The sequence below is a fragment of the Lissotriton vulgaris genome, chromosome 1_2, assembly GCF_964263255.1.
Source record: "Lissotriton vulgaris chromosome 1_2, aLisVul1.2, whole genome shotgun sequence".
In the NCBI taxonomy this organism is placed as follows: Eukaryota; Metazoa; Chordata; class Amphibia; order Caudata; family Salamandridae; genus Lissotriton; species Lissotriton vulgaris.
The window spans coordinates 162474459-162762816 of record NC_141686.1 but is presented as its reverse complement, the minus strand read 5'-3'; the positions used below and the strand labels follow the sequence as shown (position 1 = coordinate 162762816).

Here is a 288358-nt window from a genome sequence, read left to right as displayed (position 1 = left end):
GCTGAGCTGCATTACTGAGATGAGAATCCACTGTAGTCTGCTTCGGCACACTACAGTTCCCAGCAAGCACTTCCCTGGCCTGCTCGGCGAGTTTCCCATCGCAGCTCCATCCCGTAGTGAGCGCTGGAAGGTGACAGGTATGCAGAGCATGAAAAGCATGCTTTTAAGTGCAAAAACAAAGTTGCTGCTAAAACAAAGTCTCATCCTTGGTCCCCAACGCCCAGTCGCATAAGCCAATGTCCAAGGTGCCCTGGGACTTCGAAACAGTGTTCTTGGTCTCTCTGTGAAGTCACAGACTGTGTCTACAACGGGGCAAAGTGTCCTTGGATGCGGCGGTCTGGAGACATCCAGTACCCTGGAAGAAACGCCACAGAAGTTGCCCTTGTTGCTCCAGACGCTGGTTGGGCGGGTCCCCCTAGCGCGCCAGGGGCAGGCGCGCAAAATATCACCATAAACGATTTCCTTCTGCTAAGGTAACCAGGAGGGACACAGCGGGGATACCAAGAGACAGAACTTTATTAAAAGCAATGGCATGACGCGTTTCGGCGTAATGCCTTTATCAAATGCCATCAAACAACAAGTTACCTCACCAGCTGCTTTTAAAAGTTCACGGCTATATATATATCAAAACAACAAGTTTTGCATGCTGTAGAGGATGCACACAACAGGTAAGAATTCGCCACATCAGCTTTATTGGTAGAATAGTGATGGGCAGCAACACCATCCACACAATATCAGGTCTATTCCCAACGCGTTTCATATAACAACTTCCTCAGGGGTTTAGGACTAGGAGGCGGCAGCAGGGAAATTTGGCGGCAACCTAAATATTCAAAAAGGACCCTGCCTCTTGGGGCGTGGCCACCACTGTGGCCTGCTGGCACTCGTGGTTCCGTCCGTTTTACTCCAGTGAGTTTCCCATTGCTCATATCCCTCTTTCAAAGTTTTTCTCCCAGTGGATCGTGGCATTAGTGTAAATTGACCAAAACCACTCGACATTGCTCCAAAAAGCGGCACCTGTCCCATACGCAATTCCGCCGTGTGACAGAATCGTTGGTACGCTGAACCAGCGCCAGCGTTCTCCTACGCGGCTCAGGCAACAAGCCGCTACACATCAAAACACCAAGTTTTGCCTGCTGTAGAGATCTGGGCCTATCCATCGAAAGACATGGCTTGGCAGTCGGGCTGGACTGTTCCCATGAGGCACTGGGTCAAGGCTGATTTGCATATGGCCATGTCTGAACTGGGGTGGTGAGGAGTGCAAATAAACGATGGATTTAGGCCCAGATCTCTGAACTGGGGTGAATGTATTTCATTGTTCTGCATTCTGTCCATCAACTGTTGTTTTTGCATAACTGTATGTAGACATATATCTTATATGATTTTAGGAAAACTGATGTGTTTTTTTAACTTTTATACTGTACATACTGTGTGATGAATTCTTCTTCTATGGCCCGGGTGGCCGAAATAAAAAGTTTTTGACTCACTGATTGGCTTAGAGGATGGAGCCTGTGTGCTTTCTGGTTCCATCCAGAGAGACGACGAGGGACGACTGAGGAGAGAAACGTGGCGAGGAGGTAAGTATTCTTTTGTTGTTGTATTTGTAAACCCCGCAAAGCAGCGCCACCCCTCTACTCTTGTTCCCTGCCAGGCACTACTGGAAGAATGTAGAGACTACTTATCTGGTGAGCAGCAGCAGCAATAAAAGAAGAAAGATGGATGCCTGTTGCTGGCAGTGGAGGCTGGTATTAAGGGGCATAGGGGGCATTGCCTCACCTACCAGCATCGGGGAAAACTAAAGGGAGAGAATGAACACCAATGGAGCAGTTTAAAGAAGTGTTCAGTGCTTGGCGTTCGGCTACCCCATGAAACTTGAAAGTTATACTATGTAAAATATATATTTTTTTACTTACTTATACTTTGTCTCGAAGAGTGTTCCTGCTCAATGTGCGCCTGTGCAAAGCTGGGCGAGAACTATTCCTAGCCCTCGAGGCACAAGCGAGAAGCGAGGAGGTGGGTGAAATCAGCCTTGTGGGAGTGGCTGCATAAAGCGGCAGTGGATGGGTTTCAAATGGGGCGCTTATGAATTGGCCCAGGGCACGGTCAGTTGAGCGCCATTCAGGGTAATGAGAAGGGGCAGGGCTGGCTCACAGTACACTGAGTGGAGGGGGTGGTAACAATTGTTGCAGCACTTCTTTCGCCTCCGTAAATTAGGCTTCCGAATTGGATAAGGCAGAGGCGACCTTAAGGGAGTGGCTATGCATTTAGTTTCAGTTTGGAGGCAGCTCCTATTTCCGGGAGGGGACACAGTTGCTAGAAAAAGAAAGGCGCCTGCAGCTGTGGTTTCAAACAACGCGTGCAGGAGAGCGTTTTCCCTTTTTTTGGACCCCAGGACTCGGCATATCTGCTGTAAAAGGTCGGATTCTGAGTCCAGAGCCCTCACTGCACACACGATATACTCAGGAGCCCATCACTGTGTCGTGACCAGATAGGATGGCCACTAGGACCCACAGCGGCACCGGACGCCACATCTAGTCAAGGGGGCAAGGGGCAGAACATTGGGAGCAAGGGGCCAGGAAGGACGCATCCACATGAGCTTGTACACGAGCAATAATAAAGGTACCTGTATCTGATCCCAGCGTGTCCTGTCATCTGTGGGCGGACCCTGCAGGATATTACAACTGGCGACGAAGGAGCGAGAAACCACGCATGTCGGATCGACCACGTCGTGATCAAGCCAAGAGCCCACCCTGGATTTGTGCCAAATACAAAGATAAAAAACAAAGTGTCTTGCTGAGTAAAGGACAGCAGCGACGCGGGAGCCCACCCCGACCCCTGCGACGACGACATCGCCTGCACCGGGTAAGCGCCAGAGAAAGAAGCGTAAAGCAATACAAATTGGCGCGAGCTCTCGCAAGAGTCTCGGCGGCCATTTGCAAGTCAGGCAGAAGCGACGAATCAGAGTGCAGGGAAAAGGAGCGGCCATTTTGGAGTCAGGTGAAAAAGAAAAAGAACAAAAAAGAGCCAGAAAGTGCCCCAAAAACACAGAAAAGGTGGCAAACACAGCCAAACAACAACATAAAGAGCAGAGAGAAGCTCCTATAAGAAAAGAAACAAAAGAAAAGGCCAGAAAGAGCCACAAAAAAGAAATAAGTGCCGCAAAGAGTATTACAAGGAAATAACAAAAGAACTGTAAACAAAAGAAATGGCAGAACCACGGCCAAGCGCCCAATATCGCAGACCAATACCATTCAATCTATCAGAACCACAAGTAGGAATAAGATGGGAGCGGTGGATCGCTAGGTTCGAGAGATACATGGAGGCTACTGAAGTAGTAGAAGAAAAGAAGCTAGGACTGCTTCTAAACCTCGTGGGTGACGACGTGGATGAACTGCTAGTGACATTACCGGCAAGCAAGATTTCAACCTACAAAAAGCTCATCAAGTGCATGACAAGCAAACTTGACCCTCAAAGGAACATAGACTTTGAAAGATACACTTTCACCATAGCTTTCCAACACGATGATGAATCGTTGGATGATTTTGCAACACGACTCAGAAAATTGGTGCACTGCGAGTTTGACAAGTATGACAATGAGCAAGCAATTCGCCTGCGGATAATTGAAGGATGTCGTGACACCGAATTCCGCACACGAATATTGAAAGAACCAACATCGCTGGAAAACATCCTGTCGCTAGCAAGAGCAAAGATACAATCAAAGCAGATGGAAAGGAGGATCGAACAAGTGCACCGCATGACAGATAACAGTCTCGCCAGCCACTGGAAAAAAGGGCAGCACGAAACACAATGAAGAAACAACAAGAGCCACTGTGCTACCGATGTGGGTTGGAATTTTCTCACAAGGGCCCCTGCCCAGCATTTGGCCAAATGTGCAGAAAATGCAACAGGAGCAATCACTTTGCCAGTGTGTGTCAAGGAATACAGTTCAGAAATGACAGAGGAAGACCAGGCAGACAGCGGATGACGACAAGCCGGCACGTCAGACACATCGAAACAGCAAACAAGAGCTCGTCAGTAGAATCGGGAGAAGAGTAAGAAGAAGAAAAAGTGGAGCGACTGTACCTCATGTCCACCGAGGAAGACACAGCAGAAGAAAGCATTCGTCTGGTGGACAAGAAGGCAATCAAAAAGACGGAGTCAGTGACAATAGATGTCGGACCCCATAAGGCACGGTTCGTGCTTCACAGTGGCGCCACATGCAACATCATGTGTGCGTCAGAATATGAAAGAATGGAAATAAAACCGGCACTGAGACCATCAAGGGTTGAAGTGTTCACTTTGGGCTCAAGGAAACCAGTAACAAATGTTGGGAAATTCACAGAAGACATAACATATAAGAACCAAATACTAAGAGAAGAGATTCACGTGCTGAAAGGAGACATTCCAGCGCCATGCCTACTGAGCAGTGTAACAGCACAAATAATGGGCCTGATAGCAATGACATATAACATGTCGGAAAAAGGAAGCATCCTGAAAGAATATGCAAAGCTACTGAAAGGACTAGGGAAGCTAAAAGGGTGACAAATCACGCTGCATATCGACGAAACAAAGACGCCAGTAGCTCAGCATCACCAGCGGGTACCAATACACCTGCAACCTCAAGTAGAGGAAGAAATATAAGCACTACTGAAACAAGACATCATAGAGCCGGCAGAAGGGCCAACGCCTTGGGTATCACGGATAGTGGCCGTGCCAAAGAAAAACACATCAAAAATCAGGATCTGTGTTGACATGAGGATACCGAACATGGCAATCGAAAGAGAAAGACATCCTGGACCACACCTCGACGACATGATCAGCTGCCTGACAGGAACAAGATGATTCTCGAAGTTGGATTTATGCAAAGGATACCACCAGCTGGAGCTGGATCCGCAGTCGAGATACATTACAACCTTCTTGACACATCTAGGTCTATTCCGATACAAGCGCCTGAGCTTTGGGATATCGTCAGCAGCAGAAATATTTCAGGAAACAATCAGACAAGTCATAAGGCCAGTGAAAAATAGTCTCAACTACACCGATGATATCCTAGTGTTTGGCAAGACAGACGAAGAGCACAACAAGGCGCTGCGAGAGGTGTGTGCCCAACTAAGACAGGCTGGCCTCACACTAAATGAAGACAAGTGTGAACTAGGGCGAGATGAACTTGTATTTTTTTGACACATCTTTTCAAAGAAAGGAATGAGGCCAGATAGCAGTAAGGTAGACACTCTGAAAAAAGCGAAACCACCAAGTGATGTAGCAGAAGTAAGGTCATTTCTTGGACTTGCCAGCTACTGTGCAAGATATATCAAAGACTTCGCAACAGTGAGCGCACCACTGCGGGAGCTAACAAAACAGGGACAAGTATTTGCATGGACAAAGGAGTGCAGCATGGCGTTCGAAGAAATAAGAGAGGCAGTAACAGCGGTAGATCATCTAGCATACTTTGACCCACTGCTGTGTACAGAACTAACAGTAGACGCAAGCCCAGTAGGATTGGGGGCAATACTGGCGCAACACAAACCAGGAAAAGACTCGCCGAGATGCATAGTCGCCTATGGAAGCAAGAGTTTGTCCGACATCGGGAGAGCTTACTCTCAACCAGAGAAAGAAAGTCTGGCCATTGTGTGGGCATATGAACACTACCACATGTTCATTTACGGGAAGCCTTTCACGATTGTTACAGATCACCAAGCATTAGTAACCATTTACGGCAACCCAAACGCCAAGATACCACCAAGAATAGAGAGGTGGGGAATACGGCTAATGGATTACAACTTCAAAATAATACATAAGCCTGGAAAAGAACACAACACAGCTGACTATATGTCCAGACATCCATTGCCACACAAGGCGGAAACAATAACAATGGCAGAAGAATACTTAAACTTCATCATAAAGCACAACACACCAGCCTCCATAACAATGTCAGAATTGGAACAGGAAACAAGGAGAGACCACACCATGGAAGCCATCAAGAAGGTGACCAGACAACAAAGGTGGAGACACATAAACAACAACAGCATTCTAGACCGGAGACCGGAAATTATCTATTAGTGATTATTGATGAATTCTCCCGGTTCCCAATAGTAAGACAAGTAGCATCAACGTCAGCAACCGCAACTCTCCCGGTGATGGGTGATGTGTTCGCTGCATGGAGCTCTCCACAAACATTGAAGACTGACAATGGCCCACCATTCTCAGGGGAAGAATTCCGAAAAATTCATGGAATACCATGGAATAAGATACAGGAAGATAACGCCTCTGTGGCCACAAGCAAATGGAATGGCAGAGCAATTCATGGGGACGATCAAGAAGGCAGTTCAAAGAGCAACATTGACACAAATATCAATAGGACAGGCACTATGTCAAATACTGAGAGACTACAGGAACAGTCCTCACAGTTCCACAGGACGGTGCCCAACCGAACTGGTCCTCGGGCGCTCAAGCAAGACCAGGCTGCCACAAATGGAAGCAGTGCCAGATGCAGACAGAAGGGACATAGCAATCAAAGACGGAGAAGCAAAGGCAAAAATGAAGGCTATCTCTCTCTCTCTCTCTCTCTCTCTCTCTCTCGCTCTCTCTCATCTACCTATCAGCACAGACACCGGACACCACATCCGGTCAAGGGGGCAAGGGGCAGAACATTGTGAGCAAGGGGCCAGGAAGGACGCATCCACATGAGCTTGTACACGAGCAATAATAAAGGTACCTGAATCTGATCCCAGCGTGTCCTGTCATCTGTGGGGGGACCCTGCAGGATATTACACACTGCATACATGATCTGCTCCAGAATCGGAGGCCCTCCCTGTGCTATAACGCACTCTCTCACATGCACTGTCTACTCCTCAACTTCTACCAATGCACTGCCTACTTCTAAGCCGCACACAGTTTACTCCTGCGGCTCTCACTGCATACATCATTTATTCCAGAGAACCTCACTGCAGACACAGTCTACTGCGTATCCTCTCACTGGACACATACTCCGGAGCCTCTCCCAGAACACGTCTTCTACCCCAGCGCACTGGCTGATCTGAAGCCTTTCACTGCACACACCGTCTACCGAGTCCCAAGCCTCCCACTGTATCTACCTGCTGCTACTCCTCCAGGTCACACTGCGCACGTTTTACTCCCCAAGTCCCTTACTGCACAGGGCGCATACTCCCGGACCGCTCACTGCACATACCTACCATCTACTTCTGGACTTCTACCTGCACAGTTAACTGCCAAAGCACACCTCTGCCCCTCTCCCTGTCCATACAAACTGTAGCACCACCCTGCCAGTGCCACAGCCACCTCAGCATGAACTAGCATCCCTCCCTGCACACCCCGTCATAACTCCCTGCGCACATCACTGGCTGATGCTGGCGTGTAAAGGAAGGGAGAGGCACCGCCCTGTACGGAGGGTTAAGCCCCACAGGGCCCGCACTGGTGATGGGGTCACTGGGGGTGCCCCTGTTGGCAAAGCTCCAGGACCCTTCCTGCCGCTCCTTAGACTGGTTGGGCCGTGCACTTCCTGCAGCTCGAACTGCAGTCCCTGGTGTCTCAGCAGGCCCTGCTGGGAAGGCTCACTATCTCAAATTAATACGTTTTTCGCCGTTGGCAGCTTTCGGCGAGAACAGTCTTTGTAATTAAATAATCTCTCTCAGCAAATACAGCCAATTCTCTTCTGTTTGCTGCTTATTAGTAAACAGAAACTAAGTAAAAGGAAAACAAACACACAGTTCTGAATTCATTCCCCAGATGGGAGCCTTTGACCCACACTGACAACTCTGTTATAGTTTCGAGACTCTTCCTCCCATCGTTAAACGGTCTTAAAGTCTACTCAGTGTGGTATTCTCATTCATATTCTGTTAGAAAATAATGGGAATTTTTCTGTCTTGCTCTGTATCACCGAGCCCGGAGCATTGTATGTTTAGTACAGCTGATTAGAGGCTCAGAACTGCACCAGCCTCCATTAGAATCTAAAACTATAACCCTATTAAACAGTCGTAATCAGTCACAGAAGGTTAGAAAATGCCACTAGCAAATAGCCCTGTTAAGTGCAAAAGGGAATAATTAGGTTTGATGGGCACTCAGCCAGCTCACACAGGTAATGAAGGCTTAGAAAAGAGAAAGTCCTAAGCAAACCATTCCTCCTGACACCTACGCCACCCCCTCTCCCCCCCAAAATTAAGATGCACAGTGTAAAAAGTCAAAGTCAGTGCAAGGCATGGCACTGTAAAAAATAGCCAGACATCTTGGTTCCGTGAATGGTTCTATAAATGTAATTGCAGGGTACAAGAGTGACTGTTGCTGTGGTGTTATAGTGCTCTGATAGGTATTCAGATGGATAGTTGTCTGGTGATGTTGGGGGTTGAACTGTTCTGGGGCTATAGGTTGGTGGTGTGGCATTGGTAGTTAGGCAGTATGAGTGTTAGCACACTGATGATGTAGGTAGGGTGAAGAAAACCCTTTTGAATAGTTCTACAGCTGCCCTTAGGACCCGACTGATAATGAAAGTAAACAAAGACAGAAGAGCTTTGTTAAAAATAGATTCAGATCATACATACATTTCATGTTAAGTTTTACTTAAGCAGCTGTCTCAGCATTTTTTGCAGAACCTTAAAAAGTGAACAGAAAGAGGGCCAGTATTTTATCTAGAGCACTGGCAACCCTAAGTATAGGTCTATGCAGTTTATGTTTGTAAGATAACTATTTTCGCTGTACTCTTGGCTCAGCTGGGCCAGCTGCTGTGCAAGCGGTTCCCATTGTGACGAAATTCAATGCTGATTATGTGGTGACGTAGTTGCGCTGGGTTAGACGGGTTTATGACAGCTACCCTGAAGGGTTTGTGGCGCTCGTGCCGGGGGCGTGGTGACGTAGTACCGAAGGACATTGAGAGATAAGACCGGCTAATAAAGAGGTACGTTAGAGTTATAAACGTGTTGGTATTTACTATTTATGGCCTCGCTCGCACCTAACTTCGCGCTAGCATTTACGCGACAGTATTATAAGAGTGACCACATTAAGTTGTTTTCCCAGCCACAGCCTAAGTTCATTACAACTTAAACCAGCATTGTTAGTTATAATTCAGAAGTTTAGGGCAGCATATTCACCTCGACATCTTAATGACCGCCACAAGCCGAGTTCGAGGAGCAGCCCGACCTCCCTGGATGCCACAGGGAGTGAATATGATTGCCTCGGATACATTACCCCCGATGCCAGTTCGCAATAACTTGCAAATAAATATCAGACTTCGGTATTACGAAACAGTTAAGGGTTCCTTGTCTAAGTACCAATAAGCATAAGCGCTCTTCCTTACAAGCACCAAGACTGGAATATTCTATTTATTGTTTAGGCGTTGTTTGAACAGTGCATACCCAAACCACCAAACTCCCTAGGAGACCCACAGGTGTAAGGACACTGTGTAAAAGAATCTTTTTGCTTTCAAAGCCTGGGGCATGCCAGGCGAAAATAAAACAAACAAGGGTACCAATGTGCACCCCTGTTTAAATCTATTTGGGATATTAACCCTGCTAGAAGGCAGACCAAAAATAAAACATGCATCATTTAAACATCGTCCATTCACACTGGACCCCTGGCTTCTCTTCCCTTCACTCCTCTTAACTGTCCCAATCCTCGTGTCCTAGATTAAAAAGTAGCCAAGGGTTTCTTACTCTGTTGCCTTCTCTTTCTGTGTTAAGACCAGCTAGGGTCTTGGACCCGAAGTGTTGCTCTAATACCCCCACTTCTGATAGATACTTTTAACCGCAGATTCCTCAGCATTCGAAAATCCCAAGTGTCAGACTGGAAATTTTCAAAGCAGTTCTTACTCATGCCGCTAGCTAGACGCTGTGTGGCACTGGCCATGCAATGACGTTCAACCATGAAAGGCACAGCCGCATAATAGCGCCACCACTGAGTGACGTAACAGATGTCGGTGATAAACCCGCACAGGGCATGCCACTGGTGTTTGGGCTCGGGCATGGACTTCCCTGGACCGGAAACAAGCATCCTGGGACCACTTTTGGGGTGACACCCCTCATCAGCCAGTCTAGCTTGAATCCAGTGGCAAAGTGAGGAAGGGACCCAAGTCTGGGCAAACCCTGCCAACTTAGGGCGAACAAAGCAAACATCAGGAAATGATGGACAGAGCGCTGAAACTTTTCAGACACTTGACAAACCACCTGTCACAGATCTGGGTTGAATCCATCATCGTTCTTTAGCTCACTTTATCACCAGAGTTCAGACCCAGCCATATGCAAAACACTCTTGACCATGTTCCTTATGGGAACCGTTCAGCTCCAATTGCCATGCCAGGTCTTCCCTGGAAACAAGCATCCTGTGACTGGTTTCAGGGTAACACCCCTCATCCGCCAGGCTCGCTTGAATCCAGTGGCAAAGTGAGCAAGAGACTCATGTCTGGGCATACCCTGCCAACCTACGACGAACAAAAGAGATGATGGATGGAGTGCTGAAACTTTTCAGAAACTCACCCCAGTCACAGATCTGAGTTGAAACCATCATCGTTCTTTAGCTCACTTCGCCACCCCAGTTCAGACCCAGCCATATGCAAATCAGTCTTGATCGTGTTCTTTATGGGAACAGTCCTGCCTGAACTGCCAAGCCAGATCTTCCCTGGATCGGAAAGAAGTATCCTGGGACCGATTTTGGGGTGACACCCCTCATCAGCTAGGCTAGCTTGAATCCAGTGGCAAAGTCAGCAAGGGACCCATGTCTGGGCATACTCTGCCAACTTAGGGTGAACAAAGGAAACACAAGGGGATGATGGACAGAGCACTTAAACTTTTCAGACACTCACCCCCAGTCACAGAACTGGGTTGAATCGGTCATGCCCGACATTTCCGGTCCAGTATATATATATGTGAACAAGGGCTTTGTAAGCCCGAAACGCGTCTTGCCCTCGCTACTTTTCAACCCATGGATAAATAAATTCATCTGTGTATCCAGTTCGTGGTCCGTCTCCTCATTGCCTGAAGGGTTCTGATGTTTGCTAGAACCAGCAGTGGCTGTCTTTGGAGTTTGCGCAGATATATATATATATATATATATATATATATATATATATATATATATATCACCTCCACAGTGGTTCCTATGCGGGAGTTGCGCAGCGCTCCTGTATGTGCGGTGTCCTGCGGCAGAACCAAGCCGCTATTATAATTTGCAAACTATTCCAATCAAGGAAAATAACGGGTCGCACAGCCAACCTGGATTCCAACAGTGATCCTCTTTATTCTCAATATTTTCAAATAAGGGCAACAGGCGCAGAGATCTACGCGTTTCGGTGTCACTTCACCTTGCTCACGATCACTGGGTATACCACACCCACAAACATTTAAACAATATTTTTTCAAACACAAAAGCGTTTCCTGTCACATGGTGTGCTAAGGCTTATGGTCCTTGTAGTTTTAAACCAAGGTTTGAAAAAAAGTCAAATTTAAGACAAAATGCACCCTTTTCTCAAATTAGAAACATTAAGCATTTTTTACATTTTAGCATTGATTCATGATTTGGTAACCGCACTGGAATATATATACATATATACATATATATATATATATATATATATATATATATATATATATATATATATATATATATATATATATATATATATATATATATATATATATATATATATATATTAGAACCTGCTTACCATCCACCTTCAATAGCTGGACACAGAAAACGGCTAACCAGGAAAATCCAGCACAAATCCTTTATTGTTCACTTATAGAACAAGGACGACGCGTTTCGGCGTTAGCCTTCTATCTACCTAGATGCGTCACTTTGTAAATATGACTGAATAAGGTGCATTTTTTACAGCACTGGTGCGTCACAAAAAGTGACGCACCGGTGGCGAAAAAGTGACGCATGGCCTCATAAATGAGGCCTTCAGTCTTCTACTCATGCGTCATATTTAATTTATGACACATTATGTTGCAAGTACTTACAGATACGTCAGTATTTCAGACGTATCTGTAAGCGCAAAAGTGATGCATTGCTAGAGTGTGTCAAAAAAATGATGCAACTCCAGCAATGCATCTTTTCTTACCCTTCCACACCCTCCTGAAAAAGCCTGGTCTTGATGCCGAGGTCTTGGCCAATTACAGGCCAATTTCACTTCTCCCGGCCTTGGCCAAGATTACGGAGAAACATGTTCATGGCGTCTTGTCGAACTTCCTGGAGTCTAACAATCTGCTCCATCCATCCCAATCCGGTTTCCGTCCGAATTTCAGTACGGAAACAGCGTTGGTGGAGGTCTCTGAGATCATCAGGGAGACCTTGGATGGGGGTGGCAAGGCCATGCTAGTCATGTTGGACCTGTCGGCGGCTTTCGACACCGTCCCCCATAAGGCGCTGCTCACCAGGCTTTACGACATCGACCTAAGGGGGACGGTGCTCAGATGGTTTACATCTTTCCTGGAGGGCCGCCGCCAGACGGTCTGGGTTTCCCAGAGCTCCGCCGAGATGCCGCCATTGGGGGTAGGGGTTCCACAGGGCTCTGTGTTGAGCCCGACATTATTTAACATCTTTATGTCCCCCCTGGCGGCTGTGGTTGAGGCTTACGGAGCCCAGATCGTGTCCTACGCCGATGACACACAACTCCTCTTCACATGTGAAAAAGACCAGACATTTGATGGGGAGAGAATCCGGGACTGCTTGGACAGGGTTTTCAGCTGGTTCCAGCTAAATTGTCTGAAGGCCAACTCCAGCAAGTCGGAGGTTTTATTCTTCGGCTGTGCCTCCGATCCCGAGTGGCGGCAGTGGTGGCCGGCTGCCATGTGTCCTCCGGCACAATCATCCTTGGTTGCCAAGAACCTGGGTGTTAAGCTAGATAACAAACTTTCTCTGAGAGCGCACATTCTTGGCCTGTCCGGCACCTGCTTCGGCATCCTCAGAATGCTCCGCAAGTTTCTTCCCTTACTGTCTGCGGAGCACAGACGGATTACGGTGCAGGCGCTCATCGGATCTAGGCTTGACTATGCTAATGCCCTTTTCTTAGGCCTTCCGGATTATCTGGTTCAGCGTCTGCAGGTGGCACAGAACTCGGCAGCCCGGGCAATCTTTGGTCTGCACAGACGAGCACGGGCTTCTGTGTTGCTGCAGACGCTCCATTGGCTTCCAATCCGGAAGCGGATTGTATTTAAATCTATGACGCTGATGCACAAGGCTTTGTTTGGCTCAGGCGCTGGATATCTGAAGAAGAGATTAGCTTTCTATCGCCCGGCTCGCTCACTGCGTTCAGAATCCTTATTCACTGCTGTGGTTCCACGCGTGAGGAAGGCCCGCATTGGGGGGCGCTCTTTCAGCCTTAAGGCCTCCCAGCTGTGGAACTCGCTTCCATTGGCACTTCGTAGCACTCCCAACTTGCTTCAATTTAGGAAGAATTTGAAGACCTGGCTTTTTAATCACTCTGTTTAGGTGGGTTTCTTTCTCCTTCTCTTTGGGTTCTGTTTTACTTGTTATGTTGATTATACACTTTAAGTTGCCTGTGGAAAGCGCCGGGACACTCTTTTAGAGTAGCCGAGCGCTATAAAAATGCACTTTAACATAACATAACACCCCCGTTCCTTTTCTACATTTTCTTTGAATATCCTCATTCCCCATGTTCACTCTCCTTCTCCTCACTCTCCTTCCCCCCACTCACCTTCTTTCAGTCCCCCTACTTCACTTCCTTTCTCCTCTCATCCCTTTCTGTGCTTTCTTACTCATTTTCCTCTCCTTTATCAATGCACTCCACTTCACCGAGGGCCAGATGTAGGTAATTCAATTTTACCGATTCATAAATACCGAATTTTACTGATTCGGTATTTATGAATCGGTAAAATAGAAGTAGTGAGATGTAGGTAAATTTCTTTTTCAATTTACCGAATCGGTAAGAATCGGTATTTACCGATTCGGTAAATACCGAATTGGTATTGCCCATTGATTCCTATGGGCCTTGAAGCCCATAGGAATTAATGGGCAATACCGATTTTGTATTTACCGAATCAGTAAATACCGAATCCTGCAAGGGTGCAGGGGGTGACACTTTGACACGCTCTAGCACCCCAAATTCAGGCATGTGTGACATGTGGCACACATACATGCCCTAAGGGCATGTCTCTGTGTCACATGACACAGGTGTGCATGCACAGATGTGCATGTAAATGTAAATGTAAATGTATAGGCATTTATATAGCGCACTACTTACCCGGAGGGTCCCAAGGCGCTTCGACCGCTGCGAAACCCTTCCTGGCTTCCCTGAGATATGGTCCCTTAATGGGTATCTCCAGGGTGAGACCAGGCATCCCCGGCGGTCTGGTGGGGCCGTTAGGGAAGATGAGGCAAGCTAATGCCCAGAGTTGCCGAGTGTGAACACTGATCAGAGTGGGCACCGAGGCGAGAGAATTATCGAGTCCGCTGACCCTGGTCCAGAAACCTGCCGTGCCGGGAATCGAACCCTGGTCCCGGGCCGTCCTCTGCTCTTGGGTGGTAAAATACCGACTCTTAAGGGCCTGTGGCACTCTTAGGAGTGCCACCTACATATGGATTTCCCGAATCGGTAAATATACCGATTCTGTATTGTACCGATTCTGTAAAGTTACCTATTCGGTAAATTTACAGAATCGGTAAAATATAGGCCCCCTACATATGGAAACCCTAATACTGGTCAGTAACGGCCGAATTCGGCCGTTACCGACCGGTATTCGTGCTCCTACATCTGGCCCCAACTCTTTTTCATTTTTTTAAGAACATAGCTCTTTGATGAGAATTGGAGGTAGTTCTCAAAAGAACTTTTTTTCTCCTTCTTTTTTATTTTTTTAGAACAAAAACAAAAACAGGGAATGGAAACTGCTCAACAGGAGTAAAAAAAAACAAATTTAGGGCTGGGAACGGCAGCGATGGTTCTCCAGTGCTCGACCATGAGCAGAACACTTTGTTCCCCATAGCAAAGTAGCTGATCACAGTCTCTGCATTTAAGGACGCCTTTGTTAAAAGCAGGCTGAATATTCGGAACTAGCTCTTGCGATCGCCCCCTCACCGATGTTGTTGGTCCTCCGGTTGATGTAGAGGCCCCATCACTGGGAACCTCTTGTGCCAGAGCCCCGACACTTTCCCGGGCAGAATTCTGGGGGAGCCTCCTCTCCACATGGCGAATCACTGTGGAGTTCCAAAAGAATATTTCTTAGTGGGGTCACCCCGTGACAGGACAGTGTGACAAATCCTGCACTCCACTTTTGGAGCATTTACTTTCTTCTGGTCATCGGGAATTGAAAAAAACTACCAAATAAAGTGTTCTTTTACTTTCGGCTGAGGAACCTCTTCATCAAGGAATTCTTTGGAGTCATCTTCACTGCTGGATGGCCTGGCAGCCATGATAATCCAAGATAACAAAGAACCAACAGCAAAAAGGCAGGTCTTGCAGTCACAAAAGTGAAAGAAGAAGTGAAGGAAATGGGTGGGGATTTCATTCTTTGTAAAAAAAAAACTGTTAGCAACCAATGAAAAGAGTTATTTTAAGGTCATATGACTTGACGCGGCTACGCTGCGTGCACCGGAGCGCTTCCAGGGACGCTTAGGCAGCGCGAACGTAGGCGCTTCCGGGGGCGCATACGCGGAGCTTCCTAGGGCGCTTACGCAGCGCGCCTAAGTGACGTTTCGATAGTTTCACGGAAATGCAAAATCATTTTCATTTTGTAAATCAAAAATACTGCTTTTATAAGTATGGTACTAAATGTCTTGCGTTATTATTTACTTTTCATACATATTTTTTTACATGAACGCAGAAATAGCACTCTGGGTGCGCTCTCCGGAGAGCTTACTGGTACGTGCACCGAGAGCGCCCCAGGAAAAAATGATTAAAAAAAAACATTTAAAAAATATTATTATAAAAAAAAATTATTAATAATTAACACTTACACAAAACAGCAACTAAAAAAAATAGAAAAATTGTAGGTTACAAACTCGATATAGAAAGGAATTAGCTTTTAAAAAACCTTTGAAACTCAGTGAAAAAACCAGAGGTTTCACAATCGTTATAGTTAGGAATTAGCATTTAAAAAACCTTTGAAATTCACTGAAAAAAACATAGGTTTAACACCAGTTATAGTTAGCTGGACATTTTACTCATACAAAACCATTGAAATTCCCACGTTAAAGTTAGTTGGACTCACTATAACTCGCGCGCAATCCACTGCTGATGATGTCACATATTACATCATTCTTGACATGGTCAGTGACATCACTGATGACATCACTGATGACATCTCAAATGACATCACTGGTCTGTTGTTGTGTAAGCTGCTGCATGTGTTGATCAGTAGCTATATGAGTGGCTATATGAGTTATTGATTGGTTGCCCAAGTATTTGTATGTGAGGCTGAGTGTGTGTGTGGGTGGCTGGGAGGTGTGTGAGTCTGTGCATAGATGTGTGAGCAATTGATTCACTCGGTGTATGGGTTCAAGAGTGCATGTGGAAACAGCTGTATGGGCGGTTGACTATGTGCATGGGTGTATTGGTGAATGAAAGGATATCTTAGTGCTACATGTCCAAGTAAGTACATATGTAAAACACAGTGCATGTGAGAGTTGACATATATAAATGACTATACATGAGAGCCTGTGATTGCGTAAGTGACTGTATGGTTCAATGTGTACTTGTTTCAGTGATTGTAAAAGAGAGTAAGTATGTGTTACTATATATTTGAATAAGTAAGGTTTGGTGTGCATAACTTTGTAGTTGAGGAAATGGGAGTGTGATTGATTATCTGCATAACTGACTAGGTGTTTGAGTAAGTCTGTGAATGAGTGTCAGTGTGTAAGTGTCTGTATAGGTACATGACTGGATATGATAGTGTTCTATTGATGAGTGACCGTATGTATGAGTGATTGTATGGGTGAATGACTGGATGTGTGTGTAGACCTAGCAATCAGTGAGTGCGTATGTAGTTACTGGTATTGGTGAGTCTATAATTTCAGGAATGGTAGTTTATATTTAACACTGGGTGTATCAAAGGTTAGATTAGAGTGTGAGGAGGTGCATCGTATTATCACATGGATGATGTAATCAGTGATGTCATTTGAGATGTCATCAGTGATGTCATCAGTGATGTCATTTGAGATGTCATCAGTGATGTCACTGACCATGTCATGAATGATGTAATATGTGACATCATCAGCAGTGGATTGCGGGCGCGCGAGTTACAGTGAGTCCAACTAACTATAACGTGGGAACTTCAATGGTTTTGTATGAGTAAAATGTCCAGCTAACTATAACTGGTGTTAAACCTATGGTTTTTTCAATGAATATATATATATATATCCGTTCGAACTCCCACCTGCCGGCACTGGCCGCCGGACACACAACATAGGAACAGACCACAGCAACGCTCCCAGATTTCTTCAAGGTAAGTTTATTGCTCCACAGTCACCAGCATGACGCGTTTTGGCTACAACAAGGTAGCCTTGATCACATGACATTAGGAACCAATGCTTGTGTTTAAATAAGGTGCAAATGCAGATTGGTGCAACGTCAGCCACACTAAACATAGAAGACATACTAATATTGCATCTCCGAATTGAAATTAAATAGAACATTTATACGCACTTGTTTAAAATTACAAAATTCACCTATATACACAGTGTAAAGTTCTTATATCTCAAGGGTATATCGGAGGCAATATTTACAAAATACATGCGTTACAGTTGTAGAACACGTCTTCCCATAAAGTGCTGAATGCAATAGTAGATCTATAACCTCAATCTGCTAAAAGTGCAAGTGCTAAAATCGATTATTGAAAAAGTGCAAATGTGCAAAACAACTAGTGCAATTCCTAAGAAAACATTCAGGAAATATCAAAGTACAGAAAGCACTGGGGATGGCACGTGAACCCCTATTAGGAGGGTTACATGACAAAACACCAGATACAAATGCACCCAAAAAGTGGCAGCGGAGAGTACGTGCACATAGAAAACATTATGGCATAGTGCCTAAGTTCTTTCATTATATACTGTTGTAAGAGAAATCTGTCCCCCGAGGTGTGGCCGAATCCATATCTCAACTATACTAACGACCCAAGGTCATAGATCGTAGCCACCTAAACCAATAAACAGATGCTGATGGATGGGTAACAGACCCTACAACAGTAAAGACTATTGGAGTACAACCGGCAAGTTAATTACTCTCGTGTCGGTGTATCTGTTAGAACAAAATAGAAACACATACTGTTCCTCAAAATATACAACCAGGAGAATCAGGATGCTATGCTGTATACTAGCTATTCATAAAAAGCAATGAAGATCCTCTCCTGTATTCATCCCATTAGGGATCCTAGTATCTAACAGTAAGATATACTTGCTCTCTAAATGTCTGAGGGTTTTCTCCCTATTTCCTCCCCTGATGTTTTTAGGTACCGCATCGATGATATAATATTTCAGGTTGTTTGAGTTCTTGTTATGGATTAATTCAAAATGGCGAGCCACCGGATAATTTGCATCAGAATTTACAATGGCTCTGAGGTGCTGTAGGATACGGTTAAAGGCCTGAAGTTTAGTGCTTCCAACGTACTTGAGTCCACAAGTACATTGGAGCACATACACCACATAATCTGTACGGCAGGTGTAATGGTTTCTTATTTTAATGGGTTTGGGATCAAAAGCAGAATGGAATTCGCTGGTGTTTATCCCAAACTTGCATGCTCTGCACGAGATGCATTTGAAGAAGCCGCATTTGTCTGATAACCAATTGGTTTTCTGAATCACCTCTGGGCTAGATCTAACTAAGGCATCCCTCATTGAGGGAGCCCGTTTAAATACAATAGAGGGTTCATCTGGAATCAGAGAAGCTAAACTGATGTCAGTTTTAAGTAATGGCCAATGTTTCTTTAGTATCCCTCTCACTTTCTTCTCTATATATATATAAACAGTAAGCTATTTAAGTGATGGTATGTATAAAAAGCTGGTATACTATATATATATATATACATTGTTATTGCCATTAAATCTATCATTTATTGCACAGAAGAGGTGTCCGGGCTATCATTTCCTACTGAGGTGATTCGTGAAAAGAATTTATCGGGACCGCTGGTGCCCTGCTCGGACCGCCCGCTGACAGTGCTTCTCCACTACCAGCACTCGTGGAAAGGATATATATACATATATATATATATATATATATATATATATATATATACTGAAAAAAACATAGGTTTCACACCAGTTATAGTTAGGAATTAGCATTTAAAAACCTATTAAATTCACTGAAAAAAACCATAGGTTTTACACCAGGCATAGTTAGCTGGAAATTTTACTGACATAAAACCATTGAAGTTACACGTTATAGTTAGTTGGACTCACTATAACTTGTGCGTGTAATGCACTGCTGATGACGTCACATATTACATCACTCATGACATGGTCAGTGACATCACTCATGACACCATCCAGTGAATGTGTGTCTTTCTGAAAAATAAATATGTTTTATATATGTATATGTAAAGGTCGATGGAAGAATAAATGTTTAAATAAGTGTATTAATGGATGTTTTTTAATAAAAAAAATGGTTAACTGGCTTATTAAGTGTATTTTAGTGAATACATATATTAGCGAGTATTGTTTAAATATTTAAATGTTTGTATCAGTGTTTCACTATGTGTATAAGTGGCTGCATGGGTTGGTGACTAGCTACATGTGTGTGTATATGGGTTATTGGATGTTTTTTTAGTATCAGTATGAGTGTCTGTATGGTTTGGTGGGGGTATTACTTAGTACATATATGCATCAATGACTGACTCACTGTTTATGTGTTTGGAAGACTGCATATGTGCAGGACTGTATGGATGGATGAGTGTGTATATGTGTGTGTTAGTAAGTGAATGACTGTCTCACTAGTGTCTTTATCAGTAACTACATATGTTTTAATCTAGTATATGTGAGTATTGATGTATATAAGTGAGTATATGTGAGAGTGAGAGATTGAAAGTGTTCTTGTTTAAATAAGTATGTGTTTCTATAAGTGATTGTTTAAGAGAGTAAGTATGTGTAAGTTTCCTTAGAAGTAAGGTGGTAGTGTGTGTATAGCTGTATATGCAAATAAATGGATGTTCAATAGTTTATTTGCATGTGTGAGTATGTGTGTGAGCAACTTTTGGAAGACTGTCGGTGTGTTACAGGATGTATAGGTGTATCACTACATATGATGAGTGAGTATATGTATGAGTGACTATATAGAACTGTTGGTGAATGAGTGGATGTGTATATAAATGGTGGAATTACTGAATTGGTTGTTGTAACTGGTATGGGTATCTCCACTTTTTTTAAATGTTAGTTTCTATTTTTGAATATGTGTTTCAAGGGTTACTTTACAGTGAAAGGAGGTCTGTCACTCTGTCACAAGGATGGAGTCATCAGTGATGTCATGAGTGATGTCACTGACCATGTCATGAGTGATGTAATATGTGATGTCATCAGCAGTGCATTACACGCGCAAGTTATAGTGAGTCCAACTAACTATAACGTGGAATTTCAATGGTTTTATGTCAGTAAAATTTCCAGCTAACTATAACTGGTGTGAAACCTATGGTTTTTTCAGTGAATTTAATAGGTTTTTTAAATGCTAATTCCTAACTATAATTGGTGTGAAACCTATGTTTTTTTCAGTGTATTTCATAGGTTTTTTAAATGCTAATTCGTAACTATAAGTCTCACTTTATAAGTAAGACTGTTAACGCTCTAGTTGTTCTTTAGAACACTCTGCTACATTCTATCATTGGGCTATAGTTGGACTACATATGGCTGATATTTGGGCTACATTTGTATTTTTTTGTCTCTGGTGGCCATCTTTGGGCTACATTGGGCTACATTTGGGCTACATTTGGGCTCTAACATATATATAGCCCAATGTACCACTATATATATTTTTTTCAAAGTTAATTTTCGTAAAAACCACTTGAGTATAGCAAAGGCACATCGGGCTACCAGTCCCTACAATTTTTCCCATTTTTTAAAAAAAATTATTATTATTATTTTTTTTTTTTTTGCCTTTGAGCACTCCCGGTGCGCGCCCTGGTGAGCGCCCCGGAGAGCGTACTCGTTTGAAGCGCCCCGGTGCGCGAACCGGGAAGAGTCCCCTTAGCGCAAAAGTCGCGATTGAAAACATGATCGTGACGTATTGCGCAGCCGCGTCCGCGTGATACGCACAGCGTAAACGCACCCGGAAGCATTTGATGCGCTTACGCGACGCGCCCCTGGGCGAGCCCCGGGACGCGCCCCGGGGCGCGTAGTGTAAGCGCGTCGGGTCATGTGAACTGAAAATAACACTTCTGATTGGTTCACAACAGTTTTGTTTTCCAAATGATGAAAGACCCCACCTTTTTTCCTCATTTTCACTTTGTTCTTTGAGTGAAGAAGACCTGCATTAGAAATGGCTTCACTGGTAGCAGCTGCAGGTGCATCTGCACCACCATCACCTCCATCACCACCACAAGGACCACCACAAGACCACATTGGTGGTCATGAAGAAGAGGAGGATGAAGAGGAGCAGGAGGAGAGGCAATTTCTGCCTGAGGACAATCCCCCATACAAACCCAAAGAACATTTTATTTGGGAGTTTTTCAAAAAGCCAAGGGGTGCCAAAAAAGTAAATGCCGCAAAGGTGACTTGCCTCATCTGTGACCAAGAACTGTCAAGAGGGAACCCAAACAGGAAATATTCTTTTGGGAACCAAACGATGATAAGGCATATGCAGAGGAAGCACCCAAACAATTATTCAAGAGCAGAAGTCAGGCAACTGACCAAGAACCCTCCCCATCCTTCAACTTCAGGCACCTCCAACCAACCCACTCCATCGGGTGCAGAGGCTAGGGAGATTGTCCCTAATATTCAAACCAAGTTTTCAAAATTTAAATTTGTTTGCATATATTGCAACAAAACTATATCTTATGGTGAGCAGAGCATCACTTTACTTAATCGAGCTGCAGACAACCATCACTGCAGCAAGCAACCTTAATTTTTTTCTATTTTTTGCTCTAGTTGAGCTGTTTGCAATTCCCTGTCTTTTGTTTCACCCCAGAAAAACTACAAAAAAATATAAAATTGTTCTGAAAATCCCAATAAAAAAAGTTCCAAAAACCAAAAAAAAATATAAAACAACAAAAAGAAAAAAAACAGTTCTTTTCAGAACTACCTCCCATTTATATAAAATGACTTACATTTTTTAACTCTGCCATTCTCTTTTCTCCCCGGTGCACTCCCCGGTGCGCTCCCCAGTGCGCTCCCCGGTGCACGTACCGGGCGCTCCCCCGCGCACCTCTTGTGTCTCGATCCTACCGAGACACAAGATGGCTGCCGCTCCAGACTATTTAGAATGTTTACAGACACCCAAGAACCAATCAGCTTTCTGCGCGCAAGTCGCGTGGCGCGCCCGGAGCGCTCCCCGGAGCGCGTACCGGGGCGCGCTTATAGATATATATATTTTTTTAACCTAAATTACTCAAAATCCACTGTAGCACATATCTTGAGACATAGCAAAGGCACATCGGGCTACCAGTCCCTACAATTTTGACAAATTTGGTGTAAATCCATTCAGCCGTTCGGGCTAAAAGTGAGGTCGACCGCCCTATGGAAATTAACATGGGGAAAACGCGTTTTGGGACCCCTTTTATCTCGGCCCCCGCTTGACCCACCCCCCCCCCCCAAACTTTCAGGGAAGGACCGGAGCTCAACGAGGCCATTTTGAGGAAATTTTCAGCCAGATTCGTCAACCGGCGCCAAAGTTATTCCAAATAGAATTTGGAGATTTAACATTGAAAAAAATCCTAACTATAACTACCTACTGGCGACCGCCAGTAGGTAATATATATATATATATATATATATATATATATATATATATATATATATCACAGCTCCAGTTGCAAAAGAAACGCCTCACTCGCGGAACACCATCGGAAATGCATTTATTTACAAGAAACGTTTTCGGCATGATGCCTTCTTCAGCTTGTTTTAAATGTTCGCCATTGATATGCATCAGGTTTAAACAGGTGAGTCTCTCTTGATTGGGTGAAATGAGGGCTTTTTACCTCGTGACCAATGTTCAATCCCCCTGGTGCATCCTGGGATTTGTGGTCTCATGCAGCGCTCATGGGAAGCATTTCCGATGGTGTTCCGCGAGTGAGGCGTTTCTTTTGAAACTGGAGCTGTGATGTTTTGTATGGGTCACCGCCATACTAGCCGAACCCTTCAACAAGAGTGCGCAGGTTGCCCCTGGTGAACTTTGGGAGCGTGATTTGAATTGGCAACAGCACCACCACGTAGGATTGAAAGTACTGCCGCCGACTGAAGTTGACAGTGATACACACTGTTGGAGATGTGGACATTCGACCAGCTCCAGAGACATGTGCTGCTAGATCCGGTGGTTTGACGAGGAACACCACACGGAAAAGAAATACCTGGGAAATTTCAGGTTAAATCGCCCAGGTTACAGTGAGCGGAAGGGGACATTGTATATTTATACATTGCAGCGTGAATAGCTGGGAAGCATGCTGAAACAGAGGATTTGCTTCCCACGAGCGCTGCATGAGACCACAAATCCCAGGATGCACCAGGGGGATTGAACATTGGTCACGAGGTAAAAAGCCCTCATTTCACCCAATCAAGAGAGACTCACCTGTTTAAACCTGATGCATATCAATGGCGAACATTTAAAACAAGCTGAAGAAGGCATCATGCCGAAAACGTTTCTTGTAAATAAATGCATTTCCGATGGTGTTCCGCGAGTGAGGCGTTTCTTTTGAAACTGGAGCTGTGATGTTTTGTATGGGTCACCGCCATACTAGCCGAACCCGTCAACAAGAGTGCGCAGGTTGCCCCTGGTGAACTTTGGGAGCGTGATATATATATATATATATATATATATATATATATATATATATATATATATATATATATATATATATATATATATATATTGGCTCAGTTTCCTCTTACAGCAGTAAAAGAATGGCCGCACTCCGTAACTTTCAAAATTTCACACTTTTATTGTGAATTCAAACAGAAAACAGGACGGGTTTCGGCATCGCGCCTTTTTCCACTGTCCAGAAAAGGGGGTGGTGATGAACAGAGTGTCTGAATTAAGCAGACCACTCTTACCCAGTCCAAAGATCAGGGCTTGATCCATCACCGTTATTTATCTCACTGCACCATCCCAGCTCAGAACCTGGCTATATGCAAATCAGTCTGTCCCTGGCCCAGTGCATCATGGGAACAGGGCAGACTAAACTACCAAGCCAATTCTTCACCAGAAAGGAGACAAGCTACCGGGGACCGGTTTCTGGCATTTCAGCCGTCTTCGGCCCGGCTTGTTGAATCCTGATGGTGCAGTGAGAAAGGGACTCATGTCTGAGTATACCCTGCCACACCTATAGTGGCCAAAAACGATTCAGAAAAGGGGGTGGTGATGAACAGAGTGTCTGAATTAAGCAGACCACTCTTACCCAGTCCAAAGATCAGGGCTTGATCCATCACCGTTATTTATCTCACTGCACCATCCCAGCTCAGAACCTGGTTATATGCAAATCAGTCTGTCCCTGGCCCAGTGCATCATGGGAACAGGGCAGACTAAACTACCAAGCCAATTCTTCACCAGAAAGGAGACAAGCTACCGGGGACCGGTTTCTGGCATTTCAGCCGTCTTCGGCCCAGCTTGCTTGAATCCTGATGGTGCAGTGAGAAAGGGACTCATCAGTATCAGAATGTTTATTGCATAATTAATTAAAATCATTACAATTTCCACAAGTCAATATTATAATAAAAAGGAAGCAATTACTACTAAAAAGAAGATTGAACTCTTCAGTTGTTAAATGATATAACACAATTTTAAAACACGCTTCCTCGGGTAAACTCCCACCGGCATTAAGAGGTCGAAATGTTTGGTTCATGTTAGTGCAGGGATTACCGGTTTTAGGGATCAGGATATAGTTATTACACCGCTTATATCATCATGTCCTTGTTCCACAAAACTCAAGCATTTATTCACTTCTGCCAGGAATTTTGTTCCCCGGGATGCTAAAATGATTGAACTCCCTCCTAGCCAGCAAGTTACAGCTTGCCTACAGGTACGAATTTTTAACTCGTTACAGATCTGTTTCAATAATCTTCGACGTTGTACCAGGAGGGCCGGGCAAACGCACAAAAAATGGACTAATGTTTCCGTTTTATAGCCACAAAGTCTACAGCTCTCAGTCTGGTGTTTCCCTTTCCAAGAAGGTGCTAAGTCTTTTGAAATGTGTATACCCTTCCTGTAGGCCGTAAAGGCTCTTTTTTATGCACATTAAAATGAGAGGTTAAATATGCAAGCGGTCGTCCGGCTTTGTAGGAGTTAATTATGGTCCAACCATGTCGCCGCTTGAGCAGTAATGCTTTGTCCTCTTGAAAAGATTTCGACCTTGCTGCCTTATTGGCTAGTCTACTTATTGTTGCTTTGTCCGTCACAGATTCCCAAATTCCTTCCAGCCCCTTTTCATTCACGCAGGTTTTCAGATATTCTCCCCAAGGACAAGGGGTTCCAGTTGCTCCTTGATTTTTTATAGCTTCCCAGTTTAACCAATCCATCGAATCCGGATCTGCAGATCTTAATTTGTGACACAGTTTTATGAAGCCGCTCATGCTCCTATATCTCTGGTTTTACAGACCGAATTCCAGCCTTACTTGCGATGCTGAAGCACTGTTGGGGAGGTTAAAAACTGCTTTGTAAATTTTTGTTTGGAGCTCGTTTAGCAGGTCTGCTTCCTTGCCACACCAGGTGACGAGACCGTAAGATAGTGATGGTAATATTTGCGCTGACATAACCTTCAGGAGGTGACTGTAATTTGGGCAATTCATTTTTACTTTTAGCAGTCGGTAAGCAAAGATTAGTTTTTGTGCTTTTGCTCGAATTGCGGTTTTGTGCTCTGTTAGTTTTGCTCCCTGGGATATTATTACTCCAAGGTATTTATACGAGCCTTGTTCGTTCACCTTTGTCCCGTTAAATGACCATGTGTAACTAAGTTTTTTTTTGGTCCACTAAACGTACTACTTTTGTTTTTTCTTTGTTTAAGTCCAATCCTTCTTGTCTTAGGTACTCTGCTAAGATGTTTAAAGCTCTTTGGAGACCCTCTGGGGTTTTGCTCAGCAGGACAATGTCGTCTGCATATTGCAGACAGGGAATTCGCCGGTTTGCCAATGAGGGTGGATGCACCTCATCTGTGTCCATCACTGTTGCAAGATCAGAAAGGAATAGATTAAAAAGGGTGGGCGCTAGAACACAACCTTGTTTAAGGCCCTGGAATGTTGGTATATTCCTCGTTGTATACGCTCCATCTCCCAGTTTAACCTTTGCCCATGTATCTTCGTGCAAAGCTTTTATTGCCTGTATTAATTTTAAAGGCAACCCCCAAAGCTGCAATTTTTACCATAGGCGCTCTCGATTTACTCTGTCGAATGCAGATTTGATGTCGACGAAACAGGCGTATAATCGTGCGCCCTTTACTGCTATTCTGTCCATTAAAACTGACAGGCAAGTTAAGTTGGTGATTGTCCCCATGTCCCTCCTAAATCCCGTCTGGAACCAGGGGATTCTCTGAGATTCTTCTATCCAATCTTGCAGTTTGAGGAGGATGCAAGAGGCATAGAGCTTGGCTTCCACATCTATCAATGATATTAGTCGGTAATTTGTTGGATTACCATGGTCGCCTTGTTTAAAGATTGGGTGAATCACGTTCCCCTTCCATGATGCAGGTGCCTGTGTGTCACGATAGATTTGGTTAAACAATGGTGTCAGCATCTCTGCCCAAAATTCCAGATCATGTTTAAAAATGGCATTGGGCAGCCCATTCGGACCTGGTGCTCCTTCAACCTTTAGCCTAGTAATAATTTTACTCAGTTCCACTCTAGTTGTCAATTCTGGGACTGTCAGTTCCTCTTTCGCGCAATCCTTTATCACTGGTCCTTCCGTGCCTGAGCTGTGGATTTCCAACTGGCCATTCTCTGCAACGTTTGTTACCTGCGTATTATTTAGAAGACCAACTGTTCTTGTGCAGTAAAGAGATTGCACGTGTTGAGACCAGGTGTCGGCTCCTACTCCCGCTTCTTGAGAGAGTTTTTGTCCTTTATTTAGGTCATTGATGATGCCCCAAAATTCACGACTGTTGGGATGTTTTCCGGCAGTTAACAGTCTATTCCATAACTTCTCCTTATGGGCAGATTTTGCAATGTATAGAGCCTTCCTGTAGGAACTTCTGGCTTCTGTCAGAACCCCTTTGTTTGATGGTAAGCCCAGCTTTTTGTTCCGCGCGAGGTGACGGACAACATTTGCTACCCTCCTTTTCTTTGTTCTCAGTTCGTTGGTAAACCAGGGCTCCTTTTTAGCGGCGGAATTACTCCGAACACCTGAAGTTGCGGGAAATTTGTGAAGAAGGTCTAGGACCAGTAGCTCCCAATTTTTTACAAGGTCCTCCTTTTTTTGCATCCCTAACTCGGATTTTCGAGCCATTGCGGCACAATGAATTCTTTCCAACATTTCTCCTCTCCATTTTAGTGTCTTTAAGTTGAATTTAGTGGCTTGGTGAAGCAAACTTGCTAATTTCGGTGCCAAGTTTGGCGCAGTGTTTAAAGAGGTTATTTGGGGGAAATGGTCGCTTTCTGATCGTTGGACGATTTTGAAGGTCTCGATGACAGGGATTAATTTGTCACTTACTATTGTATAGTCTATTATTGAGTGGACCCTACCACTCAGGAACGTGACTCCGGCCGGCCTGTCCCCCGTCATGTTGCCGTTCAGTACTGTCGGACCCAGCGCTTTTGGGTCAAAGGCTAACCCAATGCCTCCTTTGGGCGGTCGCTTGACTTCTTTTGCCCTCAGTTTTCCATTGAGATCACAGTTAAAGTCCCCTGAGATTAATAGAGGACATCCTTTATAGGTTTTTTGCATCGTTTTAATCAGCGCCGTCAGACACATTTGTTTACCTTGTTGTAGCTTACGGTCAGGATGGATATAAACATTAAAGATTATAATTTGCCATTTTTTGTGCCTGGTTGACGTAGATTCCGTGATTCTGATCACTTGTACCCAGTTGAGGCCTACATCCAGTGCTTCTGAAGACCAATCAAATTTTTGAGTGATGTAAGTTGATAAACCACCCCGAGGGTGTCCAAACTTTGAGTGTCTTTCTGCAGGGATGTAGTGGGTCTTAAAGCCTGGTATTACGCTTGGAGCTAGTTTCCATGTCTCCTGAATCAGGATTATGTCTTGGTTGGAAAAAAAGATTTGGGTGTCATGGTCCAGCTCCATTTCATGGAAACCATGTACGTTCCATGTGCAAACCGAGACTTTTGAAGAAGTGGTTTTGGCACTCTGCGCTCCCACCCTCCTACGTGGAAACCGGGAAGAATTTTTCTCCGTGTTAGGAACTCTTTTTACACAGGAACCTTGGGACCCAGGACCAATCTGTTGTGTCCCAACCGGGCTGCCTATTTGGGTGTTGGTGGTCGGTCAGATTTACCTCTTCAGCTACGCTTGCGTCGGCTGGAGAGGTAGCACGGGCTCCTTATAGGCAGGAAAACGGAAGGTGTTTGTCCCCGATATCCTTTGTATCTTTATTGGTGATTTTTTGTAACGGAAAAGGATATTTTGGGATTTTGTTTCTTAAAAGCGAGATTCCCCAAGATTCGAAGTGATCTCTTGTGGAGAGTATTTTATCAACAATGGCTTTTGAAGCCCACGTTGTGACGGTGACTTCCGATTCTATGTGCTGGGGAATTCTTTTGAATTCAACGGACAGGAGGTCCTGGGAAGTTATCTCTTTTAACTCCTCTATTTCCTGGAATAGTCTTAGCAGATTGCCCCGGTTTAGGAAATCCTGAAGCCCCTTTGATGAGTATTCCGGAATAAATATAAATTTGTGAGATGTTGTTTCAGAATGAACAAGAATTTTTTTATCGACTTTAGACTGTTGGGGCTTTATAAATCCGTTGGATTTTGGAGATAATGCAGTGGACTCTTGCCCCTGATCCGTAATTGCTGACGACGACAGGTTGGATATGCTTGGATTTGTACCTGGGGTTTGACAAACCTTTGAAGGAAAATTATGCCGAGTTTGAGTTAGGGCACAGGTGCGGTGTTTTTCCGTAATGGTAACACACATGCGGGTAGGTACAGTTTTTGGCTGTGATCCATTTAATTCTCCTGAGTTATTTTTTAAAATGGGTCCAGGTTTCTGACAACTGGGCTGTTTTCCAGTGGGCTGCGGACTCTTATTGTTGGCCGGGTTAGACTGACCAGGTCCCCCTGTATGATTGCCCGTAATATTTCTGGGCCTTGTTTGGCCACTATAGGTGTGGCAGGGTATACTCAGACATGAGTCCCTTTCTCACTGCACCATCAGGATTCAAGCAAGTCGGCCGAAGACGGCTGAAATGCTAGAAACCGGTCCCCGGTAGCTTGTCTCCTTTCTGGTGAAGAATTGGCTTGGTAGTTTAGTCTGCCCTGTTCCCATGATGCACTGGGCCAGGGACAGACTAATTTGCATATAGCCAGGTTCTGAGCTGGGATGGTGCAGTGAGCTAAAAAACGGTGATGGATCAAGCCCTGATCTTTGGACTGGGTAAGAGTGGTCTGCTTAATTCAGACACTCTGTTCATCACCACCCCCTTTTCTGAATTGTTTTTGTCCACCATAAGCGTGGAAGGGTATACTCAGATGTGAGTCCCTTGCTCATTGCACCATCAGGATTCAAGCAAGCCGGGCCGAAGACGGCTGAAATGCCAGAAACTGGTCCCCGGAAGCTTGTTTCCTTCCCAGTATAAGAATTGGCTTGGTAGTTTGGTCTGCCCTGTTCCCATGATGCACTGGGCCAGGGACAGAATAATTTACATATATCCAGTTTCTGAGCTGGGATGGTGCAGCGAGCTAAAAAACGGTGATGGATCATGCCCTTATCTTTGGACTGGGTAAGAGTGGTCTGCTTAATTCAGACACTCTGTTCATCACCACCCCCTTTTCTGAATCGTTTTTGTCCACCATAAGCATGGAAGGGTATACTCAGATGTGAGTCCCTTGCTCATTGCACCATCAGGATTCAAGCAAGCCGGGCCGAAGACGGCTGAAATGCCAGAAACCGGTCCCCGGAAGCTTGTTTCCTTCCCAGTATAAGAATTGGCTTGGTAGTTTGGTCTGCCCTGTTCCCATGATGCACTGGGTAAGGGACAGACTAATTTGCATATAGCCAGGTTCTGAGCTGGGATGTGCAGTGAGCTAAAAAATGGTGATGGATCAAGCCCTGATCTTTGGACTGGGTAAGAGTGGTCTGCTTAATTCAGACACTCTGTTCATCACCACCCCCTTTTCTGAATCGTTTTTGTCCACCATAAGCGTGGAAGGGTATACTCAGATGTGAGTCCCTTGCTCATTGCACCATCAGGATTCAAGCAAGCCGGGCCGAAGACGGCTGAAATGCCAGAAACCGGTCCCCGGAAGCTTGTTTCCTTCCCAGTATAAGAATTGGCTTGGTAGTTTGGTCTGCCCTGCTCCCATGATGCACTGGGCCAGGGACAGACTAATTTGCATATAGCCAGGTTCTGAGCTGGGATGGTGCAGTGAGCTAAAAAACGGTGATGGATTAAGCCCTGATCTTTGGACTGGGTAAGATTGGTCTGCTTAATTCAGACACTCTGTTCATCACCACCCCCTTTTCTGAATCGTTTTTGTCCACCATAAGCGTGGAAGGGTATACTCAGATGTGAGTCCCTTGCTTATTGCACCATCAGGATTCAAGCAAGCCGGGCCGAAGACGGCTGAAATGCCAGAAACCGGTCCCCGGAAGCTTGTTTCCTTCCCAGTATAAGAATTGGCTTGGTAGTTTGGTCTGCCCTGTTCCCATGATGCACTGGGCCAGGGACAGACTAATTTGCATATAGCCAGGTTCTGAGCTGGGATGGTGCAGTGAGCTAAAAAACGGTGATGGATCAAGCCCTGATCTTTGGACTGGGTAAGAGTGGTCTGCTTAATTCAGACACTCTGTTCATCACCACCCCCTTTTCTGAATCATTTTTCCACTGTCGTTAGCACCAAATGTAACTTTAAATAAAGTTACACATACTTCGAAGTGATGTCACATCCTCTAATAAATCAACATAAGAGAAGGACTACGATTTACACTTGATTTTACAGCGGCCATCTTAGAGTGCATAATTCATACTCTTTATAAAGAACAGCAAACGAAAAACAAATTATTAAGCCCTGGATGGGCAATGTATCAATTTCAATCCAAGCATAATTTCATTAAACACCAAATTGTCAATACATATTATTCCATTCATTGAATAATACATAGTTATACTGAATTCGAGTAACGAATAACAACCACATTGCTCTATTTACAAGTATTATCTTGCAATGTTTTTTCGCACCCCAAATTTTGGAGCAACAAAAACTAATTCTTGCATCAACAGATTAATTAAATGATCCATAATCGGCTGGTCTACAGTCGAGAAATTCATATTGAACTGTATATTTTTTAGAAAGTAAAAATTAACTTAATTTCAAGGTGTCATGATAACGATTATGCAGAGATGCGGTCAGATGAGACAGGATTGAGGCCTAGTAGAAGAAACAATTGTATTTTTAGCCTATTGATATCGATGTATGGCCAATTCTTCTTCAGTATTTAGCCAATTCGGAGTCTTGGTGTGAAGATCAACAATAAATCTCGACTCCAATCTCCGCAATTGTACCTCTCTGTTACCCCCTCGATCTTTCAATGGGATTTGGTCAAGGCAAAAGAACTTTAAGAGATTGCGGTCACTTTTATGCTTTTGGGTAAAGTGTCTCGTAACTGGGTAGTTGTAGTCATTGTGTTGGATAGCTCTAGCATGTTCTAACACGCTCTTTTTCACTGGATGGATAGAGCTCCCAATGTAATATAGTTTACATGGGCATACTAGACAGTAAACACAGAATGGACTTGTGCATGTTAGGAATTTATTAATTTGTATAACTTTGATGTACCTGGTATCTCATAGTTAGTAACTTTAGAGCTCCCTTTACAGGCTTTACAATGCAGTCATGGGAATAACCTGTGAGATTCCCCAGTTGTGGTGTTCTAGGTACCGCATCAAAATGACTATGTACAAGCATATCTTTTAGTGACCTGTTTCTTCTATATGTGATTTTTGGTTGGGTAGAAAATTCCTTTCCGATCACACCATCTGTTTTTGAAATATGCCAATTACGAACAAAAGTTTGATGAATCAATTGGGAATCTTCTGAGAAGGTTGTAATAAAGCGGGGAGTATTATCTTCCTCATTACTGATTCTACTCTTTTCTTTAAATAAACTACGTCTCGGAATTTGTTGGACCTTGTTATATGCAGGTTGCAAAATTGCATCCGAATATTCTCTTGCTCTGAATCTTGTCATAGATTCTTGTGCTGCATGTTGAAAATCTGCTTCTAACGTGCAATTCCTCTTCAAGCGCAATAACTCCCCATATGGGATACTGCTTTTCAAGGGTTTCGGATGACAACTGCTTGCTTCTAAGGTGGAATTACCAGCAGTCCCCTTACGGAAAAGAGATGTACAGATATTACCAACCTGAATAAAATCTTTAAGATCCAAGAAGTCAACCTCTTTGTCACTAATGGTACCACTCAAGTGTAAATTAACCTCATTTTTGTTTAGGTTTTGAATATACAATTCTGCCTCAATTTTTGGACCCTTCCAAAGAATAAAGAGGTCGTCAATGTACCTATACCACCCAATAATGGACGACAACCATTGCTGATTCTCATCTGCCCAGGCCACCTGCTTCTCCCACCAGCCTACAAACAAGTTTGCGTAGCTGGGGGCGAAGCAGGTGCCCATCGCCGTCCCCCTCTTTTGCCTTTAGTATTGCTTTTGGAACAGAAAGATGTTATTATATAAGCAAAATTGCAAAAATTCAATCAACATCATGTTATGTTGCAACAGTCTTAGGATGCTTGATTCCGTTCTGGGAAGGACATGGCTTTTGTAGTTCGGACAGGACTGTTCCCATGGGGCACAGGGTCAGAGCTGATTTGCATATCGCCATTGTCTAACCCAGGGTGGTGTGGAGTGCAAAAAAACGATGGATTTGTGCCCAGATGTTTTGACTGGGTTGAATGTGTGACATTGATCCACATTCTGTCCATCACCTGTTTGTGTTTGCAATTGCCACCACAAGTGCGCTGGGGATGCTCAGACGTGGGTCCCAGGCACTCCACACCACTGGAGTCAAGCTAGCCGGGCTGATGAGAGGTGTTACCTCGAAACCGGTCCGGTCCTCGGATGCTTGATTCCGTTCTGGGAAGGACATGGCTTTTGTAGTTTGGACTGGACTGTTCCCATGGGGCACAGGGTCAGAGCTGATTTGCATATCGCCATTGTCTAACCCAGGGTGGTGTGGAGTGCAAAAAAACGATGGATTTGTGCCCAGATCTTTTGACTGGGTTGAATGTGTGACATTGATCCACATTCTGTCCATCACCTGTTTTGTTTGCAATTGCCGGCACAAGTACGCTGGGGATGCTCAGACGTGGGTCCCAGGCACTCCACACCACTGGAGTCAAGCTAGCCGGGCTGAGGAGAAGTGTTACCTCGAAACCAGTCCGGTCCTCGAATGCTTGATTCCGTTCTGGGAAGGACATGGCTTTTGTAGTTCGGACTGGACTGTTCCCATGGGGCACAGGGTCAGAGCTGATTTGCATATCACCATTGTCTAACCCAGGGTGGTGTGGAGTGCAAAAAAACGATGGATTTGTGCCCAGATCTTTTGACTGGGTTGAATGTGTGACATTGATCCACATTCTGTCCATCACCTGTTTTGTTTGCAATTGCCGCCACAAGTGCGCTGGGGATGCTCAGACGTGGGTCCCAGGCACTCCACACCACTGGAGTCAAGCTAGCCGGGCTGATGAGAGGTGTTACCTCGAAACCGGTCCGGTCCTCAGATGTTTAATTCCGTTCTGGGAAGGACATGGCTTTTGTAGTTCGGACTGGACTGTTCCCATGGGGCACACGGTCAGAGCTGATTTGCATATCGCCATTGTCTAACCCAGAGTGGTGTGGAGTGCAAAAAAACGATGGATTTGTGCCCAGATCTTTTGACTGGGTTGAATGTGTGACATTGATCCACATTCTGTCCATCACCTGTTTTGTTTGCAATTGCCGCCACAAGTGCGCTGGGGATGCTCAGACGTGGGTCCCAGGCACTCCACACCACTGGAGTCAAGCTAGCCGGGCTGATGAGAGGTGTTACCTCGAAACCGGTCCGGTCCTCGGATGCTTGATTCCGTTCTGGGAAGGACATGGCTTTTGTAGTTCGGACTGGACTGTTCCCATGGGGCACAGGGTCAGAGCTGATTTGCATATTGCCATGGTCTAACCCAGGGTGGTGTGGAGTGCAAAAAAACGATGGATTTGTGCCCAGATATTTTGACTGGGTTGAATGTGTGACATTGATCCACATTCTGTCCATCACCTGTTTTGTTTGCAATTGCCGCCACAAGTGCGCTGGGGATGCTCAGACGTGGGTCCCAGGCACTCCACACCACTGGAGTCAAGCTAGCCGGGCTGATGAGAGGTGTTACCTCGAAACCGGTCCGGTCCTCGGATGCTTGATTCCGTTCTGGGATGGACATGGCTTTTGTAGTTCGGACAGGACTGTTCCCATGGGGCATAGGGTCAGAGCTGATTTGCATATCGCCATTGTCTAACCCAGGGTGGTGTGGAGTGCAAAAAAACAATGGATTTGTGCCCAGATCTTTGACTGGGTTGAATGTGTGACATTGATCCACATTCTGTCGATCACCTGTTTTGTGTGCAATTGCCACCACAAGTGCGCTGGGGATGCTCAGACGTGGGTCCCAGGCACTCCACACCACTGGAGTCAAGCTAGCCGGGCTGATGAGAGGTGTTACCTCGAAACCGGTCCGGTCCTCGGATGCTTGATTCCGTTCTGGGAAGGACATGGCTTTTGTAGTTCGGACTGGACTGTTCCCATGGGGCACAGGGTCAGAGCTGATTTGCATATCGCCATTGTCTAACCCAGGGTGGTGTGGAGTGCAAAAAAACGATGGATTTGTGCCCAGATCTTTTGACTGGGTTGAATGTGTGACATTGATCCACATTCTGTCCATCACCTGTTTTGTTTGCAACAGTCTTAGAGAGCATGGTTATGTGCTATACAGGGGTATAATCCTGTGACATCCAATACAATCATTAACATATCGGATTCCCAGACTATATCTGAAATAATACGAATAAAGTCTGATGTGTCTCTTATGTATGATGCCAGGGTTTTAACATGTTCCACCAAAAAGAAGTCCAAATATTGTGACATATGTTCTGTTAGACTGCCTTTAGATGAAATGATGGGTCTCCCCGGAGGCAGAGTAGCTGCTTATGTATTTTTGGTAAATGATAGAATGTTGGAGTAGTTGGTTGCTGGCATGTCAGAAATTTGAGTTCATTCGTATTGAGCATTCCTTCAGCTGCCCACTTGTCAAGGAGTTCATGATACTTAATGATGCTATGATGGTATTCATATTTAGTTATTTTAGTATAGCAATCAATGTCTTTCAATTGTCTTAATGCTTCTGTACAGTAATATTCTCTGGTCATTAGAACGATATTTCCTCCCTTATTGGATGGCTTACATACAATATTGGGATTAGATTTCAATCTGTTCAATGCTGTTCTTTGAGTCAACGACAGATTCCATTGTTTGTTATTGGAATTAATGGATCCTTTAATTCTCATTTTGTCCAAATCTGCTTTAACTGTTTCTTCGAACACATCTATGGCATCATGTGACATCATCGTTATAAACTTTGATGGAGGTTTGAACTTCGTCATAGCTTTAGTTTGTGTTATTCCAAACTGTGCAGCAGTTTCAATTCTGACCATTGATTGTTGATCAGAATCTCTCCTTTGGCTTGCCATTACTTCTAGTAAATTCAAATCATCCGTATCAAGATTTGTGGTTACAGAGTCACTTGCCATTCCAGTGTCAATGCTTGTGATGCTCTTCAATTTATGAATTTTTTTTTAACTTTAATTTACATGTAAAAAGAAACAGATCAATCCTAGTCTGAGTATATTCAAAATTATTTGTTTGGCAAAATGTCAATCTTTTCTTGAGAACCTGCTCTTCTATTTTCGAAAGATTATATGTTGTTAAATTAATAATCATTAAATCATCTTCGGCACTCATCTCCTGTTGCCTCTTTGGCTTCTGGTTCGGGTAGCCATGCCTTGATTGCCTGATGTTGAAGGCACCTGGCCGCGTTTGTCTTGTCTTAGTGTTTGTCTTGTTTCCGGGGGTTTCCTTTTGGCCCCTCTTTGATCGGATTGGCGCATTAGATGGAACTCCTCGTGAAAATGGGACTGAGTGGTAGCTGTTCCTTGTGCTACTGTTCTTTCATCGCCGGATTGTTCACTGTCTCTTACTTCGGATTCTGATGTAATGACCTCCGGGGCAGTTGTTTTGGTGGCTCCACTTCTTAGAGCTTTTCTCGGTGCATCAAATTTGCACGCGAAGGTCAAGATACGTCCTTGTGCATAGTCGCGTGCATCTCTTTGGAATTTGGTTTGCTTACGTTTTTTAATTTTATCCTCATATGCCACAAGTCTTTTTTTCATGGCTTCACGTAAATCAGCACATTGGGTGGAATCTGGGTCCTGTTCGATTAGGGCTTCCAATGCTTCTATATCATTTTGCCCTGTCACTCCATGCAAATTTGATCACAATCTTGAGCATACCGCCGGACATCTCTGCTGTATAGTTTGCAGATTCATCCAATAGTTGAGGGTCAGGACTTTCATATGCGGGTACCGTGTAAACACGGAACCCGCGTGGGTTACGATGCACTTCCAAGTATTTCTGAAGCAAAGTTGCTTCCCACCATTTACGAATCTCGCGCTCAAATAATCTCTCTAGCTGCGTAAATAAAGTTTTGAGGGGACTTTGAACATGAGGCTCTGTACTGCCGGCTATTACGCCTTGCGCTGTATCTGTATCTGTATCTGTACAAAAATGTCATCCGCTGCATCGCGGCGTGCTTGGTCTGAGTACATGCTGTTCAATTATTCCTTGGATGCGCTTTTGATTTTCTCTCGTGTGACTTGACATTCACTCATTGTCTTTAATGGTGCTATTCTTGCGTTTCTGAGTTACTCGTTCCAGCCGATAATTCGCTTAGATATGCCAATGATATGCGCTGAGTGAGATACAGAAAGAATGAAACCGGGGACCCACCAGCCCTCCGACTCACTGATCCTCAGTTTTCAGTCTGCTTCTTCTCCAGATATCTGGCAATATATTCCCAATCGGCAGTGCAATGGCGATATCAGCTTCGCTCCAGGTTCCACCCAAAAAACTCCGTGCTGCAATCCGGAACTGGTGTGTGTCCGTAAATGCGGTGATGGAACCCGCGTAATATATTTTGGCTCAGTTTCCTCTTACAGCAGTAAAAGAATGGCCGCACTCCGTAACTTTCAGAATTTCACACGTTTATTGTGAATTCAAACAGAAAACAGGACGCGTTTCGGCATCGTGCCTTTTTCCACTGTCGTTGGCACCAAATGTTCACCATTTGGTTAAATAAAGTTACACATAATTCGAAGTGATGGCACATCCTCTAATATATCAACATAAGAGAAGGACTACGATTTACACTTGATTTTACAGCGGCCATCTTAGAGTGTATAATTGATACTCTTTATAAAGAACAGCAAACGAAAAACAAATTATATATATATGTAGATAGATAGATAGATAGATAGATAGATAGATAGATAGATAGATAGATAGATAGATAGATAGATAGATACATACATACATACATACTTATATATGTATGTAAATATCTCCATATTACCTACTGGCGGTCGCCAGTAGGTAGTTATAGTTATAGTTAGGACCTAGTTTCCATAGGAAATCCGCAACATTCTATTTGAAGTAACTTTGGCGCCGGTGGACAAATCTTTGCGAAATTCTCAAAGAAGATGGGGCGCTCCGCTCCTATCCTGAAAGTTTTGGGGTGATTCGTCAAGCGGGGGCCGAGAAAAAAGGGGGTTCCCAAAACGTGTTTTCCCCATGCAATTCTCCATAATCACACCAAATTTGGCAAAAAGGTAGAGTTTGGTTCACAGATCACGCTTGTTGTTAAATTGTATAAATCCGTGCAGTAGTTCCTGAGAAAATCAAAAGTAAAATCATAGATACATCTATGGACGAAGTAGGGTATGCGTATCCTCCGAGGATCATGCGCGTACCCTTACGAGCGCGAGCTGCATGCTAATTGGCTGTCAACTGTCTGTCAACACTCCAAACCAGGAAGTGTTGGCAGCCATCTTGTGTCTCGATAGAACCGAGGTACAAGAAAACTGAAAAATAAGTGCGCAAAAGACGCAAAGGGGGCAGGGTAAAAACAGCCTGACCCCTAGGCCTGCTCAGGGGGTCCCACAAGGACCCCCAAAGCAAATTTAAAAAAAAGAATTTCTTAAATGGCGGGATGCATGGTCTGGGTGTGCAGATCCAAAAAATAAACAAAGAGCAGGCTCCAGTGCTTTAATGCTAATCAGCCCCCGGGGGGCCAAATCCTGTGGGCTTTGTAAAAATAAAGTGTGGGGGGGGCAATCCCCCCCACACTGCCCCGGGGACCGCCACCCCCTGGGTAAAGTATGTGTAATAGTGGGGGGGCACACGGACCCCCCGCAGCCCCGGGGACCGCCACCCTGTGGCTTAAAAGTATAATGATGGCGGGCCTCTAAGGCCCACTGAGCCCTGGGGACCGCCACCTCCAGGGCTCTACTAAATCGAAATTGCGGGAGGCACACTGCCACCCTGCAGCCCCGGGGACCGCCACCCCCGGGGGCTTGTTTTAAAAAAAAAACAATCCTGTGTGGGGGGGGGCTTGAAGCCCCCCCACACAACCCGGGGACCACTACCTCCCCGGGGCTCTAAAAATGCCAACTGGGGGGTCCAGCCCCGGGGACCACCACCTCTCAGGGCTTTTAAAAAGGTGAGAGGGGGACCACGTGGCCCCCCTCTGGGAGCCCTCGAGGGGCCTTGGGACCACCACTCCCAGGGCCGGCTCCTGCAATGTCCCGGGGTGCCCAGCCCTGGGACACTGTAGTTTGCTATGGCAGGGCGGGAGCCTCACGGCTCCCACCCTGCCATAGCAAACTGGTTTGCTTCTTTGAAGGTTTCCCTGCTTTCGCTTCAATGAAGCAAAGCTGATAGCTTTTCCACATGGGGAGCAGCATGTTAGCTGCTCCCCATGTGGAAAAGCAATGCCGGCTCCTGCAGGATGCAGGGAGCCGGCTGGGACTTTAGGGGGATTTGGGACCCCCCCACGGTCCCCAACGGAGAAGGCCAGCCCCAGGGGAGGGGGTCCTAGGGGCTACAAGTTGCCCGGGAGGGGGGGCCACGTGGCCCCCTCCGCCCCAAAATAAATAAATAAATTAAAAAGGCCAGCCCCGGGGGACGGGGTCCCCGGGGCCATAAATGGCCTATGGAGGCGGTCAAGACAGTCCCCCTCCTATAAAAATAGAATAAACAAAAAAGGCCATGCCCCGGAGAATGGGGTCCCTGGGGCCGATAATGGCCTCTGGAGGGGGCCACGCGGCCCTCTTCTTTAATTTTTTATTTAAAAAAAATTAATTAGGGGGAAGGCCCTGGGGGATGGGGTCCCCAGGGCCCAAAAATTTGAAAAAGTAGGGGAGCTACACAGCGCCCCTTCTTAAAACAAAAAAAAGACCGCCATTGCGCCGGAGGCCACGCCCCCTCATTGCACCACTCTGCAAATGCGCCCACTGGCACGTTTGCAGAGGGGGAAAGAATTCCCCTTGAATACTGGGGGTCCCTGGGGGCCAACTAGCCCACCAGGAACCTCCAGTATGCGCCAGATCTCTGCAATGCAGCCTTGTGGCGCTTAGTGGAGGTACCTGGTGGGATAGTTGCAAACCAGGCCAAGGTCCCACCACTAACCCCGATTTCCCTGAGACGATGGAGCAAAATCTCATGGGAGACCGTGTCGAAGGCTGCACTAAGATCGAGCAGGATCAATGCTGAGGTGTTGCCCAGGTCCTGCGATGCCCTCAGTTGTTCTGTGACTGCCAGCAGGGTGGATTCTGTGCTATGCTTAGGCCGGAATCCGTTTTGTGACCTGTCCAAGATCTCATTGTCTTCCAGATACCTGGTCAAGGTGATATTAACATGTGATTCCATCATCTTGGCCAAGTACGGGAGTAGAGATATAGGGCCCGATTCACAGAACTAACTTAAGACAAAATCCTAAACTTACTACTTTTGGTATTCACAAAAGTTAGGATTTTGTCTTAAGTTTGTCTTAAGACAGACTTAAGACAAACTTAAGTTAGGATTTTGTCATAAGTCTTTCTTAAGTCAGTCTTCAGACAAATGCACTCAACTTTGTTGATAAAATATTATGCCAGGGATTCACATTGCAAATTGGAGGATATTATATTGTTGGTTCCTGTTGGAGATTTTGTCAGGTCACTTATAAGAGCAAAAATGGTTTTGGAAGGATTGGGGCTAGAAGTAATCATATTGGTGTAGAATGTGGCTTTTGTTTTTTGTACGAGTTTGTAGTTTGCTTTAGTGGCCTTCCTGTAGGATGGGGGAAGATTCTGCCGGGGGCACCGGAAAAACGAAGACACATATGAATAAGGAAGCGATATGCCCAGGTTGGTGGAAGGGGGGCATGGACTTTCAGCGTCCGAATGTCGCTTGGTTACTCCCTGTGGTTCATGGGAGTAATAGTACTGTGTAGTGATGTTTTTTACTTTTAAACTTTGAACCTGCTGTTTAATAAAAGTGAAGAAAGTAATGCATAATCCTCGCCTCTAGTCCTGACATAGAATAGTTTTATAGCTCTAACTTACTTCTTTAGGTGTCTGTCTTTGCTTTCAATGCCCGTCAGCATTAAGCCATTCATGCCTCCAGCCCTCAGCAAGAATCCCACAAACCCTTCACGGGAGCTGTCACAAACCCGTCTGACCCAGCACAACCTGTCACCACTTCATCAGCAGTGAATTTCATCACAATGGGAACCGCTTTCGACTGCAGCTGGTCCTAGCTGAGCCAAAAGGACTGTTAAAGTCACACTTAGCTGCCAGGTTTCCCGGGCGCATGTGTGATGTGCTGTTCCAGTTAAGGGTTTTTTTTTATTTGAATTCTGGTACCTGTAGTCCTTTCCTAGTATGTAATAACCAAAACTACTAGTCCCAGAAATTTTTAAAAAACGGGACTTGAGCTAATCATTTACAAAATATACTGCATAAATAACCCTATACAGTTCTCAGCCAGACACCGCCTGATTCCATGAAATCATATTACGCTCAAATCAGACACACACCTAATGAATATCTTTACACCCTTAATTTAGTGTGGATTATGAGATGACAATTTAAACACTAGTAGCATCCTATTCATTTTAAGGAGATCAATGATCTGTAAGGTAAGTAAGTACATATGGCCACACAATTGAAGACGCTGAAAGCAATATTAATATATATTGAATATATTAAAAACAAAGAAGGCTACATTTAAACGGGAATTCTTTTTCTTGTGTACTTTAATGCACTTTTAATTCAGAGCTCTAAAGTTGTAAATGAGCTTAGTAAAGACCCCTGTGTATGACTTCCCAGAAAGTTGATGTCATAAGTTTTCACACTACTTACTTTATAGGAAATGTCATTGGAGAAATAATAAAAATTGTTAAAAAATAAAAGAAACATTAATACATGTACTAGCGGGGGGCTCAGAGCGGAACCCTGGGGGACACCACAGTTGAGGGGGTGCGTACCAGACAGGTATGGAGGGGTGTGGATCTGAAAGGAGCAATCAGATAGAAAAGACGTATCATAGGGGTCTTCCCGTCCCTCTATGGGGCGGGCGTGCTTCGACCTACGACTATGTGGGAGCACTTAATATTGTGTGGATAGACTATAAGTGTAATAAGTGAGGGTGATTGTCCATGGTCAGCCGAAGTTTAGCCACACCAAACCCCTACTCAAGAGCTTACACTGGCTCCCAGTGACCCAGCGCAGCCTTTTCAAACTTGACTGCCTGGTCCACAGAGCCCTGTCCTCCCACAGACCCACCTTTATTGCTTCCAGAATTCATTATTATGTCCCTTCCCGTGACCTATGCTCCTACAGTTTAAACCTCTTGTCCCCTTGCATATTCAAACGAAAAAAACACGGTGGCCTGAGATTCTCGACACAGGCACCACTTCTTTGGAATTCTCTCCTCCCGGAACTGCGCCAAATCCCCTCCTATCCACAATTCAGAAAATCGCTTAAAACTTGGCTTTTCTCCCAGGCCTACAACTAACTTCCACCCACTGCCTCGGTCTTAAGCCCCTCCACCTAAGCACCAAGAAACCGCTGGTGAACGTGCGCTCCATAAATAAGTTTATCATATCATATCATCAATAAAGTTGATTGTCAACAATAAATGCTTATCTGACAGTTTCGGTATGGAAGGAACATCAGAGGCTTATGAGATTCCTGTGTGTGTCTTCCTTTCAGACTTTAGTCAACACTTTGGTGCTTCACGAAGGTCCTGCGGCCAGTGGCAGCTTTTCTAAGAGAAAGGGGAATATGTATGATCATTTATTTGGACAATATTTTGATTATGGATTAAGACAGCTGTTATCTCATATAAAGCAGCTGGAGAACTTAGGTTTTGTGATAAACAGAAAGAATTCAGAATTGGTCCCTTGGCAACAAACCCAGTTTCTACAATTTATTGTAGACACAGTGGATGGAGTGTGGAGGTTACCAAAAGAGAATTGAAGAGAATAAGGAGGAGATAAGGAATACTCGGAAGATGGAGAGAATCTCTCTGATGATGTTTTCCCGCATTGTGGGTCTTTTGTCATCTACTATTCAGACTATTTTATCTGGGCCTTTGCACTATCGAGACTGAAAGCAAAACACTTAAGGGATGGTTTGAGATGGTTTGAGGTGATGGAATTGTATGCTGGATGGGGTGGATGGATGGGGTGAAAGTTATGGTTTTGTCAAGGACTAGGGGTGATTGTACCAAGCAAGAAAGAAGTTTGCATGTCATTGTTTAGTTTTGTTAGCAGGATCTTTTGCAATCAAGTGTTTTCCAGATCAGATTGTAAAGTGATTAGTAGTGTTTAGGATGGACAATGTATTAGCGGTGAGACTAGCCAATTGGCTTGGAGGCCGAAGGGGCTGTTTGATCTGGCAAACATTTTTTGTAAAGGGGCCTGAGTGTTCGAGCAGAACATATCCCAGGTTTAACGGATTTGGAGACAGATTTATTGTCCAAAAAGTTCCATGACTCGAGCGATAGGATGTTGGAAAGGAATTTGTTCAGGGGCTTGAACCGTCTGTGGGGTCCTTTCCAGGTGGATCTTTTTGTGCAAAGGCTGAATGCCAAGGTCGAGAGGTTTTTTAGCTGGCATCCTGATATTGAGGTAAGAGAGGTGGGAAAACCCAATAAACCGTTGCGAGCTTGGGCAATTATAGACAGTATATGGTGAAAGATGCCAGCAAGGGACTTTGTTTCAGCTAACTAACTTTCAGTGTACGATTCTGTATTGAAATAATTACAAAATCCTATTGATCAAATCAATAACTGCAGTAGTTCATCATCAGTTTGAATAGAATGACCAAAGTATTAACATCAAATGATCAAGCAAATGCTCAGAGAAATGGAGATGAGAAAAACACAGAATAATTATTCTTTGATAACATTTTCTTTATTAATTCATAGGGTACATAGCAACATTAGTCATTGATCACACTGCTTAACAAATGAACAACGAAATTGTAAAAATCCACCTATACTTCACTAGAGAAAAAGTCCAATCCCAAATAAAATTGTTAGATGACATCTATTCCACCACAATAAGATAGTCACCAATGTAAATTAATCATAAATATAGAAAAGGACTGTGTAGTCGATGTTTCGGTCTTTAGTTGAATTAATTCTTTAGACCTTCTTCAGGACAGTAAAGTATTCAAACAGTTGCGACCCCTAAAAACATATTATAACAAATTACATATATGTCATTGTAGTTAATCTCACAATCAATAGAAGTTTTAGCTACATTTCAAATTATCCGTGTATCAGCAAATGCCTCCCATCTCTGAGGCCTGTAGTTCTCTTAGGGCCCGATCCTTTATAGTAGCTTGTATGGACAGGGTGCAGTTTAGGGGCATTTCTTCCATCACAATGAATACAGGACATTCAGGATATGCCTGAATCTTATCACCACTATTGAGAAGGGGCAGTGTCAAAGCTTCTGTGTGTTGTTCACAAAAAATGCTCTCTTTGGGAGACACATTGGGCCCGATTCACAGAATGAACTTAAGACTCAATCCTAAACATACTACTATTTTGGTATTCACAGAATGCACTTACTACTTTTGGCATTCACAGACTTAAGACAGATTAAAGACAAAATCCTAACTTCTGTGAATACCAAAAGTAGTAAAATAATTCTGTGAATGCCAAAAGTAGTAAATTCATTCTGTGAATACCAAAATAGTAGTAAGTTTAGGATTGAGTCTTAAGTTCATTGTGTGAATCGGGCCCAAAGTAACCAAATTCAGTTATTGTAAAAGTGAGATGTAGGGCTGTCCCTCTTCCCATTCCACTTTATATACAACAGTATTCTTTTATTCGAGAAAATCACATTAATGAGTTTTAAACAACTTACTTCACAATGCGGTCCAAGTATGACCTTGTGTATATCCACCAACAGTAAGGCGACTTCCTTTGGTGATCCTGTTATTTATCTGAAGTTAAAGATCAATATATCCGATGAATGGAATATCTTATTTACTTGGTTGTTTATGTGCAGGAAGGGTCACCTTCCTGCACATAAACAATCAGTGGCCATTTGCTGTTTCTATGTGTGCTGCACAACACAGCACACATAGAAACAGCAAAAACTAGGAAAAATTAAACATTTCTCCTCGTTGTGCCTGTTTAAGACCAGGATTTTCTCTGGTCTTAATATTGGCACTGCCCCATATTTACGCTGCCCTTGTAAATATGGGCTAGCGTAAAAATCAATTAGTGTTGTGGGGGTATGCCCACCACAGCACCATTGCCCACTCCTTTCACACTAAGTATAGCGTGAAAGGGAGCCTTATTTACAAGGCAACGTGAAGCCATGTTAAGTGGCTTAACGCTGCCTTGTAAATAAGTTGAAGCCCATGTTGCTACTGGAGCATCACTAAAAGTAACTTTCCTATGGCAACAGGGGCCTGTAACTAGACCCCTAGATTCCCGATATACTACCCTGCGGGATGTTTCAAAAGATTTGCATTTGCATTCCAGAAGCATGGCATGACAATGGAGCTCTGATTTTGAGGGATTGGTCTTTTCAGTTGGAAATATTAAGTTTAGTGTTGTTTCGTAGGTTTCGGATGCTCGTTCTTTGCAGGGGTCCCCTGAAGGTTTATGTTTCTATTTGAGGCAGAGAACTAGGACAAAATCAAGTTACATTTTTATCTTTATTTTGAAGAAAATCAAAAGCTTTGTGTTATGTGGTGTGTTAAGGATATGACCGCAGATCAGTGCTGTTGAGGCAAGCTGGAGGTGGTCATTTGCTTATTTCAGTCAGGCATCATCATAGGGAAGCTTCTTCTTCTACTTTAGCAAGATGGGTGAAAGAGATAATACAGAGATCTGGTGTGGATGTTAGTCTGTTTGGTACACATTCTGTGTAGGTTGCAGCTGCTTCGAAGGCCTGTTTTGTGGGTGGAAGTATTCAGGATATTTTTGTGTTGTGCGGAATGGTCTTCTGATTCCATGTTTGGATGTTTTTATTTTAAACCCGTGGATGAGTGCAGCAAAATGTTTTGTTGCAAAGCTTTAAAATTGGATAATGTTGGCCACCCGGTCTTGAAATAAAATATAGATTTTCCACAGCCGTGGTGGGCTGAAAAACTGGATTTTTATTAAAGACACGGAGGCTAATATTATCCCTCCCAATATGTACCCTACCTGATGATTCTTATATTTTCATTTTTTACAGCAGGACAAGTTTAAGATCTGTGTGATGCATCAATGGATTATTTTGGAGGAAGAACTTTTATCCTGGAGAAGAAGTTTTATTTTCACGTCATGGATTTTATTGAGAGATGTTTGTTTTCTTTAGTTGGAGTTTTCAGTTCATAAAAGAAGAAAGAGAGCTGGTTGCTGGGAGTTTTATTAGGTTAGAAAGTTCTATGATTGTAAGTTCTAATTGCTTTGAAGCTGTTGCTGAGTGGTGGCAATAAAGGGATTTACTGCATAATATTAGCCTCCATGTAAAAAATAAAACCCAGATTTTAGTCCATCATGGCTCTGCAAAATCTACATGTTCGATCACGCTATAATGATGATGATGATGATGATGATGACAGTCTATATATGGATTTACAGGTGGCCTGTGGCATGACACATTCCCTTATACAGGGTTAATTTCCCCCTTTTGACCGCCAATCGAAGAGTGTTTCATTTGCCAAACTTGGTATTACAACTTTCGTCTATTGAGGTTAAAACAAATGTGCTCATAAAGTTCTTCAGCATGGGCCATCTTATTCTGAGACCTTAGTATCATTCAATGAAACCCTAACAGGCACCCTTTTGGGCCCATGCTCTAGAGCTCGCTCATGCCCACCAGGAAATAGGCAAGTGTCCATACACCATAGACCCTTGCCTGGTGAGCCTGATTTTCTTACACAACATCCTATGTCTGGGAGTTTGGTGGTCCACCAGGAAAGTTAGTCCTAATTCATTTCCCATTTTTTTGTAAACAGATTTTTATTGATTTTTCAATGTGACATCATGGGAAAAACAGCCCGGAGTGTACAACAAATGATTAATCAATTCAATTAAAGCCCAGTACAGGTGTCCCCCGAACTCTTTTGGTAATGTCCTCCTTCCCTTCTTAGTGTCGAACATCCCATTGGCTAGGCAACAGTTATGTCTGCTCACTGGACCGCCCCCACCCCCATATCTGGTTGTGTATGATTGCCCGAGAGCGCCTCCCATAATGAACATCCCAATGGCATGCCTCGTGCGAATGCCACCTGTAAAGAGGATTCTGTACAAATGAAATTGAATTCTACAGACGTATTATTACACCACCCACTGCCCCTCTTCCCAAACTCCCAGGAAACGCTCACCACCCCCCGTGCCCCTCGGGCATGCCGCTCCCTCAAAAAGAATCAGGTTGTGGCCACCTAGTGTATCCACCATGTCCCATGTCCCTCCAGGGGTCACTATCATGGAGAGAATGAAAAGGAGCCCGCAGCTGTACCCTCCCAGGCCCCACACTATGTCCAAGTATACATGGAATCACTGGACTTAGTCAACTAGTGCTTTGCCCCTCTCCCCACTGCATATTCTGCATCCTCAGGCGGGTGCTTGACTAGATCCACCAATGCCATCCAGGCAGGCACCATTTCCATCGACCTTTCATTCCCTGTGTGCATAGCCATTCGTTGCCTGCCGGTTTCCCTCACTCTCCACCCATTTCACTATTTGCCTATTCCATCTCAGAAGGTTGGGGTTATTCTTTGACTTCCAATGGGTGGTCAGCTCTCTCTTTGCCAGTACTAACCCCAAGTCGATAAATTTACTAATAACTTTTGTCTTAGGAGTATGTGGGAACCAATGCAACAGACAACAACCAGGCGTCAATGCTACCTCTCTCTCCGTCACTGTGGTCAGTCCAGTCGTCACGCCTCTCCAGTATTCTCCCAGGCATGGGCACTCCCAAAACATATGTAAGAACCCTGCACCCTACAGGTTACATCTTGGACAGGTGGACAATGCCCCAAAGTACTAGTTGATTTTTCTCAGGTGTAAGGTAGGCCCTGTGCAGTACATAGAAGTGAATTAACTGAAAGCGTGCGTTCTTTGGCCGTTCCAGGCCCGTTCTAGTATCTCTCCCCATTGCTTCTTCCCAATGGCTTCCCCCAAGTCTGCTTCCTAATTTATTTCCCATGACCTTTTTTCCCCCCGCATAGGGAGTCAAAAAGTTTGAGGTACTCAGGAAATGGATGTTCTCCTCCGTCAGTCTGGCCATTAGGTTGTTAATGCCAGTTGAGGTTGTTAATGCCAGTTGTCTACTAGGTTGATACACATGCCCTCTGGGACATGGCCAGAAAGATCTTGGCAGAGCTCCCAGAAGAGTTCAGGACCTCTTTGGATAAACCATTCCTGATGGTCCAGATGCGGCCAGCTATATAATCTGAGCCGGTCTGGGTACTAGCGACTGTTTAGAATGAGCAGTCAACACTAGTATAGTCCTACATCAACATATGTGGTTGAGATCTATAAGCTCTTTTGGAGATGTGCAGGCATCCGTCATGGATATACCTTTTGATTGATCCGGCTTTTTGTCAAATAAGCTGATTCCACGATAGATTCGCCATTTTCTTCCATGGCGCGAGTCATTCACATCTGATGATGGTTCCTCCAGATCATACAACAGGGCTATGCTCTCTTGTTTCTTTTCAATCCATCACATCTTCTGAAAACATCAGAGGAGCACCTATCCTTTTTGCTGCAATCTCTATTGTCAAAAGGGACCATCGATAGGGTGCCGATCTTGGAGAGGGTGACAGGTTGTTAATCTCACTATTTACTCGTTCTGCAGAAGACTGGGGGCATTCGTCTTATTGTAGACCTTCGATCTGAATACCATCCTATTGAAGGACAAATTCTGAATAGTCACACTGGTCTAAATTCTGTCTTTCCTGGATCCGGGCAACTGGACCTGCAGCACAGGCATTTTCATGTGTCAATCCTATTGGGAAGCTCTCCTTCGGCCTTATCACCGTCCCTCAGGTGCTCACAAAAGTGATGTCAACAATTGTCATCCATGGAAGGTTGGAGATAACTGTTTTTCCCTAACTCAATGACTGGCTGTTGAAGGTGAACACGCCACAGTCAGTCACTGAACACCTCCAGGCAACAGTGAATCTATTGACATTGTTGGGGTTCTCAGTCAAAGTCAAAGTCACACCTGACTCCTACAAAGATGCTTCCTTTTATAGTAGCTTTTATGGACAGGGTGCAGTTTAGGGGAATTTCTTTCATCACAATGAGTCCAGGACATTCAGGCAATGACTGGATCTTATCACCACTATTGAGAAGGGGCAGTGTGTGTTCACAAAAAATGCTCTCTTTGGGAGACACATTAAGGCTAGACTGAAGCAGAAATCCAGTATGCCTTTCTGCCACTGTCTCTCCTGCTCCAAGATCAGATTGGTCCATCTGAGTGCTTGTTTATATCTCAGTTAGAGTTTCTAAACAGATATGTACTCTTTAGAGCCAGTCAATGTATTTCAACAAACACCTTGCTCCAGAAAATTACAAACTGTCTGCTCACCATAAAAATATACACACAAATCATAATGAGAAATCGTAAACAGACTCGGTTCTCAATAAATTAGGTAAGACTAGCAGTTATAAAAACATACTTTAACTTCATGAAATAACCGGCAATCACAAATATCCATAAAAATGAAAGCAGGACTTCACAGGAAATGCGTTGTTCATAACATGTTGACTGTCATTATAGTAGTTCATATTCACCTCTGTAGTGTCAGCACTTTCATTGTAGAAGAAGTCTTAGCATGTTTGGCCTGGGGCCTGCCCCTGTCGCATTGCACCTGCATCGACTGGTGGAAGTGGCCATCTGTCAAACATGACTGAAGAAACAAAGGGAGACACTCACAAATGCACTAAATGTTTCAAGGACTTGTTATTTATTCATATTTTAGAATGATTTCACTTTACTTTGTTTTTACTTTACTCTCATAATTATGTTTAAATACATGTTGGTATTTATTAAATAATTTCAAAAACGTTTGATTTTTTAATAATGTATTATTTAAATTATTTAAAATGGTTAAATGAACATTGAGGGACCGATTCCAATTCGGTAAAATCCTGTATGAAAAGCCGTAGGGAGCATTTTTCCCGTATGAATAGTATCCTCGGACGTCCCCGTACTTACGATGTAGTACGATGCGTACCCAATGCAGTTCTCCATCTGAATCATACCAAAGCCCGTATGACTCAATATTCCGTACGAATCGCATTCGGAACGCGCAGTACGCAATGTCCATGCGGATCGAAGCATCATTTTCCGACCCAGCAATTCGTCCAGTCAACACTCCGTGCAACTCTTTTTTTTTTGAGAGCTCAAAATGTCCGGAAAGCAGAATTCGACTCGAAGTGCGTGCAAAACGGACCCCCGGTCCGGGTTCATACACCCCATGTTCCATGGGGTACGGCTCGTACACCCCATTATCTTAGGGGTACGGTTCGTACACCAAATAATCGTAGGTGTACGAATCGCACCTCTACGATCATATGGTGTACAAACCATACCCCATGATCGTAGGTGTACGAACCGTACACCTCCGATCATGGGGTGTACGAACCGTACCCTATGTGATTGTGTGGCTCTCCGTACGAATTGCTCATACGCGACGTTTACCGTACAAATCGCGTACTCATTCCCCGGTCCGGATCGTACTTGTCGGCTCGGACGACATGTTTACGATTCATACGGTTCACTTTCAGGGTCTGTATCGTACGGATTTACCCTTGCTTTTCGTACAGTTCACAACGATTCGGACGTATTTTTTATTACGGATTGTACTACACAATTCGAACGGATTTCTACGATTAGTACGGAAACGGCTACAAATTCGAATCGTCATACGGATTTGTTTCCCGAATCGGAATCAACCCCTGAATATGTGTTTTGAGAGTTGTGTTAAAATATTCTTAAAAATTACATATTTATATATTGCTGGTGATTTTTAAAAGAATTATGTCAGTGGTTGTAATAATTTGTTTTATGGTATTCATGTTGCTAGATGAAATAAACGTCTTAAAATTAATTGCACCTTTTATTATAAATATTTTCTACATTCATTTAACCCGTGCACCAATGAGTCTTCAGGATCTTTTTCGTAATTTGTCCTTTAATGTCACACAAGCCAGAGCCAGATATCACAATTTATCTTTTCATTCTGGTGCAGAAATTGTCCAATTTTGCAGGATGCACATCAGAATATTGAGGTCAGAACTATAGTCCTACAAAAATATGGTGGCCATGCTGCTAGGGAATGCAAATGCAAGCCAAATATCAATTACCAAGATTTGTTGTTTCTTTGATTATTTTATTTTTTATGCTTCTCATTTATTTAGCCCTTGCATAATTTCATTTCTTTGGATTGGTAGGATACACTCACTTAATTTTCCTTTTCAAGAACCTATTAGATCCGACATTCTTCTGCCTTGGCTTTTCCACTGCAGGAAATAACCAGTTTTCCTTTTTTTTTTTACCAAGCACAGAGAGGACATGTCGCTCACCAAAGACTCCTACATCAAGCTGAGTGATGGGAACCATATTCCAGTCCTAGGCTTAGGCACCATGTGCTCTCAAAAAGTAGGTAACCCTCTTCATTATATTCTTTTTCATCAATTTGATGTTCCTTTTACTAAAAAGGTAATGCATTATTGCTAAATAACGATATTGAAATTGTTAGGTACCTGTCCAGACACATTCCTATGTTCCTCAGTCTATCCTGCTCAGATGCATTTGATTAAAGAGAAGAGGGTGCATCTAAGTATGTGTTGCAAGTTTGCCTTTCTCTGTCAAGTTTGGATTGCTGTTGTAGCAGTCAGACTGTCTACATGTGAGGTAATGAATTTTTTTGAAAGTTGGTATGTAGAACTGTAGTGTAGTTCCTATATTCCCAATAGGCTCTGCGCGGGTAATTAGATCTCTATCAAATATACTAAACTTAATTGTGAATGCCAGCTAACTCGGGGGTCACTAGAAACTTTCTCTAATTCACAAGAAGGGATTAGTTTCTGATAACTGCATAAACATGACAACTTTGTTTCCCTAGGACTGGAATAACTATCTTCAGAGTCTTGGAAACAATAGATAAGTATTTCACTCAATCAATTGTGCATGATTCGTTTGTACAGAGTTTGCAGAGAAATAGTGAGACAGGCGTTTTCAATAAAAGGTTTATTGAACAGTCTTCTTTCTCATGCAAAAGAGTTGTACTGCTACATTAGTCATTAGTCAAAATGCAAAGTATAATACGTACAGCGAGAATAGTTTTATAAAACAATACTGTAATAGCATTGTATGGTTTCTAAGCCATATGAAAATACATACATAAATAACACAGGATAAAATACTCAACTGGTGCTTCTAAAATACGCCTACCCCAATGTACCTAACCTAGGTCTAGTACGAGGGAAGAAGTAAGTATGGTCATTTGCATAGGTTTAATTTTTGCCAATAATCTACCAAAGGTTTCTCTAGGTTCTAATCAGCTTTATACCTTAGAGTGAAGGAGGTCTGGTATCTCCGTCTCTGGACTCGATTTCCCAACACCCCGCAAGGGGAGTCAGAAACACTGGAGCTGGATTTCTCAGCAGAGGAGGGCAACTTCCTGATCAGTGCATCAGCTGGAGAGTCGGCTTCCTTCGGCACTTGCTGTAGGGAGCTGCGTCGGGCAAGTAGGTGGTCGAACTGGTCTGAACCACTGTGTTTTGCCACAGCAAGTGAAAGTATATTTATACCTTGACGGTGTTTAGGAATGCCATGTTTGACGTAAAGACAGGCATATGAATGTCATGAATGAACCCCTAAGGAATAGATGTTCATTGTAAAACTAACTGAGTTCTTGGAGAAATCAATATTCAAGCAAGGGGAAGTCCCTAACGGCTTAAGCTGGTTTTCTAAGAAATCGTTGTGACGTTTGGTGAACGGATGGAAGTAGCCATGCTTGTTTTTGGGTTGCATGGGCTATGCCTAAATAAGGGCTTGATTTTTATGCCTATATAAGGGCAACGTTAATTGTACCTATATATAAGGGCATGAATCGGGAAAATTCATTCGAAATATAAAATGCCATACAACACCCACTCCACTTTCTTATGTACAACTTTACTAAGTTCTACACATGGTAAACATTTCTAAACATGATGTGTTAAAAACCCATCCAAAATACATAAAAATGCAATGGTACTGGTTGTACACAAAAGCGCATAGGTGCTGTACGCATTTAAAGCAATGTTTCATTCTAAGCATAAAGTTGACTTTGTAAATGCTGTCTGAATGAATCACAAAAATACTTTATGAATAAAAAGGTGCCAAAACCATTTCATGTCATATTATATATTGGCATGAGGACAAGATCATATATTGTCTCTGGAAGTTTTCAAAGAATTCTAGTTCTCTATCAACAGTTCTACTTTAAGCAGATTAGTTTGTGCAATAAAATTCGGAAAAATTAATAATCATGGAAAAAAAAAGTTCCAAAGTTAGAACTTTGTTTTGAAAAAATGAAGGTCGAATTCAGACTCTCTCAGCACACTGTGTGCCAAATCCTGAGTCAGTGTTATTGTTTGGAGAAAAAAATCAAATCTTCTAAGTCTGTAAAGAATTTGTCTACCATTGTAGGTGAAAGTTGGATTACCTCATTAGGAAGATCAACCGCACATAGATGTGAAGCACCGCCGTCAGCATTGGTCGCATTAACAATGTTTGAAGTGGATGATACCTGTGTGCCTGTTTCCTTCGTACCTCACCGTCAGCATTTTGCGTCTGTGAGATCTCAATGAATGCCGTCATCAGAAATGGTTTTAGGCCCGGATCTCTGTACTGGGGTGAATGTATGACATTGTTCTGCATTCTGTCCATCACCTGTTATTTTTGCATTTGTCACCCCGAGTGGGACGGGTATGCTCTGACGTGAGTCCTGTGCTCTCCATGCCACTGGAGTCAAGCTATCCAGGCTGATGAGGGCTGAAAGCCCGAAACCGGTCCTTGGATGCTTGTTTCCAGTCCAGGGAGGACCTGGCTTGGCAGTTTGGGCTGGACTGTTCCCATGGGGCACAGGGTCAAGACTGATTTGCATATGGCTGGGTTCAAACTAGAAAGGCATGGTGAGCAGAAAAGCAATGGATTTAGGCCCGGATCTCTGTACTGGGTAGAATGTATGACATTGTTCTACAATCTGTCCATCACCTGTTATTTTTGCATTTGTCACCCCGAGTGGGACGGGTATGCTCAGACGTGAGTCCCGTGCTCTCCATGCCACTGGAGTTAAGCTATCCAGGCTGATGAGGGCTGAAAGCCCAAAACCAGTCCTTGGATGCTTGTTTCCAGTCCAGGGAGGACCTGGCTTGGCAGTTCGGGCTGGACTGTTCCCATGGGGCACAGGGTCAAGACTGATTTGCATATGGCTGGGTTCAAACTGGAAAGGCATGGTGAGCAAAAAAACAATTGATTTAGGCCCAGATCTCTGTACTGGGGTGAATGTATGACATTGTTCTGCATTCTGTCCATCACCTGTTATTTTTGCATTTGTCACCCCGAGTGGGACAGGTATGCTCAGACGTGAGTCCCGTGCTCTCCATGCCACTGGAGTCAAGCTATCCAGGCTGATGAGGGCTGAAAGCCCGAAACCGGTCCTTGGATGCTTGTTTCCAGTCCAGGGAGGACCTGGCTTGGCAGTTCGGGCTGGACTGTTCCCATGGGGCACAGGGTCAAGACTGATTTGCATATGGCTGGGTTCAAAGTGGAAAGGCATGGTGAGCAAAAAAACGATGGATTTAGGCCCAGATCTCTGTACTGTGGTGAATGTATGACATTGTTCTGCATTCTGTCCATCACCTGTTATTTTTGCAATCATCAGAATTGGTAGCCGCTGGGGACAACACAGTGCATGGGCCTTTACTGCTTCAAGCAATTTATCAACATCCGTTGGCATGACTGATGGGAGTGTGAGTCATGTGTCTAACACGCATTCTTCTCTGCATAGCAGGCAGCGTAGAACAGGTAATCTTGCCAAATTGGTCTGAATGACAGAAACCTTGTGGTATTCAATTCGCTTAGACGAGGTAGTGCCAAAATTTGGGCGATGCACTCATGATACTTCATCGCCAGTACAGTTGTCTCCATGGTGAACTGGGCGTCGCTTTTGGATAGACTTGCCATATTGCAGCAGTAGGAGCAAAAATAGTATCCCTTCAGCGAGTCCCAAAATGAGAGGCAAAACACCAAACACAGAGTGCGCCAAGTTTGGAAATATTCCTAGGACTGCTTCAAATGGTGCTCACAGTCCCAAAAATACTGTTTAAAATACATGTACAATACCACTCGTATCAGACGTGTTTAAGATACGACTTACCATTTCCGAAAAATGTATAGTGCAATTTGTAGTTAGGAGGGCTTGTATCTCTGCAGAAGTCCTTGCGCCTTGCAGATCATAGGTCTCTTTAACCGAGGTCAGTGGCACAGTTTTCTGTAAAAGAATGGCATTCATTCTGCTTAAAGTATCAATTCGTATAGAAGAGATCTACAGTGAAGGCCTTAACAGCGACTCCCGGTCTGTCTTGGTTTTGGAAACAATATCTGCATACAGCAAGTGACCCTGGCTGACACAGTTACTAGATAGGGTAAACCTGGCAACATGCCACAGCAGCTGTGATCGTTCAACATGAGGTAACTTCCATTAGAAAGCTGTCCAAAAATTGGATCAATCACCACAGCTGGTGAACCTTGCAGGTGACAGGATAAGTTGTTAGAGGAACCATTGCAGGCCCCGTGTAAATTAATTCCCTGACAAAGGAGAAAACCGCATAGTGCGTTTTCACAATTTTTACCACTAAGAAACACTTCTTTTACCCTACTCCAACATCTGTTGGTGTATGGTAATTCCAAGGACGTCTTGATATATTCTTTACCCAACCTTTCATATGTGCCTGCTGGTATATGTTTTAGGCAATATTGAAAATGGAAAATTGTAACAGGCAGAGTGATTGTTCCATGTATAATCTATTCTGTGGCTGGCTTTTCAGCGAGAGTTAATGGCAATCTTTCCAGTTTTTCAATGCTCAGCACCGTATAGTCTGCTCCCCTCTGTGCCAGTTTGATCTGTTTATCAGTGAGATTGAATTCTGAAAACAGTGACCTAGTATTGATTAAACACCACAGCAAATAGCCTGAACTAAGGTTTTGTAACATCCACCCTAATAGCATGTTAGAACGTAACTGCGACTGACCATGTTGCAACATGACCAAGTCTTGTTCCATGATGTCTATGGCAGAGGATACTATGCTGTCCAAAGAATATATCCTGGACAACAGAGTCGTTAACCCATTGTCAACTACAGAGAGAGTTTTCGCTAAATTAACAAAATCAATTTCTTGTATTCTTTCTGCAGTCTCTGCGTGCGTAATCTTCCATGCTTCATTATAAGCAGCATAGATACCGGCATATATAAAATGTTTATGATGTGGTTTTCTTGGTCCTTGCAGGAATTCCCTAAGATCAGCGCCATTGTTAAGTAAAGATAAGTGTTGTATTACATCCTTGAGTGTAGATCTATGTAACCATTCAAGGCACAGTTTCCCTACACTGTATGTTGTTACTATTCCTGCATGTTGTCTCTGAACATATCTTGGATCTGGCCTAGTGAATGTGAACCCCGTGTTTTATTCAGGAATCTATCCGGACAGTTGTTTGTGTCTGTGGGCCAGATTAACCATTTTTTCCAATCTGGATCTGTTCTGTTGTGATGCAAAATAGGATGCACGTCGACCTCCCCCTCTGAAGTGTTATTGCTGTCAGGTTTAGGTGTAGGTATGGACGGATTGTTTACGTCTTTTATCTTGGCTAACCCAAGACAAGATGTCTGTTGGACAGTGTCATTTAAAAACATAATTTGCTTTGGAATGATACAGGCTCTAAATGAAGCTTCTATCCCCTGCACTTGCCAATCTTTTGTGCCCCAGACAGTTTTTGTCTCAATGTTGTCTTTACAAAAGTCAAAACCTAGTGAAGCCAGCTGAGCATAAAAGGCTGTAGAATACATTTGCTTGGGGTTTGTCAACATACTTTTCATTCCTGTCTTATTAACATTTTAAAGTAAAATGATTCTGGATTGGAAATATTAAAACCTGGAAAGTATTGAAATGTTCCCAAAAATGTTTTTGAGCTACCCTTTGGTGGCGTAGGACAATGTTCCCATTGGTTATACATAAGTACATTTCTAGGGTTTGCAGATTTGTGCGATAAATGATTACCATAGTGATTATAACAATACATTTGTTCATAATCTGATGAACCTTCTAAGTATTCATTATTTGTAAATACAGCAGACATTTCTAAGTCTGACATCAATTATTAACAGTCTTGAAGTCCCAATCATCAGAAAAGGTACTAGAGGAAACAAAGTCATTCAAGGAAATCTTGAACTGGTGTAGAATCTTCAACAGCTCCGATGGGCCAAAAATGTCATAGTCAGTTCTGTCCCAAGCTATACCACCAGGTATAGGAACGGCTGTGATGTTCACTGTTGACAAGTCTCTTTGTTCACAATGGGATGATTTGTATGGCTTGAGTAGTAAGTTGATGTTCTTACTTGCTGTGTCCTTTTTAACATATCTTCCATTTATCAGCATTCCCGAAGTAATTTCCAGAGTCAACCAAAGTAGAAGAAAAAACACACCCAATCCAATCCATGGTGAAACCAGATAAGTCTTTTCCAAGAGAGGAACAAGGTCTGTTGCTTGTTCTTTCAAAGTTCTTTTTACTGGTGTCGTTTCAGGCTCGTGTGGATCCTCGGAAAACGTATCAAAGTTAATGAAATAGCCAGAGGCAGTTCTGTCAATTGTTGGGATTGCATCAGGATTCGTTGAAATCATTCGTTGAAATCATCAGGATTCGTTGAAATCACTTGATACATTTGTGTAGTCTGATGCTACTTCCTTGTAGACTGGTGTTTCTTGACAAACTGTTATTTGGGTCTCAAGAGGTTCCATAGCTTTGTTGCTTTGTCCTTCATTTCGCACTGCAGATTCTTCAAAGGTGAGCAGTCTCTAAGTTTCATCCTCTTGGATAGTAGCCAGATTAGGGCTTCTGCTACATTGGAGGAGTCCACTTGGCCTACTGCTTATGATCGGCCGCATGATGTGGTTTGACCAGGTCGATGGACAGGAACCTGTTCTCCTTTTTACCAGCAAGGGGCGGCAGTAATACTGTTCTTGATCCGTGGATTGCTAGGACAGGTACTGTTTGTCTGGGGCGATCGGTTTCTCTTCAGTGGTGGTTGGCTTCAAGAACACGTTTCTTTGTTTCGTTCTTCTTTCATATAAGTCTTGTAAAACAGCCAAACGGTCTTTGATATCACTGTGTTTCTGGTCTACCACTGAAGTCTGACAATCGAGATCCGATACTAACATTCTGGTCCCAAAAAGGACTTCATATGGAGTGAAACCCCCTAGAGAACTTCTTGGCAGATTGTTAAGACTACGTTGGACACTTATTATTGGTTTGGCCCACCGAGCCTAATACCCTAGCTGTTATAGATTGCTTTATGTCCCGTTTTTTTCTCTCCACTACCGAATTTCCCTCAGGATGAAATGGACTAGAGTACCGCAATGCAACACCCAATTTGACTATGGCCTCCTTGTAAGCTCGAGACATAAACGCAAGACCCTTGTCAGAATGTAGTGTGCCGACTGCGTATGTGACGATAAAGACTCGCAAATCTTTTAAAACAGTTTGAGCGTCAGCCAAGCACTGAGGCCACATTCAAATGAATCTTGAACATGAATCCACTGCGACCATGATATATTTATAGTTACCATCCCTCTGTAACGAACCGCAGTGGTCCAGGTAAATGCACGCAAATGCTTTATCTGAAATTAACAGGGGCATCTGCACAGGACGTTTCACAGTAGAGACTTTCATCTTTTGACATATTTCACATTCCAAAACATAGTTTCTGGTTTGTTTCCTCATGTGCGGCTACCAGTATCTCTGTTTTAATAATGACACTGTGGCGGAAACAACTGCATGAGCAGAGGTGAGCCCTTCATGTGCTGCTAAGATTATTCCTATTCTATGTTCCATGTTTGGAATTACTCTATTCCCCACTCCAAGGAATCGAGCAAAAGGAACATTATTTGCATCAGTTATGTATGAGTATTTGAGTGGAAACCCGTTTGGTAATGTTTTACCACTGTCTTGGCTTGAAGCATTGACAGCTTGCATTATTACGCTGTCTATTTTCGTTTTTGAATGAGTGATTGCAGCTACGGAAGCCGTTTGCACAGCTGCCTTCGCGGATTCATCAGTCAATGAATTCACTGCAACGTGAACACCATCATGTTGATTACTCAGCGTATGTATCACAAGAGTGTTTTGTAGTCCTTGTCGTAACTGAAATACTTGTTCCCAAAGCAACTTATGTTTATGTTTTTGAGATTTTTATTGCGCACAAATACCCGAGGGTGTGCCACCTTTTGCATCTTTGTAACCGTTTTGAATCCAGTTTTGCAAGTATTCATTGTAAGATTGAACACAATAATACGAATTGCGCACTGTAAGTGTGGGGAATTCGCGGTCCGTATTCTCAAGCGCCATCTTGAATACGTGTAGTTCAGTTCACTGAGCTGTACAATCTCCAAGAGACTGAGTTTTAGTGCCCATTGGTCGGAATTTGCCATCGCGCCAACGACCTTTAACGATCGCACATGCCGCACTATAAGCTTGTTTACCCTCCGTAGTGGGTTGAGCTGATCCGTCAGTATAAATTATACATTCATACTGTTCTAGAGGCAGAATTTCAGTAGGCAGAGGACATTCTTGTTCGTATTGTAGAAATGCTTGTGTTTTCAAATGTGGATCAAAAACGTATTCAACGTCTGTTGCAGCATGAGAAATAATCCGTTGTATCCATCTTGGATGTAAAGCTTTAGCATTTGGAATGCTCGCACTTGTCACTACCTTTAAGGCAGGTATAGGTGTAACAACCATAATTTGTCTACCCTGTGCGAGGGCTCTCTCTTTTGCTACTGAAGTTTGAACCGCTGTCAGAATTTTTTCTGTTGAAGTAAATTTCATTTCTGCGTGTGTGTACATATGATTTGTAAGATATTGGTACTTTATCACCTTCGTTAAAAGTTAAGTAGGTAAATCCGCATTGTCCTGGAATGATTCGGATCACTAAGTTGCGTATGTTTGTGCAAATGTTTTGTTGCTAACATGTCTGTTTGGAGTGAACACAACATTTCTGTGTGTTTTTGTGTCTAATTAACTGTTTTGAAATCAGGTTTGATTAATTGGTAGGGAGGTGTAACCCTTTCTGCGTAATTTAGAATGTAAGTGCTTCCGAAATTCAAGAATTCTAAAATCGACTGTAAGTTTTTCAGCGTTTTTTAGAGGTTGGAGCAGCGCACATTTCTCCAGAAAGTTAGCTGCTAGGTTTTTGCCTTCACTTGAAAGATCATATCCTAGAAAGAGGACGTTTAAATGGGCAATTCTAGATTTTTTTAATTGAATTTTTACCCTTCAGAAGCGAATCCCAATATAATGGTGTTCACTCTGTTCAAGTGCCTATCCAAGTCATCATCTGTCAGATAGATGTCATCGACATATGATAATGCTTCATCATCATAGGTTTGTAGTAAGTCTGTTACCCTTGCTGAGAATAACCCAGGATTATTCTTGAATCTCTGTGGGTGATGACAGAAGTGACGCTGTGTCCTCATAAATGAGAAAGCGGTCAAATACCTACTTTCTGGTGCAATGTTTTGACAGAAGAAACCATTAGAAATATCTAATGTGGTGTTGTATTTTCTACGCACAATGTTATTAATTAATGTTGAACTATGTGCATTTTGTGCTGCACAAGTTTTGCAACAAGAGTTTAGATGTCTGTAATCCAACACTAGACAATATTTAGAGTCTGGTTTGAAGACAGGAAACAAAGCATTGTTCATTGATGAGGTGCAGGTTGCAATCACCCCTTGGTATTCAAGTTGATCTAATATCTCCCTGACTTGTTTTTTAGCTTCTTGCTTAACTGGGTACTGCCTTTGTGCAGTTGGTTGATTTTCCAACTGGATTTTATGGTGAGGAGAATTCTCATCCCATCCTACGTGATTTTTATATAATGCAGGAGCCTGGGCTACTGCCGATTTCCTGGCATAGGTATATTTGAAATGAATTGGAATGTGGTTAGAGAAGGCTGGCATAAAGATGTCTTCGCCATGTGGGCACTCCCTTACAAATTCTGGTGGCCAGTCTTGTTCAGCTAGAATAATGTCATAACCCTTAGAATGTCGAGCCCAAAAGAGTGCTCTCACTTTTCTTGATATGTCCCCCTCCCTCCGGAGTGTTATTTCATATAACATATGTGGACAACTAACCCTGGTATCTGCAGTTTCAACCTGAATTAATTAATTCAAGTCCACTGTCTCCAGATGATCCTTCAAGTTCTTGCGAGCTATGGTGACTTCTGCTGCGCTGTCCAACATTGTCTGAGCCATTCCCCGTTCTGGAGTTGTGTCCTCAATATCCTCAGCATGTCTGATTTTTAGACCTGCTACCTTCTTTTTGGTGAATTGAGGTTTCTTGTTTTTCTGAACGTGTTGATCGTCTTTGGACTTCACACGTTCTTCCTTGTTTTCTGACCGTCCTCTTCTTTTGGATTTCTATGATGAAGTCTGAAAGGTACGAGAGGAGCGTGTATCAGTGTCTTGATATCTTTCAGGTTTTCTCAAATTATCCCTATTCCTCAGGTTATACCTCCTTTCAAAGGGCTCCTTTTGAGGAGACCTACCTCTGGATTGACAACGCTTCTCTTTAGAAGTTTGTTTGGTGTTCTCCCACCTCTTTTTAATAGGAGTAGGAGTGTTTTTAGTAAAGACCTTTAACTTTGAGTGTTTTTAGTAAAGACCTTTAACTGTGTCATTCTATTAAATTGTGTATATTACTAAGTAATTGTTCATCCGACATTGATTCAATGTCTGGGTCAGGTCTGTAGTTGGCTAAAGCTAGCCATGTTGCTCCTGGTCTACCTAGTGGACCGAGCCTGGTAATGTGATTTATATGTTTTAGGGCGCCTTTAAACCAGAGCGCATGCTCTTGGTAAGTTAGTGGAATTTCTATATCCTCGAAAGGAATGTATTCCGTTGGTGGTTCATCTTCTTTGTAGAAGTGAAACACATGTGTTCTTGGGTCTGCTTCAGGGAAGATTATCCATGAATAGAATGCCTTTGTCTGATGATATTCATGGGCCTCTATCACAAAAACTGCCCTACCACCTTCTTGCTGATAGGCCATTTTTTATAAGTTTTATAGTGATGGTTTTCCTTAAATTTAGAGGTATGCTTATGGCATCCTCTTCAGTTTCTTGGAAACCTGAAATGTTAAGAGCTGCATTGGCTGGATCAGCCACAGCTTCACCGCTCTCTGTGTTGTTGCAGTTATTCAACATTTTGCTGACTGGACGTTTGTAGAGAAAGTTTCAAGGAAACAAAGATAAGGTGCACAATATTTTGGAACTCTGTATCCTTCAACGTTGAACAAACCAAAAAGTTAATACATAGGATTTTGGTCCTACCCAACTATGGCGGATATTATCCCTTTACCCACTCCTGACGTCTATTGGAGTATTTACGGAAAAAGGGTCCTTGAGAAAAGCACGACTGAGTTACTTTAGTATTTAGCGTTAAATCAGTGCCTTACCAAATGTTGGACGCCATTTAGTGTAGTTCCTATATTTCCAATAGGTTCTGCGCATTGGAATAATATATCGTATAGATATGACATAGGACTTAGGTAGAAATAGTCAATTTTGTTTTATAGTTTAGAACACTTTTCCTTCTGATGCATTTTTTATTGAGTTGAAATAGTATCTGTTTCTACAATACCATCCTACACTTTCAAAACTGCTGTACCAAATTGGAGTTAGAATATTATTTGATACCCCTACACCATCCAAGACTTTACCCACTGCTGCACCTACCTGGAGTTAGAAAAGTAATTGATAACCCTACACCATCCTAAACTTTCCCTACTGCTGCACCTACCTGGAGTTAGAATAGTAATTGATACCCCTACACCATCCCACACTTTCCCTACTGCTGCACCTACCTGGAGTTTGAATAGAAATTGATACCCCTACACCATCCCAGACTTTCATTACTGCTGCACCTACCTGGAGTTAGAATAGAAAATGATACTACTACACCATCCTAAAATTTTCATACTGTTGCAACTACCTGGAGTTAGATTAGTATTTGATACCCCTACACCATCCAAGACGTTCCCTACTGTTGCACCTACCTGGAGTTAGAATAGAAAATAATACCCCTTTACCATCCTACACTTTTCCTACTGCTGCACCTACCTGGAGTTAGAATAGAAAATAATACCCCTTTACCATCCCACACTTTCCCTACTGCTGCACCTTCCAGGAGTTAGAATAGTAATTCTTACCCCTACAACATCCCACAGTTTCTTGAATGCTGCACCTTCATGGAGTAAGAATAGTATTTGTTACCATGACACTATTCCACACTTTTCCTACTGCTGCCCCTTGCTGGAGTTAGAATATTTATTCTTACCCCTACACCATTTCACACTTGACTTACTGCTGCACCTTCATGGACTTCTCTAAATTATTTTTATCTCTACACTTTTTATTCTTTATGAATCTTTTCTTCATTGATGACTAAATTTTAAAGATGCAGTTATGTTAATAATAAAATATTTACCTTCTTTAAAAGTCGACGTTTCAATTTTCAAAGTAGAAAGTATTTTTTCATTTTCTCAAAATAGAATTTCTCTGTGAAAATCCGATTAAATATATGTGGATTAAAAAATTTATTTTCGTTTTATTTGTTTAGAATTGTAATTTTTTTTAAAATCGAAAAGTACCTTCAAATTATTCTTGGTATATTTGAAATGAATTGGAATGTGGTTAGAGAAGGCTGGCATAAAGATGTCTTCGCCATGTGGGCACTCCCTTACAAATTCTGGTGGCCAGTCTTGTTCAGCTAGAATAATGTCATAACCCTTAGAATGTCGAGCCCAAAAGAGTGCTCTCACTTTTCTTGATATGTCCCCCTCCCTCCGGAGTGTTATTTCATATAACATATGTGGACAACTAACCCTGGTATCTGCAGTTTCAACCTGAATTAATTAATTCAAGTCCACTGTCTCCAGATGATCCTTCAAGTTCTTGCGAGCTATGGTGACTTCTGCTGCGCTGTCCAACATTGTCTGAGCCATTCCCCGTTCTGGAGTTGTGTCCTCAATATCCTCAGCATGTCTGATTTTTAGACCTGCTACCTTCTTTTTGGTGAATTGAGGTTTCTTGTTTTTCTGAAAGTGTTGATCGTCTTTGGACTTCACACGTTCTTCCTTGTTTTCTGACCGTCCTCTTCTTTTGGATTTCTGTGATGAAGTCTGAAAGGTACGAGAGGAGCGTGTATCAGTGTCTTGATATCTTTCAGGTTTTCTCAAATTATCCCTATTCCTCAGGTTATACCTCCTTTCAAAGGGCTCCTTTTGAAGAGGAGTGTTGCTTCTGTAGCAAAATCCAATTTATTTAAACTGGGCTTTTTCGTCGCTGTTTATAGTAGTTCGACTAATAAAAAAAATGTAACATTTTGTGATGTGTGTTTATTTCATTGAAAATAATTTCAAATAATAGGCAATTTTAATTAGATTTTAGTCTGCTTTAAATATGTAGGGCTTTTAATTTATGGATATATGTATCCATAATTATAGTAATATCTTGGTGCTATATTATTTTATTTAAATAGGAAAAACAAATTTATTAGGGGCAGCGTTTTAATTGTTTCAGAAAACATTTCTGACATTAGTTTTACTAACTCACTTGTATTTCGAAAAATAATGCTCCTGAAATCTAATTGGGTCTTATCTTGATGAAGAGGTCAGAGGGTCAGCTTTTGGCGTCTGGTCACTCTGGGAGTTTTATTATTATTATTATTATTATTATTATTGGGCATTTGTAGAGCGCCTGGTTATGCCACTGGCGTGTTCCCGCGCTATGGTAAGTGATGTGGCTGCCCCTACCTCCTCCCACTGAAGGCTACCTGTTGAAAAGGTGGGTTTTAAGCTTTTTCCTGAACAGGGCTTCAGATAGTTCTAGCCGCAGTTCTAAAGGTAGGGCGTTCCAACATCTGGGAGCGAGGTATCTAAAAGATCTTCCTCCCATTCGCGCCTTCCTTACTCTGGGGACCTTAAGCAGCCCAATCTGCGAGGATCGTAGATTACGTGTGGGCTCACAGTAGGTCACCAGACTCTGGAGAGGAGCCGGGGCTGTACCGCTCAAAATGCGGTGGCATGTGGAGAGGGCTTTGAACTCTACCCTCTTCTCCACAGGGAGCCAGTGAAGGGCTTGTAGGGCTGGTTTGGAGGGTGACCTCCTAGGGAGCCTGAGGACAAGCCGCGCCGCAGCATTTTGGAGCACCTGCAGGCGGCCCATGACCTTGCCCGTGGCGCCTAGATATAGAAGGTTCCCATAATCAAGACGCGATGTAAACAGGGCGTGCACCAGCGTCCTTCGAGCAGAAATAGGAAGAAGATCTAGGACTTTCCTTAAGGCTCTCAGAACACCGAAACACACCCCCGTCACCCGGCTGATCTGGGGACCAAAGGCAAGGTCCTTATCCAGCCACACACCAAGGTTCCTGGCCTCACGGCACGGAACGGGGACCTCACCCAAGCAAGGCGGCCACCACGCCGACGTCCACGCAGATGGCCCTCCCCCCACCACTGAGGTTCCGTGACGATTTGAACCCGTGTTTTCAAGTTTGTCGGAAATACATAATATTAGTATCAGCGAACCGCAAATGATCCATTTAGCATATCCTGGTGTTTTCGCTACGATACGAGCAAGAGCACTCCTGTTATGAACACATTTCTGATCTACCCATGGCATCCATCTTAGATCATGGTCGCCATTTTGCGTTTCCTTGCCCTCACATATGCAATAGCCTCTGATCACTCCATTTTGATTAAGGACACGTAGCCTTAGCCGGAGATTCACCTCTTACATAACACGTACACCTTAAACCAGATCACGCTGAAGCTGCATGACTCGACAAAGGCTGCCTCCTCTGCCCGAGGCCAGCCCACCTGAACTGGTTCTCGTGTCCATTGTCCCGATCATGATTAGGCGGCCGAAGCCGGTAGCCTTGCCCATTTACAACCCACAAACATCTCTTATCCCGCTTTCCTATCTTCTGCACCTGGCTCTGCTCCTTTCCTTCTGGGCCTTTATTAGGGGGAGGTAACGAACTTTACGATGAGGCGGTCCGGCTCTTGAATGCAATATTGACAAGGGATTGTGATGGACTAGTGGGAACCCCTCTTCGTGATGTTTGGCATCAGATATTATCGACAGTTCCTGTGTAACGCCAAATATTTATTGTTTAAGACACAAAGGTTTGGGAATGTACTGACATGTGAAATATTTGCCTGAAGCACAATTTTTGGTATATAAGGAGCAACCCTCAATGTACAAATCGAACAGTCTCCTAGATTCTGCCCGTGTGTAGATTCTGTGATTTCTGTGTCCCTGCAGTAATAAACCTTTGGTCTTTGACGCCACCATCGAGAAGCCCGTGTTTCTGTTCATTTGCGCACCAAGGCAGGTGGAACTCCGGGGTCTTTGGGTGTTGTTCCCTGACACCTCTGGACGGAACCAAAAAGTCCAGAACTCCAATTGGCGCCCAACGTGGGGCGACGTCATTCGGTACCGGTCCAAAAGCCTGAAGAGTTCGAGAAGCTTCGTGTGAAGATTCCTGAGGGAGGCGCCCCACTTCATCGATCCCGGCATATCGCAAAAGTGGCCCTGAAGTTCTCTTCCACGAGGGTTCCCGTTCAGGACGGCTGCAGTGGGCCGTTGCCTTGACCGTCGCCCTGTCTTGGACCCGAGGTGCAGCCTTAGTACAGCGAAACGTGACGGGTTTCTCCTTGGTGACGTCTTCAGTGCCTCAGTTAAGTATTTAGTGATAAGCTAGCTGGTTACTTTGTGAGGATTGTTAAAATCCTTGATCGGTTCTTGGTTTGGTTTGGTTTCGTAAGATTATCACTAGTTGTTCTGGTTACGATAATCTATTTGGTTCAGTTTGGGTATCGATACATTAGTTTGGTTTTGGTAGGCCTAAGTTCTTGGTTCAAGTGCACATATCTGTTTCGTGTTTTGTTTGTTTTGTGTTCCAGACTGAAAATGGTAAGTCGGAAAATGTTGTCTTGTTTTAGTTGCAACAGTGACTCACGATTGGAGGATTCTTGTCTGGTTCCTCTGATTGGGACTCCCCTTTATGACCTATATTGCAAATTTGGAGTGGGTCCTATATCCTATAACGAGGTGTGGGTCCGTTATTGTAAGAAAGATGGTGTCCTTAGTTGGCCACTACATGGTAGTTTTGAACCCGAGATCCTTGATAATTTAGAAGCGAAACTGTTTAGTAAGAAAGCCCGGCCGGCAATGTTTGATTCTTTCCGTTACTGGCGAAAGGAATCTAAACAGAGAGAAATGAAAAGGTTGAAGAAAGAACAAAAAGAGCAAGAAGAGTTAACTCTAGAGCAAGCAACTAAACAACTGCAAGATAATGAGTGCGAAAAGGCTATAGACGTAGCAATTAGAGAGCATAATTTAGCGATTGACAAGTGCTACCCTGCCTTGCCATCGAAAACAGCTAAAATACTGGAGGATCCCGAAAACGATCCTCTGTTATCTTATCTGTTACGTTCACCTCCACCGTATGCACAAGGTGCTGCGGCCCAACTTGTACCGAATGTTCAATTGCCGGTTGCTGGACAACCTGGTGTTCTTGTTCCTCAGAATCTAGTTCCTATACCTCCTGTGGTTAATGCGAATGTTCCTACGGCTCCTCCTCTTCCTGGGTTGCCGACTTCTATACCTGTATCTGTCTCGCTTACACCTACTACTTCACAAACTATTTTCATCGATACTCCTACTGCTTCGCAATCTGTCCCTACCTCTACTGTGTTCTCTACGTCTGCGAGTATGTTAACTCCACTTTCTGTACGTCGAAAAATAACTGATTCTGTTGCTAATATTCTGTCTCCTTTATATAAATCCTTAATTAAGACTCCTACTTCTGATTCAGTTCAGAGACGTAGTCAGCTACCAAGTACTGAAGAACGGGGAGTTTTAGATTCCACGGCTCTCAGATGGATTACGAAAGTTAGAAGATATAATACGAGAGATGTATTAGATACATTTATGCAGTGGAAGGAACCAACGCAACGATACGTCTTTGATGAGATGTGCTCGTTGTTACGTGAGGAAATAGAGGAAGATGATGTCGAATCAGACTTAGAGGATTTAATTAAGGTGCAAAAAGAGTTTGCTGCAGGAATGATAGTGGGTGATAATATACAAGAAGCGATGGAACTTATTTTGAGTTTTAGGAATGATCCATCTCTTCGTTCGCCGAGAGATTTAGAGAAAGGTAAAATGAAGCTAAGTCGCCAATATCCTATGAGGGAGGTTCCTCCAATTTGGCGTGAAGCAGTGGCGGCTGATAATAATGCAGGTATTGCAGCTGTTCCAGCACAGTTCCAACGAGTGTGGATACACATTCCATGGAAGCGAGCTGAAGTACTAGCAGTGAAACAGGCCTTACCAGATCCGCGTAAGAATCCGGCCGGATATTACAAGGAATTGACACAGACAGTTGAAGCCTGTATAATGAATTTGGCAGACATTGACATGCTATTTGGCAATGTAGTTCCACAACCAGTGTGGGCTAAAATTCGTAGAGAGGATCATCAAGCAGCTTTAGGTGGTGATTGGGCAGCTATCACTGCAGCAGATGGTCAGCAAACGGGTGGTGCAAAACCCGAACCCCTAATTGCTAATCTTCCAGGTAGAATAATTGACTTAATGAAGACTCTGATGCCTGCGTTGCGTGTTAATTGGGATAAATTATCCGCATGCAAGCAAAAGAAAGATGAAAGTGTCTCCGACTTCTTCACGAGGTTCGAAGAGACTTTTGTAGATCATAGTGGTCAGGATATGAGCACTGAAGGAGGACAGAGATTGTTTGTCGATAAATTTGTGCATAATTTGTTACCTGAATTATGCAATAAATTAAAGGATTCAGAGAGTGCGTGGGCTGTATCTACAACAGCGCAAATACTTGCGACTGCGCAGTACTATGAAAATAGGGATAAAGAGGAAAAGGAGAAATCAGAGAAGAAAACGAAAGATTTAAAGACTAAAGTTCTTTTACAGCAGGCGTATCCGCCTCGCACGAACCAGACTAATATGCAACAGAATTCGTATCAAAGGACAGATTATAGTTCAACCAGGCCTCAATATCAGTGGAATCAGTGCGCGTACTGTAAGAAAGAGGGTCACTACAAGAATGAATGTCCGATTTTAGCGCAAAATAATGCAGCAGCAGCTCAGAGAGGTCGTGGTGGTTTTGCGCAGAATACTAGAGGTCGAGGGCGAGGTGCTATGCCTCCGCAAACGAATGATCGTCCCTCCAATCACTTTGATCAACGAAACGTACAGTCAGCTCAACAGAATAGATCTCAGCAATATCTTGTTGAGGATTATTGTGAAGTTGATGAGGGATTCCAGCAAAATGGGTACTAGGACAGCCATGGACAGAGAGAGGGAGTAGTATCAGTTCCAGTGGATCAGAGTGGGCCTTATGTCGCAGTAGCAACATCAGGTGTAGTCGAACCGTTTCTGTTGGATACTGGTGCCGCAAAAAGTTCTATAATTCATGCGAAACTCCCTGGCGCACCTTTGTCTGGCTCAACGAATGTTTCCGTAGGTTTTTCAGGCGCCCCTGTTTACAACCCGATATCTAATCCTTTGTCTCTTTCTGTTGGACCATGCCAATTGAAAGCACCCTTGATTTTGACGACAGGTTGTAATGAAAATCTGCTTGGTTTAGATTTGTTAAAACGACTATATGCGACATTGTACTGTTCTCCGGATGGAGTACAGCTTACTTTGGGTAAAAGACTCACTTCTCCGATGTACTTGTCAATGGACGCACTCCCGCCAGAGCTGCGCTCACTCCCTGATTCTCTTTGGGCGACTGGTCCTAATGATGTAGGCCTCTTAGAAATACCACCGTATGTAGTAACTTTGAAAGCAAATGTAAAATTTCCCAGAATTCCCCAATATAAAATATCAAGTGAAGGAGAACGTGCACTTTTATTGATTGTGCAAGATTTGATTAAGAAAGGTGTGATTGAAGAAACTCGAGGAAATGTTTGTAATAGTCCTGTATTGCCAATTCTGAAACGAACTGATCCTACTAAGCCTCCAGTATATAGGTTTGTCATAGACCTTAGAGAAGTCAATAAGATTGTGGTTCCACAGTTTCCTGTGGTTCCAGACATTACTGCCTTGTTAACATTGATTCCTGCTACAGCCAATTGGTTCTCAGTCATCGACTTGAAGAATGCCTTTTTCAGCATTCCGATAGCCGAGGAAAGCAGGGATATTTTTGGCTTCTGTCTAGGAGGTCGAAGCTTCAGATTTAAACGCGCTCCACAAGGCTACTGTGAGAGTCCATCTATTTACAGTCAAGCATTAAAAAGTCAGCTAGATTCTTTTGTCCTTCCTCCAGGTTCTGCGCTAGTACAGTATGTAGATGATCTTTTAGTGGCTGCCGATGACAAGGAAACTTGCAAAGCAGCTACAGTATCGTTGTTACATCATTTGTCTGATTTGAATCACAAAGTATCACCTTCCAAGATGCAATACTGCTGCCAAGAAGTGACCTACCTAGGTCATCTCTTGTCAAAGGAGGGAAGGAAGTTGACCCCAGAAAGAATAAAAGCAATTACGCAAATGAGTGTTCCACGCACACAGAGAGAAGTACGTGCCTTTTTAGGTATTACCTCCTACTGTAGGCAGTGGATTCCAAATTTTTCTCTTTTAGCGAAACCATTGGTAGCTTTGACTGGGAAAAATGTTCCGAGTCCGGTGCCATGGTCTGATGAATGTCAAGAGAGTTTTACTGAATTACGAAAAGCCTGGTGTTCAGCTCCTGTATTGGGTACACCTGATTACAGTAAACCATTCACGCTCTACGTTCACGAGAGAGAAGGTTGCGCGTTGAGTGTCCTGACACAGAAGTTTGGTGATAAACAACGCCCTTGTGCGTATTTCTCATCAACATTAGATCCGGTAGCCAAAGCGTTGCCTAGTTGTTTGAGGGCTACAGCGGCAGCTGCGGCTTCCATTCGGCAATCTGCTGGTTTGGTGATGAACAATATGCTAGTGGTCATGGTTCCTCATGCAGTGGATACACTCATGAACCGAACGAAGACACAACACCTTACCAGTGCGAGATTATCTGGTTACGAACTGACACTACTAGCGAGTCATATTCAGATCAAAAGATGTAATGTATTGAATCCAGCAACACTGTTGCCGACTGATCAGGAGTCGAGTGATTCTGAGCCACATGACTGCTATTTTAAAACGGAGGAAGAGACAAAAGGACGCATTGACCTTAAAGATACTCCGTTACCCGATCCGGATGGTACGCTATATGTGGACGGGTCATGTTTTAAATTGGAGAATGGTGATGTGACTGCTGCTTATGCGGTGACGACTTTGAAGACGATTGTGGAGACTGCAAGAGTAAGTCAGAATTCTGCCCAAGCTGCAGAATTAATAGCTCTAACGAGAGCATGTGTTTTAGCTGAGGGAAAGAGAGTGAATGTGTTCACAGATAGTCAGTACGCATTTGGCGTGGCCCATAGTTTTGGCCGGTTGTGGAGAGAAAGAGGTTTCATTACGTCCCATGGGACTAAGATTCAACATGGTCAGCTAGTTAACGACTTGTTGGAATCTCTAACCTTGCCGACTGAAGTTGCAATTGTAAAGTGCAGTGCTCATAAAGCAATCACGGATGATATTGGACGTGGGAATGCGTTTGCTGATGAAATTGCTAAACAGACAGCTAGAGATGTGATGAGTAGAATGTATGTTGCAACGTCTGCAAGATGGATCGCTGAGTCTGGGATGTGTGAAGACACAATGGAAAGTGTGAAGGAGATTCAGAGAGAAGCGACTGAGGAAGAGAAACGTGTATGGAGAGAAAGTACGGGCAAGTTGGACTCGAATGGATGTTGGATTGATTTGACAGAGCAACAACGTTGGATGTTGCCGGATGCGTATGTGCTTGCAGTAGTGACAATGGCGCACGGAGTAGCGCATATAAGTTCTAAAGGTATCTGTAAAATGTTGGCTCCGGTCTGGAAGAATGATGGGATCAGTAAGTGTGCAGAGAGAGTGGTGAAAAATTGTATGGTGTGCTTGATGCATAACCCTGGCAAGGGAACTCCAACTCCAGCTGGTCATTTCGCTCCTCCTTCCTGTCCCTTTGAAGTGATTCAGTTAGATTTCATTCACATGGAACGCTGTAATAACTTGAAATACGTCCTGGTGGTGGTTTGTGCTTTTTCCAGATGGATAGAAGCATACCCACTGAAGGACAATACCGCCTTATCAACTGCCAAAATTCTTCTCAAAGAATATTTCCCTAGATTCGGTATGCCACGGATTGTATGGTCAGATAACGGAAGTGAGTTTATAGGGAAAGTTATGCAGAGTGTATGTGCAGGCCTAGGTTTGAAACAGAAATTTCATAGTGCGAACCATCCCCAGTCAGCTGGTCTAGTGGAGGGTTATAATGGCACCCTCAAGCTGAAGATAGCCAAAATACAAGCATCCACAGGTTTGGCGTGGCCAGACGCACTTCCTTTGGCCTTGTTATCAACGAGAGCAACAGTGCATTCTAGAATAGGGCTTTCTCCATACGAGATTGTGTTTGGCCGCCCGGCAAATATCTGGGGTGTGCCAAGGCCTAAACAATTTTGCTCTATTGAATATCCTATGTTGATAGACTACCTTTACGACTTGACTGCTAAATTGAGTCTTATTCATCAACAGGTTTTCGATGCACTACCAAAACCTCCGGAGAGTCCAGGGCATCAACTGAAACCCGGCGACCAAGTGATGGTCAAAAACTTCGCGAGGACAAAGAATCTTCAGCCTCGCTACATCGGTCCCTTCCAGGTCCTGCTGGCAACGAGGACAGCCGTACGTGTTGCTGGCCGCAAGAACTGGATTCACGCTTCTCACGTAAAGCGTGTTCCGTTGCCGCTGCCTTACGACGACTGGGTGAAGAAAGGAATTGGTGCCTCCGAATCTGAAATCACCCCGAAATTTATCCCTTTCAGTGATGCCGATTTGATTACTGACACTTTGAAACCTGACTCTCCTCCTGAGAAAACTCCTTCGAACATTGAACATTTGTCTTCAGCATCGGAAGAAACTTTGTTATCTGCGAACTTAAACTCTGCAACAGTTGCTAGTGATACACTATTTTCCGATCAGACAGTACCAGCGAAGAAGAGATACAACCTTAGAAGCCATAAAAAGGACTAATAAAGCAGGCAACTGCATATTGTAACTTTATATATATATATATATTGAACTTTTGCTTTTCAGCCAGGAAGTTTGCTATTGTTTATTGTTTTTAAAATTGCCTTGCCGTCTGGGTAGCCGTAGGGTCGTGGCTGTGTGCCTAGTTTGAATTTGCAGGGGTCTGACACAAGGTCGATCTTTCTGTTGGTTTTGGGAACTCCCAGGGCTGACAGAGGCATTTTCATCTACGTACACATCATCAGTGGTCGCGAGCGGATTGTAGAAGATGGAGCTTCCTGCGCTGCAACGAGAAAATGTGATTTATGTTCGCAGAAACAGACTGTACAAAATTCTTCGTAGCAAATGCTTTTTGATGCAATGTGCCGTTACATTTTTGATTATTTTAGCAACATTGATGGGTGGAATAGTCTTTAGTATAAATCTGATTTTTGTGCCAGTTGCTACAGTACCTCCCCTTGATCCTGTTACTTCTACTGTTTCTTCTGTACACTCTTTTCACTCGTTTCCTAAACATGAGCAAGCCCGACGTACAGAGTTCATTAACAACACTTTTGTACAGCTCTTACACCAACACCAACTGGTAGTTAACACTACAGACTGCTGGGTGTGTGGCTTGATACCCCACACTATGGATAAAGGTATTCCCTATTTGGTTTTGCCTTTCAGCTACAATGGATCATTTCAGGCCCTTCAAACCATCTTTGCTTATGCCCTTGAGACCTATCCTCCACGCCCACCACGTTCCACTAAATATAACTCTGCCAACAAAGCTTTAGTCCAGGGAATTATTGACATGATCAAGGATGTCAATAATACTCCATCATACCCTAGAGACGAACTACGAGTGTATTTGAGTTGGAATACTTCAGAGTATCGCCTTAGTTTAGGAGAAAGCAAGCGTAAAAGCTCAACTCCAATCTGGGTCGTACCTCACCGAGGTCAGGTCTGTTTGCAAGGTAATGGGAGAAATCCGAGAGCTCAGCTAGGGAGGAGTGAGTGCGTTGAGACTTATGTGTTTCCGGCTAACTTTTCCCCTGCCTTCCTTACTGCTAGGGGTACCTATTTCATTTGTCGAGACCGAGCTTATACATGGTTGCCTGCTGACTTTTCAGGTTCATGCTATATTGCTCGATTGTTGCCTCCAACATACACTGCTTCATCTGATTACCACAGAACAAGAGTAGCGAGAGGTGTCTTCAGCAAAGAAGATACTGCTGGTCAGGAAGCTGGAGACTTTTTCAAAGGCTTCCTTCCGTTTTGGGGGCCTATGGCCAATAGTAGAAACATACGTCAGCTAACACGGGTAGTTGAATCTACTATTACCGAAACTGCTGGTGCCCTTAGCAACCTGACAGCTGAGCTTCAGGCGGATAGACTCATGACGTTGCAAAACCGAATGGTTTTAGACGTTATCCTTGCAGACCGAGGTGGGGTATGCAGAATAATCCAATCGAGCTGCTGTGTCTTTATTCCTAATAATGCTCCAACAGTCTATGAGGCGATCTCTAAGCTACACAAGATTTCCGACTCTATACATGTAGACAAGGGAAACTGGTCCTTTATGGAGTGGGTTTGGACTCTGATCTCAGCGTGGGGATGGAAGGTTCTAATGGTCATTGGTGTCATCTTAGTATTCCTCTTCTCATGCTGCCTAATTATCCAGTGTGGTCCAGCCCTGTGTAGCCTTTGTGCTGCAACCTGTTTTAGGAAACCACCTGCGTTTGGAGAAAAGGCACGAGAAAGGATGATGATACAACAACATGTCACTGACCTGATGAGTATAGAACTAGACTCTGATATAGACTGAGTAATTGCCTATGTAAGGGCAAAAGGAGGGTCTGAGGTTCCGTGACGATTTGAACCCGTGTTTTCAAGTTTGTCGGAAATACATAATATTAGTATCAGCGAACCGCAAATGATCCATTTAGCATATCCTGGTGTTTTCGCTACGATACGAGCAAGAGCACTCCTGTTATGAACACATTTCTGATCTACCCATGGCATCCATCTTAGATCATGGTCGCCATTTTGCGTTTCCTTGCCCTCACATATGCAATAGCCTCTGATCACTCCATTTTGATTAAGGACACGTAGCCTTAGCCGGAGATTCACCTCTTACATAACACGTACACCTTAAACCAGATCACGCTGAAGCTGCATGACTCGACAAAGGCTGCCTCCTCTGCCCGAGGCCAGCCCACCTGAACTGGTTCTCGTGTCCATTGTCCCGATCATGATTAGGCGGCCGAAGCCGGTAGCCTTGCCCATTTACAACCCACAAACATCTCTTATCCCGCTTTCCTATCTTCTGCACCTGGCTCTGCTCCTTTCCTTCTGGGCCTTTATTAGGGGGAGGTAACGAACTTTACGATGAGGCGGTCCGGCTCTTGAATGCAATATTGACAAGGGATTGTGATGGACTAGTGGGAACCCCTCTTCGTGATGTTTGGCATCAGATATTATCGACAGTTCCTGTGTAACGCCAAATATTTATTGTTTAAGACACAAAGGTTTGGGAATGTACTGACATGTGAAATATTTGCCTGAAGCACAATTTTTGGTATATAAGGAGCAACCCTCAATGTACAAATCGAACAGTCTCCTAGATTCTGCCCGTGTGTAGATTCTGTGATTTCTGTGTCCCTGCAGTAATAAACCTTTGGTCTTTGACGCCACCATCGAGAAGCCCGTGTTTCTGTTCATTTGCGCACCAAGGCAGGTGGAACTCCGGGGTCTTTGGGTGTTGTTCCCTGACACCTCTGGACGGAACCAAAAAGTCCAGAACTCCAATACGAGCACCTCAGTCTTGCTACCGTTCAGCTTTAGACAGTTTGCGGACATCCAGGCAGCAAGGTCTTTCATGCAGTTCCTGAAGATGTCCGCTGCAAGGTCGGGTGCCCGCGATAAGGAGATGACCAGCTGCGTGTCGTCGGCGTAGGACACCAGGCGAAGTCCGTGGCCCTCCACGATGGCTGCCAAGGGGGAGACATAGATATTGAATAAGGTTGGGCTCAGGGACGAGCCCTGAGGCACGCCCTGGCCCAACTCAATCTCCCTCGAATAGCAGTCACCCAGTCTGACCTGAAAACATCGGTCAGACAGGAAGGACCCGATCCAGCCAAGCGCTGCACCTGTGATCCCACCTTCATTCAGACACTGTAGCAAGGTGGAATGCGCTACAGTGTCGAATGCCGCGCTTAGATCAAGTAAGATCAAAGCCATGGTTTGGCCCTCGTCCACACCCTGTCGTAGCGCTTCAACCACCACGAGAAGTGCCGATTCCGTCGAGTGACGGGGGCGGAAGCCAAATTGCGAGTCATGGAGTAGCGAAACCTCCTCCACGAACTGCATAAGTTGTACGTTGGCTATCTTTTCTGCCACTTTAGCCATGTAGGGCAGGAGGGAGATTGGGCGAAGATTATCAAGTTTTTCAAAACTTACATTGGCTTTCTTCTGCAGGGGAAGTACAACTGCTTGCTTCCAAGCCTTGGGGACACTCTGGGACTTGAAGGAGGTGTCTAATAGGTGGCGAACATAAGGTTCAAGTACAGGCAGACTGCCCTTCAATCGACTAGGAGTAGTTGGGTCTCTTGGGGAGCCGGATTTTATCGACCCGCAAATGCGGAGAAGTTCCTCAGTAGGAGGGGTGATGAAGGTGGTTAATCGTTGTTCCCCTGGAGTTTTAGTGGCCGCCGGGTTTGAAGGGCTATTGTCTGCCTTCTGGGGGAAGGAATTATAAATGTTAATCACCTTATTTGCAAAGAACTCTGCAATACGGTCACAACCCTCCGCGGTGCAGAGTTTCTTGGGCACCACCGCGGGCTTCCCTATCGCAATGTATTTGTAGATTGAGAAGAGTTCCTTAGTGGACTGTTTAGCTTCTTCAATCTTATTGCAGTAATACAGAGATTTCCCTTTCCTTATTAGTTTATGATAGTTGCGCCTACAGTCTGTGTACTCTGCTTTGGCATGGATTGAGTAAACAATCCTCCATTGTCTTTCGGCACGTTTACATGCTGCTTTGGCTACCCGCATGTCCTCGTTATACCAAGGAGCCGATCTCTGAACTCGGCCCCCCATTTTTTCCATGCCAAGTGGAGCCACCATGTTCAGCGCCTCCGTAATTCGTTGGTCTAGGTTTAAGTTAATTTCTTCTACCCCTTCACCCCCAGGATGACCCTTCACAGTTAGCGCCTGGTTGAATTTAGCTTGGGAGAACGCCACCCATCTCCGCCTAGGGTGTTTGTCAGCGGGAGGGTCAGACAGGCGTGCTCCCTGCATCTCTATGGTGAATGGGATAAGGTGGTGATCAGACCATGGGATCGGGACCGGAGTCTGTGTGTCTACTTGGTTCCAGTTAGCGAAAACCGGGTTCGAGAAGGTGGCCCAATTTGTGGGTGGGGTGCTTAACCTTCAGCTCAAACTGCAGATCTGCCATTATTTGGCAGAAGTCACTTGCCACCTTATCCGTGGGGGAGTCAAGATGTAAGTTTAAGTCTCCCAGGACTAGATATTTGTCCGTACTTAATGCCGCCTCTGTGACGCCTTCCACTAGCTTCTCAATGAAGGCAGTAGCAGAGCCAGGCGGGCGATAAATCAAAAGGCCTTTCAGGGAGACGTTGCAGTTTATCGAGACAGAGAAGGCGCCGGCCTCGCTGTCCTCAATAACCGTCCGTTCTAACTGACATTGGTAATCCTGTTTGGCAACTATAGCTATGCCACCCCCTCTCCCTAATGGTCTGTCTAGTCTCTGCAGGCAGTAGCCCTCTGGGATGGCCTCAATGATCTCTGGCATGGAGTCTTGGTCTAGCCACGTTTCCGTGAGAAAAAGCAGATCCCATTGCTTCCCGCTGAGGAGGTCATGGATGTCAAGACAATGTTTACGTAGGGAGCGTACGTTCAGCAGCCCACAAACCAGAGTGTGTTGATTCCTGGTTTTAGCCTCCCCTGTGTAAAAGGCGAAGTTGCAGTGGTTGCAGGCCACGTTGTGTTCAGCCTCCATACTGTGTGAGCAGGGTCCAGAGAGCTCACTGCGGAGGAGAAGAAGATTATCCTCTTGACTCCAGCTGACATGGTATGGTGGAGGGGCAGGGGGACTGGCCCTAGCCCGCAGTCGGCCGCGGACGGGCGCAGACGGGCTTAACTCAGGCGCAACTCCGGCGCGCCTTCGTCGCGCCCGCTGCGCTCGTCCGCTGCGCTGCCTGCAACACATCCGCCTTATATCCCCCCCAGCGTCCCAACAACTAGAGCGCTGCAGGTGTGTAGCGGAAGTGTCTGGCTCGGACCCTCCACGCCCTCTGCTCTTGCTAATCAACTGTGTTAAAAATGGTGTCTGGCTCGAATTTATGAGTTTTTGTCAGTGTCATTGTTTTTTTTAAGAAACACAGCGTTGGTAATATTATTTTAAATACGAATTATTACTGTGGAAAGTTATAATTGAAAACTTCGTGTAAAGAGATGTTGTTTTCACTTTTTCGTTCCGTTTTGGCATCCATTTTGAAAGTAGTGTTGTGGTATTATATTCATGGAAAGTTGTAGGACATATTTAGGAACTACACAGTTTAAAATGGCGACTATGTGTATGTATAATGTTTCTGTTTACGAATAATTATTTTCTTTCATACTAATATATGTTAAGTTTATTGTTTTTTTATTTTCGTTGCCTGAGTGAAATTTTCAACAGTTAGGATTACATGAGTATGCATTTTAAATACTCGGGTATTAATTTTAATATGCAAGTATTAATTTTAATAAAATCATTGCATTTCTTTTAATTAACGTTCAGTTTTTCTCAACATTTTAAGACACTTCGCCACCCAAAACTCCTAGTTTCCCTGCATCCCGTTCCAGGTTTTATTTTACAAAAAAAAAAAAAAATTTTGCGTTGTAAAGGTATGCGTAGTAAATGATTCTGTTGTAATAGCACTTTACTATTATTAACACTATCTCGCGTTGTAATAGTATTTGTTGTAAAAACATGCGTTGTAAAAGTATTTGCGCTGTAAAAAATGCGTTGTAAAGTAATGCGTTGTAATAGTATGTGTTGTAACGTCATACATCCCTGCAGTGAAACCTTTTAGCTTTGTCAATGCTTTTTTATGTAAGATAGCCACAATGGTCATCTTTGAATGTATTTATAATATTTAAACAAATCTATTCAAAGGTGGTCGTTGTGCATCTGTGCACATCCACGGGTGGCTTCTTTGAATGGGTTTGTACACATAATATAGCCCCATTTCTTGGTGCCTGTCGCACATGGCTGCTCGTTGGCTGTCATGGGCAATCATCTTAAAATGGGTAAAACAAATTTTAAGATTGATATCTTCCAACGGTGTGGCAGGCCCAAACAAGTTTAATAAAAAAATGGTGGTTTGCAGCAAATAGGTTCCTAATTATATTCTATATTGAAAAGTTACCCCCTCTGATGTCTGCTGTCCTCCCCAGAAAAACTTTTATTCCCAAAACAAGTTAAATAAACTATCTTATTATGGTTATCTTTTCACTTTTTCTTCCTTAGATGTAGGGACAAAAGACCAAACTGCCACCACTTCTCCCCTTGTTTAATATTCATTGCCCCCAAAGCTGTGATAGTGCTTCGTTGTTTGGGGAGTATGTGTCCATGCTGGTAATAGGTGAGAAATTTGAGCAGATGGCAGTTATGTTTTTTTTCATACACAATACCAACAAATATCAAGACAAGAAACCTAGACCAAGCGGGGCAAACAAGAGCTACCCTGGGTAGGAAAACAGGCATAACTAATGAGGTCCATCTTTAATTTGGGTGGTCAATCATGACTGGGGTCCTCGCGTTGCTTGTATGTGGCTGTCATGTACACAAGGCTGTGAAGTACTCCAAGCCCTGAAAAATGCAGGTTGCAGTGTTAGAGTCTGGTAGGTCTATGCAAGGCCATGCATTGCTCTTTCTTCTCCCCATTACTACAAAGGCTCTCTTTGCTCTGTGTGTTATGTATCTGGTTTGGATCAATAAAGTCTTCAAGTGAGTAAAGAGGAGCTCTTTGTTTTTGAATAGGTTTGAGCATGTATGTCTGTAGCCCCCACAAAGTTTGAACAAAGAGAGAGGACCAGGGCACTATGGTCATATGTTCTCTGCTGGGACAAAGGGATGGTTTCCAGCTCTAGCAAGAGAGCTTAAGCCCCAGATACAGTTCCTCACTGACTGTTGACTGTGTGAAGTGAATTGGCACTCCCTGCAAGTATCGTAGGATATCTAATATCCCCTATGAGCTCTTTTCCAAGACGTTGTAATAATCATGGAATGTCTATTTATCTTGGAACTGGAGTACAGAAACTGAGGAAGCACTTGAAATAAATTGGTCCCTCCAAAATGTTAAGTGTAGCACACAAAGCCTGGCTGTTTCTTTGGCCTGGCATCAACTGGAAATAGGCCGGCTATGTCAATCATAATAATCTCATTTGAACTAAACTCAGTCCACCAGTATTAAATGAAGGAATTGGTCCCTGTTGCTCATCTCACTGAAGGATCAGGAATAGAATAGAAAGTGGGCTGCTCCATGGTCCAGAACCTGCCATAACTGATCTCTATGCAATTGAAAATCTCAGCTCATATGTGAAGGCCTGCTGCCTGTTTCTGAAAGCCTGGCCGTGATTGGAATGATGTGCCTTTGCTGCTGGCACCCCGTCCCTGAGCCCATCAGAGATTCTTTACATCATGATTGCTATTTTCTCTCTGATCACCTGGGATGCTACTAAGAATGGCTGCTGTTGTGGGAAAATGAAATGACAATTGAAGAGCCTCTCTGACAAGCATCTGATTTTCAGTGAACTACTCTACTCCCCCCTCTGATCTTTGACTTCCCTTAGGTATTGTGTCTGTAGGCTTCGCTGCTCCTTTGTGCTAACAAGCGTACCAAACCCTGACCTCCAAGGATGTACCACCTCTGGCAAAGTATGTGAACACTGTCCATTCTGTTGTTCACAAACCCAGCCTAAGTGTTGAAAACTAACACCAAGGATGTGGAAGGCATGCATATAACAACATTAACAATAGACAAAATATATAGTAAAGTAATCCTACACAGTAAGACTGAAGACTGAAGTAAGACTGAAGCTCAGCAAGTTCCTCACCCACAATTGCTGTTGCAAATAATTACTGCAAATATCCACATATGCATGCAAAGGAAGTTCCTATGGAACTGATACCTTTGATCATGTTATAAAAGTAACATAAAGACAATACTTGAAGTGGACAAGAAACCACCCAGGTTGCCAGCTGCGCCCACGAATCCTGATGATCAAACAAGAATATGCAAGGCACTAATAGAAAGGGTGGAAACCAAAAATGCACAGCCTTAAGAGACAAGGAGGGAAGTAATGCTTAACATGAAAGAAGGGAAACAAGGAAACACTAGGCAGAAAGGGTGCATAGACAGAATATCGAGTACAAAATATCGAGTTGCACAAATATCGAGTGATTAATATTGTGGGTCAGAATATCAAGAATATCATGGTCAAGAATATTGACTTAAGGTAAGTGCTATCGATTTGAAAAATATCGAAGTGTTTAACATCAATTGCAAAAATATAGTTGTTAAAAGATAATTTTTTGTTATTATGTATTTTAGTATATATTTTAAATGTATATGATGTATGTTTTTTGCATGAGAATTGTTTGTACTTTTAATATATGTGTTACATTTTTAGTAGGTTTTTTTTAATATTTGAATGTTGCAATTTTTGTTCCATAGCAGGGTGTGGGCTTATAGGTGAATAGGGTTGAAAGTAATTCAATTATATTAAATGTATTATTTCTAATTATTTGAATGTTGTGTTTTTAGTTCTTTAGCGGGTTGTGGGTTTCTTATTGATGAATTTATATTTATTAATGTATGTAAAATTCAGATGTTACAGGGATCAATGTGTAAAGTAATGTATTAATAATTGATGATTGGTTGTTAAATAATTGGTAATGAATTAGTATAATTGCGTAATTAATTTTAGGTGTGTTGTGGTGTTTATAAGTGTAAAGGGTTGGAAGTAATCTATTTTTAATTTATGAATTAATAATTGGCTGTTAATTAATTTTAATGAATTCGTTTGGAAATAATTTTGGTAACTGTAATTAATTTTAGGTGTGTGTTTTGGTTTTCATAGGTGTAAAGGGTGAAAGTCATTTATTTTTAATTTATGAATTAATAATTGGTTGTTAAATAATTTTAAGGAATTAATTGGTAATTATTTATGGTAATTGTGTAAATAATTTTTGGTGTGTGTTGTGGTTTTTACATGAATAAAGGGTGGGACATCATTTAGTTGTTAATTAATGTTAATTATTTGATATGTATTTTGGGTAATTCTTTATTTTTGTGTGTGTTGTGTTTACTTTTAAATGGGTAAATGGTGGGTATTAACCCCGTCGCGGCTAGGCCTTTTACTCCCCTGTGCTAAGCCTTTTTTGGCTTTGTGGGGTAGTTTGCGCTTAGGCCCCTGTAACTTCTTGACCACATAAAGTATCTATGCCACATTTGCGTCCTTTTCTTCCAACATCATTGGGATTTCAAGGTTACCCAGAATTTGTTGATTCCCTTGGAGGGGACCAAGAAATTAGCCACAATCCAGCCAAAGTTCGGGTTCTTGGGGAAACATTTGAAAAAAGTGCTGAAGGTGAAAGCATCTGTTTTTTTTTCCTGCAAATGGTTTCAACACAGTTTTTGTGGTGCTGAAATCACAATCTTCCCAGCTTTCAGGGACTGATTGACTATTGTCAGAAAACCACATTTTTTTACACAATTTTGGCATTTTAGTGGGACTTAGCCTATTTTTGCTATTCTATGTGCTTTCAAACTCTTTCCAGTTAAAGGTAGAAATGGGTATTAAAGCAATAATGAATCCTGGAAGGCTATACATTTCAAAAAAGTAGACACAATTCTGAATTCAGCAAGGGGTCATTTGTGTAGATCCTTCAAAGTTTTTTTTCATAGAAACTAACAATTGAAAATTGGAAAAATTGAAAAGAGCCATTTATGCCAACGTTGTCACCTGTAACTTATTCTAAGTATGAGAGATTTTTTAAATCAATATACTGTTACATCCACTGGACCCTTTAGGTTGTGGGGATATATAGGACTTGTAGGTTCACCAAGAACCCAACGAACCCGGAGCCAATATCTGAGCAGCATCATGCAATGTGTTTTATTTTGTACCAGGTATATAGCAATTCGTTTGGGAAAATATAAACAGAGAACATTTGGTATGAAAGACAACTATGTATTTCTGAAATGGGAACAAAATATGGAGTTTATAAACAGCAGTTATTTGCACATCAATGAAATTGTGGGTAACCATACTAGCATGTAAATCATGAAACATTTTTCAAAGTGATTTCTTTTTTACACATTGTCTTACATTTGGAAGGTAAAAATGCATCAAAAGTCTATAGGTAATAACAGTTGCTCTACAGGTTCTGTTACCCAGGTTCCCTTGCAGACCTCAAACTTTGTAAAAAAACATTTTCCTCATATTTGTGTGATAAAATGTTCTAGAATCTGTGTGGATCCACAAAATTCCACCCACCCTGCATTTCTCTACCCAGAATGCCCTGCATTTCCCTACCCAAAACCCCCTGCAAACCATCGTCAGACAGCATGGGCTCAGCATCGTATCCTACGCCGACGACACACAACTCATCCTTTCACTCACGCAGAATCCCGAAGACACCAGACTCCACTTTCAGGAAGGAATGAAGAATGTGGCAGCCTGGATGAAGGACAGCTGTCTGAAGCTCAACTCAGAGAAGTCTTAGGTCCTCATCCTCTGACCCCGCTCCACCGCCTGGGACAACACCTGGTGGGCGTCCGCCCTCGGGAGCCCACGTCTCTTACCACTTCTCTTACCTCTTTCTAGACTTCTTTTGCCTATTTCTGCATCTCTCTTGCATGTTTCTGCACCTCTGTGGTCTTTTTCTGCTCCCATCTTGCTTCTTTCTGCACCCGTCGTCCCTCTTTCTGCACCTCTCTTGCCTCTTTCTGCACCCCATTCCCTCTTTCTGTACCTATACTGCTTGTTTCTGCACCTCTCTTGCCTCTTTGTGTACTTCTCTTCGCTCTTTCTGCACATCTGTTCCTTCTTTCTGCACTTCTCTTGCCTCTTTCCGCACCCCTCTTGCTCCTTTCTGCACCTCTTTTGCTTCTTTCTGTACCCTTCTCCCCTCTGCGTGCAGCTCTCTTGCCTCTTTCTGCACCTCTCTTGCCTCTTTCTGCATCTCTTTTGCTTCTTTCTACACCTCTGTTGCCTCTTTCTGCACCTCTGTTTGTTCTTTCTGCACTGCTCTTGCTTCTTTGTGCACCGTTCTTGCATATTTCTACTACCCTGTTGCCTCATTTTGTACCCCTCTTTCCTCTTTCTGCACCTCTCTTGCCTCTGTATGCACCCCTGTTCCCTCTTGTTATGCCTCTTTTGCATGTTTCTTCAACTCTGTTGCCTCTTTCTGCACTTCTTTTGCCTCTTTCTGCAATTCTCTTGCCTCTTTCTTCACTTCTCTTGCCTCTTTCCGCACCCCTTTAGTCTCTTTATGCATCCCTATTGCTTCTTTCTGCACCGCTCTTGCTTCTTTCTGCACCTCTTGTGCCTCTTTCTGCACCTCTTGTGCCTCTTTCTGCGCCTCGTTTGCCCTTTTCTGCACCTGTTTTGTTTTTTTCTGCATGTCTCTTGGTTCTTTCAGCAACTCTGTTGTCTCTTTCATCACTTCTCTATCTTCTTTCTACACACACACCTCTTTTGCTTTTTTCAGCACTTCTCTTGCCTCTTTCTGCACTTCCCTTGCCTCTTTCTGTGCCCCTGTTCCCTCTTTCTACACCTCTACTGCCTGTTTCTACACCTCTCTTGCCTTTTTCTGCACTTCTCTTGCTTCTTTCTGCATCTCTCTTGCTTCTTTCTGTACCCCTCTTGCCCCTTTCTGTACCCCTCTTGCCTCTTTCTGTACCTCTCTTGCCTCTTTCTGTACCCCTCCTGCCTCTTTCTGCACCTTTTTTGCCTCTCTCTGCTCCTCTTATGCTTCTTTCTGCACTTCTATTGCCTCTTTCTGCACCCCTCTTGCCTCTTTCTGTATCTGTTTGTTCATTCTGCAGTGCTCTTTCTTCTTTGTGTACCTCCCTTACATATTTCTGTACCACTATTGCCTCTTTCTGTACCCTCTTCCCTCTTTCTGCACCTTTCTTGACTCTGTCTGTACCCTTGTTCCTTCTTTCTGCACCTCTGTTGCATGTTTCTGCAATTCTGTTGTCTCTTTCTGCATTTCTCTTGCCTCTTTCTGCACCCCTCTAGCCTCTTCCTGCACCCCTATTGTTTCTTTCTGCACTTCTCCTACCTCTTACTTGACCACACATGCCTCTTTATGCACCTCTTTAGCTTTTTTCTACAACTCTCTTGTCTCTTTCATCATTCCTCTTTCTTCTTTCTACACCTCTTCGTTTCTTTCACCACTTCTCTTGCCTCTATCTGCACCTCTTTTGCCTGCTTCAGCACCTCTCTTGCATGTTTCTGTACCTCTGATGCATCTTTCTACACTTCACTTGCTTCTTTCTGCACCCCTTTGCCTCTTTCTGCACCCTTCTCCATGCACCTCTCTTGCCTCATTCTGCACCCCTGTTCCCTCTTTCAGCACCTCTTTTGCATGGTGCTGCTCCTTTGTGCACTTCTTTTGCCTCTTTCTGCACCCCTCTAGCCTCTTTCTGCACCCCTATTGCTTCTTTGTGCTTGTCTCTTTCAGTACCTCTCCTGCCTCTTTCTGCACCTCATGTGCCTCTTTCTATGCCTCTTGTTCTGCATGTCTCTTGTTTCTTTCCGAACTTTCTTGTCTCTTTTATCACTTCTCTTTCTTCTTCCTACGCCTCTGTTGCTTCTTTCAGCACTTCTCTTGCCTGTTTCTGTACTTCTCTTGCCTGTTTTGGCTCCTCTCTTGCCTGTTTCTGCACCTCTGTTGCCTCTTTCTACACTGAGAAGAAAGAAAAATTTCTTTCTAGAGTCCCCTCACTCACCGGGGTTTCCCCACGGTGACATGCTTCATCATTGGGGCCATCCCAGTTCTGTACGAAAAGGGGCCTGCTGCGACTAGCGGACTACGCAGGAGCACTGTATTTGTGAAAGGCTATGTGTGGTGTAAAGTGTTGTGGTGGTGGAGTGGATGTGTGATTAAAAATACCGTGCTAGTGGGCCTCAACAATTTATTCTGCTCCTAGTTTGGTATATTAAAAATGGGGTAACACTGTTATCTAACCTTGAATTGGGCTAGATCAGTGTCTCGTGGTCGACATGTTTCAAGCTCCCCAAGCTTTTCATCAGGACCATACAGGGTCCAGCCCTGTATATTCCACTCCTATATTTTAATAAATAGGATTGATTTTATATTTTTCTATTGCGCTGTTATATGGTCATATGGTTATGGATTACGCCTCCCACATTCCACGGTTGACTTTCATAATGTCAAGAATTATGTCCAATGTGTCAGTGCTAGCATTTTTCCCCTGTGCCTAGAAGTTCCTCCAGTATGCCATTGGCAGCATATTACCATGGATGTTACATATGATAAGTTTTACCTGTTGTCAGGGTGACTAAAATTAGGCAATTTTGCGATTGCACTGTTTTATACATAACTATGGATTTGCTGCATTTGACACATACGCCATCATCTGCTGCATAATTTTCTATTTGTTGCTGAATATTTTAATTAACCTGCTGCATTATTTGATTCTCCTCTGATGCTTAATTCCAATGGCCATGTCTTTAGTATGATTGTGCCACTCTTTTGCCACAGGTACTGGCAGCAACATCATTTTGCCATGGGTACCTCTCTAGGTGAAGTGAAGAATTCTCTTCAGTATACCATGGCCAACGGCAGACTCACAAGCATAACAACACATTCTCACTCACAGTCACATCCACTTATTGCCACTCACACTGACTGATACATTAATTGTCACTTGCATTTCCTTATCATTCTCACTCATTCTCGTGCATTCACGCACTCTTTCTCCTACTTTCTCTCTCATTCACCCTCATTTGCACTTACTCTTGCTGTTACACACTCTCATACAGTCTTATATATTCTCACTCTAACTTACTTATTTGAATCCACTCACTGGCACTCGCATTTGCTCATACTCTCATTCACTCACACTTACACTCACCTGCAGTCACTCTTACTCTATCATTCTCACATTCTTACTCGCGGTTTCACTCAATGTGACTCACTCCGATTTTCACTCTCACACTCCTTCTTATTTTTCCTTCGCATTCACTCACCTGCAGACACTCTTTCATTCATTCTTACTCACTCTGACATTCAATCTCAGTCATTCTCCCTCACTTTCACCTCTACACACCCACACAATTATCATTATGTTTCTTATATAGCGCCTGAATCAACCCCCGAAGGGGTATCTCCGCGCTTGCCTTGGGAACCCGTCCTGGCTTTTCCCTGTGAGATAGCCCCTACAGGGCATCCCCAAGGTGAAAGCCAGGCATCCCGCCGCGGGGGGGCCGTTGTGGAGATTAAGCAAGCTTAATGCCCAGAGTTGCAGAGTGTGAACCCATGATTAGGTCAGGCACTGAAGCAAGAATTATCGAGTCCATGGACATTTGAGCTCAAGACCCTGCCGCGTCGGGAATTGAACCCTGGTCCCGGGTCTGACCTCTGCTTCAGAGTCTGCCTGCTCTAACCAGTGAGCCACACTTCTCCACAATCACAAATACACACTTTAAAAGCATTTCATTTTTCATTCCTGGTGCTTTTAATACACTAATAGTGAATAATTATTTATTATTCACTGTTAGTATAATAAAACAAGATTTGGCTATCAGCACTCAGGTCATCTTTGTTTTGTCATTGTTTTTGCAAAGCTTTATATGAATATGCTAGGCCTTCATCAATCTAAAAAACATTTGCATGTCATTAGCGATGTTCATCGCCGACAAGCAAAGTGGGCTTGCGCCAGGCTTTAAAATGCCCTTGTTAATAGGGCTCTAGCAGTATCGCCTACTTTCTCGGCACAGTTCTCCGAAAAAGCGGCTATACTTGCCCTTGGTAATATGCCCCAAATTTCTGCCTTTCCGTGCCACCTAGTGGTCACTAGAAAAATATTTTTGGGCAAATATAGCCTCATTTTTTACACTAAGTTAAGCAAGACCGATTGGCATTGCCAATGGTTGTTATAAAATATAGTAGTTCTTTATGCAGATTGTGTTTGCTTACTTCAGTTCCAAACTGTGCAGCATGGTTCCACTTTTTTCCCTGCCTCTTCATGGACATGAGCACAGCCTTTACCTTGAAGCAGTGGGGTGAGACTAATATCAGAACACTTCATGCTGTTCTCCTCTTTCATCCACTAAAGGGCTAGAAGCGTCTGTATCTAGCTCTGCTCCCTCTGGTTCGGTGGTCAGCAAGTTGGCCTCCAAATGACAGCCTTTTTCTATAAAGCCTGAGTTTATCATGGCATTCCTATAGCAACCATCACCAGGGGTGTAGTTTACTCAACAATGATAAGGGTTTATGAATCTGAGATTTCCCAACAAGCAACAAGTTGTACCCACCTAAAAAGGATAAGACGGGCTGGGCTTGGTTACCTGGATGATGAAAGAGAAAGGGCGGGGCTTTCAGTTCAAGTTACTTGGAACAGTATGGGCAGTCAGTGTGAGGTAATATAAATTTTGTGATCAATTGTGTCCCCTATCTTAGACCCCAACGATTCCGTGTACACGCTACAAGTACATGTATGTTCCCTCCCCTTCAAGCTATGAAGACGCAAATACATTTGCGTCCAACGTTAACATGTCCTCTTTCAGATCCACCATGAATGGGTCAAATAGTCCGTTCCTAAATATGCCATGCCAATGTCTTTATGTAGTGTACTTTACACGTTTTTCAGCTCTGGCGAAGTAGGTCCTGATATTCTGCCATCGAGCCTTTTCCTACCTTCTGACTCTGAATCTCAAACCTGGGCTTTGCATCTGTACCCGTGACCTCTGCCTCACTCCCTGTGCGGCTAACGGTGCTTGGCTCAGCCTGTTGCCTGCCAAGACTGTATTCAACCTTCGAATTATCTGCTCCACTCCTCGAAAATACATTCCTGTCTAGTAGTTTCATGTCAACATCCTTCCAGCTGCAGAGCAAAGGGCTTGGCCTCACTGTCTCTATGCAAGTAATTCATGCCTCTGTTTCCATGGTAGGCCCATGCCCTCCCTCGCACCCCTCGCATCTCATGCAGACACGTAGACGCTCATACACGCACTCACAGTCAGTATAGAATAGCCTCTTGTCCGAGAGACCTTTTCCTTCCAGATAATACAGTTCCTTAAACATGAGATATTAGATACGATTTGGGATTAGGTTGATCTGACATCCAGACATCTGTCTCCACATGTAGGGCTAAATGTCAAGTCCCCCTTCACCCCTCAAGTTACACGTACATTACACGTCATACTGCTGCGCGCGCATCCCTGCCATGTATTTCTGCTGACACTGCCGGATTCACTCCTGGATCCGCCTACTTGTGACATCATGATAAATGACGTTCTTGTTCACGCCTTCATGCACGCCTATTGTAACGCCTTTTGTATTACGTACATGCTTTCTTATCTCTCCTCTCAGCTGTTACGCCTCCTGCATATGCCTTTACTGTAATGCATTGACTATATATATGAATGCCTGTCAATAATGTATTGTCGCATACTTGCATACTCGCATATTACCATTGACTCTGTCAGTCTGTCCCTTCCCGAACTTGCGTGGTGACGGAACGGTATGCCACCTTGGCTCGAGCCAATATGCTAATCACCCAATTCCTTTTATAGGAATAAAACCCTTTTTGAGAAACCTCAAATATCACGGATTTTGCCTCTTATTTATTATGAGTTATTCTTATTGACTTTACCGCATAGAAATTCAGTACCAGGTAATTAAATTTACCACATAATTGGCGCCCAAATAGGAACGCCTCCCCCCTCTCACCCGCCGGAGGTGCTTTGCAGGCTTAGTCCCCTGCCACAGCCGGACGGAAACTACGCGTACCCGCAGGATTTCCTGTATCTCCCTCAGGCCAACGGAGGTGACTGAGGCCGCGATCGACACCCAGACGAGGCGGTGAGAAGTGCGGAGGATCCCGACCAGAGCCTAGCTGAAAGAGCAAGATCCGAGGTATACGGAGGCCCACCAGGTTCCGAAGTTCCGAAGTATCTGCGTCACGAGTCGAGTCCGAATCCAGTCCGAATCCAGTCGAGTCCAGTCCAGGGTTTCCGAGGCCTTCTGTTTCCGTGCTTCCCGGTGAGTACCGTTGCTGGGGACGCATCTAGACGTGCGCATTAGTTTGTGCCGGTCAAGACAGGTTTGGGTACACAGACCTGGTCTGCACTGTTTTAGACAGTGTATCTGTACTGTTTAGCAGTATATCCAGTCTGCACTGTTGAGCAGTGTATCTAGTATTATGCAGTTAGCAAGTTACATTCTAATTGTGATTGTTCATCTCAAAATGTTTTAATGTGAATCAAAATGTCGTGGTATGAGTGATTGTTCGATCGTCATTATTGTGATTATTGTGTTCATTGTGTTCATATCTGAGTAAGAACTAAGTAGCCAGATTTCCAAGATGCCGTTGTTCTCCAAATTAAGACAGATAAAGACTAGAAAAGGGGTACTCGAGGAAGCTGTTCCCATCCCACCTAGGGACACTCCAGGGTACTTTATGTACCACAAGCACGGCCTAGATGCCGTTCTATTTCTCGATTTATGGGTGGACTACACTAAAGACCTAGCAGAGAATCAGAGGTGGCCCGCTGCAGGGACATGGGATTCAGAGTGTATCATAAGAGTAGAAGAAGCATTACGAAAAAAGAAAGCCAGACAGTCACAGAAAGATGCCATCGAATTATGGCGTAAAGAATCGCATAGGCGTACAGAAAAAGCACTTAGAAAAGAAGAGAAAAGGAAAGAGGATTCAGACAAGGCCCAAGAAAACGTATTAGTTGAGGAAGGTATCCGAGTAAAAATAGAACAAGTAGACAGACAACTAAACACCCTTAGGAACGGTATGTATCCTCTCCTGGCCGAAGGTTTACCTAAGGCCACTCCGGAAGTACCAAAAGATCTACCACCTCCCATGCTCCCGACTAAAATGCATCCCAAAACCGCGAAGGACATTTTCCTTTCTTCCTATCTAGATGATGTAGCGCCCGCATATGCTAATGCCGCACCGCCGCGCACACCTCCTTCTGGCGGCGCTCGACCCCGAGACAATCAGCCCCTACCCCCGCGACAAGCTACTCCTCCACCTCTTCCTCCCGTTCCGAATGTCCCTCCTGGTCTTCCTCCCGTTCTTCCAGCTCTTCCCGCACCCATTCCTCCCACCTTACATCCGAACAACCCCTTCGGAGGCAGTGCCTCAGGAGGCGCGTCCGGAGGAGCGATAGGTTTCCAGACACCTCCACAAGTACATAGATTGACTTACAGGGATCTAGCACAACAACGTACACCTCGATCAGCCGATTTTGATATAATAAAAGACCGTCTCGGGGATTGTAGATATGATCCAGTACCCGGTAGAAATGATGAAAGATTAATACTAGCATCAGTACGACTAAGACGGGTCACCAACTTTTTGTTGACCCTACCCGGAATGGTTGAACATCTAGACAGAATATACCATTTTGTTCAAACAGGGCAGGGACCTGAAAGTATTAAGGAAGCCATGGCTCACCAGAAAGTCGACATTCAAGCCAAGATATTACGGTTTTTTATAAACTGCTTAATAAGAGAACAAGATAGGCCGGGGATGGACCCGGAGGAAATGAAAGCACTTCATAGATGGGGTCAGAATATAGCAGACGGGAGCCATGATAAACAGAATTGTATAAAAAACATGTATCAAAGAATCAGAAGCGTAGTAATAAAAATACATGAAACAAGACCGATAGAACCAGAAAATGAATCAGACAAGTTTGAGTCCTCAGAAGAGGAGCCATCAGAAGAAGCTACAGGACAAACACAATTACCAGTTAGAGAAACAATAGCATATGTAGGTAAAGGAAGACCCTTTAATAATTCAATGCGCCCAGTGCGTCCAGAAAGTAAAAGAATTTTTCAAGAAGCCATGTGTAATCCAAGAACTCCTGAACACTTATTTCAAGCTACTGATAACAGACTTCGAGAACGAATGGGGTACCATGTACTAGATTCTATAGATGAACAAGAATTAGCGAGGTCAGCAGTACAATGGGCTGACAGTCCCGAGAAATATAGTGATGATGCGTTAGCACACACATTTTTGAACATGACACCAAGTGAACAGCGTTTAGCTGGTACATACATGATACAACACCTACTTCTATTGTATAGGAGCCAACATTCCGATCCAGGCCCCCTGCCTGATATATTAGCAGAACTACTCATGAATAAATGGAGAGGTCTAGGTACCGATCTAATTAAAGTAATTCTAGAACAGCGGCACAGATATAGTGCCTTCCTATGTCCACAATCTGATTCAGCACACTCCATGGAAAGAAAAATGTATTACCTGGATAGACAAAATCCGTTGCGAGAAGTGCACCCAGTTCAGAATGCCGATAATACACTTAGACGTGTGTTTGTGTTCACACCCATAACCAAAATAGAATTATTGGAAATGAAAAAACTAGTACCTAGCCATGATAAAGATCCCGCAGGTTTTCACCGTGAAATAAAAGACATGTTACTCATGGGTGACTATACTTACCCCGACATTATGAAGATATTGAAAGTACTACTGCCTCCTGGTATTTATGAGAAACTTAAAGAAAAAGAATGGGAAGTGGGAAATGCAAAGATTGATTGGACTGCATTAGAAAACGAAGAAAATACTAGAATTCCAGGCCAAGGGCTTGGGGAGAAGGTTAAAGCACTACCAGGATTGTTAGTACAAGTGTTGCCACGTTTATTAAGTACGAAAAAGGAAGATTGGGGTGCAATCTCAGCCTGTAAACAGAAACCCGATGAAGACACTAGTGATTTTTATACTCGATTTGAGAAATGTTTTGGTATTAATAGCGGCCTGAAACCAAGTAGCGAGTCCTATCCACACCTTTTTGTAACAAAATTAGTTGAGAATTCACTGCCCCAGGTTAAGAACAGAGTACTGAAAGTCGAAAGCACTTGGCAAGCTAACACCCCTTCACAAATGTTACAAATGTTACAGTACCACCAGAATAGAATTAGAGAAGAACAAGAACATGAACAAAGACATATGAAAGACACGAAAATGAAAATGTTAGTTGCCCAGTCAGTTCCTGCTGATGGTCACAAAAAGGGTGCGACCCAGCCTAGTAATTCGACGGCTCCTGTTAAAGGGACATGTAACTATTGTAAACAGCCAGGTCATTATGTAAATGACTGTGCAGTTCTGAAACAGAATATCTCCACGGGTAAGACCAAGGAGAGACCGCGCGTACCTAGACAAGATCAGGCCCAGCAACAAGCACCACAGAATATACAACATATTCCGCCTATGCCAGCTTCATCACAAACTGTAGCAGTGCCACAGCAACAGCCTATTACTGCAACACAGAACACAACACAACAGATGTACCAGTATGCACAGAATGACTACCCTGATTATCAGCGGTACACATGAAACAGCCTAGAGAGGGAATTTGGCTTGCCCCTTATTGAAGTTCCAGTAGATCAAGAGGGTCCTTATGTACACAGTCAAGTGTTAGGAAAAGACAGAAAGTGTTTAATTGACACAGGGGCAAGCAGGACCACAATCAGTCACAATGAGGTTCCAGGGGCACCCCTCTCAGGCTCACAGAATGTTTCCCTTGGATTTTCAGGAAAGCCTATTATTAATGAAGTATCACAGCCACTTCCACTTGCAGTTGGTCCTTTGACACGGACTACAGATTTATTGCTTACAAAATCATGTCCAGAAAACCTATTAGGTATAAAGACACTGAAAGCCCTAGGAGCTATAATATGCTGTTCTCCGGAAGGAGTACGATTATTCTTGCGAGATTTTAAAGGCCATTATGTATTAAGAGACATGGATCCCCGGTTACAGAGTGTACCTGCACACTTGTGGGCGAAAGGCCCCACTGATGTAGGTTGTATGCACATTACACCATATCGAGTCACACTTAAAGCAGGAGTGGTATTACCACGTATTCGACAATACAAGTTACCTCCAGATGCTGTAGTGGCTTTACTGAGAATCATTGACGAGCTCATTGCACAAGGAGTGGTCGTGGAAACCGACTCCAATGTATGTAATTCTCCTATCATTCCAGTTCTTAAACGTACTGATCCAAATGCACCACCTGTTTATCGATTAGTTATTGATCTGGGCGAATTGAATAAATGCATTGTACCACAGTATCCTGTGGTTCCAGATATCTCTTCATTACTGACAGCTATTGATTCAGAAGCGACGTTCTTTACTGTAATTGACCTCAAGAACGCCTTCTTTAGCGTCCCAATTGATCCAGAAAGCCAATACTTGTTCGGATTCAGTTTAAATGGACGAAGTTTCAAATTTTCACGCGCACCTCAAGGATTCACAGAAAGCCCCAGCATCTATAGCCAAGCACTGAAAAGACAACTTGACAGTATCCACATGCCTGTTAACACCGCCCTACTCCAGTATGTCGATGATCTGCTGATCACCGCCCGAAGCGAACCCGAATGTGAAAAAGCATCACTGACGGTTTTAAATTGTCTGGCTGACAAGGGGCACAAGGTTTCCCCTTCAAAGCTGCAATTCTGTGTTCAGCAAGTTGTGTACCTGGGTCACTTGCTGTCCAAAGTGGGGAGACAGCTCACTCCAGATCGCATCCAGTTAATTGTAAACATGTCACCACCGAAAACACAAAAGGAGGTGCGGGCCTTCATAGGCCTCACCTCGTACTGCAGACAATGGATTCCCCAATATGCATTTCTAGCAAAGCCACTCATTCAGTTGACAACGCAGGAGGCAGCGACATCGACTGTCCTCCCTTGGACTCAGGAACATACACAAGCTTTTGAAGACTTAAAGAAAGCCTTATGCCAAGCACCAGTTCTAGCAACACCATGTTACAGTAAGCCCTTTACACTTTTTGTTACAGAACGTGAAGGTACTGCTTTGTCAGTCCTCACTCAGGAACAAGCAGGTTCACACAAACCGTGTGCTTACTTTTCTAGCACATTAGATCCAGTGGCACAAGCTTTACCTGCATGTTTGAAATCAGTCGCAGCGACAGCTTTAGCAATCAGACAGAGCGATTCCATAGTATTAGGACATCAATTGACAGTACAAGTTCCACATTCTGTGGAAGTTCTTTTAAATCGTACACAGACCCAACACTTGACCATAGCAAGACTGACAGGTTATGAATTGACATTGTTTCAACCACACATAGAAATCAGACGCTGCAGCACATTGAATCCTGCCACACTTTTGCCATTAAGCGGTGTAGACCCACTGAAGCATGATTGTATCGAAGTTATCACTATTACGACGAAACCCAGACAAGACTTGACAGATGTCCCATTACCAGACCCAGATCTGACACTTTATGTGGATGGTTCATGTATGAGAACAGGTACAGGAGAATTAGTGGCAGCCTACGCAGTCACGACAGACACCGAAGTTATAGAAACAAATTGTATCGACACCCTGTCAGCTCAAGCAGCAGAGCTCATCGCTCTGACACAAGCCTGTATTCAAGCCAAAAATAAGAGAGTTAACATATACACTGATTCACGTTATGCATTCGGAGTCGTTCACGATTTCGGAGTCCTTTGGCGAGAGAGAGGTTACTTAACTTCTCACGGTGCCAACATTCAACACGGTCCCCTCATTCAAGCCTTGTTAGATGCAATACATCTACCTACTGCGATATCTATTATGAAGTGTAAGGCACATACAAAGGTTACCGATACGATCTCCCAGGGTAACGACCTGGCAGACCGAACAGCTAAGCAAACTGCCCAGAATCGAATGCATGCAACTGACTTGACAAAGACAATAGTTCCGACACCATCACACTGCATGACAGTCAAGGATCCCGCACATGATGTAATTGACATACAGACACATGCCACACCAGATGAAATAAAGAAGTGGACTGAACTAGGAGGGATCCAAACAGATCAGGGATGGATGACGAAGGGAAAATCTACATGGTTTCTCCCCGATTCTATGGTTCAAGTCATCATTAACACTATACATAGCCCAGCACACCTAGGAGAAAAGGCAATGCTAGATAGCATTCAACACATATGGTACAATAAGAACTTACGAGCAGCAGCGAAACAAAAAGTGCGTACTTGCATGATTTGTTGTCAGTTCAATCCAGGTAAAAGCATCCCTGTAGAGAAAGGTGGATTTCAGCCTCCCGATCACCCTTTTGAAGTCCTCCAGATGGATTATATCCAGATGGAACGTTGTCGAGGATTCAAGTATGTCCTCGTAGTCGTATGTGCACTTTCCCGATGGACAGAAGCATATCCAGTCCCAGATTACACTGCTCCGACCACAGCCAAGCAGCTGGTTCGCGAGTTCTTCCCACGGTATGGTTTGCCCCGTATCGTGTACTCAGATAACGGTCAGCCATTTTCATCCGAGCTTGTGAAACACATAACACTCCTGTTAGGGTATCAGTGGAAGTTCCACTGTGTCCGGCATCCCGAGGCAGCAGGTCTCGTGGAGCGCCATAATCAGACTCTAAAGATCCGACTTTCAAAAATATGTAGAGAGAAAGGCGTTGACTGGATAGTAGCCTTGCCAGTTGCCCTTTTCTATATGAGGATGGTTGCGCACTCTCGAACTGGGCTATCCCCGTATGAAGTGGTCTTCGGTAGGCCACCAAATATGTGGGGGACGCCTATTCCTCGTAAAATCACAGATGTTGACTGTGTTATGCTGACAGATTACCTTGCCTCCTTGATGTCTGCACTACAATCTTGTCGTTCACAGGTCGCTGCAGCCTTTCCCGACAACACCGAGGTGAAGCCCCATGAAGTTGTCCCTGGCGATTTTGTGTTCGTGCGGAATTTTGACCGGAGAAGTCCACTGGAGCCCCCCTGGCTGACCCCGAAGTTGGTTCTTCTGACGACAAGGACAGCTGTTAAATTGGAGGGCAGAAAAGGATGGCTGCACTCGAGCCATATCAAGAAATTTCACGGACTTCCTTCGGACTTGGACTCTAAGCCCTGCCCTCCTCCACAAACTGACTCAAAACTCCCCCTGGTTGAGAAAACCGCCTCCGAAGAATATAGACTTAAGTTACGGTCTAGCAAGTCAGACAGTTTAATTGTTTAAGTCCTCCCCTAGGTGAATCGGTTAAATTAGTTTCTGACATATATCCCCTAGACCGAGATAGAGAGAGAGATAGACAGAGACAACTCAAGAAACGTGCATATTGTAAATCACTTCGTAGTCACTGTATAGTGACATTACTGATTATGTTTTTCCTAAGCCTTCTTATTATTGCTGCTAGTATATTATTACACATGTACTACCCTATTTTCAAGCGTGCACAATCTGCTTACAATGTCACTGCCGAACATTCTTTTAGCGAATTACCTCCCCATGAATTGTCTTACAGACTTGCGCTGCGCAACAACACATTCATTAGTATGTTACATCACTCCCATCAGACTAACAATGCTACAAACTGCTGGATATGTGGCCGACTCCCTCCTTACCAGAAATACAAGGGAGTTCTGCCCCTCTTTCCGTACCCGTTCACTCACAATGGCTCCTGTGGGGCATGGTTTAGATTGATTAATTCCTTAGATTCTGACATTGCTGTTTACGATGGGAATTGGGTTTGGGGAAACCTGAACTTAGTTCTACTTAAAGTCTGTTATCCTGACAAGAAGGGACTTCCCACTAGAACAGGAACTGATCTAGAAAATGAAGTATATGGATTAGGTAATTACACAATTAACCTCATGATTCTTACTGTTGAATTCGAAGCCGCACCCGTATTACCCGCTATGTCAGTATTACCAGTCAAAGGTGAATTATGTATCAGAAAGAATGGTTCCATACACTTAGGTCATAGTAAATGTACTACTGTGATCGAATTCAGTGATCAAGGTAAATCCACGTTTAGAGCTACACGTCATTCCTACTTTGTCTGTGGCCATATCGCATACATACGTTTGCCTCCAGATTGGGATGGTACCTGTTACATTGCATTCCTTCTGCCCCCTGTTTTCTTAGCTCCTCCTGATTATCACAGAAATACCAATCTAGTAAACCATAGACTCCGAAGAGATCTCCCGATTGTCGACTACACTGAAACGGCATGGGAGCAATACACAGACTTCAATAAAGGATTCTTCCCCTACTTAGGTGCTGTTTTTAATAGTAAACTGATACGTAAATTAACTAGAACTCTCGAAGCAGTAGTAAATGAAACTACCTCCGCTCTAGGTAACTTAACAGAAGAGCAGTCCGCCATGCGGGTTGTTGTTCTTCAAAATCGTCTCGTCATTGACGTCATCCTAGCTGATAGGGGTGGAGCTTGTAAGGTCATCGGGTCAAGTTGCTGTGTTTTCATTCCAGAAAACGCGCCAACGGTATATAAAGCTATAACACGTCTCCATAAAATTGCAAGTCTGATACATCAAAATCCAGGCACCTGGACTTGGTCCGGTTGGTTCTGGACAACGTTGACCGCTTGGGGATGGAAGATCCTATCCTTCCTAGGCATTGGCCTTCTCATAGTATTCAGTTGCTGCCTATGTTTACAATGTGGACCGGCGATTTGCGGCCTGTGCGCCACATCATGTATTCCGCATTCAAATTCTCATTCAAAACGTCAAAAGAAGAAAGAAGAGCAAATGATGTTACATGAACAGATTGATCGATTCATGCAGATCGATATATCATGAAGGGTCCGTAGGGGACAAGGAGGGAATGAGGTAATATAAATTTTGTGATCAATTGTGTCCCCTATCTTAGACCCCAACGATTCCGTGTACACGCTACAAGTACATGTATGTTCCCTCCCCTTCAAGCTATGAAGACGCAAATACATTTGCGTCCAACGTTAACATGTCCTCTTTCAGATCCACCATGAATGGGTCAAATAGTCCGTTCCTAAATATGCCATGCCAATGTCTTTATGTAGTGTACTTTACACGTTTTTCAGCTCTGGCGAAGTAGGCCCTGAAATTCTGCCATCGAGCCTTTTCCTGCCTTCTGACTCTGAATCTCAAACCTGGGCTTTGCATCTGTACCCGTGACCTCTGCCTCACTCCCTGTGCGGCTAACGGTGCTTGGCTCAGCCTGGTGCCTGCCAAGACTGTATTCAACCTTCGAATTATCTGCTCCACTCCTCGAAAATACATTCCTGTCTAGTAGTTTCATGTCAACATCCTTCCAGCTGCAGAGCAAAGGGCTTGGCCTCACTGTCTCTATGCAAGTAATTCATGCCTCTGTTTCCATGGTAGGCCCATGCCCTCCCTCGCACCCCTCGCATCTCATGCAGACACGTAGACGCTCATACACGCACTCACAGTCAGTATAGAATAGCCTCTTGTCCGAGAGACCTTTTCCTTCCAGATAATACAGTTCCTTAAACATGAGATATTAGATACGATTTGGGATTAGGTTGATCTGACATCCAGACATCTGTCTCCACATGTAGGGCTAAATGTCAAGTCCCCCTTCACCCCTCAAGTTACACGTACATTACACGTCATACTGCTGCGCGCGCATCCCTGCCATGTATTTCTGCTGACACTGCCGGATTCACTCCTGGATCCGCCTACTTGTGACATCATGATAAATGACGTTCTTGTTCACGCCTTCATGCACGCCTATTGTAACGCCTTTTGTATTACGTACATGCTTTCTTATCTCTCCTCTCAGCTGTTACGCCTCCTGCATATGCCTTTACTGTAATGCATTGACTATATATATGAATGCCTGTCAATAATGTATTGTCGCATACTTGCATACTCGCATATTACCATTGACTCTGTCAGTCTGTCCCTTCCCGAACCTGCGTGGTGACGGAACGGTATGCCACCTTGGCTCGAGCCAATATGCTAATCACCCAATTCCTTTTATAGGAATAAAACCCTTTTTGAGAAACCTCAAATATCACGGATTTTGCCTCTTATTTATTATGAGTTATTCTTATTGACTTTACCGCATAGAAATTCAGTACCAGGTAATTAAATTTACCACAAGTGTTGGACTCAGTGAGATAGACTTGTCTATATTGTCCACTCTAGCCGGCTTCATGCTGGCGGCAGTGTAGAGCAGAGAGACCAAGGATAGCAGGCTAGCATAAGTCAATATATAACATCAGCAGGCCAAGCTTCGGGAGTGCAGCAAGAGCAGGCCTTTTAGTAGCCTAGGCCTAGCAGCAGACCACACTTGTAAGTAAAGGGGCATTTGGGAGAGCAGGTTAGGTACAGCTGCAAAATAGTAGAAAATGTGCTGAAAGTCATTGCAATTTGTTTTGTTGTACTGGGATGTGCAATTACCCATTGGTCATCTTCAAACAGTTGTTAAGTGTTGATCTACCTTTCCTAATTGTGTGGCTCTGATGCCACTCTAAGTGTTTTTGGATTTAGTAGATTTAATCTAACTTTTCTACAATGGGTATGTCGATTAATTCTAGATTATTATTTGTTATTATAACTTGAGAGGATGAGGGAGCAAACACTTACAGCTAGATTACGAGGACCACCAAACCTGCAGTCAGGGGAGCGCATGGTGTGCCCCTGACTGCATGCACACACAGTTCCTGCACGGCATGGACTTAATAGTTCATGCCTTGCATGAACTTTCTTTTCCTTTTCCGTTCCTATTGTGGTGCCTTTTCAAAGGCACTGCTGTGGGAACTTCAAAAGTCCAACCTACCAGACAAACTTGAAAACCTGTAATCTGGTGGGCGGGCGGCCAGAAGTTGAGTTTGGCGGTGTGGGGCGGTGGTGTGGTCTCCTCCACCGTCAAGCTGATAATCAGGCCCTTAGACTAGTGTATGGCTGTGATCTGCATTGTGCATATGATGGTGAAAGAAATTGTGTGTAATGTGTACTGTTGTTGTAGGGTGATGAGTAAGTGTGGATTGTGATGGATGCTCTAATGCTGTAGCAAACATTGGACCATTTGGATGGTTGCCTCCTCATCCACTGGCATGACTGGGTACAATGACACCACGTCTTGAAGGGAGATAATGATAGAAAGGGTAGATGGAAACAGGCTTAGGCAGGAGGAGGATGGAAGACTTCAAGTCAACTCTCCCATCACCTCCTTAATCACTTTAGCAGAAATAGGAGTGGAGCAAGTGGGGGGCAAAAAGTGACCATCCAAACTATTTTAAGAGGCTGTAAACTATGGCCATTGGTCTGGCCGGTATGTCCATGCCAAGGCAGATGAAAAAAACATGAAAATCATCACAATCTAGTATTCTTCCCCTAAAAATCTAAACATAAAGTAGCAACAATAAGATAAAAAGACAGCAAAAGTATTTAGAGCTGTCTAGACTATTCCTAAATATTTTAATGGATATAGAAGCAGAATTTCATTGTTAAAGAAAAAGAATGCAGTGAGTCTTACTTACAGGGGTGCCTGTGTTGAGTGGAAGAATGTGTATGTGCAGTTAAGGTCCACCTTCATGCACATGTACAATTCCCAACTCAACTCAGACACCCCTGTACAATGGTTCATGTGTGCCGCCATTGGTGGTGGCCTGCTAACTTTAGTCCTCTCTCCAGTCAATATGCTCCTTTACTTCTTCATGAGATGCATCCCTGTGTTCTCAGAGTGACAAAGCATGTAGTGAGTCTTAATACCACAAATCCATCGCCACAACATAGTGAATATGCACCCTTGTATCTAAAAGGTGAATATTCCAAAATGCCCAAATTTAGCATACTGGAGGGCTAATGTGATATTCAACTATGAGCAGAAGGGATATGCTACAAAAAGTACAGTGTAAGGACTCTGCATATCAGGAATGTGTCCCATGAAAACTATCTAAATATCTTGACTGTGTGCCTTGCTCACAGAACCAAAAGTCCCTGTCAAGGTGCATGCCAATTGAAGTATGACATCGAGCAAGAATAACAATGTAGCACTAATTCATATCAAATTGCTACGTGTCACCTTCACCCTATAAATCAAAATGCACTCACCCACTTCACAGTCTCCACATGTGCCATACAGATAAGTCTACAGTAATCACAGTTTTGGTGCTGAGATGGCCATTACACATTGACGTTCATGGAAACCAATCCTTGGGGAAAGTCAACAGTGGCAGTGAACAAATACGCAGGCATGTCTGTAAACATCCTTACACAAACAAAGGCATCCAATCACCATGAGCAGAACAGCATGCATCATCCATGTGTCCATCAGAGGGACACATTTCCATGCCGTTCTCTCTTGATGTGACCACATCACGTTGTGTGAAAGGTGAGGGTAATTGGTGCTGTTTTGGCTGTCCACCCTGCAACACCCACAGAAAGATACACTGCCCTATACTTGCAACGGTGATGCCAATACAAGGTCACTAAGCAATTTATGCAAGGAAAATCATGACCCCTAAAATGCAAAAATGAAGCAAATCCTCAATTGCCAACGCTTTTGCTGTTGATGTATGTACTGCATTGTGCATCACACATAGAAACTACAATTTGTCAATAATTGCTAATATGCCTGAAGGGGAACCTCCTTCAAAATAAACATTCTTGCCCTGAACCCGGACACACTTGCACTACCCGGGTAAGGTGCCTGTCTGTGTGCCACACTGAGAAGTCAAGTGCCAGTGCATGATGAAACACATGCCTGTAACATTAACTTGTAAACATGGCGCAGGCCTCTGTTACTGAAGTGGATGAGTGCGGAGTCAACCTTGTGAGGAGAAGACCTCACTCTGTCACTTCAACGTATCCATTCACCCCCTGATGTAAGAAAGATGTCTTCAGTCCAAAAGTGCACAAGTGTCCCAACCTTGACCAAGAGCCATTTTTCCTCCAGCTTGCAACATCTGTCACTTCATCGTATTCATACACTCTTTGATGTCATTGATCTATACTGTTTGGATCATCGCAAATCAAGCATATCTACCTGCCCATATCATGTGCACATCACATCAACCCTGATCTCAACACCATGATAGCCCTACTCATGCCACAATAACAATCATGTGGCATTGCCAACAGCAAGGTGTGGTAGCATGCAATCTACACCTCCAAAACTAGACAATCTTTAAACAAGTTTCTAGTGTAATGAGTAGGGGTTACTCTACCACAGTGTAGTGTACAGACACATACATTAAAAAAATCTGTATTGACAACAATGTGATATAACCTGCACCACTGTCACTACTAAACAGAGGACACAACTGGTGCAGCATGTGTGTAGAAATTGGCCACTCACATTTGGCATACTTGTAAACTGTAAGAAAAGAATTGACAACTCTAATGTCATATCAGTGATATGGTACAATTATTCACTAACCTGCATGTTATAGGTATCTCCTCTAAAATATTTTGAATGGAAATTGTCATACAGTCTGCTTGTAATCTGATCAAATGCATGGTCATTCTTGAGACACACACATACAACAGAATCTCACCTTTACATTGCTGAGGGAGAAACATCATCTCCTGTACAGCAGCCTGTCCCACTCTTCAATGATGATGATGAAGACATATCAACCATTGCCCAGGACACCCCCCCAAGAGCTGCTCAACTCCATTGGCAGCCCATCTCCAGAAGCAGGGACATCCAGCAGTGTCGTGGTACTGCACAAAAACACCCAGCAAACACCTACCACCACATCTGTCTCCCCGGACCTTGAAGATTTTAACGCCGTGCGGTAGAGGTCCAACAGAAGATGGCTGGTCAGGTGCGGGTGGGGTTTGACAGTCTGGCGGCAAATTAGATGGGGTCTGTGGGTGTCTCAGTCCCATTCGGGCCCACCTAGAGTCCATCACAGACAACCACAGTCCACTCCATGCTCCTTCATTCCATAGCAGACATCCCTAGAGTACTGACTCAGAGACAAGAACATCTGCCCAGTCAAAGTGGCTCCAGAGATGTCACCAGAGTTGCATCAAATGAGAATGATCATGGAGAACATGGAGCGGATGCATACCACAGAGACGTTGTTGGAGTCTTTCAAGCCCTACAGCTACTCATCATTACAATACTGCCTCAGCCTTTGGCACAGATGAATGCTGCTGCACCTTCAACATCCACATCTCACCCCACTGAAGTATCACAGCCTCACAGTTCTCCAGCCAACACACACAGGTTGCACATGACACATCAGAGGAGGAAGATGTGGATGAATCAACAATCTTGCGAAGTAGTCAGCGGTAGCATTTATCTCTGTGAAATGGACTATTTCTGCTTGGAACTGTGCCTATCATCATGCCCATTAACATTAGCCTTAACTGACGGATGAATAACTGCTACACTCACCATGGACTTTGATATGGATTGCCATTTATTGTGCTGTTCTTAATGACTCTGCAGTCAGCCTGCTGGCTGAACTCTGCCTCTTCCTCAACATGTCTCTGTACATGCCTTAGAAAAATGGTTGTACATCAGCACTCTAATATTTAACAAACACAATTTATGGTATGGTCATTGAGTTTGGGCAAATGGCCACTTCGTGAGGTCCTACAACAATGATTTCTTATTTGATGTATTATCTCACAGAGAAGAGAACATTCAAATTGCATCAACCATATAAAGAGAAGAGAACATCAAAATGGATATATTTCCTGTGCAATTTAATATCATTCAGTCCAACAGTTTATCATGGAGCTTGTGGGTAATTCCAAACACAATACAACAACTGTATGTAATTCAAAAGGCAGTACATATAATTTCCTAATCAATACATGGTTTGAATATTGATTGAGCACTATTAGCAAAAGTAGCGGCCAGAGCGGAGGTCGTAGTCCTAGGGCCTTCCAAGTAGTGACAGTTGAAAAGCAGCCGATGACAGCCGACCCGTGTTTCGTTACTTATACATAACTTTTTAAAGGCTTATTCATTGTGTTGAAAAATCTGTCACAGTGAAGAAAAGTTTTGATGTTGTCAGAACGGTACTTGAAAGTGTTTGGTCGATTCTCATTCTTGTATGTTGGATTTCCCACCCATTGGGGAAGAAGTAGTATGGGAAGCATGATCTATCCAAAGATCTGTGGTGGATGGACCTGACAAAATGAGGTGATTCACAATCGCCCCTCCAAAGTTCCCAGCCTGTGTGTGGGTAGTTCCTAAATAACATATATGATAAATCCTGTAAAAAAGAAAGTTCCTACCACATAACACAAAGGCTAAAAGTGTGCCTACAAAGCGCGTATTTTGAAGACCTTCGTACACCCGACAGGATCGCCCGACCTTCGGACCACACCGGCTCATTGTAAGGACCTATCAGAGCCCTTGTTTGCCTCTCAAAATACGCGCTTTGCAAGGCACACTTTCAGCCATGACATGTGTGACACATTCAGCTGACCAACTAGTAACATGCACATTGGCAGAACTGTTGAGCATGTCACCGTAAAGAGCATATTATAGACATAAATTACACACTGTCTGAACATCAAAAACTCAACGATTTTGAAGGTGCCCCTGTGTGAATGGTTCTGTGTGATGATGAGTGGGCTTAGCAGTAGTGTAACAATGTCAACACTCATCAACTAAATGCAGTGTGAAAGGATGTCTGATGCATGATTTGAGATTGACCTACGCTAGTTTTCTCATGCATGCTTCGGCACTGAGTCTGCAATAGTCTGTCCAAGAACATTTCCTAGGGCAACAGAGGTTTGATTATTTGCATCAGCATGGAAATGATTCACAGGATTCCTCATCAAATACACTAGTATTTGATGTGACAGATATATGTACAAACAATCTATGTCACACTGTAAGAGTGTTCCTGAGAAACGTGTTGATGTTTCATCCAGTCAGTCAGCCCTCTGTAACACATAATCATGGTGTCTTTGTGGTAATTTGACATGCTCTCTGAACAACTAACTGTCAATGTCAACTGCAGCTGCTATTAGACAGGACAATTATCAACATGCACATCGGAGCTGTGTGTCAATGTGTACCAGGTCTGTTCATACACATCTACATCATTACTCGAATGTATCTTCTTACTCGTGTACACTCTGGGATGTACCTACAATTGCTGGAGTGATGTACAAAGGTTGTATTGATGGGCTCTTAACTCAGTTGCTCACTATCTACCATATTCATCAGTAAAATAATTGTGCGCAGAGGGAAATTATTAAACATGTTATAGCAGTGGACATGCTACATGCTCACAAGCTGACCTGTACACATAACACCATGTGAAGGAGCCAGGATCATTGGGATTTTTTGATCAGATCATGCCCAATATAGCACATATGTGGCTTACCATTGTTACTAAATGACATATTAAATTGAATGTGTGTAAAATCACGGGGGGATTTGTACAAGGAAGTGGCGGAGAGAGGCGTTAGCCGTCATGGCTTTCCGGCTCTCTCCCCCACATATGAAATTCACCCTTGCACCACATTGCCAGGGTGTCTTTGTGCAGAGGAGGATCGTTCCTGTAGAGGAAGGGGGATCTTCCTGTACAGGAACAATCCATGGTCTTTTGCTTTTTCCACGTGTGTGGCACAAAGCAGCACACATGGAAAAAGTAAAAAAAGAGGAAAAATAATGCATTCCTCGCCATTTAGCCAACTTAAGACCAGGTTTCACCAGATCTTAATTTCGGCGCAGACTCCTATGTTCGCCTACCTTGTACATAAGGGTCAAAAACAATGGGGGTTGCGGAGGAACACACACCGCAACACCAACTGCCCACCCCTTTCACGCTAACCACAGCGTGAAAGGGGCCTTACTCACAAGACTGTGTTTATCCACGTTAAAAAATAAGGCGCAGCCCCCGTTGCCACCACAAAGTCGATAAAAGTGACATTGTGTTGGCCATAGGGGCTTGTACATATGCTCCTCTGTTTTGTGGTGACACAGTTGATGCCATGTGGGCAAAAATCATATGGTGATGGTAGTACATTCTAGTTAATTTACAATAAGATTGAATTTGTTTTTTTGTCAATAGTTCATGTCAGAATGCCATATCACTTTGCATAATGATAATCGACAACAGATGTGACATGTTCAGTGGAACAAACTTATCATCATATACAACATTCTCCAATTAAAATTGGTTGCAGCAGATCTGGAACACTTGCGCAATCATGTCAAGGCACATAGATGTTTGTGATGCTGTGTGATTGGCTCTATGACATGGCTATGACATTACCCACATCATGGACTTTGTGCTTGCATATAGATAGGGTGTTCTGAAAAATATGAGGCATTACAACATCAAGTCACAAATGGCAATTTTGTCCTCCAGCATCACATGATGCTGATGTTCATTACCCTTGACTTCATGCAGCATCAGCACACCAGAGGTGAGTTTCATGTGATGCACATCCACACTGTGTGTGCAACATACAGGGCCTGTGGCATTGCTTGCATATGTCAACACATATAATCCAAAATTTGGGGCGATACACTCACCTGTGGCGTGTGGGACCATGAATGCATCCACATATCCTTGTATGATCAATGGTCTTCCTGCTCTTCAAAAATTGTGGAAAGTACAATTAATGTAATTGACATCACATTTTGCAAAACTCACATACATCATTGATGGTTTCATGATACAATTTCAGTCATTGGAATAGTCAGGTGTGTTGCCACATTACATGTAATTTACAATCGGCAGAGCCTGTCTTATCCATAACGCATGTCATTTTAACACTGGTGGCCTAATGGACATCCATGACTGAAAATGTTTGGTTGGAGGGCGCACAGCAATTTGTGTGGGGCTTCTTTTATAATTCTTTAAGGGTTGGGTGCTACATACAGGTGGCGCGTCCGTCCGGCGTGCGTCTATAATACAAATAGTCACTGTGTCACCACATAGCATGTTACGATAATTACACACCAAAACACGAACCCCTGTTTAGCTATATCTTGTATTGTTGTTTTCAGAAGCTCCCAGATGAAGGGTACATCACCCGAAATGCATTGGAGCCAATTCGAGAATGCATAATATGTAAATAAGGAAAAGAAACCTAACTTCATGAAATCAATGATGAAACACGATTAAAGTGCATAAACAACCTATTTTTTGGAAGCTTGTTTGTTCGAGCACCTAAGGTGTGCACAAAAAACAGGGATGTCACCAAGCTATGTGGTGACACAGTGACTATTTCTAATGGACATCCATGCCACGGTCTGAGTGACATAACATACAACGACCTGTCCCACTGCTTCATGAATGTAAAATCTGCTGTCACACTTCAATAGACGTGACGTTTTGAGGGTCAAATCAGTTTTCCACTACTCACAGGTATGTCACAGGCTTTGACATGTTGGTGGCTGACATTGTGTATCTCACAAAGATTATCAGCTGATCATGTGAAGTGTACCAAACAAAAATGAGGTAGGGGTGGCACAATATGTCATGACAGGCAAGCTACGTTTCCAAACGGCAATTTCCATGATGTGCGCATATATCTTGTGCTCAACATAATTGGTGTCCTGTGCATTCATTCTCTGATGTGATATAATGTTGGTCATGTACTTACTACCTTCCATCCCAACAATGATTCCAAGGTGATCCATTAGGTCCACTTCACAGCCAACACAGTCCTGCCACCGGTGCTTCCACTGCTGGATATTCTTGTTCACACCAAACATGTTGAGCATCTTCTGCCGTATGTGTTCCCATCTCACTTTCCAGACTTTTACATTGTACACCTGTAGTGTGCGTCCCCCTGCCTCTACGATCCGGGGCAGGTAAAATGTAATAAGCCAGAGGAAGGCCCCCAATGCTTCCTCCGATATTCTGCCTTCCCTACCCTGACCCAACAACACCAAATATAATATTTCCGTCGGGCAAACAAAAAATAAAACCCACAGTCAAACCCTATTAACTACTTAACTGTACAGAGATATCCCACAGACGTACCCCCGACAAAACAATCAGAAAATCACAATTAACACGTAGAGACAGAAACACAGGACTTAACAAGGACAGTATGGACAATACACTACACTCAGAACTCGCTCAAACACACCAAGACCAGCAGACATGTTCTAAAATCTCCACAAATCACAAAAGACAGTAAAAGTGTGGCTGAAAGAGAACGTGAAAGTGTACTGTACCGGATGCAGACTGACATCATTTCCTGTCAATTTGCGGCCTTTTTCTTGTTTTGCGACAAAATTTCACACGCCTAGGGCAGAGCGGGAAGAGTCCGGGCCAGATGTACGACCAACAATTTTGCAGCTTGCAAATTGCGTCACACTAGTGACTCGCAATTTGCGAGTCGCACAATGGGATGTGCAACAGTGTGTTTAACACTGTTTGCTATTCCAAATGGGATCGCAAATTGCGAGGCTCTTGAATATTAATGAGCCTCTCGCAATTTGTGAGCCCATTGGGAGTGACAGGCCCTCCCAGGGATGGTGGCCTGCAGAGGTTAGCAGAACACCATGTCTGGGACTACTTTTAAATAAAGCAGTTTTTTAAATGCATCCCGTTTTCCCTTAGGGAAAACAAGCTGCATTTAAGAAAAAAAGAAAGAAAGTTTTTGTTTTATTTTTCAAGGGCAGGTAGTGGCCCTTAAAAAATGTTTTCTGGGCCACTCACAAAGGGGAAAGGGTCCACTGGGTAACCCTCCCCATTTGCGACTCCATTACCACTCTCTTGGTGGTAATTTGAGTGTTTTGCAACCACAATTGCGGTCGCAAAACTTTGAAACATGGCCCTTCCTAATAGCGAGTTGCAAATAAATTGTGACTCACTAAATAGGCTTTGTAGATGGCCCATGACGTTTTTGTATGGGCAAACGGGTCGCAAACCCATTTGCACAGATAAAAACCAGGTAGTACATCTTGCCCTTCATGCCTATGTGTCTATTTAGCAATTATTTTTTGGCCCGGAAATGGAAAATATTGCTGCTAGTGTTGATTTGTGTATTTTGTTTATTGTTTATTGATACATGATCAATATATGTACCATTTCAAGAGATTTATCCGGACTAACAGCACAATTTGTATTTGTGATGTGATCTGTGTGTTGTACTTTTATGTGATGTATCTGTACTGTACATGTATGAGTAGTCCTGAGCCATTAGGAGGTACTATTTACTCACATTGGTGTCTGTTAATGACTGGACATGTGTGTATGTAGACCCATGCTAGAGTGTCACACTTTAGGGTTGGCATTGGTGGTATGTGTCACTATATGTGAGCCTCTTCATCACACATTGCTGTGTTGTTTGTGCAAGTATGATGGTCTTGCTACATAAATGTACTTGACCAAAAGGCAGTCACTACTTGACTATGATATTTGCAAAGCAGCATGCAAACCCCAGCAGTGCCTGCACATTCACATTTGAGTTTATGAATAGCTGGAGACACAGAGGGGGACATTGATAACACTCTGTGCTACGGCACTCATGGCTTCATTTTTACAAGATAGGTCTATGCATTTCATGCAGTGCTTTGCATTACATAGTCTTTGGTCAGGTTGCAAGGACCATCTCCATTTTCAACCTTACCTAAAATGCTAGGCAAGACGTTACATGGTGTGTGTATGTTCTTGTGCACTCAACATCACAAGAAAAGTCCTGCATGCCAGCAATGAGCAAATATTATCTGGTATGTTAAAATATGTCTTTTATAGACAGATACCATTGTAAGTTAGTTTTGGTGTTGTCTACACATATTATTAGTACCCTATGGACTACAATATCCTACAGACGCAGTTTAGATAATGCATACTTAAATGTGTGTAACAGATAGCATAATGGAACTGAATCCTCAGATTTATGCATAGTGCTACATGACACACTGAACCATGTACAAGCATGATGGAGATCCAGCTTCACATGTGGACATGGCATTGTTACTTTGAAATGGCAAGGCAGCACTTTGCATGTCACAGTCCTTGCAAAAGCAAAAGTAACAATGCCTGTTAGCACCAGCAGTCCACATGGTCTGAGGATCCTGCTGTGCCTTTGTATGAGACCCTGATCTCTACACACAGATACTGCTGAGTTACAGCAGAGTGACAGGAATGACAATGCCTGCGTTGAGCGTGATATTGTGATCTCATTTTCTTGAACTTCTTGCATGAACAATGAACATTACCTGATGGCAAGTCCTGTCATGTTATTGTTTTAACATCAGTGACACTCGAAGTATGCATGTTGCAACTCAGAATTGAAGGCTACTACAGGTAATATACGAATGTTAGAGTGCATTGCAGTACACACACTATGAGTACACTGATGTTACAGGGTAGACATCCTATCTCTTCGATATTTTCGAGAGGTCAGTGGTGTGCTCCCACATCCTGTTGTCTATTTAAAGTACTCCTGTGAGTCATTGAGCTGACGAGCTCGTGGATGGAGCACCTGCGTGCCAGTGAGAGGTACCGGACCTGATATAATGTTTGGTAGCCTATTCAGCTAACCCCAAAATACACAACTGTATTCTCTACTGATGATGGTTAATAAACCAGAAACACGTGTCTAGAGATCAGCACTATCTGCACCAACCTTGGCGAAACACTCGAAAATATCAGAGCGAGCTACAAGAGACTGCATTTCCCAGAATGCCAGGGGCGAACCTTGTCTGAGAGGTCAGCAGTGTGCTCCCACATCTGTTGTCTACATATGCATTGATGTCCATGTGCTTGAGTTGACTTAGACTCTGCATGTATGCATGTTGTGGTACGACAAATCAATTTACCCTTGTGTGTGCCTGTTCAAAATCACCACACATTATGATTTCTTATTTTGTTCATCAGATTCCTACATCTCACCTGGGGAGACATGTGGATGCACGACATGTGTCGAGAATGTAATTTGGATAGTTTGTATGCTTTCCTATGCATGTTCCATTCTGCAACTACACCGACTGATGTTCTAAGCAACCTTTGATTTTATTTGTGGCCAGTTAATGTTCCCTTCATTCAGCACTACTTGCAGAGCCATGATGCAGGTACACCCACTGCATGATGCATGGCTGACTGTGTTTTTGAATGTCAACTAATTGTGAACTTTCACAAGTGAGAGCAGGGTGATCTGTCATCTTGTTGTACATATGCTACATATGTTGATTTCAGTATGTATGAGGCACAACAGAAGCATATGTTGTGTGTCATGTACTGCATTGATTAATTAAAATTTTGTCTGATGAGTTCTGCTAAATCTATGTTACAAGAATGCAATTGTTGTTTGTGTGAGATTTTCATAGCTCTTCCCTTGTTGGGCTGTCTTCCAAATGTCTTGATTAATTTACATTGTGTGGTTGTGTATATTGTTTGGGCCTGTTCCAAGGCATGTTTTATTACATTGGCTACATGGTTATTGTCTCATATTTGAGGTACATGCTTGTGTACTTGAGGTATGTGCTTTGCTCAGTTTGTACTTACCAAGGAGCAGTCCATTTCCATATGTGCCATTCTAAAACCGGTGGTTGATGACTGATTGGAGAAATATGTATGAGTCATGCACACTCCCAGGGAACTTAGCAACAACATAAATGAACCGGCCCAGGTGGTCTACAATTGTCTGAACGTTCAATTAATGTGTGTGCGTCCTGTTCCTGCATATATGTTCAGTGTCCACAGGAGGCACAAGTAGAACATGGGTGCAGTCAATTGCCCCCAACAGAGGGGTCAATTGACTGCACCCATGTTCTCACTGAAACCTTGTCACAGAAGCCTTGTTTGTTGTCAAGTTGTTCCTGTGCAGTGTTGGGGAAGTGTAGGCGCTGTGGTGTCAGGCTGATATTGGCATCCAAGACTTTGGGGAGTAACCTGGAGAAGAATGACTGTGAGTCTCTACCCACTCAGCCAGGGGTTGGTTGAAAGGTACCAGAGGTCAACATGTGCAGCACTGCAAGTAGCTTTGTCTGTGGAGGGATGTTTGTGCTTTGCTGTGATGGTGCCTGCAGCCTTGGTACTATCTGTGTGAGAATGCGTAAGATGGAGGTCTTTTCGGCCTGTAGTGTGCTATCACATCCTCTAGACGGAAATCTATCAGGGTGATGCCTCAACGGTACACCCGCTCTCTTGTTTGGCGTTGCCTCTGTGGTGTTCCTCCATGGCATCATTAGGTGAGCAAATGAGGGTCTGGGATTGTCTCCCTTATGTACAGATGTGTTTGCATTTTTTAGACCAGCTTTATTCTGGTCCTAAAATCTAGCCGCTAACTGGCTTTAGCTTGAGTTTTTATATAAGTATCGCTGGAACAATAAATCATTGTAAATATCTCAAAGTAGTCTTTGCGGGTATTTTTAGACCAGAACTCCCACATTGCATCTCATTTTTGTTAAGTCCGGTAATAGAAGTGGCGATCCAGGAAACAAATATTTATGAAAGAAAACTGCCGCTAACCAACTTGTAAATACGGCGATAAAAAGAAAGCCGCCGTAGCATCAAAAAATTGGCGCTGCAGCGACGTTAACACCTTGTACATATGCCCCATGATTTCTACTATCACAGAACAGGTAACACTTAGGACCGATCAGTGAATAACTCTCAAATTACAGAGTCAGCAACATCTACCACAGCAGCACGATCGCCCTTGCCTATTTGATGAGCATGTCTCAATATTGTTGTGTGGTTTAGTAAGAGCATAAATGTTTACGCATGTAAATGGTCAGCTATGGATTGTTGACTACAAACACCTACTATTTCAGTGACAACATGCCCTAAAATGGGAAATTGTGCTTACAAATACATATGCCATGTTGTGTTATGTGCGGGGGTGAATAACTATTGAAACATGAATAGATGGATGGGTAGTGTATGGTGGTGAGTTGGTGGACACTTCGGTGATTGGTAGGCTGCATTGCTCATTAATTTATGAATGTTGAATTTGACTGGGCAGATGACTGAGCAAATAAACGGAGAATACACGTGGAAGGGAAATGTTTGTCGATCTATGAGTGTCTGTGCAAGCATGCAAATATGTGACTCGCCCTCTCTACCAATTCTGCAGCATCAGTGAATTGACGTCTTTGTTGCCCGCAGTCGACTGATCCCACTGTCACTGGCAGACTAAGAAATTACTAGGGGGTGTCCAAGCCCCGCCCTGCTACACCTACACCCCACTCGAACTCCCTGCTCATCACGCCTCAATGGAATTGCCATTTAGCTTTGTATTTCTTTCTGTAGCCGCAGCTCCACCTAGTGGCTGTCACGTTTATAGCCGCTTTGCGATACTTTTCCGCACAGCTTCCATATATGCCCGACTGATAGTAGTCAGCGTTTCACAGGCCAAAAGAAGGAATATAAATGTAGAAAAGAAGGAATGAATTATGTAGGGAAATTACATAAGACTTAATGGACTATTGAACTGCACAGTCCATAAAAAGCATGGGGCCTCATTTATGAGGCTGTGCGTCACTTTTATGCCGCTGGTGCGTCACTTTATGTGACGCACCAGTGGCGTTAACAATGCGCCTTGTTGCGCCATATTTACAAAGTGACGCATCTAGGTAGATGCGTCACTTTGTAATCTAGGTAGATGCGTCACTTTGTAAACCCCTGCGCCACATTATACCTGCGCCAGGTATAATGTATGCAAGGGGGGCGTAGAAGTGACGCAGTGAAATCTATGATATTTCACTGCGTCACTTTTAGGACGCCGTTGCGTCAAAATCTTGCGCCTGCCTCACAGCAGGCGTAAGACTGACGCAGGCCCTTTCACATGGGGCTTGCTCATTTCTGGAGTTGCGTCACTGTTGTGACACACTCCAGCAATGCGTCACTTTTGCGCTTACAGATATGTCAGAAATACCGAAGTATCTGTAACTCCTTGCGACATGATGCGTCATACATTAAATATGACGCATCAGGAATGTCGCAAGGAGTGCGCACTGAGAAGTGACACATCGCTGCTTTCACGCAGCAATGCGTCATTTCTCATAAATGAGGCCCCATATGTCGCCGTCCATTGCAACCTCATTCTCTTCAGAGATCAGTAGTGTGAGAGCCCTTGCATGTAATAGGAAGTCTTCCACTGCTATTTGCAGCAGCGCGGGTTTACTTCCCTGTCAGAAATCTGAGTTTAACTAGCTGTGCAATCAAAGTAGATGTTGCTGAAGCGCTGTCTCCAATCTCGATACAAGGGTCCATTCCTACCATTTCGTACCTCTGCTCAACCATTCCCCATCGGTATACTGGGCAGAAGTTAGGATTTTGTCTTAAATTTGTCTGAAGACAAACTTAAGACAAAATCCTAACTTCTGTAAATACCAAAAGTAGTAAATTCATTCTGTGAATACCAAAAATAGTAAGTTCATTCTGTGAATGCCAAAAGTAGTAAGTGCATTCTGTGAATACCAAAATAGTAGCTAGTGTACGATTGAGTCTTAAGTTCATTCTGTGAATCGGGCCCGATATGTTTAGACAGCAATCTACCATTTATAGAGAATTAATACTGCACAACTGGCTCCTCTTACCGGTTGTCACCAGGTTTGCAAAGCCGTTCTATCTTAAAGAAGTGAGTGAATTTATGGAGGACTTTTATTTTAATAATACAATTTAAAAAGTCGGCCTCTAGCAATTGGTTATTGCCATTTGCTGCCATTTGCTACCTTGCAGCATTAGCCTATAGGCTTCAAAGGTGCGGATATGTGCTTCCGGGTGACGTCTACTCACTGTCAGAGAGAGAGAGATTGCCTTAACACAGTTCTGATCAGTGAGGTCCATGGTTCACAAGTAGGGGCACTGGGTTACTCATACAGGTGATGCTTCAAGTAGTGCCCGTGTTGCTTCTCAATTCCATCTCTTCGTTGCCAGAGTTTTTGTTACCTACTGAAATGATATACTTTTTTTTACGTTTGCTGCTTTGTTTAAAAATGAGAGCAAAAAGGCAGCCAGGCTCCCTTTCACAGCCGCAAAGATGCAACTCACTGCACCCACTTCTGGTGAGTGAGTGGGATCACTTAGGCGTGGATTAACACATTACAGTGTTGGTTGACATTTAACAAATTGCAATGGCTTCCCACGGCTTCGGGAGCACATCTTCTGTAGTACTTTAGTGAATGCATTATCAAGGGGACCCCAAAATTTGATGTGCAGAGCACTGGTGAAATGCTTAAATTGGTGTAGTTTTGGTACTTTTCCCAAAAATAATAACATTATTGAAGGTTCAGCCTATTGGGTTGCAATAACTTGTATACATCCATCTATGCATTCACTCATTCTTTCAAGTTGCCTTGCGCGCAGCGTTCCTATTCAGCTTTGCCCTGGTTATTCAAAGATTTGTTAGCACTTATACATAGCCATGCACTCACTCACTCACTCTCTCACTCACTCACTCACTCACTCACTCACTCACTCACTCACTCACTCACTCACTCACTCACTCACCCACTGTTGCACTCACTCGTCCATCCAACCATTGACTGATTTGCACAGTCTCCTCATCCCACAGCAGCACACCCGAACACACAATGTTGCCAATCAGTGAAGAAGCACTTTGACATTTAGAATACCCAGACCTGTTTATTGGCGTTGCCAACGCTTGTTTCTTTGTGTTCCTTGCTAATACTTTAGGGCACGAAAGCACAAGCCAAAGCAGCTGCAAAGGTGGCTATAGAGGCCGGCTACCGCCACATTGACTCAGCCTTCGTTTATGAAAATGAGGTGGAACTTGGCGAAGTTATTCGAGCGAAGATTGCTGACAACACTGTGAAGAGAAAGGACATATTCTACACTTCAAAGGTAACGTTTCATAAGATGAGAGTTCAAGGGCTTTTCTCTGCTCATTTTATTGTCTTCGGGGCAAGTGGAAAATGTTCAATCCAAACAAGCTAGCAATTGCCACCCTAAAATTCAACATAACATTAACAACCACGAGGCATCCTCATATCTGAAGACTTCAGCTGTCTGCAGGCCGGGGTTGAATTCACTTCCTCACAATTTACTTTTTCATTCTAATATTTTATAGTTAAATCCTCCTAGTCCCCAAATTTGGTGTCCCACTCAAATTAGCACTTTCAGAGGCTGCTTAGTTCACATGTATTGGCTGGCCACCTCTGTCTCAGGACAAACGAGAACATTGAGTTAAGTGGAGTGCATGAGGAACCACTCAAGATTATATATGAGCGCTAGTAAGAATGTCTTAGGGCCCGATTCACAGAACTAACTTAAGACAAAATCCTAAACTTGCTACTTTTGGTATTCACAGAAGTTAGGATTTTGTCTTGTTTGTTTTAAGACAGACTTAAGACAGACTTAAGATAAAAATCCTAACTTAAGTCTGTGGGTTTGTCTTAAGACAAACTTAAGACAAAATCCTAACTTAAGCCTGTCTTAAGTTTGTCTTAAGACAAACTTAAGACAAAATCCTAACTTCTGTGAATACTAAAAGTAGTAAGTTTAGGATTCTGTCTTAAGTTAGTTCTGTGAATCGGGCCCATTGTTAGGGGATGAACCCCAGTAGGAAAGAAAATAGCATATCCACAGTAGAAGGTGCATTGAAAAGTGTTTGTTTTGAGACCAAGTAAAAGGTTCAGAATGCATCCAGGCTCGGCCTAGGTTGGCCTGTAGCAAGACCTACCTGTAGCAAGACTAAGTCAAAGAGGTGCGGAATGCGTCTAGGCTCGGCCTAGGTAGACCTGTAGCAAGACCTAGATAGACTTGTAGCAAGGCAAGTCATAGAGGTGTGGAATGTGTCCAGGCTCGATCTAGTAAGCCTTGTAGCAACACCAATTTAAGAGGTTCAGAATGCATCCAGGCTCGGCCTAGGTTGACCTGCAGTAAGACCAAGTTAAAGAGGTGTGGAATGCCTCCAGGCTCGGTATAGAAAGACCTGTAGCAATACCTAGGTAGACCTGTAGAAATACCTACCTGTAGCAAGACTACGGCAAAGAGGTGCAGAATGTGTCTAGGCTTGGCCTAGGTAGATCTGTAGCAAGACCAAGTCAAAGAGGTGTGGAAGGTGTCCAGCTCGGCCTACGTAGACCTGTAGCAAGAGCTGTGGAATGCATCCAGGCTTGGCCTAGATAGTCCTGTATCAAGACCTACCTATAGCAAGACTAAGTCAAAGAGGTGCGGAAAGCGTCTAGGCTCGGCCTAGGTAGACCTGTAGCAAGACCTAGATAGACTTGCAGCAAGGCAAGTCATGGAGGTGTGGAATGTGTCTAGCGATCTAGTAAGCCTTGTAGCAAGACTAAATCAAAGAGGAGCGGAATGCGTCCTGGCTCTGTCTAAGTAACCTGTAGCAAGACTTAGAATTGTATGATGACAACAGTTGCAAGGCACATTCCAGGGTTTCCGTGTCGACATTACAGGTAGTACCAATGAGTGCAAGCCATCATGACCAAGATTGCTCCTCAAGTGTGGTCAGTAAGGTCTTTGGTGACTTGATACTATAGTAAGTTCTTCTGTTGTGCTTTTAGTAACGGACTTGGGTACTTGTTATTAGGGTCTACTCAGTTCAGTCCTTGAGAGGAGGTTGCTGTCTTGTGTTTGGAGTCCACCTCCACCTTCTGAATTGGGAGAGACAGTGAGTTACATTTAGTGCAAGGATGCACATTGGAAAAGAGTTGGCAGTCATTGAGAGTGTGATTGACGTTTTGGTTTGTGAATGAGTCTGTATTTAGTGATATCCAAACCTAGGATTGCTTGACTTTCATGTCGCGTCTAATGTCATCAGGTGGTTGCGTAGCACTGTACGGCTTTCATTCATCAGCTGCCTGTAACTAACAGGAGTAGAACAAAGACCAGAAGTAAGTGCAGGAGTATGGAGACACAGGAGGTTTAAGATCTAGATCCAGACAACTACATGATCCTGAGAAATTAGTTTTCAGTTACATTTGTATCGGATCTTACATTTCATGATAATTATATTTTATTTACTGTTGTTTGTCTTGCCACAGCTATGGTCAACATATCACTCCCCTGAACTCGTAAAACAATGCCTGGATAAATCTCTAAAGGCCCTTAAGCTGGACTACGTCGATTTGTATCTCATCCACATGCCCATCGGTCTGAAGGTAGGTGGAGTAAGCAGTAACTGCTGTCAGATTCAGGTAAAGAGGAAAGTGCACCGTCTAGAAACCTGCATCATGAGACTGGCAGAGCAATATAAACAAAGAAACACAAAAAAGGCTGATAAGCACATGGATTAGATGATAGAAAAGCAGATTTAGGAAGACAGCTTTAGGTAGGAGTCTCTAAACAAATTTACCTCCGATTTCCCCCACACTTTGTTTTAAATAAAAAACTAAAATTATACAACCAACCAAATACTAGGTTCACTTAATAGCTAAATCTTTATTATGGCGGTCTGATAAATGTAATCAATACACAGTGATACATTTACAGCTTTCTTTCAGTTGGATTCAACCCATCCATTTCACCTGCAAAATGTCTGAATCACAGTAGCAATCTACAGTCCCCTACATGCACCCACGAAAGTGATGATCAAGTATATATTGTAACCCATTCTGCCCATTCTTGCCTCTCCCTATAGTACTACAAACAGGGAACCACAGCTCACATTACTTCAGGGAAGATGGAGAGCACAATTGAGGATTAGCTATGGATCCTGACACACACTCACAAAACAGATCCACCTTAGGAATAGAAATAATTTATGTTTGGGAAGACATCCACATCCCTCCAGCCCATCCTGGTGGGGGATCATCCGCAATATTAAGGCGAATTTAGATTTTTCACGGGTTGATGAGCAGAAAATGTGTATTTTATTAAAGACACTCTTTCCTCCACAATTCCTCTTATTGATCATAAGTGTGCTGAATATGCATGACCACTCTCCTAACTACATGTCTACTTTGTACATCATTCATTATTGTATCTAAAATGTGATCATTTTCCTATGCCCTGCCCCCTGTGTAACCCCAGTCCCTACACAGCTTTCCCAGAAATCTGGCAAGCTGTGCTCATACCAAACTGCCTGCCACCCCACCCCCCTTGGAGACAATGCTGTGGATTGGCACCCAGGTCTTCCAAGTAGTGAGCCATAAGACCTAAGCAAAGCCCAACGATATTCCTGTACAGAAATTCCACTTTATATATTCCTGCATGCTGCTACCCCTGTTCCTGTGAATATATCATCAACATACCACCACAAAAGTTGGACGGAGATCTCCACTTATAAAAAGATAGACAGGCCTACATTTTTATGTACGGAGTCTCTGTCATGGGTGCGAACTCTATGCAGTCATAAAACTACTATTACTAAAATTAAACTCATAGGGCCCGAGTCACAGAATGAACTTAAGACTCAATCCTAAACTATCCTAAATCTGTCTTAAGTCTGTCTTAAGTCTGTCCTAAGTTTGACTTAAGACAAACTTAAGACAAAATCCTAACTTCTGTGAATACCAAAAGTAGTAAGTGCATTCTGTGAATGCGAAAAGTAGTAAGTGCATTCTGTGAATACCAAAATAGTAGTAAGTTTAAGATTGAGTCCTAAGTTCATTCTGTGAATGGGGCCCATTCTTTATAGATGATTATATTGAAGGCTCCAATCTGTAAAAAAAGAGATAAAATATGGAGAGTTAGAGACAGAGTTAACAGCAGAGAGGGGTAGAGCGAGTGAAAAAGAGGCACAGATGAGGCGAGAGTGTCAGAGAGGTGGAAACAAACACAGGATGAATAGTGCTGCTAAGACTTCTAAGTGGCCTACATCATTGTTCAACCTGGCCATTTTTGCAGGGTTATCCCCAAACGTTTTGCTTTCCTCCTCTGTTTCTCTGACATCGTTTTGCTGGTTTGCGCCCTCTGGGCACGTTATCACTGCTAATCAGTGCTAAAGTGCAAGTGCTACCTGTGTAGATTAAGATAGGTTCTCCATGGTTGGCATATTTGATTTACTGGTAAGTCTCTCATAAAGGGCACTGTGCTTGCCCAGGGCCTGTAAATGTAGATTTTCCACAGCCTTGGTGTGCTGAAATTCTGGATTTTATTAAGGACATGGAGGCAAATATTATGCAATAATTCCTTTCTTCAACAAAAGTCCATAACATCATATGCTCCTCCGTCTGACATTGCCTGCTAAAAGAGAACATTTCATAACTTTTTTCATATCCTGAGTCTTTAAACTGAAACTAATCCAACAAAAAGTAATCTTCTTTCTTCCTCAAACGTAGAGATGAGACATATCCAAAATTCGACCTATTCAGCTTGAATTTTGACCTGCATAAATACAACACATAATCATCAGGGTTTGGGTTAATAAATGGGAGGGATAATATTTGCCTCTGTGTCCTTAATAAAATCCAGATTTTCAGCCCAACAAGGCTGTGGAAAATCTACATTTTACGGCACGACACAGAGGCCAACATTATGCAAATTCAAAGCATATCAACGATACATTGAGCGGCACTCTCAATTGGTTTAAAATAGAATTTCCTAAAAACAGAATCTGTTGAGCAATCTGCACTTTTTAAAATATCCTGTAGACTGCCTCCCAAAATTCGTGCTTTGGATGTAGCTGCCCCTCTCACTGAATGTGCACCAAATTTACTTATATCTATACCTTCTTTACTCATTAAAGATTTCACCCATCTTGCCAAAGTGGCAGATGAAACCGCTTTATATGAAATGAATAATTGATCCACCCCAACAGGTCTAAAAGGCTTTATTATACATTCATATTCCTTCACACAACGTACCACACAAAGTTTTTCTTTTTCTAACAGATATGGATAAAAAACAGAATAGAATTAGTTTTCGTTCTTTGTTTAATATAAAAACAAATTCCTTCAAGAGTAAAACATCTACTTGTTATATCCAGTGCCAGAACATCTGAAACTCTCCTAAAAGAAAGAAGGCACAATAACATAGTAAGTTTGATAGATAAATCTTTTAAATCCAAAAATCTATTATCATCCCAATGACTCAATTAAACACAAAATAACAGACACATCCCAAAGAGAAGTATACCTTGGACCAGGAGGATTAGCCAATCTGATACTTCTCAAAAGTCTTTTAACCATAATGTCCTGTCCAACCGTCATTCCATTCACCAAAACATGACCTGCTGAAATTGTAGACATATGTAAATTCACAGATCTATATGCCAAACCTCTCTTATACAAATCTGTCAAATAATTCAAAACTTGAACTACATCTGCTGATATGGGATCCAAATTTCTTTCCACACACCAACCATTCCACTTATTCCACGCTGATTTATATACCCTCCTTGTTCCATGAGCCCATGATTCCTCAATGAGTTTTGAAGCTTCAGATGAAAGTCCTGGCCTACTCCAGACTCTCCTGAAAATTTCCAAGCTAGCAGATGTAACTGACCTGACTCCACCAAACTGTGAACCACTCCGATTGGACCCCGCAAAATCCCTTGAAACATGGGAAGAAGAATTGGAAAATCCACACTCATCTCCAACAACATAGGGTACCAAGCTTGAGAACTCCAAAATGGAGTTATCAACACCACTGTTACCTTCCACTTCCGGATCATCCCCGTCACTCTGCTTATCACTGAAAAAGGTGGAAAAGCATAAAGACGTAGGCCCCTCCAATCCTGCAGGAATGCATCTATTCCCATCTCCTCCGGATCTGGATGCCAACTGTAAAACCTCTTTAATTGAGTGTTTATCCTGTTTGCAAAAAGATCTATCTGAAATTGACCCCAAACTTGGTTCAACTTCATAAAGACCATCCTGTCCAATATCCAATCGCTTGAATCGTAAACGTTCCTCAAAAACCAATCCGCTACAGAATTGGAATTCCTTGGTATATGTTCTGCTTGAACATAAATCAATTAATCAATCACTGCATTTCTAAAGCACGCTACATACCTGTGAGGCTCTCAAGGCGCTGGGGGGAGTGCCGTTGCTGCTGATCGAAGAGCCAGGTCTTGAGAAGTCTTCTGAAGGCCAGCAGGTCCTGGGTCTGTTGTAGGCCGGTAGGGAGAGCGTTCCAGGTCTTGGCGGCGAGGTAGGAGATGGATCTGCTGCCCGCAGTGGTCTTCCGGATACGAGGAACTGAGGCGAGGACGAGGCTTGCCGAGCGGAGGCTGCGGGTGGGGGTGTGGAAGCTGATTCGGTCGCTGAGGTATGTGGGATGTATGACGTTACAACGCATGCTTTTACCACGCATGCTTTTACAACGCGTTTTTTACAACGCATGCCTTTACAATACATAGTGCTTTGGGGCGCTGGATAGTGAATAGTTTAATTTACTATTCCAACTCCAGTCCCCGTGGATAGTAGGGAAGGTGTTGGATAGTAAATTAAACCTATTCCCTATCCTAGAGTGCTCCCCAGCGCAATGCGTTGTAATGGTTTGCATTGTAAAAGTTGCATTGTAAAGGCACTGCGTGGTAAAAGTTGCGTTGTAATGGATGTTTCCCGGTATGTGGGTCCGGTGTTCTGTAGCGCTTTGTGTGCGTGGATGAGGAGTTTGAAGGTGATCCTCTTGTTGACGGGGAGCCAGTGTAGGCCTCTCAGGTGGGGTGTGAAGAGGCTGCGTCGGGGGATGTCGAGGATCAGTCGTGCGGAGGCGTTCTTAATTTGTTGTAGTCGTCTCAGGAGCTTGGTTGTTGTTCCTGAGTAGTTCCCGTAGTAATATTCCTCTCCAAACAATACCCCCAGAATACTTTTGCTATATCTTCTAGACCTTTTGACCGTGGACCGTGGACCTCCCATCCTTTTGACATAACGCACTGCAGATACATTGTCCATCCTTAAAATGACTGTACATTTTACAGTCTTATCTGCAAAACATTTTATAACAAAAGATCCTGTTAATAATTCTAAACAATATATATGTAAATTCCTTTCCATGTTCGTCCAGCGATCTCCAATACTTAGCAAGCCACTTCTTGCACCCCATCCTTCCAGACTTGCATCTGATTCTTCAATTAGTTCCGTATTCTCTACAAAAATTGCACGCCCATTCCATGCTTCCATATTCTTCAACCACCAAACTAATTCTTGTCTCACTTCCTGAGAGAGACAAACACTCTCTGTATATTTCAAACCATTCCTTAAATGGAAAGCCTTCAACCTCTGCAGAGCCCTGTAATGCAAAGGGCCTGAAAAAATTGCCTAGATTGTAGATGAAAGTAGTCCTACTCCTCGAGCCAACATTCTTAACAATATCCTGTTCATCTTCAAAACATTTTATTAACTCTTTCCGAATTCTCTTTAGTTTTTCCTTTGGAAGTTTCAAAACTGCTTCCATTGTATCTATCACAAAACCTAAGAATTGCATTTGTTGATTGGGTACACATTAAGATTTCTTCCTGTTGACTACAAAACCTAGAGACTCTAGCAGCTCTATCGCTAACAATATATGAGAAAGAAAAGTATCCCTGTCCTGGTCCATTATCAATATATCGTCTAAGTATATTATCATTCAAACACCCCTCTCTCTCAGAAAAGAAGCTACCGGGCGAAGTACCTTCGTGAAGCACCACAGTGCGGATGACAGGCCGAAAGGTAGACATACAAACTTCCACACCTGGTCTTTCCACATAAACCTCAAGAATCTTTGATGTTCTCTCCAAATTGGTGAAAAAATCCACCTCGAAAGTATTGTTGACCCTGGTGGCCTCTTCCTCCAAATCCACGTGTAAAAGAGCCTCTAGTGATTCCTTGTGATTGGCCGGGGAATCGGCTCCTTGTTCTCCCGGCCGAGTCAAAAAACTGTTCACTAAAAACTTTCTTTATCTTTCTTTGAGACTTCTGTAAGCTGCTAAAAGTCATTACATACCTTGATAAATCTTTACTAAATTCATCTCCAAAAAGAAAACCTTTAGCCAAAGGTCCTTCTTCTTTTACCGCAAGATCTACCAACTTAGGGTCAATTTTAAGTAATAAACTCGTTCTCCTCGCAGTAGATAAAGCTGTATTAGCGTTGTCCAATAAACATACCACCCTTTGAATCCACTCACGAGTTTCAATTACATCGATTCCACTTTTACCAACATAGGCCTCCTCCGCCGTGTCAAAAATGTATGCAACTGGGCCAACTATATCAAACAACCTGTCTTGACAAGATTTGAATCCCCCATCAATCCTTTTTCTTGGATCACGGCCCTCTTTTGCTTTAAAAGCAATCATTTTGGATTCAAGTTCTGGTGTCATTAACACCTTATTATCCACAATGAGTCGTGGGCACTCACACCTAAGTCTTACTTGAACTTCTTTTGGAATTTCCCTTCTGATCCAATATTCTAAATATTTTACAACATGATCAGAAGGTGACCATTCAGGTGAAAAAGGATGTTTTATTAATAATGGGTCAAACATATTGTCACCCAATGGATCTTTAATACTCTCAGATCCTGCATTATCATCCTTTTTAATTCTTTTAACTTGAATTTCCTCATCGGTTTCAAAATCTGAACTACAACTTATCTCTACCTCTGCACTCCAGCGGAATCTTCGCATATTACATACTTATGCATGCACATACTCTTACTGGCTTCATCACTTGGGCCTCTCACTTGCCCCTCTTTAAAGCCCGAGGCTTCCACTACTTGCCTGTCTGAACAGCATACGTGTTCTACCAATGTAGATCTTGGTTTCTTTCAATGTTCATCTTTTGATGAAACATGTTTTCTTTTCCTTGGAGCCTTTCTACTGACTCTTTGCGCAGATTCATTCTCCTGTGCTGAGTAAACATTTTCTTCCTTATGACTTCCTGATTTAGAAGCTGCCAATAATTCTAGCTTCTTTTCCATCCTTAAAGAAACTTAAGTAGTAATTTTCTCAATTGCTTTATTTAATTTCTCCTCTAGAGAACCCTCTCGCTCCATTATAACAATGAAATCCTTAAACCAACCTTAATACTATAATTAATAATAATGAACCTTAAAATCTATCCACAATCTCTAAATGAATTCCTAAATCCTTAAATAAATATCCTCAAAACTATTAAAACAAAGAATAATTCAAAATTCCACACCTAATTCCTAACTTTCCTTCCAAATTCCCTTCAAAAACCTCCTTTACAAACTTCCTTTGCACCGTAAATACTCTCAAAATGCTTTCTTTGTCAAGCTGACTGAAAAGCTAAGCTCCGATTGTCTTCTTACGTCGTTGCCAAACAACCGACGTCCCTACGGGAGCTCGCACAAGCCACAAAGAATCATTCGTAAAACGCGTTATTCCAACGCGTGACACGTCTCTGAAGCCGAATGAAGACAATGGCTTCTCTGTCACGGTAAGCACGTGAGCAAGCCTCGCACTTACATTTTCAAACCTGCTCACGCCCAACGTGCAAATCAACCGCTAACTCTCTTTTCTCTGTGTTTTAAAGCAAATTAAAACTCCAAATTTGCATGGAAAAACGTAATCAATTTCCCAAAGCACATCTTATCATAGAACACCTTGTTTAAATACTAAGACTTAATTTTTAATATCGTGAATAAAACGAATAAGCTACTTATTTTATACTTTATACTTACCTGAAAAACTTCCCAAAAGGGCACATTTTACTGCTTAATATTCATATTAAATTCTTTCTTGTACATTTAAACACCATAAATGTCAAATTTCAAACCAAAGCAATTCTTTTCTAATTTAAATTAATTTATACTCCTTAATATTTCATAATACATAAACCTAACCTTTTACAACCATTATACTTTATTTACTAAGCAAATTTTATCATATTCAATTATTAAATCAATCCTCTGAAAAATAGTACTTATCACTTTGAGCAGCAGCAATAAAAGAAGGAGGAGAATATGATGTTATGGACTTTTGTTGAAGTTGGAATGTTCTTAGAGATTCTATATCTTTTATTCTAAGAACATGATGTTTTTTTCTGGCTGCTGAGTGGTAGCAATAAAGGAATTATTGCATAATGTTAGCCTCCGTGTCGTTCCATAAAATCAAATGATTCTAGTGGGACTGCAGCTCTGGTTGTGCCACCCAAATGAGTAACCCTGTAAGCCTGTCTCAGACCTGCATGTCGACCTGGCAAGTACCAAACCATCTCTTTTATTACACATAATTCACTCCTAAGGTAGTCCCAAGGAAGCCCCTTGGGCATGGTGCAGTTTATGTGAAAGGTAGGACATGTGCTGGTGTGTTTTACATGTCCTGATAGTGAAATAATGCATTTCCGTTTTTCACTATTGTAAGGACTGGCTCTCCCATAGGTTATCATTGTAGCTGCCTTGTAACAATTTAGAAGTGTAACTTTCAATTGGGAAGCGTTAGAAATAGGGAGTTTGGGCTCTCTGAGCTCAGAATTTAAAAACATATTCTTTAGTGAAGGTGGATTTTAAATTGTGCGTCTGAAAATGCCACTAAGTGGGCATGTGCTTGCTTTACCATCCTATGCCTCTGCTTGCCTGTGGAATCAACTTCTGGTGTAGACTCTCAGCTGGGTTGTTTGTGCATTCACTCTAGAATGTCACACAAAGGTAGCTGAGATATTCTCTGCATATCCGATTGCCTATCACCAGGCTGATGGGCCTTCCTCAGTTAGAGTGGTGGGAGTAGTTTTCAATGACACCTGAATAGGGCTGTGCCGGCCTCTCACAATGCTGTCTCCACCCCCCTGTAGAGTATCTGGAGCCAAGTCAGGACAAGGAAGTAGTAGGACCCGCACACTACAAGGACTATCCTTTGAAATATGCCTACTTCAAATGCCAAAAGGGGTATAAGTATTGGACCTATAACCCCAGACTTTCAGAACACTTCTAGACTGAGGACTCGGCCAAGAAGAAGTGCTGAAAAGCTGTCAGAAGGAGCACTGCCCCTTTCCTGTGTGTTGCTTTGCTTGGTTGGCCTGCAGTTGCTGCTTCTGTTTGTGTGCAGTGAAAGTAATGGACATTGTTTTCGAATCCTGCTTTTCTAAGGTGCTCCAAGGGCTTATGTGTGCTTGTCTCCTGTTGAAAGTCTGCGGGCCATCAAAGACATCACCTGCAGCATGCCTGAACTCCACTGCTGGAAGTTATGACATGTCAAGTGGTGCCACTTCCAGTTCTGGGCCCTTGGAGGTGGTTCCTGCTGCAAAAAACTTCAAAATTGATGCATCACCTGTTTTTCCGATGCAGCACAACCATGCAGGAGAGGTTTCTACGCACCTCTGCCATGCGGCCTAGGAAATCTTTGCAGCACCTGTTTTCGGCCTGAAGAACCCCTGCAGCTTGAGTTCAGCACACTGGGTCTCTGACATCCAAGACCACAGTGCTGACTCTGATGCAGGTCCTGCTGTGTGGCTGAAGAAAATCGATGCATCACCAGTCTTCGGCTGAAAGAATCAATGCAGCGAATGTTTGCCGCCACCGCCGCATCGACCTCTATCACATCCAGATTTCTATGCATTGCACAAGAGTTTCCAATGCATTTCCTGAGAAAGGAGTCGCCTTCGGAAATTAACGCATCCCGTCTCCCCGCAGTCCGGAATCGACGCAACACTTCTCCTGTGGGTAGCAGAACGGACGTTACCATTCCCCAGGGACTCCCGAACCGATGTATCACTGTGTTTTCCAACGCTTTCCTCCCTTGCGGCTGTTTTTCACCTTGAATTTCGGCATATCGAAGGCACTTTCTGCAAAATCACCGCATCCATAGAGTTCTATAGACAGAATTGCTGAAACCTTTAAAAAGTGATATTTTGAGTCATGTATACTGGATTTTTATCGATTTGGTCTTCTTTGGTTTACATAAAGACTTTTTCTTTTTATAAGCTGGTATGGTGTCCATTTGTAGACTAGAGACCTCAATTTTTAACAGTTATTCAGAGTCTTACATATGTCAGTAGTACAGGGAGAGTTGAGAACAAGCATGGGCAGCTGGGATGCTATCTAGACCTTTCACAAATAATTTCTATTGTACACTATCCTTGATATTAAACTCACATTTGAACAAATTAACTTTTGAAAACCTGTGTGAATACGTGGTTAAATTCAATGTACATGTTTCTTCTCTTGCAGGTTGGAGAGGAACCATTTCCAAAGGATGACAAGGGAAAATGGATTTACCAACAATTTGACCTGCGTGAAATATGGGCGGTATGGAATAATTACGTTAGATGTGGGCAGAAGGGCATGTCTGAAGGACTGCATGTTGCTGCACAGATTTTCATAACAAAATCGATGACTGTCCTGACTCATAAGGCAAGATAGTTCTATGGAAAATATATAAATCATATCATCATCCAACCACCACAGACCCGCTTGACCCCCTCCATCGCCCCGTTCTTATCAAAGGGTTGTTCAGAAAAATACAGATCCAAGCAGATAAAACCCCCATTCTATTTGAACACCCATTGTTAAAATATATGACCACTGGGGAATTGCCTGGAAGGAGATATGACATCAAGAAAAGTCTCCTCTAAATTACCTGTCCTAGAAATCTGGGTTCTTCTCCTGTGCAGCACAACAACGCCTGCTCCCTCACCTTCTTTTGCATGACTCACTCTCATCCTATGACTGCTACTGTGGTTTGCCGCCCTAAAAACATTTGGGACTATCAGAGAACTTGATATATAATCTGTGTACTTGGCAGTCAAATAACTACAGGGTGGATTGTCATTAGAGCCATGGCCTTCTAAAATCCAATGCAAAAACAACAATTGATGGACAGAATGTTGCACAATAGCAAACCATTCACCTCCCAGTCACAGATCTGGGTTTAATCCATTGTTATTTTGCAAACCACACCACCCTAGTTCAGACATGGTAATATGCAAATCAGTCTTGACCCTGTGCCTCATGGGTACAGTCCAGCCCGAACTGCCACGCCATGTCTTCCCTGGACCGGAATCAAGCATCCTTGGACCGGTTTCTGGCTATCAGACAGGATAGCTTGATTCCAGTGGCATGGAGAGCATGGGACTCACGTCTGAGCATACCCATCCCACTCAAGCTGACAAATGCAAAAACAACAATTGATGGACGGAATGTTGCACAAAGGCAAATAATTCACCCCCAGTCACCAATCTGGGTTTAATCCATCGTTATTTTGCTCACCACCCCAGTTCAGACATGGCCATATGCAAATCAGTCTTGACCCTGTGCCTCATGGGAAGAGTCCAGTCCGAACTGCCAAGCCATGTCTTCCCTGGACCGTAATAAAGCATCTTTGGACCGGTTTCTGGCTATCAGTCATCATCAGCCAGGATGGCTTGATTCCAGTGACATGGAGAGCACGGGACTCACATCTGAGCATACCCATCCCACTCGGGGTGACAAATGCAAAAACAATTGATGGACGGAATGTTGCACGATGGCAAAATATTCACACCAAGTCACAGATCAGGGTTTAATCCATCGTTATTTTGCTCACCAAGCCACCCTAGTTCAGACATGGCCATATGCAAATCAGTCTTGACCTTGTGCCCTATGGGAACAGTCCAGACCGAACTGCCAAGCCATGTCTTCCCTGAATCGGAATCAAGCATCCTAGGACCGGTTTCTGGCTATCAGCCTTCATCAGCCAGGATAGCTTGACTCCAGGGTGTAGTGAGCAAGGGACTAACGTCTGGGCATACACTTCCCACATAGGGTGATTAGCAAAGCACACAAGAGGATGGATGGAATGTTGCACAATGGCAAAACATTCACCCCCAGTCACAGATCTGGGTTTAATCCATCGTCATTTTGCTCACCAAGCCACCCCAGTTCAGAATCAAGCTGTCCTGGCTGATGATGGCTGATAGCCAGAAACCGGTCCTAGGATGCTTGATTCCGGTTCAGGGAAGACATGGCTTGGCAGTTCGGTCTGGACTGTTCCCATGAGGCTCAGAGTCAAGACTGATTTGCATATGGCTATGTCTGAACTGGGGTGGCTTGGTGAGCGAAATAACGATGGATTAAACCCATATTTGTGACTGGGGGTGAATGTTTTGCCATTGTGCAATATTCCGTCCATCATCTTGTGTGTTTTGCTGATCATCCTATGTGGGAAGAGTATGCCCAGACATGGGCCCCTTGCTCACTACGCCACTGGAGTCAAGCTATCCTGTCTGATGAAGACTGATAGCCAGAAACCGGTCCTAGGATGCTTGATTCCGGTCCAGGGAAGACATGGCTTGGATGTTCGGTCTGGACTGTTCCCATGAGGCACAGGGTCAAGCCGGTTTGCATAAGGCCATGTCTGAACTGGGGTGGCTTGGTGAGCAAAATAACGATGGATTAAACCCAGATCTGTGACTGGGGGTGAATGTTTTGCCATTTTGCAACATTCTGTCCATCATCTTGTGTGTTTTGCTGATCACCCTATGTGGGAAGGGTATGCCCAGACATGGGTCCCTTGCTCACTACGCCACTGGAGTCAAGCTATCCTGGCTGATGAAGGGTGATAGCCAGAAACCAGTCCTAGGATGCTTGATTCCGGTCCAGGGAAGACATGGCTTGGCAGTTCAGTCTGGACTGTTTCCATGAGGCACAGGGTCAAGACTGATTTGCCTATGGCTATGTCTGAACTGGGGTGTCTTGGTGAGCAAAATAACGATGGATTAAACCCAGATCAGTGACTGGGCCTGAATGTTTTGCCATTGTGCAACTTTCCGTACATTGTCTTATGTGTTTAGCTTCTAAAATCCAAGGCCTATAGATCCTCCTACACTAAAGACATCATGTGCAGAAAACTGTGAAGAAGAAAAGAGCAGAAGGTTCACAAGAGCACACAGAGGGGCATATTTAACAGGGCTTATCGCCACAGGAATGTCACTTTTTGTGATGTTGCTGTGGCGATAATCCATTCGTCTTGTTTACAAGGCGGCGTTAGGCAGCTCAACGTGGATTAATGCCGCCTTGAAAATAAGGCCTCCTTTCACGCAACACTTAGCGTGAAAGGGGCGGGCAATGGGTGTGTGGAGGGTGTTCTGCTGCAAGAGCCATCGATTTTGACATTGCCCCCTTTTTATAAGGGTGGCCTGAATATCAGTCAGCGCTAAATTTTAGACCTGATCTTATCATGGCGAAACAAGGAGAAATTTTTAATTTCTCCTTGTTTTTGCTGTTTCTATGTGTGCAGCACCTATAGAAACAGCAAATCGCCATGAATTATTGTTTATGTGATTGAAGGTGTCCCTTCCTGCACATATGCAATTATTTTTAAAAATGACAATTTGCAACTTTTATATGTGCTGCACACTGCATCACACAAAAGAGTTACAAATCCCCAATAGTGTTTGTTTATGTGCCGGAAGAGACACCTTCCTGCCCATAAATGATCATTTTCTCAACGCAGGTACCCTTGCACTATGGTGAAATAGTGCTTGCGTTGGCGCTGTCCAGCTGAGTTTAGCGGCAGCGGAAATGCAGGAATGTGCTGTACCATTGTAAATATGGTGCATGCCTGCGTTTTACAGAATGGCTGAGCATGAAGTTGGCATTTTTAACTTAATGCCACGCTTCACCATTCAATTGTAAATATGCCCCTAAGTTCACTTTGTGACCAATGCAAACTGGTACTGCATGATTTAAAAACTAGCTGTCTTGCTATGAACAAAACCTTTACAAATCCATCTCTGACCTGAGTTATTCTTTACAGAAGGTCAACAAATGACTGAAATATTCCAAATGTTCTACCATTCCTGGGCAATGGCTAAACAACATAAGTCAGTGATTGACAAGCGACTAAAATTAAAAAGCGATCACAGGTAAGCAGTCAGTGCATGAGAGGCATCAATGCCAACTTTGAAGAACATACATATACCCTAAGATTACCCTTACCACCAAAAAAAACATACCAACCCTAAACTATTAAAATACTTTTGCCACCCAAAAACCCATACCAACCCTAAACTCTTAAAATTCCCTTGCCACCCTAAAACCCATATCCACCCGAAGCCCTAAAATTACCTTTGCCACCCAAATACCTATACCCCACCATAAACTCTAAAATACCTCTTGCCAACCAAAAACTCATACCAACGTTAATCCCTAAAAATACCCTTTCCATCCCAAAACCCATACCTACCCTAAACCCTAAAATTATTCTTTCCACTCAAAAACCCATACCTACCCGAATCCCTAAAATCCAGTTTTTAACTTCCGGGTGATTTCTCAGCTATTACAGTAGAACATCCATTCTGTTCCAAAATGGTAGTGCTCAGAATTCCCGGCGAGGCTCACAGATGAATGGTATTTCCATCCAGAATGGCTTTCTTAATGAAAAACCCACTACTAGTAGCATGAGGAGAAGGCATTTCATTTTGATTTACCATCTGGGCTATGTTCACTGGATGCAGAAAAGTGCCTTTGGCTGCATTTCCTGGGGGGTGTCTTCAGTACAACGTGTGAACATGCCTTTGACTATGTTACCAATTGCATAAATAGTATATTTTATGCCTTCAAGTGATTAATAATACTTAAAGCAGGCAAACCTTTGGAACTTAGCCTTGAGGCTCCATCCCTCAAACCTTGCTATTTGGCACGATTTGATCATCACTTCCGGCATGTCCTTCAGAGCCCTGTGCCACAGCCACAAATGAATTCCAGAAATACCTCAAACACAGCTAAACAACACAGCAACTTCTGTCTACAAACTCTAACTTGTGCAGTCCAGACAAAAGGTACTGATCCCCAGAAAACAATGCAGCTCAAAGAGCACAAGGCAAATCACAGTCAATTTGACTCAACTGTGAAACCTACAAATCCAGGTCATTCAGTTATTATGAGGCCCAGTTCAAACTGTGTGTACTCACTTCATCTGTGGCGATGAACACTGTTAGGATAATTCAATTCTCAGAGCTGCACTATACAAATGGCCTGTTTATCAATGTGTACAGTGTTTCATTCAAGAAGATTTGGGGTGGGGGTTGGAAGGAAATCAGATTACCATCACAACCACTACAACAAGCAGTTGTACCCTGTGACCTTTCTTCTGTCCAGTTTAAGCCGATCATTGTTAATCTGATATTGTGCTTTATATTTAAAGTTTTCATTCATTCATTGAAAGCACACAGACACTGCCTCGTTGGCCATGTGGCACTATAAAAGAGCATCCAACTACTTTATCCACCATATATTTGTATCTTACCAGGGTTTATTACATGTATGAGCATTGGTCCCACAACAGTGCACAGGATACAGCTGATGGGGTACATAAATTCTTATACAGATGACAGAACATGAACAATCCAAAAAAGACTCCAGATGCTGCAAAAAGCCGCAGCCAGAAACATCTATAAAATACCAAAATTTCATCTGCTAAGAAAGCCATGAGTGCCCTACACAGGCTTCCTGTGGAGCAGAGAATCCAAGTCAAGGCTTTGTGTCTTACACACAGGGCTGTAAATGGCAAAGGACCTCATATGGTCAGAGTCCTAATGACCTGCTATGTTCCGAAAAGGATGTTAAGATCCACATAGACTAGGATCAGCGGATTTATAAGGCCTAATGGAATTGAAGGTCGTTTGCTTTCCTTTCCCCCAAACTCTGGAACTCAATGCCAAATTGCCAATCAGTCTGAGGATCGAGTTGGATGAGGTCATATTCAGAAACGTGGCTATTTCCCCAGTAATGTTAGGCTTTTTTTGTTCCATAGGTGCTCTCTTTGACTCTCCCAACACTGGGAAGCTTTAGGGTAGCTATGAGCTTTATAAGTCAAGATAAAATCAATCAATCAATTAGGGGTTTATATATAGCGCACTATCCACCGTGAGGGTCTCTAGGCGTGGGGGGGGGTTGAGTGGGGGGGGAAGAGTGGCTCCAGGTCAGTCGAAGAGCCAGGTCTTGAGATCCTTCCTGAACGTGTGCAGGGTCGGGAGCATCTGATGTTCACAGGGAGCTTGTTCCATGCTTTGGCTGCAATGTTGCAGAAAGCTCTCCCGCCGGTTCTGTTTTTGCGGATCCGGGGGATCTCTGCCAGGGTGAGGTTGGCAGTGATTGTTTAACAATGCATGGGGAAGGAAGAACACTAATTGCATATTTCTGGTATTTGCAGTGTGTGATCATTTCAATCACTGCACTGAAGTGGATGCACCTGAGCATTTTGGTGTGGTACTGACCGGATGAAATGCTAGAAGCATCTCAAGCACTCCTTAAAAGACATACTACATACTGAATAAGAGCAATCACCCCACAAGGAAGTCTTCACCACAAGTGGATGCAGCCAGAGCTGATTTTCAGTGTGTTATTGAAGTGATAATTTGCCTGGCAGCAATCAGGGACCTTTGCGGAAATGATAGTTGTGTGCTCTACAGTGATATTGGTAATGCAGGGATCAAGCAGGTGCAACTGATCTATACACAACATGGCAGTCTAAGCACGTCAGTGCTGGTGGACCCTTGCATCATTGGTGACAGTGTGGCTGACAATGCTTGACTGCATCACCATTGAGACTCTTCACTGGGGAAGGTGGTTTTTAAGGCAGCTTCGAAGAAGAGGTGGTATGTCCTTGCCTTCAAGACAAGGAGTAAAACAGTCTAGCAGGGGTAAAAAATAAAACCTGCTGTTTACATAGGGAAGCCTTGGAGAGCTGTGGGCAGTGAAGCAGTGTGAAATATGAAGATCAGTTGGGGTGTAGAAGCAGAGGGCTTGGACTAAGTGTGAGTGACAAAAAGAACTGAGGTGTTAAAGATATTTTTATACTATGGTGAGCCAATCATTGAGGTCTGTTTTTGAGTACCAAGAGCCACCTTAGTGTATGAAGGTGGTGTTGGAGGATGTATGGAGGTAAATGGGCTGGTGGTAATGCTGTTGACTTAATCCATGGTTAGGAAGGAAAAGTGTGAGAGACCAATGTGCTAAACACTGGGATGTACTCCAGCATGGTAAAGACGAATGTGGTCATGATATAAACAGAGTGAAATGTGGCATGTGGATGAACCTTGGGGAGACAGATAAGGTGGTATCTAGCAGAGGTGGTAGTGTAGGTGACGAAGGTAGTAAACACATGTGGGTGGGACCCATGAGGTTGAGAAAGTATTGGACTGAGATTACATGCTGTCAGAAAAACATGATAGAAGTAAGAATGTTGCTGGGTATTGTGGATGGTAAACAATGTTTACCACGAAACTTTTTCCCCGCAGAGAATTATAGCGCAGTTGTTACAACGACCGCGCTATAATTCCGCATACCAATACTCCGCAAGTCAGAGCAATGACTTGCGGAGGAGGGAGAAGGTGATTTAAAATCCAACACCTTCCCTAGTGTCCGTAAAGACTGGAGTTGGAATAGTAAATTAGACTATTCCAACATCCAGTGCCCCCTCCCCCCCCCCTGCAAGTCGTTGTTACAACTTTTGGGGTAATTGTATGCGGAATTACAATGCAGTCGTTGTAACGACCGGGTTGTAATTACCTGCGGGGAAAAAGACTGCAAGATAACGAGACATATTCATTATGGATAAAGGTTGTATATACATTTGCAAGTCTAGCTGTGTAACTGCACAGTGCCATTCATTGAAAATATGCATAGTCATTTTTTCCGCATGTCTCATACATTGCAGTATAGCTTATTTTCCCAGTATGGTTTCTGTTTTAGTATCTATACATTCCTGCCACAATTCTAATGTAAACATTATTTCACAATAAAGAGATATGAGGATGATTCTACTCAGTCAGTAGAGTATACAGAGAAGATATGGGGTGACCCAGTTCTTGCTAATACAGGTCATGCCTTTTACCTCTACAGGCCATGGAAGCTTGCAAAGATGCCGGCCTCGTGAAGTCCATTGGAGTGTCCAATTTCAACCGCAGACAACTGGAATTTATCCTTCACAAACCTGGAATCAAGCACCAACCAGTCTGCAACCAGGTAGCCCACTTACCTCTCACCAACAGGTGCTTAAAAAGAGATTCAATTGTACACTCATGTATGTCTTATGTAATGTGGCTTTCTTCAGATCTTTAAATGCTTGTCACATGCATTATGGTTCTTCATTCCATCCACAGGATTTACTGTGCGTTACTTTTCTTTTTATCTGTTGATTGAACACATTATCTCTGACCTGTGTTTCTGTCTAATCTATGAGCGAGGTTCCATGGTTCCTTCTTTGAGATCACCTTCATTGATTTAGTCTCTTGAAAGTGCCACCATCCTCCCCTCACAGCAGCTGTCTTGCTATATTCTTTTTATCATGCCACTCAGGACCACTCAGGACCACAGGCCTCATCAAAGCCCTCTTCTCACCTAATAAGACTACAGTCACACACTCATACATGTCCTATTGTAATTTCCCAGTGCCCAGCTACGCACATTGATGTAACAGTCTTCCATTGTATAACTTCATTTTCCATAATGACTGAAATTCCACGAGAGCCCATTACAAATCGACCAATCCAATACTTTCCCAATTCATTCCTGCTTATGGAAAACTCAGTACATTTGTAACATAAATATTTTTGAACACCACTTTCCACCTTCTACTTCTGGCCTTCGGTTTCCTTTAACCAGTTACCCCACTCCTAGTTATGGTTTAAATCTTTTATTGGTTTTCAAACAGATAGAGAAACAAGACCCTCTGCTCCTTAATCACCGTGCAATGGAGACTACAAGGTCGCAGCACTTGTCGTTACCTCAGGTAATAAGCTTGGAGCGAGTCTACAAACATAACACTGACACAATAGAAAAAGGAGGGAACATTCCCAAACCACCCTCCAACCTCCAAAAGTCACCCGCCCCACCCATCCCTCGTCCACCACAAATAAGAAAAAAGAGGGGGTAAGAAAAAGGGGGAGAAAATAAGGAGATAGAGGGAGAGGCAAAACGCTGTTCAGCTATGTCGTTTACGACGTTTCGTGACCTCTTTGCTTGGGATTTGCGTGTCAGCAATCCGCAGTAAGCGGAGGTATCTGGGGCACGTCAGCTCTCAGAACACAGACACCGGGAGAGTCAGGAAGGGCCGTGACAATTCAGGAAACTCTGAACCCCTGCCAGTTAGTGTAAGCGTGAGTTTCTCCATTCCCAACACGTGCTAAAGTCTCTGAAACCAGCCAGTGTGCGTGGGCAATTGGGTAGAACGCCAATGTATCAGGATGTTCTGCATTGCTGCGCCTAGGGCAATCACTATTAGTCGGCCCTTCCGGGACTTTAGTGGATACATCAATGGGTTATGCAAACCTAGAAGAACATAGGAGGGGAAGCGAGGGAGCTGGATCTCAAGGTGTAGGTCTATTTCATCAAGGACTTGTGACCAGTATGGTTGTATGCGGGTACAGCTCCAAAGAACATGTTCCAATGTCCCCACCTCCCCCATTCCCTCCAGCACAGAGCACTCCGTCGGGGATCAAAGCGGTGTAAACGCTCCGGTGTGTAATACCTATAGGTGAGAATCTTGGTCAGGGTCTCTGTGAGGCCCATATGATAGGCCGAGTATCATGCACTGTGGTAAATACCCTCCCATTCTTTGTGGCTCATGGATCTCCCCAGGTCTCTCTCCCAACGGGCTCGACCCGCGTTATATGTATGGGTGGTGTTAGCCAGGAGCATCTTATGTAGGTCGGAGATGATGTTCTTGTCAGAGGTGCGTGTTACTATCCCCTTTTCATAGGGAATTAGGAGCCGCTGGGCCTGCGGTTTAATTTGTGGGTGTAAAGCCCAGTGCCTGATTTGGAGGTATCTTGTAATAGGGGTGGGTGACCCAATAAACCAGTGCCTGATTTGGAGGTATGGCAGGTGCTCCGTCTCTGTGAGACCATAATATTCCCTGAGTTGTGGGAATGGGATAATGCCATCTAAATCGAAAAGGTGGCCCAGTGACCTGCAAGGGGAAGATCGCCAGCCCTGGAAGGCCCGAATGTCCGTGCCAGGTTGGGACTCTGGATTGCCAAATATCGGTGTGCGAGATGAGGGGAAGGTAGTAAATTGTGCGGAAACATTGGTTCGGTCCCAGGATTCCATAATCGTGCGAGTAATGTAAGAGGCATAAAGATTCGCCGGCCGATGTAATGGTCTAGCTGCTACTGCCTGGTCCTGAAATAGCCAGTGCTTTTCGGATTCCAAGCACTGCCACTCTACCAGGTATCTAAGCTGAACAGCGTGAAAGTATGACTGAAGATCGGGTCTCCCCACTCCCCCACTTCTCTGGCGGCAGGACCGCGACCTGATGTCGAAATCGTGGCTTACGGCCGTGCCAGATAAAGCGCGCTAAGTCCGCCTGAGTCCGTTGGATCCATCTCTGAGGAGGCCAGAGGGGAAGAGTCTGGAAAATACATAGAATTTGAGGGAGTATAATCATTTTGATGGCCGCGATTCTACCGAGCCAAGACATAGTGCAATGGTTCCACCAGGCTAGTTCCCCGCGAGTGCGGAGGTTCAAATACTTAATGTCAGATGTAGCCTGGATAGTGGGAGCGAGCTGGATGCCTGTTGCATCGGATGTCCCTCCCGGAGGTGAGTGAGGGTGAGTGAGGAGAGAGAGACATCAAAAGCCAAGGATTTATCCATATTAATTTTGAAGCCCAATCCCTGAGCAAAACTGTACAATTCGTGAAAAGGGAGCGTAGAGCTGTGACGGGTTCCAACAGAGACACGTAGGATGCCGTCTGCGTAAAGGCTTATGGTGTGGGTATCCCCCCTAAACTTGATCCCGGTTATAAAAGGATGACGTCGGGCTCTAAGTGCTAAAGGCTCCATGTACAGCGCAAAGAGGAGGGGCGACAGGGGGCAGCCCTGTCGAGTGCCCCTCCCAATGGGAAATCGAGAAGAGGTATGACCATTGACTCGAACCGTCGCCATAGGTGAACAATAGCAGTCCAAGATTCGAGAGTGGGGTTGAGTTTCTCGCCGAAGCCGGCTGCCATTAAGATCATCTCTAGATAAGGCCAGTGCACCCTATCGAAGGCCTTCTCCGCGTCAATAGCCAGGAGCATATATTCGCCTTGGGTGCGGGATGCCTTTTCTATCAAGTGTAGGATGCGCTTAGTATTGTCACTGGTCTGTCTCTGCTGGATAAAACTGGCCTAATCAGGTTCAATCAGTTGGGCCATAAAGGGCGCCAGTCAGACCGCTAAAATACTAGTATATAATTTAAGCTCTATGTTGAGCAGGGATATGGGCCTATACTCGCTGCATGCTGTTCTATCCTTGCCCGGCTTTGGGATAACGACCACCACAGCCTCTAAGATCTCCCCCGGAATGGCTCCAGTTTGTTCAAAGTATTGAACAGTTTTGTCAAAATGGGGGCCAATTGGTTGCAGAAAGTCCTATAAAAGGCGGCCGTATAACCCTCAGGGCCAGGTGATTTGCCAACTTTAAGACGGGAGATCGCAGATACGACTTCCTCTGTCTCTATGGCTCTGTCTAGGTAGGCAGCCTGCGCTGGGGACAAGGATGGCATACCTGCATCTGTAATATACTTAGCGCTACGTTGGGTCTAGAGGGTCTCCCATGTAAAGATCCGCATAGAAGTCGCGGAAGACTTCAGCTATGGTCTCATCGTTGGTTACCAGTTCCCCCCCTGACGTCCGGATGTTCTGGACCCCTTGCCTCTGTTTGGCCTTGCGCAGCTTATTGGCTAAGAGTTGGCTACATCTATCCCCTCCCATGTAGTAGGAGTGATGCAGCTTGAGAGCTGCATACTAGGCCTTGTCCTGATCCAGGGCGGCAAGTTGCTTCCTCTCAATGCAGAGCTGGCGCCACGCACGGGAGGCACCAATTGTCTGGTGTAGCTGTTCAAGCTCCAGAACCCTCTGAGTCAGTTCCACTCTCTTGTGAATTCTGTCTCGATTTTGGGCAGAGCAGATCGCTATAAATTTCTCCCTGAGGACTGCCTTTAGCGCTACCCATTGAGTCGCCAGCGAGGTGTCAGAGTTAGCGTTGAGGTTGATATTTTGAATTTGGGTGATCACCGTCGGGGAGTGCAGCATTGTGCTGCGCAGGTGCCAGTGTCTGTGGGGGTGCGGAGAGCGCAGGAGCCGAAATATAGCTAGGAAAGGGGAGTGGTATGATAGAGAGGCCGCCAAAATATCAGTGTCCAGGGCGTGGGTCCGGAGGGATGAGGAGCAAAGGAAATAGTCCAATCGCGCATAAGTCTTGTGGTCCGCGCAGTAGAAAGTGTAACTGCAAGTGCGTGGATAGAAGTGGCGCCAAAGATCGGACAGCCCTAGGTCAGAGAGAAGTGTCCGACCCGTGGGTGGAAAAACGCCAGCCTGGAATGTCCTCTCGCAAGAATGGTCCATTTCACTATCGAAAACTAGGTTGAGGTTTCCCCCAGTAACTAACATCTGTCGGAGGCTGCGGCCGCCTCGCGAACGGCCCTGTGGAGGAATTCAACTTGCCCCTCTTTGGGTGCATATATAGATCCTATAACGAGAGACGTCCCCCCTAGCATGAACTGGTATGTGAGTAAGCGACCTCTGAGTTCCGCTTCATTCTGTAGGACCCTCCCAGGGAAAGTGTGGGACACTAGGATGGCCACCCCGGCCGACTTGGAGGTGTTAAAGGAGAACAATTGTGTTGGAAATACCCTAGCCCTCAATCTGTGGTGGTCCTTGGAAAGAAGGTGGGTCTCCTGGAGTAAACATATGTCTGCTTGTAAGTGTTCCAAGTAGTGGAGGACGGCTCTGCATTTGATCGGGTTGTTCAAGCCCCTCACATTTAAGTCGGGACAGGACATGATATACCCTGCTGACTACTACAAACACCGGAGAACCCAAAGTTGTTTGACGTGAATATGAGCCGACCACTGAATCATAGGGGAAAAACTGTCAGGGGACAACCGGGAAAGGTGGACGAGGGAACCCAAACCCAACGACAAAACCCCAAAACATGGCAACCAAAAAAACGTCCCTGTGAGGGGTAAGCAGACCAAAAACGAAGAAAAAGGCAAGGTCCAGGAATAAAGACCGCCAACCCAGAGGGGCCGGAAGGTCATCACTTGGGGGCTCATGGTGTGGCCAATTGGAGGGGTCTGGTTCCCCCCACCGCCCACCAGCATTCCAAACCCCGAAAAGAGGCCCCAAAGCAGCTGCTGTGCAGGAACAGCCCAACTAGGCACAGTCAATGAGCAATGTTTGTCATCTTAAGAAGACTAGTCAAGAGAGCGAGGGGGCCTCATGTCAGGACCCCAGGAGGGGGGTTCGAAAGACAGAAAAGACTGTAGGATCGAGAAGGCAGTCTGAGATTCAAGATATCACCCATTGCTGGGGCCCTCAGTCGCAAGAGCCACCGATGCAGTCGCTAAAGCTTCCTGCTGATTTGGCGCAATGTCCTTCTTGTTTGGTTTCTGTATACCTCATCGTCTGCAGTGTTTCTGCCAGCCCGATGGAGGTGTCTCGGCCCTGTTCTCAGTGTCGTGGTCGTCTTCATCTTCACTTGGTGGGGCAAGGCCGAGCAGTCGCCACAAGTCTATCAAGGAACGAAGTTGCAGAAGTTTGCCATTAAACCGGGAGATCAGGCGAAAGGGGTGTCCCCAAGAGTATGGGATACCCTGCTTCTCAGATGTTCCATCACCGAACGGAATTGACGTCGGCGCTGTAGAGTGATCAAGGCCAGGTCCTGGTATAACACCGGTGAGTGGCCATGAAAGGAGATAGGGTGCATAGATCTCGCCTTCGCCAGGATGGCTTCCTTGATCTTGAAGTCCTGAACACACACCAAGATGTCTGCCGGGGGGCATTGGGAGCTCGCTATGGCCCCACTCTGTGTGCTCTATCAAGGATTATGTTGGAGTCATGGGAGGCACCCAGTATATGGCGGAATAGGCCATTAGTGAACGCAAACAGGTCCTTGGTGTCTTCTGACGGTCGCACTCCTCTAATTCTAATATTATGCCAGCGGGATTTGTTTTCCAAGTCCTCCAAGGGTGATTGCATGTCTACATGCTGATCCTGCAGCCGGATGATCTCTTGTTGAAGCATCGTCACCTCCGTTACCGCGTGTCACTCTTCTCCTCTAGGGTAGCCATGCGCTCCCCCACTGCGTCCACGTCTCCCCGCAACTCCTTGACCTCCGTCGCAAATTCGGCCTTGACTGATTGTATGTCCTCTCAGAGGGTGAGAAACAGCGACTCCAGGAAAGCCTTAGTTATTGGTTCATCCCCGGGAGGTGTGGGAGGTTTAGGCGTCTCCTTCCCGGTGCTGGCGGTCGCCATCCTGGGGTCGGACAGGGAACTGCCAAAGATATCAGTGAGCGTTTTCCCTTTCCGTGTTCGCGAAGTGGGCATGCCGGTCCAACGTCCGCAAGACAATGGCTTGATGAGACAGGGGCCAGGGGGTTCCAGACGAAGGCTCAGCTCTACAGCAAAGGGATAAAACGCCAATAGCCTACCCCCATGTCAGCACCCCTGAAGTGCCGCTCAGGTGCCCCAGGGAGAGGCGGGCGACCAACCGCAGCAAGGTGTGAGCCCTAGGTGTCCAAGTGTGCAAGGCAAGGGGGCGATGAAGCCAGCGCAGGTCAAACGGGCAAAGTCTCTCTAGAACCCCGTGGCCCCCCAGGCCCCCACAGCAAGCTCCCACAGCTCCGGGTTCCCCCCGGCCAGGGGGAGGCACCTCCGTGCGTGCAGGTGCTGCCCTCTCACCAACCCCTGCCGGGCCTCACAATAACTCCAGGGCGGTGGGACGCGTAAGCGCAGAGGCGAGTGCTGCCAACAATGGACTTTTTTGTTAAAGATATTTTTATTGAGAGTACAGGAAGGAAGAAATAACAGAAGAGAGAAAGGATGGAAACACATGAAATGCAAAAAGAGCCCTCGCAGGAGCTATCTCCACATGACCAAGAAGCAGTAACATTGACGAAGATTCGTACAGCGTGACAGCTCTAGGCAAGATAAGTCTTAAAGTCCGCTAGCAACAGCGTCGTGCCCAACGAGGAACCCTGGAGGGGCATTAACCTACATTCGCACCAGGCAAAAGCTGTCTGAGTCAGAGGCTCATTCGACCAGTTCAAGTTGCGCCTCCATGTGTCTTGGCCATGAGAAAGACATTACAGCGAGGTCTAACGGAAAAACCCACCCCCCCTTGAATAAACAACCAAATCCCCCCCTCCCCCCCCAAAGGCTCCAGCCACCTACCAACCCCCCTCCCCCCAGTGGTGGCAGTCCAGCAGCAGGCATTTACTCAAACAGTCTTCACACCTGAAACAAATGTAAGGCACGTAAGGTGGGTGGACAGACCGCCGATGGCAAACCTCAAGAAAGAAAGCGGACTAGTGGGCCCCACCTGAAAGTGAAATTCTTAAAGTCACCTCTGAAAACATCAGCCATACGTTCCACACTCAACAGCTTCCACAACTTAGCAAACCAGAGGGAAAGTGCAGGGGCCTCCTTCTTCTTCCAAGCCGCAGCCAAGGTCAACTTGGCCGCGCCTATGCAGAGCCAAAGGATTTGTTTATCTGCCCTGGTCTGATGCTCTAAAAGCGAGTCCCGAAGACCCAGGAGCACGAAGCCTATGGAGTCCGGAATCGGGTAACCCAATACATCTTTGATATGAGACAGTATCTCCCCCCAATAGGGGCGTATAATAGGGCAGTCCCACCAGATATGGCGAAAATCCCCAAGGAAACCACAGCCTCGCCAACACCTATCCGATGCAAAGGGAAAAATCTTTTTCAATCGGGTCGGGTAAAGATACCAATCCAGCATTGTTTTCATATGGGCCTCCCGGAGATCAATAGAATGATTGAATTTGTGTAAATCGCGCCAGAGGTGAGTCCACTCCTCGTCGGAGATATCTTGCCCTAGATGCTCCTCCCACAGACCCATGTATCTAGGGCGAGGCGAGATAGCAGTAGTCAATAGAAGATCATAGAGGAATGAGATCACCCCTTTCATAGACGATGCGCGGGTGATATAGGATTCAAAATCTGTGGGAGGCCTCATCGCTGCATCCCGCACCCCTGGTGACAACGCCCAGTGGAGCAGTTGGGCGTGCCGGTAACGCTCGGAAGGTAGCACCGCGTAGTCACGCATGCAATTATGGAAGGTGAGCGGCTCATACCCATGGAACAAGTGTGTGAGTGCGTGGCAACCCCCTGCCCTCCACCCGTCAAAGGGGCCTTCAACGAGAGCCGGCGGAAAGCCCGGTTAAAGTGGATAGGCGTGAAGGGGAATGGGAAGGAGGTCCACCTCTCGTCACTAGAGACCGAGTCCCAGACCTTCAGAGTGGTACTCGTAGGAGTGCTAATGTAGGCGTTGTGAGACCGATCCCCCTTCACCTTCCAAACCAGGTCCCATATCGATCTTCCTGCCACACTCCTGTCCATATGCAACCAGTGCTTCTCCGACTCCATTTGGGTCCACTCGGCTAGCACCCGGAGTTGTGCCGCCTTATAATAGAGATGCATGTCCGGGAGGCCGACCCCACCCTTCTTCAGAGGCCAACGCAGCGTAAGAAAGGAAAGTCTAGCACGGCCTCCCTGCCAGATATAGCGTAGAATCATGGATTTAAGACGCCTAAAGAAATCCCCCTCCAAAGTGATAGGGAGTGCTTGGAACAGGTACAAGAGCTTGCGGAGCATCGTCATCTTGATGGCATGCACGCGACCCATCCAAGAGATGAACATGGGCTTCCAACGGTTAAGCTCGGTCTGTATCTGGGTCAGCAGGGGAGGGAAGTTGGCTGCATATAAGGTAGCGACAGACGAGGTCAGCCTGACCCCAAGATACTGTATGGAGGAGCTAGACCACGACAGGGGCGTGAGTGTTCGGATGCGGTCCACCTCAGCGGGCGGCAGCGTGAGATTGAGGATGTAGGATTTGCCGGGATTGACCCGAATACCCGCCACCGCTTCGAATTGAGAAAGCACTTCCTGCATCCGTGAGAGGGAAGTCCCCGGGTCCGCTAGTGACAATAGAACGTCGTCAGCAAAGAGGGATATTTTATGCTGCTCCCCCGAAAAGGGGAGACCAACAACATCCGGGTCCTCCCGCACCTTAAGGGCAAGAGGCTCGATGCTGAGCGCAAAGAGTAGGGGAGATAGGGGGCAGCCCTGCCTCGTACCCCGGGAGTGTGCAACATGGCCATTCACCATAACCCTCGAGCGTGGACCATGGTAGTTGGCCCGAAGCATATCGATAAATTTGGGTGAAAAACCAAAGGCCTTCAAGGTACTAAAGAGGAAGTTTCAATCCACCCGATCGAACGCCTTTTCAGCGTCGAGGCCCACCAAGACCGCCGGAATCCTAAAGCGATTAGCCTTCTCGATCAGGTGAATCAGCCTTTTGGTGTTGTCGTGGGTCTGGCGACCTTTTATGAAGCCCGATTGGTCAGGGTGAATAAGAGCAGGCATGAGGTCCTGGAGCCGGGCAGCCAAGATAGAGGAGTACAATTTAGCATCCATGTTTAACAGGGCTATGGGCCGGTATAACTCACATTTAGAGGGATCCTTCCCGGCTTTGGGAATAATCGAGATCATTGCTTCCGCCATGGTGCCCGTAGTTTGGCCCGCCTCCCTCATGCCATTGAAAAGAGTTACCAAAAAATCCCCTAGCTCAGAAGCAAATGTTTGATAGAAGGGAGCCGTAAAGCCGTCTGGGCCAGGCGCCTTGTGCGGTTTAAGAGACCGAATGGCGGTCAACACCTCCTCCCTAGTGAAGGGGGCCTCCAGGAGGTCATTCCATTCCTTGGAAACCTGTGGAAGCGGATTAGCCCCTAAGTATTCCTGCTGCTCTGCAGGCTCCAGGTGGTCTGCCGAGTATAGGGCGGCATAAAAGTCGCCGAAAAGCTCTGCCTTGATCGCGTCCCTATGTTCCATGGCGCCGGAGGGCGCCCGGATGCCACCCACATATTCCCTCTCACGCTTATCACGGAGCTGCCGTGCCAGATCCTTCCCCACTTTGTTGTCTTGAGCATAAGAGAGGCGCCGTAGGCGCAAGAGGGTATACTCCGCCCGATTATTATAGTGGGTCCTGAGTTTACCCCGCACCGCAGCAAGAGGGCGAAGAGTCTTTCGAGAAGGATTCTGTTTATGCGCAGTTTCAAGTGTCGCCAGCTCCGCCTCCAGCGCCTCCCTTTCCTCGCGCCTAAGCTTGTTCAGGGAGGAGTTCAACGCAATGCACGTGCCCCGTGTCATCGCCTTAAAGGCGTCCCATTGGGTGAAGACCGAGGTTTCCCCAGCTTTGATAAACTCAAAAAACTCGCCAATGGCTGCCCTAAGTTTTTTGCAGGATTCCTCATCACGTGTAAGGGAGATAGGGAAGTACCATTTGCGGTGTGGGGACGTCTCCGGGGCCCAAGTCAAGCATGTCGCCAAAAGACTATGATCTGATACAGAGAGCGGAAATATTTTACTGTCACGCAAGTCCCCCTGCAAAGACTGATTTAGAAAAATGTGATCGAGACGTGAATACGTGTGGTGAACATGGGAATAGAACGTGTAATCCCTAGTGTGGGGGTGGAGGGCTCGCCAGCTATCAATAAGGCCTAGACTGACCAAGGCGTCGCGCAACTCAGGGGAGAAGTGACCCGCCTCCGTCCTTTGTTGGTGCGAGCAATCAAGACTTTTGTGCCAAACCAAATTGAAATCCCCCATTACTATCAATGCTCCCTCCCCAAAGTCCCCCACCTCCCTCATGAACGCCTCAAGGAACCCATTCTGGCCCGCATTTGGTGCATAGATAACCACCCACGTGCAAAGCTTACCCAGGAGCATCCCCTTCACCATCAGCCATCTTCCCTCCTTGTCACCTCGCACCCCCATGGGTTGAAACTGAAGGGTAGAGTGGAACAGAAGTGCCACCCCCCCGGTGCTTAGTAGTGGCAGAGGATTTGTAAATCAGTGGGTATTGCCTATGCTTAAGCCTAGATTCGTCTTTACGGGCCAAATGGGTTTCCTGCAGTCCCACCACATCCAAGAATATATTTCCACACTTTCTGATGCTTTTGAGGAGAATTAAGGCCTTTAACATTCCAGGAGCCTATCGTAACAGGCATCATTTAGTCAGTGCCCCCCCCACCCCCCACTCCATTCAGTGCCCCCCATAATGCCAGAATCAAACCAAACACACTCGCATTCATAACAAATCCCCTGCCGCCACCACTGAGCCCGTTCCAAAACAACCCTTCCACAATCCAAAGGAGCCCCAAAACAATATACAAAAGGGAGAGATTCAGAACCAGAAAAGGAACAAAGAAAGTCGGACATGACCATAAGGGTCGGGGGTAGAAGACCCGGGTGATGCCCCCCTCGAGTTCAGGGTCGGGGTAACCCTCCATTGGAGCATGGTCCTTCAAAGTACCTGAGATGGTAGAGCCCCCCCGCCCCACGGGCCGCTGTTGGGGGAGCCTAGGCTGCTGAAGAGCTGTCCACCTGGCTCAACTCAGTCACCAGGGCCACCGACACCAACAAGACCACCATGGGAGGCAGATCCTTCTCATACCTGGCGGCTAAAACATGGAACTCACTCCCCACCTACCTTCGCCTTACCCAGAACCACCTAGCATTTAGAAAGCAACTTAAAACGTGGATATTTGAAAAGTAATCCTCCTCCCCTCCCTAAGCGCCTTGAGACCCTCTGGGTATGTAGTGCGCTATATAAATTCTCCGACTTGACTTGACTTGACTCGACCGTAGCCAAAATCTCTCCCCTCTCACTTTGGCTCGCCGATGGAGTCGGACCCTCCGCCACACCATGTCGGCCCACTCTCTGCCGCGCTGGGGAGCGGGAACGGCGACGTCTTCTCGGGGAGGCGCTGGTGCCTGCCGACGCGGCTGCTTCATCCATGCCCAGAAGTTCCCTGGCGGCTGCTAGAGATCTCACCTGCACTAGTCTGTTCTGCCATCTGAAAATGAGCCGAAAGGGGTGACCCCAGGAGTAGGACACCCTGTGCTCCCGCAGGAACGCCGTGATCGGGCGGAAGTCCCGACGTTTTTGCAGTGTGGAAGCCGCCAGGTCTTGAAAAAGCTGAGGGTTGTGCCCTCGAAAGTGCAAGTTGTTGGTGTCCCTTGCTTTCCATAGGATTGTCTCCTTCAATTGAAAATCATGGACACAAACCAGAATGTCAGGCGGCGGCGAGCTGCGACTTCAGTTCTGTGATATCGTCTTTGATAGATGCGAAAAGTTCAATCAAAAAGGCCTTCGTGACTGGGCCCTCTCAGTCGTCCTTGGCTGGGGACTTGCTAGAGCCGGGGGGCGATTCGGACGGACCTTTCCCAGGACCGTCCTTCCCCGGCCTATTCATGCGATTCCTCGTCGTCATGATGCGGCGCCTCAACCAGCCTCTGGGCTCCTCGCGTCCTCCCGGAGCGTCCTGGATATCAGGCCGCGCTCCCTCACACCTTCCGCGATCTCCGCTTCGTAGGCACCGGGAGGCCGAGCGATCAGAAGGCAGCACTCGCCGTGTCTCTCAACGCCCGTTGAATCGCCCCCAAGGCATAGAGGGTTAGGGGCGAGACAGCACCTCCTCTTCTTCCCACAGCCTTCTGCGCTGTCCAGCAGCCGCTAGACAAGTCGGCGCCTCCTCGTCACCTCCGCTCAGGCGCAATAGTCAGATGGGTCACAGGGGCGCCTGGCGGGCTCGCGACGATCTCAGTTGGGGGGTCCCGCAGTGCAAGCGCTACACTAGACAACTTGCTAAAGTCCAGGGTCCCCTCGTGCTAAGAGCCGATGCAACCCAGGCGAGGCTCTGTAGGCCGCACCAGCGCCCGTGCGTCACCACTCCGAAACCTCGGCTAAGTCCGCCGTTCCAGGTCGTAGCTCGACGGGAGAAGGCTCAAACGCAATCAGGGCACCTTAGTGACCCCAGGAAAGTCAATTCCGGAGCTCAAATCACCCCAATTCAGCTACACAAAGCTATGAATGGCTCGGGGTGCCGGAGGAGCTCGCAGGCACGTCCTACTCCGTCGCCATCTTGGCCACGCCCCAACAATGGACTTTTGATTCACCTCTGGGGCCAGACACCTTCTAGGCAGTCAGAACTATGGGCTGGTAGTGAGAGCGACGGTAGATGATCCACAGGTCGTCACAGCAGCTATGAGGGCCAGGGCAGTGAATTTAAATGACTCGGCTCGAGCCGGCCCCAGCAGTGGCGCTGCATCCTCCCTGCGTGAGCCTCGGGTGTCAAAAGGGCGGCAGTCACAAGGAGCTCTCACAGCACCCCGGGGAAGCACTCCAAAGCCCCAGCCCCGGGTGCCAGTCTTGTGTGCAGCAGCGTTATACTCACCGCAGGCTGCCCCTCTCAGCGGCTCACCGCCTCCCCAGGTGCGTCCTCACTAACCGCCCCGGGCCTCAGACCCACGTCGCAGAGTGATGCCGGCTCTCCGCTCATCTTCCCTCTTCTGGGCCTGCTCCTTTGCGCAGCTCGTTCTCTCCGGGACAAAGAGCGTGTGGGCCACCGGGGCCGTAGATTACCGATCCGGCTCCGCTCCTATAGCTCTGGTGGGCACCAGCGCTCACAGTCCACTCTGCCGAGGCCCCGCCCCCAGCTTGGACGGGATCAGGCCAGTGTTTGGGGATCCCAAGGACCAGTAGGCCACGTCCCGGGCTCCTACGGGCACAAGGCACGCTCAGCTCCGCAGTCGGTCAGCGAGGGCCCCAGCTCCCTTCAGGGGCCCTCCAGTGCAGCTCGATTCGGCCCGTTGGGTCGCAGGCGTCGGTGACGGCCATTCAGCTCCAGGCCCAGCACCATCAGAGGCCGCCTGTCGCGGGCCCAGTCGGATCACTGCTCAGGATCCTTGCTCGCCCCTCCGGGTGTCAGCAGGGCGGTTGCTTGGTGCGGTGCGAGCCCCGATGGTCGGAAGCGTCCGACCAACGCGTTGTTGAGGCTGTCGCCCACCTGACCCCGGCGGGATGCAGCTGGGCCTACACGCGGCCCACGGGGTCGTCGTTTCTCCTTGTTCCCCACAAAGTTTCGAGGGCTGGGTAGGGAAGTCCCGGAGACACCACAACAGGTTCTCCGGTGAAATTCGACCCCCGCGAAGGGCCGCTAGTACTAATTGTGGCGGGCGGCAGGTAGGAGCTCCGAGTCCTGCGTCCTACTCCGTCGCCATCTTGGCCACGCCCCCCACCCCTAGTTAATGAACTGTGAAGTTTTTATAAGAGTGTGTGTGGCTCACTGCTTTCATTCCCATCAGTGCACAAATTATTGCAAATTGCCTTCTACCAGGAGATACCAGAATTTCCCTTAAACCCCGCAATACCATCCTGGACTTTCTCCGTCCCTCCACAACCTCATCGACCTTCGCGTCTTAAAGATTTACTTGAACACTTTGATAGAATCGTAGCAGTGCTTCTTTCATCGGGCCCTTGTAATAGTGATCTGATTTACATACGGGTATATACTGCGATGATAACATGGGTATTATACGTCACTAACAAACATAGGAAAGTGTCCTTTGGACATAGTTACATTAGCCCCCAATATTTTTTGCCTGGTATCTGGAGCAACTTTGACGGAAAATATACTGGGTTCTTGCTAACCAGGTTCCTAGTTCCAGTGTTCTTTCCCTAAAATGTACCACTGTTCCACAACCGGCACCCCTTAAGGATCCCTGTAAGCCCCTACAAAGTGGTACCTCTGATACCTATGGCCTTTGAACTAAAGAGGGTCTCTAAGTGCTGCAACATTGGGGCACCCTAGAGGACCTCTCACCAAGCTCATGCTACTTGCCATTGCAGTCTGCATGTCTTGGTGCAGAGAAAAACAAAGAGATGATTTTTTTTTTTGTAAGACGTTTATTAGTATTTTATAGAGCAGTACATATAGCTGAGCCTACAACCCGGTGGGCCGGCTGCAACAGTGCAGTGTATCATGGAGGTAAGGGAGCATGGGGAAAGGTGCACCGTTCCATTGATTGTGCTCCCAGTGAGTGGGGCTTCAATTACCATTTTCATGTCAAACGTGCTCATTAGACAATTACATTCGCAAGTGACGTCTTATTTTTCCATTTTTTTTTCTATAAGTAAACAATTTAACTCTGCAAACAAAACAGTTCAGTTCTCATCGGTGTGTCCCATACTTTAGCTGTGTTATCGCGCATCTTTCCAGCGTCTACGACACTGAAACCCACAAAGCGAAATGTCAGTCCTTGGGGGCGCGGCGTTGGAATGGGGGTTATCAGTGCATGTACGCGGCCTGTCTTTGTCGCAGCATATAACAGCCATTAGGAGCAGTGGGGCCCCATGGGCTGTCGGAAGAGTGTGTGACGCGCCTGACTAGTAAGTGGTGCAGCCATGTTGTGATTTTGGGAGATGCCGCCCGAGTCCGGTCCTATGACCGGACATGCGACCAGGCACATCTTCCAAGTGTGATGTGTAAGGAAATCATGGCTACATTCGGGGAACATGAGTCCAAAACAGTGAACATGGGGATATGTGTGGGAAGGGGGGCGGGAAGGGAGAGTGTACCTGCGGGAGCGATGCCGCGGAGAGGGGCCAGGAGTGTGTTTCAATCCATCGTGAATAAGTGGGTCCTCGTGTGGGTGGCCATCCGTGTCCACAGCCAGCATGTCGGACGTGTGGTACAACCGCTGCTCAGGGCGTCCGGGGGGGGAGGCCGGCTTCTTACAGGCCACATGCGCCTCGCCTCCATTGCTCCCGGCGGGCAGGTGCCGTGCAAGGGGGGGGGAAATACAGCCTGCGTCCCTGTCTCCGCCACTGTTGCCCCAGCAATATAATCTCGTTTGCGGCGGTCTCTATGTGAGCCCTCTGGCCGTGCCCTCCCCCTGGAGGGACCTCAGGATGTCATCCCAGAGTTGTGCTATTGGGAACTGCCTTAAGCCCGCTATCTCCTCCCGGTGTAATGCTGTACTTTCTACTCGAGCCCAGTTGGAGAAGGATGCATACCAGTATTTGGGGTGTGGCGGTTCTCTCCGTTTCCAGTGTTTGGTGAGCAGCCGTTTGGCTGTGATGAGGCCTAGATCCCAGAACCTAGCTTGTGTCTTATTGAGTTTGGTTCTTTTGTATAGCCCAAGTATGCAAGCCTCCCACGTGTGTGGTAGCCCCGGGCCCGTGCTGTGCGTCAGAAGAGATGTCACCTCCCCCCAGTAAGTGGCTAGAGAGGGACAGTGCCAGAGCATATGTAAGATGTCTGCGTCTAGCAGGCCACATCTGAGACAGGCGGCAGTATTAAGCACGAAGTACCTATTGATTCTGTCTGGTGATAAATACGCCTGGTGCAGTACGTTCAGCTGAATGGTCCGGAAGCAGGAGTTACGAGGGATATTCACGGGGCTGGCCAGAACCAGGTTCCATTCCTTGTCTGTCCAATCCCTCCCTCGGTGGGCCGCCCATTTGTCTCTAATTGATTGTGTGGGTCTTTGTGTGTGCATGAGGAGGGCCTGCGCCAGCCAGCGAATGATGTGGGAGCCGTTGCCCATGACGTGCAAGTACTGCATTAGGTGGTGAATCGGTGGCTCATCCTGGATATCTCCCCAGGATTCCGTGTACTCCCGTAGTATGGACGCGTGGAGCAGGAATTGCCCCGCCGGCAGGCCAGTGCTCTCTGGCAGTTCAGCAAATGGGAGCATGGCCCCATCCGCATAGAGGTCGCCCATGGTTTCCACCCCAGCCGCGGTCCAGCTCTCCAGAACACGGGATGTCACTGTCCCACCCCCCCGGGGGGTGCCCATCAGGGGGAGTGCAGGGGCATATGGCCTGACCGCCTGGGTCAGTTTTAGGCTACGGATGAAGCATTTACGGGCCACAGCCATGTGTAGGGGTAGGGGGCGGGATCCCGTGGTCAAGGGATGAAACAGGGCGCAGACCTGCGCGTGGGTCCATTGGTAGTCAGCGGTGGCCATGTCGTCAAGGTGTGAGTCACTGAGCCAGTGTGTCACCCACTGTAGCTGCGCAGCCAGGTAATATAGCTCCATATTAGGGACAGCCAGCCCTCCCTCTGCAGTCGGAAAGTACAGCTTCGCCAGGGCCACGCGGGGGCGCCCAGTGTTCCATATCAGGCTGCGGAGCATTGATTCCAGATCGCGGAATATCTTGGTGGGGACATACAGTGGGAGGTTTGCAAAGTGATGCAGGAGCCTGGGCAGGGCTATCATTTTAGATAGTGCGATTCTGCTGGGTACGTTCAGTGGCAGAGTCTTCCAGAAGGTCATCTGGGCCCGTAGCGAGGAGATAGCGCACACCAGGTTGCCCTCCAGTATGTTTTGCGGGTCCCTGTATATATACATCCCGAGGTACTTAAAAGTAGTGGGATACCATGCGAGTCGAGCGCCTCCGAGGTGCACATCGCACTCCTGCAGGTCCGGACTGAACGAATACACTCCGGACTTAGTCCAGTTGACCCTGAGACCCGATACTTCTTCAAATGTCTGGAAGATGTCTGACAGTGCGCCCGGTACTGCGGTAAGATCCCTCACATACAGCAGCAGGTCGTCCACGTAAAGCGAAACTGTATGTACCCCGTCAGCCAGCGGGATCCCCCATCCTGCTGCCTTGTCCCGCAACAATGCCGCCAGGGGCTCAATGGCCAGGGAGAAGAGAAGGGGTGACAGGGGGCAGCCCTGCCGGGTGCCTCTGCGCACCCGCACCGCCTCCAATAACAGCCCGCCCGTCCTCACTCGGACACTGGGTCGCTGGTAGAGTAATCCGACCATGTCCGCGAAAGCATCGCCCACGCCAAATCTGTCTAGCACCACCCCAGATAGGGCCATTCCACTGAGTCAAAGGCCTTCTCAAGGTCCAAAACTAGACATCCCGATCTCGGCCAATGCAACGTGGCGGCTTCCTGAACTCGAAAGAGGCGGCGTATATTACGGGAAGTGCTTCTTGCTGGCATGAAACCATTCTGGTCTTCATGCACTAGATGTGGGACCTCTAGGGCTAGGCGTCGGGCCAGCAAGGAGGTGAACATTTTATAGTCAGTATTCAACATGGCTAATGGCCTGTATGATCCCATGCATGTGCAATCCCTGCCGGGCTTCAATAGCAAGACAAGATTGGCCTCATTAAGCGTGTCCGGGAGCGCCGAGTCCTCAATCGCGGCGTTATAAACCTTGAGCAGCTCCGGGATCAGTGTGTCTGAGCATGCTTTAAAAAATTCGGCAGGCAAGCCATCCGGGCCAGGGGATTTGCCATTGGATAGGGCGAAAATGGCCTCGCGCATTTCCTCCTGTGTGAACGGTGCTCCCAGGTCCCCCTGTTGCGCGTTTGTGAGGGAAGGCAGTTGTATCTCTGCAAGGTAATCTGCTATGGACGCCGAGGAGACCCCCAGCTGGGACCTATACAGGGCCTGGTAATGTTTCACAAAGGCTTGGTGTATCTTATTCTGGGTGTAGACTGTCTCTCCCTCGACTGTTCGGACGGCTGACACCGGCTCCGTGCGGTTCTCTTGCCTAACTAGCCTGGCCAGTAATCTTCCGGGCTTGTCACTGTGTTGGTGTACGCGCGCCGAGTGTGCCGCATAGTTGATGTTTTTCAGTCGTTCCAGTAATGCCGCATGTTCTGCCCGGGCCTCGTGTAATCGGTCATCTGGCCCGGCTACCGCTTCCTGCTCCCAGCGGAGCAGATCCGCCTCCACCCTGCGTAAGTCAGCTTCTAGTGCTTTCTGCATACTCCCCTGCGTGCCCAGACAGTGTCCCCGTATCACCACCTAAAAGGCGTCCCATTCGACCCGTGGGGAGGACGCTGTGTCCGAGTTGTCTATGAAGTATTGTGTTACGCAAGCCTGCAGGGAGTCCCGGAAGGGGGCGTCCAGCAGTAGGGCAGGTTGTAAGCGCCATGTGGGAATGGGCGGATGTGGGCGTTCCCAAGCTATGCGCAGCGTGTGTGGATTATGGTCCGAGTGTGTTCGGCCAAGGTATTGGGAGTCTGTGATGTGTGGCAGAAGTTCTGACGACACCATGTACCTGTCGAGGCGGACGTGTAGCGCGTGCGCCCCTGAGTAATAAGAGTATATTTTGGAGTTAGGGTTGTGTGTGCGCCATGCATCTTTTAAATCCCACTGTGCCGCCCATTATGTGAGTGCTCTCGCGGACCCCAGAGACGTTGCGTCCGGCCTGGGTGGGGCCGAGCGGTCCAACATGGGATCCAGTACCGTGTTGTAATCCCCCCCCCAGTATCCAGGGGACACCGTGCCAGGGCGCCAGCTTCTCTGAAATGCGCGCCAGAAAGCCCCCCTGGTCCGTGTTCGGTGAGTAAACGGACGCCAGAACTACTGGTTGCCCATCCAGGCGGCCCCTCACCAACACGTACCTCCCCTCCGGGTCTGTGAGGACATCCGTCATTGTGAAGGGAGTGCCCGGTTTCACCCATAGTAGCGCCCCACGGGCAAACGAGGAGTATTCTGTGGCATATAGCTGTCCACTCCAACTACGGCGCAGCGCTGTCACCTCCGCCCCGCACAAATGTGTTTCCTGCAGGAGTGCAATGTGCACCTGCTGCCTTTTCAAGTAAGAATGTATTTGGTAACGGCGTGACGGTGTGTGCATGCCTCTGATGTTCCAGGTGCATATCGTTATCGCGGACATTCTAGCAGTGTGATCTCCCCCCCACCATATTTACGAACAGCAGCCCCACGAGGGCCCAGTGCATCCCCCTTCCCAGCTCTCCCACAACCACCCCCCACAGCACACTCTGCAATGTTCAGGAAGACATTAGGGAGGGGGAAAATGAAGAACAACAAAAACCAGCTGTGGGTGAACCCCACTGAAATACCAAAAGGGCAGTGGCGAAACGGGCCACCGTCCATACTCTCGATCGAGAGGGACAACCTTTGAAGTCTAGGGGGTAACATGCGCTAAGCACAGTCTCGGCAGTTCGGATGTGTAGTCAAGGAAAGGGATCAAGTTCCTTCCCTGAGCCGTATGAGATAGGCAACTGGCAGCCAATGTCAATGTTCCGGAATGTGGCGCCATTCGATCCGTGGGGGGCCCCGCTCAATCCGGCCCCGGCAGAGGGGGAGTATGAGGGGGTTTGGCGCGTCTACCGGGCCCCTAGTAGGGATGGTTCCCCATCGACCGTGGCTTGCGGTCAGAGGTGGTACAAGATAAATACGTGTCAGGAGACAGTCCCACTGCCCCCACACCCCGGGTCCATCAGCACCATCTGGGGCAGTACTCACTGTTCTAGCTCTCTTCTAGTTCCAATCGGCAGGCAGGGGGGGAGGAGATGTCCCCAGCGGCGTCAGGCAGCAGCCGCGCCTCAGCGTCCAGACAGTTCCTGCCGCCATCTCCCCCGCCACAGTAGACGTTGCACAGATGACTCTCACTGAGTCAATGAAACAGGTCAGCAGTTTGCGGTGTGACGTCTGGCATGTCCACCGATATCTGTGAGTTCGGGATCCCATATATAGCTTCATCTTCATCGCTAGGGACTGTCTGTTGGCCGTCCTCCAGGGCCGCTCCCTGGGATGGCGAGGTACTCAGCTGGGTGACTCTCGGAGCGCATCCTGTTGTTCCTGGAGCATTTGGTCCATCGGGGGAGAGTGTCGGGACCCCTCCTCATGGCGTTGAGATTGCTGTGCTCTATTCCTGCGGCGTCGCCGCGGCCCGCGCGACCTCTGCCTCTCCTCACCTCCCCGTGCCTGTCTGGGTGCCGTGTCCGTGCCCTCATCCAGCCACTCACTGACCTCTTTGGGGGTGGTGAAGAAGTGAGTCTTGTCCCCCGCCACCACTCTCAGTTTTGCCAAGAATAGCAGGGAGTATTTAAGGCCCGCGGTGCGGAGTCGCCGCTTCACCTCCATAAAGTTGTGTTTTTGGACAGTGTAGTCGGGGAAGAACATTATTGTGGTGTTGTCTATTCGGATTTCGCCTAGGCGTCTGGCTTCCCTCAGCACCGTGTCCCGGTCCCTATAGTTCAGTATCCGGAAGAGCAGCGGTCTTGGATTAGTGCCGGTGGTGTGGGGCCTCGACGGCACTCGGTGCGCCCGCTCCACTACAAAGTGGGGTGATAGCGTGCCTTCGGGAAGCAGGGTCCTGAGCCAGTCCTCAACATGCTGGGCAGGGTGGTTCCGTTCCCATTTTTCCGGGACCCCTACGAGCCTGATGTTGTTGCGTCGTGCCCTCCCTTCCGCGTCCTCGGCCCGGTCCTCCAGGAACTCCACTCTGTTCAGGAGGTCTTGCACTTGCCTGTCCGTCTGTGTGACCTTGGGTTCAATTTCCTTCACCGTGCACTCCAGAGTCTTGGTCCGATCGGACAGCTTCCTGTGATCATCCCTGAGGTGGGTTAGGTCCACGGCAACACCGTCGATTTTGGACTCCAAGGAAGTTCTGGTCAGTTGGAGCGACTGTTCCATGCGCTCCATGGCCGCTAGCACGCTGTCCAGCCTTGCAGTTAGTTGGTCGGTGGCCATTTTATTGAACAACTTGTCTGTTTTTCCCTTCGGCGGGGCACATCCAGTCCCAGTGCAGGTCCGCACCCCTCCGGACATGGGCAGGATCGCCCGGTCAGCAGCTCCTCCGCCCGGGCCACCCCAGCAGTGCCTCCGGGATCAGACCACCGCCAGGCGGGGGGTCCGTCGGCCAGCGGCCGCCCCTCTGGCTGGAGCCCTCCTCGTCGTGACTGGGGGGAGGGTCCGTCAAGCGGGTCCCCTCTCTCTCCCGGCGTGGTTTCGCCGCACCAGCCCAGTTGTCGCTGGGGGCTGGGGCCGCCAAGGCGGCTAGGGCGGCCCGCGGGTCCACAATGTGCAGTTGCGGCAGGCAGAACCGGCCGCCAGGTCCAAGCCCAGGACGTGGCACCCCACGTGTCTCCCCGTCCCACGGGCAGCCGCTATTCCCGCGGGGGGCCCTCAGGTGAGTCCGCTGCGGAGTGCGCTGTTAAGAGCCTCCGTCACAGGGGGCCGGCCAGGCTGTCGCTGATTATGGTGCGGCGACCGGTCGATGGGGCCGGGTAGCTTCTGGTCAGGCAGCAGGTACACAACGCCAGTCCCAGGCGGCTGCTCCGCACAGATTCCGTTACGCCTGCAGGCGCGAGAGGGACTCACCGGGTGGCTCCGGTCTCTGTTCTGCATCCCGAAGTGGAGCCCCCATCAGCTGGGTCCGCCATTTCACCAGCGCCTCGCCAGTGGTGTCCTCCGTGTCGTGCCTGCCCTGGGTGCGATGTTAGGAAGCCAAGTGGGTCAGCGCCGTTCACGGGGCCTCAGGTGTAAGATGGCCGCGGCGCGATGACGGGGCGTCCGCTCCTCGCACTATCTAATCACCCCGCAGGCGTCCAGCAACGAGGTGGGGCAATCTCGGGGCCGCCGGAGGGTGTGATCAGCTTGGCGGCAGTAGGCTGGGAGGCCGCAGTCCGTGTGGTGGGGACCGCCGGCCGGGGCCTGTGTGCTGGGCCCGAGCCGCGTCCTCTCGTAGATACCATGCCGGCCAGGAGGCAGCAGATCCCGCAGGAGGGCCGTAGGATAGGCCGGGGTCGGCCTCGTCGGAGCCCCAAAGTGAAAGTCGGCCAAAATGCCGAGAAGTGTCCCGGGAGGGTCCGCCTGCAGTTTTGGGCGGCTGCGGAGTAGTGTGGCGGAGAATCGGCTCAGGGAAGGGGAGCTTAACACGGAGCTCTACCCTGGTGCGACTATCGCCATTGCATGCTTAGCCACGCCCCCCAGAAAAACAAAGAGATGATATGGCACACATCTGTGTGTTCCATGCCTACCAAGCACTGCATATGTTATAGGTAAGTCAGCCCTACAGCAGGCCTTCCAGCCCTAAGGCAGGGTGCACTATACCCAGGTGCGGGAGTGGATGTCTCCCTCTGATATCTAAGTTCAACCATGCATAAGGAAGCCATGATGAGTAAATGGGCTGGACACTTGTGCTTATGAGTTCCCCAGCTAAAGGATGGCTACACTGTATCTCAAGGTGTTTGGCACCAAACACTTCATCTTGGTAAACCCACACTGATGACAGTGCTGGGTTAATTAATAAATGCACTCCGAGCGCACCTTAGAGATGTCCCTTGAAAACCTACCGACTACTAGTGTGTTGACTGACAGGTCTCGACCAGCCAGCCACCATAGACAGGTTTCTGGCCTCCTGAGGTGAAAGCCTTGGAGGCCAGGAACAAAGCCTGCAGGATCTGAATTCCAGGGTGGGAATCTTCAAAGGCCCTACTGCCTTTGTTATGCAACTCAGGCCTCTCTAGATAGTGGAGATGGTCAACCCTACTCTCCTTCCCTGACCCCACTTTTCGGCAGCAAGTCAAGCAGGAAAATTTGCAAGGTTAAGAGATGTGCCCACATTCAGCCAGCACCACCCATAGGGCGGGCCAGCTGATGTGGACCCCACCTTTTTTAATTTCGCCATCTTGTTTTGGATGGAATTAGTATTCCAGTGTCAGGGTTATGCCCACTTGCCACAGGAAGTGGTCATATAAAGGGTGTCAACACCCTAAATGTAGGTAACCCATTGGCTACTACTTTTCACTCCACTTAAACGCCCCTAGATTGTTTATTTAGGTGGTACCTTTGAACCCAAGTACACAGATTTGATGGATCAAGAAGATGGACGAAAGAAGAGTCGCTACCTGGTGAGAACTGCAACAGACCTGTGGACCTTGTCATGAAACCCTGCCCATCCTCAACCCTCTCTCGGCAGTCGCGAAAGAGTAATTCATCTTGCGAGCTGGAAAACTACCAAAGCCTTGAGTAGCATGCCAGCACTTCGAAAATTGCCTACAGTTTGCCTTGGAGTAGAGAAGCTACTTCCCTGCAGTCCACATGCACCCATAAGCAGAGTACGGAGCATCTTTGCACACCATCCCAGCCAGCCTAACCACTCTGCACCCAAGCTGCCCTGCCCGGGTCCCGAAGAACCGGCTGTGCCCCCTTGCTTCAAGACCTCTTGTGACGTAACCCCCCATTTAGGAGCTCTCTGACTTGTCCACAAGTCCCCCTGTGCAGCCTATTTCCAGTTGGACCTTCTTTACCTCACCAGCAACCCGCTCCCGAAGAACCGCTGGTAGTATTTTGGACCTTGGCCCACTGCAACCCTGAAGGTGAACCTCTGAAACTGACTGTACCTACCTTTATGCCTGACTTTTCCTCCCATAGGATTGCATTGTGCATGAAAGCGCACAGGTTTGAGCACTTTACTTACCTTTGAATATTGCTATTGTAAACAGTAGTTACCTTTCAACAAAGTTCTTTTTTTAGACATATATAAAAAGAAGTATTATTTTTCTAATGTGTTCTCAGATTTATTCTTTGAGTGAGTGTCTCATTTATTGCTATGTGAGTACAACAAATGCGTAGCACTAGTCTTTGATAAGCCTAACTGCTTGCCCACACTACCACAAAAGAGAGCATTGTTATTATCTACTTTAGCTTCTGTAAGTCAATTGTGGACCGCCTGGACTCTTTACACATGTATACATTGAGAGCCAGCTTCCATATTGGGGGATCAGTGGTGGGAGTTACAATTTTGTGTTTGCTGATACCACTTGGCCAGTAAGTGACTACAGAAGTAAATCCCAAAAGACTGCCTTTAGTTAAAATTGAATTTTTCTTAATTGGTCGATTTTGTTTCTAAGGGCCATATGTATCAAGGCCAAATGGGTTCACAAACGGCGAAATTCGTAGAATTTCGGCGTTTGCGAACCCATTTTCGCAAAATGGTATGTATCAAACAATTTGGGTGCAAAATAAGGAACAGCAAAATTTGCCATTCCTTATTTTGCGATTGCATTGGAGGAATCGCAAATTTTGCGATTCCTTAAATGAATGTATCAAGGAAAAAAAAGTCCAAATGCCCTTAAGGAATCGCAAATTACCACCAACTTCTAGTTGGTGGTAAGTTGCGAATTCTTTTAAAAAAACATTTTTTTTTTAAATCCAATGGTGCCATGTGACGCTCATACATGCCCCTAGGGCATGTATGTGCGCCGTATGCACACACATGTCATTTTCAGGGGTGCAGCAGGGTCTTCTTGAGACACCCCTGCACCCTTGAAATGATTCTGAATTTGCGATTAGCAAATTGCGAATCGCAAATTGAGAATAATTTCCCATTCATTCCTATGGGCCTCCTGGCCCATAGAAATGAATGGGAAATTATTCCTTAATTGCGATTAGCAATTTGCTAATCGCGATTAAGGAATTTTAAGGAATCGCTTAAAAATAGCGAATTTCTTCATACATACCCTTTTGCGATTTCTAAATAGCGATTCCTTAAAAATCGCTATTAAGGAATCGCAAAAGGGTATGTTGATAGAAATGGCCCAAAATTTATAAAATTCATTGTTAGAGCCTTGGTTAAGTCCCTGAAGTTTAAAACTGTTTTGAATTAAAAAATTACTATAGTTAGGATTAAAAAACTTGTGTGGATTCTTTTCTGGTTCTAAAAAGGTCGCAACTTTAGTATGATGATGAGTACCACAGGGGATGTGGCCAAGGAGCTTGACCTAACCCCTTACTTGCTGCTGATATATGCTCAGTTAAGGACTCTCTGTAAAGGGTACAAAATAAAAACTGGCTCACAACCTACCACTGCAATGTTTCAGAAGCTGTTAGCAGAGTATGAGCTGGTAACCTAAATGAAAGTTGACAAGTGCACAGCTAGTTGTGTTATATAGTTGTATACGTTTTCGTTTAGTTAGTAGGTGCTCCCGTGGTATCATCTCCTGTCCAACTGACGATATGACAATAAGAGTAAAGAAGTGCTTCTAAATGGAAATTAGTCGCATCCCATAGGGCACTCTAAGTAGGCAATCCTTTGTTCACATTATAGAAAAAAGTTTCATAAAAACAAATTAAGAATGATGTTTTTCCGTCCAATTTATTGCATATTGCCGGAAATTATGCTTGATTCTTCATGTACTTGTGTTTTTATCACACATTTTTAGTATTGGCTCCAATGCATTTCGGGCGATTGCCCTTCGTCTGGGAGCATATCTATCATTATAATAACATAACTCTTGTTTAGTGCATGTAAACATGACGAATCAAGCATAATTTCTGGCATTATGCAATAAATTGGATGGAAAAACATAATTCTTAATTTGTTTTTTATGAAACTTTTTTCTATAATGTGAACAAAGGATTGCCTACTTAGAGTGCCCTATGGGATGCGACTAATTTCCAATTAGAGTATGAGCTGGCTCATCCTTCGGATGAGGCCACCAATCCTTAGAAGTAGGTTGGAACCAGTGAGGAGGATGACCCAGACATGCCCCCACTTGAAGGAGATAATTCAGCACCTCTTCATCATGACCAACCCAATGTACCAAGGGCCCCTGCTTCTAGTAATAATGGCTTAGGGCGTTCAAGGTACATGGAATATCTCCCAGAGAAGGAGGTCCTTCTGGAGAGATTGGCCCACAGAATAGCCCTAGAGGACAGGATATTGACCATAGAAAGTGAAAGGGCAGACATGGGTTTCGCACCCATGAATGGTGGCAGCAAAATAATACCTAGGGACAGGAAGGAAACCTTTGACCCTATTAATCCCCAAGGTGATTGTCCCAAAATATACAGAAGGTGATGATATCATAAAATGGTTTGCAGCTTTCTAGAGAGCTTGTAACATGAGGCAGTTCAGCCAGAAGCTTCTTTGGAAACTGATCTCGTAAGTGCAGGAATAGACTCCTGACACTGAATGAGGCAGACCACATGAGGGGTACCCTGGTTTGGACTCACTACTCAAGAATATGAGATTAGGTTCAGGGGGACCAAAAAAACTCAAGTCAATCGAGGGTTGATTTTGCAGATTTTTCTGTAAAGAAATTAGGTTGTTGGTTACATGGAAGCCAGGTGTACAATTGTGATGGGCTGTGTATTTTAATTACGAAAGGACATCTGTTGAGTAACTGTCTCTGAAAAGTTGGACCGATGCTTGTAGACCTAGATCCAAATTCTCCTCAAGAATTGGGAAAGAAGGCAGACCAATGAGTCAAGACTAGGGTGACCAAAACTACCACTGGTAAGGGTGACCAAACAAAGGGGTTACTAAGCCTTCCCAGGGGAAATAGGGTGAACATACTATGAAAAAAAGTAAAGAGGCTTCTAAAGGCCCTCAAAAACCTGCTAAGGGTGGTGGGCCTCAAAACACTTCAGAACCAAACACTGGGTATCAAGGTGAGAAATGGAATCCCAAAAAGGCATGGTGTCACAACTGTAAACAGACTGGGCACCGTACTGTAGACACTGCCCATCCCAAAGAAGAATCCCTTTCGTACTGCTTCAATTAGTACTGTAATAGCAAGTCTCCAGGCGCTTTCCCTAGTGTACCCTGAGCAAAACAGAGTGAACACAGAAGCTGCACTAGTCTCTGAGGGTGGGTTAGACCTTGCAACCTTAGACAGCAGCCCTTGATTAATGGGATAAGGGTGGAAGCTCTGCAAGACATAGGTGCAAGTGTCACGATGGTGACTGAGAAACTGGTATCTACAGGACTGTAACTTACTTGACAGACTTATCCAGTCTCCAATGCTGATAATGTCATTAAGGTCCATCCCATGACGATGGTGTCCTTAGAATGGGGTAGGGTTACTGACCTGAAATGGGCAGTGGTCTCTTCTGCAATTCTGGTTAAATGTCTGCTAGGGAATGATCTGGAGTCTTCACCTTGAGGTCAAGCTTAGGTCCCATGCAGCCATGTTTGGAATTCCTGTATGGGTGTGTGTAAAAACCCAAGCACAGAGCAAGGCCCAGGGTAAAAAAGAGGTATTGGAGCCTGGAATGATGGACCAACCCTCAAAGAGGAACAGTAAGAAGAGTGGGAAACTGGCTTCTGAACAGTCACAAGGTCAGGTCCCCTCCCCCGACAGAGAAGACCTGTCAGCTCCAGATGGAACTGAGCTCCAGGAACTTGGGCCGTACAGGGCAGAGCTCCTAGGGACCAGGGATCCTCTAGGGAAGAGCTGTGTCAAGGTCAGAGGACCTTCCCTACTCTTGAAAGCCTGAGACAGCCTGAGACAGTCAGCAGCTGCACAGGAAGAGGGAGATTTCAGTGGCTCCCATAGGAGTGCCACCAGGAGAGAGGTAGCACCTGAGCAGTTCAGAGAGTTTCTCCTCACATTTGTCACATGACATCCCCCTAGCTGGGCATCTTGGCCAGACCAAAACTTGGAGCAGGCTTGTTAGCTACTTCAACTGGCCAAACATCCCCCACACCAAAGCCCCCTTAATTACAATTCCAGTGGTTGGGGTACAAATTGAAAGGTTAGAGATTGACATTGTCGGTCCCCTTGACCCTCCAACTGCATCAGGAAAAAGATTCATGCTGGTAGTTGTGGATCATGCTACCTGGTATCCTGAGGCAATTCCCCTTAGGACTAACACTGCTCATGCAGTGGCTAGAATCCTCATGAGTATCTTTACCAGGTTGGGTTTCCCTAAGGAGGTAGTGTCAGACAGAGGTGTAAACATCATATCTAGCTACCTAAAGCACATGTGGACTGAATGTGAAGTGACTTACAAGTTCACTACCAGATATCACAAACAAACTAATGGCCAAGTTGAGAGATTCAACAATAGCATTTAAGGCATGATGATGGGACTCCCTGAAAAACTCTGAAAGAGATGGGATGTCCTTTTGCCATGCACGCTTTTTACTTACAAAGAAGTGAACTTCTTTTTGACCATTCTATAAGGGGACCACTTTGGTTAAGGAAGGCTGGTAGATGCCTCTCAGAGAGCCTAAACAAGATATGGTGGACTACGTACTAGGCCTACATTCCAGGATGTCCTAGTACATGAGCAAAGCAAACAAAATCCTAGATCCAGACAAGGGCTTCAAAAACTCTGGTATGACCAAAAGGCTGCCATGGTGGAGTTCCAACCAGATCAGAAGGTATGGGTGTTGGAGCCTGTGGCACCTAGGGCCCTCAGGGACAAATGGAGTGGATCCTACCCTATCCTTGAAAGGAAAGGTGAGGTTACCTATTTGGTTGACCTTGTCACTAGCAGGAACCCCAAGAGGGCCAACCACTGCCTAAAGCCTTTCGATGACATAGCTGAAGTCACTATGCTGATGGTCACTGATGAGAATTGGGAAGCAGAGTGACACTCTCCTGGACGTCTTCTCCACTCGCTCCAACGATGGGTCAGTAAATAGAGTGGCCTATTCGGATACCCTCTCAGCCCAACTGCAAGATGACTGCAGGCAAGTCCTGGAGCTGTGTGTTGGGCTCTTCTCCTTACCCCCTGAACAGACACTGGTGTACCCATTATGTGAACGCTGGAGACAGCTTGCCTATCAAAACAATATCGATTGACAGTCTGATAAGGAAAGTGTTAGAAATGGGATTTCTGGTTGGCTAGGGCTTGCGCCTAAGCGAGACAGAGACAACCACTCTAGTCAGGGCAAGGGAGTTACATGCCAAAGAGAACCCCTGCTCACTCCCTTGGTAGCTAAGCAGTCAGGCTTATCCTGGAGGCAATGTGTTAAGCGTTTACGCAACACACACACAGCAACAACATACTAGGCACACTACAAAAGGAAGTCCACACAAGGTTATATATAAAAATAGCCTTTGTATTACCATAAACAAATTAGAATAGTAATCACACTATTTACACAGTGCCAGCTGGCACTCGCAATATTTACAGGGGATTATATACACCTGAGGGGGCAAATTGGGCCACTGTCAGAACCATCACTTAGTAAAGACAGTACATGTAGAACATATAATAAACGTAGAACACAACCAGTAATTACTGGCAAACACTGTACTCAGCATTATCCTGTAACACAAACCATATTATGCACAGTATCACATTAGGCGTGAGATGTATTCTGCACCAAACCCATGAGCCTAAACACATTAGACCCTAACCTCCTAAGCATAAATCACATTGGAGCTTAAACCACAGTCGAGAATAACCTCACAAGTATAAACCACAGTATGCTAATAACCCTGTACATAAACGACAGTTAGAGGCATACAACAGGGTGCGTAAATCACAGTACATGAATCACATTTCCTAGCACCACATAAATCACATTAGGGCCTGGCGCCCTACAAACTGAACAGTCCCCCCGACCAACTGGCCTTCTCAGAGGGCTCAAATGCCCTATGTCCCAAATGTCAGTGCAGCAGAATTTATGTGTGCAATTGCGCTGGGGCAGAGGAGTGTATCTCATTCCTGCCTCATTCAAAAATGCCCCCAAAGAAATGTCCGCCTAAACGGTGCAGCTGCCACTAATTGCCAAGCAGCTGGGATGAATTGTATGCCTCGGCCATCTCTGTGCCCTCTGAGCAAATATGCCGAAACTGTTGCAGCTGCCCTCGCTGGTGTGGCCCAGCTGCGAATAAGCCAAGTAAAGGGGCCTGGCCCATCTGTGCCTCTTCAGCCCCACTGGGCCTCTCTAAACCAAATTGCCCCCAAAAAGTGGCAGCTGCCCTCCAGCAAGCGGGCAGCTATAAGAATGGCCAAATAGGGGAAAGCTTGGGCGCTTTAACAACAATATGCCCCCTCGTTGGAGCTGCCCGCTCTCTGGTGGGCCCGCTCAGGTACTAGGTACTGTGCCTTGACTGGCACCAACGAACTGTATCAAGAAATGCCCCTAAGCCCAACTCCGGGACTTTGTAAGCTAAATGGCCCCCACTTGTAGGAGCAGCCCTCTCTCTCTCGCACGGGTCCGCTCAGAACTAGGAATTGGCACAACACTGGACCAGGGAGGATCCTCCACTCACCAGGTCTGCGGGGGACTCCTCCTCTGGTGCTGCTCTGGACCGGCACCACTTCTCCCATGCGGCGGGGGCAGGCACCGACAATGTGCCTCAAGCCCCATCCGCATCAAGCTCCATGGGCTGCTGGACGCGGAGCTCTTTACCCAGGCTACCTCTTGGGACCTGGGATTTCCTTTCCCTCTCTTCAGTGGACTCTGGGCAGCCTGAGGAGCCCGCAAGAATCCCTGAGGCACTCTTGCTTCACCCGGTCCTCTCCGGGACACAGGACTTGCAGAAAAGCCCACGAGGCTCCAGACGGCTTTCCCCGGCGGCGGGGCAGGACTTTCTCTCCCTTCTCTGCCCAACGGCAGGCAGCCTTGCCTGACTTCTGGTTTGAAGAATCGGGCCACAGCGGTGATTTCCTTGGAAAACGTGGGGTGGGCACCCTCTGTAATTAAATAACACACCAAATGAGGAGTAGGCACCCACCAACACAGCGGCCATGTGGGATGGGCACCTGCTAACGAAAATAAACGTACAGCGGGGTGGGCTCCCGCTCAGCATCGCTATGCGGGGTGGGCTCCACCGAAAAAAAAAGGCACAAACTGCAGGGAAATCCCCACGTCATGATTCCCTCTACCTGCGCTGCGGTTCAGTCACCACATCAATGCTCCTCTTCTTGGGCAGATCAGTATAAAGTGCTCACAGGTGCTAGATGCAGCAAACGGTCTGTAGGACCATGGGGCATAGCGTGGCCCAGGGAGGCCAGCACATAGGGCCCTCCAGCAGGGAGGTAAGCCCTCGTGGCAGCTCCTTCTGGGCCCCCAGCAGCAGCAAGCCCCCAGCACAGAACAGAACAATTTCATGGGGTCACAACCCCTACATTTATACCAAGCATTCCTTTGTCTGTAGAGCAGGGCATGGGGGAACCAGATGCAACAGGTTCAGGGGGGAATTGGAACACTTTGTTTACCAAGCTCCTCTTTCCCTTTGTTAATGGGAGGTAGGTGATCAGACGGGGGGAGGGCGGAGCCAACATTGTCCAGGCTGGGCACAGTCCTATTCAGGGTCAGGGTCCTCCCACTACTCCCAGCACAGATGTCCCATTCAGCCTAGTCCTAACTCACCCTGCCCCTCCTGGAGCCACACACACCTCCCAGCCCCTGTCACTCACAAGCCAGACATGCAATTCACATCAGGCAGGCAGACACATAGGGCACAGAAATGCCAACTTCTAAAAGTGGCATTTCCCAAATAGTCACAATAAATCTGCTCACACTATTGCACAACATTTATTATTCCAATTTCATACATTACAAACTCGACCACTCTGCTCCTCCCATACCATAAATTACCACTGACACACACTGATCAGGGAATCCCCAATGCATTCCTATGGGAGGGCTGGCCAATCTCACCAATGTAACACAGAGAGCGCACACAATTTACACTGGACCACAGTACTGAAGTGCCCAGAGGCCTAAAACCAGCACCACTAGGTCACAGGAAAAGGTTAGGAGAATGCAAACAATTTAGGGGTGGACCTGACAAAAGTGCCAAGTCCAACAGAAATCATCAAAGCTGAAGTCAGCAAGATATTGGTGTTTGGTGTTATTGAACACTCTGAGAGCCCCTGGGCTAGCCCAACAGTCTTAGCCCCCAAACCTCACTCCAAGGGTGGGAAACCAGAAATTAGGTGGTGTGTGTACTACAGAGGTCTTAATGCTGTCACTAAGACATATGTTCACCTCATAACCGGAGCTGATGAGTTTATAGTCAAATTAGGAGCAGCCAAATTTCTCAGCACCATTGACCTGACCTCAGGGTACTGGCAGATTTACCTGACTCCAGGAGCAAAAGAAAAGACCACATTATGCACTTCAGATGAGCATTATCAGTTCACTGTTATGCCCTTTGGCTTAATGAATGACAATAACACCTTCCAAAGGTTGGTGAGTTAAGTCCTGGCTGGACAGGAAGCTTTTAGGGCAGCACATCTTGACGATAATGCTATCTATAGCTCCACTTAGTGGGATCATCTGATCCACCTTGTCAAGGGTTCGCAGGCCCTGCAGATGGAAGGCCTTACTATCAAGGTATCCAAATGGCAGATAAGGCAGTGCATAGTTGTACACTTGGGCAACCTTGTAAGTGGAGGCCAGGTTCAACCCTTACAACTCAAAATCCAGAGCATTCTGGATTGGGAAGCTCCAATCACTCAGATACAAGTCAGGGCATTCTGTGGGTTGACTGGGTTTTACAGGAGGTTTGCAAAGGGGTATGGTTCCATTCTGGCACTCCTCGCAGAACTCACTTCCAAGAAAATGTCTAAAAAGGTAAACTGGACAGTTAGATATCAAAAGGCTTTTGACACCCTGAAAGAGTCAATGTGCTCAGCACCCATTCTCAGAGCTCCAAATTACTCAACAGTTTATTTTGAAGACTGATGCCTCTGAGCATATGATAGGAGCGGTCATTTCCAAAACCAATGATAATGGCTGTGACCAGCCTCTTGCTTTTATATGCAGTAGGGCACTACCCATGGAACAGCGTTGGAGTGCTATTGTGAGGGAAGCCTTTGCTGTGGTTTGGTCCCTAAAGAAGCTGAGACCATACATGTTATGTACTCACTTCCTTGTCAAAACCAAGCACAGACCTCTCAGATGGCTGATGCAGATGAAAGGTGAAAACCCAAAACATTTGAGGATGTTCATCTCCCTACACACAAGTTACAGAGGAGGGGGCAGGGGTGCAGTGACAGCAACGGGAGCAGCCCTCAGCAAAGGTATCCCAGGAGACTAGCAGAACCCCCTCCCCACTCCTAATAGAGACTCATCGGGAAGCAGTTAAACAGCCTGCCTGACCTTAAAATGGCAGCCGGCGATTTCTAAGTAAGCAGCCTTAGCCAAATTCTGTGAGGCTAAATCAAGCTCCCCCAAAGGCCCCTGCTCCACACACATGAAGATTGGGCTGTAGCGAACACCCAGAATGGTGGCCATATTGGGCGAACCTTTTAGATTGACCAGCCCATGACAGAGTAGCGTACACAGCGAGGTCCATCCTGAAAAGAGACTGCCTGGAGCCAATCTCAAAGGTGAAAACTACTAAGAGCGCCAGGAGTAAAGAGGACTACAACTCTGCGGCTGCAGTTCATTTTTCTGCAATCACCATTGTCTTCTTTTAAACAAAACAAAAAGAATCTCTTCAAAATAAAGGAAAATCTTTAAACTTAGGGCAACTCTACAAAAAATAACAGTGGCACACCTCTTCCAAATTGGTAAACTATGTGGGAGCTGCATAATGCAATACTAATTGTCTACCCTGCTTCGAAGAAACTAATACACTGGACATTTTCTCAACGGCTGGTCTGCCAATTGTGAGTGTCATCCTTTGTAATTTCATCTGTTAATCCGACATCAAACATTAAGCATCAGCGCCATCTTCTGGCCCTTTTTTATACATCTGCCAGACAAACATTTCTAAACCAAGTTAGACGTGATAGAGCCTCCTTCTTGCATCCTACCCATAAATATGACAGAAAACAATTCTCAGTGATACTACATGAATACAATTTTGATAGAGAGAATTTATCTTATTATAACTGAACTGTTCCTCTGAACCCCTTCATTATTGATCAGATCAAGTTCATACTCACATCAGAGTCTCCACAGCGCAAAAGACTAGCAATGGGTCTGTTTTCTACACTTAGTCCTACGACAGCCTCACTCACACCGAGAGAATTGCCTGGGGCAACAGCTGAGTGCCCTACAACCCCGGGCCTACGCATTCAATATGCCTGACCTTAAGATGGCTGTCCTAGCCAGTCCCCTGGAAGCATTGCTATCGAGTACATATCAACCCTCCAGTAAGTCTCAGCTTCCCAATAACTCCAAGATGGGTGCTGCCAATTGATCTATGTTGATGCCCCCCAGACTGAAACCTTGAACATTGTACACTCCACTGAACTGATTCAACATGGCCCGTGCCCGGTGGAACTTTGATGCAACTTTCGATGGACTTTTGACAATGCCCCCTGGGCGGATACCAAAACTGTTTGTACTTACCTTAGTGCACGATCAACCATGGCCGATGCCCGGTGGAGCTGTCATATGCAGCTTTATTGGAGTCTGGCCCTGGTTTCACCCCCTCAGCTGTCACCTACCCAACCAAACATTGTTTTCCTTGTTTCCCCATTGTGTTTCCTTCCCTCCCCCTCCTCCTCCTATCGTGATTCTTTGATTTAATTGATGTAACTATGTAAACTGTAACTCTGGGTAGATACCAAAACTGTTTGTACTTACCTTGGTGCACGAGCAACCTTGGCCGATGCCCAGTGGAGCTGCCATATGCAGCTATAGAGGAGTCTGTCCTTGGTTTCACCCCCTCGGCCGTCACCTACCCAGCCGGTCATCTGACATTGTTTTCCTTGTTTCCCCATTGTGGTTCCTTCCCTCTCCCTCCAACTCCCTCTGTGATTCTTTGATGTAATTGATGTAACTATGTAACCTGTAACATGCTGGTCCTCATGTAAATCGCTCTGATACCTCCGGGTCTAGCCAGTGCTATATAAAACCTTTCAAATAAATAAATACACGGAATAGACTTTACAGTGGAACTGACCATACCATGAAGATGGCCTTTCCAGGTTCCTCTACTTAGACAATGAAGACTGTCTTGGAAAAGGTTAGTCTTGTCTTCTTTCATTTGGAGGGAGGGTTGTGTAGGAAAGTGCTCTTTTGACATGGTCACAGCCTCCACGTTTTGCTTGGCATCTTCTGCAACTTTAACTGAAAGTGCACTGGGATCTGGCTAGCCAGGTCCTCAGTACAAGTGTTCTTTCCCTAGACTGTATCATTGTTCCACAAATGGCACCCCTTTAGGTTTCCTGAAAGTCCCTAGTAAGTGGTACATCTTGTACTAAGGGCCTTGGAACTAAAGAGGGACCCTAAGGCCTACAGAACAAATTTGGGCACCCGAATAGACCCCCTCACGAAGCTCATTCGAAAGGCCATTGCAGCCTGCATGTCTTTGTGCAGAGAAAAACGATGAGTTGTCATGACACACATCCCTGTGTGACATGGCTACCAAGCAATGCATGTGATATAGATAAATCACCCCTATGGCAGGAAGTACAGCCCTAAGGCAGGGTTCACTATACCCCTGTGAGAGCATAACTGCAGGAGTGGATGCGTTCTTGTGATATCCTAATTCAACCTTAAATATAACAATTGCCCAGGGAAGTCATGACAAGAACATGGGCTGGACACTCGTGCTTATGAGTTCTCTAGCTACATAATGGCTTCCCTGTACCCAAAGGTGTTTGGTACCAAACACCTCGCTTGATAAACCCACACTGATGCCAGTGCTGGATTTATTAATAAATACGCCCTGAGAGCATCTTAGAGGTACCCCCTGAAAACCTACCAACTACTAGTGTGATTTTTTTCTCATGAGCCCTCATACAACCTCAAATGGGCTGCTTAGGTTTAGGGGAGAGAGCCTGTAAATGTTATACCTACTACATGTGTAAGTGTTTCTTTTCATGGAAGGGTAATACACTACATGATTCCAAATGCCTTCTTGTTAAGCAATTGCAAATTGAAAACTCCTGTGTTGCTTGCACTCACTTCAGCCATACAGCCTTATGTAGCATACCACCCTTCAATAAGACACTCCACCTTCTCACTTCAGCCATACTTGTCTCCCACTTCTAGAACACCTTATCCATCATCCATACCCTCTAGAACATATTGCCAACAGTTGTGCCCACCTCTCTCCAGATTAACATTAACTCTTGCCCTCAAATCCCACATGTCCCTTTTAAAAAAAGCAAAAAACCTTTGCGTCCAATTACTAAACACCTTTTACCTAGATGCAGTTTTATTTAAAAAAAATAACATATAAACCAGTATTTAGAGAATAGTTGCAGTACTTTCGCCAGGATTCCATGATATATTTTATGAGAGGCTTGTCGCTGTAAGTGTTACCCTAATGATATCTATATAATCATAGATAACTACTATATGTTACTTCCACAAAGGCTAAGAAACTTGTACGTAAGCATATTTTAAATGTTTATGAATACTGCAGGACAGTATGGGATGGATCCATGTGCTATTCTTGTGAAGGGTAACTATTCGCTGAGTGGATCATGGCTTCTTGCTATTCACAAGATTGACTCACATGGCAATCCTTATCTGAGAAACCTGAATTCCTATAGTGTGTTTAAGCCAATCAACCTCCTAGTGTGTGTGTTTGTGTGTGTGTGTGAGGGTGAGTTCTCCTTTAGGTGTTTGTACATGCAAGTCCAAGTGAACATATGCGGTTCCTAATGTGAGACACAATGTTTTTCCTTGGGTATAACTTATGTATATGATCTTTAGTGGTTGCTCTGCATGCTTTTTCTTTTTGCCCTTCCTAAAACTGGCTTCTATACTGTGCCATATATGCCTCTAAATGGTGCTGACTATTTTATCAGAATTATATTTGTTCCGCTCTATCCATCAGTTGTGCTCTGTCTTAATGTGCTTTGTTTTGCAGGTGGAGTGCCATGTGTATCTGAACCAGAATAAACTGCTGGAGTACTGCAAGTCAAAGGGTATTGCCCTAGTGGGATACAGTACACTCGGATCAAGTAGAGATGAACATTGGTAGGGAAAAAAGAGTGCTGAATGCCGATTGAATTGAAGACAGAATGTAATGAAATGTCTTGCTTGACTATGGGGAAAGTAGGACACCAATGTAAAACAAGCTCACTGACTTGGGTGCGCTGCACACTGTTCACTTTAATATTTACTCAAAACTTGACAGCCTGTAGTTATAATTCCGTTAGAACATTTGTTTTTATTCATACGAATATTTTGTTGCAATTATTATTCCAACATACAGAATATATGTGCCATTTTATCCAATTTCATATTTTTTCTTGAAAATACAACATAACATAACATCAATGTAATCTTCAACATATAAATGTGCACAACATATACAATCTTTATGTAAACACTCAATGCTGTGCCCGATGCATTTTGAGATGTAAATGTCCCTTCCTCAGGGGAGAATTTGTAAAAAGACCTGTAGAAGCCATGTACTGTGCAATCAGTCCTTTAAACAATGTATCCTCTTTGTTAATACGTACCGTCGATGGTAGAAGCTTCAAGCTTGAAACCGGACGGGAGAAATATCTGATTTACGAGGCCGGACACAAAGTTCTACCATCCACGAGAACGTAACTGTAACTGTAATGTACTTATCGTACAGTAAACTGAAGATTATTAGACCTGGTACCATTGGCGTGAGTCTCCCTTCCATTTTTCGCGGTTGTCTCCTCTGTTTTTTATATGTTTTTGCTAGTTTACATGCTTTGGGCACTACACCACTGCTATTCAGTGCCAAAGTGCAAGTGCTCCCTATTGTAAAGCATTGTAATGGATTAGTGACTCCATGAATGGCTTATTTGATGTACTTGTCTGACCCTAGTACAGTGTACCATGTGTGCCCAGGGCCTCTAGTTCAAATGCTGCTAGTGGGCTTGCAGCACTGATTGTGCCACCCACAGAAGCAGCTTGTAAAGTGTGTCCCAGGCGTGCCATTGCAGAGCCTGTACGCAGCCTAGTACTGCCATGTTCCCTTGGTAAGTGCACTCCCTTACCAGTCCATAAACCTTCCCTTTTCTACATTTTACCCACCCCTAAGGTAGGCCCAAGGGTAGGGTGTATTGTAAGTAAAAGGTAGGACATGCACTGCTGTGTGTGGCATGCCCTGATAGTGAATTACAGCCAATTTTGTTTTTCTCCATTGCAAGGCTACCTGTCCCTATAGGCCGGAATGGGCAGTTTGATTATAACATCTTATAACCCTATCTGACCCAGGGAACATGGTGGAACAGCGAATTTAGTATGCCTGAACTCAGAATGTTAAAATACATCTTTTAGTGAAGGTGATTTTTACATTCTGTTTTTGAAAATACCACTTTTAGAAAGTAGGTATTTTCTCACCTAACCATCCTGCCTACCTCTGCTAGGTTGTGAATTGCTTGTCTGGTTTGTGAGTGACAGGAGGGTTTGGGCTCCAGCAGGCTGATGAGTCAGGGCTGGGCTGAATAAGACCTTGGCTGAATAGAGAGTAGAGGGCGGAGATTTACTTTCACTCCCATAAACCCTCATAGAATAGAGAGTAGGGGGAGGAGATTTCCTTTCAGCTACCTAGGCCAGGTCTGCTTTCAACAATGCTGGCACCACCTCTTGCTAGGAAGCTGCACCAGTGAGGACAAAACTGTTTTGGCCAGGTACAGACACTCTCTGCCTTCAAATAACAAATACATTACTGGTATAAACATTGGAGGCCAGACCCCAAGACTTTAGATCACTTCTGGGAATCAAGACAAACCTTTGCCAAGTAGAGGAAATAAAAGAAGATGAAGGATTTGACTGCCCCTGTGCCAGTGTGCTATTTTCTGGGGTTGGCTTGCAGTAGTTACTTATTTGCCAAGAAAAGGAGAAGGAACTTTTATTGAACTTTCACCATCTTGAAGAAGAATCACCAAGGGCTTGAATTGTGCTTGCCTCCTGCTGAAGTTTCGGGGATACAAGACTTCACCACCAGCTTCCCCCTGAATTTCCTTGCTGGGAATTCTGTCTGCAGAAGCCTGGTATTGTTAGGATCTGGAAACGCGACGCAACGAGAAGAAGCGCGTTGCCACCGCAACTGTTGCCGTCGCATCACTGGAGAAGCGTGTCGCCGCTGCTGAGGTCGCCGTCGCATCACCGGAGAAGCATGTCTCTGTCACAGCTGCTTGTCGTCGCATCACCTGAGAAGCATGTTGCATGGCCTGTCGCAGCGTAGAAGTTGCCGAGTCGCAGCACGGCCGTCGGGTGTTCACGCATCGTCTTCACATTGTCGCATCAAATCAAAGACGGCATCTTATCGCATCTCACCGGATCGTCGCATTGCATCAAGGCGCCATCTTGTCGCATTACAACCAGAACACAATACGAGATCGACGCATCACCCCCTCTCCGGTAAGGAACAGATGCATCGCCTACTTTGCGCAAGCACTGAGAAACAGACGCATCGCCTCCCCCGAAGCAAAGAACGGACGTATCACTCCCCATGCAAACCTTTTGTTTATCTTGCGGTACGCATCCAAAAGTACCTTGTGAGAAACATGTTGAATTTACCATCAACTTTGAACTAAGCTAATTTTACCATTTATAAGTCATTTTCCTAATACTGTTTTGTGGATTTTTGTTGTTTGGGTCTTGTGTTAAATCTATATAAAGAATACTCATTTTTATAAAGCCTGTCTGTTGACCATCAGTACTGTTTTCCTTTTATTACTGTATGTGTTCACAATGGCTTTACACACTGTCTCTATGATAAGCCTCCCTGCTCGTGCCAAGCTACCACAGGGTTGAGCCGGGGTTATTTTAGGAGTGTAGCCCCCTTACCCTGACTAAAAGCAAGGGTCCTATTTGGAAAAAGGTGCAAACCATTGCCAACTAGAGACCCCAGTTCTAACAAACATCTACTAATTTCTGACTGAGGATGAACATGGCAAGCAAGTCAAGCATTTACCCATACGTGGCATAGGAAGTCACCATGGGGGTTGAATCCATAGGTGAAGATGAAATCATGGCATGTGTATCTTTTCTACATTTACTATCTGGCTGTACCTATGCAATATCCCTGGGAAAGTATGTTTACTGTAATCTTTTCTTACCCGTTCATGTCTCTGTTCTCATCTCAGTCCTGACTAATCCTGTATATTGTCCAAATTACCCTATACTAATTCCTTCCATCGCTGGCTACTTTGAAGCTCAAGAAAACATGCCTTCCATGTGCCATGAGCGCACTTCGTGTGCTAAATCCAACTCTTTCCAGTGTGTGGATGCAAGTTAGGTGTGTTTGAGTATGCCTTCCTCCGAGAACTCATTCCTAGAACTGAGCGAGATATCTACCAACAGAACTTTCGAGAAAATAAATGAGTCTTCCTAGGGTTGTTTGACGATAAATAACATACGCATTGTATATTGCCATCTCGATTAGGTGGATACACAGTTTCTTGTACAAAGTATGTGTTTTACGACTCGCATTGTACGGCTGAAGAACCGGATCATTCTTATCCACTCTGCCACGTACTTGTTGTGATCTAGTATACAGGTGTGCCTGTGAACTTTAGCCATCCAACCCAAAACTGTGATGGTAGAAATGCTCTGATCATGAAATGTAGAAAGCACAATCACATTATGCCTATTCAACAACTTCACTGCGAGCAATTCATTGAAATTAAATGCAGTGGTCTGGGATTTCTGGAGCTTTATACAAGCAAGCTCCTATGGGAACCCATTGTGGGGACAATGAACTGTACCTCAGGCCACAGAGCAAGCTTTGTACAGCTCACTGAACAGCCCTAGTCTCATATAGAAATTGTTCACATAAAGGCTGGAAAAGCTCCCATACAATCTTCCCTGTGACTCAAAGGGTGGGAGGGCAACCTACAGAGTTGAGAGTGAAGTCGTTCCCTATGTACACTCTCAAGCTGTACACATAACCAGTAGGGCTGGGTGACAAACTACGCTCAACCGGCAGAGTTTGCAGAGTTGTACTACTATGCGTTTCGCTTGAAGCGTGGAATTGAACTAAAACTCTGCAATTACCGGTGGAGCGGATTTTACTGGCACACCACTGAACAACTATTAAATAACTTTAAATAATTTCTCCTTTATTAGGCGGCAACACGTCTGTTCCATTGTTGTTCAAATAGGGAGAGGCGCGCATGTGCTCTGATGGTGGACCTGCCTGGAGTAATGTCATTGTGGAACCCACCGCCAGCCCCGTGGAGAAGGAGCCAAAACCCTGGACAGTGGTCCCTGAGCTACGGCCTTAAGCGTTGGCTTCCCCTCCGGCCCCACTCCGTGTTGAGAGAGAATGAGGCAGAGAGCCGGCAGGGCCCAGGGGAGGGCGGTGGAGAGCGGGCTGCACTGAACCTCCACATACTGGTGCAGTATGCAAACAGAATCACATGGACCCTGTTTACACTCCTTCTGCCTCTGCTGCCTGCCCCCACCTGAGCAGTATGTCAGCGTGCCAGCGGGGCCCCGGGCATCTGCTCCTCTTTCCGCCAGCCCAGCAGCCACAGGGCACCCAAGCAGTGGTGGAGCTGCCCAATACCCAGGGTGAGTCCTTGTCTCTGGATTTCTTTTTGTAGTGCAGAATTGATCGGTGATTGGGTGTAACTTTGTGGACTGGTTACTGGAGGGGTTTGTCGGATTCTTCTTGTTTGCTCAGGTGGCGATGGTAATTGTTGATATGCGCATGGTACTAGTTTTAGGGTGCTGCGTGTGTACCCGAATTCCACTCCAGATGCTGAGAAGTGTGAGTTTGAATGATCCATTCTGTCTTGTTCCATGTCTGGGGGTGTCTCAGGGTACAAGGTGCATATGCACCAAGCCTTCCTTTTTGCTGCTTAGGACGTTGCGTGGGGTCCCCCGTGTCTAGCCCCATTTGGTATCCTGCTGGCTAGGGACTGATGTTTGATTACAAGACATTAATAACCTTTGTTTTTAGCTGAGGCAAACTTTATGCCTCAGAGCTGTTTTCATTTTTTTTAATGTTGAAATACCTTGCAACCCCTAAAATTTGTACGAGGCACAAAAGAGCTTCTGGTTGCATTGGGTTCCTGGGCGTCTTTTTAGACTGTGACGTTGGAATGATGTCTGATGCGCAATGCTCTATAAGGGACATGTTGGGTGGGGTGAGTGGCATCAAGACGTACTCTTCGAACATGGCAGTCGTATGTTGCTGCACTTAAGTATACATTGTGTGGATACTAAGATAGAGAATAGACACAGTGGAATTGCATCTTTTCAGTCTGTTCAAGCTACTTATCCATAGTGGGAGTGGAGTACACCCGGGACAAGCTCGGGGTCAGTAGTCTTCTCCGCAAAGTGCAGGAGAGTTTGTTTGTTTCTAATATTTTTTAGGGATAACGCTCCCATTGGCATTAAAAAATAAGAATATAGCACAAGAATTAAACATCTTACTATAGTCTTAAAAATTCTGATATAGAATTTGGCACCTCACAGAGTAAATATTGGATTGTTGTTTACGGTAAGCCCCTTTGATTTTGTCCGACTTGGAGTTCATACTTTTGCAGATGTGTGGGATCTTGGATTACTAGTACAGCGGTTTCTCATTTCTGACAGGATATTTCTCATGAATACCCAAAAGGGCAGTATAAGAATGCAGCTAACCTGATTATGGACCCGCGTTCAGTCAGAAACGGACCTTCAGTTATACCATTGACTTACATTTTTTTGGTAAGCATACTCTGAGAATAGCATGAAGGTAATTGGAGCTTATATATTATCGAAAGGTAGAATGACACGTTCCAATTGGAGTATAAGGTCTAGAAAACAAGAATGACTTTCCTGGAGCATTTCCATACCACAGAATCCACTCTCATATAGCTACCCATATATGTCAGTATCATGGGACAAAGAAGAGCCCTGCACTCAGTGGTCGAAGTGGTTGGAAAAAAGTAGGGGAACTGTGGGCGGAGACTCTGAGGGCAGGGATAACTCCAGGATTGGACCAGTGGGCAGAGTCAGAGGTGTGGCCAGAATGTGCCAAACATCCCAATTTCTTGTATTTGTGTGGCATTTCACTGACCTGTTAAAGCTTATTGTGTTATTTAATTCAACCAATTGATACACTTGATTACTTAAGGTTTAATAGGAGTTACTAGCATTTAAATACATTCACAAAGTGGGCTATATTTCCAATCACACAATGTCCCAAATACGCTTAAAAGTGGCCATTTGACTCCAAGCCATGCAGTTTCTCTCATTAGCACTTCTCCTCCCTTCTTCCACAAGAGCTGTTCAAACCTGAATGGCAAAATATCCTAGTTTGCAAATTTTTTCTATATAATTGTGGCTATGCCATATTTGCCACATAATACAATAATCCACTACATAATCTTACAGATTAATATAATCATTTTTGTAGGATAAAAAGCTACTAAAAATCGTGACTTGAGTTGCTGCAGAGTGGACAGCCCTTTGCAAAGGTTGACTGATCACCTTTCTCACTGCTGAATTTGTATGTTATACTGATACTAATGAGGCGCAATCTTTACAGAGACTTAACATGTGTAAAAATGTCTAAATATTAAAGTATAAGAAAATATATTGCATTACGCTGCAGCCTTTTTTCGTTGTATAATTTAGTCAACACTGCGTCATCATGTTGTCCGCCATTGCTGCATAATTCCAGTGGCTCCAGAGCAGGTAGCACATGTTAAAAGTGCTTTTGCATGAAGCAGAGAGACTGTGAAGTTTTCAAACTTAGGGGTATATCAACAAGGACGTTATCTCCGCTTTTTTGGCTTTAAAAGCCAGAAAAGCGGAGATAAAACTATCGCCCTATTTACAAGTGGGTGCTAACATGCATTAGCGCATGTTAGCACCCGTTTTCCAGATGCCTCGCTTTGCATCTCTAATGAGATGCAAAGTGGGCGTCACTGGGCAGTACTGCTTGTAATTTATCGCTGATGTGCACATCGCAATATTTACAAGGAGGTCCACGCATTTTAGCAGACGTTAGTTTTTGGTGAGAACCGCGGTTTTTGCCAAAAACTAGCATCTGCTAAAATTCTGATTTACCTATACTATAGATTGGGGGTGGATTATGCTGATACGACCACAGGTCCCTATCAGCAAAGTTATCGCTGCTTTCCATGGAACATCACTGGAAAACCAGAGATGTTCCATGGAAAACACCGCTATCGCTGGAATAATTATCTCCATTGCGCTATGCGTTGTTAATACAGTGCTAGCATGGCGATAATTTCCAGCGATAGCCGGCGATAAGAAATCTCACGCTAAGCGCGGCCAGCGATAATTATCGCTGCTGCTTGATAATATGCCCCTTTTTGGTTGGTGTGCAAATCCTGCATTGCCGATCCTTGGTGAGTTGCAGCTACTACTGCTGAAACAGGGCCAATGGAGGTACCAATGGGTGAGGAGGACTGGCCTCGATGGCAGGGCAGGCAGGCTTTAGCGCTGGTGGCAACCAGTGCAACAATGTTTGTTTGTGCCCCCAATGATCACCTACGCCTCTGACTCCCTCACTACCACCCTTTAGCAGTCCCCCTCAAGTCTCCATAACCACACTCTTTCTCAGATGCATTTAATTTGATTTACAGTGCCACTCATACCAGTGTACAGTGTCAGAGCACCTTACATCACACACACACTACACAGAGACAATGATTTATACGTGTGTAAATCACTGTATAGGAAATGTTATCTATGGCAAAGGATTAAAAGGTGTAGAAGCCACATGACAACCATAAACGTAGGCAGTATAGTTTAATAGCTCACTGTAATGACTAACTACGAGGGAAACATTATGAAATAGAAGGGGGTTCCCCAGGGCAAATAAATGATGTAGGCAGGAAAGAAGGGGAAAACACATAAGCAAATAGAAAAGATCACCCTGCCAAGGAAGATAATCAATGGTCCCAGGTGGGATCCAGTTCTGGTTAAGGGGGAGCAATATCCAGTGAATAACTACCCCAAGCAAACAGATGGACCGCAGTCAATTCATTCTTTATAGAAAATATATATTTTTTATTTTATTTGTTTTGGGGCAATTAGTCATATTTACAAAACAATCAGGAAATAACAGGTTCAAAAATTCATAAAACCATCAGTACTGTTCATCATTTCAAGGGGGGAAGTAAATTCATAGGAAAATACAGTGTTCCACTCACTCCGGGGGGTAAAACAGGGGGCTCAACAGACACTCACATCTAACAAGGATCATTCATACTCTAACATGTTCAGTCACTTCATACGGGTAATTCACGTTTTGCCTGCAACAAAAAAAGATGGAATTATGGTTGCATGGACGTGGGTGCAGCTTGGGGAAGGCAAGTAGGTGAAATATTGTTGCCGTTCCTGATAGTAACGCCGTAATAACGCCAACGCGCATTTCGGTGTGAGGCACCTTCCTCAGGGCTGGCAGAGATGAGGGGGGAGGGGAAAACACTGGCTGAAAAGTTCAAACAAAGGGTATTTGAGTATATTAGATAATTCCAAGAATTACATACACATCAATTTAACATTACGCAGACTTATGCGTGTTCGAAGTTCTCATAAGATTTCATAGATATAAATTTGAGATTCATGTAACATTTCTGAACATTGTATTATCATCAAAGGTATGGGCACATCACTAAATGGTCTCGGTCTAGGTATTCACAGAATACTCCCAGGATACCAACCCCCGAAGATTGGGAGATAGTCCAATCCAACGGGGTGAGCAAGGTGAAGACACAGAACATCTCTTATCAGACTACATATGTTTTTCATTCATACTCAAGTTTGCACGTTCTCATATTTCAGATCCTCGGGTCCCTTTGTGCAAAAGAAACAGTTCAGAGACCCCTAAGGTGGGAGGGAAACACCTGTACCAAAAACAAGAGGACAAAGGGGACGTAGATGGGGCCGAGGAAGAGGTTACGTAGAAACCGAAGAGCAAGGCTCAGACAACGGTGGCAGAAGAGGCAGGGGACGTAGCGCCATGGGATCCAGCAGAGGACGCGCCAAAAGAGTGTACTGATGGATGATTTAATGGGGAATAGAACAATCATTAATCTATCTCAAAGAACCATGACCATGATAGAAAAATAACTCTTTGCCTGGGGTTATCATTGTGTCCATCTCATTGACTTGTTTAAATATGTCTGCAAACTCAAACTAAAAAAGTGGCATAAACTCAAGGGTACCGTTGGTGACAAAGGTGCTAATGTGACCAACAGCCCCGATGTTTATGATATTAACATAAGGGATACTGAGTTACTCAGCACTGTGGTTGAGCTAGGGCAGTGTGGTGAGTGAGCAGGGACTGCTGTTTCTTCCACACAACTACTAGCAGAATTAAATATCATTACTGATGCTTCGGCTGACACTGACCTTAGACCTAAATCTGTGTTATGCCCACTCTCCCTCACGATAGCATAGACACCTTTCATGAGGTTGTGAGCAAGTCACTTAATGAATCCAGACGCAACAGAAGGAAATATAAGAACAATGGTGGGTATAATCTTACTCATAAACAGAGACAGGCCCTTAAATCGCTGATGGAGGATGACAGCATTGTCATCCGCCCGGCGCATTAGGGAGGAAATATTGTTGTGCTAGAGAGTGAACAATACCTGGAAGAAGCTAAGAGGCAACTCAAAGATGACATGTTCTGTGAACCTGTGAGCTTTGAGAGATATAATGCCAGTATTACCCCCAAACGGGAATCCTTCGGTGAATGAAAAGATAAGGGTATACTCACCTGGGAGGAATATGGCTATTTAAAGTGCAACTATCCGGTTCTCCCAGTGTTGTATCTGCTCCCTAAAGCAAGAAATAATTGGTTCCTTTCTGTGGTTCTTGAATTTAAAGCACAATTTACTTTAAGGACTGAGACACCTACAACATTTCTGATCTCAATGATATGTACCCCGGAATTGTTCCACAATTATCTCTCAAAAAAACATAATTTTCATTAAAATCAAATTTATTAAAAACTTCATCAGAATCAAATACGGTATATAATCAATAATTCTACATTTAAAAGCAATCACAGTACATTAACATTCAACACAAATGCAAATTACAAAAAGTTCACAAAAAGTTAAAAAAGTAGCCAAGTTGTCGACGCGTTTCGGTGTTTGAAATTGATGATACACCTTCCTCAGGACTACAAACAAATTTCTTCAATCTAAAAATATACGGAACAGTCAATTAGTGTACATTCATTGAGGGTTTTCATTTTCAGAAAGTTTTTTTCAATACTATAGGTGTCAAAACAATACAATAAGATTCTCTTACTCAATTCGCAGTATTCAATTTGCGGTCTCAGTCTAAATCCTGGGGATAGATAAATCTTATCCACTGTTATGATTCCGGTTTGTTCCTTTAAAAACCTGTATGTACACAATGGTAATTTGTGTACGGTTATTGTGTTTAATTTTTCTTTCACAAAACTACAACCTTTATTAATGCTCTACTAGGCACAATACAATGCTTACTTTAAATTTTACGGTAGCTGCCTTGGGAATTTGGTTGCAACCACAAGGATATTTTTCATGTTCACTGTTGACACTTAGGGAGGTTCCTTAGGCTGACCTGTGTGTACATAATATTAGGTAAACCGTAAGTCTGTTGCATTTTGGACACTAGATTTAAGAATAAAAATGAGCTCATGAGAGGTGTGCTTACTATGTAGCTGGTCATGGGAGCATTAGAGTTTCTTCAATGTGTAACTCCAGTGAGCGTCTTTTCCACCTTTAGGTCTTGCTTTAGTCTAAAGGAAATGGAGTGCTTCTTTTTTAAAATTGGAAGACGATTCCTTTTGTCTAAATAGAGAGAATAGAATGCGCATATTATACTCCATCATGTTCCCTTATTTTGAGCTAATTTCTTTCAAGACAGTTAAAATTATGGTCTATTGACTTTTTTAAGGGACAGCGGGCATATAAGGATGCAAATTAAGTGATGTTTGCAGGACATCAAATTTTAGAGTACTAGTCCTGCTGATGTACAAGCAAAACAATACAGTCCTTTTTAAAGATAGTCACATTTAAAGAGGAAGAATCCCCAAATAGGCATAGTAGGTTTTGTCTAAATATCTACATGTCCTGCTGGTGCTAGTGGGTAACCTGCGCCCATTTGTCTACTTTCTCTTACCTCTGTTTTGTAAGCTCCACGCCACCTGCCTGGTAACCCGGTCTCCAGCGTCAGTAAATGTGCTAGGAGAAACGGTTCCTTTTATACTATGGGGTGGTCTGTTTTAATTGGGAAACTGTTTACACCTGTGTAAACCGTCGGCGCTGTGTGGTCGCCATTTTTGTAGTTTTTAGTGCAACTACTAGCCTCATACTGCCTACAAGTAAAGAGGGACTAATGCCCAAAGATCGTAAAAAAATTTATATTTAAAGGCAGTGAGATTCAAGTTACTAGATATGCGATATTATATCTCATGGAGTGGATTATATATCTCCTTACACAGTAGCCCTAGTAGTGTTACAAAGAATCATGGGCTATTGTTGAAAATTAGTTCCGATATTCGGGATGGCCGCTGTGTGGTCGCCATTTTTGTAGTTTTTAGTGCAACTACTAACCTCATACTGCCTGCAAGTAAAGAGGGACTAAAGCCCAAAGATCTTAAAAATATTATTTAAAATAATATTTTTAAGGTTAGTAGTTGCACTAAAAACTACAAAAATGGCGACCACACAGCGGCCATCCCGAATATCGGAACTAATTTTCAACAATAGCCCATGATTCTTTGTAACACTACTAGGGCTACTGTGTAAGGAGATATATAATCCACTCCGTGAGATATAATATCGCATATCTAGTAACTTGAATCTCACTGCCTTTCAATATAAATTTTTTTACGATCTTTGGGCATTAGTCCCTCTTTACTTGTAGGCAGTATGAGGCTAGTAGTTGCACTAAAAACTACAAAAATGGCGACCACACAGCGCCGACGGTTTACACAGGTGTAAACAGTTTCCCAATTAAAACAGACCACCCCATAGTATAAAAGGAACCGTTTCTCCTAGCACATTTACTGACGCTGGAGACCGGGTTACCAGGCAGGTGGCGTGGAGCTTACAAAACGGAGGTAAGAGAAAGTAGACAAATGGGCGCAGGTTACCCACTAGCACCAGCAGGACATGTAGATATTTAGACAAAACCTACTATGCCTATTTGGGGATTCTTCCTCTTTAAATGTGACTATCTTTAAAAAGGACTGTATTGTTTTGCTTGTACATCAGCAGGACTAGTACTCTAAAATTTGATGTCCTGCAAACATCACTTAATTTGCATCCTTATATGCCCGCTGTCCCTTAAAAAAGTCAATAGACCATAATTTTAACTGTCTTGAAAGAAATTAGCTCAAAATAAGGGAACATGATGGAGTATAATATGCGCATTCTATTCTCTCTATTTAGACAAAAGGAATCGTCTTCCAATTTTAAAAAAGAAGCACTCCATTTCCTTTAGACTAAAGCAAGACCTAAAGGTGGAAAAGACGCTCACTGGAGTTACACATTGAAGAAACTCTAATGCTCCCATGACCAGCTACATAGTAAGCACACCTCTCATGAGCTCATTTTTATTCTTAAATCTAGTGTCCAAAATGCAACAGACTTACGGTTTACCTAATATTATGTACACACAGGTCAGCCTAAGGAACCTCCCTAAGTGTCAACAGTGAACATGAAAAATATCCTTGTGGTTGCAACCAAATTCCCAAGGCAGCTACCGTAAAATTTAAAGTAAGCATTGTATTGTGCCTAGTAGAGCATTAATAAAGGTTGTAGTTTTGTGAAAGAAAAATTAAACACAATAACCGTACACAAATTACCATTGTGTACATACAGGTTTTTAAAGGAACAAACCGGAATCATAACAGTGGATAAGATTTATCTATCCCCAGGATTTAGACTGAGACCGCAAATTGAATACTGCGAATTGAGTAAGAGAATCTTATTGTATTGTTTTGACACCTATAGTATTGAAAAAAACTTTCTGAAAATGAAAACCCTCAATGAATGTACACTAATTGACTGTTCCGTATATTTTTAGATTGAAGAAATTTGTTTGTAGTCCTGAGGAAGGTGTATCATCAATTTCAAACACCGAAACGCGTCGACAACTTGGCTACTTTTTTAACTTTTTGTGAACTTTTTGTAATTTGCATTTGTGTTGAATGTTAATGTACTGTGATTGCTTTTAAATGTAGAATTATTGATTATATACCGTATTTGATTCTGATGAAGTTTTTAATAAATTTGATTTGAATGAAAATTATGTTTTTTTGAGAGATAATTGTGGAACAATTCCGGGGTACATATCATTGAGATCAGAAATGTTGTAGGTGTCTCAGTCCTTAAAGTAAATTGTGCTTTAAATTCAAGAACCACAGAAAGGAACCAATTATTTCTTGTTTTGCTACTTTTCCCAGTCCTTTCTGGGTTTGTCAGGGAAAACTCTCTCTTTTGCTAAACTCTGCTCCCTAAAGTCCATAAAAAACCCACTAGTCCACCAGGCAGACCCATAGTGTCATTACGAGGCAGTGTGGCAGAGCATGTATCGAAATACATTGATCCTTTTTTGAGAGGGTTTGTCACCAGCGTGTACAGTTATGTCAAAGATACCAAAGATTTCCTCATGAGAATAGAACATCTGACTTGGGATACAGACTCTCTGTTCATCACTTTGGAAGTACAGAGTCTGTACACCATTATCAATCACCAACAGGGTCTAGCAGCATGCAAACGATATCTAGAGACCAGACAGGTTAGATTACGAGAACATACATAGGTGCTGCTGAACATGACAGAGTACTGTTTGACAAATAACATCTTTTTGTTCAACGGTGCTCTGTTTCGCCAAGTCAACGGTACGGCGATGGGATCGTGCTTTGCTCCCAATCTATTAATGAGAAGCTGGGATGAGAGCATTCAATACGATCCTGGTCTCCAACTAGAATTTGAGCATGTGTTGATGTGGCTTTGCTAAATTGACGACTTGTTTATTATTTGGAAGGGATCGGAGATAGAAGCCCCGAGTGTCAGTGAGAAATTCAATGACAACGATCAGAATGTAGGGCCCGATTCACAGAATGAACTTAAGACTCAATCCCAAACTTACTACTATTTTGGTATTCACAGAATGCACTTACTACTTTTGGCATTCACAGAATGAATTTACTACTTTTGGTATTCACAGAAGATAGGATTTTGTCTTAAGTCTGTCTTAAGTCTGTCTTAAGTTTGTCTTAAGTCGGTCTTAAGTCTGTCTTAAGACTAATTTAAGACAAAATCGTAACTTCTGTGAATACCAAAAGTAGTAAGTTCATTCTGTGAATGCCAAAAGTAGTAAGTGTATTCTGTGAATACCAAAATAGTACTAAGTTTAGGATTGAGTCTTAAGTTCATTCTGTGAATCAGGCCCATTGTGCTGAGTGGGAACATGAGCAGAACTGAAATCGAGTATCTTGATATTAAGCTGCAGGTCAAGGGGAACTGTGTCCTACATGCCCTCAGCAGTCACCCAGACACTCTGAAGTGGAGTATTCCATATGGGGAGCTGTTGAGGGCAAAAAGGAACTGTAACACCATTGAGGCTTACTTACTTGAAAGCAAGATCGTTGCAGAGAGATTCAGAGAGAGGGGTTATCCCAATTTGGTGCTGAAGACGGCACTCAAGAGAGCAGCTCAGATCAAGAGGATTCAGACTATCTCCTATAAACCATTGACTGTTGAGAATGCGGGGGACAAGACCAGGATGATACTTACATTCAGCTCTGATGCACAGGCTATCAAGAGAATCGTTACCAAAAATTGGAGGATTCTTAGAAATGATATTCATTGGAGACAGGATCCCTGAGAGACCCAGTATTACGTATCAAAGGGGTAGAAACATCAGGGACATGCTTGACCGCAATCATATTACCATCTATCCACCTAGCGGCATGCAGGGTCTTGAGGGTTTTTACCCTGGTGGCCACTGCAAGGCCTGCATGTACAGCAAATTTCACAAGGAGGTGAGCCACAAAATAAAAAGTTTGGACCCAGCCATATGCAAATCAGTCTTGACCCTGTGCCCAATGGGAACAGTCCAGCCCGAACTTCCAGGCCAGGTCCTCCCTGGACTGGAAACAAGCATCCTAGGACCGGTTTCAGGGTTTCACCCCTTTTCAGCCAGGATAGCTTGATTCCAGTGGCATGGAGAGCACTGGACTCAGGTCTGTTAATACCGAAACAATGTCATACATTCACCCCAGTACAGAGATCTGGGCCTAAATCCATCATTTTTTTGCTCACCATGCCAGGGAGGACCTGGCTTGGCAGTTCGGGCTAGACTGTTCCCATGGGGCACAGGGTATATGGCTGGGTTCAAACTGGAATGACATCGTGTGCAAAGAAACAATGGATTTAGGCCCAGATCTCTGTACTGGGTTGAATGTATGACATTGTTCTGCATTCTGTCCATCAACAGTTGGTTTTGCATTTGTCACCCCGAGTGGGAGGGGTATGCGCAGATGTGGGTCCTGTGCTCTCCATGCCACTGGAATCAAGCTATCCTGGCTGATGAGGGCTGAAAGCCCAAAACAAGTCCTAGGATGCTTGTTTCCAGTCCAGGGAGGACCTGGCTTGGCAGTTCGGGCTGGGCTGTTCCCATGGGGCACAGGGTCAAGACTGATTTACATATGGCTGTGTCCAAACTGGAATGGCATGGTGAGCAAAAAAACTATGGATTTAGGCCCAGATCTCTGTACTGGGGGTGAATGTATGACATTCTTCTTGTTGGACAGGCCTCGTGGAAGGCCCGCTCCCTCCCCGCCTGATAGGGCCCGGACACCGGCTCTCCCTGTATCCCCAGAAAGAACTATCCCGGCAACCCACCGAGGCAACCCGCAACCCGTCCCCCACGGGACGCCTGCTCTCGAACACCCCGACATCGGCTGGCCCGGGCCACCATCAGCAGCATTACCCCGGCCCAGCCGCCATCTTGGACACTGCACCACGAGGCCGCGTGGCCTCGGCTCGACCCCAACCCTGGGCCTGGCCAGGCCCGACATCGAGGCACCACCATCCACCCAGGAGGTGAAGAGACCACTTGGCAGGTCAATGGGAGAAAGGAGTGTCGATGGCTCTCCCCCGCCAGGTGCCGATCGCCCCCAGCCTTCCCTAGGCGCTGGCTCCACCCCCCTGCTTGGTGTCTGGACTCCCTCATCCCGCACCTCCCGACCTCCAAGCGCGAGGGTCCGGACATCAATGGAGACCAGACCTATAACTGGGGCAGCTCCAGAGCAGGAAGGCAGTTGTATCCTGGAGTCGAGAGACACCTTGAAGAACTCATCCCTGACGGACTGCTGGCGCTGCCGCAGCCCTGCCTTGCGAACCTCTCCGAAGCCTGCTGGCGCTGCCGCGGCCCTCTACATCGTGAACCATCGTCCAAGCCTGCTGGCGCTGCCGCGGCCCTCTACATCGTGAACCATCATCCAAGCCTGCTGGCGCTGCCGCAGCCCTCTACATCGAGAACTATCGTCCAAGCCTGCTGGCGCTGCCGCGGCCCTCTACATCGTGAACCATCGTCCAAGCCTGCTGGCGCTGCCGCGGCCCTCCTTCGAGAACTATCATCCAAGCCTTCTGGCGCTGCCGCGGCCCGACCTTGCAGACCCCTAAGCCCGAGGATTGTGAGCTTCCATCTTGCCGCACCCGTACCGGACTGGTACCAAGACTGTCCCGCTACCCCTTCCCCTACAGAGACTAGAATTGAGAGGACCCTCGTGTCCAGACATCGCTGTATCGCTGATAACCTTGCTTCAAGAATCGTATATAAAGAGTGTTGTCCTCAACCTTGTGTGGTGTCCATCTGTGGGGGGGAAGTTACTTGTCTGTACGATCACTGGAGACGGCCCTCACTGGAGGCCTCTCCCCCTGACCTCGGCCGACCCTCCGGGTCCCCATCTAACATTGGTGGCCAGCGGCGCGATCCGAACCAACGCGTAATCGTACAGAGAGTAACTCACCCCACGACTCAACCACAATGACAACAAAAGAGAGCGGAACCACAGAAAACTTCCAGATGGAGAAACTAGAAGAGTACAACCACAGAGAACTGAAACAATTTTGCATAGAACTAGGCATTGCTACCACCGGACTGAGCATGAAAGAAGACTTCAAAAAGGCCCTGGAATCTTGGGCAGAGACGGGTACGGCCGTACCCCAAAACCAAAGCCGCGAGGCACCGGAAACGAGCACCACTCCGACGGAAGAAAGAAGATCGGGTCTCTCCCCAGAGGAGATCCGAGAACGGGAAAAAAGCAGGCACCACGAATTGGAACTAGCTCGACTTCGTTTAGATGGAGAACTGAAATTGGCGGAACAAAAAATAACATTGGAACACCTGCGGCTCCGAGAGGAGCGGGAAGAGAAACAAAGACAGAGAGAGTTAGAAGAGAAAAAGCTAGCCTACGAACATGAGCGCAACCTAAAAGAAATAGAGCTTCGGAAACAGAACAAAGATCTCGGGGTTCCCGAACACTCCTGCCACTACAGACCCTAAAGTCCACATCCCCAAGGATGTCGTCAGAGAGTATTACCGGAACGATGACATCCAGCAATGGTTCAAAGCCTATGAGGTAGCCATGACCTCTCACCGGATTCCCCGGAGCGACTGGGGAGCCGGGTTATGGGGGAGGTTCGTCAACGAGGGGTGAGACGCCCTGCTGCAACTCCCGGACCATCAGATGACATCCTACGACAACATGAAAGCGGCACTCCTAACTCGATACGGACTCACGCCCGAGATGTACCGCCAGCGGTTCCGCGACTGCAAACGGATCCCGGGTACGACTTGGGTGGAGTACGTGAACTTCTTCAGCCTGAGCCTTCGAGGGGTGGATCAAGGGCAGCAAGGTGACCACTTACGAGCAACTCTTTGACCTTATTGTGTGGGAGCACCTCTCTAACAATTGTTTCGTCGAGCTCAGGCAGCACCTCCTCGACAGTAAACTGACCTCGCCGCCGACGCTGACCGATGGGAAAGCACCCGCGTTGCCGGAAGCGGGCCCAGCGAGCCGAACAGACCACCCAAGGACCTCATCGCCCCCGAGGGGGAGGAGGAGGCCAGGGTCGGGGCAGAGACGCCGTCCCGGTGGCTCCCGCCAGCAACGCCCCGCCCCCGGCCGGCAGGGGAAACCCCCCGATGCGTCCAGGTTTTCGAGCCAACGTTACCTGCCACCGATGCCAGCGACCTGGCCACTACGCCAATAATCCTAATTGCCCAAAGAACCAGAACCCGATGCCCCGCCAGGTCGCTGCCGCCGCCCTGGGAGAAGAGCAAACTCCAGAAGACCCTGAGGAGTACGAGGCCGACCAGCCCGAGTGGGAACCAGCCGCCATGTCCCTGGTCTGCCTAGGGGAAAGAGACATGATCCCGCGGGCCCCCCTACCCGCCAACACGCAGAAATACAGCCAGTGGGTCAACATTAATGGGCGCCGGGCTGAAGCCTTACGCGACACGGGGGCGAGTGTGACAGCAGTCCGCTGTCATCTGGTGACCCCGGATCAGATCTTGCCAAACATCCTTTGCCCCGTCCGGTCAGCCGACAACTCAGAAAGCCTGTGTCGGATGGCCTGCGTCCCCTTCGAGTGGGGAGGAGTGTCCGGAATGCTGAAAGTGACTGTCCGCGATGATGCCCCTGTGGACTGCCTCCTGGGGAACGACCTCGAAAGTTCTCCCTGGGCCGCCGTCGAAAGAAGAGAGCACCTGGGGCAAGACAAAACGTACAACCGCTTGGTAACTCACTTCTACTGGCCCAAAATGCGAAACAATGTCTCCAACCACTGCCGGGCCTGCCCCACCTGCCAGGCCAGTGGGAAGAGCGGCCGAAAGATCAAAGCACCCTTACAACCCTTTCCCGTCGTCACCACCCCGTTCGAACGGGTGGGAATAGACATTGTGGGGCCCCTGGACCCCCGCACGGCACAGGGGTACCGATTCATCCTGGTCCTGGTGGACCACGCCACCCGCTACCCCGAGGCCATTCCTCTTCGGACCGTGACAGCACCTGTGGTAGGCCGAGCCCTGATGGGGATCTTCTCTCGAGTGGGCTTCCCCCGGGAAGTCGTCAGCGACCGGGGCACGAACTTTATCTCGAAGTACATGAGGTCTCTCTGGCAACAGTGCGGGGTCACCTACAAATTCACGACCCCTTATCACCCGCAAGGAAATGGACTGGTCGAGCGGTTTAACCGCACTCTTAAAGGAATGATCATGGGCCTGGAAGAGCCCCTACGTCGACAATGGGACGTGCTGCTCCCGTGCCTCCTATTCGCCTATCGAGAAGTCCCCCAGAAATCCCTCGGCTTCAGCCCCTTTGAGCTCCTGTACGGACACCCGCTCCGGGGTCCCCTCAGCCTGGTCAAGGAAGGATGGGAGATGACCCCCCAAAAGACTCCTCCAGATGTGTATAAGTATCTCCTGACCCTCCGCAACCAGACCCGGTGATTCAGGGAGCTCGCCAAAGTCAACCTTGAGGCCAGCCAGGAGGACATGAAGAAATGGTACAATCAGCATGCCTCCTCCATCGAGTTCGAACCGGGACAGCAAGTCTGGGTGATGCCGCCGGTCGAACCCTGTGCCCTGCAGGACAAATGGACAGGACCCTTCAAGGTGATAGAGCGCAAGGGCCCCGTCACCTACCTGATCGACATGGAATCTCTCCGGAACCCTCTACGAGTCCTCCACGCCAACAGACTCAAACCCCACTTCGTACGCTCAGAACTCAGCCTACTGATGGCAACAGACAGTGGGACGGAGGAAGACTCCGAGCCCCTCCCTGACCTACTGAGAACCCGTGAACAGGATGGCTCGGTGGAAGGGGTCAGACTCTCCGACCCCGGAGCAACGCCAAGACTGTCGAGCTCTCCTGCTACAATTTGCAAACTTGTTCTCCCTCACCCCCGGGGTCACCCCCTAGTGCCTTCACGACGTGGACACCGGGGATAGTCCACCGATTCGACACAGGGCGTACCGGGTGCCAGATCGGGTGCACGCCTGCATCCAGAACGAAGTCACCAAGATGCTGGCGCTAGGAGTGATCGAACCATCCGACAGCCCCTGGGCCAGCCCAGTCGTACTGGTCCCCAAGGCTGCCGCCCCGGGCGTTGCTCCTGAGCTCCGGTTCTGTGTGGACTATCGGGGCCTAAACGCCGTTACCAGAACCGACGCTCACCCGATCCCCCGGGCAGATGAGCTAGTTGACCGCATGGGGGCGGCCCGCTACTTGAGCATCTTCGATCTAACAGCGGGCTACTGGCAAATCGGCTTCACTCCCAGGGCCCAAGAACGATCTGCCTTCTCTACCCCGGATGGCCACTACCACTTCAAAGTGATGCCATTCGGCATGAAAAACGCTCCAGCTACCTTCCAACGACGCGTGAACCAGGTACTGGCGGGCCTAGAAGATTTCAGCTCCGCCTACCTGGACGATATTGCTGTGTACAGTCGCCACTGGGCAGACCACCTCCACCACCTCAGAGAAGTCCTGCACGCCATCCAGCAGGCCGGCCTCACCATAAAAGCCAGCAAATGCCAGGTTGGCCAAGGGTCCGTGACCTACCTTGGACACCAAGTGGGGAGCGGTCTGGTGGCACCCCTTCAGCTCAAGATCGCTGCCATCCAGTCCTGGCAACCCCCTGTCACCCAAACCGAGGTCCGAGCCTTCCTGGGGCTCACCGGATACTACCGGCGGTTTGTAAAGGACTATGGCAGCATTGTGGGGCCCCTCACGGAACTCACATCCAAGAAAAGCCCCAAAACAGTCAACTGGACTTCAGACTGTAAAGCGGCCTTCGAGAAGTTGAAGACCGCCATGTGCACCGCCCCCGTGCTCCAGGCCCCCGACTACAGCCGGGAATTCATAGTCCAGACGGACGCCTCAGATCATGGCGTTGGGGCAGTCCTCTCTCAACTCAACGCCGAGGGAGTCGATCAGCCAGTGGCCTTCATCAGCCGACGCCTGCTGGCTAGAGAACAGCGCTGGAGCACCATCGAGCGGGAGGCCTTCGCAGTGGTATGGGCCCTCAAGAAACGCCGGCCCTACCTCTTCGGTACTCACTTCAGGGTACAGAAAGACCACCGACCCCTGCAGTGGCTGATGCAAATGCGGGGGGAAAACCCAAAACTGTTACGATGGTCCATCTCCTTACAGGGGATGGACTTCACTGTGGAGCATCGTCCTGGCCAAGATCACGCCAACGCGGACGGCCTGTCACGCTTTTTCCGCCTCGGCGAGGAGAGTACCCAAGAAGATGGGTGACTCTCCCTGCCTTCAGCTGGGGGGGACGCATGTTGGACAGGCCTCGTGGAAGGCCCGCTCCCTCCCCGCCTGATAGGGCCCGGACACCGGCTCTCCCTGTATCCCCAGAAAGAACTATCCCGGCAACCCACCGAGGCAACCCGCAACCCGTCCCCCACGGGACGCCTGCTCCCGAACACCCCTACATCGGCTGGCCCGGGCCACCATCAGCAGCATTACCCCGGCCCAGCCGCCATCTTGGACACTGCACCACGAGGCCGCGTGGCCTCGGCTCGACCCCAACCCTGGGCCTGGCCAGGCCCAACATCGAGGCACCACCATCCACCCAGGAGGTGAAGAGACCACTTGGCAGGTCAATGGGAGAAAGGAGTGTCGATGGCTCTCCCCCGCCAGGTGCCGATCGCCCCCAGCCTCCCCGGGCGCTGGCTCCACCCCCCTGCTGGGTGTCTGGACTCCCTCATCCCGGACCTCCCGACCTCCAAGCGCGAGGGTCCGGACATCAAAGGAGACCAGACCTATAACTGGGGCAGCTCCAGAGCAGGAAGGCAGTTGTATCCTGGAGTCGAGAGACACCTTGAAGAACTCATCCCTGACGGACTGCTGGCGCTGCCGCAGCCCTGCCTTGCGAACCTCTCCGAAGCCTGCTGGCGCTGCCGCGGCCATCTACATCGTGAACCATCGTCCAAGCCTGCTGGCGCTGCCGCGGCCCTCTACATCGTGAACCATCGTCCAAGCCTGCTGGCGCTGCCGCGGCCCTCTACATCGAGAACTATCGTCCAAGCCTGCTGGCGCTGCCGCGGCCCTCTACATCGTGAACCATCGTCCAAGCCTGCTGGCGCTGCCGCGGCCCTCCTTCGAGAACTATCATCCAAGCCTGCTGGCGCTGCCGTGGCCCGACCTTGCAGACCCCTAAGCTCGAGGATTGTGAGCTTCCATCTTGCCGCACCCATACCGGACTGGTACCAAGACTGTCCCGCTACCCCTTCCCCTACAGAGACTAGAATTGAGAGGACCCTCGTGTCCAGACATCGCTGTATCGCTGATAACCTTGCTTCAAGAATCGTATATAAAGAGTGTTGTCCTCAACCTTGTGTGGTGTCCATCTGTGGGGGGGGAAGTTACTTGTCTGTACGATCACTGGAGATGGCCCTCACTGGAGGCCTCTCCCCCTGACCTCGGCCGACCCTCCGGGTCCCCGTCTAACACTTCTGCTTTCTGTCCATCAATAGTTCTTTTTGCATTTGTCACCCCCAGTGGGACGGGTCACACAGCCAACCCCCATCCGGGCCGATTTTGGCACCAGGGACCCCTTTCTCTGGGGCCCAGCCTCTTTATTCTGCGCTCTACGTGCAAAACCTTGCTCCATCAGTACCCTTCGGCAAAGGAATGTGATTAGCTTGGTATGAGCTCAGTCTTATGTTCCTGGCACAAAGTTCTTCTCTATCCCATTAAATTGACATTGGGTTATATATTGAATCTAAGCATTTTTGAACATTTTCATTAAAAAAAAAACTATTATTAATAATGCCTTTGCAGCTTCTCACTTACATTATATACTGTAATGATCGCCTTTCTTAACCCAACTACAAAGTATTCACACTTCTTCTGGGACTGTAGACTCCTTGTCGCTTCCTTTTTGTTTAGTAAAGAAGTAAAGTGTAAGCTATTAGAAAGTGCATATGTGCTAAATTTAGGCTAAAGGCTTAAACGTGCATACCTGACCTTTAAAGTGACCTGCCAAACATTTTACATGTCCCACAACAGCTATAAGCAAAACGAAAAGTCTGACATAGTAGGAAAATGTTAAATCCTTTGTAGCTTTATTTACAAAACAGACAGGTATGCTAGTAACTGGGTGATTTTTATGGAGGCTGGGCGCAGATTTACAAGCCCCTTGCAACACGTTTACATTGCAGTTGGGTGTACTTTTGTGACGCAGTGTCATCGTAAACAATGCACCACGTTGCAACACATTTACAACGTGACGTATCTAGGGAGATGCAACACGTTGTAAAGCCCCGCGTCACATTATAAGTCAGGTAGAATGTAAGCAGGGTGGGCGTTCAACTCAAGAAAGCCTCGTAAAAGTGACACAGTGAAATCTAAAAGATTTCACTGCATCACTTCTACGATGCAACTGCGTCAAAACCTTACGCCTGCTTGAAGCAGGCATAAGGAGTGACGCAGCTTAATAAGAATAGGCATTGCTGGAGTTGCGTTGTGCTTGCGACACGACTCCGGCAATGTGTTACCTTTACACCAACATATGCTTGCATGTTTAAATTATAGCAAAAATGGCAGAAGATCAAAGTCAATCACATCTGCTGGAACAGGGAAATGATGCAGCCACCCAGGAAAGAAAGCAATCAAAAGTTTAAACTAACATTTCTTAAGCTGATATTTTTCAAGGCTGAAACTCATTAAGGTTTTAAAGAAGGGTCAGACTCACAACTCTGGAATCAAAACGGGTTTTGAAGGCATCTCCCAGTGTTTTCGAGTCATAGTGCGGATCCGCTGATATAGAGAAAGTGTACATCTTAATACTTTGAAAGGCAGGAAATAAGACTTTGTAACCCTTGAGCCATTGAGAACCAATTGCAGCCTAACCCACCCAATCCTTAATGAACAACACAGAGCTCTTACATGTTTTAAGTGCATTCTCTACATCTTGCTGAATTTGTTCAATTTTCTCTTGTTTCTATAAAGACAGCAGGAAATAACAGTAAATAGAAGAAATTGCAATGCTCATACAACTTCATCTCACAATTCACCATGCAGTAACAAAAAGAACAGTGGTTTGCTTCAGGGCTCCTAGTGAGCTGTAGCCTGTACCATTTGCAAATATTTTTTCTTCAAGCTATAATGCTTCAAAAACGTAATTGTTTCAGGGCGCATGATTCATGTAAACAGAAACACGCTTAGTAGAAGTGCATAGTATCTTAGCCTAAACGGAAAGTATGCCCTGCCCCCCGAAATTGTACAGGGTCATCAAGACCCCAATTTGACAGCTGCAAAAACATCCTGAACAAAACATTTATTCTGTTATCCGCTGCCTGTGCCCAATATATACCCCGATATTCATGCCCCCACACTTTGAACAATCAGTTAACTAAAATCTGTCATGAAATGTATGGTCACAACTGCAACCACAGCGTAAAAGGTAAATACTCTTCAATGTCGGCCAAGAAAGTGGTGTTGAAAGGTTCAAGATCAGCAGGCCATGTGTAACCAGATGGCCCTGAACCAGTAAAGGGCAAAACGAGAACAGGAGCTGCGATAAACAGCACCACAGGCTGGAGCTGGGTAAATCAAACAGCACAATAAAAGAGAAGAAACCAGAAAAGAAATGTTAAAAATTGATACAAACCACAGGTGCTCTGCTTTTGAAGGTTATAAGCCAACATGTTCTTTAAGTCCTCAATTAAAGCCATTAATCAATGCAGTGGGGGGACCAGAATATATATGCAATACTGTTTAAGAAATGCAACAATCTATTTGCGAATGCTTGTCTTAAGACACTCGTAACTTCCTCACAATGCCCTCCTCCCTGGTCTCTGCTCAGGTCAGGGTGGCGGCGGGGAGGGGGGGGGGGAGGGGGGGTGTTCGCAAGGATCCTGTAAATGAATAGTGCACATAAAGAAGGTTTTTATAAAGGTAGCATCTAGACCGAATCTGAAATGAACACCACGGAGTAAAAGCCATATTCAGAAAATCATGGACTAAGTATTTTTGAAGGATAAATCTGAAACCAAAAATGTTTTTGTAGCAGTCTCAAAAGGATAAAACTAAAATCAAAAATGTGTACTAGCAGTCTCAATAGGAGTTAGACAAGACATATTGATATGATTCTGGATTTTTATATTGCGGATCACCTAATGCCGGTAGTCATTTTATTACTTCAAATGTTTTAACTTTGTGGGTTTCTTCAACTTTAAGTTAGCACCTAGCAGGGATCGTATATCTATCGCTGCTTTATTTTAAAAGTAAGAGAGGTACAAGTTACTGTTTTACTAAGAGAGATAGAGAGAGGAAGCTAGGGGTGCTATTGAAATCTGTTCTTACTGAGACATTCTGATCTGTGCAATGTCCAGGCAAGAAGAACTGTAAGGCATCCTTGACAACTCACAGAAGAAGTAAACAAGACATGTGTGATAGGAATAAAGGAGGATCTGTGCTGCTGTGGAACACATAATGGGAATTCATTGTAATTGTGCTGGCCATCTTATAAGCAGATCCTCTCAATTCCTCAGAAAATGTAGTGTACTGGCAGGAGTGCAGACCTTGAAGCCTGGGGACAGACTTTGAGTCCCGGCGGGAGGCTCAACAGCCCTGTTTAAATTGGTGCTCACGTAAAGCGCTCCCTACTTCAGGCGAATTATATTGATGAAATAAAAGAACAGAGGGAGTGGGGAAAAAAACGTCCCTCAAACCGTATGAACGCAATGCTTGGGCCTCAAGAAACTGACAAACACGGTGGAAGAATAATAAATAGTATGCTACAGCCAATTGAACCGGTGGAAAAGTAAGTGGCAAGCACAGGAACCAGTGAAAATCAAGGAGGCGGGATGGTAGTCCCTTTTCAGGATATATATTAACAATATTTCACACGCACAAAGCTAGCAATGTGCAGGCAAAACCTTACAAGGCTCAACATCAGAATTGGGCAAGTTCTACGCAAAGTGTTAACCAAAGCAAGAAACACAGCTGAAGTAGGTTACAGTTAAACGAATGCGAGAACATGGAACCAATCTTTTCACAATGGCATTTAATCTGTATATATGCAGCTAGAAGATATTGTTTCTCAGAGGGAGCAAGATACAATGACCTTTATTATAAGTTCAGGCCTAAATTCCGTTCCATGTACAAACTCCTGTTTTAACACGTTGTGTGATAATTATCACGCCCTCACACTTTTCCCCTGATATAGGCAAAATTGGCAAAATGTATCAGGGGGAAAAGGCCCATAAAGTAGGCAACACATGCTAAATTCAGAGTGTTAAATGCCAATTCTGCATCTTATGCCTCATTTTCAAGTTAAAAACGTAGAATATAAGGTATTTACTACATCTGGTGAATACCTCACCCCGGGGTAATAGCATTTACTAGGTGTATTAAATCACTCCATTCTATTCTGTCTAGCTTGTAGTGAGGACAGACTTAAAAAGGTAGCAAATAATTCCATTCATCAGAGCATATTATTGGTAAAGCAAATTCAAGCAATGGATTCTCAATATTTAGCACTTCCTCTACAAAATAAGGGATTTTTCATTACCACCGAGCTAAACTCTGAATTAGATTCAAGGTACTGAAAGTGGGGTAATGAAGAGGGTCCATGTGCTTCATCTCTTCTCAACTAATCTATCAGTTTTTTCTTCTTGCAGAAGTAGATTGTCCTGCAAGTTCTGTTACTTTATAAAGTAAATTAGTTGTGTAGCTCGGCACACTATACGGTGACAGAACCCCTTGATTCTTTGAAGTACCCTCACATTGTACGGTTGGGGTGTTTATGCTATATAACATTGTACATGTTAATTTATAGAAAAAATACATGTTATGGTATTTGTACATTGATACCAAACATGTTTCTTGCCCTTACCAAAAACAAGCCCCGATACGTTGCTACCCCACTTCTCGGGGATATATCTGTGTTTAATCTCCCACCTTTCCCAAAATATACCTGTAACGTAGAATTTACTTTTTATTTTTTGCATAGGACGGATCCGAAATCGCCTTTCCTCCTGCAAGACCCTGTTCTCAAGGAGATTGGTGACAAGTACAAGAAATCACCAGCCCAAGTTGCCCTGCGCTACAATCTTCAAAGGGGTATTGTGGTTCTGGCCAAAAGTTTCAACCCAGAACACGTTAAACAAAATATACAGGTAGGCAAACTAGTGTGATTAAAGTATTACCCTGGGTCAAGAGATTGTATACTAAAGGTACAATCGTTTATGGTGTTCTGTCATCATGTAGGCAGTGCAGAGTTTTGATACCTCTTCAAACATAGCAAATTCAAGGACATGCATGGTTGACAGAAGGCATCACAGTTGGAATGTATACTTTCATATGTTGTGCCATTTTGTATACAATATATCATATGTGTTGGCGGTGGTGCTGCCCTGGGATTTATTAATTGTATTAAGTGTTGTGGTTTGCATTCTGTGCAGTGTGTAATGTTATGTGTTTCTGCCACACTTTTCTCTTGGAATGAATCCTCCAAACAGAGGGGACCACTTATGACAAGACCAGACTGAGGGAGAGATGTTAACAGCACTCCTTGAGCAGGAATTACCCTGATATTTTGAGAATTCCACAGCTCCCCTTTATATACACTGAGATTGTGTGGCACCAACTGCAGCTTTCTTGATGCTGCTAAAGGATGATGATGGATTCAACCCAGATCTGTGACTGGGTGTGAGTGTCTGAAAGGTTCCAGCACTCTGTCCATCATCTCTTTGTGTTTTCTTTGTTCGCCCTAAGTTGGCAGGGTATGCCCAGACATGGGTCCCTTGCTCACTTTGCCACTGGATTCAAGGTAGCCTTGATAAAGAGGGGTGTTACCCCGAAACCGGTTTCAGGATGCTTGTTTCCGGGTCAGGGAAGACCTGGCTTGGCAGGTCAGGCAGTGCCAAGAGCCACAGGGTCAATACTGATTTGCTTATAGCTGCGTCTGAACAGAGTGGGCAAAGTGAGCTAAAGAACGATGATGGATTCAACCCAGATCTGTGACTGTGGGTGAGTGTTTGAAAAGTTTCAGGACTCTTTACATACATTTTTTTGTTTGCTTTGTTTGCCCTAATTTGGTAAGGGTATTCCCAGATGTGGGTCCCTTGCTAACTTTGCCACTGGATTCAAGCTAGCCTGGCTGAAGAGGTGTGTTACCCCAAAAAGGATTCTTGTTTACGGTTCAGGGAAAACCTGGCTTGGCAGTTTGGGCTGAACTGTTCCCATGAGGCACAGAGTCAAGACTGATTTGCATAAAGCTGGGTCTGAACTGAGGTGGCGAAGTGAACTAAAGAAAGGTGATGGATTTAACCCAGATCTGTCACTGGGGGTGAGTGTTTGAAAAGTATCAGCACTCCATCCATCATCTCTTTGTGTTCGCCCTGGGTGTTTACGACTGAAGGGTCACAACTGAAGTGTTTGCCTCCCCATAGGGACAAATGAATCAACACCTCCAAGCATCACATTGCTCAGTTGGAAATTGGGGGCAAGAGCTTGAAAGGACTACCCATGAAACATTACGTTTTTTCTGTCCCTTTCTATTGAAAGGGTCAGAAAAAACAGAATGCATCATATTGTGTTGCCCTTGAGCTTGACCTCTCTCCACTGCTTGAATAACATCTGCCCTCTCCAAGCACAGCATATCAACAACCTGACAGAAGACATCAAGGGCTATAATGGTTGGATCACTACCTGCGCAGCTCCCTGCCCACCCTCCCTCAACCACAAGTGGAGCCAAACAAAAAAAACATGGACATAAAGCAGCTAAAACACAGAAGACCGCAGGATGACGAAACAGCATTGCTAACAACTAAAGCGTTAGTGAAGAATGAGCCAAGATTCCACGGACAAGGGAAAGGAATCCTCAAAGCAACCCTGAGAAGCTACCACTAACAAACCTGGAAAATCACAGCACTAGCAGAACGCAAGACCTCTGCAGCAAGCTCTCAGAATTGTTGTGCAACATGATCACAGACATATATGGCAACTTCTCAGCCAGACCCATCGGCTTTGCAGCAAGTTTTCCTGTCTCGGATAAATAACAGACGTTGACAACATGACCCCCACCATCACCTGAAATGAGACTTCAACCACCATGAAGTCCTTCCACTCTGGGGTCCCGTCAGACCCTTGGCCCCACCACTCCTTCAACAAAGGATTTACCCCATTAGCAAAACTCTCACTCCCAACCTAAACACCTCCATCAACTCTGTCACTATTCCTCAAATCTGGAAACATGCTGCTGTCACAGTCCCTCTGAAGAAACCACCAACCCAGTCAAGCTCACTACCTACAGACCAATCTCCCTCCTACAATACCTAGCTAAGGTCCTGTAGAAGCTCAAAAACAGATGCTTCACCGACCACCTGGTCTACCACCAGCTCCTTGATGCCACACAGTCCAGATTCTGATCCAACCACAGTACAGAAACAGCCTTCATTGCTGCAATAGATGGCATCCTCATGCTCTTGGACAGAGAGGAAATGGCAGCCCACATCCTACAAGACTTCTTTTGACAACAGTCAACCTAGCTCCATTCACTTTGGAAGCCTGGAAACTGCTCCGTGGAGTGGCCCATAGTTCAATCCATCACGCCTAACCTCTTCAAAAGATACATAATTCCACCAGCCAACGTCCTCTGGGCCCACTACTTTAACATACTCTCCTACACCGATGACACATAACTTATAGCTCACTCTTGGACAAAACCCCCAGCACGAGGAGCAAGTTCACCACCTGCATGATTGAAGTAGCCACCTGGACAAAATCCAACTTTGTCACACTCAACACTGACAAGACAGAAAGATTAATTTTGGGGGGAAAACTGACAAGACAGAAAGAGTGATTTGGGGAAAAAACACCTCACTGTGGGACTCCATATAGTTGCTGGGCATTCTTGGACCTACTCCCACCTCAGCTCACTTGCCAGGAATCTCGGCGTCATCACTGATAACACACTGGACATGACATTGACTGCACACGTTAATGTAGTAGCGAAATCCTGCTTCCTCAGAGATGCTGACTGAGGAAACTCTGCAAATGGTTCCCCAGCAACCCCAGATAAACGATCACCCATGCCCTTGTCACCAGCAGGCTGGATTACGAGAACACCCTCTATGCCGGAATCACAGAGCAATGCACCCAAATACTACAGCGCATCCAGAATGCCATGCCAGACCAGGGCTAGAATGGGAACCCAAAGTAGCCTCGGCAAAATTTGCTAGGCCATCCCCCATACTTTCGCATAGTGAGCGAGCGCAGCAAGCAAACCTGACCACTACAAGGGAGGGGGTTTGAAATTGTGAGAAAAAATGGCAAAGAGTGCATTCTACACCACATTTCTCATTATATATTTAATTGTATTCGTTTTTAAAACATAGTAAATGATGACCTAAGAGTGTACCAGGATATGTCAATCTTTATTGAGGCTCTTCAATTATTCACTCACTGTCACCCTCAAACAGTGCCTCTCATCTCTCCATAGCCCCTCTCTTACTTGTATTTCATTTGTTTTATAGAACCTCTCATACAAGTGTATGGTGTTGGAGCATTTTACATCACATACACATATAGAGACAATAAATCATATGTGTGTAAATCAGCATGCAGAAAATGTTACATAAGACAAAGGAGGCTAGAAGGTGTAGCATTAACATGGTGTCTACACTGGCAGGCATTTTGTAGGAGTGCTTGGTCTGGGGAAGCACAAACTCAGGATTCATAACGTGCTACAGTTATTAGGGTTGACTTTGCTAATAAGAATTTATTTCTGCCCTTACAAACCCATTTTAGCGTAATTAGGATAATGAAAGACTGGGGAAAAGCATAACTTTCTAACCTAGATTATGATTGTAAGTGATAAAAGTAATAGCCCACTGTGCTTGGAACATAAAATACTGTTCTATGGTTTGCATAGTGGATACTTTTTTGCGGCAGGAATATTGACCCTCTGCGCTACCTTAGTTGAGTCAAAGCTGCCACAAGACAAAACTCCGATCAGCAGGTACATTAATCATCAGAGTTATCTTGGCACTTCAGAAAGCTGTTGTATATACAAGGAACTCTGCAGTGCTTTTAAAATGACTGCACTGCTACAGAACTGGTCCCTGGTAACAAAAGCGGCCCCCCACCCTTCCAGCCTTCTGGGGAAATGCCAGATACGGCCAGTCCGGCCTTGAGTCAGACTCATCCTCAACCCTCTTCACAAGCCACACATCACACCACACCTCAGGAAACTACACTGGCTCCCAATACACAGACGTGCCCAATCCATATAGTTCACCCACACATTCAAAGCACCACACAGCAGAGGCCGTGCCTACCTGAACAGTTGCATCTCCTTCAGTCAACCACCCAGACACCCAAACTCTCACATTGCTGCTAGAGCTTGGAACGACCTGCAACTCCAAATCAGAGCCTCCTCCCCGCTTCTAGAGATCCAAAAGAAGCTGAAGACCTGGCAAGTTGATCAAACCCCCTCCCTGCCCTACAAGGCAAGGCTCGCTCACCTGCTTATCACCAGGATGGCCTTGGAGATGATAATGTGCTCTGCAAATACACATAACATAATATGATGATCAACTCCATTTCTCTCACGAGCCAAAACCTGCAAGAGCTTATTGATATTATTCGTCTCCAATTACCGCAAAGCTGTGCACATGCAATTCTCTTAAGAAGTCTAACAATGAACACAACTTTGCCTAAAATTGACCTTCCTTAACCACATGGGTGCTCATGACGAGCTCAGCTCGTCATGAGGCACGGTGGCCGTGTGCTCATGGTGAGCTGAGCTCGTCATAACGGCTGCAACGATCGCACGCAGGGCTAATTCCCCCGCTGTGCTGAGCGTTCCACAGAAACAGGTGTGGCCGTGACGAGCTCAGCTCGTCATAAGCACGCGGGCACTGTGCTGCGTAATGAGCTGAGCTCGTCACAAGCACCGGGCACTGTGCTGCGTAATGAGCTGAGCTCGTCACAAGCACCGGGCGCTGTGCGCACCCCACCTCCCTCCAGCACAGCGGGGGAATTACTCCTGCTGCAAAGGAGTTATATACCAAAGTAACAAACAGAACATGTGCACAGAGTAAATGGGCATAACAGACTGAGCCAGAGTGGGTATACATGCTGGATGCAGTGATGCAAGACAAGCAGCGTTACTGTGTCATCAGCAGTCGGTCAGAATGATTCTTCAAACAGTAGTAGTAAGTTTAGGATTTTGTCTCAGATTAGTTCTGTGGATCGGCCCCTTTGTGCTGGATGTAGATTGCTACTTTGACACAGAAGTCTTGGGAGGGGTTCAAGACCTCTGTCCCTGGAGGCTCAGCGATCTCACATATGACCTTGAGTAACATGCTGGAGGAGTTGTCTGCTGATATAATCATTTCTGTGAGGAAACAGGATTTGGCCTAGAAGATGGTGTGTTTAAATCCCAGCAGTAAAAATTTCTGAATGGCTTTTTCCTGAAGGCAAGGGTCAGCGCACCATTTCTATTCTTGTCTATGGCATTGATGTCTGAGAAGAATTCAACTTATGGGGGGAGGGATGCACACAATGTTGTCGTGACTATTCATAAACTTATCCATTATTCAAACAAAGTGCGTGCAGATTGGTTGGTGCCCTGCCCAAACGACACCCAGATAAGAACACTCCAAGAAATGGGGCGACATCTCGCCCCAACCAAATGCACAGCCAATTGCGCCTTCAAGCGGGTCATCTATTTATTCCAGTTTTCTTCTTTTGTAATCCTTCTACTCCAAGCAATGGATTGCTTGATGAAATCAAGAACGCGGGAGCGAGTGTTTTTACTGACGGGAAATGATGTGGGCCGCTTTTAACATTTACGGCAGTGACCCCTGAGGAAGGGTAACTTCGGCCCGAAATGCATTGGGTTTTTATTCAAATAAAATACTGTCTTGGATGAATTTGCCTCATTCGTGTTTTTGGCAAGAGGTTCGGATGGCCCACCTTGAACACAAGAAGACAGAAAATTGGCATTCCATTCCATGTGTGGAAGGATTACAAAAGAAGAAAACTGGATTAAATAGATGACCGCCATGAAGGCACAATTGGCTGTGCATTTGGTTGGGGTGAGATGTTGCCCCATTTCTTGGAGTATTGATGTCTGAGAGCCATAAGCTCTTCCAAGAACCATGGAACGAGAGTTTTACCCTACTTACTGATATAGTTTTTGAAAGGAGCAACTAAGTATAAGGCCTCAGAGATCCATTGCAAAAACACTCTGCCGTGGAAGGATGAGTGATGCATCTCCCCAAGGAAACTTAAGCCAAGGCGGCCTCCCAGTTGGTGTTTGTGACTTTGTTCAGTCCCCTGCAGCGTATGCTCTATACACATTAGCGCACTATCACCCTGGAGCTGGTGCTGAGCAGGAGAGAGTCTAGAAAAACCTAGGCCCTGATGGACTACTTGATATGCAAGTCTTTAGCCTCTTGAGGAATTCAAGAAGTGAGGAGAAAGCCAGACGGCCGGATATAGTTTTCGGTATGTATGGGATGTGTGAAAGTAGGAGTTCGGACGAGCGTAGGCCTCTGGAAGGTTTGTAAAGTGGATGCAATTGTTGAGGTATGCTTGGCCAGTTTTATTTAGTGCCCTGAAACTATATGTGATTAATTTGAAATGTGCTTGTTTGTGGTGTGATGTGAGTGTAGCATGGGAGGTTAAGACTGAATCTGGCTGCAGAATTCTGAATGGTCTGCAGTCTTCTGGCGAGTTGTCTGTTGAGCCCAGCGTTGAGCGTATTCCCTAGTCCAGCTTGCTTGTGACCATTGAATTCGTGATGGTTTTCCAATGTGCTGATTTGGAGCCATTTGAAAATCCTCAGCATCTTCAGGGTTTGGTAGCCTTAGGCGGTGGTGGCATTGACTTGAGTGGTCTTGTCGAGTTTGCGGTGAATGACGATCTCAAGGTTCGTGGCTTGGAAGTTGTGGCCAGAAACCAACTAAGATAGTGAGCTCTGCAGCCACCAGTGAATCATCCCCTGAAAACCAACTCACAACCTGCCTGTGCCCACGATTAAACTGCCTGCCTGCTGTTGCGGGGACCGTGGCTTGCTGATGCGGGCTTCCTGACTCAGGGGAAAGTGTATGGCCATGGGGTCAGATCATGGACGTGGAGCCATGAGGTGCATCCACTGCGACAGAGGACTAAGACTGGGCCTGTGGCAGACCGATGCTCGGCTGTCCCCCTCACCCCTGGTGCAGGCTTCGCACCAGAGTGCAGAAGAAAAAGTGATGGAGGGGCGATGAGTATCCATGCCTGCAGAGCCCCTGGAGCGAGGCTAGATGAGACAGACATGGGCTGCTGAGCCTGCAGCAACATATTGGGTGACCGTTGCTGCCGAACCTTGGGACAGCCTGCAGCCTGCTGAGAGTGTGGTCCCTTCGGAGAAAGGGCTGTGACCGGTCCTGCGGTATTACTGATTGGACCCCTTACCCTGGCTGAGCTCTGCTCAGGCCTGATCAAATGGCTGCAGACCTCCTGCAGGACCCAGGGACATTGGAGCAGCCCTACGTGAGTGCTGGCCAGAGTTGGAGCATACATATACTGTGGATGAGAGTAGAGAGGAGATGGTGCACCAGCAAGGACACCTCTGACAGGGCAGCCTTCAAGATCTCCCGCAACCTCTTCCACAGCATACTGAGGGTAAAAATGAAGACAGCCCTTCCGCAGGCATCAAAACGAGCGCCAACACCACCAAGGAACTTTTCAACATCATTAAGGAATTCTCCAACCTGACGGCCGGCAAACACATCACACCCTCACAGAAGCTGTGCGACAACCTCGCCCACTTCTTCCACAACAAGACTGCATCCATGTACAGAAACTTCGAACTCCAACCCACACCTATGGACTTCCTCAACAGATACACTACCACCATAACCGACACAAACCACACACTGAGCACCTGGAATATCCTCTCCACCGGGGACACCACCTCCGCCATGAACTCAATACACTCGGGAGTTCCCACAGACCCATGCCCGCACCACATCTGCAACCTCGAAAACGAAAGGATTGGCCCAGAACTGACCACCAACTCAACACCTCTATCATCATCGCAATATTTCCCTACGCCCGGAAACATGGCGAAGTAAGACTTCTACTAAAAAACGCTCCGCCGACCCCAATGAACTGAAAAGCTACCAGCCAATCTCCCTGCCCCCTTTCCCAGCAAAGGTTCTGGAAAAGATCATCAACTCATGACACACCTGGTTGAAACCAGCTACTTGACTCCTCCCAATCCGACTTCTGCAGCGATCAGAGCACTCAAACTGCCCTGATCGTAGCAACCCACAACATCTGAACCCTCCGCAACCGAGGTGAACCAGCAACTTTGATCCTCCTTGACCTCTCAGCCTTCAACACCGTATCCCAGACTGATAAAAAGACTCCACCACATTGGCATCCAATGGGGCGCTCTCAGATGGATCACCTCCTTCTTCACCAGAAGAACCCAGCGGTGCACCTCCCACCTTTTACCTCTGAACCTGAGGAGATCACCTGCAGGGCTCATCCCTCAGCCCTATGCTCTTCAATGCATTTATGACCCTGTTGGCCAACATAATTTCCTATGCAGATGACACCCAACGTATCCTCCCACTCACCGACGACCCCACCACCCACTTCCACAGATGCATGACAAACGTCACCAACTGGAGGAAGAACAACTGCCTGCAGCTAAACACAGAAAAGATGGAAGTACTGATCTTTGGCAAAAGCAGCAACACATGGAACGACTCCTGGTGTCCATCAGATTTAAGACCTATTTCCTCCAACCATGCCAGAAACTTCGGAATCATCATTAACAGCAATTTCACCATGAAATCAGAGATCAAGTCCATCTTCTTTACCTGCTTCCAAATTATGTGCATTCTACATAAGATCTTCAAAGTGCTACCACTACCAAAGAGACGTAACATGACATAAGCCCTCATCACCAGCCGACTTGACTATGGCAATGCCTTCTGCGAAGGAATCGCCGCACACCATCTAGAGAGACTTCAGACCATACAGAACACCGGAATTAGACTCAACCTTGGCCTTCCCAGACAAACCCACTTCACACCCCTGCAAAGAAATCTCCACTGTATCCCTGTGCAGAAGAGATGCCAATTCCAGCTGCTGACCCAAGCACACAAGGCTCTGCACAACCAAGGACCCTACTACATTAAACACCGCTTGAACTTTCACCAACCATCGAGAAGACTCCCCTCCACCTCAATTTCACATGCCCATACTCCCTGCATCTACTGATGCAGTAGTGGAGGATGCTCTTTCTCCCACATCATAGTAAAGACCTGGAACAGCTCCCCATGCACCTCACTTTTGGAATTCCGAACGGCCTGCAAGCACCTTGATAGCCTATTGGGTGATTAGCCGCAATATATAAATCCTGATTGATAGATTCATTGATTATGGAAATAGACCCCACAGCCTCCCCCAACTACTTGTTGGTCCACCCTGGAGGCGGTTGCTTTGGGACCCAGATCAGTTTAGAGACAGCACCAGTTGGGAGCAGATGCCACTATTGCACCTCTCTCTCCTTCTCTCCTGTCTGTGAGTCCCAGCTGGAAGGAGTCCAGAACAATAAAGACTGGGGTGCGACAGTGGAGAAGAGGCACACCTACAGACCCTCGGTTGGGATGGCCACTGAGCTCTTGTGGCTTTGACGGGGAGGAAACCCCACACATGCAACCGCGGCCCGTGGAGGGAGTTCCATGGGGCAGACAGGCGGGGCGGGGGAGGGGCAGAGTGGGGTTTGATAAACACCGGAATATGGATGATTGCAGGTAAGTAAACAATTAAATTAATAAAACGAATTTCGTAGCGCGCCCTGCATCGCATTCTGCAATGCAGGGCATGGAACGAAATTCGTTTTATTAATTTAGTTGTTTACTTACTTGTAATCATCAATATTCCGGTGTTTATCACCTCCCCGCCCCACCTGTCTGCCCCACGGAACTCCATCCACGGGCCGTGGCTGCACACATGGCTATGGAGGGAGGAGATCAGTGGATCTGGTGGCCCTTGCCTGGTGCCCTGTCCCAATAGAGTTTCTGTGGACATGGTTCAAAAAAGGGGCCTTAGACTCACACAAACCAACAAACTGGATATGTATGCTGTCATCATGGCAGCGGCTGGGGTACACAGTCTAAATATCGAGTTGGTAATATCGACCTACAGAAATATCGAGTCTGAAATATCGAAGGTAAAGAATATCGATGTCAAGAATATCGTTGGACAGAATATCGACCCAAGGTAAGTAATATAAAAATAAATTTATATTGATGTAAGTAATATCGAAGTCAGTAATATCGATATCAAATATATTGATGTTACTAATTTCGATGTTACTTATATCAATAATATTGTTATATCAATAATATTGTTATGTATTTTAATATGTATTTAATATGTATGTGTTATATATTTTTTGGTAAGTATTTTATTTGTTTTAAGTTACATGTGCACTATTTTTATATATTAATAATGTTATTTTTAAGTCAATTTTATGTTTTAGTACTGGAGCGGGTTGTGGGTTTATAGGGGAATAGGGTGGGAAATAATTTAAATATATTGATTCAAATATTATTTTTAAGGAATTACAAATTAATTTTAAATAATTTTTGCGTTTAGGTTTTGTAGCAGGTAGTGGGTTTATAGGGGAATTGGGTGGAAAGTATTTTAATTGTAATTATGTAATGATTTATTTTAATTTATTGGAATTGATAATTAATCAATTTTGAATTATTTATTAATTGGCAATTAATTATTTTGATTGTTGATTTATTTTTTAAATTGGTAATTGATTTTGTTAATTGGTAATTAATGTTTGTAATTGGTAAATAATGTTTGTAATTGGTAATGAATCTTTTTAATTGTAATTAATGCATGTTAATGGTAATTAACATTTGTAATTGGTAATTACTTTTTAATTGGTAATTACATTTTTAATTGGTAATTAATGTTTGTAATTGGTAATTAATGTTGGTGATTAATTTTTTAATTGGTAATTAATGTTTTTAATTAGTAAGTAAATTTTTTTAATTGGAAATTATTTTGTAATAATTGGTAATTAATGTTTTATAAAATGTCTTTTTTGGTATAAAAAATTATTTTATTGTTTGAAGTTTTTTAATTGCTAATCAATTTTTATTAATAAATATGTTTTTTGTTTAGAAAAATATGTTTTTGTTCAATATATATTATTTGATAACTGATATTAATTATTTAATATTTATTGGCATTTATGGTTAATGTATTGTTAATTAATTATTCAATTTTAATTATGTTTTTAATAAATATTAATGGGTATTTTTAAATGATGTTCAGTTATTTAAAATTTTAATTATTAATATTTTAAATACAAACATTATTTTTAAGTATGTTATATTTAATTTCTATCCTATCCAATGCTTTCCCTACTGTTGCACTATCTGGAGTGGGAATAGCAATTTTTACCCCTACGCTATCCAACGTTTTCCCTACTGTTGCACTCTCTGGATTGAGAATAGTAATTTTTACCTACCCGCTATCCAACGCTTTCCCTACTGTTGCACTCACAGGAGTGGGAATAGTCATTTTTACCCCTACACTATCCAACGCTTTCCCTACTGTTGCACTCTGTGGAGTGGGAATAGTAATTTTTACCTTCCCGCTATCCAAGCTTTCCCTACTGTTGCACTCTTTGGAGCGGGAATAGTAATGTTTACCCCTAAACTATCCAACACTTTCCCTACTGTTGCTCTTACTGGAGTGGGAATAGTAATTTTTACCCACCACTATCCAACGCATTCTCTACTGTTGCACTCTCTGCAGTGGGAATAGTACGTTTTTACCCCTACCCTATCAAATGCTTTCCCTACTGTTGCACTCTCTGGAGGGGGAATAGCAATTTTTACCTCTACGCTATCCAACGCTTTCCCTACTGTTGCACTCACTGGAGTACGAATAGTAAAATTTACCCCTACTCTATCCAACACTTTCCCTACTGTTGCACTCTCTGGAGTAGGAATATTAATTTTTACCTTCCCGCTATCCAACACTTTCCCTACTGTTGCACTCTTTGGAGTTGGAATAGTATTTTTTACCCCTGCGCTATCCAACGCTTTCCCTACTGTTTCACTCTCTGGAATTGGAATAGTAATTTTTACCCCTATGCTATCCAACGTTTTCCCTACTGTTGCACTCTCTGGAGTGGGAATAGTAATTTTTACCCCTACACTATTGAAAGCTTTCCCTACTGTTGCATTTTTTGGAGTGGGAATAGTAATTTTACATTCTATGCTATCCAATGTTTTTTTGGGACTTTAAATAGTAGTTTTATTTATTTATCTATTTAATATTTTTGTATTATTTTAGATAATGTAGTATTGAGATAATTTGAAATATTTTGAAAGTATATTTAATTTTTTTTAATTTATCAAAATAATTATTTACTTTTTATTTATGTCATTATTTTATGTGTGTAGATGTATTACAAATTATTTATAAATACTATAAATTACAAAGTAATTAAAATAATTATTAAAAGTTAATATTAAGTATATATGATATATGTTATGTATATATGTATATATTTAATTATTATCTTATTATATATGCATTATTTATTAATTTTAAACATTAATAAATACTTTTAACTATGTTTATTTTATTAACTTAGTATTATTTACTTCATTTTACACATTTATTTTTAACAGAAAAAAACCAATATTTTCAATTAAGATATTTTTAACATCGATATTTTAGTTTTGATATTTTTGTACTTACCTTGTTGTAGATAGGATGTCCATATACTTGCCTTCGATATTCCAGCGTCAATGTTTCTGTAGGTCGATATTCTGTGAGTCGATATTTTGTCAGTAATTCAGCGGCTGGTAGTGCTGAAGGGGAGCAATAGAGTGCAACCACAGACCAGGAGGCCTGTCCTTTATCTGAACCTTCCCTGCGCAAAATCATTGGCAGAGATAAAAGAATTTTGAGGCACGCTGGAACCTAAGCTAGACAGAGTCGCGGTCGACATTAAACTACTGTGTGCAGATGTCTGAAATACCACTGAAAAAGTAACAGCAGCCGAAATGCACATAAATGGTATGCTTTCCAGAATGAAAAGTCGGGAAGAATAAGTTTAAACACTCATTAAACAGAATGCCATTACCACGGCCCGTCTAGAGGACCAGGAGCATTCACGTCCCTGGGGGAACGGAGGAGTCAAGCACTGGTCTCTTCTTGGAGGACCTTATCTTAAAGACATTGCATTCGAAGAGACTGTCCAAATACTTTTCAATTGAGAGGGTGAATAGGGTGCTAGGGCCCCAGCGTACAATCATAGCCTGAGTTTTCAGCCAAAGGGATCAAGATGCGATCCTCCAGGCAGCTCGCACCCATGGCGACCTCCATTTTGAAAACAAGACTATCTGTTTCTTTCCTGACTTTACCTTCCAGGTACAACGATAGCGACAGAGATTTAAATCAGTTTATAAAGAGCTTCAAGATAAAGAAACCAAGTACATGATGCTGTATCCAGCCAAGAAGTGGCAGATGGCAAGATGCTGCCTGAAGGGTGGGACCGGATAGAAGGTTGGAGAGTGGCTGGTCAAAAGGGGAGCAGTGAGCGCAAGTTTCCGCCTTTGGTCAGCAATCCCGAGGTGCCATGATTGGATCGTTCTGGAGGTCCACAACCCTAAGACACTTGCACAAACCCTTGAGTGACTATTTACATTGTCCTCTGAAACTGGTAAAATGGCGGCAAAGGGTGGGGAGAGGAGGGGTGGGTATTGTTTCCCTGATGCTGAACACTGTCATTGAGGCATATACTTGCCGACTGGGACGACCGTCTTCTGAGATTAGGATATAGGGCACAGGACACTAAGGGGCATATTATCAAGAACAGCGTTAAAATTATCGCAGCTTTAGCAGCAGGAAACTGCCGCTAAAGTGGCGATAATGGGCCTAATAATATGCCCTTGTGAATTCCCATAGAAACCTATGTTCACTCCAGAACATGGGCGTCTATGAGAATTCACAAGGGCATAATATCAAGCCCATTATTGCCGCTTTATCTGCAGTTTCCTGCCGCTAAAGCCGCGATAATTCGAACGCCGTTCTTGATAATATGACCTTTAGATTTTATTATCATGTTCAGTATCAAGGGGGTTGCAATTCTGAATACACCGGTCTTGGCCCATTCGCATTGGCGGGAATGGGCCATCACTGTTAGATGCACATGTTAGGACGACAGGCACTCTGCAAGTTAGAGCTGTGGGTGGCAATGTTCCCTCTAATTCTTTTTCTCTGTGTGCGGCAGTGTAAAGTCTCTGTGCGCTGCAGCCATGGCTATGTGCGCCAAGTACCTGACCACATGTGTGGGTGCAGCGACAACTGTTCTGACATGGGGGTCAGATAACTGACTTAGGTACTGGGATGCATGAGGCCTGCTTGATGGGGCAGGCAGGGCCGGACTGGGACCTGGGACACTACTGCTTAACAAAACCAGTCCCCAGCACTACTTCTTTTGTTACTCAGGGCCGATATTGTAGAATCACTGCAAAACTGCCCCCAGTAACATTACCGGCTCCACTGCTCCAAATCTAGTCCCCACCCTTCCAGTCTCCCAGGCAAGTGACTGATGCCTGCTACGGGCAGCCCAGCTAGGGGGGAAGGACTTTGTGTTGGTGATACCGAGCACTCCACCTAACAGGCCCAACCTATTTGAGAAAAGGATTCTCTCTCTATGCCCCCAACCGCCCTCTCAGATCAAGCAATCTTCATCAAATGACTGTACCAAAGTTCAAATATAGCAGGCTTGGTGGACAATCCATTTCTGTTAGAGCAGCGAGAGCTTGGAATACCCTGCCTCTGCAACTGAGAACAGCCCCTTCCATCATGGCTTTCAGGAAAGGCCTAAAAACCTACCTCTTCAACACCAATGCCTAATGGCTGTTCCTCCTTTGCATTCACTTTGATCTGTCCCCTTCTTTTTCTCTTCGCGCCAGGATACTATACTATTTAGTAGCAGAGCGCGTTACAAAAGCCTCTATAATAATAATAATACTGGCATACACTGGTTGTGTCATGTTGGAAATCAACAGGTGCAGTGCAGAGCATCTGAAATCATGGCAAAGTTACACTAATATATACATTAGGAAACCAGGGCAACCTGCCTCATTCCACAGCACCAGTAAACCTCTGCTTTGCCAACTAACTACACAGCAGCAGCTCAGGGACAGCTGAAGGATTTAAAGACCTTAGGCCATACATATTTAGGAACCCTTTGCGGATCACCTTTGAATTTATGATTCAGTTTCAGCTCTCTCGTGTCCTTTTTGGCCAGATCACAACCAGTGCACAGTCACACTGGTTCAAATTCTAAATGTGTTTATAGTTAATATTCAGGGATAGTATTTTTCCAATATTGTAATATAGTAGAAGCTCACTAATACTACTGCGAATGATCACTGTGACATCCTCCCATTTCTCATATCCGAGATCCTGTTTGGATCTAAAAGAAACATTTTTTATGGATGTTGCATGAAACAAAAACACATTCGTCCTAAAATGTCTAATAGACTCACACATTACCCAGATTAAAAATAACGTAAAGGAAAATGCTATTTAGCATAGTATGCCACCCGACTGTTATTCTGCTGCCTCCGTTATTGCATTCACATATATTGAATTGCATTTATATAGCGCTTGCACCCACCCCTGCTGGGGTGTTGAGGCGCTTTTTCGGCAAGTAGCATGCTACTCCAGAATCAATAAAGGATTAGTGGTGAATTAATTTAGTGAAATCTGAAAGTAATTTGAGTGGTGGATATTTTAGTCAGTTATTTAGATTGGGAATGATAGTGGAGGGATAGAAGAGGGAAAAAGGTTTGCATTTCTATAGCTCTTGCTACCCATGATGGGGTGTTGAAGTGCTTTTTGGCGAGTAGTACATTACTCCAGAACCCATAAAGGATTAGTGGTGAATTAGTATAGTGAAATGTAAAAGTAATTTGAGTGTTGGATATGTTAGTTTTGTATTTGGATTGAGAAGGATAGTGGAGGGATAAAAGAGGGGAAAAGATTTGCATTTATATAGCGCTTGCTACTCCTGATGAGGTGTTGAATTACATATTCGGTGAGTAGCATGCTACTCTGGAACCCATAAAGGAATAGCGCTGATTTAGTATAGTGAATTATTAAATTATTAAATTAATTTGAGTGGTGGACAGTCTATTATTTGGATTGCTTCATGCACGCGGAATCCATTGGGTGTCCGTTGAATTGAATAGGCGCCTACAGGCGATGAATTGGTGAAAATTTCTTACACAACCAGACGGGCTATTAAGTGGCCAGCTGAATGGTTTGATGATTTCTACTTTTGAGTGGCTACACTCTATTCTGAATTTACCCGCTTTTCTGCGTTACGGATTAATGATTCTGGAGGACCTTAAATTATAAACTGGTTTATCCTCCCCACCTTTTAAAGCTGAAGATCTCTTGCTCAAGAACAATTTTGAGTCCTGAATATGACCACTAAATAACATACCGGTTGAAACGCCGTCGACGATTCTCTGTGGCTTAAAAATATTTTACAAGGACACAGTATTTATGTTTAAGGTATTTTTTTTTTGTGATTTATATTTTCTGTTGCCACCTGTCTGGTTTATATGTATTGTTTTTTGTACACCAGCGTTTTTCTTGCTTGAGATTATTTGTATGTTCAAAAAAACTTTCTGAAATGTTGAAATAAATGTATAATTTTGATACTATTAGGCTGTTGTGAAGGGCTTCTTTAACTCATACATTGGATATCTTTCCAATTTTTAACATTTCTCTCCCCCTGAGCCTTTTGTTTGATATAATAAGGTGTTTAGTTGTAGGCAGCTGTTCTTCATTCATTTGGCAACGGCTTACATGCCTTCTCGAAAGTTGTGTCTGGCGGTGTTGGGTTCGTTGGATAGGGAGAGGATGAATTGGGTGTCGTCTGCGTATGACACAATGTTGAGTCCATAGGCTCTGACGATTGGAGCGAGCTGTGCCATGTAGAAGTTGAAGAGCGTCGGGCTGAGGGAGGACCCCTTGGGGACTCTGTAGGTGGTAGGTGTAGGGTCCGAGAGGAAATGGGGGAGTCAGACCCACTGCGTTCTGCTGGAGAGGAAGGAGCGGATCCAGTCGAGGGCCTTTTCTTGGATCCCTGCGTCGTGAAGTTAGGGTGCGGTGAGAGACTGTGTTGAACGCCGCTGACAGGTTGAGGAGGATGAGGGCTGCTGTTTCTCCTTTGTCCAGTAAGGTGCGGATGTCGTGTGTTGCGGCGAGGAGGGTGGTTTTTGTACTGTGTCTTTTTCTGAAGCCGAATTGGTAGGAGTCGAGGATGTTGTGCTCATCGATGAATGTGGCGAGTTGGTTGTTGATGGCTTTCTTGATTACTTTTGCTGGGAACGGGAGCAGGGAGATGGGTTTGTAGTTTTTGAGGTCGATGGGGTCCGCCAAGGGATTCTTTAGGGTTGATCTCAGCGTGTTTCCAGTCATCGGGGAACGAGGCGGGAGCGCTTGATGGTGTGGCAGAGCATGGGTGCGATGGTGTCGGTGGCTCTGTTGAAAATATGGTGGGGGCAGGGGTCCGTGGGGGCCCCGGAGTGGATTGAAATTATCATCTTTAGTGTGTCTTCAGTGGTGAGGGCTGTCCAGTTGTCGATCGCTGGCTTCAGGGTGTCGGGGTGGTTGGTGAGGGTTCAGTGTGTTGGTTGTCTTCGTCGAAGTTGTCGTAGATGCTCTTGGTTTTGAGGTGGAAAAAGATGCTGAGTTTGTCGCAGAGGTCTTGTGAGGGGGGGATGTCGGTGGACTTGCTGGTGGGTTGGGCGAACTCCTTGATGATGTTGAAGAGTTGTTTGTTGTTGTGTGCATGAGTGGAGATTCTGTCTTCAATCTCTTTTTTCCTCGTTTTTCTGATGAGTTGGTGGTGGGCGTTGGGGGTGGCTCTGAAGTTGTTGTGGGCTTCTGTGGATTTGGCGTTCCTCCAGGCCTTTTTGAGGCAGCGGCAAGTGCATCTGGACTCTCAAAGTTCGGTGGTGAACCATCTAGCTTTTTTGGCGTGGGTGTTGTTGTTTTTCTTGAGGAGGGCTATGGTGTTGGCGCTGTCGGAGATCCATCTGTGCAGGGTTCAGGCGGCTGTGTTGGGGTCGCCGTTTTCTGCGATGTTTGGGGTGGAGTTGCTGAGTGATGAGGTTAGCTGGTCGTCGATAATTCTGGTCCAGTTTCTTCATGGGAGCAGGTGCTGGTGTCTGTGGATGGTTGGTGTTCTGAAGGTGAAGTGGACGCATCGATGGTCCGTCCATGGGAGTTCGGTGATATGACTGAAGGCGATGGAGTTTCCTGTTGTGAAGAGGGGGTCAAGGGTGTGTCCTGCTGAGTGCATGGGTTCGGTCACGGCAGCGGTGATAGCGGAAGGGTGCACCTCTGCACCAACATACAATGAAAGAGGGTTAGGGAGAGGGACGCTACAATGCAGGCTAGGTGAGAGATTGTACTAGGGTACCTCTACCCTTGGAGGAAACAACCCCACTCGCATCACACGCATATACCAATGGCAGGAAATACAAAGCGAGTCCTGAATGCCTGGACAAGGAATGTCAATGGTCTAGGCAAAAAAGTGGCACGCTAGCGGCCGAACACCATAATACTCTTGCAGGAATGCACCTCTGGGGTACCCACTATAAAGCGCTTGATGGCTTTGGCTACAAATTACTAACATCTATGGACTACACTACAGATTCAAGAGGCACAGGTATATTAGTCAGAAAGACTCTGCCCTTCACCCCCTTACACATTTGGCAAGGATGCTGTGTAGTCTTAACCGGCTCATGGGAAAGCATTATGTTAAATGTTTGCTCTCTCTATGTACCGCCGAGGCTCCACTCTGTGAAACTACTGCGGTTGAGTGCCTTAATCATAGAAATGCATAAGAGCGAGGGACCGACCTGTGTCGTTATCTGCACCTGCGCCTGAGCCCATGCTGAAAAAGCGTCACATTGCCATGCACTGGCATTGGAGATACAGCTGTATCACGTGGCTTAGTTGGAGAAAAGAGACAGAGACCAATCATGGGTGTTGGACATCTTAGACGAGAAAGGCAACTTACAAAAAAACCAATGCTGCCAAAGCCATCAACTTTGCAACCTATTATGAGAAATGATATACTCCCACGATTGTCAGGACCGACCAACACTGACTGAAAAGAGTTCCTAGAAGATCTTGCCCTTCCAGTGCTTTTGGGCAACACAATTGAGGCCCTGGAGGCAGACTTGACAGATGAGGAGTTGACAGTGACCATCTGCAAAATACACTCCGGTAAGGCTGCGGGCCCCAATGGCCTCTCTATAGAATTGTCCAAGAGGTTGGCAGACAAGGCAGCCTAGACCCTGCTTGAGATGTTTTGTGCAGCGCATTAGGACGGCTGCCTGCCAGAGGACCAACATACAGCCACAATCCTAGTAATACATAAAAAAGTTAATCCCGATGTTCTGAAGCTTCTATAAACCTATATTTCTACCAAATATTGAAGCAAATGTGCTGGTGAAGGCCATGGCTACTGTCAAATGGCCCATGGGGACACTGTTGTTTACTCTGTTAGCATGAGCATGCTGCTGATTGCACGCTGCTTTGCGCACGTTACTTCAGCCCCCCTGGAATGACCACCACTGTGTACACTTCCTCGTTGTTAGGACTGGGGGTCTCTAGTTGGAAGAGGTAGGTACCACTGTGCAAATAGGGACCCTTGCTTCTAGTCAGGGTAAGGAGGAACCACTCTTTAGATAACCTCTGCTCACCCCCTTGGTAGCTTGGCACAAGCAGTCAGGCTTATAAACGGCAATGTGCTAAGTATTTGTACCAACACTCACAGTAAAACAGTGAAAAAACCACTAACTGACTCCACAACAGTTTAGAAAAATAGAGGTATTTTGATCTAAACTACACAAGACCAAATCAACAAGGATATGGTTTCAGAAGAATTCTTAAGGTTGCGTTAAAATAATCCACAGTTGCGTCATATTTTAGCCAACAGTCCCTTTAGTTCCAAGTGAAAGCTGCAGCATTGAAAAGCAAGCGATGCGTCACTCCTGAGACCCTGGGGATACGATGCGACAACCCCGCTGGACGTAGCAGGTGTGTTGCGGTGACTCCGGTTTGTATGGGGAGGGATGCGATTCCTTGCGTGTATTCCTGTGCACAGGTTTCGGTGGAAGCGGCTCGCAAAAGGTATGATGCGACGATCTCCGGGGCGGCGACGATCTCCGGTGTGACGTAAATAATTAATTTACTCTCTTAATTTCTATGCAGGTAAGTACTTAATCAGTTTCAGTTTTTAACGTCTTTATTTCGATTATTCATCATAAAAGACACATATATACAAAAAAATACATTATCTACAATAAATACAACAAAGTCATAACAATATAGATATTTAAATACATATAAGAACCAAAACAGAAAAAAGAAAGAACAAGACAAATCATTAAAGAAAGACAAGTGAAGTTAAGATCTCAATTAAACATACATATAAAGACGTCCAGAGAAATGGTAAAATCATTTAAGCATATATAAAATTGGCAGATCCTCAATACTATCAAATTCATAGACCATAAGACAGTCAGAGAACATGGTATACAGGTTATTTAGATCATGATTTATAAGCTGATTGACCTAGACCTTATCAGCCAAGCCCACCCGAGGAATTTCGCCAATCCTATAGTTAGCCATTCAGAAGTATTCGTTTTCAAGGTGTGCAATGCTTCACTACTCACTCGGGTGTTTAGTCTAGTACATACAGGTTCCAGCCACTTATTACGAGGTTTACAATAGGCAGTACAGACAAATAAAAAATGGCCTAGTGTTTCTTCACAAACGGCGCAACAGGGACAGAAACTTGACTCCAGCCTCTGCCAGCCGCTAGTAAAGGCCCTCACGGGCAACGTGCCCACACGGAACTGGTGATATAGTTTCCTATCTAATGTTTTAAGGATAACATCCCAGTATACTTCTTTATTAGGAATTACTTTGTGGAGCAAAAACTGGCCTGTCAAGTTCACTTTCTCAGAAAGTGCAACGTGTTCCGTTTTTACCATGGACCAGAAAAGAAGTTTGAGTTCATCCTTAGTAGGAAAGGTTTGGGAACCCGGTTCTGACCATAGCAAAGGTAGACCCATTTCAATAAGAGTGTTCTTAATTTGCTTTAGCCACGGTATGCTGCCAGCCCCTTGTTGCAGTCTCACATCTTGAAGTTCACGGGCAAACATGGCCAGTTCCGGGGTAGACCATATGCGTCTCCACAGAGCCACCATCCTGTACTGGGCCTGGTGTTTAATAGTATGCATGCCCATGTCCATCAAAAGTGGGAGGACTGGTGTTGATGGGGGGAGACTAACTAGGTTACAAAGAAATTTATTCTGTATCCTATCCAGGACAGCCAAGTCCACACAACCCCAAATATCTGCTCCATACAATATCGCTGAGCTGATTTTAGCACTGTAGATTTTGAGCGCGGGCAGTACTCTTTTAGTCAGGGAACGCCGTTGCTCTTTTACTAGGCAACCAGTCAAGCGGGCAAATTTCAAACAAAGTGCCTCAGTGATCGCAGTCTTCGTCACCTCCGTGGGTCAGAGGGAGATGCAGGAAATCCTGCCGGTACGCGTAGGTTCCATCTAACTGATGGCAGGGGACAGAGCTTGCAATGCGCCAACCGGCGCGTGAGGTGGGGGAGGGGTCCCTGTTCGGGCGCCAAAATGACGTAAATAATTAATTTACTCTCTTAATTTCTATGCAGGTAAGTACTTAATCAATAATAACTCAATCGGAAGGAAAGAAAACAGAGTCCGTGGTGTTAGAGTTTCTTAGGGGTTTTATTCCTCAAAAAGGAATGGTCATGACCAGGATATCGGATTCTGACCACCACAGGGGTGTCAGAAGGGATAGAGCGCTCATTTTATTAACAGTACATAGCTTATATACTTAATTCATGCCATAAGCAACAGTGCAGGAGGCGTAACAGCTGAGAGAAGACAAGATAACAGTATACACGTGTTACAAGTGCGTAATCAGAGGCGTGAACTAGAGGTGTGTGCTAGAAACGTCACTGATAGGTGTCACGGGTGGGTGGCACTAAGCAGAAATGTGGCAATGTCAGCAGAAATCGGAAGCTTGGATGCGCGCGCAGCTGCATGACGTGTGATTGGAGGGGTGCAGGGGACTTGACATTTACACTGACGGAAAGAGACAGAAGTCTGGCATGTCAGATCAACTTGTACGTCTATCATATCTGATATCTGATGTTTAGGAACCATATTATCTGAGCGGAAAGGTCTCTAGGGCAGAAGCTATTCTTATGCTAACTGTGGATGCGTGTATAAGCGCCTAAGTGTCTGCATGAGAAAGCGTGGGGCACGGGGCCTTCCATGGAAGCATGGTAACAGGAGCTATGAATTACTTGCACTGAGACAGGTCGGCCCTCTGGCTCTGCAGCTGGGAGGATGTTTACTGAAACTAGTAGGCAGGAATGTATTTTCGAGGAGCGGAACAGATAACTCGAAGGTTATAGTCAATCTTGGCAGGCAGCAGGCTGAGCTGAGCGCGAGGGGCCGCGCTGAAAGTAAGTCAGAGTTCACGGGTACAGAGGCAGCCTGGGCAGAGGCCCTTGGAGTCAGAAGCCAAGGAAGAGGCTCGGTGGCAGAAATTCAGGGCCTACTCAGCTAGAGCTGAAAAACGTAGAAGTACACTATAAAAAGACGTTGGCATAGCATACTTAGGAACGGACCATTCAACCCATTCAAGGTGGGTCTGAAAGAGGACATGTTAACGTTGGACGCAAATGTATTTGCGTCTTCATAGCTGGTACAGGAGGGAAGTTACATGCACTTTAATTCGTACATGGAGACGGTGGGGTGCGCGCTAGGGAACACATCTTGACCATAAAATTTATATTTCCTCATTCCCTCCTTGTTCCCTACGGACCCTTCATGATATATTAATCATCATAATTTGATCAGTTTGTTCTTGCAACATCATTTGCTCATCTTTCTTTCTTTGACGGTTTGAGAGGAAACTGGAATGTTCAATGCACGATGTGGCACACAGTCCACATATCGCCGGCCCACACTGTAGGCACAGGCAGCAGCTGAATACTATGACAAGGCCAAACCCTAGGAAGGATAGGATCTTCCATCCCCAAGCAGTTAACGTTGTCCAGAACCAACCGGACCAAGTCCAGGTGCCTGGATTCTGATGTATCTGATTTGCAATTTTATGCAGACGGGTAATAGCTTGATAAACAGATGGCGCATTTTGCGGGATGAAAACGCAGCAACTTGACCCGATGACCTTACAGGCTCCACCTCTATCTGCCAAGATGACGTCAATAACAAGACGATTTTGAAGGACAACAACCCGCATAGCAGATTGCTCCTCTGTTAAGTTACCTAAAGCGGAGGCAGTTTCATGTACTACAACTTCAAGTGTTCTAGTTAATCTACGTATTAATTTACTGTTTTGGACAGGTCCTAAAAAGAAAAAGAATCCCTTATTGAAGTCAGTGTACTGTTCCCATGCCGTTTCTGTGTAGTCGACAAGTGGGATATCTCTTCTGGGTCTATTCTTTACTAGATTTGTATTTCTATGATAATCAGGAGGAGCTAGAAAAACAGGTGGCAGAAGGAATGCAATATAACAGGTACCATCCCAATCTGGAGGCAGACGTATGTATGCGGTATGATCACAAACAAAATAGGAGTGATTGATAGCTTTGAAGGACGATTTACCATGATCACTGAATTCGACCACAGTAGTGCATTTACTATGACCTAAGTGTACTGACCCTTTCTTTCGGACACATAACTCACCAGTGACTGGTAATACTAGCATATGGGGCAGAACTGGTGCAGCTTCGGATTCAACAGTAAGGATCATAAGGCTAATTGTGTAGTTACCTAATCCATATACTTCATTTTCTAGATCAGTTCCTCTTCGAGTGGGGAGTCCCTCCTTATCAGGGTAACAGACGTCGAGCAGGAGTAAGTTCAAGTTTCCCCAAACCCAGCCCCCATCGAAAACAGCAATATCAGGATCTAAGGAATTAATTATTTTAAACCATGCCCCACAGGAGCCATTGTGAGTGAACGGGTACGGAAAGAGGGGCAGAGCTCCCTTGTAGTTCTGGTAGGGAGGGAGTCGGCCACATATCCAGCAGTCTGTAGCATTGTTCGTCTGATGGGAATGGTGTAACATACTAATGAATGTATTGTTGCGCAGCGCAAGTCTGTAAGAGAGTTCGTGTGCAGGTAATTCACTAAAAGTGTGTTCAGCAGAGACATTATAACCAGATTGTTCACGCTTGAAAATAGGCCAGTAGATAGGTAGCAGAAGGCTAGCAACAATAACTAAAATACTTAGAATAAACATGATTAATAGGGTCACTATACAGTGACTACGGAGTGATTTACAATATGCACCTTTTTTAACTTGTCTCTCTCTATCTCGATCTAGGGGATACATGTCAGAAACTATTTAACCGATTCACCTAGGGGAGGACTTAAACAATTAAACTGTCTGACTTGCTAGATCGGAGTTTCGACCTGTATTCTTCTTGGGGATTTTTTTCTCGTTCAGATACTGTAAAGTCCTTTGGCTCAACACAGTCTTTGGTGGGGGTGGACGAGTCTCGATCAGGTTTCAGTTCGAAAATTTTTTTCACATGACTCGTGTGGACCCACCCCTTTCTCCCCTCAATCTTCACGGCGGTCCTCGTGGTGAGAAGGACGGTCTTCGGAGATTTCCAGCGGGGCTCCAGCGGACTCTTCCTGTCGAAATTTCGGACCAGTACCAGGTCCCCAGGATGGACCTCGTGTGGCTTTACATCAGTGTTGTCAGGGAAGGCTGCGGCAACCTGTGAACGACATGATTGGAGTGCAGACATCAAGGAGGCAAGGTAATCTGTCAACATGTTACAATCAATATCAGTGATTTTTTTCGGAATGGGCGTCCCCCACATATTCGGTGGTCTGCCAAAAACCACTTCGTACGGGGATAGCCCTGATCTCGAGTGGGCGACCATCCTCATGTAGAATAGTGCCACTGGCAGGGCGACTATCCAGTCGACCCCTTTCCCCTGACATATCTTTGCAAGGCGTATTTTCAGTGTCTGATTATGCCTTTCTACCAGGCCTGCGGCTTCGGGATGTCGGACACAATGGAATTTCCACTGGTATCCTAGCAGTAAAGAAACTTCCTTCATTAATGCAGATGAGAATGGCTGACCGTTATCTGAGTACACGACACGAGGCAAGCCGTATCGTGGGAAGAATTCACGAACCAGTTGCTTAGCAGTGGTCGGAGCAGTGTAATCTGGGACTGGGTATGCTTCGGTCCAGCGGGACAGAGCACAAACAACTACAAGGACATACTTGAATCCTCGACATCGGTCCATCTGGATATAATCCATCTGGAGGACTTCAAAAGGGTGATCGGGAGGGTGAAATCCACCTTGCTCTACAGGGACGCTTTTTCCTGGATTGAACTGACAACAGATCATGCAAGTACGCACTTTCTGTTTTGCGGCTGCTCGTAAGTGTTTATTGCTCCAGAGATTTTGTAAACTGTCTAACATCGCTTTCTCTCCTAGATGTGCTGGACTATGTGCTGTATTTATCATGACTTGAACCATAGAGTCAGGGAGAAACCATGTAGATTTTCCCTTCGTCATCCAACCTTGATCTGTCTGGATCCCTCCTAGTTCAGTCCATTTCTTTATTTCATCTGGGGTAGCATGTGCCTGAATATCGATAACATCTAGTGTGGGATCCCTGACTGCCATACACCTAGTCGGTACTATTGTCTTTGTCATATCAGTTGTCTGAGTATGAGTCAGTGCTGTATGTTTTGCTGTCTGGTCTGCCAGGTCGTTACCCTGGGAAACAGAATCTGTGGCTTTAGTATGTGCTTTACACTTCATGACTGATATGCCCGAGGGCAAATGTATTGCTTCTAACAGTGCTTGAATGAGAGGACCGTGTTGTATCTTGGCACCATGAGAGGTCAGGAAACCTCGTTCTTGCCATAACATGCCGAAGTCGTGTACGACTCCGAACGCATAACGGGAATCAGTGTATATGTTGACATTTCTGTTCTTGGCTAGTATACAAGCTCGGGTCAGAGCAATAAGCTCTGCTGCTTGAGCAGACAGTGTGTCAATACGATGTGTTTCCTTAACTTCGGTTTCAGTGGTCACTGCATATGCGGCCACTAATTCTCCTGTATTTGTTCTTAGGCATGAACCATCCACGTAAAGTGTCAGGTCTGGATTTGTCAATGGTACATCTGTTAAGTCTCGTCGAGGCTTTGTTACTGCATTAATGATCTCTATGCAATCATGCGGGTCTGGATCTGTCATAATGGTAGGTAACAGTGTTGCTGGGTTCAGGATGCTGCAGCGTCTGATTTCTATGTGTGGCTGAAATAGCGTTAATTCGTAACCTGTCAGTCGTGCTATAGTCAAGTGCTGAGTCTGGGTTCTGTTTAACAAAACCTCTACAGAGTGTGGTACTTGAACTGTTAACTGATGACCTAAAACAATTGAATCACTTTGTCTTATTGCTAACGCTGTTGCTGCTACTGACTTTAAGCATGCAGGGAGTGCCTGAGCTACTGAATCCAATGTACTTGAAAAATAAGCGCAAGGCTTATGTGAACCTGCTTGATCTTGAGTGAGGACAGACAATGCTGTACCATCACGTTCTGTAACAAAAAGTGTAAAAGGTTTGCTGTAACGTGGTGTCGCTAAAACTGGTGCTTGGCATAAGGCTTTCTTTAATTCTTCAAAAGCTTGTGTGTGTTCCTGAGTCCAAGGGAGGGCATTCGAAGTCGCTGCCTCCTGTGTTGTTAACTGGATGAGTGGTTTAGTCAGAAATGCATATTGAGGAATCCATTGTCTGCAGTACGAGGTGAGGCCTATGAAGGCCCGCACTTCCTTTTGTGTCTGGGGTTGTGGCATATTTACAATTAACTGAATGCGATCGGGAGTGAGCTGTCTCCCCACTTTGGACAGCAAGTGACCCAAGTACACAACTTGCTGGACACAGAATTGTAGCTTCGAAGGAGACACCTTGTGTCCCTTGTCGGCCAAAAAATGTAAAACTGTCAGTGATGCTTGTTCGCATTCGGGCTCACTTCGTGCGGTGATCAGCAGATCATCGACGTATTGCAGTAAAGCGGTGTTAACTGGCATTTGAATACAATCTAGTTGTCTTTTCAGTGCTTGACTATAGATGCTGGGGCTTTCTGTGAATCCTTGAGGTGCGCGGGAAAATTTGAAACTTCGTCCATTTAAACTGAATCCGAATAGATATTGGCTGTCGGGGTCAATAGGTACACTAAAGAAGGCGTTCTTGAGATCAATTACAGTAAAGAACGTTGCTTCAGAATCAATAGCAGTCAATAAGGAAGAGATGTCGGGGACCACAGGGTATTGTGGTACAATACATTTATTCAATTCTCTTAAATCAATCACCAGCCGATATACTGGCGGTGCATTGGGGTCGGTACGTTTAAGAATCGGAATGATGGGTGAATTACAGACATTGGAGTCGGTCTCTACGACCACTCCTTGGGCAATGAGCTCTTCAATAATTTTCAGTAAAGCCACTACAGCATCGGGTGGTAACTTGTATTGTCTGATTCTGGGTAAAACAACACCTGTCTTGAGTGTAACACGGTATGGAGTGATATGCATGCAACCTACATCAGTTGGGCCCTTTGCCCACAAGTAATCTGGCACATTTTTCAATCTGACATCAAACTCTCTTAAAACATAGTGACCCTTGAAATCCCGTAGAAAGAGTCTAACTCCCTCCGGGGAACAGCATATTATAGCTCCTAGAGCCTTCAATGTTTTAATTCCTAACAGATTTTCCGGACATGATTTTGTGAGTAACAAGTCTGTAACACGTGATAATGGGCCCACAGCCAGGGGGACTGGTTCTGATACCTCATTTACAATAGGCTGTCCTGAAAAACCCAGGGAAACATTCTGTGAGCCTGAGAGGGGTGCCCCTGGGACTTCATCATGGCTGATCGTAGTGCGACTTGCCCCTGTATCAATTAAAAACTTTCTGTCTTTTCCCAATACGTGACTGTGTACATAAGGACCTTCTTGATCTACAGGAATCTCAATAAGAGGCAAGCCACCTTCCCTCTCTAGGCTGTTTCATGTATATCGGGGATAATCTGGATATGCGGACTGGGCGTACTGGTACATCTGCTGTGAAACTTGCTGAGACGCGGCAATGGGCTGTGGCTGTGGTACCGCTACTGTCTGTGCTGGAGGCGAAGAAGCATGCATAGGCTGTGTATTCTGTGTATTCTGTGAAGACTGATGCTGGTTATGGTCTTGTCTAGGCGGATGCGGTCTTTCTTTTGTTTTACCTGTCGCTATATTATGTTTCAGGACCGGGCATTCATGTACGTAGTGACCTGGCTGCTTGCAGTAATTACATGTCCCTTTAACGGGAGCTGTAGGGTGACTTGTCTGGGCCCCACCTTTTCTCTGACCGTCGGCTGGGACCGTCTGTGCTACTAACATTTTCATCTTCGTGTCTTTCATACGTTTCTGTTCCTGATCTTGTTCTTCTCTAATTCTGTTCTGGTGATATTGTAACATTTGTAACATCTGGGATGGCGTATTTGCCTGCCAAGTACTTTCAACTTTGTACACTCTGTTTTTAACTAATGGTAGGGAGTTCTCGACTAATTTAGATACAAAAAGATGCGGATATGACTCGCTACTTGGTTTGAGGCCACTGTTAATAATAAAACATTTCTCGAATCTTGAATAGAAGTCACTAGTATCTTCATCATGTTTCTGTTTACAGGACGAGATGGCGTCCCAATCTTCCTTTCTAGTTGTCAATAATCTTGGCAAGACCTGTACTATCAAACCGGGTAATGCTTTAGTCTTATCCCCAAGGCCTACCCCTAGGACCCGTTTTCTTTCTTCGTCTTCTATTTCTGCCCATGCAATCTTTGTGTCCCCCACCTCCCATTCCTTTTCCTTCAGTTTCTCGAAGATACCCGTGGGCAATAATACTTTCAACATTTTCATGATATCATCATACGTGTAATCCCCCATTAGTAACATGTCTTTAAGCTCTCTGTGAAAACCTGCAGGGTCTTTATCATGACACGGGACTAGTTTCTTCATTTCTAACAGTTCTAGCTTGGTCAATGGCGTGTGTACATATACACGTTTCAAGATATTATCTGTACCCATAACTGGGTGTACTTCTCGTAAGTGGCTCTGACTTTCAATGCCACCCCCGCATTGCATGTGGTACGTTTTCCTTTCTGGAGGCGGGGCGGGAACATATTCAGAGTTTATGAAGGTGTTATATTTATGTCGTTGTTCTAGAATTATTTGTATTAACTTGGTACTGAAACCTCTCCATCTGTCCATAAGTAGTGCTTCTAGTGTTTCGTGTAAGGGACCTGGGTCGGAATGATGGTTTCTGTACTTGATGAGGAGGTGCTGAATCATGTATACACCTGCTAATTTCTGTTCGTCTGGGGAGAGGTTCAGGAATGTCTGCGCTAATGTATCATCATTATACATGTCTGGATTTTCGGCCCATAATACGGCTGACCGGGCTAGTTCCTGTTCATCTATAGAATTGAGTACATGGTACCCCATTCGGTCTCGAAGCCTTTTATCAGTTTCCTGGAACTGATGTTCAGAAGAATTCGGATTTGTTAAAGCAGAGAGAAAAACTCTCTTGTTTTCCGGACGGATGCCTTTCCTAAGGTAAGTTCCCTTACCTACATACGCTATAGTATCCGTAGTCCTTTCTGGTTCTACAAGTTCTTCTTCCTCCTCCTCGGAAGCTTGTTCTTTGCCCTTTTGGTGTACTGCTATCACTGCTTTTCTAATTTTCCTATACATACTGGCTATGCAAGTCCCCTTGTCATGTTTTCCTTCAGCTATATTTTGACCCCACTTGTTCAGTGCATCTAATTCACTCTGATCTGTTCCAGGCCTATCTCGTTCTCTTATTAGACAGTTTATAAAAAATCGTAGTATCTGTGCTTGAATGTCAACTTTCTGGTTTTCCATGGCATTCTTGATACTGTCAGGGTCTTTCCCTGTCTGAACAAACTCATATATTCTATCTAGACGGTCCTTCATTCCTACATAGCATAGCAAGATATCAGTAGCAGATCTTAACCGTAGTGATGCCAATATCATTAGGTCGTCTTTTCCGGGTACTGGATCGTATCTGCAAACTGAAATGTTTTCCTTGAATGCGTCAAAGCGGGGTGACCTGAACGTGAGAGGACTCTGTATATCCCTGAGATTTAATCTGTGAGGCAATGGCGGGGTCCGAGGACCCGCGGTCGCACCCCCTGAAGCGGAGGCTTGTGCATTATCTCCCTGTGGAGTCTGTTTTTGAACTTGAATTTGCCGTTTTGTTAGATCAGGTAAACGTGGTTTCGGTAGGTCTGTTTTGGGTGCGGGAAGTGGCGGGGCTGGCGGAACGGGGGAGGTCTGTCGCGGTACCGGCGGAACATGACCTGGGGGCGGAGTGCCACCCCCGTCCCTGTCAGTAGGCAGGGCACGAACAGGCAGATTGGTGTAAGCTGGTGCTACATCCTCTAAATATGAATTTAGGAATATGTCCTTAGTAGTCTTATGCATTACTTTAGTTGGAACTAATGGTGACGGTAAATTTTTCGGTATTTCTGATAGGGCCTCAGGTGTACCCTCGGCCACAAGATACATACTATTCACAAGATTATGTCGTGCGCGGTCTATCTGTTCACTTTTTACTCGGATCCCCTCGGTAACTAGTTCATTTTCCTGTGCTTTCTCTGATTCTTTAAGTCTGTCTTCTCTACGGAGTGCTCTTTCAGCACGTTTATGTGATTCCTTACGCCAAAATTCTATGGCGTCTTTCTGAGATTGTCTGGCTTTCTTTTTCCATAGTGCTTCCTCGACCTTCATGATGCACTCGGCATCCCATGTTCCGTTAACGGGCCATCGGTGTCTTTCGTCTAGGTGTTTAGTATAGTCAGTCCATAAGTCTAGATACAATATGGCGTCTATGCCATGTTTATGGTACATAAAGTTACCTGGAGTGTCCCTAGGGGGGATAGGAATTTCTTCCTCTAGTATCCCTTTCCTAGTTCCTATCTGCTTTAATTTGTTGAAAAACGGCATTTTGCTTACTTAATACTGAATGCTCAATCCTTAGTTTACTTAATACTGGGTATGGCTGATTTTACAAGAGACACAATAATTCACATAAAAAAAACGGTCACATTCGCATTCATACCACAACATTAATCACATGAAAAGACATTTAAGACATAGATGACTACCCCCTATACTGGATGTACTGCTAAACAGTACAGATACACTGGTGTAACAGTGCAGAAATTCAGAATACTAGATATACTGCTAAACAGTACAGATACACTGCCTAAAAACAGTGCAGACCGGACTTGTGTACCCAAACCCGTCTAGATACGTCCCAGCAATGGTACTCACCGGGAAGCACGGAACAGAAGGCCTCGGAAAACTCGACTGGACTCGACTCGACACTTCGGAAAACTTCGGAAAACTTCGGAAAACCTCGGAAACCTGGTGGGCCTCTTGACACCTCGGACCTTGCTTCTTTCGGCTAGGCTCTGGTCGGGATCCTCCGCACTCCTCACCGCCTCGTCTGGGCACTGATCGCAGTCTTCGTCACCTCCGTGGGTCAGAGGGAGATGCAGGAAATCCTGCCGGTACGCGTAGGTTCCATCTAACTGATGGCAGGGGACAGAGCTTGCAATGCGCCAACCGGCGCGTGAGGTGGGGGAGGGGTCCCTGTTCGGGCGCCAAAATGACGTAAATAATTAATTTACTCTCTTAATTTCTATGCAGGTAAGTACTTAATCAATAATAACTCAATCGGAAGGAAAGAAAACAGAGTCCGTGGTGTTAGAGTTTCTTAGGGGTTTTATTCCTCAAAAAGGAATGGTCATGACCAGGATATCGGATTCTGACCACCACAGGGGTGTCAGAAGGGATAGAGCGCTCATTTTATTAACAGTACATAGCTTATATACTTAATTCATGCCATAAGCAACAGTGCAGGAGGCGTAACAGCTGAGAGAAGACAAGATAACAGTATACACGTGTTACAAGTGCGTAATCAGAGGCGTGAACTAGAGGTGTGTGCTAGAAACGTCACTGATAGGTGTCACGGGTGGGTGGCACTAAGCAGAAATGTGGCAATGTCAGCAGAAATCGGAAGCTTGGATGCGCGCGCAGCTGCATGACGTGTGATTGGAGGGGTGCAGGGGACTTGACATTTACACTGACGGAAAGAGACAGAAGTCTGGCATGTCAGATCAACTTGTACGTCTATCATATCTGATATCTGATGTTTAGGAACCATATTATCTGAGCGGAAAGGTCTCTAGGGCAGAAGCTATTCTTATGCTAACTGTGGATGCGTGTATAAGCGCCTAAGTGTCTGCATGAGAAAGCGTGGGGCACGGGGCCTTCCATGGAAGCATGGTAACAGGAGCTATGAATTACTTGCACTGAGACAGGTCGGCCCTCTGGCTCTGCAGCTGGGAGGATGTTTACTGAAACTAGTAGGCAGGAATGTATTTTCGAGGAGCGGAACAGATAACTCAAAGGTTATAGTCAATCTTGGCAGGCAGCAGGCTGAGCTGAGCGCGAGGGGCCGCGCTGAAAGTAAGTCAGAGTTCACGGGTACAGAGGCAGCCTGGGCAGAGGCCCTTGGAGTCAGAAGCCAAGGAAGAGGCTCGGTGGCAGAAATTCAGGGCCTACTCAGCTAGAGCTGAAAAACGTAGAAGTACACTATAAAAAGACGTTGGCATAGCATACTTAGGAACGGACCATTCAACCCATTCAAGGTGGGTCTGAAAGAGGACATGTTAACGTTGGACGCAAATGTATTTGCGTCTTCATAGCTGGTACAGGAGGGAAGTTACATGCACTTTAATTCGTACATGGAGACGGTGGGGTGCGCGCTAGGGAACACATCTTGACCATAAAATTTATATTTCCTCAGGTGCGACAACGAAGCGCGGCTCAGCGGCGATCTTCTACTCTCTTGGCCCTTCGATGCGACGGCTCTGCGATGATTCTTGCAGCGACGTGATGCGGTCCGTAAGCAAGCAGTGCGACGATCTCACCCAGTGACGACAGGCTCTGCGATGATACTCGTAGCGATGGTAATCTTCTCGCACCGGACTGGTGCATCCTGCAAACAAAGCATGCGATGACTCTGGCAGCGGCAACAGGCTCTGTGATGATCTCGGCCTTAGTAGCGGCAGGAATTTCCTCGCACTGACGGGGATGCGCTCCGCAAGCGAGCGATGCGCTAAAACTTGCAGAAAGTCTTTAAAATCTTGGTTTCCAGCTTCCCAACACAGGTACAACTTCCAGAGGCACCACAACTGGTCCAATCACTCTGGGAAGGACAGAACTCTCTCAGCAGAGTTCAGGGAAGCTGGGGGTAAAGTCCTTTTGTTCCTGGGACTTCTTAACAGGGAGCCAGCTCTTCTTCAGGCCCTTGGAGATTCCTTTAAGCAAGGGGATACAGCATAAAGCAAAGTCCTTCCCCTCTCCTTGGCAGCAAAGCAATTGCAGGCCAGTCCAGCAAAGCAACAGCAGGATAGTCTTCCTTCTACAGTCTTCCAGCTTTCTCCTTGGCAGAGGTTCCTTCTAGATTCCAGGATGATCTAATTTTCTGTAGTCAGGGCTACTGTACTTATTCCCCTAAAAGTCTTTGTTCCCTTTGTGCAGGAGGGCTCTGAACCTGATTCAAACCAGTTCTGGAACACTCTGTTTACATGACTCCTTCTTTCCTTTCACAGTGCAGAGCAGAAACATCAGACGCCCCACAGGAGGTGGAGCCAGCATTGTGGAGGGAAAGTACAGCCTTGGAGCAGTTTGTTGACATGATTCCTTCTCTCCTTTCACAGTGCAGGGCAGAGACATCGGACACACCACAGGGGATGGAGCCAGCACTGTGGGGGGCAGGCACAGTCCTATCCAGGTCCCAGGTGCAACTCCTCACACCCATCAAGATGCAGATCTCTCTATTCACCACTGGGCCGACTCATTCTGTCTCCTGGAACCCCCCAGCCCTGTCACTCACAATCCAGACAGTCAATTCACAAACAGCCAAAGGCACACAGCAAGGTCAGACAAGAAAGCAGCCTTTTTGTAAAAGTGCTGCTTTCAGACACAGGATTTAAAAACCACCTTTTCTAAAAGATGTGTTCTTAAATTCTGAGTTCAGGGATACCAGACTTTTAAGTCCTATCTTGCTCCTATGGGAAGATATGCAGGCAACCACTGTACACAGCATTCCCCACGATAGCCTATAGGCAAGATAGCCTTACAGTAGTGTAAAACGAAAATGGCTGTAATTCACTACCAGAGCATGTCACCTGCACTAGTACATGCTCCACCGTTCCCATACACTGCACCCTGCCCAGGACCTTGGACCTTCCATTGGGGTGTCCAATGTGTACAGAAAGGGAAGGGTTAGGCCTGGTCAGTGGAGACACTGGCCAGGTTGACATGGCAGTTCACAGACTGCACACAGGCATTGCGGTGGCAGGCCTGAGACACCATTTTAGGGCTACTCATGTGGGTGGCACAATTAGTGCTGCAGGTCCACTAGTAGCATTTGTATCACCAGCCCTGGCACACTCAGTGCACTTTACTAGGGATTTCTTGGTGATACAAATATGCCAATCATAGATAACCAATTACAATAACAATTTACACTGAGAGCATATGCACTTTAGCACTGATCAGCAGTGGTAAAGTGCCCAGAGTCCTATTGCCAACACCCAAAGGTCAGGAAAAATAAAGGAGGAAGAAGCAGAAAGTTTGGGGAAAACTCTGCAAAAAGGGCCATTTCAAACACTCGTCAACAAACCCAAACCACTCGAATCTGCCCCACGCCCCTGCCTAGAATCTGGAGCAGAGTCACTGAGGAACAACTCAACTCCACCCTCGACTGCAACACCCCCTCCGCTGCAACGGACACCAACCACGCAGCCATAGAATTCCACAATTGGATCTCCAACTGCGCATACAAGCTTACCCCTCTGCGCAGCTCCCGACAAGCACCGCCCCAGGAAAGCAACCTGGTTCACCACGAGTTCCAGGAAACCAGACGCACCTGCTGGCGCCTCAAGAAAAACTGAAGAAACATCAAGACACCCGAAAACTACACCACCTACAAGGATGCCATGACAGATTACCACCAACACATCAGAACCACCAAAAGAACCTTCATCCACAACAGAATCCTCACCAACTCCAGCAACTACAAGGAACTCTTCAGCATCATCCAGGAATTCACCAAGCCCTGTAGCAAAGCAACGGACATCACTCCCTCCCTGGACCTCCGCGACAAGCTTGGCTCCTACTTCCACCTGAAGACAGAGAACCTCTACAACAATTTCAACGACCACACACCCTTCCCAGCAGTCAGTCCACCCTGCGGGAACACCAGCCAGAGACCGCCGCAACAATAAAGGGCATCCACTACGAGGGCCTCACCCCACATACACTACAGAGCTGCCACTACCATTGCACCCTTATTACAACGGACCATCAACACCACCTTCGAGACCGGCTCCTTCCCCAACAACTGGAAATGGGCAGAAGTCATGCCCCTGCTCAAAAAGCTCTCAGCAGACCCAACAGACCTCAAAAACGACGAGCCCATCTCGCTCCTCCCTTTCTCAGCGAACGTCACTGAGAAGACCGTCAATGCAGAGCTGACACTTTATCGAAGAAAATGCAGCACTCGACCATTCCCAATCTGGATTTCAAAGCAACCACAGCACTGAGGACGTCCTACTCACTGCCACCGATGACGTGCACACCCTCATCGACTAAGGCCACACTGCAGCCCTGATTCTACTCTACACCGTCTCCCACCACACTCTAACGGCAAGACTACACAATGCCGGCATACAAGACAATGCCCTCGACTAGATCAGATCTTTCCTTACCAGCAGGAGACAAAGGATCAGACTGCCATCCTTCCTCTCTGAACCCACGGAAATCAACTGCAGAGTCCCACAGGGATCATCAGTCAGCCCAACCCTCTTCAACATCTTCATGGCTCCCCTTACCGCCATCGTCCGACAACACGGCCTCAGCCTAATCTCCTATGCCAACGACACCCAGCTTATCCTCTCCCTCACCAAGGACCCCACCACCACCACCACCAGACTCCACTTCCATGAATGAATGCAGGACGACGCAGCATGGATGAGCTACAGCTGCATCAAATTAAACTCAGAGAAGACAGAAGTCCTCATCCTCAGTACCACCCTCTCAGCGTGGAATAACACCTGGTGGCCCACTGCCCTCAGCACCCCCTTGCCCCCACATACCATGCCAAGAACCTCAGCATTGTACTTGACTCCTCCCTCTCCATGAGTCACCAGATCAACACTGTCACCTCCAGCTGCTTCAAAAACCTCTGCATCCTCCTTAATACCTTCAAATGGATTCCCCCCGGAGGCAAGGAAGACAGTCACCCACGCACTCATCACCAGCAGACTGGACTACAGACACACCCTCTGCGCCGGCATCAACAAATCTTTACTACGCAAGCTCCAGACTATTCAAAACACCGCCACCAGACTCATCCTCGGGATCCCTTGACACACACACATCAGCCAACACCTATGCCAGCTCCACTGGCTCCCCATCTAGAAAAGAGTCACCTTCAAGATACTCACCTACGCCTACAAATACCTACACAACACCAGGCCCCAATACCTCAACGACTGAGGCTCCCTCCACGTACCCAAACAAAACCTCCGCTCCACCAACCTCCTCCTCCCCAAAACCCTGGGCATTCGCAGAGCCAGAGCAGGAAGAAGATCCTGCTCTGACATGGCGGCCAAGACCTGGAACAAGCTCCCCACCCACATCAGACGTGTCCCCTGCCTGAACACCTTCAGGAAGGCTCTGAAGATCTGGCTCATCGATTGATTCGGACCTGCTCACACCCCCCCAGCGCCTTGAGACCCTCACAGGTGAGTAGTGCGCTTATAATCCCCCTGATTGATTGATTGACTTTATTGTTTTGCAACTGTCTCTATTGCCATTTTCACATGAAAACCCATTGCTGTGTTCACTCTCTGCAGGTTCCTGGGATTCAGTCTGAACATTGTGAGCAAGGTCTAACAACAATGCCCCTTGCTATTTTGTTTTGGCCAGGCCTTAGCACCTAGACAAAACATACCGATGCGGATGTTGTTTGAGACAAGGTACTTTGATCTTATTGGAATACACAAATAGGATAGGTAGCAGACTAATTGGAGAGGGACCTTTCTACAGAGAAGAGCGAGGAAGCACCTATGATGTAGATCCACCATCTAATGCATAGGGTCTGCAGACAAAGCCCAGAGATCTTCTAATATATAATAATAGAGCTGCTTTGCAAGGGGATGGAGGATAGGCTATATTGCCCTTTCATTTTGACGTATTTGTACTATGCATTTTTTTTGCTTGTTGTGGCACGTATAAAACATATTAGAGCACGTTAGTTAAAATAAATATTTTAAACTTGTTCGTTTCTCTGTCAGATCTTATTGTGGACAACTAAATCAGAGCGAGCGAAAAGGTGTGTCTTGCAACCCTGATTCCTGAGAGATAGGGGAGTTTTGTGTTCTGGGACGTCTAATCATTTGTTTCTCTGTAAGTGAGTAGGGTAGCAAGTGAGACACTATAGCTAGTGGGTCCTGGGCTCATGGGTTTTACGGTGGTAGGATGACTCAGTCCCTATGCACTAAGGTCCCATAATCCTACAAATAGTTCTGTTTTTGGCCAGAATCCCTGCAAGACAACCTGAATAAGCAAAGTCATCATGTCCATTGTGCGTCCTGGTCAGTCTGGCTTCATGCCACGTAGGAGCACCCGCCCTAACCTGGGAAGTCTGTACGGAGTGCTCTATATGATGCTGAGCGCCGGCGAATGACATCCCTTGATCCTAAGGTTGGACCCATGGTTTATCTGCCACTGAGAAATTAAGGAGAAACTTAGAATCACCACGGATCTCTATTTTCAGGAATATCAGGGGGTAGTAACCTCCACCTGTGTACTATGGGGAGTGCCCAGAGCCAGGGGCCACCAGGAGTCGTCCCAGGCGGAGATGGAAGGGCCGAGGATGAGGACTTCCATCATGTCTGAGTTCAGTTTCAGACGGCTGAGCTTCATCCAATCCGCGATATCTTTCATTCCGTCCTGGAAGCTGGCTTTGGCGGTGGCGGTGTCGTTTGTGAGGGAGAGGATCAGTTGGGTGTCATCTGCGTAGGAGATGATATTGAGGCTGTGTTTGCGTACGATGCTGACGACGTCCTCCTCTATATTACACAACCATATTTCTCAGTGGCCGGTATCGTGACAATTTTTGATCTCTTCAGCAGTTATAAGTCCTTAATCTTTCCCCTAGTGGGAACTAAGCAGCGACTCCTTGCTGATTGCATGCACTAGTGGTGACTGAGGGTTTTAAATACCTACGGATATATGTCACATGTGACCCCCACTCAATTTTTAGAAGAAGCATATGCCCCCATAGACTCCACGAAGACGTTGCACATTGGCGCACCTTACCACTATCCCTCCCAGGCTGATCCGCTCTTTACAAAATGATGGTGCTTCCACGTATCCTGTATGTGCTTCAAAAACAAGTGTTTCAGTCAAATAGACAAGGAGCATAGTTTACTTCTATGAAACTGAGGTACGTCATGCATAGTACTGGGGAGTTACCATCACAGATGTCAAAAAGTATTACTGGGCATCCAAACTATTGGTAATCAATGAATGGGTATTCTCTGACAGGCAGGAGATGGCTTTCCATGTCGACAGGAATGCAATGGGTCATGGTGGGCATGAGGTGATCCTGTGCTCTAAGATAAAGGCCACGAAGCTGCAACCGCACACTGGGATGGTTGTCGCGTTCTGTAGGGAGGCCAGGGGCTACTTGGGCTGGAGGGATAAGCTTATACATTCCAACTCCTTTATGACATAGTAACCTGCTGTAGGAAGTCGCGACTCTATGAGGTTTCTCCACATGGACAATAATTTTCATAGAACATCTGGGAGCAGTATGGCAGGAACAATTATTATACAATTCAAGGTATTCCGTCAAGAATATGAGATGGTGGAGACCGAATATTACCGATATCTACAACTGGGACATGTGCTGAAAAAACATATCCTTGAGAGCGAGCAATTGCCAGTGGCATCGCCACTGGAGGATCGCCTACTCACTGAGCCAATAACTGACAAAAGTACCTCCACGATCTACATAAAATTTGTTAATATTTCCCCCCACCTGTTGGGAGCTCTACAGAACGCCTGGATGGCAGACCTTGGCCACATTGACAATGACGGCTTGGCAGAGGCTCCTCAGAGCCCACAAATAGCTATTAGATCCTGGTTCAGATTAGTTCAACTCAAGATTTTGCGTAGCGCATATTACCCGAGGACACTCTTACATAAAATAGGTACAGCCACCGTACCACGGTGCCTCAGAGGTTATAACCAAGTGGGCACGTTCTTCCACATACTCCGGGTTTGTCCGGAGATACAAGTGTTCTGGCACCGGGTAACTGAGGAGAAGTCCTGGGTTGTCACACAAAAGGTGCCTTTGGATGCAAAATTGCTCTTATTAACGATGCAGAGGGAGGACAACTGGCCCAGATATCTTAAAATCTGGATAACGATGGCGGCTGGAGTGGCCAAGCGCAACATAGCAAGGACCTGGGGTGTAGGTACCACCCAAATATTGCGGGATGGGAGTCCAACCTTGAGTGGCATGAAAGGGCAGAAGTGGTGATTTATTGGAGCCACGGCTACCCCAAAAATAGGAGTAGGTGTGGGGACCCTAGCTGTAACTTAAGGGCACTGATCCATGACAGAACTTGCGAGGGAGAGGGGTAGAGAGTTGTATGCCTGTTGTATTGTAAGCAAAGAAAATCCTATGTCCACACCAGGCCGTACAAGCACCATTTGTGAATTTCACTATTTATCCACCTTTTGAAAACTGTAAGACCTCACAATAGTAACATTACTCTGACTGAAGTTGTTTTCCTGTACTGCATGTATTTTCTGTTGAGAAATGTTCAATTTTTTTTTTCAAAAAATAGTTCTTGGCTTGGGTGGTAGTTGAAGGAAGACAGAAGTCCCAGTCTCATTACAGACTGGGATGGGGTCAGTAAGACTGCTAACCCCACCCCACTCTGTGACGAAGTGTCACTGATTGACACTCGGCCCTGGGCAGCTAAGGGATTAAAAGTGAAATGCCTAGGTCCAAGGCAATCAATGACACTCCCCCTCATCACAAGGGGGAGGGCCTTGAGTCACTTTTGCCAGGCTGAGGAGGTCATGCCCACCGGGCTGGGCAGTTATCAGTCTGGTAAGGTTCAGCTCAGACAGCTAGGATCCTGCACATTTAAGGCATGTCTAGCTCCGGCCTACCTGACCTGAACCAGAAGAGTGTCTGTCAGGTTGACCTTTGTTCAGCCTGACAGATACTCTTCTTGCCTGAAACAAATGGGGGGTTTGGCCCCTCAACCCATAAGGATTGGTCGCTGCTGGAGGTGGGTGTGGATACTAACTCTAGAAACCCCCTGGTGAAGTTCTCGTCCCATAGATTACGAGGACACCTGGTAACCCCTCTTCCTTCCGGTCACCACTAGGCAACCACCCTAGATTCAGACAGTCCCTCCACAGGTACTAAAAACATCCCACGGTCCATCTCCCTATGGGTGACACCTCTAATACAGCTATAAGATGTGCAACAAGAGCAAAAGTGGAACCCTACCCAATGCAGCTCCCTTGGAAACCCAACAAAACCCAAAATAGACAGCCAAATCAATGCAGTCATAGCAGTCCTGGTCTGCATCAACCACACAAAGTGCCATGAGGGAGATCGGGACCGCTCTCCTTCCCACTTGTCCATTCTTCATCCAATAGTGATAACTCTGTTTTCTCACACTAATCCACTGGAGGTGATCTCTATTTTCTTGCAGGTGTTCGACTTTCAATTAACTCCTGAAGACATGAAAGCCCTTGATGGACTCAACAAAAACCTGCGCTATATAGACCTGAAGCTGTAAGTCATTTCATCATTCAAATGTGTCTTTTATTCGATTAGACATCAGACGGTCCATGGGACTCTGAAGGATGTGTTAAAATGCATGTTTCTGCAACACTATGCACATGTGCTTCTCAGATTTTGGCCGTCACAGGTAATAGCACTGAATGCACAGAATAGCATTTAGAATTTTCAAAGTTGGTCATTGGTGTCAAAATTAGCAAGACTCATTGCTCTCCCTTAGAGTCAAATCAGTGTGTGTGAATTGTTATTGGGAGAACAGGTGATAAAAAACACAGCAACAATCATATTTGCCTTGAACATTGGGGCACGTTAGCAAATGTGGCTGTGCAAAGGGATGCAATAACGAGCCTTTGGAAAGATAAATCTTCCATGGATGGATTCATGTATGGATGAGTAAATGGGTGGGTAGATGAATGGATAAGTGAAAGGGGGATGGAGAGAGAAAGGGAGGATGAATGGCTGAAAGGGTGAATGGGTGGAAGGATAAATGACTGGGTGAATGGATGAGTAAGTGAATGGATGGCTGGGTGGAAGATTGGATGCATGGATGATTGGTACAGATGGATGGGGTGAAAGGGTGGGTAGATGAATAATGGATGGATGAGTGAAAGGGTGGATGGAGGGATGGATGAGTGAAAGGATGGACAGAAGGATATATGGTGGATAGGTGTGCAAATGGTTGAATATGTTTTGATATAGATGGGCACACAGATGGAAGGACAGACCTTTTTAGTGTAAAAATAAGGCTGGGGATACTGATTACGACAGACCAAACTCAATGGTTCATTTTCTCAGAGCGGGTCTCAGTACCAAAATGTACTGAAAGCAGCAGCTGGCATAAATAAGGGTTTGGGACCAGGCACTCTGTTGGGGAAAAAAACGATGGATTGGGATGCAGCCAAAGTGATTGCCAGTGGATGAGATTAATAATTCAAGCATTCCAACCAATATAATACCTTCATTGCGTCCCAAATACTTTAAGGAAGATAACAGGAGGTACACACCACCCACCCACCCACCGGTAAAAAAATGGTGGGGAGCCACGGCCAACTGCCGATTAGGTCAGGGGAGCCACAGGTCAAAAAAGTTTGGGAACCACTGACCTAGGCCCCCATTAGGATGACGGGCTGACTTTGTCCGCCCACCAACCCATCGGAAAGAGGGACCACCCGCCGTAAGGGCGGGGGTCCCTATGTTGGCATTAGGATGCACCCGCCACAGTGGCGGCGCATCACTAATTTTTAACATTGTGGTGGGCGGGGCTCCCTGCGGGGAAAAAAAACGAGTGTGGATGTCGGGCGGATTGCCCCCGCCAGGCTAGGGGTGGCTACCGCCAGCCTTGCGGGGGCAATCTGCCCGACATTGTAATGGGTCCCCTAGTCTCCAATAATCTAGCCTGATCATGGATTTTCATTGTTTTAGTAAGGGACTTTTTGGGGGGGGAATCAGAGTGGCTCTCAGTGTCATTGAAATGTTTCTGTTGGCCATCCACTGCTCCCCAATAAATCTAAATGGTATTTTTTGTTTACAGTGTTCTTTGTTGTTTTGTAAGTGAAAATTTTATTGCTTGTAACTACAATAGATATTTATTTTTTTCAAATTGGGGCAGCGTTGCTTTGGCCTGACCACAGTATGTCCAGGCCATTCTTATCACCGACTGTGGTGCCACTCCTTCACCAACAAAGCTCAAGAAGGTTCAAATTTGAATCATCCCAAGTTAATGAGGGTCAATTGCAGGGTCCTGCAGATGGAATCCACTAAAATGCTGCGGTGCTTTATTTGTAAAAAATAAAATAAGGCTGTGGAGTCTGTCAACTGCAAGATTCTGGCACTGGCATAATGCAGGTAATTCTTTCATAATTGAGCACCCACAGAATATCAGAATCAGCCATGCCAAAATGCTGGCCCTGGTACGTTGGAGGTACTTATTCACACAGGGGCACCACCAACCCAGCCGAAACGTAACCACCCCCCTCCTCGGGACCTACTTACCAAGCCACCTGGGTACCTACCTGAGGATGGGGAATTAGCAATATACAAGCTTAGATCCTCTAAAACACCACCAAATCTACAGGGATTACTAGAAATAATCACTGATTACTAAGGAATTCCATATTCTACACCACACTCATACCTTATAGTCTCGCAGCAACATAGGCCCAGACTAGGCTACCCAGGGGCAGTTCCGATTACTTACACACTGACCACAATCAGTGCTCACTCAAGCCACAATCCTGTGGGTATACACATTGATCACAATCAATGCTCTTACTAAGGCCGTTACACAACGACGATCTCACTAAAGCCACTATCCTGTGGGTATTTATTTACGCAAGCCACAATCCTGTGGGTATACACATTGATCACAATCAATGCTCTCACTAACGCCGTTACACAACGACGATCACTGTCCTATTAATACCTTTAACTCTCTCTCTCTCTTCTGGGAAGTTTCATTATATACGACTGGGAATATCTCATATACAGTTTGATCTTGTCACACAAGAATGGCCAAATAATAATAAGCAAAGGTTATTCTCTGATTCAAGTGCTCCCTGCTCCCTTGCTCAGTTACCACTTACCCGGACGGGAGACACATCCGTCCACATAACAGCATCTGACTAGAAGAAAGGTTAACTTCATCAAGAAATAACAGTTACACAATGGTTCACTAAGAACTGGGGTCCCTTTATTACACAATAACAAATTATAACAACAATATAATACTGCAATATAACATATAGCCTGAAAAGCAAAGGAAAGAATTAGAATGTGTGTGCACGCTAATAAGAAAGGGTCGACGTCACCTTATGAGTATGAATTCTGGGCTCAGCTGTCATCTGGGTTCCCTTCTCGTCTGTGCCTTGGCTCATCTTAGGATCACCCCTGCAGTCACGGATACACGTCTGCACCGCTATGCTCTGTCTCCTCTGCTCCCCTCCAAGTCACTGGAACCTTCCTCTTGTTCTCTGTTTCGTCTGCTGCACTCTGGCTGTTCTGCACTACTCCTCTCTCCTCTCGACCACGGACTATCTTCACCTTCCAACTTCGATCTTATAAATCAGTTTCTGCCGCTCTAGTATTCGTTCGCTCCGCTAACTTCTTCACTCTGCATGCTCTGATCTCAGTGTCAAAGCTTACCAGCTGCTTCAACTAAAATAACTTCAATCTTTCTGAGAGATTATCAGCCTTCGGTCTTTTTCGGACTTCAAAATGGCGACTGTATGCTTTAAGTTGATTAACTGCAATAATGCTAACGACTAGCTGCCGTCTACTAACTGACTCAATGACTAACTGACTCTGAACTCTCCGTGTTTTCGCTAATATGGAACCTTGTTCATGCATGGAAATTTCCGGCCAGTAACCTGCCGCCCACCAAATTCTTGTACCACCCCGTGCCAAGGACACGTTCTCAGCCGGCCGGCCTGATGTTATGTCTTCGACACGAAGAAAAATACAGTCTTTCGATAAGGGCCAGCCTGAGCCGGTTCTCTCCAAGCGAACAACACCATATAACTAAAACATTACATTTGACCTAAAAGCATCTCAAGCAGCCGAGGAAGAAAGAAAGATGGAGTCTCGCCCGTTCGAGGCCTACAAGGCCCAAAATAAGCATAACTCCATCAGAGATACACTAGCAACCTTACAAAAGGACGAATTAATACTAATACTAAGCAATCTATCCCCTAACATATGCTTATAGGCCCTAGAATAGAGAAAAGAATAGGGAATTATGTCAAACACCTTGTAAATAAGCCAGGTCTGAGGCTCTAATCCTCCTATTAGTATGATAGCAGGCTAAAGTCACCTTCACTCAAAAAAGGGGGACAAACACCCGGTCAGAACATTTCACCCTTGACTTTAGACTACTAATCATTCGCTAAATGGAACTAACATCTGTCGAAGAATAATAGGAAACAAAACTGACAGATCTATTTCTAGTACTGCATCTGCAAGTTTGGAGTAAAGAAGGGATACACTGAATAAAACAGCAAATAGCAACTAAAATGCAAATAGTAAGCAGGATTCCCCCTAATATCTGACCTAAAGAATGTAAGTCTGGTAACCAATTAAAGAGCCAGTCAAACCAGCCCTGGTCAATGTGTTTTCTAACTTCTTTGGTTAAGTTGTGTAATTTGTCAATGTGAGCCTGGATGGACCTAGTGTAGTCTGATAAATTGAAACAACAAAGACCCTCAAAGTCAGAACAGTCATGTCCATGTTTGAGTAAAAGATAATCTATAGCGCCTCTATTTTGTAAAATAGCTCTGCGTTCACCCTGGGCGTCCAATAGCATGTCAGATAGAATTGTGGAAGTGTGATTGATGGATTTAACCATCCAACAGGCCATTTTTCCAATAGATTTAGCATTGTAGACTGCCAGGGCAGGGATACATAAAATAGAGAAAGCCAAGCTAAGATATTCAGATTCAGAATATAAATGTAGTGTAGAGTCACAATTGTCCTTCAACATAACTGCATCACGAACATCACGGGAATTTGCATTAGGGTGTGAAGAAAACATTAGCAAGCTTAATCTAGTAATAGCACAGGGTCCTCCGATGATATTTGCAGGAATGTAAGCCTAAGATGTAATGCCACAAGTGTAGTGTAGTTCCTAGTTTCCCACTAGGCCCTGCGCATTGGAATAACATAAACAGTAGTATCGACGTAGAAGTGCGGATCTTCCAGGCCTCTACTGACTATGCTAAACTTAATTGGGTGTGTTACCAACTAGCTCAGAGGTCACTAGAAACTTTCTTCTCTGCATAGGAAGTGATCAGCTTCCCTGGCACAGACAAGAAGGGATTCAGTTTTCCAACAACCGTGCAACATGACAACTTTGCTCCTCAGATTAAGAGTCAATCTCTAGGGTCGTGTGAAACAATAGACAGTTATTTGACTCAGTCAGGTTAGTGCAGTTTCCTTTCACGATATGTAGAGAACAGAGAGACGGGCGTTTGTCAATAAAGGGTTAACATTTATTGAACAGTCTTTCTTCTCGTACAAGAAAAATGTATTGCCACAATTGCAAGACTTGTTATTATAAAAAGTACGTACAGTAAGATAAGTATTGCAAGATAATACTGTAAAAGCATTGATATGGTTTCTTAGCCATACAATGGTTTAAAAGTATTAAAACATATATACATTCATATATACATTAGGCTAAAATACTCAACTGGTGCTTCTAACTAAGCCTACCCCGGTGTGCCTGACCTAAGCCTAACACGTGGGAGGGGAGTAAGTAAGTAGCTTTAAGTTAAGTTGGTTTTGCCAAGGTTTGCTTCAAGAATTCTCACTAAGGGTTTAGTCAACACCATACCTCTGAATAGAAGGATGTATGACGTTACAACGCATACTTTTACTCCGCATACCATTACAACGCGGTATTCACAACGCATACCACTACAACGCATAGCGCTTTGGGGTGCTGGATAGTGGTAAGTATAATTTACTATTCTAACTCCAGTCCCCGTGGACCCTAGGGAAGGTGTTGGATAGTAAATTAAACTTACCTCTTATCCTAGAGCGCCCCCCAGCGCTATGCGTTGTAATGGTATGCGTTGTAATGCCTGCGTTGTAGTGGTAGTGCGTTGTAAAAAATGCGTTGTAACAGGTGAATACCGAATAGAATGATGGAGGTCTGGTATCTCCTTCGGGGGGAACTCGATATCCCAGTCACCCATGAGGGCAGACTAGAAACGCTGGAGCTGGATTTCTCTGCACGAGAAAGGCAGCGTCTCTCTTCAGCGCGTCGAGGAGAAGGAGGGGGGACAGCGTCCGCGGGCAGCTTGGCATCTGCTGGGCTCTTCGCAGAGGGACGGCTGTTCAGCTCCTAGTTTCACCACACCATCGTTCGCGCTTTAGCAGCGATAATGGTATCAGCAGCTTCGGGCGACGGGCAGCAGGCTGCAGCAACAGGGTGCTAGCTTCACCAACAGCAACGAGACAGCGTTTGCTTAAGGCAACGTTGGTAATATTTATACCTGAAAGGTGCCTGGTTTGACGTAAGTTTGCTGGACATAAGACGTCAATTAAAGATGTCACTAGGAAGTGATAGCTATCAGTTGCTCATTAGAGTTCCATTACTACTCAAAACACAGCAAGCGGGGATTTCCAGGTTTGCTGAGTTTTTATCTTGTTGAAGAACTCGGAGTGTTAATCTAGGAATATCAGATAGTGACTTCTGCTCTGTCATTGCACTAATTGGTTGCAAAGGAAGTGGCAAAGAACTATTCTGGAATGTGGCTCTGTTCGTGTGAGGCCAGAGATGACTTTCTGAATATCGCACTTGAACGGTTATGCCAATATAGGGAATAAATGGATTTATAGCCGAATAGGGGCATAAGGTCACAGTATCGATCAGGAACCTAGATAAACACGCAACACAAGAGAAAAGCCATCCAGAAGGTAATAGCATTGTACGATAGTGGCTAGGGGTAACTACAAGACTTTTGCAGGTCATATTATTTTTAACGGAAATACAAGATTTCGATGATCTCCGGGAACATAAAGTTATTTCATGATCTGTAAATGAAGTAGCACCTTTTAGCTTCAAATGAACACATTCAGTTATGGCGCTTGGATCACAGGTAAGGAAGAAACATAAATAACCCTGCGTGATATATTATATGTAGTTATTTGAGAATGAATCGGTGGTACTGGATCTAAGAGCACAGTACATAAAGGACAGTATTCATGGGTCGCGAAATCCCCAAGAATAATATTGGGACGGGCATTTGATATATTGAAAATATAGGGAAGGGTCTCCAAAGAAGCCGAAACGGCAACCAGACAGGTTTCTAATATGTCAGTCACCGAACGCATCAGTGTTAAACAGAAATGTGGGGAGTTTGTTACCCTTCGTGCCAGGGTAGTCCAAAAGTTAGATGATGAATCCCACGCAGCGAAGGAACGTGGCACTCTGATTTTCCAATCAACCAGAGTCTGGAGGTTTCTTCCTCTCCCGACGTAGCAAGCCAAAAGGAGTCCAATGCCGGCACATCCTGCAACAGCAGTCCAGAGAATGATATGAAAGAAAATCAAATATAGGCATTATTCATTCTCGTAAGTAACATTTGTCAGCTGGGACAGCTTCCCAGCTATCTTTCCCTGGTCTCATGACAGGTACTGTATTATTATGACCGGTTGCAATAATTACAGCCTGTTCAGGGGGATTTTTAGGCTCTTGCACCCACACTCTTGCTCCTGGATTATCAGTGGAGCCAAAACCTTTTTGTCCTTGAACAGTTAACAAGGTCGGGGCACTGCCTTTCTGAATCTCACCACTGAAAACGAGCATGATTAGCAATTGAGCAACTCGGTCCGTCTTATGAATTGGTAAATCAACCTCACTGCTATTTAGCAGGAGTACCTTAATCTCTCCCTGATAATCACTGTCAATAACACCTCCAAGCACTTGAATGCCTTTTAAGGCCAGGCCCGATCTTGGGGCTATTAGGCCAAAATTTCCAGTTGGTATACTGACACCAATGCCAGTTTCAATGATGTCTCGATCTCTGCCTTTTACAGTAATGTCATTCATGGCATGCAGGTCTAAGCCTGCGGAACCTGGGGTTGCTCTACATGGAGCCAGGGCTCCAGGGGAAATTTGCCAATACATTACAGTATTTTTGACTGTGTTCGGTTTAGCATCAACAGCTGGAGGAAATAAACGCATTAATGGAGATTCAGCATTTAAAAAGGGACGATTATTCAAAATCAACAGTGCCTGAAACAAATATTCTCTCCAATTCTTATATTTATTATCAGTTAATTTACGCAATTGATCTTTTAGCAAACCATTCATTCTCTCCACAAGGCCTGCTGCCTGTGGGTAGTACGGTATGTGAAACACCCATTCAATGTTATTCTCCACACAAAATTCCTGTACCAATCTTCCTTTGAATTGGGATGCATTATCAGATTGAATTTGAAATGGGACACCATAATACAGTATAATTAATTCCAATGTTTTAATGGTATTTACTTGGGTAGCTTGTTTACAAGGAAAGGCCACTAAAAGACCACTGTACGTATCAACAATGGTGCAAATATATTGACAATTTTAACTCATAGGGAGTGGACCAATATAATCAATCTGCCAAATCTGAGCGGGTAATTTACCTCGGTGTAACTGTCCTCTAACAATTTGGGGTACTTTTCGTTGTCTAGAATGTTGACAGATAGGACAATGCAATATAGTATCTTTGATCAAATTTAGATGAATATAAATTCCTCGGTCAGCAGCCCACCTGCTAGTGGCTCTCTCTCCAAAATGTCCTGCTTTCTGGTGGGCCCACTTCGCCAATCCCGCCAAATCAGAATCCTGCATGTCCACCACTGCCTCAGCAATTTTAGATTTCTCATCTGCAATGTTGTGAAACAATTTGTCAAGGGAGTCTATTGGTGTATGAGCATCCACATGAAAGATTGTAACAGTACTTTGCGGAAGCATTTCCCAAATTTCTTGCCATAATTCTTTACCCCAAAGTTCTTTAGAATGCAATTCCCAATTACGAGCATGCCATGTTGGTAACCAGACCACCAGTCCATTAGCAGTGGACCAGGAATCAGTAAAAATGTGACACGTACAAGGTAGTTCCTGTTTTAAAACTTGGTAAACAGCATACAGTTCAGCAAATTGACTACTTTTTCCTTCACCAGTTGTACTCAGCAATTTTTGTGTGATAGGATTATAGGACACTGCCTTCCAATGCCTTTTCTCTCCTATGTACCTCGCTGAACCATCCGTAAACCACACATGGTTTCTGTCATCCGAGGACAGATCATCAAATGGCTTACCCCACTTAACAGGGGATTCCTGTACTATAGGTACGGAGCAATCACTCCCAGTCTCATTCGATGGCGCCTGCGCCACCTGCTCATGTAATGTCGCAACATCTTTCAGACCCACACGTGGCCTGTCTTGTATGTACCATTTCCACTTAATCACACTCGCCTCTTGAGCATGCCCAATTCGATGAGTTTTCGGCGAACTCAAAACACATAGCATAATAGGAATTTCAGGTCTCAACATCACATCATGTCCCAAAGTCAATTGCTTGGTATCCACCAGAGCCCAATAACGTGCAAGTAATTGTTTCTCAAAAGGTGTATAACGGTCACCAGCATCCGGTAACTTTTTAGTCCAAAAACCTAGCGGTATTTTATTTCTGCCTTGTTTTTGCCACAAACTCCAATTTGCATAAGGACCTTGCACAGACACATTCAGATCCACATCACCATCACGCACGGGCTACAAATCCAAAGCATACTGAATTGCTTCTTTCGCCAAATCAAATGCATCTTGCTGCGGTTTACTCCATTCAAACGCATTCTTTTTACGAGTAACTCTGTACGAAGGGGCTAATATCTGACTCAAATGTGGGATGTGTTGACGCCAAAAACCAAATAAACCAATAAATCTCTGGGCTTCTTTTCGGTTTCGAGGAACTGCAAAATCAAGGATTTTCTGTTTCACCTGAGGAATCACTTCTCTGTTACCTTTATGCCAATTGATGCCTAAAAATTTTACACTTTGTGAAGGACCTTGTAACTTGTTGGGATTGATTTCCCAACCTTTTTCCCGTAAATGATTAATAACCCGATCTAACTGAGTCTGAACTTGATCCTGTGTCTCACCTTGAATCAAAATGTCGTCAATATAATGACAAATCTGTATCTGTGGGTTTATGGGTATTTCAGACAATTCTTTTCGGGGAATTCTATCTATTTTCATCTCAACATTTGTTTGTACTGCGGGGGTCTCTTTTCCACCTAAACCAGTAATTGTGAAAAATTGTCCTTTAAATTTCTTTGTTTTTCCATGAATTAGAGTGGCCTCCGCTCCTGTATCTACCAATGCTCGGGCCCTTTGTATATTACGATGTCTCCAAAAAATTTCAATATCTACATAGGGTCTATTGTCTTTGTGAGCCTAACTGCGTACTGGAGCTTGACCTATTTCCTAGTCATTTTTATTGCGTTCTGACAACCAAGACAAATCAGGCTAAATACTCTCATATTTTTTGGACGATGTAATTTCCTGTTCATATCCATCCCCATTATGAAACAGATTTTTGTCATCTACATGGTATTGTGAATTTCGTTCAGAAAATCTGTATCGATCCTCTCTTCTCCTCATCTCTGGGGACTGATCCCTTTCATCTCTGTATCTGCTTTCAACACAGTCGTCTCTCCCCCTCTCTCTTTCCCCCTATCTCCCCCTCTCTCTTTCCCCCTCTTTCCCCCTCTCTCTTTCACGCCGAGGGGACACATCTCGCTCATTCCGTCGTCTATCACGCCAATCCGAATCATCACGACGTCTATCATCCCCACTGTCATTAGAATATTCACGATCACATTCATTCTTCCGTACACGTCGAGCACCCTCCTTCCGATCCAAACCACGCTTGCGAAACATATCCCACAAGCGATTATTAGGTTCACCATCAATGTCTTCCCTCTTCACACTGTCAGCCAGCAAAGCAAGAAACATATCACGTCTAGTAAACAGATAATTTCCACCAGTACGACCCTCAGGTCTGGACTGTCTCTCAGGTTTAAGCCATTCGCCCAATTCACCAAGCTGACGCACAGATTCAAGCACTAAGGACAGCGCGTTGCCAGTCTGATTGATCAACAAAGTCATCATAACTTGCTTATAAGCAACAGGGGAAGAACGGATAATGCGGTTCCCCACAGAAGATGTCAACAAACCATCCAACAACCTGTCAGATGTACTCAGAAAAATTGCGGTTTTCATCACCTCCTCTTTCAGTCTTTGTGCCGCATCGCGTAACGTATACCATGGCTTGTCATTCAGAGGCCAATCAGATTCAGTAGGGTATTTGTGATTACAACCATCAGTTGCTAATTGAAGCAGATTAATTTGACCAGCACTATTATAGTTCCGGAAATTATCTTGTACAGTAGAATCAGAACTCAAAGAACAAAATTTCAAAGCATCTCCCGCATCTAACATGATGCCAGCGGCACCCAGTTCATAGAGACACACCATCCATGTAAGCAAGGCCTCACCGGGCCGCTGTCGAAATCGTTGCAAAATGTCACTAACTTCCTGTTGTGTAAAATCTTCCAAACTATCCAATGGAATACCATTTGGATTACCAGGAGCCTGCTGTAATTTTCGTCGAAAAACTGGATGAGCAGAAATTTCAGTACGAGCTGCAGAAGGAGCTCGATCAACAGATTTAGAGGGACAGTCAGATCGAGAAACGTCATCAGAACTAGAACAGCGACCGTGGTCACCGGAATTATCAAGTTTGTCAAAAGTATTAGATTTACAGTCATGTCCAGAGCGAGAATACTCGCGTTTGTCAGACTCCTCAGCCGAGGAGCCAGTATCATTCGAGTGCCAGATATTACCATCCCACTCATCAGGATTCCAGTCCAGTCCGGCTTTCGCCACGACCAGAAGCACTTTCCGTTTGCAAACATGACCACGACGATTCTTATATTTGTATTTAGCAATACGAACAGCAGCTCTTTCAGCAATTGTCCGATAAGTGTCGAGTTTGTCGGCAAGCAATTTATTCTGACATCTCAAAAGAGTGTGAGCATTTTGCACTTCAACAAACTTCTCTTCCATCTCAGCATATTTGTTCTGTAATTTCAAAAACTTCTCATATACAATCCTGTACGCAGACAAAACAATCCAACCTCTGCGTCCCAAAATAGGAAGCTCATCACCCTTCACAACCGGCGCTTTCTGCAAACAAGCAATCACATTCGTCGGATCTGCCAGTTCCAAACAAGAACTCAAATTTTCACTCAAACCAGTAGAATCGGCCCACTCATGGGCCAAAGCCTCGTAAGGCATTGATTCCCAGCCGGGAATTTCAACAGGCAATTTAAAAGTAGATTTTGACCATCTAAAAAACATAGTGCCAAAAGAAAAAGATATATACAACTATAAACAAATAATATACAAAATGTACTCCGTACGCGCCAAGCGCAAACCAACAAAATAGAAACAACACCGCACTAACAGGCTTACGTAAACGGTTTGTGACGCCAGATGTAACGACCGGATTTTTGGACCAGATAGAATCAGCTCACCAAGACACCACCAACCCAGCCGAAACATATCCACCTCCCTCCTCAGGACCTACTTACCAAGGCACCTGGGTACCTACCTGAGGATGGGGAATTAGCAATATACAAGCTTAGATCCTCTAAAACACCACCAAATCTACAGGGATTACAAGAAATACTCACTGATTACTAAGGAATTCCATATTCTACACCACACTCATACCTTATAGTCTCGCGCCAACGTAGGCCCAGACTAGCTACCCTGGGGCAGTTCCGATTACTTACCATTACACACTGACCACAATCAGTGCTCACTCAAGCCACAATCCTGTGGGTATACACATTGATCACAATCAATACTCTCACTAACGCCGTTACACAACGACGATCACTGTCCTATTAATACCTTTAACTCTCTCTCTCTCTTCTGGGAAGTTTCATTATATACTACTGGGAATATCTCATATACAGTTTGATCCTGTCACACAAGAATGGCCAAATCATAATATGCAAAGGTTATTCTCTGATTCAAGTGCTCCCTGCTCCCTTGCTCAGTTACCACTTACCCGGACGGGAGACGCATCCGCCCATATAACAGCATCTGACTAGAAGAAAGGTTAACTTCATCAAGAAATAACAGTTACACAATGGTTCACTAAGAACTGGGGTCCCTTTATTACACAATAACAAAGTATAACAACAATATAATACTGCAATATAACATATAGCCTGAAAAGCAAAGGAAAGAATTAGAATGTGTGTGCACGCTAATAAGAAAGGGTCGACGTCACCTTATGAGTATGAAGTCTGAGCTCAGTTGTCATCTGGGTTCCCTTCTCGTCTGTGCCTTGGCTCATCTTAGGATCACCCCTGCAGTCACGGATACACGTCTGCACCGCTATGCTCTGTCTCCTCTGCTCCCCTCCAAGTCACTGGAACCTTCCTCTTGTTCTCTGTTTCGTCTGCTGCACTCTCGCTGTTCTGCACTACTTCTCTCTCCTCTCGACACGGACTATCTTCACCTTCCAACTTTGATCTTATAAATCAGTTTCTGCCGCTCTAGTATTCGTTTGCTTCGCTAACTTCTTCACTCTGCATGCTCTGAGCTCAGTGTCAAAGCTCATCAGCTGCTCCAACTAAAATAACTTCAATATTTCAGAGAGATTATCAGCCTTCGGTCTTTTTCGGACTTCAAAATGGCGACTGTCTGCTTTAAGTTGATTAACTGCAATAATGCTAACGACTAGCTGCCGTCTACTAACTGACTCAATGACTAACTCTCCGTGCTTTCGCTAATATGGAACCTTGTTCATGCATGGAAATTTCCGGCCAGTAACCTGCCGCCCACCAAATTCTTGCACCACCCCGTGCCAAGGACACGTTCTCAGCTGGCCGGCCTGTTGTTATGTCTTCGACACGAAGAAAAATACAGTCTTTTGATAAGGGCCAGCCTGAGCCGGTTCTCGCCAAGCGAACAACACCTTATAACTAAAACATTACATTTGACCTAAAAGCATCTCAAGCAGCCGAGGCAGAAAGAAAGATGGAGTCTCTCCCGTTCGAGGCCTACAAGGCCCGAAATAAGCATAACTCCATCAGAGATACACTAGCAACCTTACAAAAGGACGAATTAATACTAATACTAAGGAATCTATCCCCTAACATATGCTTATAGGCCGTAGAATAGAGAAAAGAATAGGGGATTATGTCAAACACCTTGTAAATAAGCCGGGTCTGAGGCTCTAATCCTCCTATTAGAATGACAGCAGGCTAAAGTCACCTTCACTCAAAAAAGGGGAACAAAAATCCGGTCAGAACAGGCCCCCACTTGATACACAGGCAACCACTTGGCATTTTGAAATAATGGGCTCAACTCCTAGGTTGTGTCTGCCTTCATCAACGTGATACAACCAGAGAGAACTTCATTATTTAATGAATATCCTTACACAGACTATGGTTTTGAGCAGATTTTTGTGAAAATTGTGCTTTAAAGTACACTATTTTCCTTCATGTTTTTCAACCCCCTCCCCGGCCCCACATGAATCCTCCTATTGAACATGCTTGCTCACTCACTGGGATTCAAGGTAATTATTATTCTCCACCAGTTTTGAAAATCACTACTCGCTACTATTAGATGAGACAGTCCGACATAGGTTAAATGTGGATCACTGACATAATATCGATTACACAAATATAGACTTACCAAAATATCGAGGAAAAAATATAGAATGCAAAAATATCGAATCCCTATCTCCAAACAGGTAAGTACAAAAATATTGAATCAAAAATATTGTTGTAAAAAATATGGTTACTCAAAATATCGAAAACATTTTAATGTCTTAAAAGTAATTGAAAATTAATGAAAAATTACCTACAATACTTAAATAATTAATGTAAGTAAAAAATTCATGCAATTTGATTATTTAATACATATATATATATATATATATATATATATATATATATATATATATATATATATATATATATATATATATATATATATATATATTGTTCACCAAATGCCCGAAAGCTTTGGAAGGGCACTCGACAGGAAGCCAGCCATCTGGCTTTCACTTGCTGGCTCCTCTCACATTCACGATAAAAATTCCTTTGCCTGACGCGTTTCGATGTATGGCACATCTCATCAGAGGCTTGCTAACAAACAGCATTACAGGCGAGGCTCTCTTTTATTTCTGCATGCAAGATTTTATTGGTTCATTTCACTCCGTGGGCTCCGCAGTTTGCAAAGTCCAACATGCTGCATGCTGGGAAAGGTGGTCCCTTGTAGAGCAATTATTTTCCCTAAGTGGGTGTCTGTCTGCTGTCCTTTTTTTTTTTCACAACCATTTTTATTGAATCATTAGGCAGAGCATAGGCACAGTACTCCACAATCAGGAGGTCACCATCCACATTAATCAAATAGCAGGATGAATAGAAGCCTAGATTTGAAGAAACCCCCCCCCCCATCCCATGTCCCACCCATCCCAAAAACACACCCCAACTCCCTGCCCGACTACCCGCCCCTTATCCCACCCTAACCCCGTGCACGTGTCCACATTTCACATATATACAAGCAAGGCAATGTATGTATCGGGTAACGGCCTAGGGCCCCAGGTCCCCATCCGGAGGCTGCACATCCTCCATATCAACTGGGGGTTCCAAGTCCAGTCCCCTGTACTCTGCCCACCGCTTCCAGATCTTATAATGTTTCCGCGGGCACCCCCTGGCCTCAAAGACAGGTAATTCTAGGCCCATAAGGAAGTCCAAGCCAGCCTTCCAGGCAGTAAGTGGGGGGGCACGATCACTCTTCCAGGCTCTCGCCAAATCCCGTTTAGCCGTAACTAACCCTAGCAACAGTAGGTGGCGTTTATATATGTTACCCCCGACATTTTCGAGAACATGGAGGAGGCCCAATCTGGGTGTACGGGGGAGATCCCACCCTAGCACATCCGATAGACAGTTCCACACCCCATTCCAAAAGCGAGTCAGACCCACACAGGACCACACTGTATGCAACAACGTCCCCCTCTCAGCTCCACAGCGCAAGCATTCCGGAGTGGCAATGAGACCCGCCCTCCACAGTCTCTCCCGGGTGAAGTACGCCCTATGTAAGTATTTAAATTGTATGAACCTGAGACGCACAGCAATGGCAGCCCCACGGGGGGATTCAAGCGCCTCCCTCCAGTCATCCTCATCCAAAGGGCCAACATCCGTCTCCCAGGAGGCCTTCAGGGACAGGAGCGAGGAAGAGCAGTGGGTAACCAGCGTCTGGTAGATTTTTGAGACCTTCTTATCACCTAGGTCCCCCATGAAGAGCTTGGCCTCCACCGGACTGAATTCAGGGAGCTGATCCAGTCCTACTAGACTCGGCGCAAGCGCATGGCGAAATTGTAAATATCTGAAGAATTGGGATGCGGGCATATTGAATTCGGATCTGAGATCCTGGAAGGATTTGAGGGTGGTCCCGGCGAGCACATGGCCGAGGGAGGAAATCCCAATGGCGTCCCAGCCACCAAACCCCGACAACGAGGCCAGCGCCGGAAGCCGGCCGTTATTCCACAACGGAGTTTCGGCCGTCAGTCTGCCCCACCAACCCATTCGGCGCAGTGCCTGCCTCCAAATCGCGAACACCACTTGGGTGACCCGCGGCAGCATCCTTCTCCGTCTTGCCGAGTACAACAGAGTATGCAGCGTGGCATTGCCCATTAAAAAGTGTTCCAGCGCGTACGCTGGGTCGCTGTGGTCGCCATACCACCACTCGTTGAGTACCAGTAGATGGGAAGCCTGGTAGTATGAAAGGAGATCAGAGGTTGCCAGACCGCCGCAATAGGTGGAAAGGAAGCAAGTCCGCAGCGCTACTCTAGAGGCACCCCCCGCCCACAGAAACCGGCCAAGCGTGGAGTTTACGCGACGGAACCACTGCGGGTCGATCTTGTACGGGTGGTTCTGTAGTTGGTATAGGAGCCGGGGCAGGGCAACCATCTTAAAGATGGCAGATCTGCCATATATATTGAGGGGCATGCGAGACCAGACCTTGACCTGCTGTCCTTTTTTAAAAGCATATTTTTTCTTTCCTTTTGTAAGGTCGTGGAGGTTAAAAGGAGTCACTTGTATTGCGAGGCTTCCTGTGCTTTAAGGTTCTGGAAACTGTTCCGACCACAGCCTCTCTTGTACATTGAAGAGATGTTGCTCCTTCCCACGGCAGGGCAGCCGTGTTAGAAATATTGTTCACCAAATGCCCGAAAGCTTTGGAAGGGCACTCGACAGGAAGCCAGCCATCTGGCTTTCACTTGCTGGCTCCTCTCACATTCACGATAAAAATTCCTCTGCCTGACGCGTTTCGATGTATGGCACATCTCATCAGAGGCTTGCTAACAAACAGCATTACAGGCGAGGCTCTCTTTTATTTCTGCATGCAAGATTTTATTGGTTCATTTCACTCCGTGGGCTCCGCAGTTTGCAAAGTCCAACCTCCACGACCTTACAAGTGAAATGAACCAATAAAATGCAGGAAGCTGCCTGTTTAAAATAAAGGTTCGATGAAAACAGTCCTTGTGGAGTGCGTCCTTTAAGCACAGGACACCTTTTTGAATATAATCACGCGGCAGTCCGGCCGTGGAAGGATGCACCGCCCGATTGAATCAAAAGCGGGTCTTCATGCCTGAATCACGCTGGTATGGTGGCGCAAAGACCGTCTAAATCAAACAGACAGCTATCCTAACAGAGCCCCATTGGAGGGGTTACAGAAGACTATAAAAGCAATACGAAGGTGAGTGCTCGGCAATTAAAGCACTACAACACCCAGCATGCTGTGAAAATACCCTGTGGGAGCGGCATGCAGAGAAGGGAAGAAAGGGTTGGAACGTGCAGCTGGTCACTTACTGCTTTGCCCTATGAGGAAGAGGCTGCTGCCTCGAAACGCGTCAGGGCGTCAATGAAGTTTTCTCTGCAGGAAGCTGCCTGTTTAAAATAAAGGTTCGATGAAAACAGTCCTTGTGGAGTGCGTCCTTTAAGCACAGGACACCTTTTTGAATATAATCACGCGGCAGTCCGGCCGTGGAAGGATGCACCGCCCGATTGAATCAAAAGCGGGTCTTCATGCCTGAATCACGCTGGTATGGTGGCGCAAAGACCGTCTAAATCAAACAGACAGCTATCCTAACAGAGCCCCATTGGAGGGGTTACAGAAGACTATAAAAGCAATACGAAGGTGAGTGCTCGGCAATTAAAGCACTACAACACCCAGCATGCTGTGAAAATACCCTGTGGGAGCGGCATGCAGAGAAGGGGAGAAAGGGTTGGAACGTGCAGCTGGTCACTTACTGCTTTGCCCTATGAGGAAGAGGCTGCTGCCTCGAAACGCGTCAGGGCGTCAATGAAGTTTTCTCTGCAGGAAGCTGCCTGTTTAAAATAAAGGTTCGATGAAAACAGTCCTTGTGGAGTGCGTCCTTTAAGCACAGGACACCTTTTTGAATATATATATATATATATATATATATATATATATATATATATATATATATATATATATATATATATATATATATATATATATATATATATATAAACTTAATATTAATAAAAAAAATATACAATATTTCAACCGTAGGATAGCGGGAGGGTAAAATTTACTATTACCAGTCCAGTGAGTGCAACAGTAGAGAAAGCGTTGGATAGCGTAGGAGTAAAAATTACTATTCCCACTCCAGTGAGTGCAACAGTAGGGAAAGCGTTGGATAGCGGCTGGGTAAAAACTTACTATTCCCACTCCAGTGAGTGCAACAGTAGGGAAAGCGTTAGATAGGGGGAGGGTTAAGAATTACTATTCCCACTCCAAAGAGTACAACAGTAGGGAAAGCGTTGGATAGCGTAGGGGTAAAAATTACTATTCCCACTCTAGTGAGTGTAACAGTAGGGAAAGCATTGGATAGCATGAGGGTAAAAATTACTATTCCCACTCCAGAGAGTGCAACAGTAGGGAAAGCATTGGATAGCGTAGGGATAAAAATGATTATTCCCACTCCTGTGAGTGCAACAGTAGGGAAAGCGTTAGATAGTGTAGGGGTAAAAATTACTATTCCCACTCCAGTGAGTGCAACTGTAGGGAAAGCGTTGGATAGCGTAGGGGTAAAAATTACTATTCCCACTCCAGTGAGTGCAACAGTAGGGAAAGCTTTGGATAGCAGGAGGGTAACAAGTACTATTCCCACTCCAGAGAGTGCAACTGTAGGGAAAGCGTTGGATAGCGTAGGAGTAAAAATTACTATTCCCACTCCAGTGAGTGCAACAGTAGGGAAAGCGTTGGATAGCGTAACGGTAAAAATTACTATTCCCACTCCATTGAGTGCAACAGTAGGGAAAGCGTTGGCTAGCGTAGGGTTAAAAATTACTATTCCCACTCTAGTGAGTGCAACAGTAGGGAAAGTGTTGGTTAGCATGAGGGTAAAAATGACTATTCCCACTCCAGAGAGTGCAACAGTAGGGAAAGCGTTGGATAGCGTAGGGGTAAAAATGAGTATTCCCACTCCTGTGAGTGCAACAGTAGGGAAAGCGTTAGATAGTGTAGGGGTAAAAATTACTATTCCCACTCCAGTGAGTGCAACAGTAGGGAAAGCATTGGATAGCGTAGAGATAAAAATGATTATTCCCACTCCAGTGAGTGCAACAGTAGGGAAAGCTTTGGATAGCAGGAGGGTAACAAGTACTATTCCCACTCCAGAGAGTGCAACTGTAGGGAAAGCGTTGGATAGCGTAGGGGTAAAAATTACTATTCCCACTCCAGTGAGTGCAACAGTAGGGAAAGCGTTGGATAGCGTAACGGTAAAAATTACTATTCCCACTCCATTGAGTGCAACAGTAGGGAAAGCGTTGGCTAGCGTAGGGTTAAAAATTACTATTCCCACTCTAGTGAGTACAACAGTAGGGAAAGTGTTGGTTAGCATGAGGGTAAAAATGACTATTCCCACTCCAGAGAGTGCAACAGTAGGGAAAGCGTTGGATAGCGTAGGGGTAAAAATGAGTATTCCCACTCCTGTGAGTGCAACAGTAGGGAAAGCGTTAGATAGTGTAGGGGTAAAAATTACTATTCCCACTCCAGTGAGTGCAACAGTAGGGAAAGCGTTGGATAGCGTAGGGGTAAAAATTACTATTCCCACTCCAGTGAGTGCAACAGTAGGGAAGGCTTTGGATAGCGGGAGGGTTAAAAGTATTATTCCCATTCCAGAGAATGCAACAGTAGGGAAAGCGTTGGATAGCGTAGGGGTAAAAATTACTATTCCCACTCCAGTGAGTGCAACAGTAGGGAAAGCGTTGGATAGCGTAATGGTAAAAATTACTATTCCCACTCCATTGAGTGCAACAGTAGGGAAAGCGTTGGCTAGCGTAGGGTTAAAAATTACTATTCCTACTCCAGTGACTGCAACAGTAGGGAAAGCATTGGATAGCGTAGGGGTAAAAATTACTGTTCCCACTCCAGTGAGTGCAACAGTAGGGAAAGCATTGGATAGCATAGGGGTAAAAATTACTATTGCCACTCCAGTGAGTGCAACAGCAGGAAAAGCTTTGGATAGCGTAGGGGTAAACATTACTATTCCCACTCCGGTGAGTGCAACAGTAGGGAAAGCGTTGTATAACGGGAGGGTAAAAATTACTATTCCCACTTCAGAATGTACAACAGTAGGGAAAGCGTTGGATAGCGTAGGAGTAAAAATTACTATTCCCACCCCAGAGAGTGCAACAGTAGGGAAAGCGTTAGATAGGGGGAGGGTTAAGAATTACTATTCCCACTCCAAGGAGTACAACAGTAGGGAAAGCGTTGGATAGCGTAGGGGTAAAAATTACTATTCCCACTCTAGTGAGTGCAACAGTAGGGAAAGCGTTGGATAGCATGAGGGTAAAAATTACTATTCCCACTCCAGAGAGTGCAACAGTAGGGAAAGCGTTGGATAGCATAGGGATAAAAATGATTATTCCCACTCCTGTGAGTGCAACAGTAGGGAAAGCGTTAGATAGTGTGGGGGTAAAAATTACTATTCCCACTCCAGTGAGTGCAACTGTAGGGAAAGCCTTGGATAGCGTAGGGGTAAAAATTACTATTCCCACTCCAGTGAGTGCAACAGTAGGGAAAGCTTTGGATAGCGGGAGGGTAACAAGTACTATTCCCACTCCAGAGAGTGCAACTGTAGGGAAAGCGTTGGATAGCGGCCGGGTAAAAACTTACTATTCCTACTCCAGTGAGTGCAACAGTAGGGAAAGCGTTAGATAGGGGGAGGGTTAAGAATTACTATTCCCACTCCAAAGAGTACAACAGTAGGGAAAGCGTTGGATAGCGTAGGGGTAAAAATTACTATTCCCACTCTAGTGAGTGCAACAGTAGGGAAAGCGTCGGATAGCATGAGGGTAAAAATTACTATTCCCACTCCAGAGAGTGCAACAGTAGGGAAAGCATTGGATAGCGTAGGGATAAAAATGATTATTCCCACTCCTGTGAGTGCAACAGTAGGGAAAGCGTTAGATAGTGTAGGGGTAAAAATTACTATTCCCACTCCAGTGAGTGCAACTGTAGGGAAAGCGTTGGATAGCGTAGGGGTAAAAATTACTATTTCCACTCCAGTGAGTGCAACATTAGGGAACGCTTTGGATAGCGGGAGGGTAACAAGTACTATTCCCACTCCAGAGAGTGCAACTGTAGGGAAAGCATTGGATAGCGTAGGGGTAAAAATTACTATTCCCACTCCAGTGAGTGCAACAGTAGGGAAAGCGTTGGATAGCGTAACGGTACAAATTACTATTCCCACTCCATTGAGTGCAACAGTAGGGAAAGCGTTGGGTAGCGTAGGGTTAAAAATTACTATTCCCACTCTAGTGAGTGCAACAGTAGGGAAAGTGTTGGATAGCATGAGGGTAAAAATGACTATTCCCACTCCAGGGAGTGCAACAGTAGGGAAAGCTTTGGATAGCGTAGGGGTAAAAATGAGTATTCCCACTCCTGTGAGTGCAACAGTAGGGAAAGCGTTAGATAGTGTAGGGGTAAAAATTACTATTCCCACTCCAGTGTGTGCAACAGTAGGGAAAGCGTTGGATAGCGTAGGGGTAAAAATTACTATTCCCACTCCAGTGAGTGCAACAGTAGGGAAGGCTTTGGATAGCGGGAGGGTAAAAAGTATTATTCCCACTCCAGAGAGTGCAACAGTAGGGAAAGCGTTGGATAGCGTAGGGGTAAAAATTACTATTCCCACTCCAGTGAGTGCAACAGTAGGGAAAGCGTTGGATAGCGTAATGGTAAAAATTACTATTCCCACTCCATTGAGTGCAACAGTAGGGAAAGCGTTGGCTAGCGTAGGGTTAAAAATTACTATTCCTACTCCAGTGAGTGCAACAGTAGGGAAAGCATTGGATAGCGTAGGGGTAAAAATTACTGTTCCCACTCCAGTGAGTGCAACAGTAGGGAGAGCATTGGATAGCATAGGGGTAAAAATTACTATTCCCACTCCAGTGAGTGCAACAGCAGGGAAAGCGTTGGATAGCGTAGGGGTAAACATTACTATTCCCACTCCGGTGAGTGCAACAGTAGGGAAAGCGTTGTATAACGGGAGGGTAAAAATTACTATTCCCACTTCAGAATGTACAACAGTAGGGAAAGCCTTGGATAGCGTAGGAGTAAAAATTACTATTCCCACTCCAGAGAGTGCAACAGTAGGGAAAGCGTTAGATAGGGGGAGGGTTAAGAATTACTATTCCCACTCCAAGGAGTACAACAGTAGGGAAAGCGTTGAATAGCGTAGGGGTAAAAATTACTATTCCCACTCCAGAGAGTTCAACAGTAGGGAAAGCGTTGGATAGCGTAGGGATAAAAATGATTATTCCCACTCCTGTGAGTGCAACAGTAGGGAAAGCGTTAGATAGTGTAGGGGTAAAAATTACTATTCCCACTCCAGTGAGTGCAACTGTAGGGAAAGCGTTGGATAGCGTAGGGGTAAAAATTACTATTCCCACTCCAGTGAGTGCAACAGTAGGGAAAGCTTTGGATAGCGGGAGGGTAACAAGTACTATTCCCACTCCAGAGAGTGCAACTGTAGGGAAAGCGTTGGATAGCGTAGGGGTAAAAATTACTATTCCCACTCCAGTGAGTGCAACAGTAGGGAAAGCGTTGGATAGCATTACGGTAAAAATTACTATTCCCACTCCATTGAGTGCAACAGTAGGGAAAGCGTTGGCTAGCGTAGGGTTAAAAATTACTATTCCCACTCTAGTGAGTGCAACAGTAGGGAAAGTGTTGGATAGCATGAGGGTAAAAATGACTATTCCCACTCCAGAGAGTGCAACAGTAGGGAAAGCGTTGGATAGCGTAGGGGTAAAAATGTGTATTCCCACTCCTGTGAGTGCAACAGTAGGGAAAGCGTTAGATAGTGTAGGGGTAAAAATTACTATTCCCACTCCAGTGACTGCAACAGTAGGGAAAGCGTTGGATAGCGTAGGGGTAAAAATTACTATTCCCACTCCAGTGAGTGCAACAGTAGGGAAAGCGTTGGATAGCGTAATGATAAAAATTACTATTCCCACTCCATTAAGTGCAACAGTAGGGAAAGCGTTGGCTAGCGTAGGGTTAAAAATTACTATTCCTACTCCAGTGAGTGCAACAGTAGGGAAAGCATTGGATAGCGTAGGGGTAAAAATTACTGTTCCCACTCCAGTGAGTGCAACAGTAGGGAAAGCATTGGATAGCATAGGGGTAAACATTACTATTCCCACCCGGTGAGTGCAACAGTAGGGAAAGCGTCGTATAACGGGAGGGTAAAAATTACTATTCCCACTTCAGAATGTACAACAGTAGGGAAAGCGTTGGATAGCGTAGGAGTAAAAATTACTATTCCCACTCCAGAGAGTGCTACAGTAGGGAAAGTGTTGAATAGCGTAGAAGTAAAAATTACTATTCCCACTCCAGTGAGTGCAACAGTAGGGATTGCGTTGGATAGCAGGAGGGTAAAAATGACTATTCCCACTCCAGTGAGTGCAACAGTAGGGAAAGCTTTGGATAGTGTAGTGGTAAAAATTACTATTCCCACTACAGTGAGTGCAACAGTAGGGAAAGCGTGGATAGTGTATGGGTAAAAATTACTATTCCCACTCCAGTCAGTGCAACAGTGGGGAAAGCGTTGGATAGCGTAGGGGTAGAAATAAATATTCCCACTCCAGTGAGTGCAACAGTAGGAAAAGCGTTGGATAGCGGTAGGGTAAAAATTACTATTCCCACTCCATAGAGTGCAACAGTATGGAAAGCGCTGAATAGCGTAGGAGTAAAAATTACTATTCCCACTACAGAGAGTGCAACAGTAGGGAAAGTGTTGGATAGCGTAGGAGTAAAAATTACTATTCCCACTCCAGTGAGTTTAACAGTAGGGAAAGTAATGATTTAACATAATATTAAAAATAAATAAAATACTAATACCATTATAACATGAATTACAATTAATTACCAATTTAATATTATGTAATAATTAGTTAATTAGAAATACAAATACATATTAGGTATTAAAAATCAATGACCTATTCATAATTAATTAACAACCAATTAATTTTCAATAACAAAATCTAATTATTAATAAAAATGTGTACCAATTAATAATTCATTAACAGTAAATTAATTATCAATACACAAAAAGTATTTTTAATATGTAAATAATTACAAAAACATTACTTCCCAGCCTATTCCCCTATAAACCCACAACCTGCTATGGAAGATAAATTAATAAAATTATCATAATCATCAAATAATTCATTAATAAAAATGAATTACCAATTAATAAAAATGAATTACCAATTAAAAATGTATTAACAATAAATTAGAAATCAATACCAATAAATAAATAAAAAATATTTACTTAATTACAATTACATTACTTCCCACCCTATTCCCCTATAAACCCGCAACCCACTACGGAAAATAATTAATACAATTAACCTAATTCTCAACTAATAAATTAATAAGAATTAATTACCAATTAATAAAAATTAATTACCAATTAAAAATGTATTAACAATAAATTACAAATCAATACCAATAAATAAATAAAAAATATTTACTTAATTACAATTAAATTACTTCCCACCCTATTCCCCTATAAACCCACTACGGCAAATAGATTAATACAATTAACATAATTATCAATTAATCAATTAATAAAAATTAATTACCAATTAATAAAAATGCATTACCAATGTAAAAATTATTTAACAATAATTCAAAATGAATCCCAATAAATAAATAAAAATATTTAATTAATTACAATTAAATTACTTCCCACCCTATTCCCCTATAAACCCACAACCCGCTACAGAACTAAAAAGCTAAATTAAGATAATGAATAATTTCTAAAAATTAATATTCAATTTAATATATTTAAATTACTTCCAACCCTATTCCCCTATAAACCCACAATCCGCTACAGAATTAAATTACGGTAAAATTAAATAACATAAAATTCATTACTTAAAAAAATTAAACATTCATTACAAAAATAATATACACTTTTCACACATACACTAACATACAAAACACTTAAAAAAAATTGATATTATTAAAAATTCGATATATTCTAATGCCTATATTATATACTTCGATATTTTGACTTCCATATTTTGACAATCGATATTCCTTACCTTCAATTCGATATTTTTAACCACTATATCGTGTCCATTCGATATTTTATCTATTCTATATTTTTACTTCGATATCATGTCTTGTTACCGTTAAATGTGTCTCGACAATTACAGATGGTATATTCTTAGCAAGTAGTGTTTTTTTAAAGACTCAAGACAAGACAGAGGGTAAATATATGTGACAGAGTTTCTGTTACATGCTAACAAAGTTGACAGAGTGCATTACCACTTATTTCTTCCAGTTGACCAAGTATCTTAATAACGAATCTGATTGAACCCAATTTTTAGGTAAATTAGTTGTGTAAATGGTTTCAAACCAGAACTCAAATAAAATTAGGAGCCAAAGACAAAAAGTAACCACTCAGCATCACTAAACTTTTATGTTTAGAAAGCAAGCTATTGGCATATTGGCATCATGAAAACTTTGGTTATACATCATTTATATTGCCTTAAGTTTAGCTTCAACTAATTAGTCCCAATGCATTCTGCATCCCAAAATTCTACTGAATCATAACGAGACAGGCGTCATTGAATGTGCAATAAGGCCAACATTTGAGCTTCCTGATGCTTAGCCTAAGGTAGCTTTTAATGTGTGAGCCAGACTAGCTCATATCCAGCACACATACAGAATCATGGCTTTCGTCCATTCTTAGGACTTGCTCTTATTCTTCACGCATACAGAATCTCTGCTTTATCCATTCTAAAGACTGGTTCATAGTCTGCATGCATATAGAATCACAGCTTTATCCATTCTCAAGACTAGCTTAGTCTGCACACATACATAATCAGGACTTTTGTCCATTCTCAAGACTGGCTAACAGTTTGCAAAAGAACATAATCATGGATATTGTCCAATCTCAAGACTAGCACTTTTTCTGCAATCATACAGAATCTCGGCTTTATCTAGTCTGAAGACCGACTCTTAGGGCCTTATTTAGATCTTGGCAGAGGGGAATACTCCATCATAAACGTGATGAAGATCCTTTCTGCTGTATTACGATCCTTTAATATCCTATGGAGATCATAATATGATGGATAGGATATCCATTACGTTTGTAACTGAGTATTCCATCTGCCGATATCTAAATAAGGGCCTTAGTCTTCATGCATATAGAATCACGACTTCATCCATTCTCAGTACTAGCTCTTAGTCTGCACACATATAGAATCATTAAGTTTGTCCATTCTCAAGACTAGCCAATAGTTTGCACACAATCATACCTTTTGTCCATTCTTAGGACCAGCTCTTATTCTGCGTGCATACAGAATCTCTGCTTTATCCATTCCCAAGAGTGGCTCTTAGACTGTACCCATATAGAATCATGGCTTTCTCCATTCTCCAGACTAGCTCTTAATCTGAACACATACAGAGTCATGGATTTATCCTAACTTCATTCTCAAGTAAGGCTCTTAGTCTGCACACAAACAGAATCATAGCTTTTCTATTTATCCATTCTCAAGACTAGCTCTTGGTCTGCAAGCATATAGAATCATGGTTTTAGCCATTTATCCATTCTCAAAACTAACTCTTAGGGGCCGATTCCGATCCGGTAAAATTACCGTCTGTACGATTCGCATCTGGAGCCGTCTCCGTACGACTCATACACACACCGTATGACCCGACGAGTACGATCCGTACCGGGGTATCAGGACGCGAGTCGTATGGTCCACGTCAGGTAAGGGCGATTCGTACGGAAAAGCGCACAATCACATACACACCGTACGGCGCGTACCCCCCATGATTGCAGGGGTACAGCGCATACCCCTGCGATCATGGGGGGTACGCACCGTACACTCAGTGAATATGGGGTATGCGCTGTACACCCAGAATACATGGGGTACGGTGCATACCCCATGTACGCTGGGCGTACGGTGCGTACCCCCCATGATCGCAGGGGTACGCGCGGTCCCCCTCCGATCATGGGGGGTTCGTGCCATACCCGGGGGGGGCGTTCTGTACCTGTTTTGTCGTGAACTCTGCTTTTACGGCTGTTTTCTGCTCCCATAGAAAAATGGTCGTACGGTGCGTACCCGACACGTATCGTACTTGCTGGGTCGTAAGAACAAGCCGCGAACCGTTCAGATGCTGCAAACAGCGGGTTCCGAGTGAGACTCGTACGGAGATTAGAGTTGTACGGTCTCTGTACGATTCGTACGGAGTCCAGCTCCTGGTACGAATCGTACGTACGGGGGACGTTGCAGGGTACGATTCGTACAGGAAAAACGCTCCGAACGGCTATTCGGGCGCTTTTTATCGGAATCGGCCCCTTAGTCTGTACGCATATAGAATCATGGCTTTATCCATTTATCAATTCTCAAGAGTAGCTCTTTGTCTGCACACATATAGAATCACAGCTTTATCCATTCTCAAGACTAGAGCTTAATCTGCACCCATACAGAGTCATGGATTTACCCTGGCTTCATTCTCAAATAAGGCTCTAGTCTGCACACATATAGAATCATGGCTTTTGTCCATTCTTAGGACTAGCTCGTATTCTGCATGCATACAGAATCTCTGCTTTATACATTCTCAAGAGTGGCTCTTAGTCTGCTCACAAACAGAATCATGGCTTTATCCATTTATCCATTCTCAAGACTAGCTCTCAGTCTGCACGCATATAGAATCATGGCTTTATCCATTTATCTATTCTCAAGACTAGCTCTTTGTCTGCGTGCATATATAATCATGACCTTATCCATTCTCAAGATTAGCTTTTAGACTGCACACATATAGAGTCATGGCTTTATCTATTTATCTATTCTCAAGACTAGCTCTTAGTCTGCATGCATATAGAATCATGGCTTTATCCATTCTCAAGACTCGCTCTTAGTCTGCACGCATATAGAATCATGGCTTTATCCATGTATCCATTCTCAAGACTAGCTCTTAGTCCGCACGCATATAGAAACATGGCTTTATCCATTCTGAAGACTAGCTCTAAGTCTGCACACATGTAGAAACACAGCTTTATCCATTTATCCATCCGATCCATTTATCCATCCAAGACTACATATTAGTCTGCACAAACAAAATCGTGGCTTTTGGCCATTCTCAAAACTAGCTCTTATTCTGCACGCTTACAGAACCATGAATTTATCCATTCTTCAAACTCAAGTATAGCTCTTAGTTGGCACACATACAGACACATGGGTTCATCCATCCTCTTTGAAACTGCTGGGATTACCAACTCAAGGTGCATCATACAGTCTCCCGCCCCATAGAAATGCCTGTGACAGCTTTACCATTTTGTAACCTAGTGGCATTTGTCTTTAAGAACAATTTATCATGACAACAGATATTTTTGAAATATTTAATTGTGGGCAAACAATTCAAACAGGTCAAATCAAAACAATAGTGGTAACACCATTGGAAGTTAAGGAAAACAATGATTCAGGTAATTTAAGACTTTCGTGCTTCTGCAATTTTTTAATTGCTTTGGCACTTACATCCTCCTCCTTACTTTGTGCTAAGCTTCTTCTCCATGCTCCAGGACTTTTAAATCGTTTAATTTCACGGTTCTTAGAGGTGCCAATTGGCGATGAATGCTCTTTTTTAGTAAGTGGCTTTTGTATTACACTCCTGCAGTTATGTCTAAAATGTATACCAGTACGTCGCCTACCTGTTTTAGATGTACTCAACCGGATCTGGCTAACTGGTCTCACATAATTGCTTTTTGTCCCAAAATTAAGTCATTCTGGAAAGAAATGTTTTCTGTGCTTTCTTTGCATTTACATTTTACGATTATTAGTTATAATAACTTAATTATATTTGGATTTGATCCCGAGCTTAATTTGGTCGATTCTTTAGCGAAACTTTTGTATATCACAGTAGCAGTCGCCAGATCACTGATTCTTAAATATTGGAAGACAGAAATATTTTTTTTTGTTGTTTTTTTGGAAGTTCAACATCAATCTTTATTATCAGAAAGTTGCACACATGAACACAGCCAATGGGCTACAACCCTGAGGCCGGCCGCAATCGGGAGATAGACAGGATTGTTCACTACACAGCCTTTCAACCCGGGGGTCCGGCGGCAAATCTTGCTCTAGTGATATGGCTTCATGCCTTGCAAGATATTCACAATTGTGCACAACGTGTGTGAGAACTTTTTTTGGTTTTAATGAAAATCTACATAACAGTAACCCTAAGAAAACCAGGACAATACTGCACTCTGTCGCCACCTGTGTTCTACATAACATTGATTACGTTGTAGGTAGGTCTGATTTATCCTCGTGTGCTCGGAGTTGGCCATTCCTGCGTTGGTACCATCTACCATGTCCATCAACACCCCTTTATACAGCAGTCTCATCCACCAAAATGCTAAGTAAATAGTCTTTCAGATAGCACCAGAAGTCTTTGGGACGTGATCTACTGGGTAATTTTTCTTCATACGTGAGCAACTTGTCCCTGCAGTATGTCATATCTAGGCTGTGGGGTTTTAGGTTTAAACCTATATTAACTGATAAAACCCCACTGAAAGAGAAATAGCCCCCACCAGTGAAAACATATAAACACTGAAAAAACACCTGCACAACCACAAACTAAATGCCATTCAAAGAAAGGAAAAAGAGAGTGAAAGTCATTTATTTTTATCCTGACGGGGCGAATACAATGTAACGTTGTTATACAAGCTAGCAGTAACAAAGCCTGTGCTAACATTATTCTGCTTGAGTTTTGTTGTTTAGGGATGCCACTAAAACATTGTTTCTTAATCCTTTTGCTTGTTTCATTTTTGTGGTCTTTGGTCTAAAGATGCAGGGTTTAGAAGCATGTTTTAGGTCTCGTTTAAATATTTTATAAATTGTAGAGAATCAGGAAATATCAAAATCATATTTGATATTTTGGCTGCGTTTGATTTTTTCACTGATTGGTAAAATGGCTTGTTTCATAAGAATCTTTCCTAATATGTGTAATCACATTTACCTACAGAGATTGGGTAAAAATTCTTAATACAGCAGCCCACAGTTTCTAGCGGGTCAGAATTGACAGTAGGTGAATTGCCAACACCTTAGGCTTTAAACATTTAATGCAAGGTATAGTGACAAGTATATGTATAAAGAGTGCTATCACCAAGCATCTGGGATAGTGATGAAAACATGACACCAGACTTTTGGAAAACATGCAGTGTCATTCGGAAAGCTCTGCAAAAAATGTTCTTTCCAAGTTCAACAAAGATTGGAGTGATATTGTTTGTATTTGCAGTGATTCAGCTACATATATGAAAAAGTTGTGTGATGACCTTTCAAAATTGATACCTGAGCTGAACTGAATCCCTGTAGGAGATCCTTGCCACTTGTTAGATGGTATGTTGAAAGCATCTTTGCAATCTTCAGAGTTAATGAGGGATGGTATTGACTTTATAGTCCATTCTGTTGAACTGTTTCTTTATGCACTGGAACTAAAACGCAAATATTTATAATTGTGTGCTTTGTGTAGCATCAAAGAAAGAGTCATCTCAGCTGTGTACCTTAGCTGATGGTTCTCACTCCAAGGGCCTATGAATGCTATATTATTATTGTGGCAAGTGTTTACAGAATGTTTGCTGAGTGATGGTGCCAAAGGCAAGAAATGTGAGGATCTTTGGTCGCATAAAGATAGTGATGTGAAAAAGTGCACTCTACTAAATTATTAGATTTTTACAGGAAAACATAACTTCTATAGTAGACATAATCAAAAAAACTAGAGTTTGAAAAAACCCTTGTCTGTCAAGTGTTCAGCATAATTGGTGTAAATGTGAAACCTCTCCTTAAGAGTAGGATGGGCGACACCTTTAGTGACTTTGGCACTGCAACCAATATTGGCAGGGAAAGCTATGTCAGTGGCCAGAGTTAACAAATTGTGTACTGGCTGTTTTGGAGTTGCCCATCTCAAGTGGCAATGTTGAGAGGGTCTTTTCACAGAAATTCATATGGGAAGGAAAGGGCGAGCGCACATGACCAAAGAGTCACTGAAGAAGTATTGTATGGTGTATTACAATAAGTTGAATTAGCAAAACTCTATTTAGACCTGATATATACTATACGTACATTGTCTTTATATCATGTTCTATAAGTGCAGAAAGCAAGCAATAATAAAAGCAAAACATTCTATAAACACCGGAAAAACACTTTTTCTGTGGTTTTTAGTGGCGCGAAAATGTGTAACCACTGACAACAACTGTTTTTTAAGGTATTGAAAAGACTGAAAAAACCCCACCAGAATTTACCAAAAATAGAAACTGAAAACAGGAAAGCCTAGTCATATCATTGAGCCAGGTCTTGATGTTCGGCACGGTTGTTCCCTCCCAACACTTGGAGACTTGTCTCTTAGCTAATAACAGAGCTATGGCACAACATTTCTGTTTCCCTGCTTTCACATTTAGCAATAGACCTAGCAGGCATATTTTTGTGGTACATCCTATATCAACGCCCACCATCTTACCAAGCATAGTTGTGACTGCCTCCCAATATGTGTGTATCCTTGGGAAATGCCAAACTAGATGCACAAAATCCGCCTCACCATATCCGCATCGTTTACACCTGGCATCCTCACGTAACCCACATTTATGCAGTTTTAGTGGCATGTGGTATGTTTGATGTAGATACTTGAGATGTGTGATACGGAGGTTTCCATTCGGGGTGAGCAGTTTAAGGAGTGTGCAGGCCGTGGACCATTACCTGTCTGATAGTGGCTCTGATAAGGAAGCATTCCATCTCTGCATCGCTTTATCTGAAGTATATGGTATTTCACTTTGGGCTACTGTATACATTCTAGATACTAGATGTGAAGTGTTGGATGACTTGATAATCAACTGTAGTGTTTGCAGGGTCTGCGGTTCCGCTGGGTAGGTTGTGTATAATTCCCGTATTGCCCTCTGCAGTCTATAATACGTAAATTTGAAAAGTAGTGTGGGATTGCTGATATAAGTTAGGTCCTCTACCCTGCAGAAGGTGCCATCGTGATACAGATCACCGAACGTGTCTATGCCTACTTGTTTCAGTATGTTCATGCCCACCCGTTCGTTCGTCACTGATAAAGCAGGGTGGTGTTGTAGCGGCAGCACTGGGGCATATCTTGGCAACTTTGAGCCATCCTTCCTAGTGCCTTTGATGCTCGGGCAGTAGTATCTATCGTGTTGATGTCCCTTGCGTGTAGTGGTGGTCTCTCGTGTGTTACTATCGCAGTGAGCGGTATTGGTTGTGCATCCCCCTCTTTAACAGCTATGTGCGTAAGGTAAGGGGTGGGGTGATACCAATGCGCTGCATATTGGGCTTGTGCACACAAGTAGTAGAGTCTAAAATCTGGCACACAAAAGCTGCCCTTCTCGTAGGGTAGTGTGAGTGTTCGTAGTTCTATACGTGCCTGTTTGCCCGCCCATATCAGTTTCAGTATCAATAATGTTATATTCTTAAAGACAGCCCTGGGTGGTGTGATTGGTATGTTATTAAATAAATAGAGGAATTTGGGCAGGACATTCATCTTGACTATGGCTATCCTATCCGCCAGGGATAGCGGTAGTTGTATCCACCGAGCTACTTTTCCTTCAAGTTCTGTGAACACCCTGCCATAATTGGTCCTTATCACTTCCTCCGGATCTCGACTATACCAGATTCCCAAGTATCTCGTAGGGTCAGTTTGCCAGTCTAAAGGAAATTCAGGGTCGAAGGGGACGGTGGAGTCAGTAAGTGGTATGATGATGGATTTCTCCCAGTTGATTTGCAACCCAGAGTGGCGACCAAATCTAACATATTCCTGCAACAACGGGCTAAGATTTTGTTCAGGATCTCGCACATACAGGAGCATATCGTCAGCATATAACAAAATATGTAAAGGTCTCCCAGGGAAGTGCAGGGCCGAGTGGTTATGTGTCTGTCTGATAATACAGGCAAGAGGTTCCAAGACCAGAGCAAAGATCAGCGGCGACAGTGGGTACCCCCTGTCTTGTTCCCCTGGCTATAGGGAAGGGCTCAGAAGCATACCCATTCACCCTCACTCTTGCCTGTGGGTTCGTGTACAGCAGTGTCACCCAGGCAATGAACCTCGACGGGAATCCCATTCTATGCAAGATCGCTAGAATATAGGACCATTCACTGGAGTCGAATGCTTTGGCAGCGTCAAGCATCACCGCCACTGCTTTGGTCTGGGGAGTTAGGTAGTGGGACAGTGCAAATAATGTTCTAGTGTTATGGGAAGTGTCTCTCATTGGGATGAATCCAGCTTGGTCCGGTAGGACCAGATTCGTCATCAGGGGTTGCAGGCGGTCCGCCAACAATTTAGCCAGGATCTTTGAGTCTACATTTAAAAGGGATAGTGGACGATATGAATCACAGTTGTCAGGTGTTTTACCCGGTTTTAGAAGGGTGATAATTACTGTCTCCCGCAGTGACGGGGGCAATGCCGCCTGATCAAAGGCGGCACCGTACATTGCGACCATATGGGGGGCAAGCAGGTCCACAAATTTCTTGTAGAATTTGCAGGTATATCCGTCAGGCCCAGGTGCCTTGCCATTGGGGAGTGCAAGAATTATCGCGGTCACCTCCTCAACAGTTATGGGTTGTGCTAGATATTCTCTTTTACTATCTGATAGCCATGCAATTGTTATATCTTGTAGATAACGCAGCGTTTCCTGAGCTGGTGCTGGTTGTTGTGAGGTGTAGAGGTCTGAGTATGTATGGACAAAGCTACGAAGTATGTCTGCAGTTTGTGTGTGCAATTGACCGTTTTTGTCACGAATCTGAGTAAATGTCTGCGCCCCTCTTTCCCCACAAATTTTCTTCGCTAGACCTCTGCCAGGATGCCCCCCCTCTCCGAATTATCTAGCCTGAGGACGTTTGGTGATGTATTTCACTTCATCATCTGCAAACTGCTGGTTTTCAGTAAGTGTCTGTTTAATCTCGCCTAGCAATTCCGCTCTACCTGTGCGCGCATGTTCCTGCTCTAGTGTCACCAATTTGTGTTCAAGTCTGGTGATCTGCGCTCTAATATCTTTTAATATCCCAGCAGAGGTGCTGATACACACCCCTCGAAGTGTCGCCTTGAATGCTTCCCATAGGACACATGGGTCCTCAACTGTACCTTCGTTTAAGTGGAAGTAGTCTTTAATGGCAGCCGTCACAGCAGTGACATATGTTGGGTCTAATAACACACGTGCGTTAAAACGCCAACTGAAGGGTAGAGGTGTATGGTGAGGAATCTGTAGCGAGAGCACCACGGGGTTGTGGTCGGACAGTGTGCGAGGAAGTGTTGCTATCTTCGTTGCCCATAGTACCGCTGTATCTGTTCCCAGCCGAAACTCGATCCTGGACCAACTCCCGTGTGCCATGTTAACGTGTGTTTCACCCGGTCTATTTGGATTGTACACCCTCCAGAGGTCCCTGAGTGCCCTGTCTTCCATAATGTCCCAAATTTCTCCCTGGCCTTCTTATGAGGTTCTGTGGAAGTCGCTAAGCGATCCTCAGCGTTTCGCAAGGTTACATTGAAGTCACCCCCCGAGACCAGGGTAGTATCACTGAAATCTAGTAATTGATCCCAGAGTTCCTGGAAGAACTCTGGGGAGTCAGTGTTCGGGCCGTACACATTCACTATTGTGATCATTTGCCCCCTCAACTTCCCTGACACAATCACATATCTATCATTTCTATCTACAATCGTGCGTTCAATCCTGTAGTCAGTACCTTTCTTGACCAATATCATTACCCCTCTAGAGTACGAGTGGTACGCCGCCGAAGTGCACGTCTCCGCCCAACGCGTTCCAATAGTTCTGCGCAATGTGGGATCTAAATGGGTTTCCTGTAGTAGCGCTATGTCAATATGATGTCTGTCTAGACACGCAAAAATCTTTTGCACCTTCTTAGGATTTGTGAGGCCCCGTACATTCCATGTTAAAAGATTCAAATTATCACTATTCACGATGTATGTTTGATTATCTTCCCACAAAAGCCAGCATATATTGACCTACCCACTCTTAGCACAGTACAGCATAACAATTGAGCTTTAGATTCCGACCTAAGAATACACGTCCATAAGCGGCTTCCAGCAGTGCTTCTCAACCGTCCCGGTTGTTCAGAAATCAACAATCCCCAACTGGCCCATGTCCCTCCCACTCCAGCAACCCAAATCTGCCGAAGCCATTGTACCCTTAAAACAACGAATATCAACATAACTGGTCGGGGACCGCCCTAGTAGAGGTCCGCCGAGGACGCATTACACCATCCTAACTAAAGGATGTGGGCAGATCTAGAATATGTAAACAGATCACATCTGGCCAGCAAGTAAAACTGACATATTGGAACGTATCAGCCACTTATGGTGTCCAGGAGAGTTATACACATCATTAAATATGACATTGAGATCGCCAAAGGCAGTTGCAAAAATGACAGTCATGAGTCTGTGATTAGCCCACACATCTTTGCATTACGGTTCCTCCTTCCATGGAGGAGGGATCAGGTATCTACTCAAATATACAAAGAACCCCAATCTGCAGCTAGTTAGTTAGATATCACTGCGCCATAATGTTCCCTGTTCACTGCAGCAGAAAATGACACCAGGCCATGATCGCAAAGTTTGGGCGTAGGATATCAGTCTTTGTCAAAAGAAAGTCGTTTGTGCCAGCAGACGGCTAGAGTTTGGAAACAGTATACCCCATAAGCTTACCGTTATTCTGAGTCTGTATGCCTTTTCTTGCGGTTCGATCGTTTACCTTTGGTTACCGTTGTCTTGATGAAGTCCATCGCAGCCTTGGGTGTCGACAGGAAGACTGGCTTGCCATCCCACGTAACTTTTAGTCTTGCGGGGTACAGCATAGCATAGGGTATCTGCAGTTCACGAAGCTTAGCTTTAACCTCATTGAATTCCTTACGTGCTTGTTGTACTGCAAACGTGAAGTCTGGATAAAATTCCAATGTGTTGCCTTGGTGTTGAATTTCACCCTTTTCCCGCGCCATCCTCAATATAGCATCTCTATCCCGGTAGTTTAGAACTCTTGCTATTATAGGTCTGGGTGTCGCTCCTGGTTTGGGCTGCGGCGCCAGGGATCTGGGTGCACGTTCGATAATGAAGATGGATGACAGGTTGTCGGCGCCGAACAAGTCCTTGCAGAGTTGCTCCACATAGGGCTCCATACGGCCAGTGTTGGTTGATTCCGGCAGTCCCGCTATTCGTATGTTGTTGCATCTCAACCTGGCTTCCAACTCCTCCGACTTGGCCTTTATGACTTCTAGGACCTTCTCCATGCCTGCGCATTTAGTTGTCGTGGTGCGCGATTCGTCCTCTACCGTTGAAATTCTGGTCTCCGCTGTATCCAGTCTCTCGCCTTGTTTGCGAAGTTTCGCCGCCATGCTGTCGACTCTACCGGTTAAATGGCCCAGCTTGCCATTAATGTCCTGCAGGTTCGTTTGTATGGCTTTCAGGATAGTTTCCATAGCGCTTCCTTCTTGAGGGTCTGTGTCTTGTTCCTCTTCCGTTGCTCCATTTTGGCCCTGTGGCATCTTCCGTGCCCCAAAGGTGATTTTCGGCTGTTTATTATCTGGCTGGCCCATGATGTAAGGCACAGTGCACTCTGCAGCCACGTCAGGTTGGTGCCCGCCGTCGTCGCGGTCCTGCTGTAGCAATGAGCCTCGTGTGGTTGCAGTCAGTGGAATGGTGCAAGCACGGTGTTACAAGGCGTCACTGTCCGCACACCAGGAGTGTGCGGCGTTTGAATGGTGTCCTCCTCCGTTAGGTAACCCGCGTAGTTCCGGCGGTAATGAACAGGGCGAATGTGAGCACTGCCTCCAGTTTAACTAGCGATGCATTCCAGTGGGTGCCTCATCGTAACATTGGTTGAGTCACGCTGTGTGCCATAACGCTCAGCGGTATGGCGTTCGTATGTCCCTCAGTGAAAAAATCTGGTTCACTCTGTCAGCGCCCACATCAGATACACAGCTCCAGCGTCAACGATGCGTAGATAGATTTGCCCAACCGCCCAACATGCCAGTGAAGTAGTCCAGGGACATCTAAAGCGCGGCAGCCGCGGCGGGGACCAATGATGCTGAGCGGGTTTTGCACCTTTTCTGCGGCATACGTTTATGTGGCGGCATGTGTTATTCAGCTGTGTAGTTTACCGTGGGTCACCCATGAGTTAACAGTTCCTGTAGCTGAGATATTGCATGACCCACGAGGAAGCGCTAATCCCTCTTGCCTACTAAGCCACAGCTGCTCGCTTAATTTTGCAATCCCCAGCGTGGTGTGACTGTTCGTATATGGGCGCCGCCATCTTGCGCCTGTTATGGTCCTAGCGTGCCAAATAAGTGATATGCAGTAATGGAGGGTATATGACCCTGCAGTCTATGAAGAACGTGAGCAGAGATTTCCAGAGGCTTACCGGACATGCGGTGGTCCGAAGCGCTGTTCAGCGGGGGTGATCCGCAATTGTTCCTGTTCAGCCGCCATGTTTTCAGCGGGATCCCGCTCGGATATGGCCATTCCTCCGGCACAGGGTCCACTCAGATGCCGCAAATACGGCCGCCCACAGTCCCGAACCCCGCGATCATAGAGCCGCTACAGCGTCGGTAGTCCGTGTTCACCACTCGCTCGGGGCTCACCGCATCCGTCCTAGGCTGACCCGAGTGCCGTCCGCCATGTTGAAGTGCGCGGCTGGTGGGATCATCGGGCTGCATCGGGGGAATCTGCGGCTCAGACGCTCTCTGCCATTACTCCGATTGTGCACCGTATTCTCCCAACTACGGTGGAATGTTCCGCGTCACGCTGTGATCCGTTTTAGCATATTTATTTGGCGATACTTCGATCCGCCCGGCGGAGCTGCAAAGCTAGGCAGCCATTCCGCTGTGCGCCCCCTAGCGCCTCCAGAAGACAGAAATAGTTCCAACCGTAGATGAGTGGTTTCAAAAAATTAAGAGAGTTAGGAGAAGTGAATGTGTATTTGCTCAAAGGACGGGAGCATTGAGTAAATTTACTAAAATTTGGAAATCCTATTTTGATTGAGATTATGGTTGGATTATGACACTAGAAATGTAAGGCCTGTGTTCGAATGTAATTCTTTTTGTTTCCTGTATTCTCTCATGGGATTCTCGTTTATCATGTACTATGTTTAGATCCAGCATCTGATTGATTATTTTTTTTTTTGTGGATATAATGCAATCAGTGTTTTGTTGAATTATTGTCAAGAACTCAATAAAAAAAGAAAAAAAAAGGAAGTTAAGGCAAACCTCATGAATAAGACTTATTTCTGGTATGTTAATGTCAGTTTTCTGCTTATGGTAGGACCTCAAAACTCAATTGCTAAAGCTTTGAATTCATAGTTTCTTAATAAAGGGCTGGGATATATGGCTGTCTCCTGTCACAGTGCTCAAAAATAATCTCCCTCCAGACCTTACATAATTATACACACGAATTAATCCAAATGTAAAGTATGGGCAACCAAGATAACCTATTCATCAATAAACAACATACTCCAACAATTACAGAACTATATTATTTTCCAGAATTATCAGTTTATGCAGCGTGTCTTTTTCATAGTAAGTATCCACCTTTAACTCGTAGCTATCAGTATCTCTCTCGACAACCATGCAACCTCCTGCTCATGTACATCTAACCAGAGAGCTTTAGTTTCTGTTGGCTTCCATCGTGGTTAGTGGCCAGCATAACTGATAGCACGCATAGTTCCTGGATCAGACCTGTCCTGTCACAGTGCTGTCAGTAAGGGACACATAGTTAAACAGATGACCTGAGTTGACACTTTCTCTACTATTCATTTATCTTAACCACTCTCCTTAACAAGATGGACTTTTCATATTAAATGTTCTCTGTGCTTTTATTTTTTTCCTAGGGACATAAAGAACCCAGAGTACCCGTTCAATGATGAATTCTAAGAAGAGAAGGAAGATTCCACAGAAGAACTAAAAAAATCAGTTTTCACTAAACTTCCCCAACCATCCAGTTTCGAGCTAGACAAGTGCCCATTTTCATGCCACGATTATCAATGCATTTTTGCCACCTTCACCTACTTCTGACTAAACTTGTTACCTTACTCTTCTCTCTTTAGTCTATGTTTTGCTTCAGCCTCTATGTTATATAATGTTATGTTATTAATACTCCTAAAGTGCAACTGTTACCCTAGGGTGTCCTGGCGCTGAGCACTGCCTAATTGGATACCAATAATGAAGTGACTGTTCAGTGAAAAGCCAGGTTTTCAGCCCCTTCCTGAAAGAGAGAGGAGCTCTGTGAAATTTCTGAGATGCAAAGGTAGGCTGTTCCAAGCTTTTGCAGCACAAGTGATGAAGCTCCAGCCACCTCAGCTAGCTTTTTTAACTGGTGGGACAATCACTTGTTTAGCTTCCGTGGAGCGCTGCGTTCTTCTGGGAACGTACCATTGTAGGTGCTGTTTCAGGTAATCCGGCCCAATGCCCTTCAGGGCTTTAAGGACCATCCAGGGGGCTTTAAATTGTGCCCGTTGTTTGACTGAGAACCAGTGGAGTTGTCAAAGTCCCTTCCTGGGAATGCCTGTCAGCAGCCTGGCTGCAGTTTTCTGCACGATCTGGAGTCTGTTCATATGTCTCTTTTGGATGTTCAAGTAGAGACTGTTACAGTAATCCAGTCGAGACATAATGAGCGCTGTGACTGCTGTCCTGCGGCTATCCTCCGGAAGAAGAAATTCTATTTTCCTCAGGATTCTAAGGATAAGGAAGCTTGTAGAGACAACCTCACTTATCTGATCACCAAAGGTGAGTCTGTTATCCGCAGTCACCCAAGGTCTTCGCATACGTTGTTGCCAAATATGATGACCTCAGTTTTCCCTGCATTGAGTTTCAGTCAATTTGACAACATCTAACCTGCAATGGCCTTCATGCAGTCATGGCATCTTATTCCAGTTTCAACTTCTTTGCCGCACTGGAGAGACAACACAATTTGTGTGTCGTCCGCATAAGATGTAGTTTGGAACCCGAAAGATCTAATCAGGGCTGCCAGCGGGGACACATACACATTATAAAGTGTAGGACTGAGGGCCAACCCCTGTGGCACCCCACACGGAAGAGAAAAAGGCTTAGACCTATCTTTACCCAGGTCAACTGTTTGGATTTTGTCGTTAAGAAAGGATTTCAGGAGATCCCAGGTGTTGCATTGAATCCCGCCTTCAGATAAACGGTCCATCGAAATTTCATGATGGACCGTATCGAAGAACACAGAGAGATCCAACATGATTAGTATTGTGGCGCCTCCTTGATCCAGAACCTCTCTTACCAACTCAGTGCTGTGTTCAGCACGGAAGCCATATTGGGTTGGTCTGGAAAAATTTACTAAGTTGGGCATTCATGGCCATCTTAATCATTTTTGCCCGGCAGTGGGAGACGCGATTGGGTCTGTAGTTATTCTGGTCCTTGGGATCCAAGATTGGTTTTTAGCAGTGGGAGAATTGATGTTATTTTCCAAATTTTGGGAAACTGGCCCAGATTAAAGATGGTATTAAACAAGGGAGTGAGGGATGAACCAATAGTGTCAGGGATTTGTTTATTCACAGACGCCGGGCAAGGGTCCAATGGTGGACCAGATTGAATCTCCTTCAGAAGTTTAGTGGAATCATGTGTCTCCAATGGCGTAAAGCCATCTAAAATAGATGTTTTTTTGGAGTCCGTAGGCACTGAAGTCATCTTTCTGCATATGACTTCTACCTTATGCAGAAAGAAGGAGGCAAGTGTTTCACATAGTTCGGGCTGCTATGTGTTATGGGCATGGTGGGGATCATGAGTTTGGATATGGTTTTAAAAAGTTCTTTGGGGGAAGATTTGCCCTGATTGATCTGCTCTGCAAAATATGTCCTTTTACTATCAAGGAGTAATTTTTTATGAAGCATGAGCCTTGCTTTATATGCCTCCTTATCAGTGTTATTGTACTCTCTTCTCTATGCTCGCTCTAGTCATTTACAGTTGTGTTTATACTTTTTTTGTTTTTCTGAGTACTAAGGGGCTGATGGAATGGCCCGCTTGGGAGTAATCATTTTAATTGGGGCTAATTTACTGCATACAGCATCTACCCATTCCTTATAGGCAGCCGTTGCTTCCTCGATTCTGGAGGGAAGGTTGTGGGCTGTAGCTTCCAAGAGATTGCCTAGATCTAGGCTGCTGATGTCTTTCCAGGCCCTAACAGCTATCATATCCTTAGGCTCCTCTTTATGTTGATGATGACTTGGCCGTGATAGTTCAAAGAATATAGCGGCATGATCAATCCAAGAGATTGGAAGTGCCCCCGTGCAAATGAGGCTAGGGTTATTGGAATAGATACCATCTAGCATATGTCCTGCTACATGGGTGTGGCCTACTACAAGCTGCTTAAGATCCCCTCCCCTCATACCTTGGTTCAGCCTCATATTGTTGGGTTCATTAAGGTCCTCAAGATGAAAATTGAAGTACCCAGTACTGTGAAGGAGTGGCCTCCCAATAGACTCTAGAAACGTACCTTTTGGGCCCGGGGCGGTAGAAGAGGATTGCCCTAAATGTGTCATGGTATGAGGTACTTACTCTTAGTGACAGTGCTTCATAGGCCAGGTTAGAGGCTGAGAAAAAGGAGGGCTCTAAGGTGTTATGATAGATAACCGCCAGCCCTCCACCCCTCCTATTTGGTCTGTCTAGCGTGTAGCAAAGGAATCCTGGGGGTGCGGCTTTGACGAAGTTGGATCTTGAGGCTTTGTTTGATCATGACTCAGTTATAAAATCCAACGTAATTTTATGTTCCTCAATAAGCAATGTGCATCCAATGGTATGCTTGATCAGCGACCTAGCATTAAGAAGTAGGTATTTATGAGGGCGGGGTCAACTTGCTTTGTGGTCTCACCTTTCTGGTTAACCAAATGATTAATCAGATGGGCCATGATGTAAGAAAAAGACAGATGGCACCTTGGACACTTACCTGTCTGGTATTTCAAATTTACATCAGGCATGATCCTTGGGCACCTTGCAATACCACCCTCTGGATCCAGTGCAATATGATGGTCTCTAGAGTTGGTCAGTAAGTCTGACCTCAGAGAAGCAGGTGGACAGTCCCTGAGCCCGGTCCGAGCGCGGACAAGTGCAGACTCTGACGCTGACGTGACCTAAGGCTTGCCTTAGGTCACGTCAGCGTTCCTATGTGTAGGTAGCGGCTGAGAACAACAAGCCCGCTAACCAGTTAATGGCTGTCCTGCTCCTTGCCCCCGATTCCATCCGGAACGGAGCAATTCACGGAGAGAAGTGACGGCCGCTAAATTGCCTCGTGCATTTAGCTACACAACAATAATGAAGTGTCCAAAACAGCGCTGGTATTAGCAGCTATAACAGGTAATAGAATAAGATTCCAACAGATATTTAAAAAGTGATCATTAAAAGAATACCATCCTGGTGAGCATTGAACACAGCTCTAGGTACCAGGAAGGCAGCGCTAACCCAACATTAGGTTGGTCCCTTTAGTTGCACAAACTAAAATCTGTGCCACTTCATGGAAGTCAATTTTCTACTATCAGATACAGTTGAAATAAACACTAAATCATCTCAGACAGATTTTCTTTTTCAAGACTATAATGTGCATTCTGCAAAGAGGAAGGCAGAGACACCATCACCCTTTGACGCTGAACCAAAAGATTAGCTAATACATACACTGGTAAAAATTAACTTGGGTGCAGATATTTTTTTTTTATTTAATTTTTTTTACTTGATTAAGCTTTATATAGTGCGAACATGACTCACAAGGGTATCAGAGCGCTTTACAATAAACATTTATTAAACATTAGATGGTTGATGTAGTATACAAACATTTGGTATTCGCTAGTCAGTACAAAATAGGTATATAGTCTTATATGGATAGCATAGGTGACTAGTAGACAACAAAGAATGATCCACAGGGGAATCAGAGCACTTCACAGTACACAGTTATTAGACATTAGGAGGTTGAGGTACAATTCATACATTCAGTAATTTCCATACAATCCTAAAGAGGTAGACAGAAATATGTGGATGTCATAGGTAACTATTAGTCAACATCGAATTAAAGCCATAGGATGTAAATTCGTTCATTAGAATAATTTTTACTTCTTTTTTTAAGGAGGTAATGGATGAGATTGCGCGTACCAGTGGAGGCCAGGAGCTCCAACTCTTCGGTGCGATCCCTGTAAATGTTCTGCAACCAGTTCTCTTTTTTTGGAAGGATTGTGGTTTCAGTAGCAGTTACCTCGCACTTTGCAATTGTCTGCATTCTACTGATTGCTCTAACTTTAGTGCTAAGTAATTGGGGGTATTGTTATGCAAGGATTTGTGGGTCATGCAGTCAACCTTTAGGTGTATTCTTGCCTCGTAGGGCAACCAGTTCAGAGCTTTCAAGGTTGGAGAGATGTGGTTATTTCTTTTAATCCTTGAGACCAGTCTGGCGCAGCGTTGAGCGAAGCCCTCAGCGGGGCCAGCTTGTATTTGGGGAGACCGCATTGAGTGGTGCTTCAGTAATCCAATCTTGGTAACACCAGGGCTTGTACTGCCATTTTTATGTCAGTCTGTGGGAGGAAGGTATTTAAGTTTCCTTAGTGTACTCAACTGGTGATTGGCTCCCTTGGTGGCATTAGTGATTTTGCATGAATGTTCAGGTGTTTGTCTGTGGTGACTGTTTGAAATGAAATTTCTGGTTCGCTAAGGCTTGTGCCAAAGCCAGGCAGAAACCACCACTCTAGTCAGGGCAAGGGAGTTACATGCCAAAGATTACCCGTGCTCACCCCCTTGGTAGCTTGGCACGAGCAGTAATGTAATGTAAATTGATACTTGTATAGCGCACTACTCACCCGCAAGGGTCTCAAGGCGCTTGTACGAATACCGCTGTGGAACCCATCCTGGCTTTTCCCTGTGAGGCGTCCACTCCTGGGCACCCCCAAGGTGGAGGCCAGGCATACTTAGCGTTGTGGGGGCCGTTGTGGAGATTAAGCAAGCTATTGCCCAGAGTTGCAGAGTGGGACTCCATGATTGGAATAGGCACCGAGGCTAGAATTATTAGGTCCGTGGAATTTTGAGCCCAAGACCCGCCGAGGCGGGGAATTGAACCCTTGTCCAGGGCCAGACCTCTGCATCAGGGTCTGCCGCTCTAATCATTGAGCCACACTTCTCCACCAGGCTTATCCCGGAGGCAATGTCTAAAGCATTTGCGCACGCACACAGCAACAACATCCCAGACACACTACAAAAGGAACTCCACACAAGGTTATATAAAAATATATTTTGTATTCTTAAAACACATCGGATAGTAATCACACAATATACATTGTGCCAACTGGCACAGGCAATATTCACAAAGGATTATTTACACAGGATAGGGCCACGTGGGCCACTGTCAGAATCAGCACTTAGCAGATATTGGTACAAGTAACATAGATCATAAAGCTACAACCAGTAACTACTGGTAATCACTGTACTCCACATCAACCTGTAACATAAACTACCTTATGTACTCTTCTTACTAGTCTAAACACATTAGACCCTACCTCCTAAATCTAACTCACATTTAGGGGCGTAAATCACAGTGAAGTACAATCTCACTAACACAAACCTCGATACTAAAACCATTTCTAGAGGTATCAAACACAGGGTGCGTAAAACACACTAAATGCATTACATTTCCTAGCACCACATTTAGAACACATCAATCACATTAGGGCCTTGCACTCTATCCATATACCAGCCCTGTGGCCCACAGGCCATCAAGAAGGGGCTCAAATGCCCTGTGTCCAGAATGTCAGGGCGTGCTGCCAACGCAATAACAGGGCCTAAACACTGCAACGCAATAACAGGGCCTAAACACTGCAGCTGGAACTACGTGCTGCACATCTGTGGAAGGCCAGGCACCTCTGTGCCACCTCTCGGGCACTCTGAAATCACTGGCAACACGTTGGAGCCACCTAGGCTCTGACTACCACCCGGCTCGGCAAACAACTGGGGCCTCGTTGGAGCAAGTTAGGCTCAAGAAAAGGAACAAATTGGCTCCTCAAATTATATACGTGGGCCCCTCTGGGCCCAGGTAAACAGGAATGGACTGAAATTTGAGCCTCCGGGGCTCTGGAAACAGACATGCCTCCAAGCGCTTGAGCCCTCTGGCTTTTAACATGAATATGCCCACAACGGGGGCAACAACAGGCCCCTCTGGCCCAGGAAACAATTAGACCCATAATGTTGCAGCGGCCCGCAACTGCAGCGCCGCTGTGGAATTCAGGCCAATACTGCACATGCGTAGAAACTGCTCCCAGACGTTGGAGCCATCTGGCTATGGAGCGGGACTACACTCTGCTTCTCTCCACCTCCTTAGAGCGGCCCGCAACGGCGGGCCTGCTCGGGAACGGGACTCTGGTGCTGTGCCTCGCTCTCGCGCCCCCCCCCCAAGCAACTCCACTTACCAGGCTGCTCTCTGGAGGCTGCGGGGGACGCTGGGTCATCTTTTATAGTCTGCCGGGGCTCTCGACTGCTCACTGGAGCCTCGGCGGCTTCACTGGTGCAGCAGGCGGGGCTCTCCCTCTCCCTCACAGGAGCCTCACTGGCGGCTGCGCATTTCTTTTGCCCGGGATTC

The 288358-nt window shown here is 45.1% G+C and overlaps 1 protein-coding gene across 1 annotated transcript; it reads left to right on the top strand.

Moving 5' to 3' along the window:
• Nucleotides 1-51432: 51432 nt before the first annotated feature.
• Nucleotides 51433-281694, top strand: LOC147734749 (aldo-keto reductase family 1 member C1-like). The gene is made up of 10 exons (XM_086953028.1): nucleotides 51433-51506; nucleotides 103258-103270; nucleotides 117009-117176; nucleotides 119336-119452; nucleotides 129349-129426; nucleotides 137002-137124; nucleotides 174275-174384; nucleotides 201360-201525; nucleotides 242507-242589; nucleotides 281625-281694. The coding sequence occupies exons 1-10, from the start codon at nucleotides 51433-51435 to the stop codon at nucleotides 281665-281667; spliced, it is 975 nt and encodes a 324-aa protein (XP_086809154.1). The 3' UTR covers nucleotides 281668-281694.
• Nucleotides 281695-288358: the final 6664 nt, after the last annotated feature.

What these genes read in the sequence shown, in the direction of transcription:
- LOC147734749 (XM_086953028.1), top strand. Translation starts at nt 51,433, where the DNA reads ATGTCGCTCACCAAAGACTCCTACATCAAGCTGAGTGATGGGAACCAT. An exon ending in ACATATTCTACACTTCAAAG is followed by an intron (nt 117,177 to 119,335) that starts GTAACGTTTCAT and finishes GTCTTGCCACAG; the next exon opens with CTATGGTCAACATATCACTC. An exon ending in CGCTATATAGACCTGAAGCT is followed by an intron (nt 242,590 to 281,624) that starts GTAAGTCATTTC and finishes TTTTTTTCCTAG; the next exon opens with GGACATAAAGAACCCAGAGT.